Source organism: Heteronotia binoei, chromosome 21, assembly GCF_032191835.1.
Source record: "Heteronotia binoei isolate CCM8104 ecotype False Entrance Well chromosome 21, APGP_CSIRO_Hbin_v1, whole genome shotgun sequence".
In the NCBI taxonomy this organism is placed as follows: Eukaryota; Metazoa; Chordata; class Lepidosauria; order Squamata; family Gekkonidae; genus Heteronotia; species Heteronotia binoei.
In genome coordinates, this window is record NC_083243.1 from 18,633,143 (window position 1) to 18,858,815 (window position 225,673).

The 225,673-nt window shown below is 45.3% G+C and overlaps 2 protein-coding genes and 1 long non-coding RNA gene across 9 annotated transcripts; 1 reads left to right on the forward strand and 2 right to left on the reverse strand.

Moving 5' to 3' along the window:
- Positions 1 to 4,203: 4,203 nt before the first annotated feature.
- On the reverse strand, positions 4,204 to 16,382 carry GPHB5 (glycoprotein hormone subunit beta 5). 2 transcript variants are annotated; one of them, XM_060262190.1, is made up of 3 exons: positions 16,253 to 16,382; positions 11,768 to 11,975; positions 4,204 to 4,884 (listed from the first exon to the last, which is right to left on the reverse strand). In XM_060262190.1, the coding sequence occupies exons 2-3, from the start codon at positions 11,972 to 11,974 to the stop codon at positions 4,696 to 4,698; spliced, it is 396 nt and encodes a 131-aa protein (XP_060118173.1). In that variant the 5' UTR covers position 11,975; positions 16,253 to 16,382; the 3' UTR covers positions 4,204 to 4,695. The 2 variants fall into 2 exon arrangements, with proteins under 2 accessions (XP_060118173.1, XP_060118172.1); XM_060262189.1 differs by lacking the exon at positions 16,253 to 16,382 and adding an exon at positions 15,289 to 15,376.
- A 29,132-nt stretch (positions 16,383 to 45,514) lies between these two features.
- On the reverse strand, positions 45,515 to 189,684 carry PPP2R5E (protein phosphatase 2 regulatory subunit B'epsilon). Of its 6 annotated transcripts, none has more exons than XM_060263336.1 (15): positions 189,665 to 189,684; positions 180,124 to 180,287; positions 105,701 to 105,897; positions 83,782 to 83,883; positions 78,528 to 78,620; positions 77,660 to 77,790; positions 77,503 to 77,562; positions 74,458 to 74,566; positions 70,070 to 70,123; positions 69,925 to 69,975; positions 66,810 to 66,929; positions 61,319 to 61,446; positions 54,480 to 54,581; positions 53,647 to 53,790; positions 45,515 to 47,913 (listed from the first exon to the last, which is right to left on the reverse strand). In XM_060263336.1, exons 2-15 carry the CDS (start codon positions 180,278 to 180,280, stop codon positions 47,814 to 47,816), a joined length of 1,548 nt encoding a protein of 515 aa, XP_060119319.1. In that variant the 5' UTR covers positions 180,281 to 180,287; positions 189,665 to 189,684; the 3' UTR covers positions 45,515 to 47,813. The 6 variants fall into 6 exon arrangements, with proteins under 6 accessions (XP_060119319.1, XP_060119318.1, XP_060119317.1 ...); XM_060263335.1 differs by lacking the exon at positions 189,665 to 189,684 and adding an exon at positions 184,458 to 184,963 and having other exon boundaries at positions 180,124 to 180,284; XM_060263334.1 differs by lacking the exon at positions 189,665 to 189,684 and adding an exon at positions 184,458 to 184,963.
- LOC132590300 (uncharacterized) lies at positions 185,032 to 202,142 on the forward strand. Its single transcript, XR_009556661.1, has 2 exons — positions 185,032 to 185,179; positions 201,526 to 202,142. It is a non-coding gene; the product is annotated as an uncharacterized LOC132590300 (long non-coding RNA).
- The last annotated feature ends 23,531 nt before the right edge of the window (positions 202,143 to 225,673 follow it).

Consider the following 225,673-nt stretch of genomic DNA (forward strand, 5'->3'; position numbering starts at 1 on the left):
GTGGTAGAGTGGCGTCCACTCCCAAAACATATCACGTGAAATTACCACCAGAACCAGGGCTGTGTAGCCTCCAGAGAAGGGGTGGCCAAACTTGCTTAATGTAAGAGCTACATAGAATAAACGTCAGATGTTTGAGAGCCGCAAGACATGGATGTCAGATGTTTGAGAGTCGCAGGACCGGAAGAAAGGCAAATAGATGGGAGAGGGAGAGGTGGAAAGAAAGCAACTTTAACTTGAAATGCATTGTCCAAGCTGCCGGCTGCTTTGGCTTGGAGATATGATTTAAGGAGACAAATGCCTTCTCCAAGCCAGCTGATGGGGGTTTGAGAGCAATATCAGGGGAAAGACTCAGCTTCTCTGCCCTGTTGTTGGCCCTCCAGAGGAACTGGTTGGCCACAGTGTGATGCAGGATGCTGGACTAGATGGACCACTGCGCTGATCCAGCAGGGTCAGCCTCTGTGTCTTGCAGCTGGTTGTCCAGAAGAACTGGTTGGCCACTGTGTGAGACAGGATGCTGGACTAGATGGACCACTGCGCTGATCCAGCAGGGCTCTTCTGATGTTCTAATGGCCTCCGCCTCTATGCCCTGTTGTTGGCCCTCCAGAGGAATTAGTTGGGGCCACTGTGTGAGACAGGATGCTGGACTAGATGGACCACTGGGCTGATCCAGCAGGGCTCTTCTAATGTTCTAATGAAGGCCTCGGCCTCTCTGCCCTGTTGCTGGCCCTCCAGAGGAACTGGTTGGCCACTGTGTGAGGCAGGATGCTGGACTAGATGGACCACTGGTCTGTTCCAGCAGGGCTCTTTTGATGCTCTAATGAAGGCCTCAGCCTCTCTGCTCTGTTGTTGGTCCTCCAAAGGGACTGGCTGGCCACTGTGTGAGACAGGAGGCTGGACTAGATGGGCCACTGTTCTGATCCAGCAGGGCTCTTCTGATGTTCTAATGAAGGCCTCAGCCTCTATGCCCTGTTGCTGGCTCTCCAGAGGAACTGGTTGGCCACTGTGTGAGACAGGATGCTTGACTAGATGGACCACTGGTCTGATCCAGCAGGACTCTTCTGATGTTCTAATGAAGGCCTCAGCCTCTCTGCCCTGTTGCTGGCCCTCCAGAGGAACTGGTTGGCCACTGTGTGAGACAGGATGCTGGACTAGATGGACCACTGGGCTGATCCAGCAGGGCTCTTCTGATGTTCTAATGAAGGCCTCAGCCTCTCTGCCCTGTTGTTGGCCCTCCAGAGGAACTGGTTGGCCACTGTGTGAGACAGGATGCTGGACTAGATGGACCACTGGGCTGATCCAGCAGGGCTCTTCTGATGTTCTAATGGCCTCAGTCTCTCTGCCCTGTTGTTGGCCCTCCAGAGGAACTAGTTGGGGCCACTGTGTGAGACAGGATGCTGGACTAGATGGACCACTGCGCTGATCCAGCAGGGCTCTTCTGATGTTCTAATGGCCTCAGTTTCTCTGCCCTGTTGTTGGCCCTCCAGAGGAACTAGTTGGGGCCACTGTGTGAGACAGGATGCTGGACTAGATGGACCACTGCGCTGATCCAGCAGGGCTCTTCTGATGTTCTAATGGCCTCAGTCTCTCTGCCCTGTTGTTGGCCCTCCAGAGGAACTAGTTGGGGCCACTGTGTGAGACAGGATGCTGGACTAGATGGACCACTGCGCTGATCCAGCAGGGCTCTTCTGATGTTCTAATGGCCTCAGTCTCTCTGCCCTGTTGTTGGCCCTCCAGAGGAACTAGTTGGGGCCACTGTGTGAGACAGGATGCTGGACTAGATGGACCACTGGGCTGATCCAGCAGGGCTCTTCTGATGTTCTAATGAAGGCCTCAGCCTCTCTGCCCTGCAGATGTCCCTCCAGAGGAACTGGTTGGCCTCTGTGTGAGGCAGGATGCTGAACTAGACGGACCTTCACTGGTCTGATCCAGCAAGACCCTTCTTATGTTTTTCTTTATGAAATTGCCACTGTCATGGTCACCAAGAACACTGCTGCTAATAGGGTTGCCCAGGGCTTTTTTTGTAGCAGGAACTCCTTTGCATATTAGGCTACACCCCCCCCCGATGTAGCCAATCCTCCAAGAGCTTACAGGGTTCTTCTTACAAGGCCTTCTGTAAGCTCTTGAAGGATTGGCTACATCAGGGGGGGTGTAGCCTAATATGCAAAGGAGTTCCTGCTACAAAAAAAAAAAAAGCCCTGGGGTTGCCAGCACTGGGTTAGGAAATACCTGGAGATTTTGAGGGTGGAGCCTGAGGATAGGGTTGCCAATCCCCAGTTGGGGGCAGGGGATCCCCCGGTTTGGAGGCCCTCCCCCTGCTTCAGGGTCATCAGAAAGCGGGGAAGGAGGGAAATATCTGCTGGGCCCTCCATCATTCCCTATGGAGACTGATTCCCAAAGGGCAGGGGTGGCCAACGGTAGCTCTCCAGATGTCTTTTGCCAACAACTCCCATCAACCCCAGCCAGCATGGCCAACGGCTGGGGCTGATGGGAGTTGTTGGCAAAAAACATCTGGAGAGCTACCGTTGGCCACCCCTGCCATAGGGTAAAATGGAAAACTGATTTGTGGATGTCTGGGACTCTGGTGGGGGGGGAGCTGTTTTTTGAGGTAGAGGCACCACATTGTCAGCATAGCATCCAGTCCCTCTCCTCAAAACACCCCCCCCCCAAAAAAGTTTCAAAAAAGTTTGGAGCAGAAGGTCCAGTTCTATGAGTCCCAGAAGGAGGTACTTCTATCCTTCATTATTTCCGAACAGAGAGAAGGCATTTAAAAGGTGTGCGGTCCCTTTAAACCTGATGGCAAGACTATTCTGCTTGTCACACCCTTGGCTCCTGGTTCCACCCCCAAAGTCTCCTGGCTCCACTCCCAAAGTCCCCAGATATTTCTTGAGTTGGACTTGGCAACCCTGCCTGAAGAGGGCAGGGTCTGGGAAGGGAGGGAGTCCAATGGCGTATGCCATAGTGCCCACCTTCCAAAGCAGCCATTTTCTCCAGGTGAACTGATCTCTGTCACCTGGAGGTCAGTGGTAAGCAGTGTTCCCTCCAAACTGAGTTAGTGTGAGCTAGCACACAGTTTTTTTTAGCCTCCTGCTCAAACAGTGGGCCCTTGCAGCTGACCCACCTCAGAGTATGCTGACACTGGCCCTGTTTTTCACTCTGTTTAGCCATTTCTTTTAAGCAAGTTTCAGGCTCAGAATATACACTGTACTATAAATGCATTGATCAGGCTGTTTATAAGAACATAAGAGAAGCCATGTTGGATCAGACCAGTGGCCCATCCAGTCCAACACTCTGTATCTTATAGAGGCCAAAACCCCAGGTGTCGTCAGGAGGTCCACCAGGGGGGCCAGGACACTAAAAGCTCTCTGTTGTCCTCCCTGCCCCCCCCCCCGCAAGCAGCAAGAATACAGAGCATCACTGCCCCAGACAGAGTTCCAACCATACACTGTGGCTACTAGCCACTGATGGGCTTCTGCTCCATATGTTTATCCAATCCCCTCTTGAAACTGTCTATGCTTGTAGCCTCCTGTGGCAGTGAATTCCATGTGTTAATCACTCTTTGGGTGAAGAAGTACTTCCTTTTATCTGTTCTAACCCGACTGTTCAGCAATTTCATTGAGTGCCCACAAGTTCTCGTATTGTGAGAGAGGGAGAAAAGTACTTCCTTCTCTACCTTCTCTGTCTCATGCACAATCTTATAAACCTCTGTCACCCCTCAGTCGATGTTTCTCCAAGCTAAAGAGCCCCAAGCGTTTTAACCTTTCTTCATAGGGAAAGTGTCCCAACCCTTTAATCATTCTAGTTGCCCTTTTCTGCACTTTTCCCATTGCTATAATATCTTTTTTGAGGTGTGGTGACCAGAATTGTACACAGTACTCCAAATGAGGGGGCACCATTGATTTATATAGCAGCATTATGACATTAGAGCCGCGTGGCACAGTGGTAAAGCTGTAGTACTGCAGTCGGATCCCTCTGCTCGCGACTGGAGTTCGATCCCAGCGAAAGCTGGTTCAGGTAGCCAGCTCCAGGTTGACTCAGCCTTCCGTCCTTCCGAGGTCGGTAAAATGAGTACCCAGCTTGCTGGGGGGGAAGTGTAAATGACTGGGGAAGGCAATGGCAAACCACCCCATTAAAAGTCTGCCGTGAAAACGTTGTGAAAGCAACGTCACCCCAGAGTCAAAAACGACTGGTGCTTGCACAGGGGACTACCTTTACATTTTTATTATGACATTCGCTGATTTGCTTTCAGTTCCCTTCCTAATAATCCCCAGCATAGCATTGGCAGCATAGCTCGGAACAGCAGTTAGAAGAAGTGCTATTTATGTAGCGCTTTCCGTGTTTAAAGTGCTTTATGTACTTTACCTTGCTGCACTTTACAATCCCTCTAAACACAAGGCAGTATTTATTATCTCCACAGTTCAGCCAAAGCTGAGGGGAAAGTGGCTTCCCTAAGACCACATTGCAAATTCATGGCAGATGCAAGATTTGAACCCAGGCCTTCCCAGATCACCGTTCATTGGCTGAGTCATTATTTTACACTGCTCAATATAAATATATGAGTCAGTGCGGCAGAGCCGCTTCAGCGCTGAACAGCTCTGCCCTGATTCATTCCCCACCCAACCCATCGCTGCTGTGTTGCAGTTTATGCCTGGACAGAATTTTGCATCCAAAGAGGTTGCACTCCAGTGGTTGGAGAATTCAGACAGTCTCGCATTCGGTGGTTGCAGTGAGACACACGCCACAGTCGCAGCGGATGGCCTTGGGGTAGGTGTAGAAAGGATCGACATTGGTTGCACAGTGCGGCAGTTTCACGGTTACCAGCTGGGTCTCGTTGTACGTGCAGAGCCGATGGTGTGCTTCGATGTAGGGAGGATCCAGCACCGGTTTCTGCCCATGAAAGAGAAAAATAGAGAGGTTGGCATAAGATTGGAGGCTAGGGTTGCCGAGTCCAATTTAAGAAATATCTGGGGGCTTCGGGGGTGGAGCCAGGAGACTTTGGGGGTGGAGCCAGGAGACATTAGGGGTGGAGCCAAGATCAAGGCTGTGACAAGCATAATTGAACTCCAAAGGGAGTTCTGGCCATCACATTTAAAGGGACGGCACACCTTTTCAATGCCTTCCTTCCATAGGAAATAATGAAGGATAGGGGCACCTTCTTTTGTGGCTCATAGAATTGGACCCCATGGTCCAATCATTTTGAAACTTGGAGGATACTTTGGGGAGAGGCACTAGATGCTGTACTGAAAATCTGGTGCCTCTACCTCAAAAAACAGTGCCCCCCCCGAGCCCCAGATACCCGTGGATCAATTCTCCATGATTTTCTATGGGAATAAATCTCCATAGGGAATAAGAGTACCCAGCAGACATTTCCCTCCCCTCCCCCTGCTTTCTGATGACCCTGAAGCGGGGGGAGGGCCTCCAAACTGGGGGATCCCCTGCCCCCACCTGGGGATTGGCAACCCTATTGGAGGCAGACATTTTTCATCCATCTCTCATAGGAATAGGTAGGGTTGCCAATTCCCAGGTGGGGGCAGGGGATCCCCCAGTTTGGAGGCCCTCCCCCCGCTTCAGGGTCATCAGAAAGCAGGGGGAGAGGAGAGAAATGTCTGCTGGGCACTCTATTATTCCTTATGGAGATTTATTCCCATAGAAAATCATAAAGAATTGATCCGTGGGTATCTGGGGCTCTGGGGGGGCTGTTGTTTGGGGTAAAGGCATCAAATTTCCAGTATAGCATTTAGTGCCTCTCCCCAAAGTACCCCCCAAGTTTCAAAAAGATTGGACCAGGGGGTCCAATTCTATGAGCCCCAAAAGAAGGTGCCCCTATCCTTCATTATTTCCTATGGAAGGAAGGAATTGAAAAGGTGTGCCGTCCCTTTAAATGTGATGGCCAGAACTCCCTTTGGAGTTCAGTTATGCTTGTCACACCCTTGCTCCTGGCTCCACCCCTAATGTCTTCTGGCTCCACCCCCAAAGTCTCCTGGCTCCACCCCCAAAGTCCCCAGATATTTCTTGAATTGGACTTGGCAACCCTAGGAATAGGCCTCGATTGAGTCATCAAGTGCCATTGTCTGGCAGAGCAAAAGAAGAGCGTCTGCACACAGTGAGTAATAAATGAGGGTTGCCGGCCTCCAGGTGCAGCCTGGAGCTCTCCCGCTTTCACAACTGATCTCCGGCTGGCAGAGATCAGCTCCCCTGGAGAGAAAATGGCTGCTTTGAAGGGTGGGATCTACAGCATTGGACCATGCTGAGGCCCCTCCCCTCCTCAAACCCCACCCTCTCCTGGCCCCACCCCCAAAGTCTCTGGGTATTTTCCAACACAGACCTGGCAACACTAAGTTAGCTTAGGGCAGGGGTGGCCAAACTTGCTTAACGTAAGAGCGACACAGAACAAACATCAGTTGTTTGAGAGACGCAAATAGATGGGGGGAGGAAGAGGTGGGAAGAAAGCAACTTTAACTTTAAATGTATTTTCCAAGCTGCCAGCTGGCTTGGCTTGGAGAAGTGATTTAAAGAGACAAATGCCTTCTCCAGGCTGGCCAATGGAGGTGGTGGGGGCTCCGAGAGCCACACAATATGTGTGAAAGAGCCACATGTGGCTCCTGAGCCACAGTTCAGCCACCCCTGCTCTAATGGTTAACGCACAAATTACACAGAGAGCCTTTTTGATTTAAGTTAAGAAATCAGTAGTGGTGGATTTATTTAAAGAAACATAACACATGGGTATTGCAGTGAGAAAGAGTGACTAAACTGTTCTAGCTAACTGGATGGCTTTGGATTGTAGTAGGCCATCTGCTTAGTTCAGTTCAGGAGGAGAGACACCATGCTGTTCTTCCTGCTGCATGCAGGGAAGAAGAAGAAAGAGGAGAACAGGCAGAAGGAAATTGCCTGAGATTACATTCTACCAATCAGAGCGTAGACAGGAAGGAGACGGCTCTATGGTGTTCGTAGTCTTGAAGGACTGAGCAAGAGACATCGTCAGGCTGTTCTTCTAACAGGTTTGCCATTGCCTGCCTCTGCATAGCAACCCTGGCCTTCCTTAGAAGGTCTCTCATCCAAGACCTAACCAGAGGCAAGGAATCTGATTAGCTTCTGAGGTCTGATGAGATCAGACAAGCCAAGGCCATCTAGGTCAAGGCAGCCACTACCCTAAGGCATTATTTATAAAGGCTGGCAAAGCGAAACAGCTTCGCTGTGTAACTTTGCAGAGGCGGAACTTCTTGTTTGATTCCCCACTCCTCCACTTGCAGCTGCTGGGATGGCCTTGGGTCAGCCATAGCTCTGGCAGAGGTTGTCCTTGAAAGGGCAGCTGCTGTGAAAGCCCTCTCCAGCCCCACCCACCTCACAGGGTGTCTGTTGTGGGGGAGGAAGGTAAAGGAGATTGTGAGCCGCTCTGAGACTCTTCGGAGTGGAGGGCGGGATATAAATCCAATATCTTCATCTACCTCACAGGGTGCCTGTTGTGGGGGAGGAAGGTAAAGGAGATTGTGAGCCGCTCTGAGACTCTTCAGAGTGGAGGGCGGGATATAAATCCAATATCTTCATCTACCTCACAGGGTGCCTGATGTGGGGGAGGAAGGGAAAGGAGATTGTGAGCCGCTCTGAGACTCTTCGGAGTGGAGGGCGGGATATAAATCCAATATCTTCATCTACCTCACAGGGTGCCTGTTGTGGGGGAGGAAGGGAAAGGAGATTGTGAGCCGCTCTGAGACTCTTCGGAGTGGAGGGCGGGATATAAATCCAATATCTTCATCTACCTCACAGGGTGTCTGTTGTGGGGGAGGAAGGGAAAGGAGATTGTGAGCCGCTCTGAGACTCTTCGGAGTGGAGGGCGGGATATAAATCCAATATTTTCTTCTTCTTCTTCTTCTTGGATTTCTGCAAGACACCTAAATGTACTCAGCTGGCAAACCAGAGATCTGCAGCTAAGGTTCCCAAGCCCAATACAAGAAATATCTGGAGCCAGGAGACTTTAGGGGTGGGGCCAGGAGACATTGGGGGTGGGGCCAGGAGCAAGGTTGGAACAAGTACAATTAAACTCCAAAGGGAATCCTGGCCATTGCATTGAAAGGGACTGCACACCTTTTCAATGCCTTCCCTCCATTAGAAATAATGAAGGATAGTGGCACCTTCTTTGAGGGTTCATAGAATTGGCCCCCCTGGTCCAATCCTTTTGAAACTTGGCGGGTGGTTTGAGGAAAGGCAACAGATGCTATGCTGCAAATTTGGTGCCTCTACCTCAAAGAACATCCCCCCCCCAGAGCCCCAGATAACCGCAGATCAATTCCCCATTATTCCCTATGGGAATTGTTCTCCATAGGGAATAACAGAGTGCCTAGTGGACATTTCCCTCCCACCCACCCCATTTTCTAAAGCTTTCTAAAGTGGGGGGAGGGCCTCCAAACTGGGGAATCCCCTGCCCCCTTCCTCTCTCACACACGCACACTTACTGGGTCTGGTTCCTCCACAACTTTACTTGATGTGAAAACGAAAGCAAAACAAACGGAAGGGCTACGCTCTTAGGAAGTTGCTGCTGACCCTTCCCTATGAAGCGCTTCCTGTTTCCTGCTTCCTGCTCAGCTTTAAAGGCACACAAACAACAGAAACACACAGACACATTTTCTAAACCTGCCAGAGCTCTAGAAGTACATTGCAGCTGTGGGGGCAGGGCTTCCCCGCCAGCCATCTGACTGGGGGTGGGGGGAAGCCTGTAAAACCGGGGGATCCCCTGCTGGGACCTGGGGATTGAGAAGCCTATCTGCAGCTCTTTTGTGTATTGCCAGGGCTTTTTTTTTTTTAGCAGGAGCTCCTTTGCATATTAGGCCACACACCCCTGATTGTGACCGCTCTGAGACTCTGAGATTCAGAGTATAAGGTGGGATATAAATCCAACATCTTCTTCTTTAAAGTGTTAAGAAGTCCAAAAAAAAAAGCTTTGCAGATCACCTTCAGGATCTTGAATATCTAGAGATCTACATACACAGTGGAAAAAGTTAGTAAACTAAAAGGAAGGCATGGCTTTTCCCATCGCTTGTCACAAACCAGAAAACTCTCTGTTTTGTCTTGCAGGGTGTGTGTGTGTTAATTCGCTAAAATCCAGCAGGGGTTTCCCAAGCGCATGTAGGAAAATTAGACTTTGAAGGAATTTAAAATTAGTCACGCTTTTGTTCTGCTGGGCGTGTGCGGACTCATTCAAACCCACCCACCGCACCATTGCCACAATTTGGAGGCATCCAAAATTAGAAACAAAACATATTCTAGGGGACTGGAATAATATGTATCACTTTTGAATCAGGGGCTCAGTTTTAATCTCCAAGGAATTTTCTGTCAAGTAGAGAAATAAAAGGACAGTTCCTCCCCCCCCCCCCCCGTCCCCTTTAAGTGTTTAAACCCTAAGAGGCTTTGGAAATTATATAATGGGAGCATTACGTAAAGGAGTTAGAAACATTTTGCCGCAAAACGTTCCTCTTTTTTTTTTCATTCAGGGGGAGAACCGGCCATGTGGAATCGTCAAAGAAGAGATTCTCAATAACAGCCTGATGAACCGGACTTGTGATATTTGGTTGCCAAATTATGTCATCCGTTTGCCTGCAAAAACTGGCTGTGAGCCACCTTGCCGGCTTGAGTTTTTACAAAGCAGACTGGCCGCGTTCTTTCCATAAAAAAATCTATTGCTAGATAATTTGAACATGTTTCTTTCACCTTTCCCAAAGCAGTTCAAGACAAAGTTCTATAGGGTTGCCAGCTCTGGGTTGGGAAATACCCAGGAGATTTTTGGGGTGGAGCCTTGGGGTTTGGGGAGGGGAGGGCCTCCTGCGGGATATGCCATAGATTCCACCCTCCAAAGCCACCATTTTCCCAAGACGCAGGGATGGAATTCTAGCAGGAGCTCCTTTGCATATTAGGCTGGGTTGCCAAGTCCAATTCAACAAATATCTGGGGACTTTGGGGGTGGAGCCAGGAGACAATGGAGCCAGGAGCAAGGGTGTGACAAGCATAATTGAACTTCAAGGGAGTTCTGGCCGTCACATTTCAAGGGACCGCACACCTTTTTAAATGCCTTCCCTCCACTGGAAATAATGAAGGATGGGGCACCTTCTTTGGGGGCTCACAGAATTGGGCTCTCTGGTTCAATCCTTTTGAAATTTGGAGGGTATTTTGGGGAGAGGCACTGGATGCTATGCTGCAAATTTGGTGCCTCTACCTCAAAAAACAGCCCCACCCAGAGCCCCAGATACCCGCAGATCAATTCTGCAGTATTTCCCATGAGAATAAATCTCCATAGGGAATAATAGAGCCCCCTCCTCCCCGCCCACTTTCTCTCTCTCACTCACACACACACTTAACTGTCTCTGGTGCCTCCACAACAAGGTCTGGAAAGTACAGGGGCTACGCTGCTCTCTTTTACACACACACAAAAACACACACACTTGCTCTGAAACAAAAGCAAAACAAATGGAGGGGCTGCATTCCGACAAGGTCTGCTGTTACTGACCTTTCCGCATGAAGCACTTCATGCTTCCCGCTCCAATTTAAAGGCACACACACACATTTTAAAACCGGATGTGTTTGCAGGTCCTGCCAGAGATCTAGAGGTACATGGTGACTGTGGGGGAGGGTCTTCCCCGCAGGCCAGCTGGCTGGGGGGGGTGTGGAGTCTGTAAAACCGGGGGATCCCCCGCTGGGACCTGGGGATTGGGAAGCCTAATATTAGGCCACATACCCCTGATGTAGCCAGTCCTCCTGGAACTTACAGTAGGCCCTGTACTAAGAGCCCAGTAAGCTCTTGGAGGATTGGCTATAGGGTTGCCAATCCCCAGGTGGGGGCACGGGACCCCCTAGTTTGGAGGCCCTCCCCCCGCTTCAGGGTCATCAGAAAGTGGGGGGGGGAGGGAAATGTTTGCTGGGTACTCATGATTCCCTATGGCGACTTATTCCATAGAAAATAATGGAGAATTGATCCACGGGTATCTGGGGCTCTGGGGGCCCTGTTTTTTGAGGTAGAGGCACCAAATTTTCAGTATAGCATCCAGTGGCTCTCCCCAAAATACTCCCTAAGTTTCAAAAGGATTGGACCAGGGGGTCCAGTTCTATGAGCCCCCAAAGAAGGTACCCTTATCCTTCATTATTTCCTATGGAAGGAAGTCATTTAAAAGCTGTGCGGTCCCTTGAAATGTGATGGCCAAAACTCCATTTGGAGTTCAGTTATGTTTGTCACACCATAGCTCCTGGCTCCACCCCAGTGTCTCCTGGCTCCACCCCCAAAGTCTCCTGGCTCTACCCCAGTGTCTCCTGGCTCCACCCTCAAAGTCTCCTGCCTCCACCCCCAAAGTCTCCTGCCTCCACCCCCAATGTCTCCTGGCTCCACCCCAGTGTCTCCTGGCTCCACCCCAGTGTCTCCTGGCTCCACCCCCAGTGTCTCCTGGATCCACCCCCAAAGTCTCCTGCCTCCACCCCCAAAGTCTCCTGCCTCCACCCCCAATGTCTCCTGGCTCCACCCCCAATGTCTCCTGGCTCCACCCCAGTGTCTCCTGGCTCCACCCCCAAAGTCCCCAGATATTTCTTGAATTGGACTTGGCAACCCTGATTGGCTACATCAGCGGTGTGTCCTAATATGCAAAGGAGCTCCTGCTAGAATTCCACCCTGTCCAAGAGGAAATGATGTTGGTTGTCTGGAGAGCAACTGTAATAGCAGGAGCTCTTCAGGCCCCACCAGGAGGTAGGGTTGCCAAGTCCAATTCAAGAAATATCTGTCCCGATGCATCCTCACCTCCCAAGTCTCACATCGCCCCCAGCAGGCATCGGTGGTGATGCGTGTCGGCCGGCATCCAGGCTTCTTGGCCAGGAAGGTAAACTCCCGGACAGCGCAGCCGATGAATGTCTTCAGGTTCACTTTGGAAGGCTTGGGGGCCGGGACGCAGGCAGCCAGGAACACCAGAGATACCCAGCTCAGCAGCGATACCTGCTGGGACTTCATGCTGCGAAAAAGGTGGGAAAGTTAACACACATTTGCAAAGGAGTTCCTGCTACAAGAGTGTTAAAGCTGCAGTACTGCAGTCCTAAGCTCTGCCCGCGACCTGAGTTCGATCCCCGGCGGAAGCTGGGTTTTCAGGTAGCCGGCTCCAGGTTGACTCAGTCTTCCATCCTTCCGAGGTCGGTCAAAGGAGTCCCCAGCTTGCTGGGGGGAAAGTGAAAATGACTGGGGAAGGCAATGGCAAACCACCGCATAAAAAGTCTGCCATGAAAACGTTGTGAAAGCAACATCACCCCAGAGTCGGAAACGACTGGTGCGTGCACAGGGGACCTTTCCTTTTCCTCCTGCAACCTTAACTTACATGCAGTAAAAACAGACGATGTGAAGCCTCTAACTCTAAGGGCCTCTTGGAGAATACCGATCTTTCATTATCTTGCCAAATGACAAATCGCAAGATCCTTTCAGGGACACCATGGCATCCAACTGATATTAGTTTTGATTATAACCAGGGCATTTTTTGTAGCAGGAGCTCCTTTACTGTGAGCAGAAAAAAGGAATAGAGGAGAACCATCCAAGCTGTCCAGAGCTCTTGGGGGGAAATATTATAACTTATAATCAGGGCTTTTTTTTTCTAGCAGGAACTTCTTTGCATATTAGGTTGCACCTCCCCTGATATAGCCAATCCTCCAAGAGCTCAGTGGTAGGGACGGTGGGGAGGGACGGTGGCTCAGTGGCAGAGCATCTGCTTGGGAAGCAGAAGGTCCCAGGTTCAATCCCTGGCATCTCCAACTCAAAAGGGTCCAGGCAAATAGGTGTGAAAAACCTCAGCTTGAGACCCTGGAGAGCCGCTACCAGTCTGAGAAGAAAATACTGACTTTGATAGACCAAGGGTCTGATTCAGTATAAGGCAGCTTCATATGTTCATAGCTTCCAGGGCTCTTCATACAGGGCCTGCTGTAAGCTCTAGGACAGGGGTGGCCAAACTGCGGTTTGGGAGCCACATGTGGCTCTTTCACACATATTGTGTGGCTCTCAAAGCCCCCACCACCCCATTAGCTGGCTTGGAGAAGACATTTCTCTCTTTAAATCACTTCTGCAAGCTAAGCCAGCCAGCAGCTTGAAGAACACATTTAAAGTTGCTTTATTTTCACCTCTCTCTCCCTCCTCCCCATCAACCAACCAACCAACCAACCTACCTACCTACCTACCTACCTACCTACCTAGCTTCCTTCCTTCCTTCCTTCCTTCCTTCCTTCCTTCCTGTCTTGCGGCTTTCAAACATCTGATGTTCACGTTTTGCGGCTCTCAAACATTGGACATTTATTCCATGTGGCTCTTACCTGGAGCAAGTTTGGCCACCCCTGCGCTAGGAGGATTGACTACATCGGGGTGTGTGGCCTAATATGCAAAGGAGCTCCTGCTACAAAAAATGCCCTGGTTATAATCAAAACTAATGTCAGTTGGATGCCATGGCGTCCCTGAAAGGATCCTGCGATTTGTCAATTGGCAAGATAATGAAAGATCGGTATTCTCCAAGAGGCCCTTAGAGCTAGAGGCTTCACATCGTCTGTTTTTACTGTATGCAAGTTAAGGTTGCTGGTTCCAGGCTGGGCAATTCTTGGAGATTTTAGGGTTAAGTCTGGGGCGGACAGGGAGCTCAATGGGATATAATGTTATAGAGAAGCTACCTTCCAATTTAGCCATTTTCCTAGGGTTGCCAATCACCAGGTGGGAGCAGGGGATCCTCCAGTTTAGAGCCCCCCCCCCACTTAAGGGTCATCAGAAAGCGGGGGGGGGGATGTTTGCTGGGCACTCCATTATTCCCTATGGAGACCGATTCCCATAGGGTATAATGAAGAATTGATCCACGGGTATCTGGGGCTCGGGGGGGCTGTTTTTTTAGGTACATGCACCAAATTTTCAGCATAGCATCCATTGCCTCTCCTCAAAATGCCCTCCAAGTTTCAAAAGGATTGGACCAGGAGGTCCAATTCTATGAGCCCCCCCCCAAAATGCCCCATTCTTCATTATTTCCAGTGGAGGGAAGGCATTTAAAAGGTGTGCGGTCCCTTTAAATGTGATGGCCAGAATGCCCTTTGTAGTTCGGTTATGCTTGTCACATCCTTGCTCCTGGCTCCACCCCCAAAGTCCCCAGATATTTCTTGAATTGGACTTGGCAACCCTACATTTTCCCCAGGGAAACTGATCTGGAGGAGCCATTGTGATTCTGTGAGTTATCCAGGCCCCACCTGGAGATTGGCAACCTACACTCTGTTCACATGCCTCTGTCTGAGGAAGCAAAATATACATAATTTAGTAAATCAGGTGTGTTTGTGTGTGTGTGAAGTGCCATCGTAAGAACCTAAGAGAAGCCATGTTGGATCAGGCCAGTGGCCCATCCAGTCCAAGATTCTGTGTCCCATGGTGGACAAACCCCAGGTTCCATCAGGAGGTCCCCCAGCTTGGTCAGAACTCCAGAAGCCCTCCCGCTGTTGCCCCCCGCTCAAGCACCAAGAAGACAGAGCATCACTGCCCCAGACAGAGTGTTCCATCTAGACCTTGTGGCTAATAGCCACTGATGGACCTCTGCTCCAGATGCTTATCCAATCCCCTCTTGAAGCTGTCTATGCTTGTAGCTGCCACTACAGAGCATCACTGCCACTACAGAGCAAGACAGAGTGTTCCATCTACATAGTGAACATATATGAACATATGAAGCTGCCTTATACTGAATCAGACCCTTGTTCCATCGAAGTCAGTATTGTCTTCTCAGACTGGCAGCGGCTCTCCAGAGTCTCAAGCTGAGGTTTTTCACACCTATTTGCCTGGACCCTTTTTTGGAGATGCCAGGGATTGAACCTGGGACCTTCTGCTTCCCAAGCAGATGCTCTACCACTGAGCCACCATCCCTCCCCCTCTGATGTGTTCATGACAACATCAGAGAAGCCATGTTGGATCAGGCCAACAGTCCCTCCAGTCCACCACCCTGTGTCACACAGTAGCCAAAACCCAGGGACCATCAGGAGGTCCACCCGTAGGGCCAGAATTCCAGAAGTCCTCCTACTGCTGTTCCCAAGCATCAAGGATACACAGCATCACTACCTCACTGTCAAGTCACAACTGATTTATGGCAACAACCCCATAGGGTTTTTAAGGCAAGAAACTAACAGACATTTACCATTGCTTGCTGCTGCATAGCAACCCTGAAATTCCTTGGTGGTCCAGTAGCACCATAAAGACCAACAAGACTTCCAGGGTGTGAGGTTTCGATAGTCAATGCTCCCTTCGTTTGTCACCAAACATTTAATGATGCATACCTGTTGCAGGTGGGTAGCCCGGTTGGTCTGAAGCAGAACAAGTTGGAATTCAGTAGCACCTTTAAGGCCAGTAGGAACTCTAAAGGTATCTGAAGAAGCTTGCAGGCTCCTGAAAGCTTATATCCAGAATAAAACTTGGTCTTAAAGGTGCCACTGCACTCAAACTTGGTTCTGGGGCTCCAGACCAGGGGTGACCAAACTTGCTTAATGTAAGAGTCACATAGAATAAACATTAGATGTTTGAGAGTCGCAAGATGGATGGATGGGAGGGAGGGAGGGAGGGAGGGAGGAAGGAAGGAAGGAAGGAAGGAAGGAAGGAAGGAAGGAAGGAAGGAAGGAAGGAAGGAAGGAAGGAAGGAAGGAAGGAAGGAGAGGTGGAAAGAAAGCAACTTTAACTTTAAATGCATTCTGCAAGCTGCCACTGGCTTTTCTTAGAGAAATGATTTAAAGAGAGAAATGCCTTCTCCAAGCCAGCCAGTGTGGTGGTGGTGGGGGGGGGGGGCTTCGAGAGCCACACAATATGTGTGAAAGAGCCACGTGTGGCTCCCGAACCACAGTTTGGCCACCATTGCTCCAGACCAACACAGCTCTCCACCTGGATCTACCCAGAACGAAACTTCGTTGGTCTTCAAGGTGCCCCTGGACTCAAGATTGGTTCTGCTGCTTCAGGTTATCACGCCTGCCCACCTGAATATATCTTCATGAAGGCACCACGTTAAGCCGCATGGAATGGAACTCCATCAACCTTGAGAAGAAACTTGCCGAGGTACAACCTGATATTTCCTTCGTCGCCAAATGCCAAAACCTGGAGGTATCTGGAGAAGTGTGCATGCCCCCGAAAGCTTAGACCCAGAATAAAATTTTATTAGTCTTAAAGTTGCCACTGGACTCAACGTTTGTTCTTTTGCATGACCATTGTCCCAGTTGTTCTTTGCAAAGGAGAGCAAAAATAACCCCCTCTTACCTGGCCTGGCAGATGCCGCGGCTTTCCCCACGTTGCAATTCTAAGCTGCAGAGTGTGGTTTGCAAAAGCCAGGGGAATCGCACAGTTGCCTCTGGGCAGGGTTTGCTCTCAGCGGCTCTCTTTCCCAGCTGCTCCCAGGCTGCCTCTTTGCTCACATTTATAGAGGAGGCCCCTGTCACTCAAATGACAATGGAGGCAGATCCTTGCACGAACCAGCTGCAGCATCAAAAGACCTGAAAGCTCGAAAGCAAAGCTCCTCTCTCCTTAAAGTGTTTCAAACTTCAGGGGTATTGTGTCTCGGAACATCACCTGGATGCATCCAAAGCAGCAGGTCTGCGGGATTTCAGGTAGGGGGAGAATGAGCAGGCCACTAGATCTGCCAACCCCAACCTCAGGGCTTTTTTTTTTTTGTAGCAGGAACTCCTTTGCATATTAGGCCACACACCCCCTGATGTAGCCAATCCTCCTGTAGTTTACTGTAAGTCCTGTACTGAGAGCCCTGTAAGCTCTTGGAGGATTGGCTACATCAGGGGGTGTGGCCTAATATGCAAAGGAGTTCTTGCTACAAAAAAAGCCCTGCCCAACCCCATCTCCTTCGTGGTATCCTCAACCCTCTGCAGCGAGAATTGTATCAAGACAGCATCTTGGGTATCTGTCCTCCTGGAGAGAAAGCACTGAGCCCAAAGACAAGGAATATTTTTTCTAACTGCACAAAGAGCCACCAAGTAATGTCTTGCTGTAGTTACCACATCTCTGTAAGAGCCACCAAGTAATGCCTTGCTGTAGTTACCGCATCTCTGTAAGAGCCACCAAGTAATGCCTTGCTCTAGTTACCGCAACTCTGTAAGAGCCACCAAGTAATGCCTTGCTGTAGTTACCGCATCTCTGTAAGAGCCACCAAGTAATGTCTTGCTGTAGTTACTACATCTCTGTAAGAGCCACCAAGTAATGCCTTGCTGTAGTTACCGCATCTCTGTAAGAGCCACCAAGTAATGTCTTGCTGTAGTTACTGCATCTCTGTAAGAGCCACCAAGTAATGCCTTGCTGCAGTTTCTGCATCTCTGTACTGTTTAAGATAGATGTCCATCAGTGGTTATTAGCCACAGGGTATAGATAGAATTGTCTGGGGCAGTGATGCTCTGGATTCTTGGTGCTTGTGCGGGGACAACACTGCAAGGGCTACTACTGTCCTGGATTCCTGGTGGCACCAGGTTCTTTTGGCCACTGTGTGACAGAGTGTTGGACTGGATGGATCATTGGCCTGATCCAATATGGCTTCTCTTATGTTCTTAAGAGCAGAGATCCATGAGTGGCTATTAGCCACAAAATAAAAATGGAACTCTCTGTCTCGGGCAGTGATGCTCTGTGTTCTTGTTTCTTTTGTGTGTGGTGGGGTGGGGGGACAGTGGAAGGGCTTCTAGTTTCCTGGCCTCAGTGATGGACCTCCAGATGGTGCCTGGGTTTTTTGGCCACTGTGTGACTTGAAACACAAAATTATGCATGGGATAGGGAAGGTAGAGAAAGAAGTACTTTTCTCCATTTCTCACAGTACAAGAACTCGTGGGCACTCCATGAAATTAATAAGCAGTAGGCTTAAAGCAGATCAAAGGAAGTACTTCATCACCTACAGCAAGGGTGTCAAATTCATCTGTTATGAGGCCAGATCTGACATAAATGAGACCTTGTCGGGCCGGGCCATGTGTCCTAAAATGTAATGCCAGGTAGCAGAGCTATAAACTTTATAAAGGACACAGACAAATACAATTAAATATTTTTTAAAAAAACGTAAAACATGCTTAAAATATTAGCACTCATTGGTCTTAAAGGTGCTTTCTTTGTATCGCTCCCGTGTGATCCAGGCAACTGAGCAAAGGAAGCTCTGGCTCTTTCCTTCCTTCCCTCCCCAGGGGACCAGGAGGGGGGAGGAGCCTCGGCCAATAGAAGGAAGAGAGGCTTGGCTCAAAAGCTCTGTTGTGCGATAGAGAGAGCCTGGCCAAACAAGTTGTGATGCAGAAGCAAGCAAGAGAGAGGGAGAAGGAAGCAGATGACTGCCAGTTGCTTGGGAGCCTGATAGGAGCCCTCTGAGGGCCTTATTTGGCCCCCGGGCTGCATGTTTGACACCTCTGGCCTAAAGACTAATTAACATGTGGAATTCACTGCCACAGGAAGTGGTGGCAACCACAAGCATAAACAGCTTCAAGAGGGGATTGGCTAAACCTATGGAGCAGAGGTTCATCAGTGGCTATTAGCCACAAGATATAGAAAGAACACTCTGTCTGGGGCAGTGAGGCTCTGTCTTCTTGGTGCTTGGGGGGCAAGAGTGGGAGAGCTTCTGGAGCTCTGGCCCCTCTGGTGGACCTCCTGATGGCACCTGGGTTTTGGCCATTGGTTGACACAGAGTGTTGGATTGGATAGGCCTGATCCAATATGGCTTCTCTTATCTGCTTATGAGACTGGGGCTATAGTCAGGAGGGAGATGAGTGAGACTGAGTGGGGAAACTGGTTGGATGCACCCCTCTGGTCTTCCTACCAAATCCACTCTGCAGGGGTAACCCAGCAGAACCTTGGCTGCAGAGATTCTTTTCCTAAGCTACCTTTTCCAGGTTAGAGGATCGGGCGGGGTGGGGCAGGGGGGGATGATTCAAATAAATAAATGACATTATCCTTGGGTCTCAGCAAACAAATGTGAAATTGCTTCAAAAAAAAAAAAGACAAGCCATTAATGATTTTTAAGGTAACAAGCATTAATCAATTTCAATTTCATACTTTTATTGCAGGGGTGGCCAATGGTAGCTCTCCAGATGTTTTTTTGCCTACAACTCCCATCAGCCCCAGCCAGCATGGCCAACAGCTGGAGCTGATGGGAGTTGTAGGCAAAAAACGTCTGGAGAGCTACCGTTGGCCACCCCTGTTTTATTGGCATAAAAAACCACCGGTAATTTACAATCAGCAGTAAACAAAGGAATGAAACAGTGGTTTGTTTTTTTTTAAAAGACCAATACCAGTCACGTCTTTATTTAAATCAGTGAAATATCAGAAACAGATAAAAGGAACAAGTGTCCAACAATTAAGATACAATGGTGTGTTTGGACTTGATTTTATAAGCTTCTGCTAAGAATTTTGCAACACATACGGTAATGTGAAAGTCAAAGGGATGGTCCCACAGATACGTTGGTCCCAGACCACTCCAGGCCTTGAAGGTCAAAACATCTTCTAAAAGGTAAATTAATTTTTTTTTCTTTGATGAAAACAAGGGCTTTTTTTGTAGCAGGAACTCTTTTGCATATTAGGCCACACACCCCTGATGTAGCCAATCCTCCAGGAGCATACAGGGCTGTTTGTACAGGGCCTACTATAAGCTCCAGGAGCATTGGCTACATCAGGGGTGTGTGGCCTAATATGCAAAGGAGGTCCTGCTAGAATTCCTTACAGGGCTCTCAGTACAGGGCCTACTATAAGCTCCAGGAAGATTGGCTACATCAGGGGTGTGTGGCCTAATATGCAAAGGAGGTCCTGCTAGAATTCCTTACAGGGCTCTCAGTACAGGGCCTACTATAAGCTCCAGGAGCATTGGCTACATCAGGGGTGTGTGGCCCAATATGCAAAGGAGTTCCTGCTACATAAAACAGCCCCGATGAAAACATTGTGAAGGTATTTAGGCAGCAATCGCTTAAGTTGAAAGGCAAGGAGAGGGGACTCTAAAATAATATAGGATAATTTATCAAAAGTTCCTAATTCACATGGATATAGTCAGGCCTCGGATTCAGCGGGAGCTCACAGGAGCACAGCTCCTGAACCTTTCTGAGAGTTCCACCTCCTCCTTCTGAGAGTTCCACCTCCTTGTCCATTGAATAACAATAACAATCCCTGGATGAGCTCCACCACCTATTTTTCTATAAAATGACCCCTGGATATAGTGTATTTTGAGAAGGTATTTGCCTAAATCTTCCAAAAAGGACTATAGATGGGAAGGCATTTAAATAGGCCAAAGTAAAGGCTCGATGCTGGGATGAGGAATCCAAAACAGAAAAATAACGGAGCATTATTCCATGCCTTTAATATATATCTAAATTGGCCACAGTGCAGACAGGGTGTGGTGAAGGGAACAATTTTTGGAATTCATGACCCATAAGCCTTAGTCGAATTGTTCTTAGGATATATGATTTGTCAGGATTGCCAAGTCCAATTCAAGAAATATCTGGGGACTTTGGGGGTGGAGCCAGGAGACACTGGGGGTGCAGCCAGAAGTAAGGTTGTGACAAGCATAATTGAACTCCAAAGGGAGTTCTGGCCACCACATTTCAAGGGACTGCACACCTTTTAAATGCCTTCCCTCCACTGGAAATAATGAAGGATGGGGCACCTTCTTTGGGGGCTCATGGAATTGGACCCCTGGTCCAATCCTTTTGAAACTTGGAGGGTGTTTTGAGGAGAGGCATTGGATGCTATGCTGCAAATTAGGTGCTTCTACCTCAAAACACAGCCCCCGCCCCCCCGAGCCCCAGATACCCATGGATAAATTCTTCATTATGCCCTATGGGAATCGGTCTCCACAGAGAATAATGGAGTGACCACCATACATTTCCTCCCCCCCCTCGCTTTCTGATGACCCTGAAGTGGGGGGAGGGCCTCAAAACCGGGGGATCCCCTGTCCACACCTGGGGATTGGGAACAGCAAGTGGCAACACAGTACAGAACAGAAGGAAAAAACAACTGTGCAATAAAAATGATATTTAAAAAAACCGTGGTTCTTATACATCCAAATCTATTAACAATCAGAGATACCACATAACACAGTAAAATACAATTCCATTCATGAGGGAGAGTCCCACTGCAGAAACAAGAGAATCTTGTTCAAGTTCATATACAAAAACATTCATATAGAGCATTCAGTTTCATCAAATTTTTTTCAAAATCTCTGCGTGGAATCCAATCCCCTGAAGAAATTCAACTCCAAAGGCAAAAGTTCGCCTTACATGTCAGTCGACTCAGGACCACGTTTCACATTAAGATGCTCTTTCTAGAGCCAATCGGAAATATTCTCAATTTGACGTCAAGCAAAGATACTTAGTACGCTTCCATCAGGCACAAGCTCAATCAGGCATGGACAATTGAAGTTTTCTGTAAAGGATTGTGAAGCATTGGTCTCTTATGAAAATTGTATCATGGCTTTTTGATGCTTGTAGAACCCTAAAGTGAAACAGGGCATCACGTACGACCCTGTCGCGCTCCGATTGCGCCTTGCTGCATTTGGACATCACACCTGTTGCATTTGGAAGGAGTCTTTGGAGTGCTGGACACTGTGGGGAAAAGACCTTTTGCACTACCGCCTGTTCCCACGATTCTGGAGTAATCGGCATTGACTGCTTTTTGAAAGACTTTGGGTGCGGGCGTGGTCAGCGCTCTTTTGATTGGGATGTGATTTCTTTCCTTACCAGTTAATAAGTATTCTATAATTTTGCCTAAAAATTGGTGATAAGTACATTGTATATTGATAGAGGCTGGTTTTTCACGGAGGCTTATGTGCGTTTCTCCTGCACCACCTGGAGACTGGCAACCCCTCAACAGGGAAGGGATGGTGGCTCAGTGGTAGAGCATCTGCTTGGGAAGCAGAAGGTCCCAGGTTCAATCCCTGGCATCTCCAAAAAAGGGTCCAGGCAAATAGGTGTGAAAAACCTCAGCTTGAGACCCTGGAGAGCGGCTGCCAGTCTGAGAAGACAGTACTGACTTTGATGGACCCAGGGTCTGATTCAGTAGAAGGCAGCTTCATATGTTTATATGTTCATATGTTCAACCCTGCACGGTGTGGGTCACCTGGAAATTCGTGACGTTGCGTGAACCTGGGACCATTTTGACATGAAAGCGCAGACAAAAGCGCACGCCCCAACTTAGATGCCTCAGAACAACTCCCAATGTTCCCTTAGCTTTCTCCTTGCCAGCAGTTGTGGAAAAGGGTTTCAGCTTCTATGACAACACAAAGGGCAACACCACCAATCCCCTAATCCCTTCCTTGGGGCTGAAAAGTTGAAGCCCCAAAGGTTCGATCTGATGTCATCCTCCGGCGGATCGCTCTCCTATTGTTTCTGACCAGCATGCTGGAAAAGAAATGAGCACCCTTGTTCCCACATGTATCTTCATCCTTTTTTTTCTTTTTATTGCTAAGGTTTTATTTCCAAGATTGCCTTGGTGACGAGCAAAGTTTGCAGTCGTGTGGCGCTGGAGTAGGGGGGTCTCTCGGAAACAAAGCTACTCTTTGGCTTGCTCCCCCCACCCCACCCCCGTGGAAAAAGAGATCAGACCGGTTCCATTTGCCAATATGCCGCTAGAGTCAGAATGCCTTTGGAGGAAAAAACATCTCAAATGAAAACAAAGCTGCAAATCTAAAAGTCATCCCGTGGGAGACCAACAACAGGACGGCGAGATCTGAGACGCGCTGTGTGGCTCCAGTGCAAGAGAAGGTTGGCGGTAAGGCTGCCAACTTCCAGGTAGTGGCTGGAGATCTCCTGGGGTTACACAACTGATCCTCATGGGACACACTTCAGTCCTCCTGGAGAAAAGGGCTGTTGGAAGTTGAACTCTATGGTATTATACCTCCCTACAGTTCCTCTCAATCACAGCAGAAGCTGGTTCAGGTAGCCAGCTCCAGGTTGACTCAGCCTTCCATCCTGCGGTAAAATGAGTACCCAGCTTGCTGGGGGGGAAGTGTAAGTGACTGGGGAAGGCAATGGCAAACCAACCTGCAAAAAGTCTGCCATGAAAACATTGTGAAAGCAACGTCACCCCAGAGTCAGAAATGACTGGTGCTTGCACAGGGAAGTACTTTTACCTTTTTTACATATCCTCCCCTCCTCAAACCTCCCCCACCCTTGATGCTAAACCCCCTACCCCAAGTCTCCGGGTATTTCCCAACCCTAGTTGGCAATATTAACTGAGAGCCAGTTTGGTGTAGCGGTGAAGTGTGTAGACTCTTATCTGGGAGAACCGGGTTTGATTCCCCACTCCTCCACCTGCACCTGCTGGAATGGCCTTGGGTTAGCTATACCTCTCATAGGAGCTGTCCTGGAAAGGGCAGCTGCTGTGAGAGCTCTCTCAGCCCCATCCACCTCACAGGGTGTCTGTTGTGGGGAAGGAGATAAAGGAGATTGTAAGCCACTCTTAGACTCTGATTCAGAGAGAAGGGCAGCGTACAAATCTGCAGTCCTCTTATTATTATTATTTCAAGGATATCTCCAAGTTCCACCTGAAGGTTGGCAACCTTACCTACTGGATAGTAGTAAAAAAGGTAAAAGGTAAAGGGAGTCCCCTGTGCAAGCACCAGTCATTTTTGACTCTGGGGTGACGTTGCTTTCACAACGTTTTCACAGCAGACTTTTTACAGGGTGGTTTGCCATTGCCTTCCCCAGTCATCTACACTTTCCCCCCAGCAAGCTGGGGACTCATTTTACCGAAGGATGGAAGGCTGAATCAACCTGGAGCTGGCTACCTGAACCAGCTTCTGCTGGGATTGAGAGGGAGACTTTTTACGGGGTGGTTTGCCATTGCCTTCCCCAGTCATCTACACTTTCCCCCCAGCAAGCTGGGGACTCATTTTACTGACCTTGGAAGGATGGAAGGCTGAGTCAACCTGGAGCCAGCTACCTGAGCCAGCTTCCACAGGGATCGAACTCAGGCCGGTAGCAGAGGGCTCTGACTGCAGTACTGCAGCTTTACCACTCGGCGCCATGGGGCTCTTTAACCCACCCTCCCTAGCAAAAAAAAAAAAAAAACCATTTCCCCATGAAACAGAATTATCTCCCAAGAAAATTAACTCTGAAAATGTGGCTTTAAATATGTATGCATATATTGCATTTACTGGAACCCTAAGCAAGGCACACGCAATTCAGTTCCAATTAATTGATTAAAAAGAGGGAGGGTCAATTTTGTTTCCACAATCTTGGCCATGAATTTTCCCTCCACCCCCTCCCCCCGGTGTCTTTAATTCATTGGATTTTTACGAGTCCTTTTGGAATTAATCATGGATCAAGACCCACTAAGAGCAAGATTACTTCTTTGGCACCCTTGAAGAGTTTCCAGAGGCCAGGGATTAATTCGGAAAAAAGCTGTAACTGTCTCAAAAAGGAAAGTTGCACTTTGAAGTGCTTTGTGGGGCAGTGGCTGTGTGGTACCTGGGCCTGTAGGAAACAGCCTGTGTTTGAAGATCATCTTTGAAGGTCTGTCTCCCAGCAAACTGTTGCCACTGCAAAAAAAAAAACTCTACCAACTCTACTAGGGATGCCCTAGTAGTCCCATCTTGGCGGGGCTTTTTTTGTAGCAGGAACTCCTTTGCATATTAGACCACACACCCTTGATGTAGCCAATCTTCCTGGAATTTACAGTAGGCTCTGATATAAAAACCCTGTAAGCTCTTGGAGCAGCTTCTACCATTTGCAGGATCGCGACCCGGTACCAGGCCACGCATGTCACGTTCTCAGGGTGCAGGCAGGCAGGAGTCCAAAGCCAGTCCAAGGTCAAAGTCCAGGAAGTCAAGCAGGAGCCAAGTCACCAATGCAGAATCACAAACCGGAATCAGAAGTCAATGTCCAAAAGCCAAAAGGTCAGAGTGCCAAGGAAATCAAGCAGGTCAGGATCAGGAAGAAGCATGGATGCAAGCCAGAGAATAGACTTGTTGCTTCCACAAGGTTACCAGGTCCTGGGTGGGAGCTATATGAGAGTCTCAATCAGCCTTCTCCCTGGGTGGCAGTGACTCTGCTAGAACTCAGGGCTGAGAGATCTGAAGCATCGGCGTGCCTCATGTCTTCGCTCTGAAAGTTCTTTCCGGAGCCTGCTTTGAACTCTTGAGATGGGAGGAGGAGAGCTTGGAGGAGATTGATCTTCAACAGCTGACACTAGTGCCTGGAGAGTGATTGATGAGCCAAATGCTGTTTGTTCAGCTGAGGAACTAGCTGGCAACTCTTCCAGGTCTGTTAACCCTTCCAGCTCCACCTCGTCAGGGCTCATGACAACGCAAGCCTCAATACCGGGTCACCAGGGACAGCCCGACAGCCCCTCCCCTCTCTGTTTATCTTTGGCACTGCATGCGGCACCGCACTCCAGCCCCTGCCCCCCCCCAAAAGATGACAATGACTGTAGCCAATCCTCCAAGACAGGGTTTCCCAAACTTTCCCCCCCCTGTGGCCCTGTTTTTTCCCCATGGTCCAGGCAGAAAGCACTCAGGGAGTGCTACAGAGACTGCACACTGGCCAGAAGCTCTCCCCCATCCCTCTCTGATGTTTGGAAACATCAGAGAGGGCAGGGAAAGCTCCTGGCCAGCACCCAGTTTCTGTAGAGCTCCCTGAGCACCCTCCGCCCAGACCACGGGGGAAAAACCGGGCCACAGGGGCGGAAAGTTTGGGAATTTGGGAAATCTTGGAGGATTGGCTACAGAAGAGGGGTGTGGCCTAATATGCAAAGGAGTCCCTGCTACAAAAAAAATCACCCTGCATCAGGAGATGCCCCAGAATTACAGCTATCTCTGGGCAACACGAACACGGATCAATTTCCCTGGAGAAAATGCAGGGGTTTTTAGCAGGCGGACTCTGTGGCAGTGTAGCACACTGAGGTCCCTGCCCTCCCCAGGCTTCATCCCCAAATCTCTAAGAGTTTCCCAACCTAGATCTGGCAATTCTACCTCCCACATCTCCCACCAGTAGCCAGGGGGAACCTGGCAATAGGGTTGCCAATCCCCAGGTGGGTGTGTAAACACTCAAGGAAAGAAGAAGATGATGATATTGGATTTATATCCCACCCTCCACTCAGAGCGGCTCACAATCTCCTTTATCTTCCTCCCCCACAACAGACACCCTGCGAGGCGGGTGGGGCTGAGAGAGCTCTGACAGAAGCTGCACTTTCAAGGACAACCTCTGCCAGAGCTATGGCTGACCCAAGGCCATTCCAGCAGCTGCGACTGGAGGAGTGGGGAATCAAACCCGGTTCTCCCGTATAAGAGTCCGCCCACTTAACCACTACCACACCAAACTGGCTCTCAACTACAGCAAATGGATTTAAACACGCACACAAAACAAGCTGTACTCTATTTTCCCTTAATGTAAATACTCGCAATATTTCATAACCTAATGTATTGTAAATATTTCTTCTCAATTAATACAAAGACCAATAATACACAGCGAACACTTAAAGGACTACACCGTCTGCCAAACTTTTTAAAGCAACAGTCCCAATAATGTCCAAATCCAATATCTTCATCTTCTTCGTCTTCAATATTTCTCAAATGCAAGGTGCAGGCAGAAGTTCCAATGGAAAAGTTTCGTATGTAGAACCAAGCTCCTAAAAGTTTATGGTTCAGTATTGAAGTCTTTCATGGAGAACCACACTCCAGCAGTTATCTCCTTGGTACAGCGAGGCACAGGAAGCAAGGCGTCTTACCTTGCATTTGAGAAATATTGGACATTTGTTTGTTTGAGTGACTTTGCGTGAGGGTATATGTTCCTTATGTATTCACACCGTATACATGTTATATGTGACAAATTATGTGAAGTTCTGGAATATTAATGAAGAGTATTATTTATACATAAGTTTGAGGCTGCTTTTCGCGGAGGTGTTATACCTTTTTTCCCTGCCCCACCTGGGGAGTGGCAGCCCTAGTATCTTTGGGGAAAGACCCCACTACTAAGGGGCGAAGCCGGCCCTGCCACTAGGAAAACTAGGTGATTGCCTAGATCGCCAGCCTTCTGGGGGCACGAAATTGGGCGTCCCCCCCCCATGTGACTCGATGTTATCAGCTCAAAGAGGGCACCAAAAGTTAGCCTTGCCAAGGGTGCCAGACAGCATCAGGCCGGCCCCGCTGAGGGGGCTCACCCACCCATTCTCAACTTTGCAGAGCTCCCTACTGACTTTCCAACCCCCAGCAAGATCTGACAGGAAGTTGCACATTGCTTAATGGTGCGTTCTTTCAAAAACAGTCTAGCAACAGGGGAGGCCGGATGACAGAAAGGAAACACTGCTTCCTTTGTAAGGCTAAAGAGGAACCGGAGTTCAGTGATCATTGACACCTGAAATCTGTTTTGCCTTTGCAGGCTGTGTGCGAATCAACAATCGTCTGAGGACAGCTGTCTGTCAGAAAGAATGCATAATATCCTCTTTGTGTCTGTGAACAAACAGGTGAAGTCGTAACTAATTAGCACCCTCTGAATTTCACATGTCCTCGCTCATCCTCGGATAAAAGGAAGTACTTCTTCACCCAAAGGGTGATTAACACGTGGAATTCACTGCCACAGGAGGTGGTGGCGGCTACAAGCTTAGCCAGCTTCAAGGGGGGGGGGGTGGATAAAAATATGAAGAAGATATTGGATTTATATCCCGCCCTCCACTCCGAAGAGTCTCAGAGTGGCTCACAATCTCCTTTACCTTCCTCCCCCACAACAAACCTGTGAGGTGGGTGGGGCTGGAGAGGGCTCTCACAGCAGCTGCCCTTTCAAAGACAACCTCTGCCAGAGTTATGGCTGACCCAAGGCCATTCCAGCAGGTGCAAGTGGAGGAGTGAGGAATCAAACCCGGTTCTCCCAGATAAGAGTCCGCTTACTTAACCACTACACCAAACTGGCTCTCCACACCAAACTGGCTCAGAGCAGAGGTCTATCAGTGGCTATTAAACACAGTGTGTGTGTGTGTATGGCCACTGTGTGACACAGAGTGTTGGACTGGATAGGCCATTGGCCTCATCCAACATGGCTTCTCTTATGTTCATCCGGACCAAGAATGTATACCTAGTCCTTTTTGAAAATCATAACTCAACACATACGCTGCCCCCACCCCAACCTTGCTCAGTCAATTTATAACAAACATTTCTGAACCAAACTGAAGTACCTCTCATACAAGAAGGGGCAAACCAGCTCCCTTTGCTTGCTCTCCAGTATGTAGTATTCCGATTTTCACTGCCCCTGAATATGGAGATTTAAGTCTGCCTAATTCAGGGGTGTTGAACTCACTCGTTATGAGGGCCAGATCTGACGTAAATGAGACTTTGTCGGACCGGACCGGGCCATGCATGTCATACAATGTAATGCCAGGTAGTGGAGACATAAACTTTATAAAGAACACAGACAAAGACAATTAAAGATTTTGTATCTTTCCTGTGTGATCGAGGGAACTGGGCAAAGGAAGCTCTGGCTGTCTCCCTCCCTCCCACAGCCTTGACATGACTTTCCATGGAGATACACAGCAGTTCTCTCCTGTGGAGACAATGCCCTCATGCTCCCATACATGATGCTGGACAATCCAGCCAGACAGGGAAAGGACTCTTCAGATTAGGCTTCACTCTCTCTTTTTGACTGCAACCTGAACGTGAACTGGATCTACATTATCTACTTGCCCTGTTAGTGTCAGAAACAGATGCTGAATAACAACAGTTATGTTCAGACCTTGAATTCAGCAGGAGCTCACAGGAGCGCAGCTCCCGAACCTTTCTGACACCCCCTCTCCTCCCCACCTACCTTGTCCGTTGAATAGTAGGTGCAGCTGCATAACAATCCCTGGATTAGGAGAGCAGGCAGCCAGCCAGCCACCAGGAGCTTTGCCACGCCCCCAGCAGCCCTCATCAACCCCTGGAGAAGCCCAGGCTACCCTTTCTCCACTTCTTATGTGATCTTGGGTAGCGGGTGGCTTGCTGGCATTTTTGACTGGAGGGGGGCAGCGGCCAAAGAGAGACTCAGGCGAGCGAGGCCTGCTTGGGCTGCCTGGATCACTAGCCAGCCTAGGCTTCCCAAATCCCCCGCTTGGCCTGGAGACCCCCGATTTGGAGCCTCCTCCCCCCGCGTGGCAAAAAAGGGAAAGCGGGAGGGGGGGAGAATGGCAGCCCTTCCCACCCAGCCCCGATCGCAGCAGCCAGAGCTCTTCCATTTTCTCAGGCTGCTTCCTGCCCCCAGTCAGCTGGCCGGTGAAGGGAGGGGAGCCCAGCCCCATCTCCAAAGGACCATGTGCCTTTGCACCTCCGGAGGTGAGTGAATTCTGCCGGCTTCCTATTCCATGCCATAAAGTGCCCAGCTGGTGTGCCTGTGTTGCTGTGAGAAGCTGGCAGCAACTTGTGAGTAGAGAGGCCAGTCCCCTGCATCAGATTTGCCAGAAACGTGGGGGGGCGGAGGGGGAAGGGGGGTGAAGAGGGAAACGTCTTCATTATTCCCTATGTGAAGATCGATTCTCATAGGGTATAATGGGGAATTGATTTGGAGGTTTCGGGGGCTCTGGGGGAGCTGTTTTTTGAGGTAGAGGCACCAAATTTTCAATATAGTATCTAGTGCCCCTCCCCAAAGTATCCCCCAAATTTCAAAACGATTGGACCAGGGGGTCCAATTCTATGAGCCCCAAAAGAAGGTGTCCTTATCCTTCATTATTTCCTATGGAAGGAAGACATTTAAAAAGGTGTGCTGTCCCTTTAAATGTGATGGCCAGAACTCTCTTGGAGTTCAATTATGCTTGTCACACCCTTGTTCCTGGCTCCACCCCCAAAGTCCCCAGATATTTCTTGAATTGGACTTGGCAACCCTAAGCCAGCCCAAGCAGGCCTCACTCACCCAGGGCTCCCTTTACTTGCATCGGTTTCTTTTGGCAGGGGGGGGGTGGCATATGCTAATCAGTTATGCTAATAAACTCCACTATTTTTCTACCAAACGGCCCCTGGTTATGTTTCACTTGAAGAACTTTTGTGCACTTCTAATGAACCCCTGTTCAGACAGAAATAACTCCCTCTGGGGACCCTCCCCTCACTTTTAAACACCAACCCTGCTCAGTCACAGTCACTAAATGGGGATTTTTTGGGACCATTTGAGGTTGAGAATTCTCTTCAGGAAATCCCCCGTCAGAATTCTGGGCGGGGTAAAGCGGGAACCACCACGGGTACTGTTGATCAGCAGACGTTTCCCTAATTCTAAGAAGAAACTGTATCCCTTCATGGAAGCTTTCGTGTTGCGTGTCCCCAAACAATACTCTATTGAAAAGAAAAAGAAAAGGTCTCCATTGGGACTAATCGCTACCTAAGTTTGCCAACTTCCAGATGGGGTCTGGAGTTCTCCAAGAATTACAAGTGATAGCCAGCTTCAAGAGGGGATTGGATAAACATATGGAGTGGAGGTCCATCTGTGGCTATTAGCCACAGCATATTGCTGGAACAAGTCACACCAGACCCTCCTGTCTTCCTCCAAAGTCTGCTCAAATTCGTGTTAGTTACATCAGTAATACTGTCCAGCCATCTCATCTTTTGCCATCCCCGTCTTCTTTTGCCTTCTGTCTTTCCCAGCATCAGGGTCTTCTCCAGTGAGTGCTCCCTTCTCATTTGGTGGCCAAAGGATTTGAGCTTCAGCTTCAGCATCTGACCTCCGGGGAACAGTCAGGGTTGATTTCTCTTAGGACTGACTGATTGGATCTTCTTGCAGTCCAAGGGACTCTCAAGAGTCTTCTCCAGCACCACAGCTCGAAAGCATCTCTTCTTCTGCACTCAGCCTTCCTTACGGTCCAACTATCACAGCCATACATTATGTCGGACTCAACTGGACAACTGAACGACAAATTTTTGGAACTCTCTGTCTGAGGCAGTGATGCTCTGTATTCTTGGTGCTTGGGGGGGGGGGCAAACATTGGGAGGGCTTCTAGTGTCCTGGCCCCACTGATGGACCTTCTGATGGCACTTGATTTTTTTGGCCACTGTGTGACACAGAGTGTTGGACTGGATGGGCCTTTGGCCTGGTCCAACATGGCTTTTCTTATATTCTTATGTGATCTCCAGACCACCAAGCTATTTCCCTGGAGGAAAGGACAATTTGGAAGAGTAGACAGTTTGGTGTGCTTTAAAGTCTAGGAGAAATGGAAGTCCTACAGTGAGATCCCCTCATAGCTGAGCTCCGACCTGTCCCTAAACTCTACCTTCTAGGGTTTCCAGTAGAGGCGTAGCCAGGATTTTAAAAGTTGGGGGGCTTTTTAAAAAATGGGGGGCACCCTTTCCCATCCACTCTGGGGTATGCTGCTTCTGAGAAGCTTTCTGGGATAAGGGGAAAAGCTGGAGGCTCTGAAAGTAGCCAAGTTGAGACAGCCAACCCTAAGACTTTGGAGTCAAGAAGGGAGTGCAACTTGCATGCAAGCAGGGGGGTTTCCTTCCACCTCTCTCCCCCCCAGCCCAGCATTCTGTAGCCAGTAGCTCCATCCGTCCCCCCTCCTCAGCATTCCACATGACCTCCTCCATCACCCTCCTCTCTGCCTCCTGCTTTTGCACTGTTCCAAAAAGGAAAAAAAAGCAGGCCATGGAAGTCCGTGGGGCCCAGCCTGGAAGTCAATGGGGCAGTGCCCCCACAGGCGCCCCTGTGGCTACAGGCCTGGTTCCCAGCCTCCTGCTGGGGGTGGGGTTTCCCCTGATTTGGGGGCCGCCAAACAGTCTGGGGCTGGTCAGTGGGGGAATCCCCCCCCCTAAAAAATCTCCATCGATGTCTGACATGCCCAGTGTGATGATGTCACTCGGAAGTGACATCATCGTGCTGGGCACGTCACGTGCGGGGCACCCTAGCAATCAGTAAAAACCTCTATGGCACCATAGAGTTTTAAGCCGATTGCTAGAGCATCCCACACATGACGTGCCTGGCACGATGACGTCACTTTCAGGTGATGTCATTGTGCCGCACGCATGAAGTGTATGTGAGATGCTTCCCCCTCTGGCAGCCCCCACCCCACCCCCCTATACCTCCAGGAATTATCCAAGCCAGAATTGGATAAACTGCCCCCACCACCACTACAAACCTATTAGCTCATTCTTGTCTTTAAATCTCTTGTTCCCCTGTACTTCTTATGTCTGTGTGGCTCTGCTTATTTTTCTGCTTTGCATCTTCTCTCTTTTCCTTCCTTTGTTCTAGGGTTGCCAATCCCCAGTTGGGGGCAGGGGATCCCCCAGTTTGGAGACCCTCCCCCCACTTCAGGGTCATCAGAAAATGGGGGGAGGGAGAGAAATGTCTACTGGGCACTCCATTATTCCCTATGGAGATTGATTCCCTTAGGTTATAAGGGAGAATTGATCTGTGGGTATCTGTTTTTTGAGGCAGAGACATCATTTTCAGCATAGCATCCGGTGCCTCTCCTCAAAACACCCTCTGAGTTTCAAAAATGTTGAACCAGGGGGTCCAATTCTATGAGCCCCCAAAAAGGTGCCCCTATCCTTCATTATTTCCAAATGGAGGGAAGACATTTTAAAGGCATGCGGTCCCTTTAAATGTGATGGCCAGAACTCCCTTTGGAGTTCAATTGTGCTTGTCACACCCTTACTCCTGGCTCTGCCCCCAAAGCCTCCAGATATTTCTTGAGTTGGACCTACTTGGTTCCTTTTACGATTTCAAATCCCTGATAATCCTACTGAAAAGGTTATGCCTTTTCCTTTCCCCTGTACCTCTTGTTCTCCCATATGACATTCTTCAAGAGTGGCGCAGCTAAATGAGATCATCTGTCGCTTCAGGATGGGAGTGGTCAGAGGTGGAATTCCAGCAGGAGCTCCTTTGCATATTAGGCCCCACAACGCTAATGGAGCCAATCCTCCAAGAGTTTACAAGGCTCTTTTTTGTAAGCTCTTGGGAGGATTGGCTACATTAGGAGGGTATGGTCTAATATGCAAAGGAGCTCTTGCTAGAATTCCACCTCTGGGTGTGGTCAGGGCTTTTTTGAGCGGGAACGCAGTTCCGGCTGGCTTGGTTTTGGGATGTGTGGCCTAATATGCAAATGAGTTCCTGGTGGGCTTTTTCGACAAAAAAAGCCTTGGGTGTGGTCAGTAAACTGACTATCACGGGTTCTGTGCTTCACTGTCCAGCATGATCTCATCAGATCTCAGAAATTAAGTAGGCTGCACCCTGGTGAGCATTTGGACGGGAGACCCCCAAGGGTATCTGGGGTTGCTATGCAAATCCAGACAATGACAAACCGCCCCTGAACATCTTTTGCCTTGAAAACCCTGTGGATCTCAGAAGCTGGCCCCCAAAGAAGCCGGCCCTGGTGAGTACTTGGATGGAAGAACACCAAGCAGGGATGGAATTCCAGCTGGAGCTCCTTTGCATATTAGGCCACACCCTCCTGATTTAGCCAATCCTCCAGGAGCTTACAAAAAAGAGCCTTTTAAGCTTTCGGGGGATTGGCTCCATCAGGGGCGTGTGGCCTAATATGCAAAGGAGCTCCTGCTAGAATTCCACCCCTGCCGTCAAGGAAGTCTAGAGTTGCTACGCAGAGGAAGGCAACGGTCAAACCACCTCTGAATGTCTCTTGCCTTGAAAACCCTATGGGGTCTCTGCAAATTTACTGTGACTTGTTGGCGCTTCCCAGCACCACTGGGGCCTGTTAAACCAGTTTGCAACGATTTGCAATATTTTAATTAGCTTAATTTATTGGACAAACCCTGTTGTAAAACCACTTGGGATGATGGCAGAGCAACGCCCCAGTGTTTTAAATAAAATTAATCGGACTAAATGGTAATGGTAAGTCGTTGTAAAAAATTATTAGTGAGTGTCACCGTTCCAGATGTCTATTAGCCAGTTTAGTACCACGTCCTATTCTTTGGCTTCAAGATTCAGTCCATAAAAGCATAGCTGATTTGCAGATTTGGACTCCACAGTGTTTAATCCATTTAATCAAACCTTGGAAAATATAAATTCACAACGTGGTGCTTGTAAAGATGTCAGAAGACAATGCAGCACAATGGAGTCCTCATTCCTATCCATGCACACCCTCCATCTCCCCTCTCTCCTATGAGTTCCCCTTGAAGAAGCACACACCAGCAGGGAATGTGAGGTACAGTTGCCTGATCCAAGCTGGGAAACTTCTGGAAATTTTGGAGAGTCTCAGAGTTTATAATCTCCCTTCCTTCCTCTCCCCACAACAGACAACCTCTGAGGCAGGTGGGGCTGAGAGAGTCCGGAGAGAATTGTGACTGGCTCAAGGTCACCCACCTGGCTGCATGTGGTTCTCCTGATTAGAGTCTCCAGATTAGGTTCTCCAGATTAGAGTCCACCGCTCTTAACCACTACACCAAACTGGCTCTCCAGAAAATCATATTCTCGTCCATGGAATGTGCGATAAAATGAGAGCAACGTCCTTCCAGGGATTTAAAAAGGCATCTGATTTCAGTGTGTTACATTTTAAATGCAAACACCTGTTTGTGAGTGCATAAACTTGAGAAGCAGGGGTGGAATTTTAGCAGGAGCTCCTTTGCACATTAGGCCACACCCCTCTGATGTGGCCAATCCTCCAAGTGCTTACAAAACAGTTTTGTAAACTCTTGGAGGATTAGCTACATCGGGGTGTGTGGCCTAATATGCAAAGGAACTCCTGCTAGAATTCCACCCCTGGAGAGAAGGAAGGATTATCTTTTGTTTTAAAGTATACATAAATGGCAAAAATGGTGTCATGGGATTTTAGGATAGGGCATGGTCAAATAATCATTTTTCATTCATTGGTGTTGTATCCTCAGTCATCAATGCCACCAAGAGAGATTAAATATATCTTTCAGCAAGGCTTTTTTTTTCCTGGAAAAAGAGGTGCTGGAAATGAAGGCAAAACACACAGCTGCCCCTCATGAACCTTTAAACATTTTAAAAGAATTTTGTTTCCACCAAGAGGTTCCGGAATTCCATTCCATTGCATTCCCTCAGGAAAAAAGCCCTGTCTTTCAGAGAGAGAGAGAATGTTAAAGTGTTAAAGGTGAAGGTAGTCCCCTGTGCAAGCACCAGTCGTTTCCGACTCTGGGGTGACGTCGCATCACAACATTTTCACAGCAGACTTTTTTATGGGGTGGTTTGTCATTGCCTTCCCCAGTCATTTACACTTCCCCCCCCCCCCACCCCAGCAAGCTGGGTACTCATTTTACCGACCTCGGAAGGATGGAAGGCTGAGTCAACCTGGAGCCGGCTACCTGAACCCAGCTTCTGCCGGGATTGAACTCAGGTCATGAGCAGAGAGCTCGGACTGCAGTACTGCAGCTTTACCACTCTGCGCCACGGGGCTCCTCTTTTAAAAAGTGTTATGGATCCACAATTTATTATTTATTTATTTTATCGAATGTATATCCCACCCTCCCCTAGCGGGCTCAGGGCAACTAACAACAGTTAAAAACAAACATAAAATATTAAAAACAGGATCATTTCCATACATTTTACAGTTATTAAAGTCCAAGATGCACATCTTCTGAATATTCTGATGTTTCTGGTTTCAGTTCTCTTAGTTCAGGAAGATTTTTCAGAAGAGAAAAATGAGCAAGTGCTGCCCTCTCTTGCTAAACTAGTGAATTACAACAATAATAAAAATAATTAGCAAAAGCCAAGGGTGGAGGAATATTAGGGTTATACCTTTGGAGGGCAAGTGACAAGGAAGTGGCTCTATATTCGAAGAAATCGAGCGCTCTGAACAGAATGGAGTTCTGCATATACACGAATGAAATCCGATTGAAAGACCTGCCCTATTTTTTGTAATCAAAATATATAGGCCATCTTTCCCGATGAGGGTGGGGAGTAGAAAAAGGGGGCCACAGGAGAGATGTTCATAATAGCAGTCATTTTTTTAAGCAGGAACCCATCAGAGGGTGTGGCCTAATATGCAAATGAGTTCCTGTTGGGCTTTTTCTACAAAAAAAAGCCCTGCATAATATTATATACATGGGGTGTGGAAAGTGGCCAGAAAGCATTTACTCATGAGTAATTGACAGTGCAGTTGTTAAAAAATAACTTGTCTTGAGAGGAAGCCCCATTAAATGGACACGAACGGAATCGCTTTCCAAATTGTGGGATTCACTGCCTGTTATGTAGTGATAGCTGTGCCATTCTTTCGGGTCTTCCTAGGAGCACTCCATTATACTCTATGGAGACCGGTCCCCATGGGGTATAATGGATAATTGAACCATGGGCATCTTGGGCTATGGTGGGTGGGGGGAGCTGTTCTTTGAGGAAGAAGACCAAATTTTCAGCATAGCTGCTGGTGCCTCTCCTCAAAAACCTCCCCAAGTTTCAAAAAGATTGGACCAGGGGGTCCTATGAACCCCAAAAGAAGGTGCCCCCAACCATTATTTCCAATGGAGGGAAGGCACTGAAAAGGTCCTTTTGAAATGTAGCAGCCAGAACTTGCTTCAGAGTTCAATCACGCTTCTTCCCTCCCCTCTCCCTGAGCCTCCTGGTAAGTCCTCCACCGGCTTGCCCACCTCACCAAGCCACCTTAGTGGTCTCCCATCCGAGTACTGAACAGGGCACACCCAGTAAGATCCATGGCTGAGTGGCACTTTGAACCTGGCTCTGTGCTAATGGAGGAGAGAGGAGGGGGTGACCTCTTGCCTCCACTGCAGCCTCTCACCACACAGCTCCACAATCCCTAGAACAGGAGTGTCAAACTCATTTGTTACAAGGGCTGGATCTGGCATAAATGAGACATCGGGCTGGGCCATGTGTGTCATAAAATGTAATGCCAGGTAGCGGAGATAAAAACTTTATAAAGAACACAAACAAACACAATTAATTTTTTTTTTTAAAGCCATAAAATACAACATGCTTAAAACATGAGCACTCATTGGTCTTAAAGGTGCTTTCTTTGTATCTCTCCTGTGTGATCCAGGGAACTGAGCAAAGGAAGCTCTGGCTCTTTCCTTGCTTCCCCAGGCGACCAGGAGGGGGAAGAGCCTTAGCCAATAGAAGGAAGAGAGGCTTGGCTCTGTAGCTCTGGTGTGGCAAAGCAAGCTCTCCCTCTCGCCTCCCTCTCCAAGGGAGAAGGCTCAGCCAATGGGAGGAAATAAAGGTTTTGCTCTGTAGCTCTGTGCGATTGAACAAGCCTGGCAACGCAAGCTGTGGTGCAGAAGGAAGCTAGAGAGAGGGAGAAGGAAGCAGATGACAGCCATTTGCTCGGGGGCCTGATAGGAGCCGTCCGGGGGCCTCATTTGGCCCTCAAGCTATGTGTTTTACACCCCTGCAAGGATAATCTTTTCATGGGTCATGGGGAGGGCAGGAGCAGAAAGGAAAGAGTGGAGATTTTGTGAGTCTTCTATTGATGCAGATGAAAGTATAATCTTGATTTACCAGCACTCCCATATTCCAGAAAAATGAGACCTAGGTTTCCTGTCTCATTGCCAATGCTGATTTCTCCATGATACTACTCTAATCACACCTGCTATTGTCATTTGACATCCCAAATCCCTCCATTCTCCAAGATGCTGGGCTTGTTTAGCAACAAAATGGCTGCCACAGGAGGTGGAGCCAGCCTCAACATGGCTGCCACAGCTGATCTTCAGTTACGCAATGAAGATCCTTGAGCAGTTGTTGCCAAAGAAATACTTGTAAAAGCCAATCAGATCTCCAGCGGCTAATCAGAAGCCTTGTCAAGAAAAGCCCAACTTGACCCTGCTCAGTCCCCATAAGACCAGCAGAGCGACAGGTTAGGAAATTATTTTTTGGCACCAGTGGGAGAAGAAAACACACACGTACCATATAAATCGCTGACAAGAGTTTGCATCAGTTTGGTGTAGTGGTTAAGAGAGCCAGTTTGGTGTAGTGGTTAAGCGTGCGGACTCTTATCTGGGAGAACCGGCTTTGATTCCCCACTTCTCCGCTTGCAGCTGCTGGAATGGCCTTGGGTCAGCCATAGCTCTGGCAGAGGTTGTCCTTGAAAGGGCAGCTGCTGTGAGAGTCCTCTCCAGCCCCACCCACCTCACAGGGTGTCTGTTGTGGGGAGGAAGGGAAAGGAGATTGTGAGCTGCTCTGAGACTCTGAGTGGAGGGCGGGATATAAATCCAATATCCTCTTCATCTTCTATTATGCATTTCTCTTTACCTTGACATAAAGGTTAGTAAATACAGCTCCTACAAGAGCTATGAAACAGAGGGAGGAACCCTGTGCCACCATCTTTTATTCCATCCTTTAGCTTGGAGAAACGTCGACTCTTTAGCTTGGAGAAACGTCGACTGCGGGGTGACATGATAGAGGTTTACAAGATAATGCATGGAATGGAGAAAGTAGAGAAAGAAGTACTTTTCTCCCTTTCTCACAATACAAGAACTCGTGGGCATTCGATGAAATTGCTGAGCAGACAGGTTAAGACGGATAAAAGGAAGTACTTCTTCACCCAAAGGGTGATTAACATGTGGAATTCACTGCCACAGGAGGTGGTGGCGGCCACAAGTATAGCCACCTTCAAGAGGGGTTTAGATAAAAATATGGAGCACAGGTCCATCAGTGGCTATTAGCCACAGTGTATGGAGCACAGGTCCATCAGTGGCTATTAGCCACAGTGTATGGAGCACAGGTCCATCAGTGGCTATTAGCCACAGTGTATGTGTGTATATAACATTTTTTGCCACTGTGTGACACAGAGTGTTGGACTTGATGGGCCGTTGGCCTGATCCAACATGGCTTCTCTTATGTTCTTATGTTCTTATGTTCATCCCTCCTAAGGTTGCCAAGTCCCTCCACTGCTGCTGCAGGGGACTTGTTCCTTGTGCACGCAAAGCATGCGGGGCGTAATGACGTCACTCAGAAGTGGCATCATTGCACTGGGGACGTCGTGCTAGGGGTGCTCTGGGATTCGCAATAAGACTCTATGGTACCATAGTGTTTTACCGCGATTCCTAGAGTGTCACGCCGGAAACACTCTAGGATTCATGACAAAACTCTATGGCACCATAGAGTTTTTAGTGCAAGTCCTAGAATGTCTCTGGTGTGACATCACTTCCGGGTGATATCCTCAGGCCGGGGACAACGCACACCGATGGGACTCTTCAGGGATGGGAATCCTCCCAGTGGCCTACTTCCTGCCAGCACATTGGGGCCCTTCCAGTCGAGGGATCTCCCGCCCCCAGCGGGAGCTTGGTAGTCCTAGTCCCTCCTTCCAGTAACTCTTGCACTTTTTCCAAGCTCTGGGTCTCCAGGTGACCTGTGGTGGTAAAAAGCTTGCAAGCCTGCCTACTTCTTCCTCCTTCCCCACTTCACACATCACCTACCGGTGGGTCAGCGCTCACAGCCTGACTGAGGTACCAGAGCTAAGCATGCCTCCTTGATGTAAGCCTGCATTAAGTTCCTCCTCAAATTCCAGGAACCACACAGTGTGTGTGAAAGAGCTGCATGTGGATCCCCAGCTGCAGTTTGGCTACACCTGTCCAAGCCGCTATGGTGCTTGTGAGAAGGAGAGAGAAGTGCTCCAGAAACTGTTCCTACAAAATGGCTACTTCCTCTGATAACAGCCTGGAACTCCTGGGCTGCTTTTACCCAGATAAAACAGCAAACAGTCAAGGATGACTAAGGAAGGAAGTAGTGGCTTTTGTGCCAAGATAAGATGATTTTGCTGTTACCTAATATCATCATAATAATATCTGCCCCGTGGCACAGAGTGTTAAAGCTGCAGTACTGCAGTCCTAAGCTCTGCTCACGACTTGAGTTCAATCCCAGTGGAAGCTGGGTTCAGGTAGCGGGCTCCAGGTTGACTCAGCCTTCCATCCTTCCGAGGTCGGTAAAATGAGTACCCTGCATGCTGGGGGGGTGGGGAGTGTAAATGACTGGGGAAGGCAATGGCAAACCACCCCGTAAAAAGTCTGCCGTGAAAACGTCGTGAAAGCAACGTCACCCCAGAGTCGGAAACGACTGGTGCTTGCACAGGGGACATTTCCTTTCCTTTTCCCAATATCATAATACAGGTTGCCTGCTAAACGGGCCTCTGGGGACATTTAGACCTCGTTTTCACCCAAAAGGGGCTTTACCCAAGCTTCAATACATGTCTATACTCTCCCAGCTGATCCAACATTTCAAACTCTTACACTTCCCTTAAAGGTTTCGCTTGTACAGAGAATAGTGGAAATTAACTGCAGATTAGAGAATCTTTCTGACTGGAGGATATTTTCCTTGCGGCTTGAAGTCCATCTTGAATTTGCACACCGCAGGAGAAGTGGACAGTCAGCCAAGTGACTATTTATGAGGACTGACTGTTGCTTCCCCCTTTAAATATATTGTTCTGTTTGCATATTTGTACGAATGCATATTGTGATTTGCTAATAGGAACCTAAGAATTTTCTATTTCCGTTGCCTGTATTTTATACAGGATTTCTTATAAGCAGTGCTTAAGACAGTTTGCACGGAGGTAAGCTTTTCTCTTTGCCACCCCCATCCTATCGGGTTGCCAAATCCTCAGGTGGAGGCAGGAGATCTTCTGGTTTGGAAACCCTCCCTTCCCCCCGCTTCAGGGTTATCAGAAAGCAGAGGGGAAAGCGCTGACTATCCCCTAGGCACCCTATTATACCCCATAGCAGGGGTGGCCAACGGTAGCTCTCCAGATGTTTTTTGCCTACAACTCCCATCAGCCCCAGCCATTGGCCATGCTGGCTGGGGCTGATGGGAGTTGTAGGCAAAAAAAAATCTGGAGAGCTACCATTGGCCACCCCTGCCCTATAGCAGTGTTTCCCATTTGCCGGGCCTCGACCCAGTACCGGGCCATGGACGCCTCAATACCGGGTCAAAGTAGACTCCCTGCCACCCACCCCACGGCTGTTGCTCTCTTGCCTCCCTGCCACCCGCCCCGCAGCTGTTGCTCTCTTGCCTGCTCTGCTGCTGCCAGCGCTGATTGTGAGCACACCAGAAGGGCACATGGAGCTGAGTGGCCAGCCTTCTGCATGGGTTTTCCCGCCAATCAGCAGATCGGTGGGGAAGGGGTTTTGCCGTTTAAAGAGCCCGGAGCAGCGCTTCACCGACCCTTCCCTGGGCCTTAAAAGTATGAAGGAGGGAGGCAGGAGGAGGCGCCATGGTGGGGGGGGGGGAGGCGCGGAGCCGCAAAAGAGGAGAGGGGATGGCACCTGCTGCAGCAGCATTTTATGGCCCCCCACCAAATTTTTTCTGGCTACTGGCCTGCTCTGGCCTGCCACCACTGTTGCCCATCCCCTCCCCGCTTTCCCCGCCGCCAGCATTGCTCTACCCAGGCCACGGAGGCCGGGGGGGGGGGAGTTTGGGAAATCCTGCCCTATAGACATTGGTTCCCCATAGGGTATAATGGAGAATTGATCCATAGGTATCTGGAGCTCTTGAGGGGCATTTTTTTTTTTTTGAGGTAGAGTTCTCTCTAAACCGAATTAGTGTGAGTTTACTCGGTGAGTTTACTCGGTTTGGAGAATTGATCCATAGGTATCTGGAGCTCTTGAGGGGCATTTTTTTTGAGGTAGAGTTCTCTCTAAACCGAATTAGTGTGAGTTTACTCGGTTTTTTTTAGCCTCCAGCTCACACGTTTTTGTCTTGGCTCAGGAAAAATGGCCCCAGAGCAAACTAATTCATGCAGCAACGAAATCGTTATCTCACAACTTTAATGCCAGTAGCTCACAATGTTCCCTCTAAACTGCAGTTTTGTAAGAATTCTACTTTGTGAGCTACTGGCATTAAAGTTGTGAGCTACTGGCTTTAAAGTTGTGAACTACTGCATAAATTAAGTGTGCTCTGGGGCCATCCTCCCCGAGCTCAGACAAAAATGTGAGAGCTGGAGGCTAAAAATCTGTGAGCTAGCTCGTGCTAACTCAGCTTGGAGAGAACACTGCTCACAAAGCAGAATTTTTGCTCACAAGACTCAACCGCTTAGAGTATCATAGCATCTGATGCCTCTCCTTAACCCCACCCCCCAAGTTTCAAAAAGGTTGAACCAGGCGGTCCAATTCTATGAGCCCCAAAAGAAGGTACTCCATCCTCTATTATTTCCAATGTAGAGAAGGCATTTAAAAAGAGTGCAGTCCCTTTAACTGTGATGGCCAGAACTCCCTCCAGAGCTCAGTTGTCCTTGTCACAACCTTGTTCTGGCTCCGCCCCCGAAGTCCTCAGATATTTCCGGAGTACGACCAGACAACCCTACAGCTAATGCAGCGCAGTAGCAGTGGGGTTTCCACATGAGAAGTTTACCCAGTTTGGTGCAGTGGTGAAGTGCATGGACTTATCTGGGAGAACCGGGCTTGATTTCTTTTCGTGAATGCTTAAAATTTTATTTATTTAGTTTGCAAATACAAGCCAGTCCCTTTTCAAGCACATTTCATGATACACACAGTGGCTCAGTTTGGTGTAGTGGTGAAGTGTGTGAACTCTTACCTGGGAGAACCGGGTTTGATTCCCCACTCCTCCGCTTGCAGCTGCTGGAATGGCCTTGGGTCAGCCATAGCTCTCACAGAGCTGTCGTTGAAAGGGCACCTTCTGGGAGAGCTCTCTCAGCCCCACTTACCTCACAGGGTGTCTTTTGGGGGGGGGCGGGGTTAAAGGAGATTGTGACCACTCTGAGGCTGTTATTCAGAGTATAGGGTGGGATATAAATCATAAATAATCTTCAGTTTTTACTTCTTTTGCTGTCAAGTTGTAGCTTACAGCAACCCCATAAGATTTTCATGCCTGCCTTTGTGTAGCGACCTTGGCATTCCTTGGTGGTCTCCCACCCAAATACTAACCAGAAACAACCCTTATCAAAGATTTCAGGTTTTCACGGCCGGTAACATGATTAGGGTTTGTAGAATCTTTCGGGCTCAAGTGCCGTGTTCTACTGGAGAAAGTTTTCCTTCCAGACGTTTCGTTCTCAGCTGCGGAGAAGATCCTCAGTGGCGTTGCAGCCGGAGCAGGCGTTCTGACCTTCTTGGCTGCTGTGCATTGAGTGGCTCATTCAATGCACAGCAGCCAAGAAGGTCAGAGCGCCTGCTCCGGCTGCATCGCCACTGAGGATGTTCTCCGCAGCTGATAACGAAACGTCTGGAAGGAAAACTTTCTCCAGTAGAACACGGCACTTGAGCCCGAAAGATTCTACAAACTCTAAAGAAACAACCCTGCTTAGCTTTGGAGATTGGGCTCACCCAGGTTATCAGGGCGCTCTGAATTACCGGCTTTCATTAAACAACCAAAGGAATTCTCTACTTCCTTTCCTTGTTGAGATATGCCTTTTATCTCTGCAACCAAAAAAGGGCTAGAGTTTTGGGGGGTTTTGTTTAATGGAAGCTGAGAGTTCAGGCAAACCACACATATTGGTGTAATAGTATGTAACACCATACAATCCCTGATTATTTTTTTTTAAAGATAAAACTGTGACCAGGAGAGGACATGGGTGAAACATGCCCAGGGCTAGGAAAATACAAGCTTTCCCACCCATACATAGCAGCCTTACGGCTTTGTTAAGCTCCTCCCCAGAGCCTCAGAGGAATGCAGGTTTGGGAATGATCAGAGAAAAGCCAGGGAAAACGAGGGAGCTGCACAAAAGCACGATTTGAGAGACAGCCTGGTGTATTGGTTAAGTGAACAGGCTCTAACCTGGGAGAACCACGTTTGAATCCCCATTCCTCCTCCGCATGTACCTGCTGGAGTGACCTTGAGTTAGTCACAAGTTCTCTCCGAGCTGCTCTCAGAGCTCTCAGCCCCACCTACCTCACAGGATGTCTGTTGTAGGGTGGGGAGGGGAAAGGGAAGGACTGAGACGCCGAGTGAAGGATTGGGTGTAAATCTCTCCTCTTTTCCGTTTTGTACATGGAGGGTGGAGGAACCCACTTTTCCCAACCGCATCAAACCCAGGCCAAATAACTAACCAGCCATGTGGAAATACTCCCGGCAGAGCGGCTACTGTGTCTTTCTGCAGGGCTTGTTTTGTAGCAGGACCTCCTTTGCATATTAGGCCACACCCTCCTGATATAGCCAATCCTCCTGGAGCTTCTAGTAGGCCCTGTAAGAAGAGCCCTGTAAGGAATTCTAGCAGGACCTCCTTTGCATCTTAGGCCACACACCCCTGATGTAGCCAATCCTCCTGGAGCTTCCAGTAGGCCCTGCACTAAGAGCCCTGTAAGGAATTCTAGCAGGACCTCCTTTGTATATTAGGCCACACACCCCTGATGCAGCCAATCCTCCTGGAGCTTGCAGTAGGCCCTGTACTGAGAGCCCTGTAAGGAATTCTAGCAGGACCTCCTTTGCATATTAGGCCACACACCCCTGATGTAGCCAATCCTCCTGGAGCTTTCAGTAGGCCCTATACTAACAGCCCTGGCAAGCTTTTGGAGGATTGGCTACATCAGGGACGTGTGGCCTAATATGCAAAGGAGTTCCTACTACAAAAAAAGCCCTGTCTTTCTGCCACGTGTCCCCACCAGGAAACCAAGAGAAGATGCTCCCCAAGAGGCAGCACCGCCTGACCCATGAAGACAGCCGTGCAGAACCTGGCCGAGAAAATCAACTTGGTCGGCCTTGCAGATGTTTCTGACCTTTGACTACATACTGATTTTTCCGCTCTGAGACAGCTACGAGAATGGTCCTCACGCTGCTGCATTTCTGAGTTCCTTCTGACACAGGCCTGACTTTGAGTAATGCATCCGTGTTATCTTTTAAAGAGCAGGCGGAAATAAGTTCCCCCCCCCCCCATTGCAATACTCGGGCTGTGTCCCTAAAACCTGAGAGCAAGGATTGAGATTTTTACTTGCCATTTTTTATGAGTGTGGGGTTTTTTATAATTGTTTTACTCAGGGCTCGCTTTGTAGCAGGAGCTCCTTTGCATTTTAGGCCACACCCCAATGTAGCCAGTCCTCCTGGAGCTTACAGGGCTCTCAGTACAGGGCCTCCTGTAAGCTCACTGGCTACATTAGGAGGGTGTGGCGTAATATGCAAAGGAGCTCCTGCTACAAGTGTGCCCGTCCTCCTGGAGTTTACAGGGCTCTCAGTAAAGAGTGTCCTGTAAGCTCTTGGAGGATTGCCTACATCGGGAGGGTGTGGCCTAATATGCAAAGGACCTCCTGCTACAAAGTGAGCCCTGGTTTTATTTACACTGTAAGCTGCCTTGAGTTTTTACAAGACAGAAAGGCAGCAAATAATTTTCTAAATAAATACTTCCAGCTTCAGAAAGTGACTGTGTATGTAGCTAATGTAATGTTGTGAAGCTTAAGAAAATATTATTCCTTCCTGGGAAGTGACAAGTCATCTGTGAACTAAAAATATGTCTCCCTCTCTCCTCATTAGAAGAAAGAGAATATAAGCAGAGAAGGCTTTGCATATGCTAATGCAATATCTGGCTCCGACTGTAACCAATACGATACAAACTGAATGCCCTCCAAAACTCTTCATTCCCCACGATTTCTTGTTGTTGTTGTTCCAACAGATAATAACCACATAACTGGCTTTGGCTGCAATATTCAGACAGCTGCTGACCGTTTCCAACAGAAAACCCCTCCTCAGAAGGTCCAGCTGAACTCCAAAGACTGCGGCGGGAAACGACAGCGTGGTCAAGAGCCACAAAAAGACGGTCTAAGGGAGGTGGTTTGTTATAAATTTATTTTCATCTTCAGTATTTCAGCTTGCACCTTTGCTCCAGCACTTTTTAAAAATAGAACGTTTCACCGAGGGCGGTGTCTGCCGAGTTTACATCGAGTCCCAATCAATGTTCTTAAAAGAGGCTTAGCTTAATCCCGTTAAACCGTGTTGCGTTCGGTGTGTCGGATGACTAGTCTAACTTTTGTTCCACCCACCCCCAGAATTAACAGTGTCAAGTTTTTGTTCAGGGTTCTCCTTTTTTTTTTACAAAGTCATTGACTTTACATCCATTTGCAAAGACTTGTGTGTACAAAACTGGCCTGATAATCCCAAAACAGCAGTCAGTCGAATGTAAATTATTCTCTTCCCCCCCATATATATATATTTTTTTTGGCCTAAAAACAAGAAAACCTCAAATCCTATCCGATATTTAAATGGCAAGAAGAAAGGGGGGGAAATATACAAGCTTGTATTTATACTGTACTTCTATTGATAGCAACAGGTTGTAAATTCATGTTTGCAACTATCACAAAAAGACTCATGAACACCAACTCAGCTTTATACTGTTAAATAACGGCTGGATCAAATGGTTTTGAGGATTATCAATTCATTGCTGTCATCATAACAGTTCAAAAGCATCCTGGAGAAAAATCCTGAAAAAACACATACCTTACGGTATATAATAATGCACCTGCATTAGCTAAATATATACTGTACACAAGTCTTATCAGCATTTTATCTACCAAAGATGTGAGATTCCACTTTCAAATACAATGCAGATAGCCAGTAATGTATACTTTATAATACAGCTTCCCCCCCACCCCTCTCTTTTCTTTTTTAATCTTAACAGTTTGGTCACAATGCACCTTTGATATAAAATCAATTACCTTTTTTTTTAAACTAATACTTCAAGCTGATTAGGATTGCCAGAATTATGGGGTATTCTCTTCTCTTTTTTTCAGTAGTATTTTTTGAGCCACTTCTGGTAACAGATACAGTCAGAATGAGCATCCGAGACCAGAACGCTGAAGTATGTTACCCAGAATACATTCCAGCCTAAAAACAGCATTCAAGTCACAAATGCGCCACAGCATTATTCTTCCCCGAAAGTTACATCCTCCCCAATACTTCTTTGTTTTCCGCTGGAATGTTTAATGAAGACGTATTTTAAAAGGTAAGGCAACAAAACTTCAAGCAATCCAAACTTTTGCTCAACTCCCCGCCCTGCCCCCGAATGTTAAATCCATGATGACCGTCTCTTAGATGCATTCCTTAAGCTTTTGTTAAAAAAAAAATTAATATTCTTTCCAAACGGCCTGAAAGAAAATGTATAGCAATACAATAATTTAGCCTCAGTATTACTATAACATAATCCTGGCCCAGGTTTTCTTTAATCGATGGCGTCCAATTTAATACTGGTCAGATACTGAAATCTTGTCGCCGCTGCGCGCTTGCCGCTACAGATCAGAGGGGTGAGCTTGGACGTGCAATCAACTTGATCCAATTGACTAATCCGAAGCATACTCCCCAACTCTGTTTATAACCACTTCTTATATTTATTTGTAATGTTCACACTGAAAGGAGCACCAAAAGCGAGGTCTGGTACTCAAAAAGATGCTTTATACCAGAACAAAACTCTTAGCATTAAAGGACCCCTATTTTTTTTTCTTTGTCATGGCCCTGATCTGTATAAACATTCAACTCATGAAGATGTGCAAAAAAAAAAGAAAAAAAGGAAAAAGATCCCCCCTCCTCCCAACCCTGCCACCCCCCCCAAAAGTCAAATTACATCATAGTTATCCAGAGGAGAAAAATGTTACACAAACTCATATGAAAAATGACAATCTCTTTTTTTCCTCTTTTACTATAAATACATTTAACAGTTTTATAGCAGAAAGACAAGCTAAATTTTTTTAAGATTGTTCACATCTGAAGTTGTATCACTCTCTGCTAACGATAAATAAGGGACACGTCCTGGTGATGGAATTCGGACATCGCGGTTTTTTCTTTTTCATCAACGGATCTTTTCGAAGACTGGTTTTTTTAAAGGAGGGTTAAAACAATGATTATTTCTGCAAAGTTCTGAGGAAAGTCCATCCGTTGTCCAAACTTTGGATTGAAGTCCTTATTTTTTTTTCTCCCCCCGTTACTTAGAGACAGATATATACACAGGGCTGTTGTAATAATGAAACAAATGTGAAATCTACTGTAAAGTTGCACAATACAGAAAACTGTTGCTCCATCTTCTACTACATACATGTGTGACTCCACAGGATCGTAAACGTTTGCTGCTTTCCTTTTCGTTAAGTTGGAATTATTCCATCGCGTCTAAGCCCCCTCTTTAATTCCAGGTCCTCCAGTTTCTTCCATAGTTCTTCGCGTTCCTTCTCTTTTTTCTTCTCACTAACAAAACAAAGCAAAGCAAAAAAAAAAAAGGCATCACCGACACTGAATTTTTGAAGAACTCTGTTGCTTACAATAGTATTGCTACACGAAGAAACAAAACAGCGCTGAAGACTAAGGACGGCCGCTGAGTGTTCTCAGGCTTACCCCCTTGGAAACACCCTAAAGTTGCACACAGGGAACACAGCCGCTTTGTAGTTTCGTGCATTGACACCCAGTTCTACTGTGATCTTTATAACTCTTGCCATGACAGAACTTGTGCTCAATTCACAGTACCAGCTCCGTCTGCTGACAGCTCTTGCCCTCCTGCGCTTATTGGAGTATTTTCTAAACCCAAATCAATAAAAATTGCCTTGGCTATTGGAAGTCAACAGAATGAACACAGTTTATAGACCAAACTCACCCACTGTAGGTTTTGGGAAGGGGAAGGATAGGTTATCTTTCCTGCATTGTTCATCATATGCCTTCAAGAATAGTGAAGCTCGTGCTGAAGTCAAAGAGAGCTCTTAGTCACCCGTATTTTGCCCATCTGTCTCATTATTCTGCCATCCTTCCCCCAAGGAATTCAGCCTGGCACACTTGGCTCTCACTCCTTCCCAACAGATTAACTGTCTGGTCATTATCCAGTGAACTTTTTAAAGACTGAGTGGTAATCTGAACCCAGGTCTCATCAGGTCCTACTCTGAAACTTGGACCACTATCTCATGTTGCCCCCCATCTTGTTTTTGTGTTACTTAACTTTTACTAATCAAATTATTTTTAAGAAAGGACTATATCAGTGCAGGGGTGGCCAATGGTAGCTCTTCAGATGTTTTTAGCTCTTCAGTATGGCCAATGGCTGGGGCTGATGGGAGCTGTAGGCAAAAAAAAACATCTGGAGAGCTACCGTTGGCCACCTGAGTTAGAGCATATTATAGAAACATAATTCAGTTCCATTTTTTAATCTTTTCTTCTTTATTATTTTATTTATTTATTGTATTTTTATATCGCCTCCCTCTCCTGAGTGGTCTTGGAGACGTTATAAATGTTAATGCTTTATGATTCATTAGAACCACAGTGCTGTCATCAGGATCCGACTAAATTAAAAAGGTAGTCCCCTGTCTAAGCACCAGTCGTTTCCGACTCTGGGGTGAAGTCACATCACAACATTTTCACGGCAGACTTTTTACAGGGTGGTTTGCCATGGCCTTCCCCAGTCATCTACACTTTCCCCCCAGCAAGCCGGGTTCTCATTTTACCGACCTCGGAAGGATGGAAGGCTGAGTCAACCTCGAGCCGGTTCCCTGAACCCAGCTTCCGCCAGGATCGAACTCAGGGGACTACCTTTACAGACTAAATTACACCATAGGAATTACAGACGTGATAGAAAAATACCTGACCCCAAATTACAATGAAGCAGACACACTGATATTCCACTGCAAGTGGTGGAAAGTTCTCCCAAATTGCAGCAGACGTATTGTAATCCTGCAAGGCGGGGGGGGGGGGGGGTCCCCAACCTTTTGAGCCTATGGGCACCACTGGAATTCTGATACAGGGTGCTGGGTGCAGCCACAAAATGGCTGCCACAGGAGGAGGAGCCAGGTACAGAATGGCTACTGCAAGAGGCAGAGCCACACACAGAGGAAGTAAAAGTGAAGGAAATAAAACTAGTAATTATTTTTTACACTGGGAAAGAAGAGCGTAAGAGAGAATGCTGCCAACACTGTGCTGGCAACTGCCATTCAAACAATGTCATTTTATTATTATTTTATTTATTTATTTATTTATTTAAATTTCTATCCCGCCCTCTCCGCAAGCAGACTCAGGGTGGCTAACAACATACATTTTTACAATTTAACCAATAAAAACTACAATTTAAAAATTATTTAAAACACTTAAACATTAAAACATTCCCCATTGCATTTTTGGTGCTGTATCACTATGATATAATTTAACATAAATGTAAATGGTGATCATGGTACTATGTAATGGTGCAGAGTGGCAGCTCTCTCCCAAATTAGGTTAGATCTCAAAGGCCTGTCGTAACAGTTCGGTCTTACAGGCCCTGCGGAAAGCGGAAAGATCCCGTAGGGCCCTTATGGCCTCCGGGAGAGCATTCCACAATTCTGGTGCTGCCACCGAGAAGGCCCTGGCTCGCGTCTGCCGCAACCTAGCCTCCCTTGGTCTAGGGATGGACAACAGATCTTTTGTCCCTGAACACAGTGCTCTCCGGGGAACGTGTGGGGAAAGGTGGTCCCGCAGATAGACAGGCCCCTGACCATAGAGGGCTTTAAAGGTCAATACCAACACCTTGAAACAGACTTGGAACACAATAGGTAGCCAGTGCAGCTCTCTCAGCACTGGCCGAATGTGCTCCCACCGGGGGAGCCCCATTAGCAGCCGCGCTGCAGCATTTTAATGTGCATCACCAATCAGACTTCCAGGGCCAATCAGAAGCCCTGCTGCACAAGAGCCACTTAGCTCCACCTACTTTCTAAAATGCTTGGCAGGTATTAGAAATGACGCCATGAGACCCACAGGCACCATGTGGGGGACCCATGCCATAGCGGGGACTCCCGCCGTAAGGTTTTCAAGGCAAGAGACGTTTGCCTCGGAGGTGGTTTGCTGTTACCTACTTCCGTGTTGCGACCCTGGCCTTCCTCGGTGCTTTCCCATCCAAGTACTGATCAGGGCCGAGGTGGCTTTGCTTCTGATATCTCATGAGGTATCGGGCTAGCCTGGGCCGTCCAGGTCAGGGCGACAATTCTTTAGTTCAGGGGTCCTCAACCTGTTAGCAACCGGGCCCTTTTGCTCCACCCGAATGGAACGAGGCAGAGCAGCCCCATTGCCTCTTTCACCTGCCTGGGCCCTGGGCAGATGAAAGAGGCAGCGTGGCCTCGCTCCGAAGCACCGCTTCTTTCACCTGCCCTGGTCCCAAGGTGGGTGGAAGGGGCAGTGTGGCAGCGACCTTTGCCTACCCCTTATTCAAAGCCCCCATGGGGGGGGGCAGCCTGGGGTTACAAAAACCCCAACACCACCACCCCACACCAATCTGTGGAAAAACTGTCTTCCACGAAACTGGTCCCTGGTGCCACAAAGGTTGGGGAGCCACTGCATCTAGTTTAGCCTTTATTTCCTTAATTTTCAACCTGCTATAATACTGATTATTCTAGCACAAATTTCCCAGTGAGAACCTAGGCTGTTTGGATTTTTCTTATGTTCTCCTACATGGTATTAACAATAACGAAAACAACAGAAAGTTAAGATCCGCATCATGCATTCAACCGTGTTCAAATATAATCCTGGCTCTGCAATTGTAGGATTACTTCAGTCCTACTGAACACAATGAAGCCAGTTCCTCAGTAATGTGTATCCCCTACTTGAACACTTTTGTGTTTCAGTAAGAATCATGTTACTGCAGGTAGTGCACAACTGATTCTATGCAGCCAGCGAGGAGAACTTCAGGGACTGCAGCTTCTCATGCCACGTAAGCAAGCCATTTATGAAACTGAGTGGATTTTCAAAGCTAATTGTGTTATGGAATGGGAACCAGTCACTAAGAGGCAGAATGCTGAAACTGCACCTGTCACACACAAGCTCTAGAACGGGGTGTCAAAAATGCAGCCCGGAGGCCAAATCAGGCCCCCGGGAGTGCTCCTATAGGCTCCAGAGCAACTGGTTGTTATCTGCTTCCTTCTTCATCACTGCTTACTTTGCCATGCTTGCTCAATCGCACAAGAGTTACAGAGCAAAGCCTCTATTTTCTCCATTGGCTGAGGCTCCTCCCTGGTGGAGGAAGGGGGGAGGCAGAGCTTGCTTTGCTAGATACTTTCAATCGCACAGCAGAGCTACTGAGCTAAGCCTTTCTATTGGCTGAGACTCCTTCCCCTCCTGGTCCCCTGGAGAAGGAAGGAAAGAGCAAGAGCTTCCTTTGCCCAGTTCCCTGGATCCCACGGAAGAGTGCTGTTGTTTTAAGCATGTTTTATCTTAAGTTTTTTAAATCTTTTATTGCGTTTTTTAAAGTGCACTTTTTAAAGTTTATCCCTCTGCTACCTGGCATTAGATTTTATGACACATATAGGCCCAGCCTGACAAGGTCTCATTTATGTTAGATCTGGCCCTCATAATAAATTCTTCAAATTCTCACCTCTTCATCTCATACTTTCAAAAACCGATTCCGTACCTCCCCTCAGCCAAATCAGTGAAGCCTAATATAGACTATTTGAGGCTAGTAAATACCAACTATTGTTTCAAGAGGGGTCCCCAAACATGGTGCCAATGGGCACCATGGCACCCACCAACTCCTTTCCTGCAGCCCAAGTGTTTCTAGAAAGCAGGAGGGGTCGGGTGGGGCTTTTGCAAAGCATGGCTTCAAAATGGCTATGAGAGGTTTGATTGGCTGGTGCAGAGTCCAATCAAAAACATTTATTCGGCAGCACCTGCCACCACAGCACAAGGTCCTTCACTGCACGTGTTTGCACATAAGCAAAACAATATTTTTAAGCAACTGTTCCAGTTTAAAAGACATCTTGTTAAGCAGAGCTTCAGCCTGAAATGTTGAAAGTTACTTATTTATGTATTAGGCTTCTACTCCACCCTTTCCCAATGGCTCACGGAGGCTTACAACCAATGTTCCCTCAAACTGCAGAGTCTTGTGAGCAAAAATTCCACTTTGTGAGCTACTGGCATTAAAGCTGTGAGCTACTGCATAAATTAGTGTGGTCTGGGATCATTCTTCCTGAGCTAAGACAAAAACCTGTGAGCTGGGAGCTAAAAATCTGTGAGCTAGCTCACACTAACTCAGCTTAGAGGAAACACTGCTTACAAGAATTACTATTAGAGATATGCATAACCTCACCCCCTAATATTTTGTGTTTCGTTCTGCCTCTTGTAGCAGGCATTTTACGGTTGTACATCCACCACCTTGTGTTGGACTGGATGGGCCACTGGCCTGATACAACATGGCTTCTCTTATGTTCTAATTCCAGGTCGAAAAAGGTTGAGGAATCTTTGCTCCAAGAAAATTCGGCTCCAAGCACAACCAATAACTCACTATAAGTCCGCCCACTTCTCATGATAGAGGTTTACAAGATAATGCATAGGATGGAGAAAGTAGAGAAAGAAGTACTTTTCTCCCTTTCTCACAATACAAGAACTCGTGGGCATTCGATGAAATTGCTGAGCAGACAGGTTAAAACGGATAAAAGGAAGTACTTCTTCACCCAAAGGGTGATTAACATGTGGAATTCACTGCCACAGGAGGTGGTGGCGGCCACAAGCATAGCCACCTTCAAGAGGGATTTAGATAAAAATATGGAGCAGAGGTCCATCAGTGGCTATTAGCCACAGTGTGTGTGTGTGTATATTTTGGCCACTGTGTGACACAGAGTGTTGGACTGGATGGGCCATTGGCCTGATCCAACATGGCTTCTCTTATGTTCTTATGTTCAAGTCACAATTGAGTTCTTATGTTCAAGTTCTTATGTTCAAGTCACAATCCATTTTGTGCCAACCTTCAGAAGCTCTCTGTTTACCTAGCATGGCCCTGGCATTATGCAACCATTCCTGCCTGGCTTAAATTTAGCGCTAGCAATCAAAATAACCCAGATAGACCAGGCGAGAAGTGTACAAAAACCAGGGCAGATCACCAGTTACGTTTAAAAAAAAAAATTAAAAGACCTTCAAAGCAGTGAGCCTGGCATTGGAACTCAACAGTGTTACGGCCTCCAAAAACATACGAGAGGCTATACTAACCTAACAAGGCTTGATGACATACAGTACCCTTCGCTTTGCTTGTGGGAACCCCGAGTCTCACAAAAGGCACGACTTTCACCAAGTCGCAAACTGCCCGGAGTTCCCGAAGTTTCCTCATTAGTTTCACCTGTTGCTTTGGATAAGCTGAAATTTCAGACAAAAGATGACGCACTATAAAACCGGAGAAGGATGATCAAGGAGAAAAAAGACAAGAGAAACATTTCGACTAGGGGTGCGACTAATGAACTATATATGGATGGCACTTCTTCTAGATCCTGCAATGGCAAAGCCTTGGATGTATCAAGAGACAGGAGAAGGAGGAAAAGCGAAGAAAGGACAGAAAAAAGGGGTCGCTTTGCTTGGAGATTTCAATCATCTCCGATGAGAGTTTAATACCAAAGGCTGCTTCGACTCATTGAGAAGTCCTATACGGGACGTCACCTTCAAGCAAAGCGATGGCTTAATTTTGTTTCCAAAAAAAAAAAAAAAAGTTTACCATTGAAAACTCTTGATACATTTAAGTCTTTAAATACAGAGCCCAAAGAAGTTCTGTGAGGAATGCAAGTTCACAAGCTACGCAATGGGTACTGTATCTCATAAAGGGGAAGGAAAAAAAGAACCATCTATACATCTTGCAAGGGCCAGGCTAATGAGCATGCGGGGGAGAGGGGGGGATGAAGGCATCGCAATCAATTGTGTGTGGGAAATTATGCAGTCACTGCCAAGTGTCAAAAAAAAAACCAAACCAAACCCAAAAAACAAACAAACTAAAAATAGCAGGCCTTATGCACAGCTGACAAAAAATATATAGATATATAGCTTTAAAAAGTTACCGCTGGCGATCTGACTTGTAAGTGGCCGTCAGCTCGTCGAACATGGCGCTGTTCATTTCCATGAATGCCTTCAGCACGTTGTATACTAAAGCCACAATGGCCCTGTGAAATGTGAAAGACAGGGATACGTTACTTTGCGCTTCAAAACAAGGGGCAAAAGGCTGGATGGGGCAGATGCTCTGATCTGTTACGCTTGCAAGGGTTACGTTCCTCTGATTTCGCTGCTAAGAGAGCGGATAATCAAGACCAATTTAATTCATTCAAGTGGTTATAAGCAAGTTCACCACTCCTACAGCGGAAGCGTCAGTATGTAGTTCCTTCAGTATGGCACTTTGGAATATAGGCCCATTATTAAATTAAGATTCAGTTAAATGTAACCAGTTTCAAGGTGGGCAGCCGTGTTGGTCTGACATAACAGAACAAAGTTTGAGTCCAATGGCACCTTTAAGACCAAGAAAGTTTAATTCTGGGTATAAGCCTAACCCCATATGTGACCCGAAGATCATTATGATTTGGCCTACAACATCCGTTGACCATCCCTGGCTTGAAAGACGTCTGACTTGCCTCAACCTTTTCAGCCTTGGCCCCAGCCTGGTGGAATCAGCTCCCCTTAGAAACTCAGGCCCTCACTGAATTACCACCTTTCCGTAGGGCCTGTAAAACAGAGCTATTCTGCTAGGCCTTTGGTTGAGCTTATGCCTAATAGAAATTGTATGAAGCAGTCTTAATTGGCGTCAATTGATTGGTATCACAGAACAGATTGGCTCTATGAAAAAGCATTTATTGCTAAACATGATCCATTAGTCAACTGGCACGTAAAGGAGAAAGAAGCCTTTGGAGCCACAAACTTTAAGGAAGTTGGATTCCATGCAAAGGAAATTCTGAGGAGGAATGACTGACTGACTGACTGACTATATGTCTCTTATGAACATTTCTGGATTTCTGATGTCCAAATTGGATGGATAAGAGTTCTGCAGTGGAACCTACTCCTTTTTGGAAAATTTCTTTCTGTACTGTGTAACTGGTATCACTAAACAACAAACAGAGGCTTTGTAAGGTTTATAAATTCTTTAAAATCTTTATTGCTTATCTACACAGTTGCTGTTGCTTTTTTCATTCTGTGATATACTCTGTTGCGGCTTATTTTTTGCCAGGCCTTTGGCTGAGGCAGTGGACGTCCTATTCCACCGGCTGGCCCAGTGCTGCGATACCACCTGCTGTAATGCTATCTTTTATTCCTACCTACCGTTCTAGACTCTAGTATATATAATGTGCCCAACTGAGCTGCCACTTATAACTTATTTATGATCTATCTAAATGTATAGTTCTTATTGGTCTGGTTTTAACTGTACGTTTTATGTCGTTTTTACTATGTTGTTATCTGCCCTGAGCAAGTCTTAGGGAAAGGGTGGACTATAAATCGTCTATAAATAAATCGACTATAAATAAATCAAGCTTTCAATGTGCGTGCACACTTCTTCAGATACACCTGATCACAGGGTGGAATTCTAGCAGGAGTTCCTTTGCATATTAGGCCACACACCCCTGATGTAACCAATCCTCCAAGAGCTTACAAGGCTCTTTTTTGCAAGCTCTTGGAGGACTGGCTACATCAGGGGTGTGTGGCCTAATATGCAAAGGAGCTCCTGCTAGAATTCCACCCCTGCATCCGATCCGAATCTGATTTGTATCTGAAGAAATGTGCATGCACACAAAAGCTTGTACCCAGAATTAAAGTGTGTTGGTCTTTGAGGTGTCACTGGACTCAAACTTTGTTAAATGGAACCAGATACCAAGGACCCCCTCGTATGGCGGTCCTGTTCAGACTCAATATTTTGGGGACAGGGATTCTTCTATTTAATGGCAAATTGTAAATCAAATGCAGTCTAAAGGTCTGTGTGATGCTACCTCTGAGAGCACCCGCTGTTACATGTAATGGCAGAAACTCAGCAGATAAACATGCACAGCTTCATGATAAGAAGGAGAGCCGCAATTCCTTATAAACATAAGGATTCAATCTTTATAATTGCAGAAATTCGAGCTTAGGGGGGGAACTGGAAACAAACACTCAAGCTTTAGAAGTTCCTGAACCCACAATGAACCGAGACCTTAAATTTTGATCCACCTTGTAATAGGTCTGGCCTGATGCTGACCCTCCTTTTCCATCCATTCACGCTGTATCAGGAGGACCAACTGCATTGGTTCTGTGCATCTGAGATGCTGTTAGTGCCTTTCCGTAACACAGTCACTGGGAGAAATAGTTCCCGCAGATATTATTATTTATTTAGCAGGCTTCTATTCCACCCTTTCCCATAATGGGTTCAGGGCGGATCACAACATAAATTGGACAATAAAAACCTAAAATTCAAATTTAAAACAATACAACAAAACCAAAACAGTAGAACAACAAAAAAAAAACCAAGATGCATCACTGGCAGAAAGGGCACATTTCACAAAATACAACAGCTTCTGGCCCAAGAAGAAGTGATGGTGTTAATAATCAAATTCAGCACCACAACAAAGCTGTAAAAGCATGATGTCACAACAAGGAAGGCCGACTGATGGAAAAGTTGGTGGAATAGGATGCCAACTGCCTCAACCCTGCTGGGAAATCTTGACAACCCTACTGGGACATGAGCATCGGTAGAACTACGTCTTCCATGGATCCCCGTGCCAAGATGCTGCCCTGATTCTGATAGCCTATAGTAAGGATTCCCCAGCCACCAGGTAAGTTTGGGAGAAAGGGAAGGAGGGGGGCAGGAGAAGCCCAGGGAAACTCCCAGACCCTATCACACCCCCCGATGACATCATCAGGTCTTAGAAGCTGACCAAAAATAAATAAGAATTCCAACCTTGTCAGCTTTAGTTTCACATTTACAAATGTACATAACAGATTTTTTAAAAAAGAAGTGACTTCTACTGGCAGAGCACAGCCCTCTGAACTCACTGAAAGCCTTTGCCCTTAAACAAAAGCAAAGAGCCATAAAAACCACAAGGGGCTGTTGCACACATCTTAATTCCAAATCTAAACCTGGCACAAGTCTTGGCCTCTTCAGTACCTCAACGAATGCAGATAAAGGAAAGCGAATTTAAGGGAGACACTTCTAACCATTCAATATATCCCAAGAAAGAGCAGGAGTATGATCAGGCGAAGACACCGCATTCAAACAAACATGGTAAATAGTCCAGTTCATGTTAGTCTCTCTGAATAGTGAACGTGAGCTTTCCTCATGAAAACAAAACAAACAAAAGCCACAGTTCTACTCCACAAGTGTTTTATTTCACAAGCTCGAACACTTCTTTGAATACTCCACAGAAAGAGTGTACAAAACCAATTTGCTCTTTTCAGCATTTTCCCCACTGCATATTAAAGAGGACTAAGCAGAGGAAAATCACTCTGCTTTTGTGGGCAATGGCAGCTAGACAAGGAAGGTTCCAATGAAGGCCTCTTCCAAGCCATCTTCTCCTGTACAGACAGAGGGTACAATTCTAAATTAGGCACTTCTTGTATTTTAAATGCCAATAAAAACAATGGGCTAGAGCAGGGGTGTCAAACATGTGGTCCAGGGGCCGAATCAGGCCCCCGGGGGGCTCCTATCAGGCCCCTGAGCAACTGGTTGTCATCTGCTTCCTTTTCCCTCTCTCTTGCTTCCTTCTGCATCTCAGCTTGCTTTACAAGACTTGCTCAATCGCACAGGAGCTACAGAGCAAAGCCTCTATTTTCTCCATTGGCTGAAGCTCCTCCTTCTCCTTGTCCCCTGGGGAGGGAGGGAAAGAGCCAAAGCTTCCTTTGCCCAGTTTCCTGGATTCCATGGGAGAAATACAAAGAAAGTACCTTTAAGACGAATGAGTGGTAATGTTTTAAGCATGTTTTAAGTTTAAAAAAAAATCTTTAGTTGTGTCTGTCTGTGTCCTTTAAAAACTTTATATCTCTACCTAATCTTAAATAGGTACACGGTCTCATTTATGTCAGATCTGGCCTTCATAACAAATGAATTCAACACCCCTGGAATACAATGTGCGTAACATTCTTTAACTGCATGCAATATTTCCTCTATTTATTCTCTTAAGCAACAGGTTCTGTTTGGATCTTAATCTCAAGGCACAGATGCAATCTGCTGAGCTTGCATCTGGACAGAATTCTACGTATGCCGCTCTGAATTTCCCAGAGGAAATGAAGGGTGTAAGATTAGTACACAAATGAAGTTGTGGCATATTCTGTTTCAGGGCAGCCTTTTCAGTTACAGTTAGGGCAGCGGTGGCCAACTGTAGCTCTCCAGATGTTTTTTGCCTACAACTCCTGGCTGGGGCTGATGGAAGTTGTAGGCAAAAAACATCTGGAGAGCTACCGTTGGCCACCCCTGAGTTAGGGCGTAAAGGAACTCATTCTGCCAACTAACAGGTTGTCTAACAAGGTACCTATGCAATGCAATCCTAAACAGGGTTAACACCCCTCTAAGTTTATTTCCCCCTGCTCAGGATTTCACTGATACTGCTGAAGATATAAAACAGGGGTGTCAAACATGCAGCCCGGGGGCCAAATCAGGCCCCGAGACAGCTCCTATCAGGTCCCCAAGCAACTGGCTGTCATCTGCTTCCTTCTCCCTCTCTCTTGCTTCCTTCTGCATCACAGCTTGCTTTGCAAGGCTTACTCAATGACACAGGAGCTACAGAGTAAAGCCTCTATTTTCTCCACTGGCTGAGGCTCCTCCCTTGGGGAAGGGGGGAGCTTGCTTTTCCAGGCTCTCTCACTCACACAACAGAGCTGCTGAGCCAAGCCTCTCTTCCTTCTGTTGGCTGAGGCTCCTACTGGTCCCCTGGGGAAGGAAGGGAACAGCCAGAGCTTCCTTTGCCCAGTTCCCTGGATCCCATGGGAGAGATACAAAGAAGGCACCTTTAAGACCATCAAATGCTAATGTTTAAAGCATGTTTTATTTCAAGTTTTTATTTAAAAAATTAATTGTGTTTGTCTGTATCCTTCATATCTCTGCTACCTGCATTTACTTTTTATGGCACACCTGGCCCAGCATGACAAGCTGTCATTTATGTCAGATTCAGCCCTCGTAACAAATGAGTTAGACACCCCTGATCTAAAGTATCTTCATCTAAAACTGCCCCAAATTCTCTACCTGGAGACAACCAGCACTGAACCACATGCACTGACTCCAAACTAGAGTTCCTCTTCTAAATATGTGAACAGTCCACATCTACGGTGGCTGTTATTTAGACACAGGTGTTTACTTAGAATATTTATCTACATGTCTTTCTGTCAAGCACCTCAGGATACCTAGGTAACGAAATATGTATTAATAATTTTTTAAGGAAAGAAGGTAGCAGCAGCCACATCCCCATTCACAGGATAGTACCTTTTCAGAATCTAAAACCGTGCGAAGCAACAGCAGCAGAAGAAAACAAGAGCTATGGGGAAGCCAAACCCCAGAAGCTACTGCCGTGTGAGAGAGAAAAATTGAGGCAGAAAGGTCAACTGAAATGCAGTCCTCACAGTCAAGAGGAAACAATGAAGTCAGGGAGAAAAAAAATACAGGAAATTGCAGCATAAATCCCAAAAAGGACCAGCACCTAATGCCCAGAAAATGACTCAGAAATCCTCTTCCCTTACATCTGTGGCTCGAGCACAGAAGCCAGTGCGCCGAGCTGGTGTCCATAACAAACCCCAGGGGACCTCCAAGGGTGTCATTAGCAATACTAGACAGCAGGGCCATCTCTAGTTCCTTTGCTTCAGCTACACAGACAGGCCAGGATAGCAGTATAAGGAATTAGAGCACAAAAGGGTGGGCGGGGAGTTTAAAAGCAGAAAGAATGAACATGGAAAAAGGAGGAGAGAATTATACATTATGTAAAACATGACTTCCCACATTTACATTTCCCCTTCATTACACCTAGGGAAACCTAAGTTTCACAGTGACATATTATGCAACTTTACTCAGAAGTAAATCCCAATGAGTTCCCTGGGCTTATTTCCAATTGGGCAAATGCAGGTTTAGATGGGCACCGACAATTACAAGCAAAGCTCAATTACTGCAAAAAAAATATTCTATATTTTAAACAACTTATTAAAAGTGCTTCTAAGTGCATAAATTTCATACTCGTATTTCATAGGCTGTAAAAACAGTCACAATGCATGCAGACCCGAAAAGGGTAAGAGCACATTTACACGTTAAGCACGAGCTCCAAAATTCTCACAAAAACGCTGGCATCCAGAGTGTTCTGGATAACGCCAGCATTGATGCATGATTGTGTCACCATCTCATTATTGTATAAGCGCCTGAAGTTCTTTGGGAAACAGTGTGGATACCGGTCTGCTGCTGCGCTTTTCCACCAAATCACCATGACAGCATTACACTTGAATGCTGAGCTATGAGGACTGAGCTGCGCTCTTATAGAGAAATAAACTTTTTGTGAGAATTTTGAAGCTCATGTTTACTTGCAAATGTGCTCTGCCTTTTTCAAGTCTGCATGCATTGTGACTGTTTTTACAGCATATGAAATACGAGTATGCAATTTATGCACTTTGACGCACTTTAATAAATTGTTTAAAATATGGAATTTTTTTTTTGCAGTAATCTGGCCGTGAACTTTGCTTGTGATTGTTGGTTGTGCTACACGGTCTCCTCTTGTGTAGGGATTAGATGGGCAGCCAATGGGACTGAATGCAGAATGGGCGTGACATGCACGCTCCATCTAGCTTGATTGTGGCATCATGCTTGATCAGAAACACAGTGTTCAGCTGAGAAGAGTAAGCCCTCAGAGAAATAAAATTCCCTTGATACGTACAGAAAAATTAAGCAGGAAACAAAATGAATACAAACAAAACTCACGGATTCCAGTGTTCTTTGGAAATCCTGTACAGACTGGAAAACATGATGGGAAGTATAACGTTGGAATTCTCCTCTATCAAACTCATGATGTATTCATTATTCCAATAGTACAGTGCTCTTTCAGCCACCTTGAAGGGGGGGAAAGTGTACTCTGTCATTTCCAAAATTCTGTAATGTGTCCAAGTTAAAACAAAAAACAAAAAAACACCCAGGACTTTTTTGGTAGAAAAAGCCCAGCAGGAACTCATTTGCATATTAAGCCACATCCCCTAATGGCACCATTGTTTTGCAAATGACTTTTCTGCAGAAAATGCCCGACAGGAACAGATTTGCATATTGGGCTGCACCCCCTGACACCAAGCCAGCTGGAACTGAGTTCCTGTGTGTTCCTGCTCAAAAAAAGCCCTGGCCGCGCCACAAAACAGGTACATAGGCCAGAATTTCTGCATGCTGGGCTGGGAACCTTTTAAATCTTTTTTATAAACCTGTCAGAGTATGATGAACACATGAAGCTACCTTACGCTAAATCAGATCGCTGGTCCATCAAGGAAATCCTCAGAAATTTTAAGCATTCACTAAAAGGATATCAAGGATGCTATTTATGTTTGCTGTGAACATCTGAAAATAGGTGGCAGCAGGCATGGTGCCAGTTTGGTGTAGTGGTGAAGTGTGTGGACTCTAATCTGGGAGAGCCAGTTTGATTCCCCACTCCTCCACATGCAGCTGCTGGGTGACCTTGGGCCAGTCACAGTTCTCACAGAATTGTTCTCTCAAGAGCAGAGGGTCTGCTCAAAACGGTAGCTCCTCTCCAGACTCAAGGAGAGCTCCTTCGTATTGCCTACTACCTAATCCTTAACTGGGGACGCCAAGGATCAAACCTGGGACCTTCTGCATGCCAAGTAAATGCTCCACTGCTGAGCCACAGCCCCTTCTTTTAATGTCTGAGGGACATCGTATGAGGAAAATGTGGACACTTGGAACCAGTTATAAACACTTCTAAATGGGTTAAATATCCCACTTGTCTCACTGAAAGCTACATTTTATGTGGAAGCTGAAGCACAGCCATTTGCGGACTTACTACCATCCCGTAGGGCCTGTAAAACGGAGCTGTTCCACCAGGCTTTTAGCTGAGGCAAGTGGGCGTCCTCACTTTATTCATCATACCATCTAACTGGCCTCCCTACACTGATTTACCATCCTGATTGCTGGAGATCATTTGATATTCTTGTCATTTCTGACATTTAGGACATCTATGTTCTATTTGTAAAATGCGCTACACCATCCACGCTGCTTTTATCTAATCGTTTTAAATTGTTTTACTGTTGGATTTTAACTGTTCTGCTATGTTGTAATCCGCCCAAAGCCTGTTATGAGAAAGGGTGAACGATAAATCTACGGAAAAAAAAAATTGCTTCTCTTCAGACAGAAAACATTAAGAAGAAGAGGAGGAGGAGACTGGATTTATATCCCGCCTTTCACTCAGAGCAGCTTACAACCTCTTTTCCCTTTCTCGCCCCACAAAAGACACACTGTGAGGTCGGGGAGGCTGAGAGGGCTTGGGCTGAGAACTGCTCTTGAGAACTGTGACTGGCCCAAGATCACCCAGCAGGTGCAAGTGGAGGAGTGGGGAATCAAACCGGTTCTCCCAGTTTAGAGTCCACACACTTTACCACTACACCAAACTGGCACCATGCCTGCTGCCACCTATTTTCAGATGTTCACAGCAAACATAAATAGCATCCTCAATATCCTTTTTGTGAATGCTTCAAATTTTATTTACTTATTTAGTTGCAAATACAAGCCAAGCAGTTCCTTTTCAAGCACATTTCATGGTACGTGCAGTAGCTTGCCACCATAAGAGAGCCAGTTTGGTGTAGTGGTTAAGTGTTTGGACTCTTACCTGGGAGAATTGAGTTTGATTCCCACTCCTCCACTTGCAGCTGCTGGGATGGCCTTGAGTCAGCCATAGCTCTCGCAGGAGTTGTCCTTGAAAGGGCAACTTCTATCAGAGCTCTCTCAGCCCCACCCACCTCACAGGGTGTCTGTAGTGGGGGGGAGAAGATATAGGAGACTGTAAGCTGTTCTGAGTCTCTGATTCAGAGAGAAGGGCGGGGTATAAATCTGCAGTAGTCTTCTTCTATAACACATAAAACTATGTGTTATAAATTGGAGCCAGACACCAATTTAATCATGAAGTAGAAATTCTGCGGCTCCCATACACAGCTTCAGGGGTTAAATGTAACCCACTCTACTACTTAACCGCAAGGTATTTTTTTAAAAAACTGCTATGTGATTTACAGTACTATTCTCTTTTTTGGTTTGTTTTTGCTGTGAAACATTAGCTCAGCTATCTCTTCAGAATTTTAAATACCATTCCACACGCCCTGAGTACAAATCTGTCAAGCAGGTGATTCATTCCCGTTTTCCAAGAACAACGGAAGATGAGATTCAGCAAGTCTCTCGGGGTCACTAAAGAAGTCCATGACAAATGCAAGAATTTGAACCAGGTCTCCCCCAGTCCTCCTCTGACCTTGGCTTAACCTGTGTTTCATACTGCCCCCATCTCATTTCGAAAATGCGATTCTTGTTCCCACACTTCTGGGGAAGGCTGAGGAGGCTGAAACTGTCCCTGTCCCAGAAATGCCCCTCCCCCCCAAAAAATGTGTCCCATGAAAAAACTCTCAAATTGAGAGCAAGTTTGGTGTAGTGGTTAAGTGCACGGACTCTTATCTGGGAGAACCGGGTTTGATTCCCCACTCCTCCACTTGCACCTGCTAGCATGGCCTTGGGTCAGCCATAGCTCTGGCAGAGGTTGTCCTTGAAAGGGCAGCTGCTGTGAGAGCTCTCTCAGCCCCATCCACTTCACAGGGTGTTTGTTGTGGGGGAGGAAGGTAAAGGAGATTGTGAGCCGCTCTGAGACTCATCAGAGTGGAGGGCGGGATATAAATCCAATATCATCTTCTTCTTCTTCAAATTGCATAATGGGGAGAGGTTTGTATTATGGATAAGGTGTCTTTCATCCACAAACACTGTCATCTCCGCTGCTTACTTCTTTATGGATTCTGTGTTATGCAGGAGTCGTTTTGTAGAAAAATAGGTGGGAGAGCTCATTAGCATAACTCATTAGCATATGCCACCACCCACCAGCCAAAAGCAACCTGAGGCAAGAAAGGAGAGCCCCGGGTGAGTGAGGCCTGCTTGAGCTGACTGGAGATCCAGCCAGCCCAAGCAGGCCTTGCTCACTTGGGGCTCTCCTTGGCTGCCCCCTCACAGTCGAAAGGCCAGCAAGCCACCCCCCACCCAAAATCACATAAAAAGTGGAGAAAGGGTGGCGCGGGCTTAATGAGGGCTGCTGGGGGTGTGGCAAAGCCCCTGGTGGCTGGCTGGTTGCCCGCTCTCCTAATCCAGGGATTGTTAATGCAGCTGCACCTACTATTCAATGAACAAGGTAGGTGGGGGACAAGGAGAGGGAACCCTTAGAAAGGTTCAGGAGCTGTGCTCCTGTGAGCTCCTGCTGAATTCCAGGCCTGGTGTTATGTATCCTACCAACCCCATGAAACCACGCTGGAGGCCTTCTTGCAGCCTAAGGAGCCTGCTTCCAACGAAAGTGACACTTTCAAGAAGAAGATATTGGATTTATATCCCGCCCTCCACTCCGAAGAGTCTCAGAGCGGCTCACAATCTCCTTTATCTTCCTCCCCCACAACAGACACCCTGTGAGGTAGATGAAGATATTGGATTTATATCCCGCCCTCCACTCCGAAGAGTCTCAGAGCGGCTCACAATCTCCTTTCCCTTCCTCCCCCACAACAGACACCCTGTGAGGTAGATGAAGATGTTGGATTTATATCCCGCCCTCCACTCCGAAGAGTCTCAGAGCGGCTCACAATCTCCTTTACCTTCCCCTCCCCCACAACAGACACCCTGTGAGGTAGATGAAGATATTGGATTTATATCCCGCCCTCCACTCCGAAGAGTCTCAGAGCGGCTCACAATCTCCTTTATCTTCCTCCCCCACAACAGACACCCTGTGAGGTAGATGAAGATATTGGATTTATATCCCGCCCTCCACTCCGAAGAGTCTCAGAGCGGCTCACAATCTCCTTTCCCTTCCTCCCCCACAACAGACACCCTGTGAGGTAGATGAAGATGTTGGATTTATATCCCGCCCTCCACTCCGAAGAGTCTCAGAGCGGCTCACAATCTCCTTTATCTTCCCCTCCCCCACAACAGACACCCTGTGAGGTAGATGAAGATATTGGATTTATATCCCGCCCTCCACTCCAAAGAGTCTCAGAGCGGCTCACAATCTCCTTTACCTTCCTCAATGGATCAGAAGACTCCTTAGGCTTGGTACCAACGGAAGAGACACTTTATTGGGAAGGAAGACTTCCTGGGCTAAAGGACCTTCCTCCAGCCTAAAGGAAGCTACATGCCTGTTGCACCCAGGATACACACAACCTCCATAATTTTGTTCTATATTACTGTGGCATTTTATCGCTTCTGTTGTTATTTGCCTGAAGTTGTAGATTAACTGGGTCAGAAATGTGTAAACAGGAAAAAATATACAATACTTCCTCTCCAAGACAACTTCACAGATGTCTCCACCCTGACCTGGAGAGCCAGTTTGGTGTAGTGGTTAAGCGTTTGGACTCTTATCTGGGAGAACCGGGTTTGATTCCCCACTTCTCCACTTGCAGCTGCTGGAACGGCCTTGGGTCTGCCATAGCTCTCACACAAGTTGTCCTTGAAAGGGCAGCTGCTGGGAGAGCTCTCTCAGCCCCACCCACCTCACAGGGCGTCTGTTTTTTTTGGGGGGGAGGGGGAGGTAAAGGAGATTGTGACTGCTCTGAGATTCAGAGTATAGGACGGGATATAAATCCAATATCATCAGGCTAGCCTGATCTCAGCCGATCTCAAGAAGCTAAGCAGAGTCTGTCCTGGCTGGTATTTGAATGGGAAGCCAACAAGGAAGAGGCAGGCAATGCCAAAACCACCTCCCATCCTCTCTTGCCTTGAGAACCCCACGAAGGGTCACCGTAAGTTAGCTGCAACTGGACAGCAAAAACGAATAAATAAAAATAGACGGGTTTCCAGTTTAGCATGCCATAGTACATTACAATTTGTGACACATAGCGAAGGGCTAAATCTGGGCAAACCCCCTTTTTAACGAGATTAATCCTTTCCCAGTTCTGTGGTTTCATCCCCCTCCCCCGCCGAGCAATTAGCTTTCCCCTCACTGGAATGCCGCCTGCACGTTCTTGTGTTAGCACAAGCAAGGTGCCTGGGGCGAAAAATAGGAAGCAAAGACCTGGCAGAGCGTTGTTAAAGGCTGAGCTGCTCTACTTTCCTTCCAACGATTGCCCTCTTCTCTGTTATAGGTTACCCTCCCCCTGAAGTGGCTTTAATTTTTAAGTACGGCAATGAGGCTTTTCTGTACATGCTCAGATACAACAAGTGGTCAGTCCCCTGAGCCGAGTGCAATACTGACCTGAAAGTGCGGGCTGGAGACACATTTAGCTATTTGTTTAAACAAGGGCTCTTGAATTTTGACAAACTGTGACGGTTCAATCACGTCTAATATCTCCTCCAGTTCCCCAAGGAACATGACCTAGAGAGGCAAAAGAAACGATTAAGCGTGGCGTTCTTCAAACAAGATTTTTGAAAGAAGCTTCACCTCAGCGTCTGGCGACACAAGCACAGATATAATGCACAAAAGCCACATATCAGTTGCAGAGATGACAGCTGCAATTGCCTTCCTCCTGGTTTAGCAAATAAATATTTATTTCTTAAAGGCATAAGGAGCACACAAGCTTCAGGCGCCTTGCCTTGAGGGTTGTGACAAAAACCAAACCCCTGACCTCCCAACTATTCACTTAGGAGGAAATGCAAACATTTATTTATTTATTTATTACTTTGCATTTATATCCCGCCCTCTCCGCAAGCGGACTCAGGGCAACATTTGCAACAGTTCTTAAAAACTTTCATGCTGTTAAAAACTATGCAAGTTGGGCGGCATACTTTTGTTCCAGATGACATTAAAGTGGCAGCTACTGTTTTATTCTCCCAACCATGTGCACGGTGAAGCGGCTGCTACTCAAAATCCTAGGATCAGGCTTCTGTCATACTCTTTGGTTAAAAATAAAGGACCATTGACATCTAAGGAGTCCTGGCCCCACAGGTGGACCTCCTGATGGCATCTGGGTTTTGGCCACTGTGTGACGCAGAGCGTTGGACTGGATGGGCCACTGGCTCGATCCATCATGAGATGTCAGAAAGGTGTACACATCAAAACATGCTCTGCTTCAGACACATAGCTTCTTATGTTTTCCACTGACTTTGTTTTCTGACCTAATTTCTTTTTCTCATGTTTCACTCTTGCCATGTACACAGATTTAACTCATGCTCTAGTATGAAAACTTTCAAACAAGAAAGATTGTGCACCTCTTTAGGTTGTGAGGGCAAAGAGGAAAGACAACAGCAAAGGGGAGGGACAGTGGCTCAGTGGTAGAGCAACTGCTTGGGAAGCAGAAGGTCCCAGGTTCAATCCCTGGCATCTCCAGCTAAAAAGGGTCCAGGCAAGGGGGTGTGAAAAACCTCAGCTTGAGACCCTGGAGAGCCACTGCCAGTTTGAATAGACAATACTGACTTTGATGGACCAAGGATCTGATTCAGTAGGAGGCAGCTTCATATGTTCATATGGTGGGGGTGGGGGTGGGGGGAGGTGGATTTGACACAAGACTAAAGATATCTAGGTAGACTATTATAGCCCTGACCTGGATGGCCCAGGCTGGCCCACTCTCAGAAGATTATAAGATTTCCCACTCTCAGAAGCTACACAGGGTGAGCTTTCATTAGTACTTGGACACAAGACCTCCAAGGAAGTCCAGGGTTTAAGAAGGATATAAAGAAGCTAGAACGAGTCCAGAGGAGGGCGACGATGATGGTGAGGGGTCTGGAGGCCAAGTCCTATGAGGAAAGGTTGCTGGGCATGTTTAGCCTGGCTGAGAGGTGATATGATCACCATCTTCAAGTACTTGAAGGGCTGTCATCTAGAGGATGGGGTGGACTTGTTTTCTGTGGCCCTGGAAGCTAGGACCAGAACCAATGGGTTGAAATTAAATCAAAAGAGTTTCCGGCTCAACATTACAAAGAACTTCCTGACCATTAGAGCGGTTCCTCAGTGGAAGAGGCTTCCTCGGAAGGTGGAAGTTTTAAAAAAGAGGCAAGATGGCCATCTGACAGCAATGAGGATCCTGTGAATTTAGGAGGGAGGTGTTTGTGAGTTTCCTGCATTGTGCAGGGGGTTGGACTAGATGACCCTGGAGGTCCCTTCCTATTCTATGATTCTATGGTTGCTATGCAGAGGCAGGCAATGGCAAACTACCTCTCCTTGTGTCTTGCCTACAGGGCCACCGTACGCTGGCTGTGACTTAACAGCATTTTTCATCACCGCTGATTTTTTATAACTTTACACTCTTAATTTGGACGGCTTGGGCTAGCCAGATCTGCTCAGCTAAGTAGGGTCAAGCCCTGGTTACCACTTAGATGAGAGATCACCAAGGAAGGTGAGAGCTGCAACATCAGGGGTGGCCAAACTTGCTTAATGTAAGAGCCACAAAGAATAAACGTCAGATGTTTGAGAGGAAGTGAGGGAGGAAATAAATGAGGAGGGGGAAATGGAAAGAAAGCAACTTTAACTTTAAATGCATTCTCCAAGCCACCAGCTGGCTTGACTTGGAGAAGTGACTGAAAGAGACAAGTGCCTTCTCCAAGCTGGCCAACGGGGTGGTGGGGGCTTCGAGAGCCACATAATATGTATGGAAGAGCCACATGTGGCTCTTGAGCCACAGTTTGGCCACCCCTGTGCTACGCAGAGACAAGCAATGGCAAACCCATCTCTTTTTGTTTGTTCTGACATTGAAAACTTTACAGGGTTGCCATGCAACTTGATGGGACTTTCTCCCCCCGCCACCACTGTGGCCATGCCAGGTCATACTTTCACTGGTCAGAAAGTACTTTTAATATGAAACATCTGACCAAAAATCATCCAGGGCATAGCCAGGTTCATTCTCTGGGAACTATAACATTATATAAAGCCATCATTCCACTTAACTTTCTCTGCTGTGCAACTGTATAAGCATAAGAACGCACTTATCAACATCATTACTACTGATGTTACTTCAGGCAAGGCTGGAAACATGCTGGATATTTCTGGATCGATCCTGACTGGATGCCTGAAGTCTACTTTGACGCCTCTTTGGAATAGTTCTCCCTTCTTTGGCAAGCCACGCGGCGCTTGCTTTTACACCAGCATGCACTTTTACCCGTCAAACGCACAAAAGACTGCCCTGCGGCTGCCTTGGTAGCTGCTGATACTTAATACTTGGCAAACAGAGGGTGCTTAATTTTTTACGGCGCTTTTGCGTCATCGCAAGGATATCAGATAGGTCACTATTATTCCTACCGCAGCAGGCAGGGAACTGAACTCGAGAGGCAGAGGCGTGTCGGTTGGGAAAGTTCACAACGAGGCCGGGCTCTGCCTTCCAACAGCAAGCACGACTGGAACCCAAGAAGCTAGGGCTAAGCACTGTCTTGCGACTCACCTCTTTCTGACTGCAGGTTTTCGGCCAGAATTTCATTAAACCTCTAATGACCTAAATTGAAAAAAGAGAAGTTCAGATAATGACTTAGGTACAAGAACGCTCTGCAAAATAAAATGCAAAGTAGACAATAAATATGTGTACTTACAGGCTCTGTGAGTGAAGGGTCTTTCTCCAGAAACTGCACTATGCAATAAGCCAACTGCAAACAGAAGGGGAGGGGGGGTGGAATGTGAATTAATACATTTCATGGAAATAATAAATGGAAGAAATCAAAATATTAATCAGTCAAGAGAGAAAGAGAGATCTCCAGTGAAAAAGAGAGAAAGAGTGCACTGTTTGACCAAACGGTAGATACCAAAAGTTAAGAATGCTACAAATCCAGAATACAGCAGCCAGTTCAGACCTGACACCAGGTTCCGGTAGACATGGCAGCCTACAGTTCCATCTGACACAGGACAATCTCCCCTTCCTTTACAGCAATTTTAAAAATATATATATTTAGCCCTAACAATTCTCCTCACCGCTGGCCTCTAGAGGGACAAGGCATTTCTCTAAACAGTGTGTGTGCCCAAGCTTTGTGACCGTATGCGCTTCCTTCTCAACAACAAACTTCCTAACATTAAGAGACACATGAAACCAAGCCTCACCAAATGTAATTACACATGATGGAAAGGCCACACCCCTTCTTTCCTAGGCTGCATTCTCTTTCTCTTCCACCCCAAAAGACTAGAGTGCTGAACTAAAATGTTTTAGTATTGGCGATCTATTTAAAAAAAAAAGGGGGGGGACGACCAATCCAGCCTCCTGTGATACAAACTACATAAGCTAATGAGCATATCTAGTTACTAAATGCTAGCTTGGAGATAAAGGTAGATCACCTTGCAGGAAAGCTAATAGCATATGAGAGGTAGGAAGGAATACAGAGTAAGGGGGAGAGAAGGCGGAACATAAAAACGGAGAAAAAGAGGTAAAAGGTATGAAATAAAGAAAAAGCGTCAAGGAAGGGAAAAGGATTTCGGCAAGATCAGAGCCTATAGACAATGCTGCTTCTCCCTCAGAGGCAGGAACAAAACTGGACTGGGTCATTCCGAAGGCACTAACAGGAAGTGGAAAAAAGTTTTTCCTGCCTCCCTGATGGAACGATGGAATAACCCAAGGAGATGCCTTCTGCCTCAAAGGGAGAACTGCCTTATACTGAACATATGAACATATGAAGCTGCCTTCTACTGAATCAGACCCTTGGTCCATCAAAGTCAGTATTGTCTTCTCAGACTGGCAGCGGCTCTCCAGGGTCTCAAGCTGAGGTTTTTCACACCTACTTGCCTGGACCCTTTTTTGGAGATGCCGGGGATTGAACCTGGGACCTTCTGCTTCCCAAGCAGATGCTCTACCACTGAGCCACCATCCCTCCCATACTCGGGGATCATTTTGTAGAAAAACAGGTGGTGGAGCTCATCCAGGGATTGTTATGCAGCTGCACCTACTATTCAATGGACAAGGAGGTGGAACTCACAGAAGGAGGAGGCGGAACTCTCAGAAAGGTTCAGGAGCTGTGCTCCTGTGAGCTCCCACTGAATCCGAGGCCTGCTTATAATAAATCAGACCACTGGTCTACAAAGGTCAGTACTGTCTGCTCTGACTCAAAGTGGCTCTCAAGGGTCCCAAGGGTCCCAAGAAAAGGTCTTCTGCATCACCTATTGTCCAATTGTTTAACTGGAGATGCCGGGGATCAAACCCGTGACAATCTGCACATTACACTTAGTCTCTTCCACAGCCCATTCGCTCAGCACCCTTACAGAAGCTCGTTCTCTCCACCCTCCATTCGCTGTGCAAATCTGACAAAGGATATGCCAATTTATGTTGCAGGCTTGTTGTTTTTAGCCCTGATTTCACTGCCATTGTTCAGAATGGGACAGGGAAAACACCACACAAGAATACATATGAAGGTGTCTTGTACTGAATCAGACCACTGGTCCATCAAGGTCAGTACTGCCTACTGAGACTGGCATCGGCTATCCAGGGTCTCAGTCACAGGCCTTTCCCATCACCTACAACCTGATCCCTTTTAAGTGGAGATGCCAAAGACTGAACCAGGGACATTCTGCAAGCCAAGCAGACGCTCTACCATTGCACCACAGCCCCTTCCTAACACAAAGTCTCAGAGCAGAAGAGTCAAACATGCAGCCCAGGGGCCAAATCAGGCCCCCAGAGGGCTCCTATCAGGCCTCTAAGCAACTGGCTTTTGTCTGCTTCCTTCTGCATCACAGCTTGCTTTGCCAGGCTTGCTCAATTGCACAAGAGCTACAGAGCAAAACCTCTATTTTCTCCATTGGCTGGGGGGAGGGGAGAGCTTGCTTTGCCAGGCTCTCTCAAACAAACAGCAGAGTTACTTAGCCAAGCCTCACTTCCTCCTATTGGCTGAGCCTCCTCCCCCTCTTGGTTCCTGGGAGAAGGAAGGAAACAGCCAGAGCTTCCTTTGCGTTGTTCCCGGATCGCATGGGAGAGCTGCAAAGACCGACAAGTGCTTATGTTTTAAGCATGTTTTAAAAGGGGGGGGGGATTGTAATCTTTCATTGTGTTTGCCTGTGTCCTTTATAAAGTTTATATCTCTGCTACCTGGCATTACATTTTATGAGAGACACTGCCCGGCCCAACAAGGTCTCATTTAAATCAGATACAGCCCTCATCACAAATGAGTTTGACACCCCTGACTCAGCTGACAAGAATCCTTTTGCGATAACCTTCCCAACATTAAGAGACATGCAAATCTGAGCCTATCCACATGTAATTACATATGTAGGACAGGCCACGCACCTTCTTTCCTAGGCTGCTGCCGATGTCTTGGAGGCAAGAAGGCAGGCAGGCTTGTTTCTTTGTTTTTAAAGCTGCTTTACCCTGCAACTGCAGGATACGCCGCCTTCTTCATCCAATTCCCCCCCCCCTTCCCCGCTTCCTCCCAAATTAAGCGGCGCGCTAAAAATTAACACATCAAGAGTATGGAGCAGAGAGGGTTAAATCCAAAGGTGCCATAAACATATGAAGCTGCCTCATACTGAATCAGACCCTCGGGTCCATCAAAGCCAGTATTGTCTACTCAGACTGGCAGCGGCTCTCCAGGGTCTCAAGCTGAGGTTTTTCATGCCTACTTGCCTGGACCCTTCTTTGTTGGAGATGCCGGAGACTGAACCTGGGACCTTCTGCTTACCAAGCAGATGCTCCGCCACTGAGCCACCGTTCCTCCCCAATTCCCTCTCATAGAAGAATTCACTCACTCCTTGAGCGGAAGGACACCTTTTGATCAAAGATTTATGGAGGCATTTACGCTTCTGGCTTTTACTGGCTGTCAATTTTACGTTTGATGGGTTTATCTTTTATGCTGTCAGTGCTGCACCAATCCAAGGACTGCATGGAAGAGGTTCTTGCCTAAGGGGCGTGGTGGTGGAAAGGGCTGCCAAGTCGCAGGCAATTTCTGGTAACCCTCATGGGGCTTTCGAGACAAGAGATAAGCAGAGGTGTTTTGCCATGGCCTCTCTGTGTGTAGCAACCCTGGGCTTCCTTGGTGGTCTCCCATGACAGACCCTGCTTTGCTTCCAAGATCTGATGAGACTGGGCTAGCCTGGGCCTAGGGGACACGCAGTATATGACTCGCTCACGTGACATCCCAGGTTCAGCATCGGCCTCTCAAGTACCAGCCTGGGGGACAAATCTTTGCCATGGATTCAGAGCCAAGGCATTCAAGCCCATCTGTCGCTTTCGAGGGGAAGTCAGCATGGGTGAAATAGACTGCAGGTCTAGTTTCAGTATCAGCTATTTCTTTATGTCCTCTGCCACAGCAAATGCTCGTAATACATCAGCCTCACAATCTTTGCTACTACACTTAAGAACATAAGAGAAGTCATGTTGGATCAGGCCAATAGCCCATCTAGTCCAACACTCTGTGTCACACAGTGGCCAAAAAAAACCAAGTGCCATCAGAAGGTCCACCATTGGGGCCAGGTTACCAGAAGCCCTCCCACTGTGCCCCCCCAAGCAACAAGAATACAGAGTATCACTGCCCCAGACAGAGAGTTCCAACAATACGCTGTGGTTAATAACCAATGAAGGAACCTTTGCTCCATATGTTTATCCAATCTCCTCTTGAAGCTGGCTATGCTTGTAGCCGCCACCACCTCATGTGGCAGTGAATTCCATGTGTTAATCACCCTTTGGGTGAAGAAATACTTCCTTTTATCTGTTCTAACCCGACTGCTCAGCAAGTTCATTGAATGTCCACTCGTTCTTGTATTGTGAGAAAGGGAGGAAAGTACTTCTTTCTCTACCTTCTCTAGCCCATGCATAATCTTGTAAACCATCATGTCACCCCTCTATCATGTCACTTGGGGAAAAATAACTGGAAGCTATGGCACAATTGACAAAAAAAAAACCCCATGTTTATCAAAATCTACATGCTTTAATTTTGTGGGAAAGAGAATTTAATGTCTGCACAATTCTAGCAAAATGGGAGATACAGAAAATAGTTGAATAAATTTCTACCTGTGCATGGAAAAGCGATAAACTCCTAACGGTATGTAGAGGAATCAGCACTTTCACCAAAAACTGTTTATGCTCTGCTTTCAGAGGTAAAGCGAACCCATTGATAATACTGGAAAAGAGAAAACAAGCATTTTTTGTATGACTATGACAAAACAATTTTTATTGAGGCTCAAAGCAAAACTCTTACAGCAAAAGATGGCTTGCCCCGTGGCTGTACAGGATGAACATCACAGCCATGCAACATCTGGGCCAGGAGTGGCCAAACTGTAGCTTGGGAGCCACATGTGGCTCTTTCACACATATTGTGTGGCTCTTGAAGCCCCCACCCTCCTGTCAGCTGGTTTGGAGAAGGCATTTCTCTCTTTAAATCACTTCTCCAAGCCAAGCCAACCAGCAGCTTGGAGAATGCATTTAAAGTTGCTTTCTTTCCACCTCGCCATCCTTCCTCCATCTATTTTCCTTCCTTCTTCCCTCCCTCCCTCCCTCATCCAACATTCCTGTCTTGCAGCTCTCAGACGTCTGATCTTTATTCTGTGTGGCTTTTACATTAAGCAAGTTTGGCTGCCTCTGATCTGGGCTTTTGGCAAAACACACATGGAAAACTTGGGCTGAATTTTGCAGAGAGCGGAGATGAGCTTGTATATTTTAATCCTAAATGGTTTCACAAAAAGCACACTCGTAATTTACCAGTTCATATTAGTATTATGAAGCAGAGGTGTTTTACTAGTTCATAGCACATATTATGAAGCAGGTGTCTGGGTACTTCTAACTTATCACATGATCCCTAGGATATGGGCTTATATGCTCCTCTGCTGCAGTGCGGGAAGAAGTCAATGGCTGAACAGACTTTCTAAAGTAACAGCTTTATCTTGTAGTGTCAAGGAGATCTCCACACTCAAGCTAGGATCTCTAAAGTCAGCCACTCACTTCTACCGAAAATAGAGTAGGAAAGGAACATGTGAGCCTGAGGTCCGTTCTTACCCCAACTGCAGGTAGAACCCCTTGCATCAGGTAACAGCCCTAAAACTAAGTCATAAAAAAAAAAGCTTCTTAAAGGCTTAGAATCATAGAATCACAGAGTTGGAACATACAGGCCATCTAGTGCAACCCACTGCTCAATGCAGGACCAGCCTAAAGCATCCGTGACGAGTGTTTGCCCAGCTGCTGCTTGAAGACTGCCAGAGAGGGGGAGCTCACCACCTCCCAGGGGAGCTGATTCCACTGCTTAACAACTCTTACTGCAAAAAAGTTTTTCCTAATACCCAGCTGCCCTTAATTTAAACCCATTCTTGCGAGTGCTCTCCTCTGCTGTGCTCTCCTCTGCTGCCAACAGGAAAAGCTCCTTGACCTCCTCTGAGTGACAGCCCTTCAAATATTTAGAGAGCGCCACCCTGCCCCCCCCAATTGTCTCTTCTCCAGAATGAACATCCCAACTTCCAACTATGCGACCTTATATTTAAAGTTAAGCAGGGTTTTCTTTTTAAAGCAGGAACACAGTTCCAGCTGGCATGGCGTCAGAGGGTGCGGCCTGATATACAAAAAAAAAAGCCCTGCGTGAAACAATGGTGGCATCAGGGGGTGTGGCCTAAAATGCAAATGAGTTCCTGCTGGGCCTTTTCTACAAATAGAGCCCTGAAGTTAAGCACGTACCTATGCAAGACCCATGAGCTTTTGGGGGGGGGGGGGTTAAGAAAATCATATGTGAATATCTATTAGAACTGCTTTCTCAAAATGCATCGCAGTCGTTGTAAAGCCCCTTTGCCAGGGATAGCAAAAAGACCAGCTTGCGCTAGCAGAGTTCATTCCTGGCTAGTGGCAGAAACCCATGATAGACCTTTTATTGCCAGAAAACCTGTGCTCAGGGCGGGGCAGAGGTTAGAGTGCTAGACCCGGCTTCAAATCCACTCTCTGGATGCAGGCCCGGGGCTAGAGTTTCTGGTGCCCCACGCGCCACCCTGTCCCAGCGCCCCCGTGACATCACTGGGCTGCGCGAACACTCAGTCCAGCTCTCTGCCACTTCAAAGGGAGCCAGGAAGATGGCAGCCTCTTCCCGGCTCCCTCCGAAGAGGGAGAGGGACGGGCCGAGCCAAGCCGCGTTTGGGAGGGGCAGAGGCCACCCCCCTACCCGCCGAAGAGCAGCCAAAAGTCACTCCTGCCGCTGCCCAGCAAGGGACAGCTGAGCCAGGTTTGGGTCGGTGTGAGTGGGGAGGGGGCGCGTGCCCCCCGCAGCGAAGTGGTGCCCAGGCGACCGCCTACTTTGCCGACTCCCACGCGCCAGCCCTGTCTGCATGGAAGCTTGATGGGCAAACCTTGGGCCTGTCGTACACTCTCAGTCTAATGTCTCACAGGGTCACTGTGAGGATAAAACAGTGGCAAGGAAAACAACGTGAGCCGCTTCGGGTCCCCCAGACAAAGGCAGAGCACAAATGAAGTAAGCAAGTCAATCAATATCCTTCCTCACTTTCAAGGACAGCCATCCATAGCTCCCCATTACTTCTACCTCTGTAGATTGAGCTGTTGTCTGAGTACTGGGTGCGTAACAGCCATTCAAGAAAAAAGACAACCATAGCTGGTATTCCGCTGATGTGGGGAGCAACAGCCGAACTTTGATAAAAGGGCACCAATTTTGCGCCTATGTGAGAGTCCTCATTTTACAAGCTTATACTGCGCTGCAGGGCTTTTTTTGTAGCAGGAACTTCTTTGCATATTAGGCCACACCCCCATGATGTAGCCAATCCTCCTGGAGCTTACAGCAGGCCCTGTACGAAGAGCGCTGTAAGCTCTTGGAGGATTGGCTACATCATGGGGGTGTGGCCTAATATGCAAAGGAGTTCCTGCTACAAAAAAAGCCCTGCTGGACTGTACAGTCACCATCATCAGCACAGCTATTTTGGAAGCATCTGGCTGAAATAAATGGCACTTCCCTCCATGTAAGCTCTGGCTCTCAAAATGGCCTGGCAACTCTTTCATATACCAAACATGACACCACATGTATGGAGACGAGACCACATAAGAGATCAGCTATTAACATGAAAGTTGGTTTACCTTCCTAAGATTTCCAGCAGTTCAGCTACACCGTTGAAGTGTTCAGTTTCATAAACAAACCTGCCAAAAGCAAATGAAATATGTCCAATGAATCCATTCCTGTTTATTCCAGTCTCTAGCCCATGTAAAGTTAGTAAACCAGTGACAGGGGCCTTACCGTAGAAAAATATTGTTAATCTGTTTTCTGATAAATGCTCTAAGACCAAGGAACTTGCCATAAATTCTGTGTAAGACTGTTTTTAGGTAGTCCCGCTCTCGAGGATCTTCACTGTCAAATAGCTCCAAAAGCTGTTCAAAAAGGGGGAGAAAACCAAAACAAAACATGAAGTTCAGATATGGTGTGCAACTCTACGCTTTGCATGTCTGAATCAGCTTTATTTGCTGATTTCTCGGGCCCTTGCTTCTCTGCTTCCTGTGCTTTGTGTTTCTGAACCCCAAAATTCACCTCTCCCAAGTCCCAACCTGCCTACCTACTGCTGCTTCACCCAAAGAGCAATTAATATGTGAAATTCACTGCCGCAGGAAGCGGTGGCAGCTACAAGCACACAGGCTTCAAGAGGGGACTGAATAAATAAATGGAACAGAGATCCATAAGTAGCTGTTAGCCACAAGGTATAGAGGGAATACCATCTCTGGGGCAGTGATGCTTGGAATTCTTGGTGCTTGGGAGGTAACAGTGGGAGGGCTTCTGGAGTTCTCCTGATGGCGCCTGGGTTTTGGCTACTATGTGTCACAGAAGGTTGGACTGGATGGGCCACTGGCCTGATCCAACATGGCTTCTCATGTGTTCTTATGTATTGGGCAAGTCCCAACAGACAGGGCTGGATCAGGACTTCAGGAGAGGGTGAAAACCTCAATGCTACCTTTATTTCAATGAGTTTCTCATGACAGTCCACACTCAAGGTCCTAAACTTATTTCTTAAGTTCCTCTGGCTCATAACATCCACTGATCAAACTCAACCACAGAAGTTCAAACAGTTAATATCAAACATGAACAGGAGCTTCGAAGACAATAACCTTCTTACCTGTAATACAAATTTCTGATCTATGTACTTTTTGGCAATGCTGGGCTGGAATTCTTGGCTTTCCAAAAATCGTATGAAAAATTCATATACAAGCTGCAAAAAGAAAAAAAAATCAATACACTGGTTTAGGTCTCTTATTTGACCTATGTATACCGTATTTTTACATTCATATATATGACTGTTTTTGTGTTTTAAAAAGCCCCGTGGTGCAGAGTGTTAAAGATGCAGTACTGCAGTCCTAAGCTCTGCTCATGACCTGAGTTTGATCCCCGGTGGAAGCTGGGTTTTCAGGTAGCCGGCTCAGGTTGACTCAGCCTTCCATCCGTCCAAGGTCGGTAAAATGAGTCCCCAGCTTGCTGGGGGGAAAGCGTAGATGACTGGGGAAGGCAATGGCAAACCACCCCATAAAAAGTCTGCCATGAAAACATTGTGAAAGCAACATCATCCCAGAGTCGGAAATGACTGCCGCTTGCACAGGGGACCTTTCCTTTTCCTTTCCTTTGTGTTTTAAAAAAAGAGAAACTCCTTTAAAAGATATTTTAGGTACGATGCTCTTTTGCAGAAACCTGAAACAGAATTCCAAGCAAAAAGAGAAGAGCCAGTTTGGTGTAGTGGTTAAGTGTGTGGACTCTTATCTGGGAGAACCGGGTTTGATTCCCCACTCCTCCACTTGTACCTGCTGGAATGGCCTTGGGTTAGCCATAGCTCTGGCAGAGGTTCAGAAAGAAGGGTGGGGTATAAATCTGCAATTCTTCTTTTTCTTCAAAAAGAGAAAAAGAGGTGGGATGAGAAACTACCTGCGTGTCTGCTCTTTCAATGACCTGATACGTCTTCCCTTCTGCTGAAATTGCCACCTCCACGCCCACGCTTATACAGAAAAGCTGCATTATATCAGCAGAAGCAGTTTTCTTGTTGTGGAATGCTGGACCCATTTATACAGCCTCTTTTAATTGTAACTCTTCCACATGCACAATTAAGCGCCGAGCCCTCGGGACCAGGCATGATAGACATCCAAAATGAGATGTCTTTCAGAATCGCTATTTGAGGTAGAGTGACCACAAAGCATCTATTAATTTTTCTAATTCGAGCCGCAGTCAGAAGAATTCCAGCACACACCAGGAGACGGCTCTGCCAACCCTAAAAGGATCACTCTGGCTGGCTGGCTTGTCACAGCTCTCTGGGATAATCATCAAGCCGCATTCCTCTGCCCTCCAGACTCTTGAAATCATATGAAATAAAGCAATTATGATGTTAACAAGAGCTGGTGAAACAGTTTTAGAAACGTTTAACGACAATTAGAAAATGTTCGGGAGCGTTTTACTGCAAGACAGACGCCTGATGCAGAATAATGTGATTTAATCAGGAGTCTCCAAGTTGCCTGGAAGATTTCCCCCTCCGGCTTGAAGGACACTGACACACACTCTCTTGTATGCTCTCTCTCCTGTACCAAATCAGAGATATGTAACTGCAGCCCCTTCTGTTTTGAAGGCAGGGGAGTGGGAACTTAACCCTTTCGATTTTGGTGTAGTGGTTAAGCGTGCGGACTCTTAACTGAGAGAACCGGGTTTGATTCCCCACTCCTCCACTTGCAGCTGCTGGAATAGCCTTGGGTCAGCCATAGCTTTCTCAGGAGTTGTCCTTGAAAGGGCAGCTGCTGGGAGAATCCTCTCAGCCCCACCCACCTCACAGGGTGTCTGTTGCGGGGGGAGAAGATATAGGAGATTGTAAGCCGCTCTGAGTCTCTGATTCAGAGAGACGGGCGGGGTATAAATCTGCAGTCATCTTCTTTCCCTGCTAACTTTCCTCACCCCAAATTACTTTGCCAAGCGACTCCCTTTCATGCAGGTTTCAAATCTTGTTCGCATTTTAAACTCCACGGGAATGGGGAGCACAGTCGTGTGTGTCTCCACACCGCACGCTATGAGTCATGTCGTTCTTATTAGTTTCATTTCATTCTGAAGGAGCCTCAGAAAACCACCACAAAAGCTGTTCAGCTCAGTGCTATGTCCATCTATGCTTCCATATTTATTGGGGGAGGGGGAGGGGGGGAGAAAGAACTCATCAAATCAGGCCATTCATTCAGCGTACAAAAGGGAATGGAAACAGAGCAGCAGGATTGGGTGTTTTTCATTACTGAAGCCTAAGTGGAACCGGCTGCAGAAATTGCAGCGTAGCAGAGAAACGTTCTGGCATTTTTTGCGGCTAAAATTGCTGGAGAACTGAAAGCAGCAAGTTTTCCTTTAAAAGACATTTTAGGTAGTGTGCTCTTTTGCAGAAACCTGAAACAGAATTCCAAGCAAAAACAGAACATCTGTCCCCTGTACATCCCTCAAACAGTACATACTGGGTGGGATCCAAAGGCTCTTGTCAGCCAGTGTAATGGAACTTGCGCTAATGAAATGGCACTTCGTGTTGGGAGAAGGGCAATTTTCGGCAGACACCCACTTCTGTAAGGATTCCTTGAGTTCCAGGAGCACAGCCCATGAGGTTCAGTGGGCTGGCAGGGAAGCCCATTCCACAAGTGTATGCAGGGGCATCAAACTCATTTGTTATGAGGGCCGGATCTGACACAAATGAGATCTTGTGCGGCTAAGCCATGTGTGCCATAAAATGTAATGCCAGGTAGCAAAATTTATAAAGGACGCAGATAAATGCAATTAAAGGGTTTAAAAAAACCCCTTAAAATATGCTTAACAAGTTAGCACTCTTGCAATATTTTGTTTAACTGTTTCTGATAACTGACACCTTTTGCAATGAATTATTGCATCAAAATCTGTGCTGTAGCAATCTTCAGTATGCTGTTCAGGTGTGTGTCTGTAAATTGCAAACCTACTTTTGATATATTGACATTCATTTCAGAAATCTCATGGTCAATACTTTGAGCCTAAGACCCAAAGGAAAACATGAAATGGCTGGGCATTGTGAGCTTTTGTATGTAAGCTGCTTCATGTGCTTGTCAGCCAATGGAGAAAATAGACGCATTGCTCTGTAGCTCCTGTGTAATTAAGCAAGCCTGGCAAAGCAAACTGTGATGCAGAAGGAAGTGAGAGAGAGAAGGAAGCAGATGACAGTGAATTGCTCGCAAGCCTGATAGAAGCCTTCCGGGGGCCTGATCCAGCCCTTGGGCCGCATGTTTGACACCCCTGGTATACAGTGCTTCGGATCCAATCCATAGTCACTGCCCCGCACAGAGATTCAAAAGTTCCTTGTCAGTTTTAAATGGCAACCAAAAAGTGAAAAGTAATAAACAACTAAAAAAGTTTACCAAAATGAAGAATACACAGAAAGTCGCTCAAATAAACAACTGCCCAAAATGAATTGCAATTGCTGTGATTGACAGAAATTGCCAAATGGAAGACTGTCAAGATTTCTATTGCCAGCACCAAAGTACATATGTAAAGATGCAAATCAAGCTAAAGGTGCATCCCCATACACTCACTCATTTGTATTTATACTCACATACTTCTCTTTATTGACTGAATTCAGGCATTGCTAGCATCTCAACACACAATGCAGATCTGACCAGGTCTTAACATTCACATCCTGCATTCCCTCTCCCCCACTGCCATCTATCTATCTTCTATAAAATAATAAAAGCCCTTTCACCTTGGCAAAATTTATTTATTTATTTATGTTATATTTATATCCCGCCTATTCTATGCAGACTCAAGGCGGCTAACTTAAAATACACAATAAACAATAAGCAATATTAAAACAATACAACAGTCAGATAAATTGCAATGGCGTTACTTCAGGAATATAATATTTCTCAACGTATACAGATCCTAGGCAGTTAGTACTAAAGTGTGACAGATCCAGATGCGATGACAGCCGTCTCCCGTTAGGTGTTATTTGCCATCCAAAACAGTTCAGTCTTGAAGGCCCTGCGGAACTGCGATAAGTCCCGCAGGGCCCTGATGGCTTCTGGGAGGGTGTTCCAGAGTATTGGGCTGCAACTGAGAAGGCTCTTGCTCTGGTGGAATTAAGCCTAGTCTCTTTTAGCCCAGGGACAGCCAAAAGATTTTGAGAGCTTTTTTGCTGACTGGGTAGGACTGGGTGGGGCTGTGGTGCATCAACCTTTGGCCCATCAAACTTTCAATCAAGAGTACTTGTATGCAATTGGTTGAGTCTGCTCCTCTCTCCCACCCAACTGGCTGTTGCTTGTAAAAGGCAACCAACCTTAGTTCTGGCAGTTACTGGCTCTCCCTACTCTCCCATTGGCTGAACTGCCTGTCACATTGATTCACAGAGGAAAGAGACCCTTCCCTTGACTGGCTGAGGGAGGTGGACAGAAACAGCAAGAGAGAGGCTTCCCTTGATTGGCTGAGGACTCCTCCCTATCCTCCTCTGGAAAGGGGGGGAAATGGTGTCCTGTGGCAACAGTCCAGATACAGAAAGAAAGATGCCAAGGGAAAGCAAGACACAGAGACTAAAGTCCTGTGCTTACGACCAACAATGTTATCAGAGACAGGCTGTTGGTCTGAAAGGTATCACTAAAGGCCTCAGAGGGAGAACTCACTGGAGCTAGTCCAGATTGTGGCTGCCAGTTCCAAACTGGTGGGAAATTCCTGGATATTCAGTGGTGAAGTTTAAGGAGGACATAGAAGTTAGGGCTTCAGAGCAGGATCTGGATAGGTGGGAAGACAGCAAGGGTGGGGGGCACTCGCCCAGAGCCTCTTTCTAGAGCCCGTTGGATTTTTCTCCACAATGGGCCTTATTCCTAATTTTTATAACATCGACCCTGATTAAGAGTTCCCGCAATCCTGAAAGTTTGTACACTGTTATCTGCCATTTGACTGGCCCAAATAGGTATTATGTAGATTGTGTTCATGGCTTTGGATTCTACTTTTGGAACAGCATGGATGCAAACAAATTCTAGATAACAATAGGGAGGGGGTGTGTGGGAGAGAGACAGAGAGACACAGAGACATATCTGCTTATAGTGCTGGAAACATACCACTGTTATTTCAGTAGTGGTGCATTTCTATGCACCTTTCATTACAACTAATGGGCCTACTATCAGAATAACCAAGTTAAGCACTGCTTGATTCTTTACGAAACTCCAATGGTGCCTTGCAGCTTCAAACACAAGAAGACAAACATTCTGGTATCTACCATGGGTCAGAGGACCCTCCCATCACTGGCAAACTGATCCCCTTTTCCCTCTCTCCCCTTGTCTATACATATAAAAAATGTTTATTTGGGTTTCTATTCTGTTGCACAACTCCATTAAAAATGCAAGACTGAAAATCACCTGTAAATGTGGCCATGATGCCTCAAGGGTGGGTTCATCTTCTTCTGGATCAAACTCATTGCTATCGCTAGGAGGAAGAGTTCGGAAAATATTGCAAGATACCTAGGAAAGAGAAGGAACAAAATTAAGAGCTGCTGTTGCAGAAATACAGCCAGCTCCAAGAAGCTTGCATGCAGTAACTTAAATACAGCCCCTCTTTGGAGAGCTGTGAAAGAGATCCAGCCCTTTCGCATTCCCTATACAATCTTTCTCTTCTATTTCAATCGTGTTCTTATAATTCCTTCCAGCTTTGTTTTGTTACAATTACTCTTCCCTATAAAGTGCACTACGGTTTCTGCTCTCCCATGTCTTACAAAGCAAAAGCATCAGACAGCATCAACAAATTGCCAGAATTTACCCAAAGAATACATAAATTCTATTCTGCCTTTGACTCACTGAATGCTACCATATAGGAACAATTTCTACAGCAATTTCAATTCACGAAATGGCAGATATCACTGTTCAAAACTGCAGCCAACAGCTAAAGAGAACAGACTGGTTAATGTAGTCGTTCACTACCTGTTTCTAAGAACTACGGACAAACAGTGTCTATCAAGCTATACCCGTCTCCATTTTATATAATGTCCCACAACCATTATGGATGCAGCCTTCATCTCTTACCTTTCCTTACATTGCTCAGTTCAGATCTCAACAGTTAGGTAGGGATTTAAACCCAAGCTGCGCGACCCTGTCCAAAATACTATACATTATACCATGCAGGCTCTAAAGCAGTTTTCTGCCGTTTCAATATTCTTAGGAATCTGGTTAAATTAACAAGTAATATTCTTAAAGATCTGAAACTTACAAAATGCATGCTAGCCTGCTACTTTTGTAACTTGAATAAATTAATTTTCATGCTGGGATTTGCTAGGAATTTAACAGGATAATATACTGAATACCGAAACAAACAGATATACTGGTAGTGGTAAATATTTATTTATTTATTTAGTAGGCTTATATTCCGCCCTCTCCCGTAAACGGGCTCAGGGTGGATCACAACATAGACTAATAACAATAAAAACCGACGATTCAAAATTAAAACAATATATTAAAATTGAACAAGGCAGGAACAATAAAACAATAATTAAATGCATCACAGATGGGAAGGGATGGTGGGGAGGGACAGTGGCTCAGTAGCAGAGCATCTGCTTGGTAAGTAGACGGTCCCAGGTTCAATTCCTGGAATCTCCAACTAAAAAGGGTCCAGGCAAACAGGTGTGAAAAACCTCAGCTTGAAACCCTGGAGAGCCGCTGCTGCCAATCTACTGACTTTGATGGACCAAGGGTCTGATTCAGAATAAGGCAGCTTCATATGTTCATATGTTGAGGGGCACATTGTAAAGGATAAACAATTATCGGCCCAAAATAACCCATATAGGTTTGGGTAGGTGGAAAGTTGGTAAATAAAACAGATAATTACAATAGAAGTCATTTGTCCAGCCTTACTGAATAACTAGACCAAGAAGCAAAGAAATGTTATGAGGATACAAAAAATATGGGGGACTGAGGACAACTAGAGAATATTTAAAATACAGAGATATAATAACCAAGGAATGAGTTTCGCAATTAGCCTTTCCTATTATCACCACAAGAGGGTGCCTTTTGCTTCAGTACTAGGGAAAACATGCTGGTTTCTATAGAAGTCTGGTATGCACAAATATGTACTGCTATTGCTCAGCATTTCACACTGACAGACAAGGCTATTAGAAATAAATAACCAAACCAGTTTTAAATTTGCCCACGGAGTATGTAATCATATAGCCTTTTTTTTTTTTTGGCAAATTAAAGTACCATCCTGGTATTCTCTTCATTCTACTCATTTCATATAACCAATAGATCAGACTGCATCAGTGTTGGTAGCACAGTGGAAAACAGTCTGAATTGTGACTCAAAGCCCTCGAGTGCAAATCTTGCCTGTTGAATTAACTCATTTGCAAAACGATACTGTCCCACCCTGCAGGCTTGTTGAAGGGACTGAGATAAAATATAAAAAGTGATTTTGCCTCTCTAAAGAGCTATATAAATGCCAAGAAATAATCAGTCTTCCCACCCAAAGTGCTTTCTGCTACTATAATAAACTACAACAGTGAGCATGCCACCGGCTAATAATAGCAGACAAGCAAATCTTAAGTCAGCATTTTCTGTAGGACAGTCAAAACCAAAATGAAAATATACAGGTCACTGATAACTTAAGGAATCTCAAAACTGATTATAATAGCCTTTTCCTTCCTCTCCCCACAACAGCCACCCTGAGAGGTAGGTGGGGCAGAGAGAGAGCTCTGAGAGAACTTATGACTGACCTGAGGTCACCCAGCTGCTGCATGTGGAGTAATGGGGAATCATACCAGGTTCTTCAGGTTCGTGTCAACTGCTCTTTACCACTACACCATACTGGCTGGCTCTCCAGGAGAAATAACAGTCCTCCCTATCGCTGGCATTAACTTGAAGACTCCAAGTGTCAGGCCTGTAGCTACAGTGGGGCCCGGGGGGAAGGCCACGCCATTCAACCCCCCCCCCAACTTCCATCTGTATGGCCCCTGCAATGGGGAACCTACAATGTGCCCCCTTTGCTGACCACCAGTCGCTGCCACTCTGAACAAGTACAGCATTGCTGCTGGGGTGCTGAAGGAAGAAGCCTTCCTGGGAACAGAAACAAGCCCCTGATGGATCCTCGGCGACTAGAGGCAGCGGGGACCTTAAAATCTGAGGGGGGGGGGGCAGATCCTTCTGGGAGGGTGGCCTGACCAGAGAGACCGGCAGGGAGGGGCTTCAGGTTGGCATGGGAGGAGGGAGAAGCCTGCTTGCAGCCAGATCCCCCTGGAAGGTTTACTGAGTTAGACAAATTGGGGACAGGAGCTATCACTTTAACTTGAGAAGGCCAAACTAGGTGGCTCCGTGCCCTCCCCCCCCCCCAACAAAAAAAAAGACTGCTGTGAAATCCTGGCTATGGCCCTGCCAAGTGTTCTTCCATCTACAGTAGTGTAACACAACTATAGTCCTATGCAGACATTGCTTAAAGAATGTGTTAACATGTAGGAGGATGCATGGGCACACTCACTGCTGTGATGACCATTCTCACAACCTCGGTGCACCTGATGTGCATGCATGGACATCCCTTCTATGCTGAGCCCATGCACACAGAGCCCAATGAATATAGGCTGGCATCAGGCAGTAAATAAAATCACGCAACATACAGATCACACCATGCAACAAACATTAAATATAAAAAGAGTTGATACAACAATGCCCACAAAATTCAGTCTGCACTTTCCCCTTTGATACCGAATCCGCATGCATTCAGGACAATAAAACAATTATTTAAAAATTACAAAAATAAAACTCTCTAATGTTTAAAAGCTCAGCTGAATCTAATGATATTACTGATAAACTGTTATGCAAAAGTTGATAAATCAGAAAAACTGAAGGTATCATCTGCTGAAAAATGCCAAATAATGACTAAAAGTCAAACCATTCCAAATGCAGTTATAAATATATACATTTGGATCATTAAAAAAACCCAAACAAGCCCAAATCCCATTACATTTCTATACATATCCCTGAAAATGCCCTATTTCCCTTTAGTCAGTGTTACCAAAGTGGAAAAAACCTTCACAATTTTCCCCATGGCAAGTCCTTTTGTCTTTCGTCACTTTCGTTTCATGCAGAAATGAAGGAATCTGAGGCAGGTGAGAACCAAGAGGAGAGCAACAGGGACACACGAGAGAGGAATATGGGAACAGGCTTCCTCAGGAGGTGGTGGGCTCTCCTTCCTTGAAGGTTTTTAAACAGAGGCTAGATGGCCATCTGACAGCAATGAGGATCCTGTGAATTTAAGGGGAGGTACTTGTGAGTTTCCTGCATTGTGCAGGGGGTTGGACTAGATGACCGTGCAGGTCCCTCTATGATTCTATGAATGGGGAAAAACCTGACGATGATGCAGTGATGCACAAGCAGAAACATGGGCTTAGCACGGGTTCTGCTTGCACAAAGTCGCTTTCCTCCCTATATATCATAGCGCTCAGAAACAGGCTGCACAAGATTTTACGCCAGAAACTTTCTGCTGGTGTCATACCAAATATGGCTGTGTCATACTTTTTTCAATTACTGAAAAATGCACTGGCTCATCTTTGGGCAGGAGCAGATAGATTTCCGCATATTACAACCTGTTTTGAAGCACTTTAATTGGCTGCCTGTATGTTTCCAGTTTCCACTGGTTCTCAGCTAAGATGCCCTACATGACCAGGGGAGGGGGTGGGGAGGTCTGCATGACAATATGCAGATTCTCCAACTTTGCTTATCCAAACTTATCTTCCTTGCTTTGCTGTCTGACCCGACTTGTACTACAGTCCTCATCAGCCAGGTTGTGGGCTTTTGTAGTCATCACCCTTACCCCTCTGGAAGAGGAGGCCAGAGGTTGCCAAGGCAGCTCTGTTCCAGAGGGCTTTTCGGTTACTGGCACCGTATCCATATATCACTGCAGTGCTTGTTGGGCTAGTTAGTTCTTTATGGATTCCCCACCCTTTTATCAGTTTGTTAAGCAGCTGGTTGTTGCTTTTAAATGTTGGCTGTGTTTTTATTTGCTTGTGTATATGTGTAAGTAATCCACCCATGGCTGCCTTTTTTTAGGGGGAAGGCAGGATATAAATATTTCAAATCGATATTCTGAAATCCTAAAAGTACTTGCCCAGCAATACCTTATGAATGCAGCTTGTTTCATAATCAAAGCCACACAGGCGGATATGTGTAGAGGTGGCTACCAGCCCTGCTTTGCCTTCTCACACTATTTCCTTGGGATCTGCAACCCCCCTTGATACACATTGCGCAACATGTGCACACTCATGCTTCACATATTTTTGCTACTTAATGAGGACATCCTAGTGTTTCTGCTAGTATATCTGCTTGCTATTATCAAGAGGGCTTGAATGGGCTAATTAATCTTTTCAATAAACACTGATTTCAACACATCGAGGGTCACAGGGTTTCTTCCAAAACGTTCAGACAGAGCCTCAGTGATCAGTCAACGGTCCCCCATTGTCCTAAGAACATAAGAGAAGCCATGTTAGATCAGGCCAATGGCCCATCCAGTCCAACACTCTGTATCACACAGTGGCCAAAAATTTATATACACACACACACACACACACACACACACACAAATATATACACACACACACACACTGTGGCTAATAGCCACTGATGGACCTCTGCTCCATATTTTTATCTAACCCCCTCTTGAAGCTGACTATGCTTGTAGCCGCCGCCACCTCCTGTGGCAGTGAATTCCACATGTTAATCACCCTTTGGGTGAAGAAGTACCTCCTTTTATCCGTTCTAACCTGACTGCTCAGCAATTTCATTGAATGCCCACTCGTTCTTGTATTGTGAGAAAGGGATAAAAAGGACTTCTTTCTCTACCTTCTCCATCCCATGCATAATCTTGTAAACCTCTATCATGTCACCCCGCAGTCGACGCTTCTCCAAGCTAAAGAGCCCCAAGCATTTGAACCTTTCTTCATAGGGAAAGTGTTCCAAACCTGTAATCATTCTAGTTGCCCTTTTCTGGACTTTCTCCAATGCTATAATATCCTTTTTGAGGTGCAGTGACCAGAATTGCACACAGTATTCCAAATGAGACTGCACCATCGATTTATACAGGGGCATTATGATTCCAGCTGATTTGTTTTCAATTCCCTTCCTAATGATGCCCAGCATGGTGTTGGCCTTTTTTATTGCAATTGCACACTGTCTTGACATTTTCAGTGAGTTATCTACCACGACCCCAAGATCTCTCTCTTGGTCAGTCTCTGCCAGTTCACATCCCATCAACTTGTATTTGCAGCTGGGATTCTTGGCCCCAATGTGCATTACTTTGCACTTGGCCACACTGAACTCATCTGCCACGTTGACGCCCACTCACCCAGCCTCAACAGATCCCTTTGGAGTTCCTCACAATCCTCTCTGGTTCTCACCACCCTGAACAATTTAGTGTCATCCGCATACTTGGCCACTTCACTGCTTACTCTCAACTCCAAATCATTTATGAACAAATTAAAGAGCATGGGACCCAGTACCGAGCCCTGCGGCACTCCACTGCTTACCGTCCTCCACTGCGAAGACTGCCCATTTATACTCACTCTCTGCTTCCTATTAATTAGCCAGTTTTTGATCCACAAGAGGACCTGGGCAGATGCATTTTTGTAGCTGGGTATAAAAACTTAGCCAGCAGTTCCTTTAGTCTAGGAACACAGGAACATACAAGCCGCCATATTGGACCAGGCCAGATGCCCATCCAGTCCAACACTATTCCATACAGTGGCCAAAAAACCCAGGTTCCATCAAGAGGTCCACTAGTGGGGCTAGGACACTAGAAGCCCTAGAACGAAAGGCAGCAGAATGGAAGGCAGCAGGTGGAAGGCCCACTTATGCTCAGAATACTCAACTGTGAATGTAGGCTAAAGTGGGCCACACAATCCTAAATTTCTCCAACCGCTCACAGTAACAAATACAAACAGCCTGGATCTAACAGCTTTGCAGCAGTGTGCTTTAGCATTCATCTTAACACTGATCTTAACATTCATCGTAACACTGATGAAAACAAATGTTAGGGATTCCTCTATAGAACATAATAGAGCTCCTTGACCTATACTCCCTCACCCCAACAGACCATTATATAAAATGGGAGATCTGGGCATGCCACCCATATCCACATCCAGGCCACTCACCTCCACTTGATCAAGGAACATGCTACTGTTCTATGACTGCATACAGAAGAAAGGGCTGGATGCGAGATGCAGCCACAGACCTGTCCTCTCATGGCACTGAATTCACATTGAGGCAGGTGCTATGCCCAAATGAGGAAGGATCCTGCCCATGTATATGCTCCACTTGCCATTGTTCACCCTTGTGAATGCAGACACAGTGATGCAGAGAAAAAAATAACCCACAATGCTCCCTGCAAACATGGGCTGGTATCAGTGGAGACGGTTCTTTCATTTGTAAAAGTCTCGTCTCAAAGACAACCCAGATTATTGAGGTTAAGAATTTATGATACAACACAGTCATATGGTTAAAATTTGCTGCATTATCTTTCCAAGACTTTCTGAGGATTATTTCATACAGCAGTGCTGGGGGGAAATGTTTTACTTTAATACAAATGGTGATAGATTGCGAATAGCACACGACAGTAACACTAGCATTGCAGATTAATCTATTAGCATTATGTAACAAATGACTGAATCTGGTTTAGGAGAGAAGTTTAGCTGCTTTGCAACACAGTCTTCATTTTGAGCCTCCTCACCAGCCAACATTGCTAGGTATCAATCACACAGCTGAAACATCAGCATAACACATTTTGGAAAGATACACTGGCATATCATGGGCAAACATCAGCCTGGTCCCAGATGCTCCCTACATTGCTTCATTGATCTTACATTACTACCCAAGGACCAGCCAGCTTCAAGGGGGGATTAGATAAACATATGGAGGAGAGGTCCATGGTATATTGTTGGAACTCTCTGTCTGGAGCAAGTGATGCTCTGTATTCTTGGTGCTTGGGAGAGACAACAGTGTGAGGACTTCTAGCGTCCTGGCCCTACTGATGGACCTTCTGATAGCACCTGGGTTTTTTGGCCACTGTGTGACACACAGTGTTGGACTGGATGGGCCACTGGCCTGATCCAACATGGTTTCTCTTATGTTCTTATAATCCATATATCTACAGGACTACCTCTTCCATGATACTCCACTCTTAAGGTTTTATTTATCTGAAGCATTTCTAAGCCACCTTTCTTCTTCCTTATGGAGCTCAAGTTGATATATATAAAATAGAGAACATAAAAAATACATAAAGCCAAAAAAATGTTTAAAACCACAGTTTAGAACTGTTTTAATCAAGCATCCTAAATAAAACCATCTTCAGCGGCCTCCTAAAGACTGAATATCAAGGGGCCAGGTGAATCTCCCTGATGACAGTGTTCCATAATCAAGGGGATACCACTGACAAGGCCTTCTCTTGTATACCCCAACAAACAAGATTGTTTAATGGATGGAGCAGTCTGGAGGGCCCTCTGCTTGTGATCTTAATTTCCAGGCAAGAACATAGGGGAGGAAATAGTCCTTCAGATGCCCCTGTCTCAAGCCATGTAGGAATTAAAGGTCAAAAACCTTAAATAGGGGCTTAGGAGTGGATTGGTAGTCAGTTGAGTACTGCTGTTGTATTGGAGTCATACACTCCCGACTAGCAGTCTAACTGGGGCATCCTGACTAGCCACAGCTTCTGAGTGCTCAAGGGTAAACTCAATAATCCCATCTAGTTACAATAATCCCATCTAGTTGTAACTAACACAAGGGTAACCTCAATAGTCCCATCTAGTTGCAATAGTCCCATCTAGTTGTAACTAACACATGGGTCCCTGCGGCTAGATCTGACTAAGAACGTCCATCAGCCAAAGCTGAGCAAAAGCACTCTGGACCATCACAGCCACCTGGGATTGATTACTTGTGCTGAACAGCACTCCCAAACTGCAAACCCGGCTTTTCAAGGGGAATATCCAAGACAAGAAGAGATTTGAAGCCCCCGGTCCGCCTCTCTAGTAACCCAGAGAAACCAACTCATCACGATTAAGTTTCAGATTGCTCATCTTTCTGAAGATCCTCCTCTGATGACAAGTACAGACCGATTCTGCATTAGCCTTTGTCCAGGTCTCGTTCTTGGCTCTTGAGTTTCCAAGGGGCAGGAAGCAAGCAGGGAACATGTAGCCCCACTCCAGAAATGCTAGTGCAGAATCTGGGAAAAAGAGCCACCATGAGGAGCCCCACACAGAAGGGAGGCAAGTGCTATGTTACACCTCAAACAACTTTTTATTGGAGAATATTAATATTTCAAAATGGTAGGCCTATGAGAGGTGAGGTGAATGGGATCTATGTCTGTGTCTACGGAGATAGACCACTGAAAATCCTTTGGTTAATAATGGATTTTATTATAGCATAGGGCAGGGGTCCTCAAACTTTTTAAATAGGGGGCCAGTTCACTGTCCCTCAGACTGTTGGAGGGCCGGACTGCTGTTACTGTACAAGGCCGCGGGCCGTCAGTTCTCCGTCTTCTGCATCTCTCTCCCTTCCCCACACCACCCACCCCGGCCTGGGAACTCACCTCACCTCGGTATCACCTCACACTTTGTCTCCGCCGCCTCAGCCCAGTGCCGGAAGTGTGCATTGCTAACGCGAGTTTAGGTCGAATGTCACTTCCGGTCTGATTTTGCCATAACCCAGCGGGCCGCATAAACGTCCTCAGCGGGCCGCATCTGGCCCGCGGGCCGTAGTTTGAGGACCCCTGGCATAGGGTTTCAAATAGTTACATCTCAATCAAACAATTTCAAGCATACAAGAGGAATACAAGAGTTTAGCTGAATAAGCAGGATGGGGGAAGGTGATACGATACCTAGATCTTGCAGGGTAGACTCAGTCAGAAGAAATGCAAGGCCTCTGGAGGGAGATTTCTCTTGAGAGGAAGGGAGGGTAGAACGGGATGGAGGGGTTGCCACCTCCTCCTTTTTTCTCTTTGCACTCGGGACCCCTGCTCTCCTAACCTGACAGATGGGGTGGTCTGTTTTCTAGGGTAAATTACGTCACATAGAGCAATTCCATTACCCAATGAGGGGGCAGAGTGTCAGACCAATGGAAAATCAGAGTGTCATATGTGTAATATCCAATCAGAGACCATTCGTATCATAGATCCATACCCCAACATAGGAATTTTAATTACACTGGCCAAATGACTTTATGGCCCTGTCTTCCCTTTTGAAGCTCCCCAAAAGTGATAGATTTCTCCCTTAGTGTCAACCATGGATGGGCATCCATCAAGTGGTCAGGGAACTGGCCGACTTTGATGGCCTTAGCAATTAATTAAAGAAAAATAGAAACTTTGTTAAGAGTCAAAATTGTGATATCAGTTTACAGGTTATACCACACATTCACAACAAGAGGAGTACTTAGCCTCTAACCTTTGTGTTCCTGCTGTCTTGAAAACCAGACGAGCCATTTATTTGTGTTGGAGGTTTCTTGGGTCATTCTTATTTCTTCATGCTTTGATAACAGGACTTTAAAGGTTGCCAAAAGAGTGGAGGCATTTTTATAGCACTGCCCACTAGCCCCCTCTCTGGGCCCTGAACTTTTTCATTCCCAGGAGCAGAAAGATGGATGCTTCTCAACCTTTCAGCTGGCATCGTGTTTGTCTGGCTTGTGGACCAGAACCACATTACAGACCTGCTTTGGGTCAAGAAGGAACTGGATTTGTCTCCCTTATGTGCAAGAAAGACCATTCCAATTCAAATGGGCATTGCTGTATCCAATTAATATTCTATGGTTACATTGCAATATCATATTCCAGGGGTGCATGGCTTGGGAATAAGTACATGGGTGTCTTCCTGGATATCACTAAGTGTGGAATCGGTCACAATGTTTTAGCCTGTGGTTCAGGGCCTTTCAGTTATGGCTCCTACCTGGCAGAACAACTTACTAGAGAAAATCAGGAAAACCCTTATGGACCCTGTCTTTCCAGTGTCTTGGTAAAATAAAACTTTTAGAAGGGACTTTTTTGTAGATTGGGGTGATGTTTTCAATACATTTTATACAGGCTTGTATTCACTGTGATCTGCCTTGAGTCTTGAGAAATGTGAACAACAAAAGGTGAACAACAAATGTCATCCCAAAAATAAATATGTGTTTCCTGAATCTAAGCTATGAAGTCACATTTCTGTGCATTATATCATTTCCAATTTACACCCATTCAAATGTTTCAACTGCGGGCAAGGAAATAATCACAGGTGGCCTGCTTGGATCGTAAGCTGCCAATGGAGAGGGAGGGGGAGAGGAAGATAACAAACAATAACTTGGATTTCTGAGGGTACCACGTGTAAATTCATGTGAGGAATCTGCTCAGATCTGTTGGGTGGCCTCCTCTGAAATACTGTGCACAATTTCTGATTGCCGTACCACAAAACAAAATATGACCGAGCCTTTAAAAAAATGCTAAAAAGGGCAACTGAGTTGATTAAGGGGTTTGAGCCATGCAAAAAACTGCAGAGTTCTACATGAAAGTATGTTTGATGTGTTCAGATTATGCATCCTGGGTGCCTTTGGAACGGAAGCAGAGAAAGAAGAATACAAACAACCCTGGTATGAGTACCCATGACAGGGTAAAGAAAGAAGCTCCGGATTTTCCCAAGAGATTAAAACCTCATCTGCTTTAGATCCTGGCTTGTCTTTGATGGAATTTTTCAAACAAAAAAAGATCCTGACAATGAATCTGAGCGTTAAAAGGGAAGGGTGAATGCATTTTCCAAGGGCAAATCTGCCACTGGTGTCATAGCAAGCAGAGGCTGCTCAGTTTAGAAAGACAGAGGTCCCCTAACAGCAGAGAGGACAGACTAGACCTGAAGCTAAAACTTTTAAAAAGTCAGCTATCTCTGGTAGCTGGCTGTCTGCAACTGCAGATTTTCCCAGATCATAAATGCCACTTCAGAACAGCAAGATTTGGAAGCACAGTTAAAAAAAAAATTAATCCACCAACCTATCCCAGTGACAACACAGTTCCTAAAATGATTTGTCGAAAAGGGAATATTTGTTCAAACATAGTTAAATGAAACAACTCATTCAACCAAATAACCTTGAGCAGTATGACACTAATAATCCTAATAACCAGACTCCAGATTCATTTATTCATATTACTATATTATTATATCTTGCTACAGCTTGGGGAAATAATTTTGCAACAGCCAAAGTCACTTTGCGTTCAGTACCTGCTAGGAGCGGTCTCAGTTTCTCACCGATATAGTGAAGAGTCCAGTAGCACCAACTTTATTGTAGCATAAGCTTTTGAGAAACACAGCTCTCTTCATCAGATGCTCTGTTCATCAGATGAAAACCTCCTCTTTGTCCAAAAATGAAGAGAGCTGTGTTTCTCGAAAGCTTATGCTACAATTAAATTTGTTCGTCTTAAGGGTGCTGCTGGACTGCCTACTATTTTGCAGCAACTATTTCTCGATAACTCCTCTGGATCAATTTCTCTCCAATAGTATATTTGCCCTCCCTTAAAGAGGAGGCAAAATCCATAATTCTCTTATATGTGAGTAAAACACGCATTCCCAGAAACAGTGCAAAATGTATAAATTTGCCAAAATGGACACAAACAAAATATGTTTAGGGAAGGAAGCTTTTTATACTGACTATTCACTACCTGAGAAGGTACAGCATTTAATCTGGCTAACATAAACGCTCTTCTTCATTGTGGAAATGTTGAAAATTTTAAATATTCAGAACAGGACTTTGGATAGATAAAGGGGAAAGAAAACTCTATGTGCTCTTTCATAGGATCCCAAGAAATCCAGTTCATACAGATGGCTCAGAATCAAGATTCTTTCAAACTTTAAACACGCACAAACGTGGATGCAAACATGAAAAGATGGGGCTGCAATTATCTGTGTGCCATTCAGTTCTGGCAACTCCGAACACAGTTAAGCTACTCTATACTATACAATTGAATAGAACAGGTAATGTATAACATTAATATAAGTAAGAACATTTACCGTATTTTTTGGACCATAAGACGCACTTTCCCCCCCCCCAAAAAAAAGTGAGGGGGAAAGTGTGTGCGTCTTATGGAGCGAATAAGGGAAAAAAGAGTTCACCTTGGCAGGCAACGGCCGGGCCCCGCTGGTCTCGCTCTCGCCTCGCTGGCTCCCGCTGCTGGTCGTGCTGCCGGCTGGTCTGCCGCTGCCCCCTCATCGTCCTCTACCATCGTGAAGGTGGCGAGGCAGGGAGAAGAAGCCAGGAGACGGACGAAGTGCCGGCTCCGTGGCTTCAATGCGCCGCCTCAGCACCCTCGCCCGGCCTCCGCCTCTTCTGGGGGGCGGGAAGACGAGCCGGCGGAGGTAGAGGCAGTAAAACGAGCCTCTTCGGAGGCCATGCTGCAAAGGCTCTTCCCCCTTGGCAGCGAGGGGGAAGAAAGGAGAAGCCAGGAGACGGACGAAGCGCCGGCTCCATGGCTTCCAGCGCCACCTCAGCGCACTCGCCCGGCCTCCGCCTCTTCGGGGGGCAGGAAGACGAGCCGGCAGAGGCAGCAAAACGAGCCAAAACGAGGCAGCGAAAGAAAATGGAGGGGGGTGCGTCTTATGGTCCGGTGCGTCTTATGGACCGAAAAATACGGTGAGTGTAGAACAGTTAAAACAGACACTGGATGTTGTAGTTTTTCCAGGCTGTGTGGCCATGGTCTTGGCATTTTGAGACCTGATGTTTTGCCAGCAAACAGTCCAAAAAATCTACAACCACCAATGGACTTTGGCCGTGAAAGCCTTCGACAACATACAGAAACTGGATGGTTTTGACTGACTGACTAATCGACAATGAGATGACCACATTTCCTCAGAGAAGGAGAACTGTTCACAGTAAGTATCCAATGGCCTGTTCTCCCTTTGAGGCAAAGGACATCTTGGTGGGACCTCCCATAGAAGTGTTCTCATACATCCTAGGTGGGTCATTGTCTTCTGAGTCTAGGATATGCTGAAACACTCTTATGCTGAAGGCAGCACTGGCTGAATTGCAGGTGTTTATCTTACAGTGCCTTATTAAGGTAGAGAAGGATTACCATGTCATTGCTTTGCACACTTCTTCCACTGTGGCATGCCTAGCAAAGGTTGCGTTGGTTACCGTGCTCCTTACTGAATGAGCTGTAATTCCATGTGGCACAGAACTTGTATGCTTCAATGATAAAAGCCTTGAGAGACCTGCTGATGGATGACTTAGACATTTTATTCCCCATGTTCAGTGGGGAAATAGAAATGAACAGGGCATCTGTTTTCCTGATGTGTTCTGTTCTTCATATGAATGCTTTCCGGGCTCTCCTGACACCCAATGTGTGTTACTGGGGTTGAGACAGAAAGACGGAAGATCAATTTCTTCAGATCTGTGAAAAGCAGAATTTTCCTTTGGTTGAAAGGTTGGATCGATTCTCATTGTCACTTTATCCTTGTGGAAGATAGAGCTCAGGCTTGATGGAAAGCACTCTGGGCTCTGATACCCTTTTTGCAGAAGTGATGGCCACCAGGAATAGTTTTCATTCTCAGCCACTTCAATGGAATTGGCTCAAAAAGGTGGCTTGGTGAGGAATGAAAACACAATATGTAATTTCCAGGTTGGAAATCTATGCATCTGCGGTAGTTCTAATGGCTAAAACATTTATTCTACAAATAGTGTTTTCTTTCAGGCACACCACCTACTGCCCTTTTAAGCCCAGAATCTCTCAAGCAGGCAACTGTATAGTCCAAATCCACTTTTGCAATGCACTCAAGCATAGCTTTCTGATTTGCAAAAGCTTGTGGTAAGCTGAGTAATATACATATGTGAAACTCAGAATCAGATATCTCTGCTCCTGGAGACAGAAGCTCTGAAACAAGTCTTAACATTTCATCTAAATGAACATCAATGCAAGTTCTCATACTATATAATTTTCTTTTTTTAAAAATCACATTTTTATTTGATCTGGTGAAGGGCATCTTTTAAGGGCATCCAATAAGCCTTTAGCTGTCTCATGCTTAGTTACTGATGGAGTCTCATGGTCTTCTATGCAAGAATACACTGTCATTAAGGCTGACCTTCAGGCACATCTTGGTCTATAGCATCTAAATGGCCCTGAACTTGAACAGAAACCCTTACATTCCATGTTTGAAAATTGTTCTGGTTTAGCTTTGGAATTGTAAATATGCCACATCACTTACACCCTGTTGGAGCAAGTGAGTAGATATGGTTGCATTTGTTGTAACTGAAGATGTAGGCTGCTTTAAAACATTTTCCTGGTGTGAGAAAGTTAATCTTTTCTCCCCTTCTCAACTCTTGTCAAAGACTGCTGGCTGCTTACAAACACTGCTCTAGCTCTTTAAAAGCATCCCTGTGAACCACTCTGGACCCCCCCCCCCCCCGTTTGTTAAGGTACGGTTTTGCAGCTATATTGTCTGTTCTTATCAAGATGCAAGATCGAGCTATTTTGGACCCAAAATGGAGAAGATGCTAAACAGATGGCTCAAAGGCCTAGCAAGCTGATTGGTAGGGTTGCTTCTTTCTTGTTCCACCGACCCTGAACTGGTTCCTCATCCAGTGTCACTCTGCATCCAGATAGACAGTTACTTCTGAGATCCAATATCTCTTACTTTGTAGAACACTGGACCTCACCCTTCATGGAATGTGGATTCATAAATCTTCCTTCCTTAAGATCTGAGCTTGGAAGGGTTTCAAAAGCTGTTGCAGATGCCTGGAATGAAATCTGTCCCACTTTATTGTGTCTGTTTTTGAAATTAAGAGGCCCATCAATGCTGTGAGGGTAATTAGTAATGAGGATCTGTTCTTTATTATTGATTCAGTCATATCCTTCATCTTCCTTGTCTTCTTGTCTATGAGAAAGAGACACCTGGACATGGAGTCTATGAGTATACATCTGTGTCAGTTCTAGGAAGCTCTTTCAAAGGTTCACAAGGAATTTCTCCATGTCTTTCCTTGACTTGGTTTTCTCCATGCTCTCTCTTGACTTGTGTCAGCAACTGGACCTGAATAACAGGTTGTGCAGGTAAGGGTACATGTGAACTCCTTGTTCTCTCAACCATACAACTGGACTGATCAGCAATTTTGACAAAACCCTTGGAGCTGTAAAGAAGCCAAAGGGCAGAGACAGGGCCGTAGCCAGGATCTGAAATTTGGTAGTGCCACAGGCAGGATTTTTTTGTTTGGGGGGGCAGGATCTCAGCACTTCAAGGCAGGGAGGCTATGATTCCCCAGCTGTTCACAAATCCCCCCCAAGTAGAAATCTGGATTCAAAGTTACCACCTAGAATCTGGAATCCCGCCTCCCTCCCCAATGAGAGCCCATGCAATTGGGAATTTTTAAAAGTGCATCCCTGTTGATCTCCAGGCCCCTGCTTGAATGGCAGTGAGTGACTATGAGGAGTAGGAGACCGAAAGGCATAAGGGTTGCAAAGCAATTTGATTGGTGGAGCCTGGACACTTGTCCCCCCCCCCAAAAAAAAAACTATAGGCCAGGGTACAGCTCTGAACTGAGGATGGTTCTCTCCAACACAAAAGTGCAGAAATGTATGGAGTCTTTGAAAGATCAGTATATGAAGATAAGCCTCTGTCAGGTCTATCGATGTGAGGTACTCTTCCAGTTGTAAGGACTCAGTGATTGACCATAACATCCTCACTCTGAAACGCCTCAATTTCATGAATTTGTTGAGGCATTTAAGATCAAGAATTTATCTCCAGTCCCCATTCTTTTTTGAGACCACAAAGAAAATAGAGCACACTCCATGCCCCCTTTCTGAGTAAGGGACGAGCTCTATGGCTTGAATGGTGAGATGTTCAATCGCTTTGATGGTTCTGAGCCATTTTTGTGAGTTCCCGTGGGCAGAAGATATTATGAATTGCTCTGGTGGGTATCTGTTGAATTCCATGGTGTATCCATTGGTGACTATTCCCACCACACAACTGTCAGTGTGGGAACTGATCCAGATGTCCCCGAAGTGAAGCAGACACCCTTCCATCAGAGCACATAAAAAGTCACGCCTTAGAAGTTTTTCCCATCTCGACTGGCCCTGTCTGATCTGATGTTTGGTTGTTTGTTAAATCTGGGGTTAGTGTTTCCCCTTCAGAATGGCTATCTTGACTGATTCCAGTTAGATCTTCTTGCTTCTTGTCTGAACCTAGGAAGTACATGATGGGCATCAAGGAAAAATTTCCAAAGGGCCTTCTGTTGTTGTGCCTCAAGGTTCTGGGAAGTGCCTTTTTCGTATCCCTAGTCTCTACCAGGATCCTGTCAAGCCAGTTTGGTGTAGTGGTTAAGTGCACAGACACTTATCTCGGAGAACCGGGTTTGATTTCCCACTCCTCCACTTGCAGTTCCTGGAATGGCCTTGGGTCAGCCATAGCTCTCACAAGAGTTGTCCTTGAAAGAGCAGCTTTGGGAGAGCTCTCTCAGCCCCGCCTACCTTACAGGGTGTCTGCTGTGGGGGAAGAAGACAAAGGAGATTGTAAGCTGCTCTGAGACTCTGATTCAGAGAGAAGGGTGGGATGTAAATCTGCAATCTTCTTCTTCAAGGGCATCACCAAACATTCTGTCCCCCTGGAATGGGTAGTTCAAGACTATGGCTTTTGCCTGCAATGTGCAGAGCCATAATGCCGTCCTGGTTGCTGCTGCTGAAGCCATGGCTCTCATGGAAAAAATCATCCACTGTGAAGGATGTAGCCTTGAGCAGTCTGTTGAAACCTTCACTTATGCAGCAACTGTTGTCTAGAATCATCTGAAAAACCTTTCTGCCCCAGTCTATGGCTGCCCTGGAAAGGAGAGCCCCAGGCGAGCGAGGCCTGCTTGGGCTGGCTAGAGAAGCCACAGCAGGCACTCTGATCATCATGGCTGTGGCCTTGTGTGCTTTCTTTAGCACAAAATCATGCCTTTTGTCCAGGTTATCTCTGGTGGAACCTTGACTGGAACAATGACTGTAATGCTGTGACAGGAACATCAACCATGGGCACCTGCAAAAATTCATTGGCATAAGACGGTAAAGCATATAATTCTTAATGAAGTCCGGAAACTGCCTATTAACCTTTGATTTTGACCATTCTGATTTACAACTGCTTCTCAAATAACTCAGGGAAGGGAAAAAAAACCTTTTCATTTGTGCTGGATTGAGGTAAGAATTCTTTAATTTCCTTTGATCTGTGTTTTAAATCTAACGCTGTGGAGGTTTGATCCTCTCTCCCCCTAGGATCTCCTGGATGTCTAGTGCTGCCATTGCCTTAGATGAGAGGTACAAGAGCCCTGTGGCGCAGAGTGGTAAAGCTGCAGTACTGCAGTCCTAAACTGTAAGTCTGCTCTCAACCCGAGTTCGATCCCGGCAGAAGCTGGGTTCAGGTAGCAAGCTCGAGGTTAACTCAGCCTTCCATCCTTCCAAGGTCAGTAAAATGAGTCCCCAGCTTGCTTGGGGGAAAGTGAAGATGACTGGGGAAGGCAAACCACCCCATAAAAAGTCTGCCATGACAACGTGAAAGCAACGTCACCCCAGAGTCGGAAATGACTGGTGCTGACTACCTTTACCTTTTTACTGGTAATACACCAATTTAAAAAATCTTACTTTTCAAGGACCTTCTCTTCTCATCAGAGAGGAATTCCCCTTTTCCCTGTCATCTATGTCGTTCTCTGAAGAAGGATTGGGTCCCCACAGTGGACTCTCTCTCCTCTTCACCTGTTGGCAGAATCCTTCTGTGCCAATTTAGTTGGCCATCTAAAACCTTCTTTAATCAATGAGGCTCCATCTGAGCTCTCATGTCTTGGAGGTGGGGGAGGAGAGGAGGGAAGACTGGATAAAACCTTGTCTGACCTAAGGCTTCCCTGATGGCAGAAATTCTCCATCTCTTCCCGCATGGTTTTTGAAATTCTCTTCAAAAACTGGCTAGTTAATAGGAAGCAGAGTGTGAGTATAAATAGGCAGTCTTCACAGTGGAGGACGGTAAGCAGTAGGGTGCCGCAGGGCTCAGTGCTGGGTCCCATGCTCTTTAACTTATTCATTAATGATCTGGAGTTGGGAGTAAGCAGTGAAGTGGCCAAGTTTGCAGATGACACTAAATTGTTCAGGGTGGTGAAAACCAGAGAGGATTGTGAGGCACTCCAAAGGCAGCTACAAGCATAGCCAGCTTTAAGAGGTGATTGGATAAAAATATGGAGAAGAGGTCCATCAGTGGCTATTAGCCACAGTGTGTGTGTGTTATATATGTGTGTGTGTGTGTGTGTGTATTTATGTGTGTGTGTGTGTATACACGCACACATATATTGGCCACTGTGTGACACAGAGTGTTGGACTGGATGAGCCATTGGCCTGATCCAACATGGCTTCGCTTATGTTCTTATGGTGTGGCTAATTAGTGAACCCCAGAGGGCACTGAACCCCAGAGGGCACTGAGGTCGATGGGCAAAAATAAATTGACTATCCCTGGGCCGAGAGAGGTCAAACTTCAAAATATCAGAACTCGGGCCTTCTCAGCCGCGGCTCCTGTACTGTGGAATCAGCTCCCGGAGGAAGTGCGGGCCCTGCGGAACCTTGACCAGTTCCGCGGGGCCTGCAAGACTGTTCTTTTTAGGCAAGCCTATGCTGATATCTGCTGAGTTGCTAAGAATAAGGAGCCACCATCTACTATACGATTATGGAACCATCTAAACTGGCAGAACCAGCGCCAAACAAGTTTACTGCTGCCAGATTTATTCTATGTAATGAATTATGTATTTTAAATATTTTAACTTAATTAACTGGTTTTTATTTTTAATTTCTTTAATTGTTAAATTTTAAAGTTTTATCCTTTGTTAAATATGTGAAATGTTGTTAGCCGCCCTGAGCCGCCTAGGCGGGGAGGGCGGGATATAAATGTAAATATAAATAAATAAAAATAAAAATAGTGAGAAGAACTCTAGAAGGAAATTAAAGGGTCTGGCGGCAAGTACATTATCCTTCCAGCAGTCCTCAGGATTGTTTGCCTGCAACTTGGAGACTTGGATGAGGGATTTCCTGTGTGTGACTGGCTCGTGGAGATGATGGGATCTTCTTCACAGTCTCCTTTTGCATGATCAAAATGGCTGCCACTCATAACCGACAGATTTGAGTGGAGCAAGTGCTCATAAAAGCTCCTACCCGGCCAAAAATTTTGTTAGCCTTTAAGGTGCTACTAGACTCCTCACTCCGTTTGTGGAAGCTTGGCTCTAACTGATGTCGCAACCGAGGGTACACACACATGCACACTGTATCAGAAGAATCATCCCAGGACACCAATCATCTTTAGAAAACCAAAGTTTTTTTCTCAGGATTACCTCACAAGACAGGCACTTAGGCAATTCTTCTTGCAGACAGTTCCACAAATGAAGATGAAGAACCCTAAGGGACTATGTTTCCATTTCCTCCTGCTATTGACATTTCCTTGCAGCAGCATCTTCTCTTCTTCCTAGAAATTCATTCAGCTTTGAGGAGCCCAATTTCACCACAATGTCCAGATTTTCACAGAAAGACAGGAGTCATAGCAGTAACACCAGAGCATGTTCTTCAGAAACAGAGCTGTGCCCCTCTAACTGAGACTTTATTTTCTCCAAGAAGGCAGGGAATAGAACACATACCTGAATTCATAACTTCAGTCTTCAGCAGACTTCAGAGCAGCAATGGAGCACCTCTTCAGGTTATCTGGTCTCTGATCCAGCACTTTTAGTATGCTGGTTACAATCGCTTCTTGCATGCCAAGCTCTGTAACATCTACAAGTGAGACTATAGGTACTGCAGAGCCTCCTTTCCCATCACCAGGGACTGGTTCTTCTACAGTGTCAGGAAAATACCCCTCTTGTGTGCTTTAGCTTCATCATCAAAAGCAGTGCCCAAGAAAAAAACAGCTTTAAGACGCCTTTCAAAAGGTCAGGCAATGAGTCAGTGCATATCCAGAGGGCGGATTCTGTAACAGTGGACCACCATGGAGTGTCAATGTTAGAACCATGTTTTTAAATTGCGATGGAGGGAGGGGGAATCCTGTGCTATATTACTTTTAAGAAACACTTTTGAGATGGATTGACTCAATAAAGGAAGTCACAATGTCCAGTTTGCAAGACCTGAGAAAGTCTGTTAACAACAGGACATTTTGGAAGTCATTAATTCACAGGGTTCCCATAAGTCAGAACTGACTCGACTGCAAGTAACACACACATTACTTCCCTGACTAAATTAGATTTTCATATCTGAATGACCACAAAACTTAAAGGGCATAGCCAGAATTTAACATTAAATTTCTGGTAAAGTCTAGTTGTCCACATGCAGCATTAAATAGAAGAACAGGCTGTTTAGAATGTCAAAACTTGCAGTCACAGAAGGTTTTCAGATTGTACATACTAGTATAAAAAATTGACCTAACCCATACCCATCTTCAACTACAGGAGAAATAAAATGCTCTTTGTGGTAGCTTGAACATGAACATATGAAGCTGCCTTATACTGAATCAGACCCTCGGTCCATCAAAGTCAGTATGGTCTTCTCAGACGGGCAGCGGCTCTCCAGGGTCTCAAGCTGAGGTTTTTCACACCTATTTGCCCGGAACCTTTTTTTGGAGATGCCATGGATTGAACCGGGGACCTTCTGCTTCCCAAGCAGATGCTCTACCACTGAGCCACCGTCCCTCCCCAATATACACTCACAGTATGCAATTAACATTAGCCATTTTACAAAATGCTAGACCAAGTAGTTACACTGAAATTCATGATGATGATTACTAGAACAACAACAGCGCAATATTTGGCGCAATCCAAACAATCTTTACAGCGCTCAAATCTTCTCAGCCTATGAAGAAACTCTTTTCACCTAACTTGTGAAAAGTATTTTCCCCAAACATTAGTACTCCATGTGTCAGCAACTTTTAAATATTTCAACAGTTGCTAATAAGCTAGCTAGCAATGTAACTATAGTCACAAACTTGTTTTGGACGATAACAAAGAATCCCAACATGCGAAGGTTTGGATATAAACAAAATTAAGAATTTAAATTCTAGTAAGGTCTTTCAAAGCTTGTTTCCACCTCTGTAGCACCCGTCATGATACAACTTACTCATATTTTGCACTGTGACTTTCAAAATTAAAAATGATTTGAATGTACAGCTCTTTCAAACAAAAATCATCTTCCCTATTTTGTGAAAGCTATTCTCATATTAGCACAGAGACCAAACATTCCCATTTAACCTTCTTAAGTCTAGTTTTACTAGGCATACAACTGTAACTAGACAGCTATACTTGAACTTTAAATGTTCATGATAAAAAAAAGACCACTCACCATTCTAACTACTTCAGGGTAAGTCTGCTCTGTCAAACAGCCTCTGCTTATTGTAATGTAATCCACAAGTTCATTAAGAGTTGAACGCTTGTATTCTTTCATTTTAAGATCTGAAAGTGTGTCCATGAAGTCAAAAATGACACAACACTGCTGAAGTTTCTTTAGGAACAATTCAGCCTGCTCTGAAGATGGAACGTCTGTAAGGGGAAGAAGAAAAGAAAAGCACATGAGAGTCCAGTAACATTCCTTTACGAAACAAGCCAAGTTTAAAGGGCATCATCAAAAGACACCAAAATTCATTAAATGTCCATGCAACAACTGCCAAATCAGCTATTATACTTTTTGTAGGAACTGCAAGGTCAGATTTGGATATTATCATTACCCTGTTTGTCAATTATCTACAGTTTCACAAGTAAGTAGCCATAGCTCTGTGCAGGAATCAAGTTCCACCATTCCTACTTAGCTAATGACATCCTATAGGATTGTGAAAAACAAAATTCAACAAACAAAGTGACAAAAAAATAAGAATTTCTGAATTACAGGGATATCATATGCCTCAGACTCCCATACACAGAAAATTCCTGTGCCGCCTATTAAGACTGGGACTGGGGAAACTGGGGGACATTTTTTTTTTCCAGAACAATGAAAGTGAACCACTTTTTTCAAAGCAGTGTTTTTTTAAATTAACATTCTAAAAGCCCATTCAGACTACAGCAAAGCTCTTCATGTTCCAAAGGTAGAAATGCTGGTGATAACTGTATTGCTGCTCTGTGTGATATTGCTGCTCTGTGTGATTGGATTACTAAGCAAACACGACCTTTAGGACACTGCTGAGCATGTACTATCAAAAGATGTAGTAGGCAGAACACCATCAAGTATTTGGCATGCCAAATATATTGTTTCTGCCTGTCGGGGTGGCAAGGCCTTTGTATATCACATCTTCACACTCGCTCTGCTTACCTGCACAATTGTTTCTGTTTCACAACCAGATTACAGGGATGTCTGTTTTCTGAGGTTGTCTCTAAAACATGGGTTACGCTGAATTTGCATTTCTGTGAACCAACAGTTATGCCGGCTCCAGAATGGGAAATACTTGGAGATTTGGGGGTGGGGCCTGAGGAGGGCAGGGTTTGGGGGAGGGGAGGGACTTCTGTGGGGTATAATGCCACACAGTCCGCCTTCCAAAGCAGCCATTTTCTCCAGAGGACTATCACCTGGAGATGAGTTGTAATCTCAGGAAAATTCGGCCACCACTTGAAGGTTGGCCGCACCCTAGAGCAGAAGGGCACTTCCACTTACATAACAGCTAATGGAATTCACTGATTGGTAAACGGCTTGTAACAGTCAAAACAGGGTGGCAGTTAGTTGGAGAAAGCAGTTACTGAGCTGAAGGAGTAGAAGAGTAACTGGAAAAGGGAGTGGTGGTCTTTGTGAGGTTCTTTAGTGTGTGACAAGAAACACAAAGCAGAGTCTGATTCAAAGCCTGTGTGGGGTGGCTTTGAATACTGGAAACTCTGGTGGGAGGCTGTTCCCAGGAGTTAAGAACAGTCTCTGTATGTGTAAAACACAGAATCACATATTGAGAAGGAAAACAATTTAGTGTCCAAGGGAGAAAAGACTGGATATCTGGAAGATCAGGCTTTGGCAAAGGGTTTTGAGGTGGCAGTGAAAGGCTCTCAAAAGGTGCCAAAGGCACAGGTTATTTATCTTAAAGGGAGAGACCTTAGTCTTATAACAACAGGTGACAAAGCACGGTACAGTCAAGATTGTGTGATTATAAAGTAGAGAAGAGAAACCTCTAACATCAGTGATACCTTTAGGTTCTGTGTTCAGTTTTAATGGTCTGCCTACATCTTCTAAAACCCAAAAACCTATGTACATGTCCCACATCCCTTCCCTGCCAGTCTGTCTAAATAAACCAACACTTGCTTTAAATCGCTACCTGTGCCTACTGTGCCATTTTCTGAAAGGTAAATTTTGACACCTGAAGCAACAACAGGTTGATCATTTCAGGGGAGTGCTTAGTAGAACCCTGTCACACCTTCGCACCCATGCATACACCATGCTGCATCCATAACATTCCAAGGGTGCCCTGACTCTCAGGCGCAGCTCTGTGGAAACACAGGGCAGGAAGGAGGAAATCCAGAAAGATATATTCACATACACAGTTACAGAATACAGAAACCTATTGTATTTTAGTGCATTGCAGGAATCAGTTACACGGCAAAGAAACACCTTCGCATGGAGGTAACTATAAAATCTGCAGCTGTCCCATATATCTCTTCAAACAGTTGTCAGTTTCTATTTTATTCAAAGCGGAAGGTTAGTTGCTATGTTGCAGTTTCTCAAAAGACGAATACAATGTGTATGTAAATGCAAAATGCTTCTCAAGACCCCTGGGGGCTATCACTAATTGGCAAGCTATAGAAGCATCACTGATCTTCACTTAAATACAAGGAATCAAGCAAAGGGAAAGAACTTCTCCCTGTCCTTCAGACTGATTAGAAACAGCAGGTTTAGTCACAATGTTTAAATAGAACAACAACAACAAAAACCCTCCTCTATTTTCAAGCAATGCTTCCAGGTAAGCATATCTCCTTAACTTATACAGATTACAGTATTTTAAAGAATGTCAGAAGGCTGCACACTCATCTTCATATATATAAGTAAGTCTCCTTAATCTATATAGAGTTAATTATTTTAAAGAATGATAGAAGTAGCGCTCGTGTCCTCCTTTGACCAAAACCTATTAATATTTCACATTTAACAATGGTACCAGTAAAATAAATTTTGCGTTTGGTCTACAGTTTTCACTTCCCAGGGAAAAAATTCTGGGCACAAAAACCTTTTTTTTAAATGAAATAAATAAACAGGACTTTCACACCAGATCACATTTCCCACTCAGCACTGTGTATTTATTTTTAATCTTAGTCTGAGAAAGTTCATTTATAAATCAGAGAAAGCTTGAAGAAAGAGCTAATGGGTTTTCACTACCAGCAAGAACACACAGGAATGCAGTTCCGGCTGGCTTGGCACCAGGGGTGTGGCCTAATATGCAAATGAATCCCTGCTGGGCTCTTTCGACAAAAAAGCCCTGCATATATCTAAGCTATTTTACCAGAGACGGGGTGCCCACCCCTACTCACTCTGCTCACCAGCCCTCCTGCTCTCTGTGTTTGTAATGTTTTCTCAGGGTCTGCCACTACAGCCTCCACAGACCAACCCTAAAGTCAGCATTTAGCCATATTTTTACCTTGTAATAGTTTCAATTCATTTTGTTTGGCCAAAACACCCCGCCCCCCATTCTGTAAAAGAAATTAATTAAAACACCTGAATTTAAGAACATAGAATCATAGAGTTGGAAGGGACCTCTAAGGTCATCTAGTCCAACCCCCTGCATAATGCAGGAAACTCACAAACACTTCCCCATAAATTCACAGGATCTTCATTGCTGTCAGATGACCATCTAGCCTCTGTTTAAAAACCTCCAAGGAAGGAGAGCCCACCACCTCCTAAGGAAGCCTGTTCCACTGAGGAACCGCTCTAATGGTCAGGAAGTTCTTCCTAATGTTGAGCTGGAAACTCATTTAATTTCAACCCATTGGTTCTGGTCCAACCTTCTGGGGCCACAGAAAACAATTCCACACCATCCTCTATAGGACAGCCCTTCAAGTACTTGAAGATGGTGATCATACCTCTCAGCCACCTCCTCCCCAGGATAAACATGCAACATTGGCACTTAATTAGAATTATTAAGATATGCAAACAATATATTTTTGGTATGTAATGTAACAATTCATTTTATCTATTAATTTATATAACACAGTCAACCGTTTTACATCTACGTGTACATGGTAAAGAGCTATAATTAATAGTTAAATCAACCAAATTAACAAATAATTATGGAAATTAAAGAGTAAATTATTTATTATAACAAGGCTTCATTTTATACCACAATAATTATCCTACCAAGAGGAGTTAAAATAGTTTTTTCTTAAGTATCCTACTCTTCAGTAGGGATGGACACAAACCATATTTTTGTGATTTGGTTCATGGCTGAACCACAAACCAAACTATAAACCTGTACAGACTAAAAGGTTGGTTCATAAACTGACCTGATTCGTATTGGTTTGTGAGCCATTCAAAGTTCAAACTCCTGCTTTATGCTCCCCACAAAAAGCTGTAGGGAACAGAACACAGGAGTTTAAATTTTAAATTGTTTAAATAGCTGTTCGGTTTAAATGCCTCCCCTGCTTTCTGCTCCCCATGAAAAACCAAGAAGCAGGGAGTTCCCCATCACTCAGCTGTTTTTCATGAAGAGCAGAAAGTAGGGGTTTAAGCCCCTGCTTTCTGCTCTTCACAAACCATCACAAATGGCATCAAGCCTTGTGAAACTTCATGGCAGTTCTTCAGTTCATCAGTCAGTTTGTGCCCATCCCTACTCTTGACACTCCTGACATAAAGTTGCCCATCAGGGGCAACACTTTTTAATGATTTATGGATGTCCATCACAAAACTTAGTCCAAGTGGGAAACTGAGGCCTCTTAAATGGAGAGGGAAAATCTATCAGTATTATAGGAATTCTTGGAATAAATACTTCTAGGTACTAAAATGGCCCTTTGATGTAACTGCACTGGATTCATACAACACTGTATTTGGAAATACTGAGTTCTGAAAATCTTCTAAAGTTATCTACAATATTCCCAGCATTTCCCATTGGCATATATCCTCTGTGTTACCTAATTTCAAGAGATTTCCTGCAAATTCACAAAACTACCAAGTTGTACCTACATTTTAGACAACTACAACTCACCAATCTCAGTTCCTATTGAAATAACAAGAAGTATTTGTCAGAAGTCCCCACCCGATACAGCATAAGTTAGTTCTTCACAAATACTGCAATGTGCAATCTAAAGTCTCCAATGTAGCCTTCTCAGATATACTTCACACATTACATATTATGAACCTACACTCTTGCAACATTGCAGCTTTTGTTCTTCCTCTACCAATATTGCACATTTGATTGATCAGCAGTTGACCTATTTAATGACAGTTTCAATAACTGAATGAGCTGTTGTGCTTCCTGCCAAAAGAATTGCAGCAATATCCAATGAAGAAACAGCAAGAGCGATCATCCTTTTTTGGCAAACTGCAGCCAGAAGTAAGGTTTACAAGAAATGTCCTTCCTGCTCCATTTGCTCTATGAAAAATATGCCTCCTTTTCTTTCTTATTGAAAACAGCACCAGGGATTTCTTCAAAAACGTTCCTTTGGTCCAGTATTAAAGCTTGGCTCATTTTCATCACATGAATTCTCCAAGTTGCTCAGGACAATCTGAAATATCCATTATAAATTGATTTGGCAAAATCCATTATTGTCATTCCTTTGTAGTTCGGGAAGACCAAAGGTTTTAAGAGGAGAACCACCTATGGTTATTAGAACGCAATCTTCGAACAATCATTGTAAGTGCACTGTTAAAAACTGCATGATTACATGCATTTCTTTATCCCGATTTTATGTTTCTGGTGTGATTCAAAATATCTTCCAACAGATGCTTCTTATCACACATCCCATGGTTAAGGATTTGAAATAGCAAACACTAGTACCATAGTAACAAAAATGATTTTGTAACTTTTTAGACGACTGCACAACTGTTTCTTCTTCTAAAGTATCAGTCCAATAGACATCATCCTCAAAACCACCTCTTAACTGGCAACCTTGTCTGAATGTCTGTTTTGTACAGGAAGGGACAGACTTCAGTCTCCCTTCCTGGGTTGCTTCTACCTTCTTGGCTTCTAGCATGTAAATAGTAACTTCCACTGCAAATAGCATAGCAATGCTTTTAAAATAATCTGGGCCAGCTGTTCCATTCATTTGGGGCACTGCAACTCCAGTGATCATCTTGAAGCTCATGGCCAATTTTGAAACCTCCCTACCTTTATTTTTTTTCTAGTTATTGCTCATCACAGACAACTGTCACCTCCTCCATCACAAATAGGGCAGCACAGGGATGCTCTGGAGATAATCTGGGTCAGAATGTTCCAATTCCCTTCATTTTTGGCACAGCTAGTCATCCTGATGCTAGTGGCTAATTTTGAGATTCCCAGCTTTATTTTTTTTATGTTAGGGCTGCCACAGACAATTGGGAAGATTGTTTTATTATTATAGATTTGTTCCATAAGAGATGCCCAGCCCTAGATTATGTAAGCACCTTCCTGAATACCCTGTGGGTCAGTTTGAACAGCGGCAGCCAAGTTATCACTTTTGCCTATTTGGGGTCTCACAATTCCCAGCATTTCCACAAACTTCCTTATCTCAGCAGCTCTCCTGAGCCCCAAAAGGCCAAATGTTGCTAAGTGTGTACCATCAAAAGGGAACAGAAGGGAACCACAACTTTTGCCATACACACCACAGACCTACACAGCTGCCTTTCCACTGCTCTACGCACTGCTGCAAAAAGACGACATCAGCCATTCGCAGAAGGGGTACATACAAAGCAGCCATGACCGTTGTGGACTTGTCCGTCATGGTAACTATCGATGTTTTCTTCTTCTGAGACTTTGCTGCTAAGCAATCACAGTTTCAGGATCTTCCCACAGATACTGATTCTGAACCACTGGAACAAGGGCTAGTCCCCAGCCTCCAAGAAGCTTAAAGGAAGTTTCTCAGGCCCCTGTGGATGAGAAGACTCAAACTTCTGCTCCCCAATATAGGAAGAAGAGGGTGCTGGTAATTGGGGATTCCCTGCTCAGAGGGGTAGAGCCCAAAAGTGTGCCAATCTAACTTGTCTCTAGAAGTATGCTGTCTACTGGGTCCACGCATCCAGAATGTGATAGAAAGGGTAGGAAGGCTTGTCAAACCCACGGATTATTATCCTTTCTTGCTGATCCATGTGCTGTTGAAGGACAAGAAAGAACAGTACTGCAAATAAATGGCTGGCTACATCGATGGTGTCACCATGAAAGGTTTGGATTTTTGGACCATGCCTTATGCATTCGAGATGGTGGTCTTCTACCGAAAGATGGTTTGCACCTTACGAAAGTAGGGGGGGAAGGGCCTTGCTAACCTAATAAGAAGGGCTTTAAACGAAATTCTATGGGGGAGAGAGACAATAATTCAAAGCCTAGTATGATGCCAATAACTAGAGATAAGAACACTAAGGTTTTGCAGGGAGTGGCACATGTGCTAGGTAACATTTAACTCACAGGTTTGTCCAGAAACAAAAACCTCAGGATGCATAAAACATGGATTCTGATGTCTCTACACTAATGCTCAGAGGATGGGAAACAAGCAGGAGGAACTAAAAGTCCTAATACAGGAAGGAGACTATGACCTAATAGGCCTTACTGAAACTTGGTGGGATGCCACTCACAATTCGAATATTAAGATTGAGGGGTACAATTTATTTAAAAGGGACAGACAAGGAAGCATAACATTATATATAAGGAGGCATAACATTATATGTGAAGGGGGTATATACCTGTGAGGAAATATGTGAATCTGAGCATGGCAGCTCAGTTAAGGGTCTGGGTAAAAATAAAAGGAGTAAGAAGTAACGGTGATATTATGGTGAAGGTCTGCTGAAGACCACCAGGTCAGGCAGAGGACTTGGATGAGATACAGGATATCGTAAACAGACCCCTTTCTGAAGGGCTTTTACAGTATATCATAAATAGATCCCTTTCTGAAGGGCTTTTTCCAACGCCTCTTAAAGAGGCAGTGGTCCTCCCTCTCTTGAAAAAACCAACACGGGACCCGGCCGAATTAGCAAACTACCAGCTGGTGTTGAACTTACCTTTTCTGGGTAAGATCATCAAGAGGGCAGTAGCGCTACAGTTGCAGAGCTCTCTGAAGGACACTTCCATCCTAGATCCCCATCAGTCCAGCTTCCGCCCAGGTCATGGGACGGAGACAGCACTGGTCACCCTTGTGGATGATCACCAGCAGCATCTGGACCAAGGCGGTTCGGCGGTGCTGATGTTGTTAGACTTGTTGGCTGTGTTTGATACAGCCAACCATCAGCTATTGACTCACCGTCTCACCAATGCAGGGATTCAGGGGTTGGCCTTACAATGGCTTTCCTCTTTCCTTCAAGGCCGGGGACAAAGGGTGGCAATTGGGGACAGTCATCCCAGAGACACCCACTTAACTGCAGCATGCCTCAAGAGGCAGTGCTCTCCCCGATGTTGTTTAACATCTACATGCACCCCCTTGCCCGGAGTTATGGGCTAGGTTGCCATCAGTATGTAGATGACACCCAGCTCTATCTACTGATGGACGACCGGTCTGACTGTGTCCCAGAAAATTTGGACCTGGCATTGCAAGCCGTGGCAGGATGGTTCAGCCTGAGTCAACTGAAGCTGAACCCAATGAAGACAGAGGTCCTTTGCTTGAGTCACAGTGGTCCTGGCAAGGAAATAAATAAATTTGTTGTTGTTGTTGAAATCCCCCTACTGGCTTTTGACAGTGCTCCACTTACAACAGCACCCAGGGTCAGAAGCTTGGGGGTGCTACTGGACCCTTCCCTGACAATGGAGGCCCAGATAGCAGCCGCTGCCATTTCCACCTTTTACCATCTTAGGCAGGTAAGGCAGTTGGTTCCCTTCCTCAAGCACAGCAACCTGGCAACTGCGATCCATGCTACGGTCACCACAAGATAGGACTACTGTAATGCCCTCTACATGGGGCTGCCCCTGTCCCGAATCCGGAAACTGCAGCTGGTGCAGGAGCACATACAGCTTGGGCTATGGACACTGCACTGGCTGCCAGTGGTATAGCGGATTCGCTACAAGGTGCTGGTTATTACATTTAAAGCCCTACATGGCCGAGGACCTGCCTAAAGAGACCATCTCTCCCCACATGTTCCCTAGAGGGTACTCAGATTAGGAACACAAAACCTATTATCGATCCCCAGGCTGAGGGAGGCAAGACTGAAAACAACTAGAGAAAGAGCCTTCACCATCTTCAAATCCTGAAGGACTGTCATATATAGGATGGTGCAGAATTGTTTTCTATGGCTCCAGAAGGTCAGACCAGAACCAGCGGGCTGAAATTAAATCAAAAGAGTTTCCAGCTAAACATTAGGAAGAACTTCCATTAGAGTGGTTCCTCAATGAAACAGGCTTCCTTGTGAGGTGGTGAGCTCTCCTTCCTTGGAGGTTTTTAGAGGCTAGATGGCCATCTGACAGCAATGCTGTTCTGTGAATTAGGCAGATCATGAGAAGAAGAGCAGGGAAGGTTGCATCAGTGCTTAGCTCTCATGGCCATTTCTTACAAACTCAGGGAAATGCTGATTGCCACTTTGAGATCAGGAAGCCACTCTGGCAAGGGATCCTGGGGGTATTTGGCATCTCTCGAAGCCACTCTGGCAAGGGATCCTGGGGGTATTTGGCATCTTCTGGCCATGGAAAAGGGGTCACTGGGGATGTGGGAGAGGGGGGAAGTATTTGTGAAGTTCTTGCACTGTGAAGGGACTGGATTGGATTAGATTGGGATTGGGGAGGGACGGTGGCTCAGTGGTAGAGCATCTGCTTGGGAAGCAGAAGGTCCCAGGTTCAATCCCTGGCATCTCCAAAAAAGGGTCCAGGCAAATAGGTGTGAAAAACCTCAGCTTGAGACCCTGGAGAGCCGCTGCCAGTCTGAGAAGACAATACTGACTTTGATGGACAAAGGGTCTGATTCAGTATAAGGCAGCTTCATATGTTCATAGATGACCCTGGAGGTCCCTTCCAACTCTATTAGTCTATGATTCTAGTAGCATGGGTTCTAAAAGCCCACTTGGGACATCTGAGGTAGTGTCAGGATTTAATTCTGCATGCCTCCTCCCAACAAAGATGGCACATAAACATGATTGTCTCTTACCAGACTCTCAACCCTATAAGTAGAAAACCTTTGGAAAAAGAATCACCATGCCGCAGCTGCATGGACAAGTGAAAATGAAAAGACTAGAGCTAGAGACAGCAATGAAACTGAAGTCTACCAACGGTGACAAACACAGAAAAGAAACAATATAAAATCAAAACTAATGTTTTGGTTTAAAGCAATTTTATTAATTTGCAATATATTATTATAGTATTCTTTAAGAAAAATTTAAAAAATAATACAAATTGAAAATAATACATCACACTTCCCCCCCCCCCTTTTCTCCTCACCTCCTTTTCTTGACCCCTGCCGGTGTTTACTTAAAATTGCAAAAAATACAAGGTAATTTAACTAATCAAGAATCTCTATTTTAAAACTTTATAACAATAAGGCATAAGTAAAAATAAGAAAATAAGAAAAGTTAACTCTATAAGTTAATCTTCATTTTTCTCCTATCACCTTAAACTCAAAGAAATTTTTTTCCCTTTATAAACTTTCAAAATTAATGTTTTGACAGTTAAGGAGAACATTCTGAGCAATACTGTAATGCTTCTGTATAGATAAAATCACAGAATAGAATCACAAGAGTTGTAATGGGCTATACAGCCAATCTAGTTCAACCCCCTACTCAGTACAGGATCAGCCTAGAGCAGAGGTGTCAAACTCATTTGTTATGAGGGCCAGATCTGACATATATGAGACTTTGTGGGGCCAGGCCATGCGTGTCATAAAATGTAATGCCACACAGTGTAGATATAAACGTTATAAAGAATACACACAAACACAGTCAAAGGTATTTCTTTACGTAAAATATAAACACACTAAAACTCTTGTGATATTTATTTAACATGGAAAGGTAGGGGAATAGTGGGATTTGGCAGTGCAATTTTAAAAATAAAACCAAGAAAAAGCACAGGGAGCACAGCAGAAGCTAAAAATATAAATATATATATATATAATGCTCTGAGCCTAGGAAATCAACCCCATCCCCCCGCCCCCTGCCAGGTCTACTCAGATTGGCAGTGGCTCTCCAGCATAATATCCCCCTTTCGCTGTGGGTTCCCAGATTAGAATACTCACTAGGCACCAGTTCTCAGTGTTTGTCAGAGCCACGGGTGTCAAACATGTGGGCCAAGGGCCAAGTCAGGCCCCCAGAGGGCTCCTATCAGGCCCCCAAGTAACTAGCTGTCATCTGCTTCCTTCTCCCTATCTCTTGCTTCCTTCTGCATAACAGTTTGCTTTGCAAGGCTTGCTCAATCACACAGGAGCTACAGAGCAAAAACTCTATTTTCTCCATTGACTGAGGCTCCTCCCATGGGGAGGAAGGTAGGAAGGCAGAGCTTGTTTTTCCACGCTCTCTCAATCACACAGCAGAGCTACTGAGCCAAGCCTCTCTTCCTCCTATTGGCTGAAGCTCCTCCCCCTCCTGGCCCACTGAGGAAGGAAAGAAAGAGCCAGAGCTTCCTTTGCCCAGTTCCCTGGATCCAATGGAAGAGCTACAAAGAAAGCACCTTTAAGGCCAGTAAGTGCTAATGTTTTAAGCATGTTTTAAGTCTTTTTAAAAAAAAAAATATTTATTTATGTTTGTCTGTGTCCTTCATAAAGTTTATATCTCTGCTACCTAATCTTAAATAGGTATACACATGGCCTGGCCTGGCCCGACATGGCCTAGCCCAACCTGACATGACCCAACCCAACAAGGTCTCATTTATATCAGATTCGGCCTTCATAACAAAAGAGTTCGACACCCCTGGTCTAGCTGCTGCTTAAAGACTGCCAGTGAGAGAAAGCTACCACCTTTCCAGGTAGCTGATTCCACTGCTGAACAACTCTTACTGTAAAAAAAGTTTTTCCCTAGCATCCAGCCAGTACCTTCCCACCCTTAATTTAAACCCATTATTGTGAATCCTATTCCTGCTGCCATCTATGACACAGCCTCAATTTAGGGTTCTGTGTACAGTTCTTGTTCACTGTTTTAAACATATATTGCAGATGTGGAGAAAATGCAGAAGATGGCAACCAAGATGTTTCAGTGGTTGAAGTACCTTTTAAAGAGTCTGGGCCTTTTCAGTTTAGAAAAAACAACATGGGGGCGGGGGACATTATATTTATAAAATTACACATGAGGTGAGAGAGAGGATAGAAAGAACGCTTCTATCTATCCCATAATACTAGAATTCTGGGAACATCTAATGACACTGATGCAAAATAAGATTCCTGATGGAAAAACTTTAAAAAAAAAATCAGTGAATAATTAAATTGTGGAATTCGCAGTCACTGGATGTAGTGCTGGCCAAGAGTACAGATGGCTTTAAAAAAGGATTATACAGCTTCAAGAAGGAGAGATCTAGCAATGGTAACTAGCCTTGGTGACTAAGTGGAACATCCACAGAGGCAATAAACCTTTTAATATCAGAGCTAGGGGGCTGTGTTGGGGCATGCCTTGGCCTCTACACCCTGTCTGTTGTTCCTCTAGGGTTGGCCATTGTAGGAAACAGGCTGCTGGACTTGATGGATCACTGGTGTGATCTAGCAAGTCTCTTCTTATGTTATGAATAGTGTGGGTTCCAATAAAACTGAGCTGAAAGGAAATTTAGGCACCAACCCTTTGGCTTCAGTTTTAGAATGTTATGAAGTTGCATTTGCATAGAAACAGGACCCAAAATTGTGGAGCTGTAGAAACCACAAAGAAAGAATGGGATCAGAAACTGAACAAAAAAACTAAGTACATCAACATTTGTTCAGCATCTATCCAATTACCTCCATGGAGCTGCAGCAGCAAGAGTAGCATCCAACAACTGCAGCCTTAATTACAAGTGGACCAACAAATCAGCAAAAATGCATACTGTGAAACACAATGCCTATGTATATTGACAACTGTCAACACTATTTTTTAAAAGTGAAATCAACAACAGGCATTAAAGCTCCACTATATCTTGTGGTCTTTTGTCAACAATATAAAGAGTATTCCTCTTAACAGTTTAATGTGAAAAAGTCCACTATGCAGTCTTGCCAATCCTCTATTCCAGAGACTTGTGCATGAGAAAGAATATCCAATGCAAGAATCCCACAGATTTTCTATAGGCAAAAATGGCTGGCCAACAGGGTACTGGATATTCTCCTGTTTCAAATATTAACTACTTCTTCAAAGCCCTAAGGCTCAAATAGAATCCTCTAGTCCCTTGGATCTGGATATAATACATAACATCCTTATCCCTAGCTGTATTCCCAAAAGTTACCTGTTAATAAAAACGATTACATGAAACTTACCAAATACCTGCTTTTTATACCCTATTTCACAGTGGCAAAACACTCCTAGCTTGTTATGAGCTCAGCTACTGCCTTAACAAAGTTGCTGAGATCTCAAACACATACCAACATTTCCATAGTAAAAATAGTTACCATTAATTACTCTCAGCTGTTACTAATGCTAATTAATAAGACAGTTCATAATTCCATAACTATGAAGAACTTACAGCTGCTGAATCCTTAATTAAAAGAACAATGACAATATAGTGATTTATATGAACGGCTAATTCACCCATGTATGGTTACATGAAGTTATAACTGAGCTATTATAAGTATGCTGACTGACCAATATTTTGGTTAAGTCCCTTTTGTGTGATTATTCTTAAGGTATGAATCCTGTATGCTTCTTGTCTAAGAAGTAACTTAGATATATCTGCCTTATTATAAGGATGGGATGTGTTTATATATCGCACAATATCCCATATCACCTAAAACAGTGGCCCCCAACCTATTTGGCACCAGGGACCGGTTTTGTGGAAATCAATTTTTCCACGGATCGGTGGGGGTGCTGGGGGGTTTTGCTGCCCCAGGCTGCCCCCATGCCGACACCCGTCCCTGCACCCCCATGGAGGTCTTTAAATGAGTAGACAAAGGTCACTCTGCAGCCCAGTTGCCAACAGGCCACAGACCGGTACTGGTCCACAGCCCAGGGGATGGGAACCCCTGATCTACAGAATGGACTTCTGCAATAAAGTGGATGACTAAAGGGGTTTCCATTGCCCTAGTTCTGATCCTGGAATGATGCTTAACAATCCTAGTCCTTACTCCAATATATTATAAGTTCTACAGGCATAGTATTGAATACATGACCCACCCCGAGTTACAGTTAGAAAACTGTGTAAATCAAATTCTATGAAAACCTTCAGAATGTATGAATTCCTTAATTTCCAGAAATAAATGACAGATGGTACAGTGCCCACATTTAAAGTGTTCACGTGCATTATTCTGATCAGAACTCACCTCCCTCATATCAGATCTAATAAGTATATCATGGATATGTCGGGTTTTCTTAAAACCTATTAACAGGCCATCCTCTCAAATGGTTATGTCTGACACTAAATGCCAGTGCCTTTTAATAATCCTTTTGATAGGAAATGCCAGATGCATATATTGTAAGGCACAAGAAAAACCATTTGAACCCAAAAGTGAATGATTTTCATATATTTTTTCTTGTACCTCTTACCTAAAATATTTTAATGCTGCCCTTCCTCTGTAGAGTTCAAGATGGTGTACAAAATTCTACTTTCCTTTTCTAATCCTCACAATAACCCTTTGAGATAGATCTGAGCCAGTGGGACTGGCCAAAGGTCATCAAGCTTCATGAAGGAATGGGTATGTGCCCAGGTTTCTAGACTTACAAAAAGCCCTTTAGCCTTCCCCAGTATAATAAAGGAGCAGATAAACAAAGCCACAGTGGCACCCAGAACTAGCCTGCTACAAGACAGACCCAAGGAAGGTAACAGCAAAGCCACACTGGTTGTCACCTACAGCTCAAAACTTGAACAGCTTTGATACATCAGTGACCTACAGCCACTCCTGACTATTTCTCTGTCACAGACCTTGGGCAATGAATCTCTCCTTGCTTATAGACAGCCCTCCAACTTAAAACAGCTTCTCACCACCAATGATGGATCATTCAACAGAGATACAAGTCCAAGAATCAAACCATGCAATGGTCCCAAATGCCAACTTTGTTTCCGCAAACACTTAGGTAATACTATTATGGGAACTAATAACATCAGCCACATCAACTTCGGGCTCACCCACATGCACAGCATCCGATTTAACATATGTCATCATGTGCCAACTATGTCCTTCTATCCTCTGCACTGGACAAACACATCTGACACTGTGAAAAAATTAACAAAATGAGAATCAATGAGCAATTACAGCACTCAGAAACCAGTGGAGCAACATTGGACATGCTGTTGCAGATCGGAAAGTCACTGATCTTTTTTTTAAAAGTGCAAAAGGACTTTAATGTGCTGAATTAGAACTCATCAAGGAATTAAGAAGGTGCTTAAACAGAGTCTTGAACTTCCTTATAATTTCTAACAGCCTGACAGGAACCACTTTTTAGAAACTTCAGCTGCCTGTTTTGAAAATGCTGTATCATGCTACGCTTTACTGATGTCAATTTTTTAATGTTTCTGACTACTTGCGTAATTTGTTGTTGTTTATCCCACTTCATTACACATGAGAAAGGAGACTGGAATTTGACTTTTCTCATCATCCATTATGATGATGATATTGGATTTATATCCCGCCCTATACTCTGAATCTCAGAGTGGTCATAATCTCCTTTACCTCCCTACCACCACCACCAAAGACACCCTGTGAGGTAGGTGGGACTAAGAGAGCTCTTACAGCAGCTGCCCTGTCAAGGACAGCTTCTATGAAAGCTATGGCTGACTCAAGGCCATTCCAGCAGGTGCAAGTGGAGGAGTGGGGAATCAAACCCGGTTCTCCCAGATAAGAGTCTGCGCACTTAACCACTACACCAAACTGACTTCTTGTTTTTACACTGATAACTTAATTTTCATTGCAAGAAACCTCAAGCAGAATTCTGATGTTTCCTAAATGAAGTTCAACAACCTAAATTCTATTCCACTCCCATGCAGAGACCCACACTTAATTCATGATGGGACATATGCCAAACCTATCTCTGCTCCCAGCTCCTCCCCCCCTTCTGTTATTCTCCCCATAAGAATTTCCAAAATGATTTCCTCTTTATAGTCTGAAGAAGTGAGCTCTGACTCACGAAGGCTCATGCTGGAATAAATGTTGTTGATCTTTAAGCTATTACTGGACTTCAGGGTGGTGGCGTTTAAAAAAAAATAGTCTGTCATTCCAACCAGTTCACCACACTAGCTCTCCTGGTTATCCATGCTGGCATATCTAGGTTCCAGGCAGTCTGCGATTGTGTGACAGTAGAAATACTGATGCCTAGCATGGAATTTGGCATCTGAAGAAAAACAGCTGTCATTCTTCAAGCCCTCATGACTAAAGCAAATGTAAGACTGAAAGTATATTAGAACTACTTGGTGAAATTTCACAATCCTAGAAACAGGCAAAAGATAGAATCATAGAGTTGGAAGGGGTCATACAAGCCATCTTGCTGAATGCAGGATCAGCCTAGAACAGGGGTGTCAAAGGTGCAGCCCACGGGCCAAACCAGCCCCCTGAGGGCTTCAATCAGGCCCTCAGGGATCTCTTCTCCTCCCTCCTGTCCTCACCCTGCAAAGCTCCGAGGCTGCCAATATTCCCAGCTCCTTCTGCCTTCTCTCTGTAGAGGGTAAAGCAGAAGAGAAGCTGCAAAGAAAATGTGAAATGGATTTCCCATTCAGGCCTATGGGCAGAGCAGACAGGAATGAAAAATCCACTCCACTTTTTTCTAGTAACTTTGTTTCAATTGAGAGGTTTAACTTTCCAGCGTTCCTATGGCCAGCTGAAATTTTCTGGAGTTGTGTCCTTGCAAATCAAGCCTTGATGCTCTGAGTCAGCTTTCTCTCTTCTCAATGGAGTAAGCCAGTTTGGTGTAGTGGTTAAGTGCACGGACTCTTATCTGGAAGAACCGGGTTTGATTCCCCACTCCTCCACTTGCACCTGCTGGAATGGCCTTGGGTCAGCCAGAGCTCTGGCAGAGGTTGTCCTTGAAAGGGCAGCTGCTGTGAGAGCCCTCTCCAGCCCCACCCACTTCACAGGGTGTCTGTTGTGGGGGAGGAAGGTAAAGGAGATTGTGAGCCGCTCTGAGACTCTTCGGAGTGGAGGGCGGGATATAAATCCAATATCTTCTTCTTCTTCTTCTAAGATCTAGTGCCTAGGGGGATATTACAGTGGAGAGACATTGCTAACCTGAGTAGACCCGGAGGAAAGCTTGCAATGCCTAGCCATTTCATGTTTTCCTCGGTTGAGAGCATTTTATTTTTTTAGCTTTCTGCTGTGTGATCCTTGTGCTTTTCCTTGATGTTTATTTTTAAAACTGCATTGCAAAATCCCACTATTCCCCTACCTTTCCGTTTTAAACAAAATACCGCAAGAGTTTTAAGCATGTTTGTATTTTAAGTTAAAAATAATATCTTTAATTATGTTTGCCTGTGTCTTTTATAAAGTCTATATCTCCTCTATCTGGCATTACATTTTAGGACATGCATGGCTTGGCCCCACAAGGTCCCATTTATGTCAGATCCGGCCCTCCTAACAAATGAGTTTGATACCTCTGGCCTAGAGCATCCCTAGATGAGAAGCTGAACAGGATTTCCATTGATGTGGTAAGACCTCACCAGGAGCATTGTGTTCAGTTTTGGGCACCGCATTTTAAGAAGGATATAGACAAGCTGGAACAGGTCCAGAGGAGGGCGACGAAGATGGTGAGGGGTCTGAAGACCAAGTCCTATGAAGAAAGGTTGAAGGAGCTGGGGATGTTTAGCCTGGAGAGGAGGCGGTTGAGAAGTGATATGATCACCATTTTCAAGTATTTGAAGGATTGCCATATAGACTTACGAGGATGGTGTGGAATTGTTTTCTGTGGCCCCAGAAGGTACGACCAGAACCAATGAGTTGAAATTAAATCAAAAGAGTTTCCAACTCAACATTAGGAAGAACTTCCTGACAGTTAGAGCGGTTCCTCAGTGGAACAGGCTTCCTCGGGAGGTGATGGGCTCTCCTTCCTTGGAGGTTTTTAAACAGAGGCTAGGTGGCCATCTGACAGCGAATTTAGGAGGAGGTGTTTGTGAGTTTCCTGCATTGTGTAGGGGGTTGGACTAGATGACCCTGGAGGTCCCTTCCAACTCTATGATTCTATGATCACAAGTACCCTATACATTTCTTGGCTCTCCACCAGTGAACAAAAACAGAGCAAGTTATGCAGAAGAGCAAAAAGTAAATTTCCTTAATTTCCATATTCACACCTATAAAGAAAATATCACTTTCTTCAGCACATAATTTTCAGTTCATAAACCTATATACACTTGCAAATACACTGACGCTCAGAAGAAAAATCCCTACCTCTAACTAAAAACACTAAATTTCACTGCTTTTAGTGCACTTCAAGAACCTTGCTCTCCAATATAGAAGGTGTTAAGTTAAAAAAGAAAAACCACCACTGTGACTGAACGCTTCCTGCATTCTTCACCATCTTTACACTTCAAGTAACATTCCAGAAGGTGCAGCTTCAGTCACGACCTCAGACATTCTGTATCACCAAATCAAGCTAAACTCTTTCCATGCATTCAATTTGCTTCACAAGTAATTCTATTTTCATGCATTCAATTTGCTTCACAAGCAATTCTGCTTTTCGCACAGATACTGTAGTTATTCCTGCACAGAGGAAACCAAAAGAAAACCTGAAGAGGTTCAAGACCGTTGTTGAGAGCACCACATGTAAAACAAAGACTGAAAGGAATCTGAGGAACTCTGACCTAAGCTATTGTGCCTTTTTTCTTGACGTTTTCACTATGAGACTACAGAGGGACAAACTTAGCCCTTCAAATGTATGAGTGTAACCAACTAACACAGCTGCATCAGAAGGAAGAGCTTCCCAGATCTTACTCTATTTATTTATTTATTTATTTTTATTAATGTTATTTATAGTTCTCCTTTGGTGACTTTTAGTCCATGTATGTGCCACAACCATCAGAATCAGCTTTTCAGGGGTCCAAAAGAACTGCTGTGGGAAGAAGAGCATAAGGAAGATCTGCACAACCAGTAGTTGGTAGACTACAACCCACACACGTTAAACAGTAATTTGTGCAGTCCTTATGAAGAAGAAGACTGCAGATTTATACCCGGCCTTTCTCTCTGAATCAGAGCCTCAGAGCAACTATATCTTCTCTCCCCACAACAGACACCCTGTGAGGTGGGTGGGGCTGAGAGGGCTCTCACAGCACAACTCCTGCGAGAGCTCTGGCTAACTCAAGGCCGTTCCAGCAGCTGCAAGTGGAGGAGTGGGGAACCAAACCCAATTCTCCCAGATAAGAGTCTGCACACTTAACCACTACACCAAAATGGCTCTCAAACTGATGCAACAGTTAAAGCCCCAGTCAGAGCTAGATAGTCTTAATCACATGTTGTTTGGAGCAATGGCTCCCAAACTATGAGCTGTGGACCCCCCCCCCCGGGGGGGGGGTAGATATTTCAAAGTGTCTGCAAATCCATCCCAATTGGGTAAGTTTCTTTCCCCCAGTGGTGCTTCCCCCAGGCTCGTCTCCATTGTGGCCTCCTCCAATTCTGTCAGACCGACTGCCTGCTGAGCCAGCTTGACCACACCTCCCCAACTGGGTCCGCTGCTCCAAGGCCCCATCCAGGCAGGGAGCATAGGAACATCCTCACCTGGAGGCCCCCAAATGTGCAGTGGCCCAGTTAGGGCTGCTTGCCTACTCATGAGGAGAACCACTCCTCGAGAAGCTTGAGTGGGGCACATTTGATTGTACTGCCTAGCTCTCCCATCTCTGACAACAGCTATAAATGCCCACAACACTGGAAAAAGGAAATAACTGCAGCCCTTTAAGGACCCCCTAGGAACATAAGAGAAGCCATGTTGGACCAGGCCAATGGCCCATCCAGTCCAACACCCTGTGTCACACAGTGGCTAGAAAAATTATACACACACACACATATATATATATATACACATTGTGGCTAACAGCCACTGATGGACCTCTGCTCCATATTTTTATCTAACCCCCTCTTGAAGCTGTCTATGCTTGTAGCCGCCACCTCCTGTGGCAGTGAATTCCACATGTTAATCACCCTTTGGGTGAAGAAGTACTTCCTTTTATCCATTTTAACCTGACTGCTCAGCAATTTCATTGAATGCCCATGAGTTCTTGTATTGTGAGAAAGGGAGAAAAGTACTTCTTTCTCTACTTTCTCCATCCCATGCGTTATCTTGTAAACCTCTATCATGTCGCCCCACAGTCGACGTTTCTCCAAGCTAAAGAGCCCCAAGCGTTTCAACCTTTCTTCATAGGGAAAGTGTTCCAACCCTTTAATCATTCTAGTTGCCCTTTTCTGGACTTTTTCCAATGCTATAATATCCTTTTTGAGGTGCGGTTCTTCCTTGCAGGCCTGTCAGTTGACTTCCCCAGCTGCTTCCACATCTCTGCCAACCTGGAGAAGGCCCAGAGCTGCATCAGGAAGTCCATGAAGGGCCAGGAGCTCACCAAGATGTGACACATCTCCCTCTTGACCAGGTTATCCTGGTAGGTCTGAGAAAGAAGAGTCAGCCTCAGACAGTTCATGCATCTGAAGTGAGCTCTAACGCAAGAAAACTTAGAATGGAATGAATTCTGCATTATCAGCTGTGGGAAAGACTGCAGCTCAATTAATGTGCACAGCGTATTCTGGAGATGAGCCCCCCCCTTCTGATTTTTTTATGATTTCATCTTCCATTCCTCAGTGAGCTCTCCTTCCTGCCCTATGTTTTAACTGCTTTTATGTATTGGAATATGTATTCTGGCATTGATTTTAATCATTTTGTGTGTTTTATATGGTTTTTAAAATGTGTTTTTATTATGTACATTTTTAGCCTGTTATTCACCTTGGTGGCCCTGTTGAGGTCAGAAAGGCAGGGTATAAATTTTGTAAATTAAAAAGTGCAATTGCTAAAAGCCATGGGGGGGGACTGCTTTACCCAAGTACTGTATTACCTAAATAACTAAATCTACCAGGGACCGGGCCTTCTCTGTTATGGCCCCTTCCTGGTGGAACCAGCTGCTGGAAGAGGTGAGGGCCCTGCGGGACCTTGCTCAGTTCCGCAGGGCCTGTAAGACAACCCTCTTCCGGCTGGCCTATAACTAGCTGGGACAAGAAACCAAGTGTGGTTATACTAGAATTCTGCTTTCCCTAATGTTTTAAATGGTTTAAATGTCTTAAAATTTTAAATGTATTAATTACTTTAACTGTTTTTATGTTTAAATCTTATTTATATGAAATTTTGTGTTGTGAGCCGCCCTGAGCCACTTGTTGGGAACGGCGGGATATAAATCATAAAATAAATAAATAAACAAACAAAAAAATAAATAAATAAATTAAGCACTGTAAGTACTGTATTACCTAGACATAAACTTGGAGGGGGTAAGTACCGTATTACCTAGACATAAACTGAAAAATAAATTTAATATATAAAAACAATTCTGCAAAGTATGTGGTTGTTATTTTAAAAAGCTTCAGTCTAACCAAACTACATTCCTACAAAATCATTTGCCCCTTCCTATTAAATATTATGTTACTTTAAAAAAACACAATTGCACCCTTCTGAACGTTAAGCAGCCAGGCACCCCTTGATCATGCCTGGGTCCAGCACACAATTGAGAATTCTCTCTATAAAAACACTTTGTATTGCACTTTAATCATTATTTGTATTAGATGCTGCTACCTGTGAGCGCCTTTGGATGCCAATTTACCACTGAAACCAGGGTTAAAATAAACAAACAATGTTAATGGTTCCTCATCCTCATTGTGAGGACTGACAACAGTAGTGCCTCAAGGATCTGTCCTGGAACCTGTTTGGTTTAATACCTTTATTAATGATTTGGATGAAGGAACAAAGGGAATGCTTATTAAATCTGCAGATGATACTAAATTGGGAGGAGTCACAAATACAGAAGACGACAGAGACAGGATACAGGATGACTGTGCCAGGCTAAAACAAACAGAATGAAACTGGGCTAAGACATAAAATGAATTTTAGCAGGGATTAATGTAAAGTTCTGCATTTAGGTAGGAAAAATCAAATGCATCATTATAAGATGGGGGAGACTTGGCAGCCGGAAGGATCTAGGGGTCTTAGTGAACCATACACTGAACATGAGTCAGCAGTGTGATGCGGTGGCTAAAAAAGCAAATGCAATTTTGGGCTCAACAGAAGTATAGTATCAGACCACATGAAGTGATGGTATCACACTTTACTGTGCTCAGGTTAGATCTCACCTATAGTATTGTGTCCAGTTTAAGATGGATACAGAGGCGCTAGAACACATCCAGAGGAGGGCAATGAGGATGATGAGGGTCTGAAGACCAAGTCCTATGATGAAAGGCTGAAGGATCTGGGTATGTTTAGACTGGAGAGGAAACGACTGAGAGGTGATACAATCACCATCCTCAAGTACTTGAAAGGCTGTCACATAGAAGAGGATATGGAGCTGTTTTCTGTTGCCTGAGAAGGTCAAACCAACAGGCTAAAATTAAATCAGAAGAGCTTTTGACTGAAGATTAGGAAGAACTTCCTGACAGAGCAGTTTGTCAGTAGAACAGGCTTCCTCAGGAGGTGGTGGGCTCTCCTTTGGAGATTTTTCAACAGAGGCTAGATGGTCATCTGATTCTGTGAATTAGGCAGATCATGAGAAGGAGGGCAGGAAAGGTTGCATCAGTGCTTATTTCTTGTGGTCCTACACACCCAGGGAAATGCTGTTCACCACTTTGGGGTCAGGCAGCAATTTTTCTTCAGCCCAGTTTTGCCAAGGATCCTAGATAGTATGGGCATGTCAAGGGGGGGGGGGGGAGGTGTCGGTGAATTTCCTGCATTGTGCAGGAGGTTGGATTAGATGACCCTGCACACACCTGAAAGCTTATACCTCGAATAAAACTTTCTTGGTCTTAAAGGTGTCACTGGACTCGAACTTTGTTCCTAATCCAGCATATGTTTAGCGTATTAATGACACCTGATTCCAAAACTGTTAAATCGCAACTGACTTAGGGCAACCCGTCAAGGTTTTCAAGGCCAGACACATTCAGAGGGAGTTTGCCATTGCCTGCCTCTGCATAGCAGCCCTGGTATTCCTTGGTAGTATCCCACCCAAGCACTGATCAGGACCAACACGGCTTAGTTCCAAGATTGGGCTAGCCCAGGCTGCCCAGGTCAGAGTAAAAGCTGCATTACTAAGATATAAACAGAACAATAAATTTAATATATAAGAACAATTCTGCAAAAGTGTGTGCGTGTTCTTTTAAAAAGCTTCAGTCTAACCAAACCACATTCCTACAAAATCATTTTCCCCTTCCTATTAAACAAGCTTTATTATGTTACTTTAAAAAAACAAAAACAAAACTGCACCCTTCTGAACGTAATATATATTTCATTTGATTAAAAAGTTCAGCTATTTACCTAAAACAGCCTATCTGCAATTGTTCTACCAGTTCCACTGTATGGAAAAATCTGAAAAGTCTAAGTTGAAACACAAAATGCTCAACTGCTAGAACTCCCAGTTTTTCTGATCTCCCAACAATTAACTACATTTCCTCAGGCCAGATGTCAACATGTAAACCACATGTCCTTTTTTAAAAAATTTATGGCCTTCTTGCCTAGGAGGCCACCACTATGGTTAATTATAACTGAGGAAGATGACCCAAAAAAGTCCAGTGAACAGAATGAATATGTCGGCATGCGTCCTACCACTCCACTTAGGATAATTTGATGCCTCTCTCTCCAGCCTCAGGGGCTTTCCTCCAGCTTAAGTGGCTCTTCCTCCAATGGAAAAGCCACTTAAGTTAGAGGAAGGTCCCTTAGGATTGAGGAAGTTCCTCTAGCCTAAGAGTAGGGTTTGTGCCATTTCTTCTTCAATATTTACGAAGTCTGTCTATAGCCATGTCAAGTTAAAAACTTGGGACATGCATCTGCTGAAGCGGATTCTGGTCCGCAAAAACTTCAGCTAGAACAATGTTCATTTTTTTAAGGCGCCACAAAACTCCTCTGTTTATTTTTGAGATGCAGCTGTACTGTTTGGTTATGATGCCTGATCATCAGATGAAGCAGAATCTTGCCATGAAAAGGAGCTTACCAGTAAAGGCAACAATTGATTAGCCAGTGGAAACAACCCCTTCTAGGAAATATTTTATTTTGTTATGTTATAATAGGATGCTGACATTTCTCTGTGAACAAATGCATGCATGTGGCAAACTTCTGCAAGGGGGTGGGGAGAGACAAAAGCCATTTCGAAACAGTACACAGGTTTAAAAAGTTTATTAAGGTGCATATTTGAGCATTACAATACACACAAAACTGCCTTATATTAAATCAGACCATTGGTCCACCAAGGTCAGTAGTGTCTACTCAGACTGACAGTAGCTCTCCAGCATCTATAGGACAGGTCTTTCACATTACCTATTTATTGCCCGATCCTTTTAAACTGGAGATGCCAGGAACTGAACCTGGAACTTTCTGCATGCCAAATGGACTTTTCCACTAGGCCACAGCCCTCTCAATGATGTTTTTTAGAAAGAACATAACTCCAAAGCAGTCACAATTGCTGCAGAAAATATCAACCTTTTCTTTATGACAGCTATGTAAGACACAATGTAAAAATGCAAGGTGAGAGTGGGACAAAAGAATGTGTACATACCACAAAAAGCAGTGCCTCTCTCAAAGTATTTTCAATTCTCTTGGAAAGCAAGGGAGTTACTCATTATGTGAGTTGTTCCAAAATATGTGCTTTTTTGTTTGTTTCTGTATAATACTGGTGGGGAGAACAGACTGTTCCTGAAGCAAAATAATAAAAACTCTTTTGTTTACTACATTGTTGATGCTGTCTATTTTTCACTCTGGTTTTTCCCCATTTTCCATATTTCCAAAAGCCAAATATAGGCTTACATTGTGGTGTAGCAGAAGTTACGGTATAAATGTATATATTGTTATCTGCACTAAGTTTAATATTATGTACTTGGTTCCAGCAGCTGCTGGAATGGCCTTGGGTCAGCCATAGCTATCTCAGAGCTGTCCTTGAAAGGGCAGCTTCTGTGAGAGCTCTCTCAGCCCTACCTACACCTCACAGGACGTCTGTTGTTTGGGGGGGAAGAGGTAAAGGAGATTGGAAGCCGCTCTGCGATTCAGTGTGTAAAGCGGAGTATACATTCTGAATATATGAAGCTGCCTTATACTAAATCAGACCTTCGGTCCATCAAAGTCAGTATTGTCTATTCAGACTGGCAGCGGCTCTCTAAGGTCTCAAGCTGAGGTTTTTCACACCTACTTGCCTGGACCCTTTTTAGTTGGAAATGCCGGGGATTGAACCTTGGGACCTTCTACTTACCAAGCAGATGCTCTACCACTGAGCCACTGCCCCTCCCCAAGACTCCCCAATATCATAAATCCAATATCATCATCTTCTTCTTCTTGAAAGCCACAAAAAAAAATTGGGGGGGGGGATAGCCATAACTGATAGACTTTGTGCAGTCACACATACGGACTTTGTGCCTGCAGCACATTGTTCAAACCTTTTTAGAACTAGAGCCAGAGACAATTCATTTGCAGTCCCTTTCCTTTGAGGGGAAAAATTCCACTAAGACACATGCCTCAAGGGATGGGGGGAAAGCTCTCAAATGCAGTTCTCCCACTCCACTTCAGACCAGAATGAGTAAAAACATCTACAGAGAGGGAGGAGGGTGTAGTGATGACCACTGAAAGATCATCAGGAATGGGAAAGCAATCAATTTGGCATCACCTCCTGTTCAAATACAGCAAGCCCTGCTGGATATGTGAGAATAGTCTACATTGGCTAGAAATGTGCCTCACCTGGAGTCCAGGACCACATATGAGGTTGAAAGCAATCTCCAATGGAGCACCCAAAGTGGGTATAAAATAGCATGGGATGTGCACATGGATATATCTGGTCTGAATATGTAGCTAAAAACATCCTAGCAATATTTTTCAGGAGCAGTATTTGAGGTCCTCTGGGTCTTGTACATGTACAAAAACATTCAGAAATATCTGGGGCTGGCATTTTAAAAATCCAAGCCTGGTTTTCCCCCTTTAATAGGTTTCCTGGGCAACAGGAAGGCAACTCATGGCCATCGATAGTCTCAGCTGGCCTGAGAGAGCTACAGATATGACTGATTCCTTTTCCTTTTTTTCCTTTCTTTGTGGAGGCCCTGTATAGCAATACAGAATTTCATGCAATAGTTGCCCATACCTTTTTGAACAACTTCATAATATATCATCAATAGCCAAGAGTTTATTTATTATTTATTATTGTTATTTATATTCCACCCTTTTCCACGATTGGGCTCAAGGCGGATAACAACAAAAGTTAAAACAAGTTCAAGTGAACTGATGTGGTACTAGACCTCCTGTTGAATGTAGGCATCACAAATCCTGAGAACACCACAATATGTTTCTCATCTCCACAGGTATATCCATCTGTCATGATGTGTGCTCAGATGAGCAAATGGGAAACCCAAAGAAGATTTTGAGAGGAAATCTCTCACTGTATGATTTGGAACATCTTGCGTGAAGCCTGCAGTAGTCTGGATGTAGGGTGTAAAATCAAAGAGAACCTGTGCCATAAAGTCATATCAGGCAGTCTTGCATATTATGGGGTTACAAACACAGCTGCAACACGGACTCCAAGCAGGCACTGAACCTGAAACACTGCTTATGTTGGGATGAAGGAAGATAGCTGCTCTATTCTGAGAAAAGCACAGATTTGATACGAATCCAAAATGTTCCTATCAGCTAAAACATCTGAGTCAGGAACAGGAAGGATATTTTAGTACTGAGGAAAGAGACAAGATTTTTCAGTAGTTAAAGGGCAACAGTGAGATTGCTATGACGCTGTCAAGCCAATACTGCCAATGTGTCTATGTACGAGAAGACACTGATCCAAGGAGGTGAAGGTAAAGCAACGATGATACTCTGGCAAAGATCTTTGAAGTGATGGAGAGATTGAGGGTCAGAACCTTGTACTGAAAAAGGGGCGGGGCGAGAAGAGGAGAGGGAGGTGTCAAAACATCACATTTCTGGGAGGGGTCCAGAATTTTTAATTTAGAGGAAAATTCCAATTAACAAAAATACAGGGTTCTTTTTTGCCAGCTACTTAGTCAGGGCCGGCATGTGGGAGTAGGCCAAGTAGGCAGCCGCCTCAGACACCCCCGTGCCCTGCCGGCCTCCGCATCCCTGCGCCCCGCCGGCCTCTGTCTCCCCGCACCTTGCCAGCTTCCCTGCACCTGCCAGCCTACATCTCCCTGCACCCACTGGCGTCCAATTACACTTCTTCACAAGCACTCAGGCTGCCCCCCCACTTCAAAGGGAGCCAGCTGGCTCCCTTTGAAACAGTAGAGGGGCGGGGGTGAGTGCTCGTGCAAAGTACAAACAGCCCGATTATGACACTTCTGGTGACGTCATTGGGCTGTGTACGCTTGGTGCACGCAATAAGGAACAGGAGGGGCAGGGAAACAGGCCTCTGCCTAGGGGCGCCGGAACCCCTAGCGCCAGGCCTGTACTTTGTGAAACACAGAAGAAACACAGAAACAAGAAAACCTTACTAGTCTATGCTAGTCAATACTTTCTACAGCTAGCAGCTTCTCAAGGTTGCCTGCAGTTTCTCTCTCAGCAATATAGTTCAAGTCAGGACAGTGGAAGCACTGAGGCAATTGCACAAACTTCTCTGAAGAGTTCCAAGCTGTATCTTTCTCCTCAAAAGGTTTTCTGCAGAGCATCAGGCTTCTTACAGTCCTCTGGTTACCAGTGGTTGCTTCTGTTGATTTCAGCCAAATGCAATGCCCCAGACACAGAGTGTCTTCTGTAGGACCAGTGCTTGGGAGTAGGAGGGGTAGGCAACCACATAGGGTGCTACCCTGCCAGGGGGTAATTCTGGGCGCCTCCTTACTCCCCCTTCCCATGTGGCACGATTGCAAGCTGAGAGTACCGGAAGGCACTGCTGTGCCACTGCTTTCCTTTGCAGGGCAAACTTTTTCTTTGCAGGGCAAACATTGCCTTCCAAGGAAGCCTCTGAAGAACCCCTCATTTTACCGCTACCTGCTGCTTTTGGGTTGAAAGAGGCTGGGTGGTGGCACTTTCCCATTGCGCTAGTCGGAGCTGAAGATTTCCAGGGGGGTGCTGAGTATTTTTTTCTGAAAAGGGGGCATTAGCCCAAATAAGTTTGGGAACCTCTGATCTAAGTTAAAGTACCCAGCATCCTGATATGTCCTCCCTTACAGCTCATTCTACTTTCAGCCAAAGTGGAGCTGAAGTCTCAATCCTCATACTTATTGGCATGCATAGGGGCTTTTTTGTAGCAGGAACTCCTTTGCATATTAGGCCACATACCCCTGATGTAGCCTATCATCCAAGAAATTACAGGGCTCTTCTTACAGGGCCTACTGTAAGGTCTTGGCAGACTGGCTAGATCAGAGGGGTGTGGCCTAATATGCAAAGGAGTTTCTGCTACAAAAAAGCCCTGGCTATACATAACTTCACTGTCTAGGTATTGAACTGAAAATTAAAAGCACTATTCAGATATAAGAGTTTTGCTTTCAGTTCCTTAAAAATGTCATTAAATACCTCTGTTTACCACTTTCAATATTCTGAAGTCATGAATCAGACCTACAGCAGGTATTGGTTCAGGTACACAGTATTTACATCTTACGAATCACATATTCATAACTAAACCTACTTCAGAGATAATAAATCTGCATGAAATGGATGGAACTTCAAAGCACAATTACAGATGTAACCAAGTACCCTAACCACATGATTCCTACAATTATTTGTCAAAAAGAAATATTTTATGATGAAGCTTGAAGCATCTGGCAAGGAGTTACTATTACTCCACACAAACTAGACATAACCTGACAAAAAAAAAAGGAGTCTAAAGCTAAGCAATTAACGTCATCAATCTATGCTGTAAGAGACAGGGCGGAGAGCTAGTCAAAGGTTATTCCACTGTAATAATACCTCTTAATTTCCCTTCCTACAAGGAACAAACAAATATACATTTGCAAGAGGACAACAAGACAGTCCCTATCAACCAAGAGAGTTTTAAAAGGTGTTAGAAGGTGCCAAGGAAACATTTTAGAGAGGATTTCTGGTTTTATTAATTAGATTAATGATTTCCTCTGCTCTTGGATGTGCGGACACACGCCCTTCAGTTTGTAATGACTGGAATGTAGATTTCCCATCTGGCCCACAGCTTCCTTCCTCCTCCACTGGCAAATCAACTTGCCAATGGCCTCTCCAGCAGTATAGGAAGAGACTCACTACTCCAAAGAAGCAGTACTAGAATGGCTGGATTTAGAATGGACTCAATAATTTTCAAATGGCCATCAGTCACAATCCAGCCAATCTAAATTGTGTCATATTTAGGGTTGATTGCAGGCCGGAAAAATGTTAAATGCTAAGTCTACCAGGGCGCTTAGAAAGTTTGTTTTGGCGTGAAGGAAGTAAAAATATTTTTGTTTAGTTAACCGACCTGGGCGGGTACCTTAAAAAAAACTGAACTGGCTTCTGAAAATGTCTTTCTGAAAGCATCATGTGATGCCTGACCACAAGAATTCTATGACTGGGATCCAAAGAATAAGTTGAAAGTTTCACACACCCAAGAGGCCTTTGGGATTGTGTGCCTGAAACAGCAGCTCTCGTGCCACATAGAAAACGTCTTCAGTAAAGGAGGGCCCCCCCTTCCTACATTAAGAGCCACAGACAATGCCATCTGAAGCACAAGGAGGGCATCAAGCAAAGCACTTTTAGCTCAAGTTAAACATTAACTCTTAAAAATGAACTTTTTATTAGTTCTTTCAGGGTGAGCGCTACTGAGGAACTACATTTCTATACTGGCCCCTATGCTATCTTGTATTTATGGCAGCCAAATATATAATTAAACAGTAAATAGAGAAGTAGATAGAGAACAAGCACAGTCTTATCTGATGGTAAGGAACCATGGTAAAAAACTTTGCTCTCCAGTGGACTGTGTTTTGAATTACCTAAATACTGAAGAACAGGGGAGAGACAGTGGCTCAGTGGTAGAGCATCTGCTTGGTAAGCAGGAGGTCACAAGGTTCAATCCCCGGTATCTCCAACTAAAAGAAAGGGTCCAGGCAAATAGGCGTGAAAAACCTCAGCTTGAGACCCTGGAGAGCTGCTGCCAGTCTGAGTAGACAATACTGACTTTGATGGACCGAGGGTCTGATTCAGTATAAGGCAGCTTCATATGTTCAAAAGTGATCTCTCTGCTCATGACCTGAATTCGATCCCACCGGAAGCTAGGTTCAGGTAGCCGGCTCAAGGTTGATTCAGCCTTCTATCCTTCCGAGGTCGGTAAAATGAGTACCCAGCTTGCTGGGGGGAAAGTGTAGATGACTGGGGCAAACCGTAAAAGTCTGCCGTGAAAACGTTGTAATGCAACATCACCCCAGAGTTGGAAACGACTGGTGCTTGCACAGGGGATTACCTTTACCTTTTAAATAATGAAGAACCTTCACCTTGGCCCTCTTTTAATGCTTTATAATCAGCTCTTTTGGAAAACAGATACATGCATACCCCTTACTCTCAGCATGTTTACCCCTGCCAACTGGACATGGATGAAACCATGTGTTATTGTACTGCCCTCAGTGTAGGGACATTCAATCTCTCTACATAACTCCAGTCTTATCAAATATAAGGAAGATAGAAGATTGGATTTATACACTGCCTTTCACTACCCGAAGGAATCTCAGAGTGGTTTACAATCTCCTTTTATTTATTTTATCAAATTTATATCCCACCATCCCCTGACGGGCTCAGGGCGGTTTTCCCTTCCCCTCCCCATAACAGACACCTTGTGAGGTAGGTGGGGCTGAGAAAGCTCTCCCATAACCGCTCTTGAGCAGAACGGCTCTGAGAGAACTTGAAGCTGACCCAAGGTCACATCAGCAGGCGCATGCGGAGGAATGGGGAATCAAACCTGGTTCTCCCAGATAAGAGTCTGTGCACTTAACCATTACACCAAAATGGCTCTAAGGCAATAGAGGGAAACTCCAAAAGCAGCTTGTGAGGTGGCATTCATGAGTGGCACAAGTATCCATTGGGCTCTTATTTGTAAAACAAAGCATTTTTCTTTAACTGAAAAACTTCAAGCTTGAACAGTTGCTAAATGACTGGCAATCCACTGGTGACCACCGCCAGGATCCATGCAACCATGCACAGTGTTCCATGATGGCACTTGAAAGTTTCAAGCACCCTCTTTCATTACAGGCCTTTTCATCTCCCCAAAAGCAGCAACTGAAGGCCCAGAGATTTTGCAGAGCAATACCTGATGTAGAATGAGTAAAGAAATGCCACGGGACATTAATCAGCGACTGCTCCTAGAGATGTGGAGCCAAGAGGGGGAAGCGAGGGACAGAAAGAATTGGGAGAACTGGAAATTCTCTAACCAGTAGCTATAGAAGGAAGACAACAGCATCTAGCTGGAACAACATCTAGCTGTGGGGACCCTTTGCAAGACCCTTATTATTGACCCTTTGCAAGACCCTTATTTCTGACCAACTAACACATGCTTTGTTTTCTGTTTAACTTGTATTTTTTCCTACTTTTTGGATAGCAAAATCTCATATATATGGGCTACGGTAGCATAGGATGCATCCGCTTGCGATTTTCTCTTAAGTACTTGGGTATATATGAAACTTTGCTTTTATAACTTTTAAATTCTGTAAATATTTCAAACATGGCAATTTTATATGCTAAGTAAACGATAAATGATGTGTTTTCTGTTGATAAACCATTAAAATTAGTTTAGATTTGATAGGGTACCAGATAGTCAATTTCCCTCAAATTTTCCAGTTTCTTCCAGGGGGGAAAATCCTGGCTTTTTCTGTGGCTTCAAAAGTTCCAGAAACTTTGCATCTCAAACTGCCCCACGTCCAATTGAAAATGCTTGATACACGATAGACATTGTCTCCATTAATAAAAAACACATTCCTTAAACTTTTCAGCGCTTCATGCCTATTACACCACCCCATTCTTCCGCTATGTACACATCTGAAAGCAGCGAAGAGGCTACACAGAAGCAATAACAACTCACCAATGACTAATATAAAAAAATCCCTTGTTACACAAACAGGATGGCGTACACGTCTTCAATTAACCAATCATTAAGCACGAAATGTTTTCTGCATTGTAATCATATGCTGCCTTGACCGCCTCCCTGTCCACTTCACTTAGAACGTTTGCTATCCACACAGTGCCATGCTTCTGCCTGAAGTTTTTATTAAAAGACACTGTTCACATCTGAATTTAGGGACACCAGCACCTATGGGAATCAAGCAGTCCAGCACCCTGGGAAAATCTAAGCACTCCTTAGGAAGAGTTTGAAAAAAAAATCTTGTCCAGTCTGCAACCAGGCCTTTCTTCTTCCTCGCCACAGAAGATCACTTGCTTCAAAGGTTTTATACAAAATCAAGACAACACAACTGGCAACTAAAATGAGGTATGGCTGGGAACTACAATAGCTCTGGATGATAGAAAATATGTTCTTTCACTTTGGGAACTTGGAGGTGTGTATTAATACTTAATTTCCAATGTTTCTTGTGGCTTTAAACAATCCAGAATCCATGGCAATCAAATTTAACTTCCTTCATTTTCCATTTTTTAACCTAGTTCTGTCTGTCCCCCACTGCCCTTTACATTTCAGTTCTTACTGATAAATTCTCTCCTACCTGGAAGCAGCAGTACTTAATTCATAAATTAACAAATTGAAAAACGCACACATTTTTAACCAATTTAAAGCAACTGCCTATTAATTCTGTGTCAGTAGAAGGTCACCAAAACTCTTTATAGACAAATCCAGATCGTTTTTATGTTTTAGTCTGTCCCCTTTTCCAAATGAATGAATTCTAATAAACACACTTACATAAACAGGCACATTCACTAGACATTTAAAGTAGCCTGACACTGCCGATAGTAGGTATCACGGAACAAATACAGTTATCACATTTCTAATTACCTGTTGACAGCTCTTTAGGAAGCTAGCGACCACAGAGAAAGCAGGCATGGCTTCAAACAACAGACTATCACCAATCTGTTAAGTTACTGTTCCTAGCTGAATCTTCAGGACATAAAAGTATGCCAAATACCCATCCTTGTCAGCACAGCCCATCTACACCTCTCAGGAGTTCAACCTAGAATTCTATTTCAAGGTCTACATTTCTGCATATTAAGAAAATGGGTGGTGCTAAACCAAGCAACTGTGTAATAGAAGATGACAAGTCACAAAACCATTAGCATACATATGAAGCAGTGGTCCTGAGTAACCAATAATAAAGCCATAAAGGCATTTTAAAATTAAGTCTTTGTTTTAAAAAAAAAAAAATAGTTTTCTTTTTACTATGGTAACACATATTGGAATGAATATATTCAGACGTTCAGAGAGAGAGAGAGAGAGAGAGAGTGCTTTTAAAAAGAGGCCGTTGTTTCTGCTAAAACTAACCAGGAAATTTAAAACTTCATACGGCATTTCAAACATCACTGTTAAAAACTTTGTGGAGCTTGTTTCAGTTACATAATTTGAAATAACCTGATTTGTATTCACAGTTGACCTACATTGAGAAGTGCAATTCATTAAAAGAAATGCCCTACACTTTATCTGAGGGTCCTACACTTTATCATGTTTTTTATTGTGAAACTGTACCAGAACATTGTAGCATAGAACATCAGAAGAATCTCATCAAGTAATTATGAAGAGGAAGACGACTGTAGATTTATACCCCGCCCTTCTCTCTGAATCAGAATCTCAGAGTGGCTTACAATCTCCTATATCTTCTCCCCCCACAACAGGCACCCTGTGAGGTGGGTGGGGACTGAGAGGGCTCTCACAGCAGCTGCCCTTTCAAAGACAACTCCTGCGAGAGCTATGGTTGACCCAAGGCCATTCCAGCAGGTGCAAGTGGAGGAGTGAGGAATCAAACCTGGTTCTCCCAGATAAGTGTCCACATACTTAACCACTACACCAAACTGGCTCTCTTATGGAGTGCAATACAGATTTTGCTTTTTAACAGACCCATCTATGGGCAGAGATCCCAGTACAGTACTGCAAAGGATAAAGTAGGGCTGGAAGCTTTAATAGGGTTCAACCAAAGGGGCAGCTGATTAATTGGGGGGAGGGGAGGAGAAACTTTTAATAAGGAAAGCTGAGAGTCAATAGAAAAGACAATAAGGCTAGGAAAAGGTGAAGGCAGCAGGAAAAGAGGAAGACAGAACGTGAGATGGACTGACTCGATCATGGAAGCCCCAGTTCTCAGTTTGCAAGACTTGAGCAAGGCTATTAAGGTTGGTATGTTTTGGAAGTCATTAATTCATAAGGTCACCATAAGCTGGAAGCAATTTGACGGCACAACACATACAAAGCTGAGAGGTAAAATCAGAGCAAGAATACACTGCCAATCTATAGTAAGGCAGAATGAAAAAGGCTGATTCTCTCTTCTAAACGATTCAGTGAATGCTTTAATATTTTGAAAGAGCACAGTTCTCTTACCCTCAATAGTTCAAAGAACATTTAAACTAAGGTTTGGTAGTATACAACTTATTTTGAAGTGATAAATCAAGTGAGTAAAAGGCAAATCATTAAGTCAATTCAAAAGCTGTTAGCCAGTTAGGAGCTGAGCAAAAAGATCACTTGCCTCCACAAAGATTCAAAAGATACATGGGGAAATTGCAGGCAGGCTATTTGTTAATCTTTATTCCTGAGTGCTCTAAGGGCTGCATGTCCTCTTCAGCCTAATCAAAGGGACCAATGCTTCTGTCCCAGGATGGGACGCAAAGGAGAAAGTATTTCACCTCCTCTTGAGAAGAAAAACTGATGGAATGCACATGCATGGGTATGTATTTACCCAAGGTGTTAAATATTCTGAGGTAGAATCCACAGATTATATCTATATAATGAGGAGAACTGATCATTATGAATAATTACCCCATACCGGTGTTTCTAAAAACATTCCAGAAATATTAATGGTGCAATTAGCTCCAGGTGATGAGCTGGTTCATATAGTGCAAAACCCAGCAGTATAACAAATGAGAAGAGAAGGAAAAGTCAGGGAATAAGTGTGAACCGCTTTGCTTCCCTTTCTTGTCCAAACTGCTGCAGACCTCAGTTCACTAAGAGAAGAGATGGCCACACTCCCTCTATGTTGGCTGGCTGCCACAGCAAACACTACTCCAGAACACTCCCATAATCTTCCACACAGAGGATTATAGGCAGGGCTTAATTTATGGCAGGGATCAGCCCTGGCAACTATTGTCAAGGCCGGGGGGAAAGGGATTGGGGGAAAGGTTTCCGGGTCACAGGGTGGTGGTTCCAAACAGGCCTGAGCACCGGCTTTTCTCTTTCCCTGGAAATTAAGCAATCGTTATGGAACACGTTTTTATTTCAGCTTTTCCAGTTCCTGCGAGCAGTCAGGAAAGTAAAGAAGAAAACTGGTGATGCAGGCACTTCATCCATTTATTTTCTGCATCCATATGTGTACCACGGTCACCTCTAGACATGTGGAATTTCCTAGCTCCCCCAACCTTGTTCAGAACAAGGCCACATATTTTGGGAGTACTAAGCATTAAAAAAAAAAAGTGCTACAAACAACAAAACTAACATTTAACAACATTCAGCATATGAAGGAGCAGCTGCAGCACATGTGAAATGGCCGCGAGACAACCAGCTAGTTATATTTGTTATATGCCTCTGAAAATATCTTGAATAGGTATATTTTATCACATTCATCCACCTTGGATCCTTTGGTGAAATCTTTAGATTGCTGCTGAAAGCCTATGAAGGCTTTTCTCTTTTGGAAAGCGTTGTCTAATCCAGGCGTGGCCAAACTGTGGCTCGGGGGCTATGTGTGGCTCTTGAAGCCCCCACTGCCCTGCTTGAAAAAGGCATTTCTCTCTTTAAAAAAATTTTCAAGCCAAGCCGGCTGGTGGCTTGGAGAATGCATTGAAAGTTAAAGTTGCTTTCTTTCCACCTCGACATCCCTCCATTTATTTTCCTTCCTCCCTCCTCTCAAACATTTGATGTTGATGTCTTGCAAATCTCAAACATCTGATGTTTATTCTATGTGGCTCTTGTGTTAAGCAAGTTTGGCCACCCCTGGTCTAATCTAACTTCAAATGGCGCTGTTTTATACCACAGAATGCCATCTTTGCTTTATCGATCTGTAACCTGCCTTGTGCTTCCAGTTCTAGAGAAATGTGGAAAACATTTAATTATGATTACTACAAATAATACATGTACAGAAATATAATCCCACAAACAGATGTTTACAGCAGATGGTAAGCAACTTAACTTAGCTGATCTCTCCATTATTTATTACCCACCATTTCTAAAGCCTACAGAGCCGAGGCACACGACAGATATATAAAATACAGTAAAACAGACTAATCATAAAAGGTTACTGATACACAGCTTTATCACCTGATAGATATTATTTACTTAACCGCTGGTCTACAGGTATTTTTAACACAGGAAGGGTAAAATGCTCTTTACATGTAAATTTAAAACCAGTATGTAAACATGAGACACACATTCTTGAAACGAGAGCATCATGGTCAAGACCAGGATGGAACCCAGACGGCTTGCGCCTGCATATCAAGCACCCTGGGCAACAAAAACCAGATTTCCCACAAGATAATGTATAAAGGTAAAGGCAGTCCCTGTGCAAGCACCAGTCATTTCTGACTCTGGGGTGACATCGCATCATGACGTTTTCGCAGCAGACTTTTTTTCACGGGGTGGTTTGCCATTGCCTTCCCCAGTCATCCACACTTTTCCCCAGTCAAGCTGGGTCCTCATTTTATCGACCTCGGAAGGATGGAAGGCTGAGTCAACCTTGAGCCGGCTACCTGACCCCAGCTTCCACCGGGATCGAACTCAGGTCGTGAGCAGAAATTTTGGACTGCAGTACTGCAGCTTTACCACTCTTCGCCACGGGGCTGCTTATAATATAATGCATAGTGCCCCTTAATAGAAGTGAGGGGGAACCCAAATCAGAATATATGGCCCTTTCCTTCAGGGTTTTAGCCTTATAACAATTCTGTGAGGTAAACTAAGGTAAAAGTGTGCCTAGCCCAAGGTCACCCAGTGAGTGTTATGGTAAAGTGGGATTTGAATGAAGATCTCCTGGGTCCTAGCTCTGACACTCTCAGCATTACGTCACCCTGGTTCCAACAGCATTTTAAAATAGCGTTCTCCAATGAACACGTGACCTGAGAGGGTAATCCCTCTCTAGTTTCTTTTGTGGAGTAAAAAGCAATCTTGTATCAAAAATGAACACTTCAGGCCACAGTCCCTGTTCAACAAGGGCACCCTGCTCTTGCCTAATGACATTCTGTGCATTAGAGACACATGATCAAAGGTTAAAGAGATACCACTCTCTAGTGGTTGCAGCTAAACACTGCAGATGAAAGAGAGCATCTGAAAAGAGCAAAGCTTACGGACAAGGAAGATTAAAAGCGTTAAGTACCATCAAGGCAAAGTAAAGAAAATAAAAGACAGGTAAAAAGGTAAAGGCAGTCCCCTGTGCAAGCACCAGTCATTTTCTACTCTGGGGTGACGTTGCTTTCACAACGTTTTCACGGTAGACTTTTTACAGGGTGATTTGCCATTGCCTTCCCCAGTCATCTACACTTTCCCCCTAGTACTCATTTTACCGACCTCGGAAGGATGGAAGGCTGTCAACCTGGAACATCTACCTGAACCAGCTTCCGCTGGGATCAAACTCAGGTCGTGAGCAGAGCTTAGGACTGAAGTACTGCAGCTTTACCACTCTGCGTCACGGGGCTCTTCGACAAAGGACAGGTAGATCAGTGCAATTCTATCCACATTTACCTGGGAGTGACCTCCACTGAATACAGAGGGGCTCAGTCCTCAATAAACCTGCATTTGATTGCAATGTAAATGCCTTAGTCCTAAAAAGCATAACTGCCATGTAAACAAGACAGAATTTTAAATACAAGAATTTCAATGCTTTGAGATGTAAAGGCATGGAGAGGGGAGATAAATTTTCAGAGGGAAAGTGGCTGTTGTTGTTCTGTTGTGTCACCACCGTGAATCTTTATGGAAAAACTAGGTAAATGGGGGAAACGCTAAAAAAAAAAAATCTTTCTGAAATATTTTCCTCCCTTTGGAATGAGTGAAATGCTTTTAAAGTTAAATTTGTATACATTCAAAATGTATTGCATAAAAAAAATTTGAACGCTTCCCTCCCACACACACACACAATTTTCTATTTTAAAAACTGGAGAATTTTGGGAAGCACTGATAAAACTGCTAAGAAATACATAAATATTGTTTTGGAATGAGTGAAATGTTCTAAGAGCACAGGGTTCAATAAGACAGCACAGGGTGCGGCATTTTGCAGTTCTTCCTCTCCCCTTAATATTGGGTATACTTACAATTCTAATGTAGAAAATAGAGGTGTTTATATATTTAATCTCATGCATATGCCTGTTATATGTGTATATATACAGTCATAAATGATGCACTTTATGTTGTTCAATAAGCAAAACATGTTGATGTTTGATATAAAAGCAAGCACAGCATATATTTCAATTTCATCCAAAACCTGCCCCCACTGAAAAGTGAATTCTTTCCCCACAGCTTCAAAATTTGCATCAATTTTACATCTCTGTCAATTCCTGTCTGCAAAACACCCAACAACCATGTCCAGGATAATAAACTGCACTTACATAACAGTATATCACCTTTATGACAGGACTTGCAGCCGAGAACAGCACCTGAAATCAAAGTAGGTATTTGCTACAATGATTCACAGTTATGGCAATTTATGCCCATTGGAATCAGTGAGTTTAGACTAGTCTAAATCAGCAGGGATTGCACTGTAAATTATTTTCTTTTACCTACTCTCAATTACACTACTCAATATTTGCCAAACTACTAACCAAAAAAACCCCAACGTTATAGCTACTTGCACATTTCCTCAACATATTTGTCAGAGACAGTGCCTGCCTACTGCTTCATTTGCACCCAGGAAACAAGCTCTGAATGTATTCTGTCCAGGTTATGTTCTCCCCACCTTGTGAGTCTTGCTGCTTCGTGTTGAAGACTCCTCAAACTGGTTCCCTGCTGTATGTCGTATTTCCACAATACAAACACAAAAATAAAAACATGCAGCAGTAACAGCATCTTGAATTGACTATCCACTGAGAAGTGAATTCCTATAGTCTGCCTCCCAACCTTTTAGAAGCTCAGACTGGGGTGCGGGTCTTACCCTTTTTGAAGGTCTGGCCTGAGGGCTCCCTAATAGGGAGTTAGACGAAGAAGGCTGGAACCTGTGGGAAGGTCTGTTGCAAATCCAGGAAAATCTCCTGTTGTTCTGGAAGTCTCTCCTGGAACCCGTACAGTCTCAGAATGAGAGGACCTTTTTCTGCTGCTTAGTCTCAATTAGAATATCTTCCAGCTTGTCTCTGAAGAGTTTGGAACCCTTGAAAGGATTAAGGCAACACTAAAGCCTTGGCTGAACCATCCACTGAGCAGTTTCTCAGACAGAGGTTACGTCTAGAGGCCACGTTAGCACCAATGGACTTTGCTGAAATCTGAACCAGGTCCAAAGTAGCACCAGTTACAAAACTTCTGGAGGTAGGAAGTCAGTTTAAGAGGAACATCAGAGAACTCCCTCTGCACCTTGCACAGGCAAAAGTACCATGCACGGGCTAGAAAGGAAGAAGTGGCTAAAGCTTTTAGAGAGAGGGGCACTGGTCTCATGAGCTCTGCGATGCCTGTGCCACTCCTGCAATCTGCAGCCTCCTTAAGTGTCCCCTCTCCCTTTGGGAAGGTCCGAATTGGATGCCATATTAGCAACAGGGGCACTCACCACTAGGATGCATAGCAGTTTAACAACTAAAGCTGGAAAGGCATAGCATTTCTTGGTCTGAGCCACCTAAAACGAAGAGGTTCTTCCCACTCGAAAAACAGTCAAGATCCCCTTCCTCCTGACGCGGAAGATCCTGCACGGGAATATCCAGTTTTAGTATCTTTTGAGCAAGGGAAATTAATGAGGGCAAGTCCTCAGTGTCAAAAAGCTGCTTGGGCAGATCTTCATTTTCAGAGAAGTCAAGATCAGAGGAAGCAGGAGAATTATCGGAATTTCATGAATGGCCTATTTGTGAGTAGCAAGTAAAAGGTGATGCTTGCTTTTCTGCAGCCTTGGTGAGGACCTTGGAAGGGTCCTGCCTTTCCCTGAGGAGCATTCTCTTGTGTCAAACAGATTTACTGGATTGTTTCCGAGGGAGGGAGAAGGGGGGAGTGCAAGCATTTGCATCTGCTGGGATCCCTTCTATCCGCAGCCCCTTCTATAAAAGATTCCAACCATTGTTTGAAGCCCTCTGAAATTCCTGAGGGCGGAATTCTTCTCCAGCTCTGTTGCACCTTTGCTCAACCCTACTGCAGGGGAGAAAAAGACAGAAGCACTTTGGTGGGAAGAAAGGGCACCACTTCTCTGCCTCTCACCACCACCTTGTCTCTTATCTGACTCACTTACAATGGAGGAAGAAAAAGCCGATGTGGGGGGGTGGCCTCAATGGGTCTGTCTAAGCATCTTAACGGTTTTGTGAGAAGGAGAGATTGCTGAAGATAAGGACAAAGAATTGCAAATCAAGTCAATGGACTTCTGAGAGAGCTCTGAAAATGAAACAATCAGAGCCCTCCAAAAAACCTGCCTTCTCCTTGGCAGGAAGAAGAGACTGAAAGGGGAATAGGGCAACTCCTCCCTCTGGAACAACAATGCTGGCCTTCCTGTCACCAAAAGTGGAGGGAAAGGAGACCCTTGCACATCCAGGACTCCTCATTCTTCCAAAGGAGAATGGCAAGAGATCATGAAACCAAAAAGATAGCTTATCCCCTTCCATTTAGCTACTCTTCCAAAGTCCAAGTCCTTACCCTTAAGTACAGAATCTCATTAGCTCATTCCAGGCATTGTAGTTGCAATCTCCTGCTCGTCCTTATTTTTTGCATGCGGATCCCCACCCTTCCATCCACGGTTTGTAAATACAACCAGGGGTGTAATTCTAGCGGGAGCGCCTTTGCATATTAGGCCACACACCCCTGATATAGCCAATCCCCTAAGAGCTCACAAAAAGAGCCTTGTGAGCTCTTGGAGAATTGGCTACATCAGGGGTGTGTGGCCTAAGATGCAAAGGAGCTTCTGCTAGAATTACACTCCTGAATACAACCAGGGTCTGGATGAAACTCTGGTCAGCGCTGGTAACAGTTGGCCCAACTCCGATGCTGTGGCAAGTAACAATGGGTATGGCAAATCATAAGAAGGGTGGGGAATCTTATAAACAAACCCATGACAATCCCAAGATCCCAAACCACAACTGGGAAATAAGACACCTAAAATGAACATAAGAAAGCAACTAATGGCATATTGTTGGGGCACTGCAGCCAATGAAAAAGATTTGGACTACGGTATTACATCTCAACTGTATTCCAAATTGTGATCTTTGAGATTGCAATGTCTGAAAAGATCACTTGCAGCTCTTTTATTTGCCTTGTGTTTTCCCAAAGACATGCTGTCATCACATTTTAAAGCTTATCTTTGTAACATGAACGCTTTTAAATGAAAGCTAGTGAGCCCCAGGATCTTAATAGGGTCTGTAAACCACAAAAGAACACATCAGAAGCAGAAAACCAGCCAGAGAGGCAATAGGACTATTAGATGACAAAGGGTTAGAAAGTAATACTGGAGCAAAAAGGAAACTGCAGAGAAGCTAAATGTATTCTTCCCATCAGTCTTCACTGAGGAAGAAACACACTACTGGATCTTAGAGGGACAGCTGTACTATCTCTCTATAAAAATAAAAAGGAGCCTTGTGGTACTCTGAAGATAAATGGATTTATTATGTCATGGCTTTCACTGACTAGTCCACTTTATTAGATGCATTATATTTTACACACATACACAGGGCTTTTTTCGTAGCATGAACTCCTTTGCATATTAGGCCACACACCCCTTATGTAGCCAATCCTCCTGGCGCTTACAGTAGGCAGTACTAAGAGCCTTGTAAGCTCTTGGAGGATTGGCTACATCAGGGGTGTGTGGCCTAATATGCAAAGGAGTTCCTGCTACAAAAAAAAGCCCTGCATATACATAATACACACGCGCACTAACAAAAGTGAGCAGTGTGGCCATAAAGACCATGCAACTATATACAAAACTAGGGTTGGTTTGTTGCAACTGACTTACGCCAACCTTGTAGGGTTTTCAAAGCAATAAACATTCAGAGGTGGACTGCCACTGCCTGCCTTTGCACAGCAACCCCAGACTTCCTTGGAGGTCTCCCATCCAACTAGGGCTGGCCCTGCTTAACGTCCAAGGTCGGACGAGACTGAGCTAGCATGTGCTATCCAGGTCAGGGCACATGACTACTACAGTAGCTCTTGCATTTTCAGATGTACACCCTGAACACACTGCCTAACAGAGATAACAGAAGACTCTCTGGGAGAAGAACAGCTACTATCTGATTACGACTGAAGACGGAACGGCGGTTCTTGCCTTTACCAGCAGACATCAGGAAGAACTGATCAAGACACGAGGCCGCTCTCTCACCTCCAGATCAGTCCTAAGCAGATAAAGCAGGAGTTGATGTGGGTGCCGGTGGTAACACCACTTGGTGGCATCAGGTTCTGCTCACTACTCAGCAGCCATGTGCTTGCATGACGCAGCAGGAGTGGACCCCGGCGCCTTCACTGCCACTTTCTGCCAAAGACATCCCCAATCCACCTTCAACAATGCCCAAGCATAATGCCGACACCACTGCTCCCCGTAGCCAACCATGACAAGAGATTACTTTGAAAGACTGATGGGATTCAAAAGCAGCAAGTTAACTTGGACCAGATGGCATTCTTCCAACGGTTCTCAAAGTCAAAATGGAATTGTTGATCTTTTAACTAAAATATATAAATGAGGAAAGGGACTGGAAAACAACCCATACCTTTAGGAAAGGAATAATTTACATCTATCTAGGAAGCTGTGTATCTTTTGTCAGCCCTGTCTCAATTGAAAGAAGTTTTATGGCAAGAGAAAAGATAAGGCCGGCTTTTGCAAAGCAAAGTCTTGCCTCACTAACTGTTCAGATTTCTACAAGAATCTCCCTGTCACTCGGGTAGGTGATAAGATTTATTACTGAGGTTTAAAGCTAACAGTATAGTGAAACTGAAAAGAGAAACTAATCATTTATGGCAGTAACATTTGAGGATCCGATGAAATCACCTGGCGATAGGATTCAGGCTTGACCAAAAAAATTAGACAACAGGTAACATGAAATTTATTGCCTCATAATGGTCCCTACTCTGTATGCTTGCATGTTTGTATTGGAGGGGGGGGGGGGTATGGAACGTGAAAACTGACCCTTAAATGAAAAAAAGACAAATGAACAAATGAATCAGTAGTGTGAACCAACAAATACCATATATTTGAGAGGCTGCCCCCTCTGGGAGCCATCCCCATACTCAGTCCTAAAACCATCAGGCAAACTATTTGTTTTACGTTCCCCCTGGGAATTCTGAGGAAATGCTTTTTTTAAAAAAACCTAAAAAATATATCTCACTTCAATATTGGGAGTATCAGCAATTTTCCTTGTAGAAGATCAAGGCATTTGTATTTCTAATCCCATCCGTGTATCAATATAATTGTATATGCTAAATTATAAATGATGTATTTTATACAATTAAAGCAACAATGAGGTTTGATAGGAAAGCATTGTATATATTTACATTTTCCCAAAATTCCTTTTTTTCCTGGGGGGAAAAAACCCACCTGTTTTCTCCATGGCTTCAAAACTTCTAGAAATTTTACATCTTTTCCTATACCTGTTTGATTTGCAGGATTTAACTGCATGTTCTGACAGCAAAATAACATCATACAGACTATGGTCACTATTTTTTTAAAGTTTTCACAATCTTCACTGTATTTGTACGGTGTTGAATTTACAGCTGGAAGTGAAACGGCCCATTGGACTTACCGTGAGGGGTCCTTCTCCTCAGAGGTTCGGAGGACATCTCTGTGGGTTATTCCTACTATTCCTTCAGGGAGGCAGGAACACTTTTTTCAACTTCCTGTTGGCGCCTTCGGAATAACCCCGCCCTCAGTTGTGGGACTCCGAAAGCAGTGTCGTCTTCCCTCTAACTAGAAGGACTATAAACACAACTAACAACTCGTTTTAACATGTAAACTGTAAACTTGAACTCCGATAATACTGAAAGTAACACAGTACAAGGGAGATAGGCTATAGAAAGAAACCTAAGCGATGAAAATGAATCTGGGAGTGGCGAGATGTCCTCCGAACCTCTGAGGAGAAGGACCCCTCACGGTAAGTCCAATGGGCCGTTCTCCCTCAGAGGTTGTCGGACATCTCTGTGGGACCTACCAGAGCAGTCCCCTTTAATCGGGTGGGTCTTCATCGCTGACCTCCCCCAGAACATGCAGTAATACCTTTCTCCCAAATGCTGCATCTGCTGATGCCATGGAATGGATCTTATAATGTCTTATGAACGTAGACGGAGAGGACCAAGTAGCAGCTCTACACACCTCTTCGACTGAAGCCCTATTCAGCAGTGCCGCGTTTGTGGAGGCACTCCTAAGAGAATGTGCAGTGATTCCTCCAGGTACCTGTAACCCTGATGCCCTATATGCTTCGCTGATACAGGCCTTCAGCACTGCACTGATGGATGAATTAGACATCTTGTCTCCCACTCTTGGAGGAGAGATGTTGATGAACATGGATTCAGTTTTTCTAATTGACTCAGATCTTAGAATGAAAATCTTCAAGGCCCTGCGCACATCTAACGTATGCCAGACTACCTCCTTTGGGTGTTTGGGTTCTGGACAAAAGGTGGGTAAGTAGATTTCTTGTGAGCGGTGGAACCTAGAAGCAGCCTTAGGAATGAAGGAGGGATCCGTGCGCAGAACCACCTTTTCTTTGTGGAACACGCAAAGACCCGCCTTCACTGATAAGGCCCCCAGTTCCGAGACTCGACGTGCAGACGTGATGGCTACTAAGAAGAGAGTTTTCATTCGCACCCATTTTAAGTCCACCTCTCGAAGGGGCTCAAATGGCTTCTTGGTAAGCGCTGATAAAACGGTATGGAGCCGCCAAGACGGAAAGCGATGGACTGTCGTCGGAGATTTCGATTTTGCCCCCTGCAAAAATAACTGGATGTGTGGATGTTGAGATAGCCTATACCCTCCAACGACCGGTAAGACAGTGGACAGGGCAGCTATCTGCCTTCTCAGCGTAGCTGGTTTTAACCTGGACTCCAGGCCCTCCTGTAAAAACGCTAGTATCTCCGCAATGGAAGGGGAAAGCGAAGGAACCTTTTTCCTACGACACCATCGGACAAAGGCCTTCCAGGTGGTGTTGTATATGCGAACTGTGGAGGGCCTTCTTGATGCTAGCATAGTGTCCGTCACCTCCGGAGAGTAACCTAGATTTCTGAATGTCTCCCGCTCAATCTCCACGCGGTCAGATGAAACCACCCCGGGTCGGGGTGCCACACCGGACCCTGATGAAGCATGTCGGGAGGAACTGGAAGTGACATTGGAAGGTCTATTGATAGCTCTGTCAACATTGAGAACCACGGACGCCGTGGCCAATAGGGAGCTACCATGATGATTTCCGCCTGTAGAGCTCTCACCCTCCGCAGTACTCGAGAAACCAGAGGGACCGGAGGAAACGCATACAAGAGACCTGGAGGCCATATGGCTGTCAAGGCATCTGTCTGTTCGGCTTCTGGATGGGAGAACCTTGTGAAGTACCTTGGTAGTTGCGAATTTGTGTTTGAAGCGAAAAGATCCACCTCTGGTAGACCCCAACGCTGGCATATGAGGTCGAATATGTCTGAGCTGAGGGCCCACTCGCCCTCGCAGATTTCCTGTCTGCTCAACCAATCTGCCTGTATGTTGTCCTGGCCTCTGATGTGTTCCGCCCTTAGAGAGGCCAGATGTTTTTCTGCCCATGTCAGAATTCTTGATGCTTCCCGGTGCAACTGTGAAGACCTGGAGCCCCCCTGGTTGTTCAGATACGCCTTGGCTGCGATATTGTCCGTTCTGACAAGCACATGCTTCTGGAACAATTGGGTCCTGAATGCAACCAGGGCTAGACGTATGGCTCTGATTTCCAGCAGATTGATGGGAAGCAGACTCTCGGACTGAGACCACCTGCCTTGGACTGGCTTGTCCTGAAGAGAAGCTCCCCAGCCCCCCAGGCTGGCATCTGTGAATACCTCCAGGTATGAGGGAGGATGGAACAACTTGCCCTGGCGAAGATGAGACAAGTCCGTCCACCATCGCAAACTCCTCTTGACTGACAACGGAATTATCAGATTTATGGCCTTTCTCTCCATTATCTGAAGTTGAAATGGTCGTAGGAACAGTTGAAGAGGCCTGGAATGGAATCTGGCCCATTGAATCATGTCTATGGTCGATATCAAAAGACCCATTAGTTTGGCAAGCAACATCAGAGGTGATGATTTGCTCTGGATGACCCTGGAAGCCAAATCCTTGATGGCCCTGGCCTTGGACAGAGGTAGAAATAGCGAATTGCAAGTGGAGTCGATCATTGCGCCTAGGTGTTCCAACCTCTGACTCGGCTGAAGTGAACTCTTTTCTTTGTTCACCAGGAATCCGTGAGACTGAAGACACTGAATGGCCAGAGTTGTCCCCCGAAGGGATTTCTCTTTGCTGTTGGATCTGACCAAGAGGTCGTCCAGATAGGGGTGAATGTGAATACCCTGCTTCCTCAGCTGGGCTATTGGGTGAATTAACATTTTGGAAAAAACTCTGGGCGCTGTTGACAGGCCAAAGGGTAAGGCCCTGTATTGGAAGTGCTGATTCAGTACCACGAACCTTAGAAAACGACGATGAGAAGGGTGGATAGGGATGTGGAGATAAGCTTCGGTCAGGTCTATGGAAGTGAGGTACTCCCCTGACAATAGAGAGTCCATAATGAATCTCAAGGTTTCCATTCTGAAGTGACGTACTTTGACATAGCGATTTAGAAACTTGAGATCCAAGATGGCCCTCCAGTCGCCATTCTTCTTGGGTATGGTGAAAAGGATGGAGTATACGCCTTTCCCCTTCTCCAACCCTGGGACTAGTTCGACTGCTCGAATGTCGATAAGATGCTGAATTGCTTTTGAGGTGATGAGACGTTTGTGCTTCTGCTTGGGGGAAGGTGATCTGACAAATCTGTCTGGTGGAATGCGGTGAAACTCTATTGAATACCCCTCTTTTACAATTTCTAAAGACCATTGGTCTGCCTGAGAGGCCTCCCAGGCTTCTGCAAAGTGGAGTAGTCGAGCTCCCACCGGTACGTGACCGTAGTCATGCCTGCTTGGACTTGCCCTCTCTGTCAGGCTTGTCCATTTTGGAGAAGTTATTACGATTGAATTTGGAGCCGAATGAGCCTCTTTTGAAGGAATTCTTTGGTGTTTCCCAATTAAACTTCTTTGATTCAGAACGATATCTGGCCAAGGAATGTTGGGTCCGAAAGGACTGGGGGCCCCTCTTTTCATTCCTCCGAATGGATTTGGGCATGGCCTTCTTTTTATCCCTAGTCTCTACTAGGATCTTGTCCAAAGCGTCCCCGAAGAGACGATCCCCTTGAAAGGGATAAGCTGCCACTGTGGACTTAGAGAGGAAGTCAGCTTGCCAAGCCCTAAGCCACAGGAGGCGTCTAGCCACAGTAGCGGAAGCCATTGTTTTAGAGGCAAAGGTCAGTATATCTAAGGTTGCGTCAGCTGTGAATGACGCTGCCTTAAGGATGCGTGAGGCGCCCTCTAACATGCGTCTGTTGTCCTCTGGTAACATCTGGAGTAACTTACGTACCCAAACAATGGATGCCCTGGAGACCAGGGAGGACGCGGAGGACGCCTTAACTATCATGGCCACAGATTCGTACAATCTCTTCAAGGTTGCCTCAGCTTTTTTGTCCAGGGGATCTCTAAGAGAACCCTGGCCGTCCTCTGAAACCAGTCCCGAAGACTGTAGAGCTGCTACTGGGCCGTCCACAGTTGGAGCTTGTAACAACTCATTGGTATAGGCAGGCAGTGCATATAACTTCTTTACTAAGTGAGGAAACTGCTTAAGGGAAGCTGGCTTTTCCCATTCTGCTCTAACCTGCTTTTCAAAGTATTCTGGAAAAGGGAAGACTTGTTCAGAAGCTTCCCCCCTGGGCAAGAACTCAGAATTACCACTGGTTCTTGACTTAAACTTCTTAGATTTAGCTACCTTGACTTCCTCATCAATAGGGCCCTCCTCAATTTCTAAGGCTGAAAGCGTTTTGGCTAGAAGAAACTGGTAATCTTCCTGATGGAAGAAACGACTAGCCTGTTCAGGAATTTTAACCTCCTCCTGTTCCTCCTCAGAGAAACATTCCCCCTCTTCCCTGTCTTCCTGGTCAGAGTCAGATGCCATAGTCTCGAGCTCTAAGGATTGGGAAGACTGCACTGGGGCCTTTCGCGCTGCCTTGGTGGGCCAGGAGAAAGAGCGGGGAGGGTCTGCAGGAAAGGTTGATCCTTGAGGGAGAAGCCCCAGCCGGGCGCAAAAGGAGCCCATTTCCTCCTGCATAGCTCTTCTAATAAAAAGCATAGCCTCTGGGTTCAGAGGGTTGCCCATTCGTACATTACCCCCGTCCTGGAAGCCTTCGATGCGCGGTTGCAGGTAGTTCCGAGTCTCCGGAGTGCCTGCTCCTGGGGGTTGGAAGGTCTGAGAGCTACGCTCCGCACTTCCAAAATGGCCGCCGCTGCTTGCTGCCACCCCGAGGGACGTAGCCTGGGCCTTCATTACGCACCGTTTCTTGGCGCTGGCAGCTGGCTCGTCTGCGGCCGCGTCAGGAAGGGCGCGAACAAGCCGCAAAGGCAGGTCGGCTCCTTCGACGTGAGTCGGCGCTGCTAGAAGCGCGGCGCGCGACTCTCCCTCCTCGTCCGATAGGAAACCGTCCCTACTACAGGCCATTCTAAAACGACCCAGAACAAGTTTCCTCGGTAGTCTTTGATCAGCAAAGGCAGAAGGAAAAGGAGGGATAAGTAGATATGGAAAGGAAAGGATATGGAATGGAAATTGAGAAGAAGAAACAGAGAAAAAAGGCTGAGCCTAGCCTTGTGCTGCTGCTCCCTGTAGAGGCAGGAACAAAAACTGAGGGCGGGGTTATTCCGAAGGCGCCAACAGGAAGTTGAAAAAAGTGTTCCTGCCTCCCTGAAGGAATAGTAGGAATAACCCACAGAGATGTCCGACAACCTCTGAGGGAGAAGTACCATGAATGAACGTTGTGATGAGTAAAGATAACAAATTGCAAAGTATGTATATATTTCAAATATATTTTATCTGAAATGTAAACGCAATACAAAATAAGCTTTTCTAACACTGCTCAATGGCATGAGTACATACGGTATGTATTCATTTAAAATATTTATATCGCTTTTTTTCTCCCAGTCAATCGGACTTCTACTTCTGTGAGTGAACTTAATAGAACACTTACTTGTGGATACTAAAAATGCAAAAAAAAAAAAAAAGTCCTGCTATAGCTAACAGTCTCCAAAAATAGAACCAGAGCATGCAGATTAACATTTTCTCCCAGAAAAAGCACAATGTCCTCACAGTGCAAAGTGAATGGTGCAGTATGTAGAAAGATTCAGAAAGCTGACAAAAGAAGGGGACATTTTCTCATCAAGAACCACCTCTATACGCTGTATCTGAAGAAATGAGCAGTGACCCACAAAAGCCCACACTCTGCCACAAATGGTGTTAGTGTTTAAGGTGCTACTGGACCTCTTGCTCTTTTCTACTACCTATGAGCTGTGTTCAAATAATTCATATAATGATTTCTTGCTATACTGGCCCCAGAATTTTTTTTAAATCGCATATTAACTACACAGAAAAAAACCTGTTACAGAAGCAGTCCAAAATACATTGGGACAACTTTTAGTACAAACGAGAGAGTACAAGTACTCTTGGGCAAGAGGAAATTCCATCCCTCCCCTGCTGGCTCCAACTCTTTCCCTCTTGCTATAGGTCCATTCCTCCATTACCACATCCACTCAGCAAATCTCCCTGCTTTTATTCACTTTTTTCACCCAGTCACCCACTTTTCTTTCTCCTTTATGCCTTCCCATCTGCCCTTGCCCCTGTAACATAGAATCATAAAGTGGAAAGGGACCTCCAGGGTCATCTAGTCCAACCCCCTGCACAATGCAGGAAACTCACAAATACATCCCCCTAAATTCACAGGGTCTTCATTGCTGTCAGATGGCCCTCTAGCCTCTGTTTAAGAACCTCCAAGGAAGGAGAGCCCACCACCTCCCGAGGAAGCCTGTTCCACTGAGGAACCACTCTAAACTCACAAATACCTCCCCCTAAATTCACAGGATCTTCATCGCTGTCAGATGACCATCTAGCCTCTGTTTAAAAACCTCCAAGGAAGAAGAGCCCACCACCTCCTGAAGAAGCCTGCTCCACTGAGGAACCACTCTAATGGTCAGGAAGTTCTTCCTAATGTTGAGCTGGAAACTCTTTTGATTTAATTTCAACCCATTGGTTCTGGTCCTACCTTCTGGGGCCACAAAAAACAATTCCACACCATCCTCTAGATGACAGCCCTTCAAGTACTTGAAGATGGTAACCATATCACCTCTCAGCCGTCTCCTCTCCAGGCTAAACATCCCTAACTCATTCAGCCTTTCTTCGTAGGACTTGGTCTCTAGACCCCTCACCATCTTCGTCCCCCTCCTCTGGACTCATTCCAGCTTGTCTATATCCTTCTTAAAATGTGGTGCCCAAAACTGAACACAATACTCCTGGTGAGGTCTTACCAGAGCAGAGTAAAGCGATACCAACACTTCACGTGATCTGGACGCTATACTTCTGTTGATACAGCCCAAAATTGCATTTGCCTTTTTAGCCACCGAATCACACTGTTGACTCATGTTCAGCATATGATCCACTAAGACCCCTAGATCCTTTTCGCACATACTACTGCTAAAGACAAGTCTTCCCCATCCTGTAGCCATGCATTGGATTTTTCCTACCTAAACCTGTTTAATCATATTGTTTCGTGCATCCTCCTTGCAAGCAACTGAACAAGTTAAAGGGACAAGAACAGTGTTGTCTCTCACCAACCTGGGCTGATCTTTCTTTTTTTCATGTCTTTGTGTGGCTTCTTAGGATGCCAGACATGTCATTAACTACTTGGGGGGATCAAAATACGCTTTGATCCTGACATACCATACCATTGGCATGCAAGTAGCTCCTCCAGTGGAACAACTTCTCCATCTATAGAGAGGAGAATGGAGATTTTTTTACTGATTCTTCACTACTGCTGTAAATTCCCAATATGCTTCTCACACCTGTCCTTCAGGCCCACTACCCATTGGAGTCCAGTTTTGAAGGGCAATAGAGGCTAAAGTGAGAAGGGGGAGGCATGGATGTTGCCTTCCTCCAGTGTGACTCCCCTCATGGGGCATACCCTATATTCTGACCATAGGCAACTTCCCTTGTGGGTTTTTTTGATCTGTGTAGATGATTTGCTTAAACTTTGTTCACCACATGTGCAACGCTAGTATAACTTTGCATGAAGATGGACCAAAAGAACTATACGCCCAGGAATTTATGGATAAAACTTGCATACTCTGGCCCAGCTAAAGACCACCTGCATGCAGAAGCAAGCTTACTTAGCTACATGGAGTATAAGATGCACACACAAATACTGCATACCTTTTCCCTAGCCTCTTTCAACAGCAGGGGCTATACATGCATAACTCTAACAAAAACAGTCCTATGGAGCAGCTGCATTCATCCACCTCATCTCCGTACCAAAAAAGCTGATCAGTGTAGTTGCAGCTTTTTTTGATAGGACTATGCACATGCAGCACTGGATACTGTATATGTTGGATCAGAATCAGTACGTCAAGGCCAAGCTTTTGGGAGCAGACCGCATGCAAAAGCATGCATACAACATTAAGGCATTTTTGCAAGCACAGATCTTCAGATTACCAGAAGAAGAAGAATTGCAGATTTATACCCCGCCCTTCTCTGAATCACAGACTCAGAGCAGCTTACAATCTTCTCCCCCCATCCTGTGAGGTGGATGGGGCTGAGAGGGCTCTCACAGCAGCTCCCCTTTCAAGGACAACTCCTAAGAGAGCTATGGCTGACCCAAGGCCGTTCCAGCAGGTACAAGTGGAGGAGCAGGGAATCAAACCAGGTTCTCCAGATAAGAGTCCGTGCACTTAACCACTACACCAAACTGGCTCTCTCTTTTGACTCTTGTCAAAGTGAGACTCCTGTGACTACACCCTTGAAGGACTGTCTCCCCTCCCATACTGTCCAGCCCTCTAGTTAAGAACTGCCTCACAAGCCCTGCTCTCTATGACTCCAAACTTCAGAAGCCAAGCAAGTAGAAACAGAGACCGAACTTTTTCAGTAGTGGCATCTCACTGGTGGACTGCTGTTCTCTGGAACCAACATTACTTTATTTGGGGGACCAAGCCAAAATCTTTTTTGCTTACCATCACTGAATAGTGTGGTTTTAGTATGAAATTTGTTAAATTCATTTCAAGCTTCTCAATAATTTTACACGCTGGGCTTTAAATTACAATTTCTAATGCTTGTGTTTTGTTATTTTGTAAGCCGCCTCAGGCAAGATCCCCAGGAAAAGCCACATAAAAAAAATTCCCTAAATAAAATTCTCTGGGTTTTAAAAGTACACAGGCCCTTTCTGCCTTAATCTTCACTAGGGACAGCCAAGAAAGGACGTTCTTAATTGCCAAGTATAAGTTGGTAATTAATTTAGTACACAAAAGACCGATTGAACAAGTAAATAAAAAACCTTCAGACTATTGTTGGGATAAGCTAATCGCTTTTTTTAAATGGCTTGCTTCATTTACAAAGTTTTTCAATAGTGCATATTTTGAAGGCAGATCATATGCCAAAATTGCCAAAGAAATATTCCAGGAGATTCAAATCCACAAAAGCCTAAAGGATGACTGTAAGAGTATAGACTCTGAACCTCTCTTTAAGATGAGAGAGCATCTGTAACCAATTTGTATATTTATTTTTAGAATGCAAGATTAAAGTAGACCTACAAGAACAAATCCCCCCCTTCAATAGTCTAACTTTGACAAATGCACTCATGCAGAGTATGCACAACATAATAATTCCTACTTCTAACACAACTGTTAGCTCCTTAATTATCAAGTCTCTACCTAAATCAATGAAGTTCTGGTAGGAGGTCAAGGGCTCCACCTGTGCAGATCCATATTCAGACTAGCATGCTCGCCTTAAGAGGTAAATTGCTATTAAAAAACCTCTAAGCGTTTGTACAAGTTACCTAGTGAATAAATCACAGCCCCACAGATACAAACTGAGTGCTATTCTCAATTGCTTGCCATGTAGCTGTTTTCTCTTTAACCCACTGAGAGTATCTACGGATTTTAGGTGCTGGATAACTGAACTTCTCAAATCTCTCTATGATCCTCAAATGTTGGCACAACACTGCATACAGATCATCAAAAACACTTCCCACAAGCATCCTCACAAAACACACATCATTTACCACACATCTACCACTCCCCTTTAAATATACAATTAAACTTTAGTTCTACCACAACCCGTTGTAGCTGCCAAAAGAGAAACACATTTCTTTCACAAGAAGGTACTTAGAACCTGCTTCAAGAGAAGAGCAAACAGGCAAGACTGAAAGGATAGTACATAGGCCTAGTAATCTGATGCTGAAATCTAGAGGGCTCCAAAGTCCATTCCTGCATTTTGATAAGGGGGTCCATAGGATAGGCAGTAGATGACTGGGGAAGGCAATGGCGAACCACTCCGCAAAAAGTCTGCCATGAAAACGTTGTGAAAGCAACATCACCCCAGAGTCGGAAACGACTGGTGATTGCACAGGGGACCTTTCCTTTCCATAGGATAAGGCGCTATTTCTAAGGTCAGGAAGTGAGAATTTGAAATTTGACACCTATATACTCCACATGCAGCCTGCTGACTTTTTCTTTTGGCCATGATAATTAATGCTCCAAAACACTGTATTATCCCAGAGCCTGCCCTCTTTTCCTTACAGTCCAACAGATCCAATTTCCTGCTCTCTATCTCTTCCCACCACAAATAACCCATTTTTAGTGAACTACCACCTTGCAGTCCCAACATTTACAAAAGATAAAAATGTAAGGCAAATATCCTTGAAACACAACAAAAACCACACTTCTGTATGAAAGCAAAGTTTCCTGGGTCTACTGAAATCCCACTTTCAAGGAATAAGGTTTCAAAAGGCTCCATTCTGTTAGCAATCCTGGCATCGTCACAAAAAGTCAGTAGCGTTTCTGAATGATGGAAGTATAATATGACAGAACTTTCTAGTCTCATTTCCACCAAAGCATACCATCTTGTTAGGTAAGTATCTGGTCATGAAAAAGCTTTAATCCCAGAACGCGGCTCAAAAGATAAGATTCAAATCTAATGTGAGTCAATAAATACATAAACCTATAATAAAGCATCATATACACTGCACCCACCACCTTCCTTTACAGTCTGCTGAACCATACTAGTTGCCATAACAAAAAAAGTATCAACACTATAGCAGTTTTGATAAACACATTCAAAGCTTAATGCATCTCATATTAACGTGGCAGAAAAGCTTACGCTATTGTTCAAACAAATCTTTCATCATAAGGGAAACGCGAAAACTGACAAAGGCATTTTTAAAAAAATCCTGAGGCTTGGTTTGCATCAGAGTGCAACAGTTCTAGAAAACTTCAAATTAATGGGTTGGATCCTATGACTCCTTTCTGCTGACTTGGATCCTATGATTCTCTTCTGCTAAGCCTTCTTTCAAAGAACAATTCCTTCCACTGGAGGATGACTTTCTGATGGAGAAAAGTCTTTCTTTGTTGAAAGAAATCTTTCTGTTGGAAGACTACTTTGTAGATGGAAGCCATACAATCCAACCGGATAAAATTAGCCAAGGATTCTGGATGTAGGATTTAAACACTTTCTAAGAAACTGCACGTCTCATACTAAATTTGGGCTTAAAATTTAGTTGCCAACTGGTTTTACTAATGCTTCTGCTTTTTAAGCCATTTGTGTCTTATACTGGAGAGGCAGTTTGGTGTTGTGGTTGAGTGTGTGAACTCTTATCTGGGAGAACCAGGTTTGATTCCCCACTTCTCCACGTGCACCTGGTGATGTGACCTTGAGTCAGTCACAGGTTCTCGTAAAACTGTTCCTCTCAAGAGCTCTCTCAGTTCCACCTACCTCACAGAGTGTCTGTAGTGGGGAGGGGAAGGAGATTGTAAGACGCTCTGAGACTCCTTTGGGTAGCAAAGGGCAGGGTATAAATCCAATGTCATCAAATCTTAAATATGTAGACTCTTTGTGGAACTTTTTATAAGGTACTTCTAAGGTTGTTCTAAATGACTTACATGTTCTGGTCAACGACTGTAATAATAAACTGACTGAAAAAAATGTCTTCATCTTAGTTTTTAATTGTTAAGCTGTCCTGAGCAGGACTCTGAAGATGCAGCATAAAAATACTGGGGGGGGGGGGGAGGGTCAAATCAGCATTTATTCTTTGAACAATATTCTCAAACTTGGACCACTCTCATGCCAATCCAGCTAACATGAAAATGAGCCCTTCCAGTTTCTAGAAATGTGGGCAGCATCTCTGTTTCAGGAGATAGGGACAGAAACAGATTTCCCCTGGAAACTTACAGAGACCGCTTTTAAAATAAAGCAGAAGTGGTTTGTCTTGCTTGGTTCTGAGGGTGCTAGAGGACAGAGTCTCTTTGTGGGGCATGTGTGGTTTACCATACACTTTGAAATAAGGCTGTTTGGCACAGAGCAGGTGTTGCTAAGAAAGAAAGGGAAGACTTGGAAGTGTGCCACAAAAATTTTATTTCAAAATGGACATTCCTGGATTGCTGAAGTCTGAGAACTTGCACTCTAGGATATCATGTGAGTGGGTAATGGAGGGACGGGAAGTTGAAAAAAGAAAATTTTGGTTGCCATGTTAGACAAAAGCTTATGGAAAACATTATGTGACTATTTAAATGTCATCTAAAATGTCTTATGTAGAAGAACGTTGCTTGGGCACCAGCAAGCGTTCTGCAATGCTGTATGATTAGGATCTCGGGAGACCCAAGTTTAAATTCCTGCTCTACCATGAAAGCTTGATGGGTGACCCTGAGCCTGTTACACACTTACACCCTAACCAAACTCACAGGGATGCTGTGAGGATAAAATGGAGAAAAAAGAACAATGTAAACTGCTTTGGATCCCCACTGAGGATAAAGGCAGTGTATAAACTCAGCCCCGTGGCACAGAGTGGTAAAGCTGCAGTACTAAGCTCTGCTCATGACCTGAATTCGATCCTGGAGGAAGCTGGGTTCAGGTAGATGACTGGGGAAGGCAACAGCAAACCACCCCATAAAAAAGTCTGCCATGAAAACGTCATGATGCAACGTCACTCCAGAGACAGAAATGACTGGTGTTTGCACAGGGGACTACCTTTTGGGTTTTTTTTAAATAAATAATGTAAATCAATAAATATGATGACTCTTCATGGGTTTTCACTGCCACCTGAAAGAATATCAGTAACTTCAAGAAAATGTTCTTAATATATAAAAGCGAGACAGCAAAATGCACCACTACCAGATGTAACAAAGCACTGAACATGCCTTAGTATTTGATGCAAAAAAAACCCCAGAGCACAAGGTGTATTCGAACCTCTATCCTGGCGGACAAAGGTCGACTTTCTGCTTAAAGTGGAATCCAAGAGTGCCCAACCTCTTTAACCTTACTTCTTGGGACAGGCACCCCCAAACTTCCTGGCTGCCCTCTTCTGCACTTTTTCCAGCTCTGTGATGCCTTTTTTGAGATACAGTGACCAGACCTACACACAGTATTCCAAACGAGGTCCCACTATAGATCTATACAGGGGCATTATAGTATCAGCCATTTTATTTTGGACCCCTTTTTAAATAATCCTCAACAAAGAATTTGCCTTGTTCACTGCTGCAGCACACTGGGTTGACCCTTTCACTGAGCTATCTACTAGGATGCCAAGAACTTTTTCCCTCTCAGCAAGTTCAGAACCCATTAGCCTGTGTCTGAAGTTGGAATTTTTTGTTTTAATGTGCATCACTTTACACTTGCCAATACTGAACTTCACCTGCCACACTGTTGCACAATTGCCCAAATTAAGAGAAGATGATGATATTGGATTTATATTCCACCCTCCACTCCGAATCTCAGAGTCTCAGAGCGGCTCTTGCAAGCTATTCACATTCCTCTTGCAAGTGATTCACATTCAGCCTTGGTGTTCACTATTCTGAATAATTTCCCGTCATCAGAAAACTTGGCCACTACACCACCCACCCCCAATTCCAGATGATTTATGAATTAAACTAGGAATAAAGCCCATTGTGAAGAAAAATACAACAGGCTCAAGAACGAGGCTCTGGGTGAGTGCACCCCCAACCCTTGGTGTCTTCTCATCCACCCAAGTGAAGGCATTCACTCCCCCCCACCTCAAAGGGGGGCTGATCTCTGCCATCCGGAGAGCAGTTATAATTCTGAGTGATCTCCAGTTCTCACCTGATGATTGGCAATAGTGGTTCCTCAGAAGGAAATGGCTGGTTTGGAGGATGGAGTGAATGGTATTGCACCTGTCTGAGGTCCTACCCCTCCTCAAACCCCACCCTCTCCAGACCCCACCGTTTAAATCTCTAGGAATATCCTAAATTGGAATTGGCAACCCTATCTCAAGGGGGGGGGGGGGTTGTAGCAGGAACTCCTTTACATATAATACCACACACCCCTGATCTAGCCAATCCTCCAAGAGCTTACAGTAGAAGAGCCCTATATGCTCTTGGAGGATTGGCAACATCATGGGGGTGTGGCCTAATATGCAAAGGAGTTCCTGCTACAAAAAAGCCCTGCCTATCTCCTTCCCTTTATCTGTCCCTCTGACTTCAGCTTTCCATCGCCTCCCCCTCCCTGCAGCCTCTATTTAAGAAAAGGACAGTCTTTTCCCACAGTAGGGGGGAACCAAAGCTGTTTACATCATTCTCCTCTCCCCCTCTGATCGACATAACGACCACGTGAGGTAGGGTGGGTTGAAAGTCTGTGACTGGTCCAAAATCATTCAGTCAGCTTCCACAGCAAGAAGCTGGGTCACACAGACCCTGCTCTGAAGCTCTAACTCCTATGCCCTGGAACTGGCAGCCCTAAGTCAGGAGTGGCCCCAATGAGTTCTCCTTCAGAGGCCTTTCAGATCAACTCTCTCTCTCTGATAACAATGTTGCTCTTAAGCACAAGACTTTAATCTCTCTCTCTGTGTCTTGCTTTTTCACCTTCTCTTCCTCCCTATCTCTATCTGTATCTAGCCTGCTGACACAGGACACCATTTCCCCCCCCCCCCATCTCTGGCTGTTTCCCTTCCAGAGGAGGAGAGGGAGGAGACCTCAGCCCATTGAGGGAAGGCTTTCTCTGGGTCTTTCCCTCCTCCTCCCTCAGCCAATCGAGGGAAGGCTTTCTCCAGCTCTTTCCCTCCTCCTCCCTCCCTCAGCCCATTGAGGGAAGGTTTTCTTTGTCTCCTCTGCAAAGCAGTGACTCAATTATTGTCTGTCCTGGGCTGGAGGGTGAGGGTTGCTCTCCAATGAGACTGAGAAACAGGCAAGTCAGCCAATGGGAGATTAGGTGAACCCGTGACCAGTCAGTCTGGTGAATTATATTACAGAGGAGAGAGCACCAACCCCAATACTGACTTTTGCGGGAACCCACTGCTCACCTCCCTCCACTAGGAGAACTGTCCATTTATTCCTGCTCTTTGCTTCCTGTCATTTAACCAATTTTTAATCCATAAGAGGATCTCCTCCTGTTACTTAGGAGTCTTCAGCAAGGTACCACTTGTTGAAAGCCTTTTGGAAGTCCAAGCCCATGATGCCAAAAACAGGTCTTGAAGACTCGTGTTGCACATTCAGCCCCAGAAATGTGGCCTGACAAATCCGTTCCTTGGAGTACATGAGTAAGTAAATACTTCGATGGGGAAGCAGCTGCTAGACTGGAGAACCAGAAGGCTCATCTGAGTCTGACACATAATCACCGTCCTCATGCATACAGTGTGTAGATGAACTGGAAGTGTCTCTTTGACAATAAGGCGAGGCAGGGTTGTGAGAAAAGAGGAGTGTCATTGTTGGTTGCAAGTTGTATAGTGGTAACCGCCATGTCCAGCGGGTCCTCCATCCATCAAGGAACATGGACGGAGCCTTTCATGGGCTGTTTTGACCTCCCAGTCCACCCCTGTTTCTGAATGACAGAAATCAAAGTTTGGATTGTGCTCACCTAGCAAACCCCAAAATGACCGCCAAGATCTTGCAAGACGTCAGTGTGTGTTTATTTCATAAAGCTACATGTACTGCTTGCATTATGGAAGGGGGGTGGTGGTTAACTGTTCAATGTTTGGGGGGGGGGGGGAGTTATTTTTAGATTTTTCTGTAAACTTTTGAGCTTCCCTCAGCGTGGTAGAAAAATCTCCACTGTCTGTTTTGGTGCCACTGGGTGAATTCTTTGATCCACACTGTATGATCTGGTTCAGAATCATCTCTGGAGTACATGACTGGATACTCTGATGGGGAAGCAGCTGCTAAACAAGGGATTGATAAGGAGAAGAACCAGAAGGCTTATCTAAGTCTATCATCATCACTGTCCTCACGCATACAATGTGAAGATGAGGCAAAAGTGTCTCTTTGACACTGAGGAGAGGTGAAAGGATTATACACAAAAAAAATCAACAAATCATCTAAAACTTTTTAGAATAAGAAACGCTAATGTTCATAGAAGGCTACTTCAAGAGAAGTTCCCTAACATTGCTGTGTCAGACAAAAAGAACTAAGGAAGAAGGTGCCTCTGCTTTGGCCATGTGCGTTTCTGTGGCGTGATCTTCTAAAAGCTAGTTCTAGAAGTTTTGGAATCATACCTCTGCACAGCTGCAAATCCCACTGGAAAGAGACCAAGAGCACATACACCACCATCGGTTCCTTGAAGGAAGGGTTGGATAAAAATATAAAGCCTTCTGACCTCTGTCTACACGCTTTAGTTCTTCCTATTCATGACGTGCTCTTAAATACTCTGAATTTTGTTTTGGCATGCCACGGTGAACTAGTCATATTCCGGCTGAACACTGCAGAATAAAAGTCAAATATTTAAAGAGGACAGGTCCTCTTGTGGATCAAAAAATGGCTGAGTAATAGGAAGCAGAGAGTGAGTATAAATGGGCAGTCTTCGCAATGGAGGACAGTAAGCAGTGGGGTGCCGCAGGGCTCGGTACTGGGTCCCATGCTCTTTAATTTGTTCATAAATGATTTAGCGTTGGGAGTGAGCAGTGAAGTGGCCAAGTTTGCGGATGACACTAATTTGTTCAGGGTGGTGAGAACCAGAGAGGATTGTGAGGAACTCCAAAGGGACCTGTTGAGGCTGGGTGAGTGGGCGTCAACGTGGCAGATGCAGTTCAGTGTGGCCAAGTGCAAAGTAATGCACATTGGGGCTAAGAATCCCAGCTACAAATACAAGTTGTTGGGGTGTGAACTGGCAGAGACTGACCAAGAGAAAGATCTTGGTGTCGTGGTAGATAACTCACTGAAAATGTCAAGACAGTGTGCGTTTGCAATAAAAAAGGCCAACGCCATGCTGGGAATTATTAGGAAGGGAACTGAAAACAAATCAGCCAGTATCATAATGCCCCTGTATAAATCGATGGTGCGGTCTCATTTAGAGTACTGTGTGCAGTTCTGGTCGCCGCCCCTCAAAAAGGATATTATAGCATTGGAAAAAGTCCAGAAAAGGGCAACTAGAATGATTAAAGGGCTGGAACACTTTTCCTATGAAGAAAAGTTGAAACGCTTGGGACTCTTTAGCTTGGAGAAACGTCGACTGCGGGGTGACATGATAGAGGTTTACAAGATAATGCATGAGATGGAGAAAGTAGAGAAAGAGGTACTTTTCTCCCTTTCTCACAATACAAGAACTTGTGGGCATTCGATGAAATTGCTGAGCAGACAGGTTAAAATGGATAAAAGAAAGTACTTCTTCACCCAAAGGGTGATTAACATGTGGAATTCACTGCCACAGGAGGTGGTGGCGGCCACAAGCATGGCCACCTTCAAGAGGGGTTTAGATAAAAATATGGAGCAGAGGTCCATCAGTGGCTATTAGCCACAGTGTGTGTGTGTGTGTGTATATATATATAAAATTTTTGGCCACTGTGTGACACAGAGTGTTGGACTGGATGGGCCATTGGCCTGATTCAACATGGCTTCTCTTATGTTCTTAAAGATGGGTATAGAAGCGTACTGATTTCCAAGGAGAAAAAAGGCCCTTATCCTTGCCGTTGCTACCAAATGACCCCACAATTCAATGAAGACATAAGAATGCCCTTACACAAGCAGCAGTCTAACATCGTTAAATATTTGATCATGGTCAAACAGTGAACAGTCAATTGACTGCCATTTCCAAGACTACCTCAAACTCATCCTAACAACACAGCTCAGAGAGAGAGAGCAAACAGAATCTTGGTAGGTATTACAACCCAGAAGGGTTCCCTCCCCCCCCACCCCCCGCATTATGCCATTGGGAGGGGGAGTTTTGGGCAAAATGGAAATCTGAAATATTTATTTTCTCAAATATAAATTATTACTTCAAGAACATTAACTGCATTACATATAAGACATCACAAATAAATGTACTATTTAATTTAAAACATTTACAAGTACATCCAGAGGTATAGCAGAGCTGTAAGTTGATGCTCCCTGAGATACCTTAGTAGGTGATGACAACTATCAAAATAAGTTTACTTTAAAAAAAACTAAAAAGTTGTCCATGAAAGAAACACAAAGTATGTCTTTAAAAGGATTAAGTGGATCATGCTTTTACATGAGGCAAAATAAATGTGAGCAGGCAAGAAGGACCATTGGGTACTTACCGTGAGGGGTCCTTCTCCTCTGAGGCTAGTAGGGCTCCTTGTGGGTGGTTCCCAACCCATCAGTAGGGAGGTAGGACTAAATTTTCAACTTCCTGTTTCCGTTGGGAGTCACCCTCAACTCAGTTCGGCAACTCCTGCAAGCAGGAGGAACCTTTCTTCTAACTCAAAAAATATAACTGATATAACCATTAGAACTAGAATAAGGCAACGAAAACAGGACAGAAATAGATAGCATAGTTGAAAAAAACAGGGTAACAGGAGTATTTGCACTTTCTTGAGAACCTATAACTTGAGTTTTTCTCTCTGTTTCTGCTTCATATAAATATTTTTAGATATCTGATGCACATCGATGGCGAGAATTGAAGGGCAGGGCCAAGGTGTCCTACTATCCTCAGAGGAGAAGGACCCCTCACGGTAAGTACCCAATGGCCATTCTCCCTCTGTGGGACATCTTAAAAGCAGTGTCCCTAGATAGTGGGAGGGATCTCACCATCAGCGTCCCTCAGAATATGTTGCAGCACTTTTCTTCCAAATGCAGCATCAGCAGAATCATATGCATTAATTTTGTAATGCCTGATAAAGGTTGAGATTGATGACCACGTAGCTGCTCTGCAAATTTCCTCTACAGATGCCATTAGATAAGGCTGCATTTGCTGTTGCGCTTCTCACCGAGTAAGCTGTCAAACCTTGTGGCGGCAGAAGTTTTTGAGCTTTATAGGCCTCAGTAATACATAAACGTAGTGATTTGCTAATGCCAGCATTAGACATTCTTTTGCCTGTGTGTGGTGGAGATATATTTATGAACAGAAAATCTGTTTTGAGGCAGCTCTTGGTTCTCTCAATAAAGCATCTTAGAGCCTGTCTGACGTCCAATTTATGCCACAACTTCTCTTTGGGATGTACCGGATATGGACAAAATGATGGTAAGTAGATCTGTTGAGCCCTATGAAAACTAGAGTTCACCTTTGGTCAAAATGTGGGATCCATTCTGAGCACCACCTTGTCCTTGTGGAAGATACATAAATCCTTGTGGACTGAAAGCCCTCCCAATTCAGATACTCCTCTGGCAGAAGATATGGCCACCAGAAATATAACCTTCATTCTAAGGAATGACAAGGAAATCTTTTTTATAGGGTCAAAAGGCGAAAGTAGGAAATCTGTGCGACTGGGGAGGGAGAGAAAGAGTGGCACCTCTCAAAAACCTAGTGATATGAGGATGCCTATTCAGCGTATTTTTGCCATCTAAATTTAATACAGAAGCAAGTGCTGCCACTTGACAATGAAATGTGGCTGCTTTGAGCCCTGAATCCAAGTCGTCCTGAAGAAATTGTAGAATTTCTTTCACCCTAGGTTTCAAAAGGTTAGTCTTTTTCCTTCTGCCCCAACGGATGAACGCTTTCCTGGTCACATTATATATACGGGCCGTAGAAGGTTTCCGAGAAGCAAACATTTTTTGTGTCACCTGATCCAAGTATCCCAGACTTTGCAACTTTGACCTCTCAATTTCCATGCGGTCAAATGAAACCACTCCAGGCGCGGATGACATATCGGCACTTGATACAGAATGTCTTCTGATACTGGCAAGGTTAGCGGAAGATCTGTTGATAACTCTTGAAGATCCGCAAGCCCGGGACGTCTTGGCCAGTATGGAGCTACCACTATTATCTCGGCTTGAAGTAGTCTGATTCTCCTTATCAGCCTTGGTAAGAGTGGAATTGGTGGAAAAGCAAATAGTAAGGTCTGCGGCCACTTGGCTGTTAATGTGTCTGTGGCCTCCGCTTTCGGATGAAAAAAGTGTGTGAAGCACTTCAGTTTGTTGTTGTACGGGGATGCAAATAGATCCACTTCTGGTTGTCCAAAGTGATCCACTATCATCTGGAATACACTGTGCTTCAACGCCCATTCGCCCCGACATATTTGCTGACGACTGAGCCAATCTGCTTGAATATCGGTAGAGCCCTTCACATATTCCGCTCTTATTGAAGCTATGTGAAATTGTGCCCAATTTAACAGACGAGTCGCTTTCTTGAGAAGAAAAGTAGATTTAGATCCTCCTTGTCTGTTTACGTATGCTTTCGCAGAAACATTGTCTGTTCTGACTAATACGTGGCAGTTGTTGATCCTTGCAGCAAAATGCATCAACGCTAGTCTAATTGCCCTCAGTTCCAAAACACTGATCAGAAGCTTGGACTCCTCCTGGTTCCAGGTGCCCTGGACTGGAACACTGAAGCATGTGGCTCCCCAGCCTGATAGACTGGTATCTGTATATATTTGAATCCATTTTCCGATCCAAAACTGTTTTCCCTGAGTCAGGTGGGAAGTCTTTGTCCACCAGCATAGGTCCATCTTTAGTTTCAGTGGAACCCTCAATGAACAGCCCATCTTCTTTGAGATGCAGTATTGGTAGGGTCGTAAGAAGTTCTAGAGTGGTCTGGAATAGAACCCGCCCCATTGGATGACATTTACTGTTGCAATCATTAAGCCTTGTAGCGCTGCTAACGACATTAGAGATGAGTTCTTGCTCTGAATTACTGCTACAGTTGCTTCCCTTACCTTTTGCGCCTTGTGAAGTGGTAAAACTAGGCGATTTGTAATGTGTCTATTATAACTCCCAGGTGTTCTAGGCGATGTGTTGGCTCCAGTGAACTCTTGTGACTGTTGATTTTGGCTCTGCAGAATCTGGATGGTCTTGTTGGTGTCCAACTGTGCTCTTTCCAATTTTGGCACTCTTATATGGCTGTCGTCTAAGTAAGGGTGAATGTGAATACCCTGTTCCCTCAGCAGGATGACTAAATTGACCAATACTTCGGTGAACACTCTTGGAGCTGATGATAGGCCAAATGGTAGTGCTCTGAACTGCATATGATGGTTAAGATAGCAAAATCGAAGGAACCTTCTGTGACCCACAAAGATTGGTATACGTAGGTACGCCTCCGTGAGATCTACTGAAGTTAATAGTTCTCGTGGTTGTAGGGCTTCTGTTACCGAATGCAGTGTTTCCATTTGAAATTTCTTTGACAGGATGAATGTATTCAGATATTTTAGATCTAACACTGCTCTCCAGTCGCCTGATCTTTTCAGCACTGTGAAAAATATCGAATAAACTCCTTTCTTCTGTTCTTCCGGAGGAACGGGTTCTATTGCCCTTATTTCTAAAAGATGTTGAATTGCTTGAATTGTGCAATCTCTTTTTACTGGATTTGTATGAGCAGTGAGCAGTGGTTGCGTGGTATTTGACTGAATTCTATTTTGTAACCGTCAGAGACTATTTCTTCGCACCAAGCGTCCATTGTTGAATTCTGCCACTGATGCTGAAAATGGAAGAGGCGCGCTCTGTCTGGAATTATATCGCAGTCATGATTTGTTTAGTTTGTTGTCTCTGTCCGATCTTTCTGTCTGTTTGCCTCCAAACTTGTTGAATCTGTTCGAGGTGCTGCGACGAAAGGGCTGTTTATTGGAATTCCAGGCTCCTCTTCTATCATCTTGTCTAAGCCGTGGTAACGTGTGTTGCGCACGAAAGAAAGATTGAAACCTGTCTGTTGTCTTGACGATGAAGAAACTTGGGCCTTCTTCTTGTCTTTAGTATCTACTAGTATTTTATCTAAGTCTTGGCCAAAGAGGTGCCCTCCGTGAAATGGATAAGTCATCACAATATTTTTAGAATGTGTGTCTGCCAACCACACCCTCAACCAAACAGAACGTCTGGCTGCCGTTGATGAAGCAATAGCTCTGGCAGCGAAGATCATGGAGTCCAGGGAGGAGTCTGCCAGGAAGGATACAGCCTCTAAGACCAGATTGGTCCCTTCCACCATGCAATGGTCTTTCTCTGGGATCCTTGAGATAATTTTCCTCATCCATACAATTGAAGCTCTTGCCACCATGGGCCCTACTGCCGATGCCTTAAGCGCCACAGAATGTGCCCTTCGTAAGACAAACTCTGTCTTCTTGTCAATATGATCTTTTAGTGTGCCTTGGCCATCTTCTGACACCAGAAAGTATCTCTGAAGAGCTGCAATTGAAAAATCAACTAAAGGAATCTGCAAGAAATTGTAAGTAAAAGAATATAACTGGTAGAGCTTTTTTAGAAATCCTGAGTACTGTTTATTAGCAAATGGTTTTCTCCATTTTGCTCTGATCTGCCTTTCAAAATACATTGGAAATGGAAAAGCCTTGGCATAGGATGCCCTTTGTGGAAAAAATTCCATATCCCCTTATGTTTTACTTTTGATTTTCCAGCTTCCTCCTCCTCATCCTCAGCATCAGGATCATCATGAAGATCTAATGCTGTGAGGGTTCTAATGAGTAGGTATTGATAGTCCTCCATTTTAAAGAATCGTTGGGCAGACTTTGGGACCTCAATATTTAAATCTTCCTCATCTGAGAGGAATTCCCCTTCTTCTTTGTCACTGGTTCTATCAGACTGGTCATCTCCTCTAGAGGGAGAGGAATCTCTTCCTCTATTTGGAGAGGAAACCTGTTTTTGTGCTGCCTTGGTAGGTCACTTACCCTTCCCTTTTGGTCTTCTAGTAGGGGAGGGTGATGATGATGAAAAGGAATGTGATCTGCGGCTCTCTTCGTACTGCAATGCTTACAAAAGGTCTGCGTTTCCTCTCTCATTTGACCTTTAAGTACAGAGAAGAAATCGCTAGGGAGCAGCACAGGAACCAAATCCTCTTGTGCAATACCTGAAGTAACCTCTAGTTGGTCTACTCGAGAGTAATGTGTAAAGGCTGTGCTAGACTCAGCCGTGGATTGGGGCCCTGAAATTAGCGCTCTACCACTGTTAAACAGCCTGGTTCGCGTGCCTCACCATCTCCGCCAGACTGGGAAAGATCTGGATGGCCCAAGGCCTGCATTCTGCCTTTCGCCGGGGCGTCTTTCTCTTTGCAGCCCGTTTTGGCACGCTTTTTTGAGGTGCCGCGTGAATGCGACAACGACGGGGAGATCCGCACAAGCCTCTCTTGGGTCTTGTCGGCTCCACTAACCCTCTGTTCACTCAAGGGCTCACACTCCCCGCAGGAGAGGATGCCGTCCTCCTCAGAGTGCCTCATTCGCAGGAGCCCACGATGATCTCAAGGCCCGTTAGAAGTACTGGGCACAAAATGGCAGTTGGGACACCCGAAGGCGACTCCCGGCCAGGGAAAGGAAATATTGAAAGTTTATCAGAGGAAAAGATAAGAGGGAGGATTAGACAATAGTATGATGAGTAGATAGGTAGCAAAGGATCAAGAAATTGAGTAAAAGTATCTAGATGAAGAGAATAATAGTAGCAGACAATCCTATATTTGATGCTCTCCCTACATAGGCAGGAAAAGAACTGAGTTGAGGGTGACTCCCAACGGAAACAGGAAGTTGAAAATTTAGTCCTGCCTCCCTACTGATGGGTTGGGAATCACCCACAAGGTGTCCTATGCCTCAGGGGGAGAACTGGATAATTATGCATGCTTGTAGTATACAGGAGTTAAAACTATCCAATATTATACATGGTTCTAGAAAGCTGTTTCATAGTGTTTCAAAATCACTTTGAGAAACAACTTCTTTTGAAAATCTTGACTGATTGATCATACTCATACTAGAAGAGACGTTTTGTAGGAATTACCCCCTCCCTTAATTCTGCCACAAATTGTAAAGAAGCCCCTAAGAACCCTTCCCTTGTCTAGTTGCTTAGACAGTTTTAAGAAAAGTCTGCTTGACGACTACCAAAGTATTTGCAAATTAAATTTCACTTCAAAAGGCATTCTCTCAAAGTTTGCCACTGGGCTGACAGACATCAACGCCTTTCACTATATCTTATCTATCATCACCTGAGATGTAGAAAAAAAGTCAACCATAGAAAACAGATGCTGTAATAAATAAGCAAAAGTTATTATCTGGATAGGGTAAAACACACCAACACCACAGGAAGGATCACCAGCATAATTAGATGTCAAGTTCAACTTTGTAACACTGAAAATACTGAACTATTTAACATAACATATTATCATTAAACACATCATAAAGCACTAATTTTGGGGAACCAGTCACGTCTGCAGAAAAACCTGAAAAGTTACGAACAATGGAGGAAATGCGTTTACATCCCCCCCCCCCAAAAAGGGGTGTTGTCCGCACATGCGCCGCAAATATAACAAATCAACTTCAAACTATGGTATGACATATCTTGCCCAGCCACAGATGAGGAGCCCGCATTCGAACGATCGCATTAATCACAGTTTAGTTAAACCGCAGCTATTTAAGCCAAACCAAGGGGGGAGGGTTCTTAAGCAAGCGACACTCTTAACCTAAGCAGCCTATAAGGATAATGAAACATATTTAAGTTGTCTCTACAACATGCAATGTATAAAGATGCTTGGAATACTAAAATAGTAATATCTAAGTCTTGGCTTAGATACTATTATTATTAAACAATTATTCAACTCTGTGTAATGCTAGCACTTTAAAAAGTGGTGCTGGTACCAAGGAAATGGAAACATTTTTGTTAGCCCAGCAACCAAAATGAGTTTCTACTTTACAAGAATCGGAAATATTATACACCACTTGAAGCTGAGAATTCGTATTATGTATCTTGAATGATTTCCCATGCTATATCTTCAACGTAGCTCCCATGGCTGACTACTTTGCTCTCTGTATGAAATGGCAGAACAGACTAGTCTCACTGCTTCCAGATGTCTTTGTATTATTTTACTGGCCTCAAAGGCCCTTTATCATGTTTACACACCATCATCAACTTACATGGCACTTAACAGAGTTTCAAGACAACAGACCCCTACACTGAGCACCTTTTCAATATAGACATATACATTATGCCAATAAAGGTTGTTGTTATAGACATATATAACAAGGGGAGGGGAGGGGAAGAGGGAAAATATATGTTAATTCTATTTGCATATATAAGGCTTAAGTTATAGCAGAAGGTGAGCTTTGAGGACAGATCTGCAGTGAGAGACACAGAGCACCGTGCAGGTATTCTAAACAGTATTTATAGGCATAAGGGCCAGAAGGAAGAGAGGGCAGAATCATATGAGGGAAAAGGAGCCCTTCAGATAGAATCACAGAATCATAGAGTTGGAAGGGACCTCCAGGATCATCTAGTCCAACCCCCTGCACAATGCGGGGAAACTCACAAATTTTTGTTCTTCAGTACACAGTCGAGTCCGACTCTTTGCGAGCCCATGGACAAAGTCACGCCAGGCCCTCCTGTCTTCTACCATCCTCTGAAGTCTGCTCAAATTCGTGTTAGTTATATTAGTAACACTGTCCAGCCATCTCATCTTTTGCCGTCCCCTTCTTTTGCCTTCTGTCTTTCCCAGCATCAGGATCTTCTCCAGTGAGTGCTCCCTTCTCATCTGGTGGCTAAAGGATTTGAGCTTCAGCTTCAGCATCTGATCTTCCAGGGAACAGTCAGGGTTGATTTCCCTTAGGTCTGACTGATTGGATCTTCCTGCAGCCCATGGGACTCTCAAGATTCTTCTCCAGCACCACAGCTCGAAAGCATCTATTCTTCTGCGCTCGGCCGTCCTTATAGTCCAACACTCACAGCCATACATTACTACTGGGAATACCATAGCTTTGGCTATACAGACTTTTGTTGGCAGGGTGATGTCTCTACTTTTTATTATACTGCCTACGTTCACCATAGCTGTCCTCCCAAGGAGCAAATGTCTTTTAATTTCATGGCTACAGTCACCATCTGCAGTGATACTGGATCCCAGAAATGTGAAGTCTGTCACTGCAAAAACCTCCCCCTAAATTCACAGGATTTTCAGTGCTGTCAGATGGCCATCTAGCCTCTGTTTAAAAACCTCCAAGGAAGGAGAGCCCACCACCTCCCGAGGAAGCCTGTTCCAATGAGGAATCGCTCTAACAGTCAGGAAGTTCTTCCTAATGTTAGATAGCTATACAAGGAGCAAAAGTCACAGGCGGAGGTGTCCTGGGATGCAAGAATGAAGAAAGGGAGTAACCATGGAGGATCAGGTAAAGACGAGTTCACGCAGGATCCAGGAGCACTCTCTTAATTCCAAATCATTCAGTTTCTCTTACATGAACTTAAGTAATCACTTTTTAAGAATTCTTTCATAAAACAGACATTTATACTTTCAATTTCAGACAAGTCTCCTAATCATTTATAAGCTTAAAACATGCATTCATGTGTCTGTGTTGAAGTGTCCTAGAAAGAAAATTCATTTACAGTGTTTCTATCCCACCTACTCGCCAGATGTCTTTTCTCCAATCTCAACAATAAAACCAATAAAAATGGACAAAATAATATAAAATACACTATGCAAATAATAAGGACACAAATAAAACAAGGAACAGCAAACGCATAAACAAAGCATATATTTGGAGGATCTGCTTCTCCCCCCCCCCCCTTCCCCAACTGAGGCCAGATGGAAGGCAAGTCAAGAAAGGACCTCTTCAGTCCTGGCACCAAAGCGATGGGATTTCCTCCCCAAGGAGATTTGTCCATCTCCTTCTACAGTTATCTTCCACCAGCAGGTGAAGACTTTTTCGTTTGTTTTAGTGTATCCCCTAAACCTGTTATGAGGGCCAGATCAGACATGAATGAGACCTTGTCGTGCCGGTTCATGGTAGGCTGGGCCATGTGTGTACCTATTTTAAGATTAGGTAGCAGAGATATAAACTTTATAAAGGGCACAAACACAATTAAAGATTTTTTTAAAAAAACTTAAAACATCCTTAAAACATTAGCACTCATTGATTTTAAAGGTGCTTTCTTTGTATTTATCCCATGGGATCCAGGTAGTTGGGCAATGGAAGCCCCCCCGCACACACACAGGGGTCATTTCTCAGAAAAAGATGTCAGAGCTTATTAGCACAACTTATTTGTATATGCCACACAAGTATCTAACAAGATAGAGTTTGGGAAATAATTTTAAAATTGAACTACATACGTAAACACACATACTTTCTGTAAAAATGTTCAATTTTTAAATTATTTCCTAAATTTTATCTTCTTAGACACTTGCATTTTACTTTGTATTTTTGCTATGGCTTTTTTTGGTTAATGCAATAAAGACTGATTGATTGGTTTTGATTGGTCTTCCTTACAAACATGCCCTTTCCATCTGGCCACATACACACAAAACTATTTTCTCACAGACCAATTTGGCTTTAAAAATACTTCCAACGTTCAAGCACAACACAGATTCATTTACTGAAGTGACAAAGGGACAGACAAAGATATTTTGCCCTTCAAAATTTATAGCACAGGGGCCCAAACAGATTTCAAATCACCAAGAATTTTAGAAGACTAAAAATAAATGGGCTTTGCCCATGTTGTTAGATGCACTGCTTTCAGGAGGAAAATAACTAAGATGAGATGCAGAGTCAAAACCGAGCAATCTATATAACAGATGCCAAGGGGCTCAAATCAGAAGCCTTAAAACAGTGGTCCCCAACCTTTTTGGCCCCAGGGACCGGCTCCAGGGCTGGCCCGCCCACCACGGCCCCAGGGCTGGCAGGGTGGGGGAACAAAATTTGGCCTCACCCCTGTGGTCCCTCCTCCTCCCCACCCCACCAGCACCTCCTCCTCCTTCTTTCGTTTCCCCACGATGCCTCCTCCTCCCCACCCCCTCCCCCGTTTCTCCAAGTTTAAGGCCAGGGAAGGTGGCAGTGAAGTGCCTCCCCAGCTCTTTAAAGGCCGACCCCTCCCCCCCACTAATTAACTGATTGGTGGGGAAACCACGGCAGCAGCGAGCAACCGGCTGAAAAAGCAGCGCTGCCCTTGCCCCCTGGAGGACAAATGGAGGGAGGGAGGCACCATGGGGGCGGGGGGGGGGCAGCACTGCGGGGGGGGCAGCGCAGCCCAGTTGCCAACACCCCATGGACCGCGACCAGTCCATGGCCTGGGGGATAGGGACCCCTGCCTTAAAAGGCTGGTACTGATTCTTTACCAATCAAGGGCTGCATGTCGCAAAAGAACACTCTATTTCAGGCCACACAACAGACACTGTTGGGAAGGAAGACTTCTGAGCTCAAGAGTCAGGAAATCCAGGAGAGTCATTCTAATTTCCATCATATAGTTCTTCTAACTCTGGTGCACAAGCCAAGTGGGAATCCAAAAAGCTGCTCCTTAGCACAACCAAACCACTTCTCTGCCTACTTCCTGCATCCTTGCTGTTTGCCTCTCACACTGACCTAGCTGTGTCCTGCCCTCTTCATTTATTTTGTAGTGGCTTAGTTCAGACTTAGTTCTGAGTCTCTACTGGAGTGACAAATGCCATCCCTGCAAATTCTGGATTGTCTGCATTAATTCCAACTGTTGCTACTCACCTTGCAACAAAGTACTGAGCACATTATGTCTAAGTTAGGGGCGCACAGCGCATTCCTAAGCTGAGGTCTACTGAAGTCACTGGATTCAGAAAGGTGCAATTCTGCTAAGGATCGCATTTTCAGTGACCGCAACAGAGATGAACATTTTTTAATTTATTTGGCTATTTGTAGTCCACCTTTCTCATTGAGATTCAAGCCGATTACAGAGTGTAAATAAAGTACAATCTGTAGGACAGGACATCCAACGAGCGGTACAACAGGGCCTGGACTACAGAAATATGAAAATATGTCAGAGCTGAAACAAAGCAATGAGCATTTTAAACATGATATGTTAAGTGGTATAAAAACTACCTAGTCTGGAGCACACGTACAGTAACAGGTAGAAATACAATAGTATAGATTACAGTCCTACCCCTTTATCAGTGCAACTTTCTGACCATTTCAATACAGTATAGTCCTATTTACCTGTGCAAAAAGCCCTCTTGATGAGCACCCCACTCATAAAAACCTACAAGGCAATTGATTTGTAAACTGAGTGTTTCCTGCGGCTCACTTACTAACATTTCAGGGGTGAGGGGGAGCAATCCCGTTCTAGATAGATCGCAAGGCACCAGCCCAAGGTGTTAATTTGTATACTGTTTATTATTTTCAATTTATAATCTGGTCTTCCCTCAATGGGCTCAGGGCGGGAAACACCAATTAATACAGAGTTAAAATTAATTCATACAATAAAACAATAGGACAATCTTAAAAACAGGTCAGATTCCGCAGATGGCGCTACCAAATGGCATCCACTCCTCTCATGCATCCCTCAGTTGGTATAAGACAAATGACACAGCCTTAAACTAGTGGGTCAATTCAAGAAAATGGTTTAAGCAGGGCAGCCACAGACTGACAAATGTCCACCGCCTTGGTTGATGGCCTGGTGGAATAGCTCTTTCTTACAGGCCCTGCAGAACGGCAACAGTCTCCACAGGGCCCTAATTTCCAATGTTACACCAGGTAGGGGCCAGGACAGAAAATGCCCTGGCACAGGCTGAGGCTAAGTGGACTTCTTTGGGGCCAGGGATCACCAGCAATTGTTGATCCAAAAAGCATAAAGCTCTCCAGGGGGTATATGGGAGGAGGTGAGGCATATGGGAAGAGGTGATAGCATCTACAACTATCCTCTGCCCTATTTGAAAGACATTTAAAACTTCTGCCTTCCAATTCACTGAACACAATCTGACCTTATGCTGTATCATACAGCCTAGGAAGGGCCCCAGAATCTTCTCTACCACACTGAACATGTTCCTGTAACCAGTATCTAACAAGCTCTTCCACATTCCTGACAGACTCCCAAATCCAGACTCTTACATTCAAATACTGAAATACATTTGCTCTTCATGCATCTAATTCAAATAGGAGGTGGTATCCTAATTGCATAACTGCTGGATATTCTAGCATCAAGCTAACGGCAAATGAACTACACATACAAAAGAAAAGGAAAATAACAGTATCTGAATAAGATAGCAGGTACAAAATTAAACACTCTAGCACAATATGGTAGAATTATACATCCAGAACCATTGCACTTATTTTTCCAGGTTTGCTAGACAACTTTCTCTTTCATATATGTTACTCCTTTTTTGAGGTAGGAACTCCTTTGCATATCAGGCCACACACCCCAGATGTAGCCAATCCTCCAAGCGCATACAGGGCTCTTAGTACAGGGCCTACTGTAAACTCTTAAACAATTGGCTACCTCAAGGGTGTTTGGCTTAATAGGCAAAGGAATTCCTGCTACAAAAAAAGCCCTGCTCCTTACACTCTCTAATCAAATCTTGATATAATCAGCTATAGGATAGAATCATAGAGATGGAAGGGACCTCCAAGACCATCCAGTCCAATCCCCTGCACAATGCAGGAAGTTCACAAATACTGCCCCCACACACTCTCCTAGAGACCTCAGTTCCATGCCCAGAAGACAGCAAATAACATTCAGAATCCCTGGCCAAACTGGCCTGCAGAAGAACTGCTTCTTGACTAATGGTCTTCAATATCTTTATGACAAGTTCTCTACCATACCCATTTACCAAATTTACGTAAGTATAATGTACTAAAATAAAAGTTAAATCCTTTAAACTTTTAAGGCATGGAACTTTCTTCCATGGAAAAATGAGAATCTGAAATCTTCTGTCACAACTAAATAAGTCGAGCCAGACAAGATTTCAGTCATAATTGATTAAGAGTCTTACCTTTTAGCAGAGGCAGTGGCGTTAACTCAATAGGCTTGCCCTGAGACCGAAACTGGGAGGAACTTTGCGACCTCTTCTGCCTGGCTTTTCTGACGGACTTCCGAGAAAATCCGTCTACTTTATCCACTGATGGAGGAGTGGTTGGTGCTGAGGACATATCCCTACTGAAAAGAATGAATATTGTTGAAGTTCCCTGGTAAAATATCCTAACTAAAATATTGCAAGAAATATCTTCCTTTTTCTTAACGTCTTTTACACCAAGAAACATCCCTCCTACAAATACCCCTTCTACTTCTGTTTAATATACCTTTTGGGCCTACCAAACAGCTTCATGTTAGCAAAACCATATGGCCTTCATCCTTTTCTAGTAATGTTTTCGTTTCATGGGACCAGTGGCCCCAGATGAAATGCACATTTGTGCACGTCATCATCCTGTGTGTGCATCTCCCAACCTGCCTCAGATGCATCCAGCAAAAAGTGCAACCAGGTGAGCATAACAACATGCACCTGGATACACAGCCACATGCGCACGCCTTCCCAGCAGGATTGAGGTATTCATTCTTTTACTTTGTATTTCATTTCTGACTCTCACTTTCCTTTGGAAAACTCTCATGAGTTACAGCAACCAGATGACCGAGCTGGCATTCTTGTTAAGACAGTGATTCTGCCAGTCCTTGCGCTATTCTAATACACATGCCAGAATCTGACAAAATGTTTATGTTGATCTTCAGTACGCATCCTGTGAAGGCAACATAACTCAATGCTCATTTCTATCGGGCAGGGGTGGCCAAACTGTGGCTTGGGAACCACATGTGGCTCTTTAACACACACTGTGAGGCTCTCAGAGCCCCCGCAGCCCCATTCCTAGGAGGCATTTCTATCTTTAAATCACTTCTCCAAACTAAGCCAGCCAGCAGCTTGGGGAATGAATTTAAAGTTGCTTTCTTTCCACCTCTCCTTCCCTCAACGTATTTGCCTTCTTTCCTTCCTTCCTGTGGCTCTCAAACACCTGATGTTCATGTCTTATGGCTCTCAAACATCTGACACTGATTCTACGTGGCTCTTACATTAAGCAAGTTTGGCCAGCCCTGCTACAGGGTCTGCAGCTGGACAGCTGATGCTATCATGTCCATCAGCCATTTTCCTTTGTTCCAGTTTCTACAATCACAGAAGATAAGCATGATCTTCTGGGTCAGATAGAGCAATTCCCCTCCACACGGCCCTTTCTGGAGGCCTCCAAGGATAACATTCCACGCCCTCACTAAACAGCTTCTTCCTCTAATGAACCGCTCTTCGCTTTGGACCTTTTCCCAATGACTAACCTTAATCTACCTTCCTACATATCAAACTTGTCTTGTGTCTGATCCTTTTAAAATAAATCCATACTGCGGCTCTTCTTTCTATAAAGCAGAGTTCAGCGGGGAAGAGACTGAGATTATAAATTAATTTATTAAGCATACTGTATGCAAGCACCTTTAACAATAAAGCTTTTGCCTATGGCAAATTTTAAATATTTATAACCTATGTACAGAACAGCAGTAATCTTAACAGCTAGATTTCATCCAGCAAATAGTATCAGTTAAATCAATATATAAGCCATTACTCTAGTCAATCAGACTGTACATAAAGTTAAGCACCCGCATAAATCTTTGCAAGGCAAGGAACATTAACGTAATAACAAATTCAGATTTAAATATTCCCTGTCATACATCCTGCAGAAGTGGAACCACTATATCTGAAAGTTGTGCAAATATTTTTTTAAGCAAGTGGACATTAGCTGAATAGGCACACAAATGCTAACTGCAGACACAAAGGTATTTATAGGCTTCACAAGGAACCACACAAGTCCTTGACATTCAGCAGTGAGAGTTGTATTATCTATGATAATCTCTCCCTTATCATCCCATCGTTCTCGTGACTGGTGCTGCATTGTTATCCTGAATTATACAGCCTACACTTAACAGACTAATGATGCTACATTAATAGGATGGTTATCAATTTAAATATTATATACCTCATGAACACGTGAGGGCTCTGTGTAAAGAGTTATAATTCTATTGCTAGATGAGTTGTACTAAACCAGTTTATAACCCATCTCAAAATGGGGGGGGGGGGGGAATGTACTCACAGGGGCAAAAAAAGATGTTACTTATTCTCCCTACATGAATCCGAAATTCCTAAAGCATGCCATCACACTTAAAGCGCAATCCTATGCAGAACTGCACTCTTCGAAACCTATTAACTTCACTGAACTGTGAAGGGTGTAACACTGCTTAGGACTGCACCGTTAGAGCCAATCCTAAGAGATGCTTTCTTAGAAGTCCCCACCGAGTTGTATGGCTCTTACTCCCAAGTGTGACACGGACAGCACCGTAGCCTGGCTGCTGATGGAAAGGATGGTAAACCTCTGGACGGGGCCTCGGAGGTGTCTTCAGCCTACACAGAAATGTTTCCACCAGGTCTCAAAATGGAACTTGCCAACCGTGTTAATGGACAAGTCCTGGAGCAGATCACTTCAAGGGAAAGGATCATTTGTGTCAGCAAGAAGCTTTATAGCGACACTTCTCCGCTGTAAATTTAGTAACAGTTCCTCTCTCTCCCCGCTTTAAAAATTGTTAAGGTCTAATTCCAAGCTGGGCAAGCCTCCGCCACATCAGACAACAAACCCGGATCGTGTTGGGTGGCTTCCCACCCCGACCCATCCCTTCCCCCTCTGTTTTTCCTTTAAGCGACCAGTTGCTCCTCTGGAGATCTTCAATGCAAAATACCGACAGAATCGAGGCTTTTATTTCTCTGCTGTGGCAGCCTCTTTCCCCGCCCCTTTAAGCTTCTGATTACCCCACACACACACCCCGCCTCTCTAAAAGGGGCAGTGCTGTCCAGATTTTTATTTTATTTTTTTTAAACCAACCCTACTTTGAAGAAGAGATTATTCGAAATATACATATTTTTAGGCCCTGGGGGTGGGTAGAGAGAAAGGAAAAGCGTGCTAAAAAACACCGGTCTTGGGCAGCGTTCCCTCTAAGCTGAGTTAGCGTGAGCTACTTCACAGATATTTTTAGCCTCCAGCTCACACCTTTTTGTCTTAGCTCAGGAAGGATGACCCCAGACCACACTAATTGATGCAATGTCCTACAACTTGAACGCCAGTAGCTCACAAAGTAGAATTTTTTTGCTCACAAGACTCTGCAGCTTAGAGCGAACGCTGGTCTTGGGGAAGGGCCCAACAATCCCATGGGGGGAGGGGATATTATAGGAAATGATCTTCAAATAAACGGGGGGGGGGGGGTTGCGATGCCACCGTCCCCGTCCACCAGGAAAGGAAGGCAGGGAAAGCTAAATCCCCGGGCAAAGCCAGCCGCCCGGATCCCAGCCACCGAGCTCTCCCCGGCCGCCGGGGAAGTTACCTTGACCCCTCCTGGTAGAGAATCCAGAGAGAAAAAAGGAAGGCGGGAGGCGATCCCGGCTTGGAGCGGCGAGCCGGGCGGTTCTCCTCCGCCTTGCCGCGCTGCGGTCCCTGCCGCAGGAGGAGCAGCAGCAGCAACCCTGTAGGCCTCGTCGGCCTCCCCCGGCGCAGGGCGGCGTTGGCGGCGTCAGGAGCGGGTTCTGCTCCTCGGTCCCATCCGCGGCTGGCTCGGCCTTCGGCTCCCCTTTTTACCGCCCGAGAGGCCTCCTCCTCCTCCTGCCGCCGCCGCCGCTTCTCCTCTCACATTCCCGGAGAGGGGAAAAGAGGGAGCGAGCGCGGGCCGAGCTGCCTGGCGGGGGGTGCCGCTGAGGAGGAGGCCCTTCCTCTTCGCCCGCTCGTTCCACCCCTTCGCGGGCGTTTCTTTCCTATTGTCGGTCAGACCCTGAAGCTCCGGCCATGGCCTCGCTCTGACTGACTGAGAAGAAGCGGGGCGGCGGGAGGCGGAGGGGGGAAGAGTCCGCCGCCGCGCGCGTGCGCGGTCGCTCCCTCGGCGCGCGCGCGGGCCCTCCTCGCGCAGCCGGACCTGCTTTGCCTGCCTCGCTCCGCCGACAACTCTTCCTCCCTCCTCCCCCCCCCCCCACCCCTTTCCACCCTTCACCAGCAGCAGCCCCGCGCGCCGCACGCACGCCCACTGGACGGAGCCGCCGTCGAACGGAACGGAGCGCGCCTCCTGATTGGCCAGGGAGGGTTCCTTCTTCTCCTTCGCCTTCTCGCCCCCCCCCCCTGCTCCAACCGTCATCGCCTCCTTTCCCCTCACAGCCGCCCCCTCCCCCCACGCCAAGGTCGCCGCTTCGCCTCAGTTTCGTGGGGGGGAAAAAAGCCGTCAGGTAAAAGGGAGGGAGAAGCCCCGGTGGGGCGGGATCCTTACCAAGTGGCGGCTCGGCCGGCGGCAGCAGCGGCGGCGGCCTCGCTTTTCCCCGCGGCTTCCGCGCCTTCGCCTCCCCTCAGGGACGGCGACGGCATGGCGAAAGGGAAGGCTCGCCGGCCGGCCTGGGGTCGTTGAGGAGGAGGAGAAGAAGAAAACAAATAATCCGGCTTCGCTGAGGGGGGCGGCGGAAGAGGCGCTTCCCTCAGCCGCGGAAGGCGAGAGGGCGGCGGAGCGGCTCGTCACGGCAACGACGCCGCCGCCGCCGGCCCCATTTCGCACGTTGACGCGGCTTTTTCTTCCTTCCTTCCTTCCTTCCCCGCCCGGGAAAGGGGGACGGACGAGCCCTGCCTGGCCTCCGGGACACGTGACCGGCGCCGTCCGTGGGTTCCGCCGCTCGGGAGGGGGGGGAGGAAGCGGCGGCGCTCCGCCTTCGCCGTGCGAGGTTGGGGGGGAGGCGGAGGAGAAGAGGGGCGGCTGGCAACAGGAAGCGGCGCATGAACTGCGACGGCTCGCCGGATGCGGGGCGGGCCGCGGCGGGGCGGGCTGGAGGCTTAAAGGGGGCGCGCGCCGGAGAGGGGCGAACCCGGGTTCGGGTCGCACGCGGGGGAGATGCGCGCGCACCCGCGGCGGTTTTGTTTTTGCTCCACGTGCGGACTTCCCTCTCCGCGGGCGTTCTTAAGAAGTCCCCACTGGAGTTGTACGGCTCTTACTCCCCAAGTAAAGTAAGTGTGACACGGGACAGCACCGTAGCCTGCCTGCTGATGGAAAGGATGGTAAACTTCTGGACGTGGCCTCGGAGGTGTCTTCAGCTTACACAGAAATGTTTCCACCAGGTCTCAAAATGGAACTTGCCGACCGTGTTAATGGGCAAGTCCCGGAGCAGATCGCTGCAAGGGACAGGATCATTTGTGTCAGCAAGAAGCTTTATAGCGACGCTTCTCCGCTGTAAATTTAGGAACAGTTCCTCTCTCTCTCCGCGCTTTAAAAATTATTAAGATCCAATTCCAAGTCCACATCAGACAACAAACCTGGGTCGGGTTAGGTGGCTTATATTTAGACAGGGGTGGCCAAACTGTGGCTCGGGAGCCACATGAGGCTCTTACCCATATATTGTGAAAGAGAGCCAGTTTGGTGCAGTGGTTCAGCGTGCGGACTCTTATCTGGGAGAACCGGGTTTGATTCCCCGCTCCTCCGCTTGCAGATGCGGAAATGGCCTTGGGTCAGCCATAGCTCTGGCAGAGGTTGTCCTTGAAAGGGCAGCTGCTGGGAGAGCTCTCTCAGCCCCACCCACTTCACAGAGAAGGTATAGGACAGGGGTGGCCAAATTTGCTTAATGTAAGCCATCTAGAATGAACATCAGATGCTTGAGAGCCACAAGACATGAACGTCAGATGTTTGAGAGCCATAAGAGGGAGGAAGGAAAACGGGGGAGGTGGAAAGAAAGCAACGTTAGCTTTAAATGGAATCTCCAAGCTGCTGGCTGACTTGGCTTGGAGAAGTGATTTAAGGAGAAAAAAATGCCTTCTCCAAGCTGGCCAACTTGTGGGGCAGTGGGGGCTTTGAGAGCCACAAAATATGTGTGAAAGAGCCACATGTGGCTCCCAAGCCACACTTTGGCCACCCCTGATATAGGAGATTGTAAGCCTTTCTGATTCAGAGAGAAGGGCAAGGTATAAATCTACACTCTTCTTCTTGAAGTCCCCACTACCTGGTCGGGCAGCTTGGAGAAGGCATTTGTCTCTTTAAATCATTCCTCCAAGCCAGCCATTGACTTGGAGCAGGCATTTAAAGTTGTTTTATTTCTGGCTCTCCCTCGCCTCCCTCCCAATCTATTTTCCTTCCTTCCTTCCTTCCTTGTCTTGTGGCTCTCAAGCATCTGACTTTCATGTCTTGCAGCTTTCCAACATCTGATGTTTATTCTTTGCAGCTCTTACATTAAGCAAGTTTGGCCACCTCTGAGCTAGGAGATTTCAGGGGTGAAGAAGAGCCAAGCCTTTCTTCTCAACAGGATTGATTTTCTAAAGTTGAGAATCTCAGGTGATCCAAGGGTTGCTGGGGCGGATGGATGTTGGCTTTAATCTGTGGTTTGTTTTAAGAGACGCAGTTTACATGTTAGGAAAGAGACCGGTAGTACCTTTAAAACTAACAAATTTTATTGTGGCATCAGTTTTTGAGAAACACAGCTCTCTTCATCAGATGCATGTTAAGATTTACATTGTAAGAGAGTTTATGTACTTCTCTATTTGTTACTTCTTTTTTTAATCTTGCCGTGTACAGAAGGAAGGGTCTCTCGATTTTATTCTCCCAGCAGCCCAATAAAGTAGATTAAGCTGAGAGAGGGAGAAGGATTGGTTCAGGCAGTTTTATGGCAAGATGGTAGTTCCATCATAGATTCCTTGGTTCTAAGGCTCTCAGTGAAAGCTTATAGTATTTGCCTGAAGTAGTACCACCCAGACTCATGTGGGTGAGAACTTGGCCACAGACTTGGACCAAAATGAAATGTGATAGGGGCAGCCATGTTTGCTTGTGTTGTCTGCATAGTTTACCTATTAAATAAAGACATCTTTGCACCTAATGAATTCAGTTTTGATTTACAGTTTTATGCTTGAGTAAATATTATTAGTTTCTATGGTGCAACTGAACTCTTGCTTTATTTGCTTGCTACAGACTAATGGATACTTATCTGGAAATATAAAGTCTCTCTCCCTCCCTCCCTCCTGGGACCTACTTTCACTGGCTTTGTGACCTTTGCGGCTTTGCATATATATATACATGAGTGTGTTTGTGGGTTACGGCTTCTGCAGTTTTAATTATTTGTAAATGGTTGGTTTTTCATGTGGGTGCGCATCAGTGTTCCTTCTAAACTGAGTTAGTGTGAGCTAGCTCACAGTTTCTTCGCCTCCGGCTCACACATCAGGACAATGGCCCCAGAGCAAACTAATTTATGCAGTAGCCAAATCTCTCACTCCCAACTTTAATGCCAGTAGCTCATGAGGTAGAATTTTTGCTCACAGGACTCCGCAGCTTAGAGGAAGTATTGGTGCCCATACCAAGTAACGTTTGACTTGTGGGTCACTGTAACAAGAATGTTGGAGACCACTGACTTAAGACACTTTTCTGCCCAGCCTGGTAGGGCACTCCTCAGTGGCTTAAATCTTTTTCTAAAAGATTTCAATCTCCCACTTTGTACATGTACAGGCAGGTATGCAAACGCCAAGGAACTTCTGGGTTTAGTGCAGGAGAGGCTAGCAGCAGAGAGAAAGTCTGTTTGGTGTGCTACTGGATATGATTTCCTGGCCATTTATCCTCTTTTGTATAAGGTAATTTAAATTATGTATTTGAGAAATTAATTGATGAGGCAGAAAAATTAAATGACTGGTGTTATTATTGGAATTATATTGTTTTTTCAGGGCTTTATTCTGGAAGATTGTACCCTGGTTTCTGAGACATCCAGTTTGTTCCTATTTGTGTGAGACATGCATTGAGAGGATCTAGCACAGGGGTGTCAAACATGGGGCCCAGGTGCTAAATCAGGCTCCTATCAGGCCCTTGAGCAGTTGGAAGGCTCCTATCAGGCCCTTGAGCAGGCTGTCATCTGCTTCCTTCTCCCTTTCTCTTGTTTCTCTCTGCATAACAGCTTGTTTTGCAAGGCTTGCTCAATCACACAGGAGCTACAGAGCCAAGTCTCTCTTCCTTCTATTGGCTGAGGCTCCTCCCCATCCTGGGGAAGGAAGAAATGACCCGGAGCTTCCTTTGCCCAGTTCCCTGGATCCCATGGGAGAAATACAAAGAAAGCACCTTTAAGACCAAAAAGTGCCAGCGTTTTAAGCATGTTTTAAGGGTTTTGCTGTTTTTAAAATATATTTGTGTTTGTGTCCTTTATAAAGTTATATCTCTGCTCCCTAATCATAAATAGGTAAACACATGGCCTGGCCCAAAATGGCCTAGCCCAATCTGACTTGGCCGGGCCCAACAAGGCCTTATTTGTATCAGATACAGCCCTCATAACAAATGAGTTCGACACCCCTGATCTAGCAGTTGGAGGACTGGAGAAATTGGATTAGGTTCAACACAAAATTGTAACAAGCAAAAACCAGTTGCTTAAATGCATTTAGACAAACAATCTTGTCACTCTTATACCTGTGTTTATTCTGTAGATCTTGCTGTATTGCACTGTATGTTGGGGGATTTTGAATTAAAGTTAATTTGGGTTGCAACTTCCATGTGATGCGTGTATGGGGGACCTTTAGGTGCAGGTGAAGCAGCCAGGGAGATTGTAAGGGGAAAGCAGCGGGGAAAACTTTAGACAACCTGATGGCATAACTTAGTCATCAGCCATTCGGTAGAGACGACGGCTCTGTCAGAGTGATACTCTGATTCGACAGAAGTTGGCATCCTGTGGCGGCTGCATGCATACCTGCCTCTTGCATCTCCCTAGCAAGGCTGGAAACCCTTGGCTTGGAAGCAGTGATCCCAATCCTTGTGTTTGCTTTCTGCAGTTTAAGTTACCCTGTGGCTCCCCTCCCCCCAGGATGGACGTGCAATTTAAAAGCCTGCGTAGGAGATCAACTGTGTAAATGCTCTTTTCCTGCATGGAAACTCTATAGAAGATTGCAGTGTAGTATTCTGATAGATCGCTTGTTTTATATGTTTTACCATTTTACTGTTTTAACGGTATAATTTGTTGTATTTTAAATCCAAGACCTATGTTAGTTCTTATGTGTTGTAAGCCTCCCTGAGCCACTTCGGTGGGAAGGGCGGGATATAAATTGAAATAAACTGAAACTGTTCCTGAATTAGTTCCATAGAACTCACAACAGGTACAGGTCATATAAATACATGTATATCCAGGTGCCTAGTTTAGCTCTGAAGCTGCATGCCTGGTATCCTCAACCAACCAGTAATCTAAAGAATGTCAAATTATGTTTAAACAATAATCAGGAATGCAGAGAATTAGTTGACTTAGCATTCATACAGTGCCATCCTAAGCAGGTATATGCAGAATCCTATTCAGGTCTATTCGGTAGGGCTTATTTCTGGGAACCTATTCTTAGAATTACACTGTTAACCATCTTGCAACGATTGCAATTAAGAGAGTAAAAAATGGTAAGGTTATTCTGTCTTTATGCTGTGGCAAGTCTACCTGTGTAATGAACCAAGAAGTGGTTATTCCAAATTACAATTGAGCTCAGCAATGTGAAACTTACGTTGTACTTTGTCTATCAACCAAGTATCTGTCTCTGGATTTTCTTTTCTTACAGGTTGATTTTCCTTTTCTTTCTTGGACATTTCCCATGAATTCTTGTTTTTCTATATTAAAAATTCAGAAGGTTGGTTTCAGTTTGATTATTTGTCTGTCAGAAAACCATGCTGTTTTTCAGGCAGAAGCACACTGGCTATTACCATTTTATGCTTGATTTAAATATTTTGTAGAATATATTTTTTTAAAAACCCAAACAAACTGCTTTTGCTGCTCAGGCAGCAGTACAAAGAAAGTTCCATTACAACTGACAAATGCATATTCACCTGCTAAAGAAGTTATTTAATTTTAAAAAGTGCAATACTTTTAAAATTCTGCCAAGAATATACCTACAGTATTCTGTACCTTCCTACATGCCTGAAAATACAGCACCCAGAGAAATACTTCATAGTTATAAAGGTATTTAAAGATATAGAGGCATGTAGTTCTTTTTTAAATATAAAGAACAAAAAAGAAATAAGAAATTAATATTTGAGTGCCCACTAATCCAAGCACCTTAGGATCAGTTTGCTTTTGCCATGCTAGAGCCCACATCTCCTGTTTGTGACATCTTTTGTGACATATCTTTTATGTCACAGAGAAAAATCAAAGCACAGAATTCAAAGGTATCTGCTATGGCTAAATATTCCCCTCAGCTCATTTTATCCATCATGTTGCATTGCATGAGTACATTGAAATTTCTAATCAATAGTTGACACAGCATACAATCTTTAGTGAGCTTTATCGTTAAATATTCATTATTAATGTTTGAAAAGATCCTATGAGAATCTTTCTTCCCCCACCACCACGAATTCTAATTTTCTTGCATATTGACCAACAGCGTTTTTATATTGTTTGGTCTTAGTAGATCAGAGCTGCCTATCTCTTGGAACACCTTAGAAGTCTGGGGGCGGCACAGGTGCCCCCCCCCATCTCTTTTGAGCAGCATGAGCCTGGAGAAGAGGGGGGTGATTGTGGACTATTGGGCACTCACCAGATGCCTTGTCGCCCAGGGTCCCAGCTTTGAATGTGTGTACCTGATGCTGGGGACTGAACATCTCCCTGCTTCAACTGACAGATGCAATTTTGGACTTGGGTTCAGTGTCCCTGAGTTTCATTGTCCTTGGGGACTTAAATGTTCAAGGTCAGGCTGCCCTAACAGGAGCGGTTCAGGACTTCATGGCCACCATGACAACCTTGGAACTGTTGATGCTATTGCTATAGCCTGGTTAACCTGTGGAATATGCGAATGATCCAGGCTGTGGATGTGATTGCCCCTGAGCACCCTCTCTCCTTCCATGGAGTCTGGAATGCCCCTTGGTTTACTGAGGAGCTTTGGATGATGAAATAGCAGATGGTTCGTGAGACTGTCTGAATATCGACCCCAACCAACTTCAGCTTTGAAGGGCATATGATGGTAGACAGCTTAGTCGAAGTCAGTGCATAACTAACTGGTTGAGATGTTTAGAGCAAAGGTGGAGAAAAACTGAATGGGAATGAACGTACCTGCTCTTTAGCAGTGATTTCAGCAAAGCATGCTCACATTTCTGCCACAATTGCATCTGCACAAAGCCATCTGGCAGAGCCTTTCTGGGTTGGGAAGGGGCTTTTATCTCAAACCCCAGAGAATGTTGACCCAGAAAACATAAAGGCCTGCTTTGATTCCTTGGCAAAGCAGTTTGCAGACACTATAGTCAGAATGGCTCTATCTCAGGATGTTACTGGAGTGCTGCCTGGCCCGAGTTGTATCAGTTGGTGAGGCCTGATGAAGTGGACAAGGCGCTTTGATGTGTGCGACTGGCCGCCTCTAGTGTTGACCCTTGCTCTCCTTGGCTAATCATATCATGCCGGGCTGGGTGGGTTGACTTGATCCAGGAGGTAATAAATGCCTCTGTGAGAGGGAACTGTGTAGCCCCATGGATGATTGTAACTATGGTTAGTTTGTGAAACCAGGATTCAACTCGCACAATAATTCAAATTCCAGTTTGCCTCGACCAGTTAGTTATGCACTGACTGACTAAGCTGTCTGCCATCATATGCCCTACAAAGCTGAAGTTGGTTGGGGTTGATATTCAGACAGTCTCACTAACCATATTTAGTGGAATTAAACATTGGTGTTGTGTGATATCTGAACTGGGCCTTAGGCTCACTTACTTTCTTATTCTTCATCCCTTCCCACCACTTACTCTCCACTCATTTTTCTTCCCTTTGTTCTTGCTTTTCTCCTCAGCTGAACAAAGCTTCCTTCAGAACCTCTGCCGTTTTGTGTAACTGTTGCCCCCGACTGTACTGGAACCCTCAGGCTTCAAAGTTCTGTGTCCCCTCCCCCAACCGCATAAACGTTCCTTTAGGATTTTATTATGGGGGGGAACGGCTTATTTGGAATGCTTTCGCCAGTATATATTCAGGGAGTAGAACTGGGATCCAGTAATCAAGCTGCTCTATTATTATCACCTGACAAAAGCCAAAGCGGAACTATTTTTTTTTCCATCCACTGAACCTGAATTCCCTCCCTCTGGAGGATTTGACATTCTCTCAGATGGGATGCTATTAAACCTTCTTGTACAGGGCTGAAAAAATCCCAGGCACCTGGCTATTAGCTTAAAATATTATATGCTACATCTACAGAGGTCTTCTTGAGGTTGGTTACTAAAAATTTTAGTTAATAAAACACACCCATTAAAAGGCAACTTGGGGGGGGGGGGGGGAATACAGGCTCCAAACCAGGAAATTGGCATAAAAACCCAAACATTAGAAAACCAGGCCACTGCCATCAAAACATAACATAACGACAGCATAAAGTACACTCTGAGCAACCAGGCCACAAAATATTTAAAAGATAAATCCCATTAGTTAAATGCCAGGATTAAAAAAAATTCTTTCAGCCACACAGCCTGGAAAATCTACAACAACTAAAAAAAATGTTTGCCTAAAAGAAAGGCTGTCTCTAGTCACCACCAATGTTCCCTCTAAGCTGCAGAGTCTTGTGAGCAAAAATTCTACTTTGTAAGCTACTGGCATTAAAGTTGGAAGCTACTGGCAGGCCTTGAATTCAGCAGGAGCACAGCTCCTGAACCTTTCTGATGCCCCCCTCCTCCTTTCCACCTACCTACCTTGTCCATTGAATAGTAGGTGCAGCTGCATAACAATCCCTGGATGAGCTCCACCACCTATTTTTCTACAAAACAATCCCTGGCTACTGGCATTAAAGTTGTGAGCTACTGCATAAGTGCTCTGGGATTATGCTTCCTGAGCTAAGACAAAAATGTGTGAGCTGGAGGCTAAAAATCTGTGAGCTAGCTCACACTAACTCAGCTTAGAAGGAACACTGGTCACCATTTACCTCACCTCTCTGTGATATAGACAGCAAAGAAACAAAGTTTAGTCTGTCATTGAGACTACCATTATCAAAGTAGTATTATCTTCTGGTACTCTGTTCTGATCATGGCTTTGAACTATGTGAATCAATGTGTAAAGCAGGTATCTTCTTCGTGGTCTCTGTGCAGTCCCACACATGGGTTTTCCTATCAGGACGAACCCTACCTCGGAGATTTTAAATAGCTAGCCTAGGCGTTATTTTTGGCGCGCACTCCCTCCCGCTCTGGGGAGCAGGCATCCACTGCGCATGCCTGTAGCGCGAGGGAGGCGCCCAACCCACTCAGTTTCTTTCCAACCGCCGCCCGGGATAGTCCTACCTCGTTGCGCTCCTCACTTACCTCAGATATCTAGCCTTCGTTTTCCTCAAGTTTCCTCTTCTTTCATCCTTCGCTATTTCTTCATATTCTTATCTTCAACCCGAAGGACCCGAAGATTCCGAAGGACTCGAGAAAATCCTCCGAACAACAGAATGAGCCTGAGACGCAATGCGAGCCTTCCACTCCCGGATCCGACACCCAGGAAGTGACCACCCCGGCTACGGAGTCGCCGCACCAGCAGACGGAAGAAGTTATTCCCATTCCGTCCCGATCCCCTTCCCCGCATGGATCCATGCTAGACCCTGCGCTGGAGCCGATTCGAGACCCGCAACAGTGGACTCGACACCACATCAATCCTAGATCGTTCCGCGATATGTCGAATCCCATCCAGTACAAACATGATGCTTACGGGTACTTCGATGCGCATCGGCTCCCAGCCAGGTCTCCCAGCATGGAGAGATATAGGTACCATCATGCGCGTTTCCCGGAGAGATCCCCTAGTAGAGGGAGGGACCGCCATCGCTACAACCCGAGATCTCGGTCCCCATCCATGTCCCCGAGGCGACGCCATTATGCTTCAAGGTCTCCTTCCATCGAATCCCATGCATGCTGCGGATACCATCATTCTCGGTACCGAACCGATTATCACATGAACCCATCCAAGGAAGCGACTCCTGTCCAACGGAGCAAGCAACCACCGAGACAGCCGTCTCCGACTCCTTCCACTTCGACTTCTAAACCTAGGGGTGCGATTCCAGTGGAACCCAAAAGCACGACTCCAACCAGACCGGACCTACCTGAACCCGAACCTGACTCTGATGCTGAATCCGAAGCTCAATCATCGGATTCGATACAGTCCATGTCCCCTGGGTCCCCTGCTTCAGATATCGCCAAGCCCGCGGATTTGTCACCTTCCGAAGGGGCAAAGACATACCTGGACTTGATTGCCAATATGGCCTCTGCACTTAACGTAACTCTTACTTCGGATGCACCCAAGGTGACAGACGTGGTACACGACCTGGTGCACTCAGATTTACCTGCTGGTTCCTTTCTGCCGATGCTGCCGGTACACCTAGAAGCCATCAAAGAAGCTTGGGACAACCCAGCCTCCATTCCCCCGACTTCAAAACGAATCGAATCCCTTTATAGGATCCAAGCACCGGATTCGAAATTTTTATTTAGCCATCCAGCACCGAATTCTCTGATAGTGCATTCATCTTCTAAAACCAAACAGACCCGCCACCCGGTACCCCCTGAGAAGGAAGGCAGGAAGTTAGATACTCTTGGAAGGAAAATGTATTCAATCTCGACGGCAACTGCCAAGATCAACAATTACCTAGCATACTTCGCCGCGTATTCCCACAATATCTCCTCCCAACTGAATACGCTAGTCTCTGCCCTGCCTGAGCCCTCCCAGAAACAAGCCTGCAAGCTACTTCAGGAGCTCAACAGGATTTCAAAGCAACAGATAAACACCATCCGTCACTCTGTGGGGTGCACTTCCAAGGCGATGGCCGCCTCCATTGCCCTAAGACGACATGCTTGGCTTCGATCCTCTTCGTTGCAGCCTGATCTAAAATTCAAGATAGAAGACCTTCCCTTCGATGGCCAAGGTCTCTTTAATGCCACAACGGACGATATACTGTCCACCGTGGATGACAGCCGCAAACGAGCGAAAAGATTGGGGGTAGCCCAACAGCAGCAACAACAACAGAGCTATAAGCCCAGATCATGGAAACCAACCCCCTTCAAACGTTCCAGATCCCCTCGACAATCTGAATACTGGAAACGTAAAGCTCCTCCTCCAAAGCAATCCTTTAACCAGAGACAGCAGAGACCACAACCACCTAAAAAGGCTGCATCTTCATCGAAGCAGTCTCTTTGACTTTCTACCTCTACCACTTCAGCACGTCTCCAGGCTTCTTCCATTTCTCGACAATTGGCAACAAATAACCACAGACAAATGGGTTCTGAACATTATTTTGAGGGGCTACTCCATAGAGTTCCAAGCACCACCAAAAAGACATCATTTTGTTTCCACTCCCCCATCACCTTCCCTTCAGGAAGAAATAGACACCTTAACAGCCAAAGCGGCTATAGAGCCTGTCCCAGTCCAGTATCATCGGACAGGTTTTTATTCCAGGTATTTTCTAGTCCCGAAAAGGGATGGGGGACAGCGCCCGATTCTGGATCTAAGAGCCCTAAACAAATTCATCCGCCACAGAAAATTCAGAATGATCACCTTACAATCGATTCTGCCATTAATCCCCAGAAACTCCTGGATGGCACTGGTAGATTTACAGGACGCATACTTCCACCTGACAATACACCAATGCCACAGGAAGTTTCTGCGTTTCGCCGTTGGCAACAACCACTACCAGTTCCGAGCTCTGCCCTTCGGACTTTCCACGGCACCACGGACATTCACAAAATGTATGGCGGTTATTGCAGCGTACCTCAGGCAACGCGGCGTTGCAACCTACCCATACATAGACGATTGGCTCCTTGTGGGAGCTTCAAGGACACAGTTGATGAAGGACATTTCCATCACACTTGCGCTCCTAGCAAACCTGGGCCTCCAGGTCAATCATCAAAAGTCACACCTTACCCCAACTCAAGACATTCAGTTTATTGGGGCTCGTTTGTGCACCACGGACCACAAGGCGTATCTTCCTGTGGACAGGATATCCTCCATTCAGACGCTGGCCACACAAATAATGCAACAACCCAAACAAGCGGCCTTCAACATTCAGCGCATGTTAGGACTTATGGCAGCCACAACGGCAGTTCTGACACACGCAAGACTACGCATGCGAACCCTACAAATCTGGTTCGTCCGCGCGTTTCGACCCCAACACCAATCTCAAGGAACGGTCCTCACTGTTCCGAGCCACATCCTCCCTTCGCTCGAATGGTGGACAGTTCGAGCTCACCTGCTTGCGGGAATGCCCTTTTTACGGCCAAGTCCATCAGCAGTGGTTACAACAGACGCCTCGAGATGGGGCTGGGGAGCTCATCTCGACGTACTCACGGTCCAGGGGCAATGGACACCGTACGAACAGTCGCTCCACATCAATTGCTTAGAGCTTCTAGCTGTTCACAGAGCGTTAAAATCGTTCCTTCCATCTCTTCAAGGCCTACACGTACAGATCGCCTCAGACAATGTGGCGACGGTTTTTTATATAAACAGGCAAGGAGGGACAGCATCCACCCGCCTTTGCAAAAGAGCAATGCACCTGTGGCATTGGAGTATTGCCCATCAGATTCACCTCACTGCGGTACATCTTCCTGGCATACAGAATGTTCAAGCGGACAGACTGAGCAGATATTCCATCAACGACCACGAGTGGTCACTCCACCGGTCATACCTTCTGCCAGTATTCCGGAAATTCGGAACTCCGTCAATAGATGCGTTTGCTGCACCAGACAATGCACAGTGTGCGATCTTTTTTATGAGAGGTCCGCCCTCACAACAGTCTGCAGGGGATGCCTTCATACAGACGTGGACCGGTCCACTACACTTCCTCTTCCCTCCCTTTCCGTTAATAACACGGTGCATACAGAAAATTCAACTGGACAACACAGATTGCATTCTCGTGACGCCATGGTGGCCACGTCAGCCATGGTTCACAACCCTTCTCCTCCTGTCAGAAAGCACTTACCATCACTTCCCTCTGGCACACAACCTCCTGTCCCAACAGAACGGCAGGGTTCTGCACCACGACCCGAACAGACTTCGCCTGACGGCCTGGAGGATATGTTCTCAGACTTTCCTGAAGGAGTAAGACACGTTCTCCTTAATGCAAGGAAACCGTCAACAAGGAAGTCATATTCCATGAAATGGAAAAGGTTTTCCATCTACGCTACCAAGCATAATTTCAGACCCTCCTCGGCTTCCATGCCTCAAATCTTAGCATATACACTGCATTTGTCAGAAAAGGGCCTTACGTACTCCTCTCTGAAGGTGCACCTGGCAGCAATCTCAGCTTTTCACCCGCATGTACAGGGTCGAACTGTCTTCTCACACCCTGCTGCGAAATCCTTCTTAAAGGGAATCTTACATTTGCACCCACCACTACGGCAAATGTATCCTACCTGGAGTTTGTCACTAGTGCTTAGCCAACTAGTAAAACCACCTTTTGAACCTATGGCTACGATACCACTTCACCTCCTCTCATGGAAAACGGCTCTTTTAGTTGCACTCACCTCTGCTAAAAGAGCAAGTGATCTCTGCGCGTTCAGAGCGGACTCGCCTTACACCATGTTTCACCATGATAAGGTGGTGTTACGGCCAGATCCCGCTTTCTTACCGAAGGTGGTCTCCGCATTCCATCTGCATAGAACCACTACCTTACCTGCCTTTTTCCAACGGCCTACGGATAAGGGCCAAGAAGCTCTACACTGTCTAGACGTGAGAAGAGCACTCGCCTACTATATAGATCGAACTGCATCGTTCCGCACAGACTCCAGACTTTTCGTGGCCTACGGCCGCCGTCATAAGGGAAAAAAGATATCTACGCAGAGACTATCAAAGTGGTTGGTTGCTGCTATAGAGCTGTGCTACAAGCTCGCGAAGCAACCAGTTCCATCTGCCATAAGAGCTCATTCTACAAGAGCTTTGTCAACGTCATCTGCCCTTGCCAGGGGTGTATCCATGGAGGACATTTGCGCTGCTGCCGCTTGGTCTTCCTCCTCGACCTTCGCCACGCACTACGCTTTGGACGTTCGTGCTAGGCGGGATGCATCCTTTGGACAGGCAGTTCTTCGCTCCATCTTTGACTAAGAAGCTGGTCCGGGCTTGGTGAGTAGTTACTTACCTTATAGCCTATAATGTGCTGCCTATGTTGCACTAACCTTTGCACTATTTTTTCCTCCAACTCTAGTGCCAGCACCCACCGCCTTGCAGATCAGCTTATCAGTCACCCATGTGTGGGACTGCACAGAGACCACGAAGAAGATAAACAGGTTACTCACCTGTAATTGATGATCTTCGAGTGGTCATCTGTGCAGTCACACACGCCCGCCCAGCCGTCCCCGCTGCTGGCTACTTGTCTTATATATCCGCGCTCCTATTATGTCAGCGGCGGGGAAAGAAACTGAGTGGGTTGGGCGCCTCCCTCGCGCTACAGGCATGCGCAGTGGATGCCTGCTCCCCAGAGCGGGAGGGAGTGCGCGCCAAAAATAACGCCTAGGCTAGCTATTTAAAATCTCCGAGGTAGGGTTCGTCCTGATAGGAAAACCCATGTGTGTGACTGCACAGATGACCACTCGAAGATCATCAATTACAGGTGAGTAACCTGTTTTTCTTCTGAGTGAGTCCATTGTCTATACATAATACTAGTAGCAGCTCTCCAAATTCTTAGGCTTAATGACTTGGCCAACACCTTCTCCAAGATACTCTCAACTAGAGGTGCCAAAGACTAAATTTGGAATTTTTTGCATGCAAAGTATGTGCTCTACCACTGAGCTATGGCTCTTCTTTCTAACTGTGCCCCCTCCCAACACACTGTGGCTTGAGGAATACTAGGAAGAATGCAGATAATTTTGCCTCCTTTGCTAGCTGAGAACAGGTTTATAAACTGTTAAGTCTCAATGTGTAGGCTGCAGATAATCACACAGGGAATGCTGACAGGATTGTATTGCATGTTTGCATTGGAAGGAGAGAGAGTTTGTACAAATGGGGGGGGGCGTAGAACAAGCAGATATAAGCATAAGCCAGGGCTCAGCAGAAGCACAGTCGGTTGGATCCCCAAAAACAATTTCCACAAAGGAATGCACTTCCATTAGTGAAATGGAACTATATTTCTCCACTTGCCCTCTGATTTCCCCCAAATGCTACTTCTGCAGAATGGGATCTTCAGGAACAGCATGAGGAGTGAGTCAGGAACCTGCAGGGTGGGGAGGGGGGGTTAAGTAAATCTCTCTTCTTCTGGTGGGAATTGGCATCGGAATTGAACCCATTGTGTGGTATTGGACACACACAAAAGCCAATGCGGTGTAGGATCTGTGAGACTCATAGCCAAAACCCCATTCTGCCATAGAACCTTGCTGGGGGACCTTTGGCCATTCAGTCACACACACTCCAACTAACCTACCTCACAGAGTTGTTGTGTGGATACCATGGAGGGGAGCAATGTGAGCTGCTTTGGGTCCCCTTGGGGAGAAGGGCAGGGTATAAATGAAGTAAAATTAAAAAATAGAACTGGCTTTCTGAGGAAGTTTTCTTTAGAGAAGGAGATAATAAAGTAAATTCCTAACCATTATGGTTGAGAGAGCTGCTTCTGTGGCCATGGGCAATTCCTTTGGAAGCTTCAGAAGCCAAAGGTGTGGTTGAATTCAATTTTCAGTGTTTTGGGTGTGGGCTGAGTTGTAATTCTATCCCCCTTCCCATGGTTAGCAAACCCAAAATAAATTATTCAGAATAACAGACATGATGCAACCGGCTTAATTTGGTATAACCTTCCCCCTGTCACCTTTCTCCTTTTTTTGTAGGTATAAATCCTTTAATCTTTAAGATGTTTTGTTGGCATTTGCTTATTTTTTGTGTAATGTATACAAGTCTCGGGATTCCCAAATGTGTAGTGCAGTTTGAATAATTTGACTGATACAGAATTGCAGCGCCTTTTAATGCAAGAGTATACACTAGCTGGTGACTACCTAATCTAGTTTCTGCCAAAGCAAAGATGAAAATCTAGTAAGTTTTCTAAAGTTCCCAAAGCTTGAAGTCAGCAGTGAAAATGATAATGCAGTGGGATATAAATAAATAAAAGCATGCAAATAGATATTTTAACTAAATCATTGAATCTAATCTAAAATATATTTTGCTTTTGTCCTGTCATTTCTCAAAGTAACTTAGAGAGCATATGTGATTCTCCAACCCTCAGTTCTGCTCTCTCAACAATCCTATGAGGTAGGCTGAGAGAAAGTGACTAGCCCAAGGTCACCCAGTGAGTGGCAGAGTTCAACAGGCTAACAACTATGCCACACTGCCTGACTCTCCAGTATTCTTCATTCAAAATATACATTCACAGTTACTGGTTAGAACATTATTGTATGCAGCAGTCCTAGGCAAAAAAAAATGGGTTTTTTTTACTTACATCTGAATATACTGATTCAGTTTCAGAATCTGCCTTTTATACCAGCTTGCAACAAGAAACAAAAGTCAACAATTTTAAAAAAGAAAAATATAATGCTAGCATGAGATTCTGCCATAACCTTTCTCATATTAGCCTCTCTTCTTCTGTTTCACCATCTTTTGCTTCCTCTCTCTTAAATGACAGCTTATGGAACTGCAGCTATTTTTTTCCAGATGAGGAGGCAAAGATTTGCCATCCAAATGCTGAATTCTACATAATCTGAGCAACTGCTCCTTCCATAGTGTCTGGTGCCATGTAGGCACATCCACCCAGTATAGTTTGTGGCTTTTCAAATTTAGTCCAGTGCTGTATTTTGCTTTGCTCTGTGCAGGTTCTCCTTCAGTCCATGCTAAAACAACTAAGCACCTTGTAATCATGAATTATGCAATGTGACTAACAACTGTCACATATGGCTTATCTACTCTTGTCCTTGTCCTCCCTGCAGGGAAGAATGTGCGTGCCATGTAGAGTATTTGGTAGGTATGAGTGTCTTTTTTTAATGCTGAATATCAGCAAAGGCATGCTTGAGAAGCATATGGTTGAGCTTGTGAAAGGTCTTGTATCAGGGTCTGAAACGGTACCTTCAGTAAATAGCAGAACCAGTCTCCTTCTGTGTTTAAAAATGTTGTCTTTGTCCTTGGTGCAACATCCGTTGTGCTTACAGCGAAAAATGTCAAGCACCATTCTTGTTCATCGGCATTATGAACCAAGCACTCTGTTTAATGCCCAACTCTAGGGCTATGGACTTATCTTCATGTAAGCAACTGCAGTGTTGGAATTAATTCTAAAATCCCTTAATAACTTGAATATTAAAGAACCATCTAATGTGCGACTCTGGAATTAAAAGCACAAACAAAAGAAACATTATTTGTTCAGTAACCTATAATCTTTAAAAGAGGATATTCATGAGCTGACAGTTTTTACCTACACATTATTTTAACTATCAGACAATGAATTATTGCATTTTTATCATAACAGCACTTTGTGTCTTTTTGTAGCAAGTCCTGGTTTTGCAGCCAGCTTGGTAAAAACACTGTGAAAAGTAATCTCGTTGCCATTGAAAGTGCAGAAAACTGGTCCTCCTATCTGCAGTCATTGAGGATGAACTGAGACTTCCAAGCGTGGCTACAGCACTCAGTCACAGGAATCATGCTGGCAGCTTGACTTCTTCCTTTTGGACATTCATGGTACCTTCTGACTGAATCTTGGCTGACCTGGAAAGCTGCAGAAGGAGAGAGTGAGATGGAAGGAGCAGGCCGAAAGCACAGTTTCCCAGCCATTTGACTACCTTCATTCCAGGGAGACTTGTAGCTCCGTATCTGCACTTCATGAAGACCAGCATCCTGATATGTAGCCTGTATTGCTTTGCAGGGCAAAGACAACGTAATTCAAGATGGCTGTTCTAAGGATTCTTGACATCTATTACAGTGAATGCTGTTGAAGAGAATTATTTTAAGAAATGGAAAAGCTTTGTAAGCATAACAATGGATACAACTGCCATTAGTGCCATTTAAAAGGACCTGATCCTTCTTACAGCAGAGGTTGGGGAGGTAGAAGAAAATACCTGCCATTGGTATCAGACAAGTCAAGCCAATAAATGCAGATCTTTCCTTTTTGAGATGCCTCGTTCATTTTTTCATTCCGGTAAGGTCTTCAGAATACCCAGTTTTGTCGAATGGGACAGTAGCACTAAGAACTTTGGGCCTTTAGTTGCTGACCAACTATTAACATAGCACAAGTAGCTTTTAATCTTGAAAAAAAAATAAGGCTCTTCTGGATTACTTGTAATATTGGACAAGGTGGGTAAAGTATAATAATACAACTGACTGATGGTGGCCTCTCACCAGGTAGGGTTTTAAAGGCAAGAGATCAGCGGAAGTAGTTTTCCATTGCCATCCTCTTCATGGGAGCCGTAGTCTTTCTTAGCAGTCTCTGGATACTAACCTTGTCCAGTCCCGCTTAGTTTCCAAAATCTGGCGAGATCAGACTAGTCTGGCCTATTGAGGCTTCTATATAAAAATAGATCATGAGTACACTGTGGTGGATTCTACCCCCGTCTTACCACTCCACTGAGCAAAAGTTTATTTATTAAAATATTTATACCTCACCTTTTATTATTCCTCCTATCCACTTGTAGCTCCCCTTGCCACATCCCGCGGAATCCCCTGGTCCACAGAAGAGACTTTGCCGTGATAGATAGGTAGTTGCAACAGAGGCAGGAAAGCCCCATTCTGTGATCAGAATTCCGCTTGCAGATCCAAGCCATCCCCACTGTTCTGTTATGGTTCGTAACTACTAAATTATTCACAGTGATTCAAAGTTCTGCCAAACTCAATAAACAAGCTGTAGCTCTTTACAAACATTCAGTGGTGTTGGTTGTACGTTCAATATTTAGATGTAGGAATTTGGCCCTTATGCAATCCTGATATTTATTTCTAACCTTGCTGTTAGCATGCTGGGTGGCCTGAAGAATTAAGGCCCTCCCTTCACTTTCCTCTGCTTGAGCTTGTGCTGTGTGGCACAGGAGCGATCACGTCCCACAGAGAGGCACTGCTTGATTTTGTTCCTAATTCATATGCTCTTGAAACCTGATTGTGTCTTGCCTGTCCCTTCTAAACAGGGCAGATACTGGAGAAGGATTCCATACTCCTTGGTGTTTTTTAGCTAAGCTTTAGCTGATATTTTTAGCAAATACGAGAAATAGCGATCATTTGTTGAATATACCAAAGCTGAATGATTCATAAATGTTCTGTATTGATAATAATTTAAATAATTGCTTGTGTCTTGAAAGAACAACATTTGTTCTGATTCTCAAAAGTACTAGGATCCACCATTTGTAGTTCTTACATGATGTGCCCTTGAACAGAAAAATAGCTGCTTCTACCATCACTTTATCTCTCTTTTTTTTAAGGGTTGTCATATTCAGTCTGTTCGGTGAGCAAGAATTAGTCACATCATCTTTGAATTGGTGTCTGCTTCATTAAGAATATTGGCATTTAATGATCATTAAGCTCATTTTTTTTTTTGCAGTGTAAAACAAATCAACCAGGGAAGAGTTTAAACCAAGCTGAACAGGTTAAGTTAGGAGGGGGGCAAGTATTCTGTTACCTGCTTCCCCCTAAAGCAAAGCTATAGACAACACTGATGAGCTGTTGATACATTAAAGAAGAATGCAAGTGGTCCAGAGGCAAGTTTCCCCTGTCAAGCAAGGGTCTCTTTGGTGTGGCTTGGAGCCACAGTGCTCACAATAACTGCTCAGAGAACCTATTCAAGGTGAGGTTTTTAAGGCTTGTATGTTGTAATTCCAGGATGTGGGATGGTACAATATAGCCCAATCATAGAAGCTAAGCAGGGTTGGTATTTGGAAGGGAGACCAGAAAAGAAGGTTTTGCAGCAGTAAAGTCAGTAGTAAACCACCTCTGCTTAATCACTTGGCTGGAAAAACCTAGGGGGTCTCTATAAGTCATCTGCAACTTGATGGCACTTTACACTCACAGAGAGAGGGGGGAAATTCCAGGATCTCTGCAATCTAGAATTCTAAGCAGTACAGCACACCAACTCCCCTAGTGGAAGTCTTGCTGAAAAAGGTCAGCTCAGTCACTGCAGCAGTGAAAAAAAACAAGTTCAGTGTTGGGAGCATCTGAGAAAAGTGATTGAAAATAAAGTATTATGCTATTACATAATGCCAGCTGTGGTGTATCCCATCTTAAAATACCATCTAGAGCTCTGAATATCAAAGGTCTAGCAGAAGAGCAGCTAGAATGATCAAGGGGTTATAATAAAGTTCTAAGTTGGAGTATTTTGGAGCATATGATAATAAGTAGGGGGAAGATAAGGTGGTGTGGAATTAATAAGAAATGTGTTCGGGTTTTTTTCTGTCTTCGATTAGAACTCAAGATTGGTTCTGTTTCACACGACATGCAGATTATCTAATGATTTCCTACAGGATGTGGTCGTGTCTATTTTTAAATGGCTTTCTAGAAAAAATTAGACACATTTGTGATGTGAAAGATGGGTCGGTTAGTGGCTGCTTGCCATGACAACTAATGCAAACCTCCACTAAGATAATATACTCCCAGTCAGCACATGTTGGGGCGGGGGGAGGAAATGGGAGGGGAGATACTTTTTCATAATTGTGCCAAAGGCATTGGATTGGACACTGCAGAATTCTGGAGCAGACAGAACCCTAAGAATGATATACAGTTATTGCCAAAAATAGTTTTCTTCTGGGAGATTGGCAAGGAGTAAAGCCTCTACTTTGTATTGTAACTTTTTTTTTTCTTTAAGCAGAAGGAGGAGTCAGTTCACTTTTGTACCTCAGCCCACCTTCATACAAATGCTTACGGGTCTAGACAAAACAGATAGACATGCTTCCCCTCTTCTCCAGGCAGGGAACAGAGTTTGGGGGACTGTAGGCTAGAATAGCTCCAGGTATAATCTTCAGGAAGGGAATGGAGGAAACATTTCTTTGACCTAGGCTAACCAGAGCCAAGTGGGTGGAGTACCAGAGATGACAGAATCTCCTTGCAAGGCTCTCTTTTTTCCTTGAGTGCTACAACCAGGAGTACACACAGACCTCTTCTCTGGAGCAGGCAGAGTCCTTGTGCTCACCTGGAGAGCTGAAGGGAGCTTCAAGGACCAGAACCAATGGGTTGAAATTAAAAGAGTTTCCGGCTCAACATTACCAAGAACTTCCTGAGCGTTAGAGCGGTTCCTCTGTGGAACAGACTTCATTGGGAGGTGGTGGGCTCTCCTTCCTTGGAGGTTTTGAAACAGAGGTTAGGTGGCCATCTGACAGCAATGAAGATCCTGTGAATTTAGGGGGAAGTGTTTGTGAGTTTCCTGCATTGTGCAAGGGGTTGGACTAGATGACCCTGGAGGTCTCTTCCAACTCTTATGATCCTAAGGTAGTGGTCACTTGGTAGAGAAGTAGAACATCTAAGCTAAAGAGCCTGCCCTATATTTTAACAGCTATAATAGGGCATGTATAGAGAAAAGGACAGAGGATTTGCATTTTTACCAATTTATTTTGTATTCCTTGAATCTGGTGCTGTGCTAAAAGTATGCCTGTAAAGATTTTATTAATAATAAATTATCACTTTTTAATGCTGGGAGTGGTTCTCCATACCACATAGACCTCCACCATCTCAAATACGCTATCTGAAGAGGGGAGCCAGAGGGTAAGCTGGAAGTTGGCAAGCAGCTATTCCTTCAAGGGCACCCAAGGCATTAATCTCTCCCAGGCGCTGGGCAGTGGGAGACACCAAGGCAAGGCCTCTGAACTTGGGAAGGAAGCTGGGAGTCCTGATCCTCCCAGTGGGAAATCCCAACAACCAGGGCTTTTTTTGTAGCAGGAATTCCTTTGTGTAGTAGGCCACGCCCCCCTGATGTAGCCAATCCTGGAGCTTATGTTAGAGTATTTTGCACGCAGCAGAAGAGCTGAAGGAGAGGGACAGGCAAAACACAGGAATTAATAGACAAGAGAAACAGCTGTATTCAATGGTAGATATATTTACCAGGAAAGTATCCAATATTCAGAGTCGTTGCCAGGCCAAGGTCATACACAGTAATCAGTACACACTTCAGTAGATAACAGTATACAGCAGTAAGTATACACAGCACGATCCAAGCACAGTAGCCTAGGATCCAACACCAGCAGTGTCTGCTGCCACCCAGACAGTGGGCCGCACAGTACCCACAATCCTTACAGGCAGACTGAGCAGGCTCACTGAGCTTCCCTAAGTACACGTACCAATCATCAGGGTTGCATCAGCTCTGTGAGTCAGCACAAAGCCTAATTACAGGTGAGGTCATCCCACCTTACCTCAGTAACAGGTAACAGCTGGATCATGATGCAGCATGACTCAGCATGACATTGCAGAAACAACATTACTATTACTAAGATGGAGTCAGTCAGCCATTTTAGGACTGAGTCCCAACATTCTCCTCTTAATAGTTCTGTTCGTTTCTCAATCCGAGCCTTTTACAGTGCTCATTATGTTTTTCCATAGTCTGGGGTTTGGTAAACATATCTGCTGTATTGTGGCCAGTATCACAATACCTTATGTTTATCAACCCTTCCATGATACATGATCTGACATTTTGGTACCTTATGTCAGTGTATCTATTCCTTGTCTTTACTCCTTCTGCTTTTGCAATCTCAATCACAGCTTGATTGTCTTCCAGAACTTCAACAGGCTTCTCTGCCTCTATATGCAGATCCTTTAGTAGCTGTCTAAACCATTCTACCTCAGTACAAGCAGTAGAAAGGGCGCAGAACTCTGCTTCTGTGGTGGACAAGGCAACCACACGCTGCTTTTGTGTCTTCCAGCATACTAATACCTCTCCCAAATATATGGAAAGACCTGTTGTTGACTTTCTGGTTTCACAGTCACTTGCAAAACTTGCATCTGTATAGACTTTCAGTGCTAGCTCCCCCCTAGGTTCGATATAAAGACACCAGTCAGCAGTGTTCTTTAAATATCTCAACACTCGCTTAGCAGCAATCCAGTGATTCTGCTTAGGGTTCTGGGTAGCTCTTGCCAACAGATTACAGGCTACTGATATGTCTGGCCGTGTCCAATTACTGATATAGCTCAGACTACCAATTAACGACCTGTACATTTCAACATTACATGGTGGGCTATCTGTAACATCATTTACAAAGCCAGTCACCATAGGGGTTGAAACAGTTTTGCAATCAGTCATCTTGTACTTGTCCAACAAATCTATGATCTTAGGTTTTTGTGACAGTTTAAAACCTTGTGTAGTTTTTGCAATATCTACACCCACATAGGTCTGTACAGTACCAAGATTTTTCAGTTTAAACTTCTTACTTAAGGCTGAAACAATATCATCTGTTTGTTTCTTTGTCTTGGTTAGAATCCCCAAGTCATCCACAAAAGTAAGAACAATACATCTTGTTTCACCACTTCCCTTGGTAAACACACATGGATCAGCAATGCTCTGGGTAAACCCTAGCTGTTTAAGTGTACCCACTAGGCATTTTGACCATTGATGACCACTTTGCTTTAGACTATACAAGCTCTTATTAAGCAACCAGTATCCCTTTCCAGTACCAGGAATACCTTCTGGTCTCTTTAAATAAATTTGGTGCTCCAAATTAGCATTTAGGTATGCCACACAGACATCCAAATGGGTAAAATGGAGTTTTTCTCTGGCTGCCACAGTTAACGCAGTCAGAAGTGAACTGCTCTTTAACGTTGGAGCAAACACTTCGTCATAAGTCTCATTAGTCTGTCTGCAACCTTGTGCTACAAGCCTCGCCTTATACTTTTTTCCCCCAGACTGGTCTGTTTTCACCTTGTATACCCATCTACTGCCTATGGGCTTTACACCAGCAGGTACAGTATCAGTCTCAACATAAACATTTAAACGTTTCAGGGAAGAAAGTTCATCGTCCATAGCAGCCCTCCAGTTACACTGCTCTTCCTTGGACAAAGAGAAAATGTCAGTATATTTCTCAGGCTCATGTATAGCAGACATTACAGGACTAAATCTCTCAGGAACTCTTCTTTCACGTGTAGATCTCCTCAATGCAGGCTCATCAGTTGGCACATTCCTCCCGGATGATTCCTCACGAGTAGGCTTCTCCTCCATCTCCTCCTCGTCAGGCATCTCTTCTTTTGGGGTTAACTCAGCCGCCTCTCCCTCCTCTGGGTTGCTAGGCATCGAGCTGACTTGTAACCGGATTCCTTGGTCATCCTCAGGACAGAACGCTGGCGATTGGGTGCAACGATCCCAGCCCTCTGATCTCTCCAGAAACGTGGCTGAAGCACTAATCACCACCTCACGACTGTCGAGCGTGCCAAAACGATAACAGCTCCCGTTTCTCTCATACCCGAGAAACCTCATACGTCTAGCCTTCAGTTGGCCTTTACGTCTGAGCTGTTGAGGAATATGAACAAAAGCTGTAACTCCAAATACATGCAAATTTGCCAAGTTAGTTACCTTGTCATGCCATAGGCTTGCTGGTATTTTGCCAGTAGATGAACACCAAACTCTGTTCAGGTTGTAGTTGGCACAGCACATAGCCTCTGCCCAAAATCTCCAGGGCATATCTGCATCACGTAACATACACTGGCACATGTCTTGCAATGTACGGCCTCTCCTCTCACAAAAAGCATTATGGGTAGGTCTGTACGGAGCAGTCAATCTGTGCTCAATCCCAAGCTCTGCAAATAAACTTTGAAAACGTTTATTAACAAATTCAGAGCCTCGGTCAGAAATAATGCATGCAGGCACATTTCCAGTTTTTCTCTTAACAAACCTTAGCCAATTCTGCATATTTTGAAAGGTTTCAGTTTTAGCTTTCAACAGGTAAACAAACCCATACCTTGAATAGTGATCTTCTATACTTAAGACATATTTGGCCCCGCCCACTGACTCCTTAAAGGGCCCTATCAGGTCTAAGAACACTAGGTCAAGAGGTTTCTTACTAGTAAATTTACTTGGAGTACGCACAGGAGCTTTTGTAGACTTTACCAGCTTGCAGATTTCACAGTCAAGAAATTCCTTGCAAGGTTTAAGACTAAGGCCTTCTGCCTGTTCAACAGTCTTCTTTAGAGCAGGAAAACCAGCATGGCCTAATTTCCTGTGTAAAAGATGACAGCAATTATCATGCACTGGTTTATTTACACAGACGCTATTACACGTTTGTACCTTGGTATGCAAGAAGTATAAATCTTCCTTCAGCATTGCCTTTACACACACACCGTCACTGGTCCTCAGCTCACAGCACGAGGTGTCAAATTGCAGTCTGAAACCTTCCCTGCACAGAGCAGACACAGACAGCAGATTCATCTTAAGTGAAGGAACAAAACCCATAAGCAGCTCCTTCCTTAGGCTTGGCAGGAACACTTTCCCTCTGCCAAAAACAGTTGCTTTAACTCCATCTGCCAAAACAACAGACTGGTTATCAACAGGTGTGTAAGTAGTAAACAAACTCCTCTCTCTACAGAGGTTCTCCGATGCTCCGCTGTCAATTAGGAAAGATTGAGTGTGATTAGTTGACTTACCAGTAGTAACGAGATGCACATTACCACTCTTATCAGCAGACCTCATTCCAGACCGTCTCTCTTTCCCTTTCTGGCCTTGACAATTCCTAAACAAATGTCTAGATGAGCCACACCGGAAACATTTCTTCCTTACAGCCATTACATTACCTGTTTGACAGTCAGGATCCTCCTTAACAGTAAATCCACTGCCCCTCTCTGGCTTACAGACAGGCTTTTTCTCCACACGTAGAGAGGAATTGGACTGTCTCTTGCCATATTCATCAAGAAGCCGTCCAGTTACGACGTTCATGGTTAACCCTGTCTCAGGCAAACCCTCCAGGCTCGTTATCACAGCGTCATATGATGCATCTAAGGAACTTAAAAGTATGCACACCTCCTGTGATTCAGAAAACATTTGGTTATGCTCTCTTAGCTCTAGAAACATCCTACGCATAGACTCTATATGAGATAACATATCAGCATTAGCTGCCAGCCTGGTATGCAGAAGCTTCCTCACCAAACGAATCTGAGAACCGACAGTTCCTCGGACGTAAATTTCCTTCAAAGCATTCCAACAGTCATGAGCCTTCTCCAGTCCTGCTATATGCACCAGCTGGGAGTCGTCTAGAGAAAGACCTATTAAAGACAAAGCCTTAACATCCTTTTTACGCAAAAGGTCTACAGCTTTTCTGTCTTCAGCAGCTGCCAACAACCCCCGTAAAGGAGCAGCCACCACCTCCCACAGCTCTTGGTGCTTTAATAACAGACTGACCTTCTGGGACCACGTAGCATAGTTAGTCCCATTCAGCTTAGTAATGCTGAGCCCAGAGAAGGAAACAACATTTGCAGCTTCCATCTCTGCTACTTATCACTGGACACCTGGGCAACTTGGCAGTCTGCCTCCGTCTCTTCCAAAACACTGTGTTGCCTCCTCTGTCTTCAGAACAGCAGCACCTCTAGAAACACTGGGAGCACTGGGAGCTCTGGGCCCAGAACCAATGTTAGAGTATTTTGCACGCAGCAGAAGAGCTGAAGGAGAGGGACAGGCAAAACACAGGAATTAATAGACAAGAGAAACAGCTGTATTCAATGGTAGATATATTTACCAGGAAAGTATCCAATATTCAGAGTCGTTGCCAGGCCAAGGTCATACACAGTAATCAGTACACACTTCAGTAGATAACAGTATACAGCAGTAAGTATACACAGCACGATCCAAGCACAGTAGCCTAGGATCCAACACCAGCAGTGTCTGCTGCCACCCAGACAGTGGGCCGCACAGTACCCACAATCCTTACAGGCAGACTGAGCAGGCTCACTGAGCTTCCCTAAGTACACGTACCAATCATCAGGGTTGCATCAGCTCTGTGAGTCAGCACAAAGCCTAATTACAGGTGAGGTCATCCCACCTTACCTCAGTAACAGGTAACAGCTGGATCATGATGCAGCATGACTCAGCATGACATTGCAGAAACAACATTACTATTACTAAGATGGAGTCAGTCAGCCATTTTAGGACTGAGTCCCAACAGCTTACAGTAGGCCCTGTACTGAGAGCCCTGTAAGCTCTCGGAGGATTGGCTACGTCAGGGGTGCGTGGCCTAATATGCAAACCCTGCCAACAACAATCAGGTAGTGGTGGCAGGCTACCTGAGAGTGGAAGAAAAGCCCCTCTAAAGAGTTGGGAAACCTCTATGAGAGCAGGGCAGAATAGGACTTGCAGGCTAGTTTTGTCATGAGCAGCACTAGAAATATTTATTTCTACAATCCAGCCTAGGTGCTTCACACTCATGTCCTATTTGGGACCGCGGTCCCCTCAGTGTGTTGCAGTGGCATCTTGTCATTTGAAAGCATTTCAAATTAGCCCCTGATTTTATCCTTACAAATGAGCATGATGTCTTAGTCTCATGCCACGAACTGCCTTGAGAACCATTTTATTGACAAAACAGCAGGAGACACCTCGAAGATCAAGAACTGTTTTCTTCTTCTGATGTTTTGCACAAACTCAGAATGGAGGCCATGGGGCTTTGCTGTTAATTGAGCAGGGTTTGCATACTGGTGTGATGAAAGGACTCTCCAGAAACTGTTGGTTCGTATCTTCTGATCTGAGTTCACATGGGTGCAGCTACCGTGCCCTGCACAGTTTCTCCAGTCTTAGTTGGGGGGGGGGGGGAGCTGTGTACAGTCTCTGCCTTCCAGGCCCCAGCCATTGTTTCAAAAGAGGGTATTTTTCAAGAAGTTGTCAGTGGCTTCAGCTGGTGAAGTCAAAGGCGGTTAAAGCTTGCGCTGACCCAAACCGACCTGGGCGGAGGGTATCCATGGCTCTCTCAGGTTTCAACAAAACATAAGCCTGCTTTCTTGCCTCCCTCCATCTTTGCAACCACAGAGTTACAAGAGTAACCAAGGCAAAACCTTTAACACCCTCCATGTAACCTTTCCCGCAGTGACTTCATTATCACAAAAAAGTAATTGGCACGAACACTGGGAATTCCAAAGCAGATCATGAATAGAGTTTGAAATGTGTAGTAAACATTTAGTGAATTCATCCCTGCCATAACTGTCAAGTGGGGCCCTTTGATTACCACTGGGAGCTAGCCATCAAGGGCTGCTTCAACACAAAGCACTTTCCTAAATGGCTGATAATCCTGTAAACTGCTCTGGGCTGTTCTGGGATGAGCACAAATGTCTATTTTGTTGTGAAAGGAAGATTTCTGTATATGCGTGAGAGCATACACATGCAATGCAAATAACTGCCTTTTTTGTAGCAGGGACTCCTTTGCATATTAGGTTGCACTGCCCTGATGTAACCAATCCTCCTGGAGCTTACAGTAGGTCCTGTACTAAGAGATCTGAAAGCTCCAGGAGAATTGGCTACATCAGGGGTGTGTGGCCTAATATGCAAAGGAGTTCCTGCTACAAAAAAGCCCTGCAAATAGACATTGTAAGCAGTGCATCCATCCCACTGCGATGGTTGATGTTTGCTTGCTGACATTGGGCCAGTTGCATGCACTTAGCCTAATCTACCTTGCAAGGTTATCGTGAGGATAAAGCAGCAGAGAAGAAAACAACGTAAAGTGTTTTCAGTCCCCATTGATGAGAAAGGCAGAGCATAAATAAGTAAATGGAATCTAAGCATTGTTTTCCGAAACGTGATTTTTAATCTGTGATATTATCACAGAGAATCTCCCGTCCAAATAGCTAGTCAAAACTCCTACCCTTGAAAGATTACCTACAATAGAACAGATTAGTAATCTACCTTAGATTAATGAAAGCACAGGTGACCTTCCAGCAGTTTTTAAAAGGTAATCACTCTTTTCAATACCTTAATCAGCTCTATGCTATATCATTGCATGGAGAGCCAGTTTGGTGTAGTGGTTAAGTGTGCGGACTCTTATCTGGGAGAACCGGGTTTGATTCCCCACTCCTCCACTGCTGGAATGGTCTTGGGTCAGCCATAGTTATCACAGAGCTTGTCCTTGAAAGGGCAGATTCTAGCTTTGCCTTTTTCACGCAGCAAACATAAATTGTTTTTTAGAGGATCTTGTTTGCTGCGCAAAAGACGCGGAGCAAATTGCAGCCCCGGGACAGAGAATGTGAAATCTGCCGGAAGCCCCGCCAAGAAGAGGAGAGTGAGAGCGTCATACAGCTAGTGGGAAATCAGTCTCTCTCTGTTAGAGAGAGAGAAGCATTTCTTGCAAAAGCCCCCCAAAGTTGTTGTTTCAATTTAATGAATCACCCCCATCCCGGCCAAGGCTGGGCTCTGGGCGATTTACATCAGATAAAAATAGAACAATACTTTAGTACAATAAAACAGTGGCGATAAATTGTATTGGAACATGGGGTTTTAGGTTAATATAACAATGATAGGTGGTTGTACTTTCAGCAGAAACAAAATGTTAATTTGTTTTTTCCATTGAATTCCTTGTTTGTGGCCATTTCTTGTGCCTATCTGCTGAATGAATACTACTTCCCCTTTTTTTGTTTATTTCGCACTAGTCTGTGGACCACATCAAACCACCACCAAAAAATGTTTGCCTGAAGAACAATCAGTTTACATAAAGAAGCTCCCAGCAGAACTGTGCATGCGCCAGCTGTCCAATGAATGACTTAGAAAGATGGAAGCCCTTGTTCCAGGAAAGCTGCCTATGATGTAGGGGTGCTCTAGATCAAGGGTCCCCAGCCCTCCAGGCCGTGGACCGGTACCAGTCCGTGGCCTGTTAGCAATCAGGCCATGAGTTGTATAATTATTTCATTATAGATTACGATGTAATAATAGAAATAAAGAAGAAGAAGATATTGGATTTATATCCCGCCCTCCACTCCGAAGAGTCTCAGAGCGGCTCACAATCTCCTTTACCTTCCTCCTCCACAACAGACACCCTGTGAGGTGGGTGGGGCTGGAGAGGGCTCTCCCAGCAGCTGCCCTTTCAAGGACAACTTCTGCCAGAGCTATGGCTGACCCAAGGCCATGCCAGCAGCTGCAAGTGGAGGAGTGGGAAATCAAACCTGGTTCTCCCAGATAAGAGTCCGCACACTTAACCACTACACCAAACTGGCTCTCCAAAGTGCACAATTGTATCATCCCGAAACCATCCCACCCCCCAGTCTGTGGAAAAACTGTCTTCCATTAAACCAGTCCCTGGTGCCAAAAAGGTTGAGGACCACTGCTCTAGATTAACTGGAGAACTCTGAAAGATGCCAGAGCTTTTTTTGTAGCAGAAACTCGTTTGCATATTCGGCCACACGACCCTGATGTAGCCAGTTCTCCTGGAGTTTACAGTAGACTCTGTACTAAGAGCTCTGTAAGCTCTTGGAGGATTGGCCACATCAGGGGGACATGGCCTAATATGCAAAGGAGTTCCTGCTATAAAAAAAATAGCCCTGTGCACAGCTATTCATTCAGGCAGATAAATCAGAAAACAAAATGAAAAGAAAATCCTATGTATATCAACAGAATTGGCTCATGTACTTCACTTGAAGTCATTCTGTTAGGATGTGTTGCTGTTGAAGATATCTTTTGAGGAGGAAAAGAACGCAACAGAACTTAATGCATGTTGGTACAGCTCAGAGGCCCAAATTTATTTGCAAATAAATATGCTTCAGAGAGAACCGGAGAGGAGAGATCAAGGTCATATACACACTTTGGCTAGAACTCCCTCAAATTCCAGGAAAAGTTGGCCCTCGGTTAACTTGGGCCTGAACTCTGTATCCTTTTCACAAGCTGTGGTTTGTGTTTTATTCTGAGTATTCGGGTCATATGATGTTGACATGAAAGCACAAAACAGCTTTAGAACAAGAGGCTAGCTTTCCAGCTCTCTCTCTCTCTTGAATTATGCGTATCATTAGACGTTTCTGATAACACAAATGCTTCATAAGCAGAACAGCGTTGCTAGAATGGGCTGCTATAATTAACAGGCCTCGTTTGTTTGTTAAAACCTATTGGTTTTCAGCAGACCTCATTTTGATCAGGAGCTCACAGGAGCGGAGCTCCAGAACCTCTAAATTTTATTTCTTTCTTACCCCCCCCCCCCCAAAAAATAATACTTGCTTCTGGGCTCCATTGTTCAAACCTGTGAGAATTTTGCTGAACTCTTAAGATTCATTATGCCACTGTAGCCACATAGGAGAAGGTAATTTTTAAAAGTATGATGGGAGTAAGGTTTTATTAGGACAGTTACAATTCCAGAAGCATTTTAAGGCAGATGCTGAGCTGATCTAATTCGGGAGATGTCGGGTGTGTGGCATATGTAAATGAGCTGTGCTAATGAGCTCCGGCATCTCTTTTTCTATGAAATGACCCCTGGGAACTTAAAAAAAAAAAATTAAACCAGTCTAGAGCTTCCTCATAGCATGTTTTCCTCCTTCCCTTCTCTGCCTGTTGACTCTGTCGCATCGCTAAATTTCTGTCTTATTTTCAGTAACACAAACCAAGTCAGGCAGCAAAGAACAAAAGCTGCAAGCTCCTTTCTTCTTGTGGTAAGGGTTTCCTGCAATATGGCTTGCACTTGATTTGCCTTTCCTTAATACAGCTGCACAGCAGAGAAAGTTAAGTGCGTTCTTATGCTTAAGTGTACTTCACTCCCGTTGAACCTGGCAAAGCATAAAAGCTTACTTGTGCCCAAACTCTAATTCTAACTAGATGGTAGAGATCCACATTTACAAACTCCACCCGAATACACTATGCCGGTAAACTGGCCTCCTAGTATGGCATAAAACATGAGTTTTAAAAATATATATGTTAAGCGGTGTAGAAACGGCCTTGTCGGGAGCATACCTACAGTAAAAGGTAATAGTATAGTATAAGCCACAGTCCCCATCCCTTTACCAATATAATGCTGGCCAGGAGTGGAATTCTAGAAGAAGAAGATGATATTCATTGTGGTCTCTGTGCAGTCCCACACATGGGTCTTGCTGCAGGCAACAGATCCATACCTCAGAGTCTCCAATAGCTCGCCTAGAGTGTTTTTTGGCCGTTTTCCACTCGCTCTGGGGAGCAGGCATCGCCTGGAGCGAGCAGGAGGCGCCCTTCCCACTCAGTTTCTTCCTTTCCACCGCCCGGACAACACCTACCTTGCTGCGTTCCTCTCTCCTCAGCTCGTCTTCTCCTGTTGGTATCGTATTCTTCTTTTTTCTCTTATCTCCATTCTTCTGTCATTTTTCGTCCGTATAAAATAAAAAAAAAGCCCTTGTTTCTGCACTTTCCTTTCCCTTTTTTCTCCCCTCCCTTGTCCGGAGCGTATGGAAGGGAAAATTACTTTCAAAAGTGTCGGAGGTGTGGATCTAAAATCCCTACTTCAGACGGACACTAGTACTGTCTTTTCTGCTTGGGTGAAGCTCATCGGGTAGATACTTGCCCCCATTGCACCAACTTTGATAAACAGACGCGAAAAAACCGAGCGGCTAGACTTCAAAGTTTCCTGCTCGAAAAATCTCTCCGGGCTATGCCCAACTCTGATTCGCCGCCTCCCCCACACCGAGTGGGAGATTCGGCTGCGTCGGCTGCTCCTCAACTCCATAAGAAGCATAAGACTGACAAGAGAGCATCCAAGCACTCCAACACTGGCCACAAGGCTTCAAAGAATTCTCACCATACTGATCCATCGGCCTCGGCTCGGAAGAAATCTCGCAATCCGACAAGGTCGACTCTGACAACTTCACCACTTCGACCACTATAGCGACATCTATGGTATCGGTTTCCACCCACTCAGCTCCAACCCAACCTCTAGTTCCACCAGAGCTTTCAGTGCCCTCCGACGTCATTTCCGACATGCCTTATCTCACTCCTCACTCTCCAGCTGCAGTCGAGGTTATACCGGTCCGATCTCGTTCGCCCTCGGTCCATAGCGTGATGCCCTTCGACATCCTTGAGCCCGACCCTCGCTCGGATCCAACTTTCTCTCAGGAGCATCCCAGGCCTTCGCTTCAGGCAGGATCCTTTCAAGACATTGGAGTCTCTCCTTTGTACAGAGAGTCTTCAACACAGGTTTCTACCCAACATGTGCAATCTCGCTCACCGGTTCAACGTCGTGATTTCCATTCACGCTCTCCAGTCTACTGTGAGTACCAGGACAATTACCAGAGAGGCCGATATGAGTATTCTTCAGATCTCCGTCTCCCAGACACCGTCGAGTTTACCACCGCTACTATCGTTCCCCCTCGGATGAGGGTTCCCGCCGCTTTCGGTACCATGAATTAGATGTCGCGTCCCACAGAGACCATGAAGTATTGACACCTCAAATCCATGACTTTGAATTTCGTCGGTACCGTGAGCCCTCTCGAACCCGAGATCTGGAGTATCTCTCTTCTCGAGACCGTGAACCTCTTCGGTACCGGGAATCTTATATGCCTCGAGCAGCTTCCGCTACCATATCTTCGGCTCCGGCCACGACCTCTGCATCGGCCATGACTTCGACTGCCTTGCAAATACAGTCTAAACCTTCCGAGGAACGTGCATCCACATCTGCACCTACTAAGCCTCTAACATCTCCCGCAACCAAGGAATCCCAATCCGACAGGGACAGCTCTGGCTCTTCTGACTCCGAAGATCCTCCTGGCTCTCCTGCCTCCGATTCCACACATCCAGCTCGTCTCTCTCCATCGGATGGCTCAAAGGCCTACCTTAATCTGATTACTACCATGGCTGAGGCCTTGAATGTTACTCTTCCTTCGGACTCACCCAAAGTTTCTGACATAGTCCACGATCTGGTTCAGGCGGATTTCCCAGCGGGATCTCTTCTACCTATGCTGCCACTGCACTTGGAGGGGCTGCGTGAGGCCTGGGACAAACCTGCCTCGATTCCACCTACCTCGAAGCGCTTTGACTCCCTGTATAGAGTACACGCTCCAGATTCCAAATTTTTAGCCTCCCATCCCGCCCCAAACTCTATCATCGTGCACTCTGCAACAAAAGCCAAACCATCCAGACATCCTACTCCTCCTGATCGTGAGGGCCAGAAGTTGGACACCTTGGCTCGCAAAATCTACGATCTTGTTAATTAAAAATTGTTAATTCTAAACTTAACAATTACCTGGCTTATTTTTCTGCATATACATTTAATCTCACCAACCAATTTACTCCTCTCATTCCTTCTCTGCCTGAAACTTCCCAGAGAGTCGCATCCAACTTAGTCTCCGAGCTCTTGCGAGTTTCCAAACAGCAGATAAACACCATCAGACATGCCGCTTCCTGCTCATCTAGAGTTTTCGCTTCATCTGTGGCACTGCGTTGACACGCTTGGCTAAGATCCACTAACTTGCAACCCGACATCAAACAAAAAATCGAAGACCTACCCTTTGATGTCCTTGACCTCTTTCATGCCTCCACTGATGAAGTCCTCACTTCGGTAGATGATGGCCACAAGAGGGCGAAGCGCCTGGGAGTCTCTCAGCCAGCTTCTCAACAGGTCAACCGACCCAGGCCATAGAGGCCATCTTTTCAGAGGCATCAACGCTCTCCTAAGCAATCCGATTACTGGAAGAGGAAAGTTCCTCAACAAAAACAGCCCTTTCAACAGAGGCCACGCTCTCAGCAGACAAAGAAGTCTTCCCAGCCAGCCAAGCAGTCTCTTTGACTCCCCTCTGCATCTCACCCATCAGCTGAATCCCTGTTATCGAACATGACTTTTCCCGTTCTATCCAACCTGGAGCTCAATCAACACGGACTCTTGGGTGCTCACCATAATCCGCCTAGGTTACGCAATCGAGTTTGTTTTACCACCTCACTGCCACTATTTCATTGCTTCGCCACCATCCCCTCATCTCAAACAAGAGATTCTGGACCTGCTCCAAAAAAATGCCATAGAACCTGTTCCTCCTCACCATCGAGGGACAGGTTTCTACTCATGATATTTCCTGGTGCCCAAGAGGGACGGGGGCAAGAGACCCATTCTGGATCTCAGAAGACTAAACAGGCGGATAGTCTACAAGAAATTCAGAATGATCTCCATCCAATCCATCCTACCCCTAATTCCTCAGGATTCCTGGATGGCATCTCTGGATCTCCAGGATGCTTATTTCCACGTGACCATCAGACCTCAGCACCGCAAATACCTTTGCTTTGCCATGGGACAACATCACTTCCAGTATCGATCCCTTCCGTTCAGACTGTCCACCGCCCCGAGGGTATTGACGAAATGCATGGCAGTGGTAGCAGCTGCCCTGCATCTTTGCAGCATTCCGGTGTTTCCGTACATAGACGACTGGTTGCTCATCGCTCCCACAGCTCATCAACTGGCGAAGAATCTCAAAACAACTCTCTCTCTTCTCGCCTCCTTGGGCCTGTGTGTGAATGCTACCAAATCTCACCTCACCCCAACACAAGACCTACAGTTCATAGGTGCTCGTCTCTGCACCTCTCCCCACCTCATTTTTCTTCCCAGGGATCGTGCCCACACTATTCTGTCCTTGGCCCAGGAGGTCATACATGCCCCAATGCAACCTGCAATCACCATCCAGCGTCTTCTGGGCCTCATGGCCGCAATAACCTCTGTTCTTCGCTTTGCAAGACTGCATATGCGGCCCGTTTAGCTTTGGTTTGTTCGTGCCTACCATCCACACGTACAACCACAGAATACTGTCCTCAAGGTACCTCAGAGGGTTCAGCTCTCCCTTGTCTGGTGGACAGTACCAGACAATCTGCTTTGCGGAATGCCTTTTGTTCTTCCTCCTCCTTCTGTTATCGTCACTACAGATGCCTCCAAGTGGGGATGGGGAACCTACTTAGAGGACAAGACTGTCAGGGGTCTGTGGACTGTGCCCGAGAGGGCTATGCACATAAACTGCCTAGAACTTATTGCTGTTCACAGGGCTCTTCAATCATTTCTCCTGTCTGTGACCAACCGACATGTCCAAATCACAACCGACAACATGGCCAGAGTTTTTTATGTGAACAAGCAGGGCGGGACCAGGTCTGTCCGTCTGTGCTGCATAGCTATAGTTCTTTGGGAATGGTGCATCAAGAACAGCATCTACCTGACTGCCATTCACCTTCCAGGGTCAGAGAATGTGTTGGCCGACTCTCTCAGCAGGATTTGCATAGACGATCATGAATAGTCCCTCAATCCACGCTACTTGCATCGCATTTTTGCATGCTTCGGGACTCCAACAGTAGATGTTTTTGCTACAAAGGACAACACGAAATGCCCTCTCTTTTATACCAGGAGAGGCAACGATGCCTTCCTTCACAGTTGGAGGGGTCCTCTTCATTACCTTTTTCCACCAACCCCTCTAATTACCCTATCTCTACTCAAAATTGTTTGGGACAGTACAGACTGCATACTAATAGCGCCATGGTGGCCACAGCAACCGTGGTTCACGAGACTCCTTCAAATGTCTCATCACACTTATCGCCGCCTTCCCCTGGCAGATGATCTCCTCACCCAGAATCATGGCCAAGTATGGCACCACAACCCCCAAATTCTAGGACTTACAGCTTGGAGAATTCGGCCTCATTTTTACCACCAAGAGTAGCGGAAGTTATCCTGAATGCCAGAAAACCCTCTACCAGGCGCTCATACCAGTGCAAGTGGAAGCACTTCTGCTCCTTTGCATCCTCTCTACAACTTGATCCACAGTCTATACCTCTCCCTTCGATCCTGGAATACCTGCTGTCTCTACAGGTGTCGGGTCTCAGTTATTCTTCTTTAAAGGTTCATCTTTCAGCCATTTCTGCTTTCCATAAGCCTATTGACGGTCAGACTGTTTTCTCCCATAGACTGTCCAAATCATTCCTCAGGGGCATGTTGCACCTTCACCCTCCTATCAAACCGATTGTGCCAGTTTGGAGTTTGTCGTTAGTTCTTGCACAACTTATGAAACCCCCATTTGAACCCTTGGCTACTGTGGACCTCAGTCTTCTTTCTTGGAAGACTGCCCTGTTGGTTGCTCTCACTTCTGGCAAGTGGGCCAGTGACTTGTGTGCCTTCTGCTCTGACCCACCTTATACGGTTTTTCACAGGAACAAAGTGGTCCTGAGAGTGAATCCTGCTTTCTTACCCAAGGTTCATCTTTCAACTTCTACTTCATTGCCCACGTTTTCTCCTAATCCTAAGGACTCTGGACAAAGAGCTCTACACACCCTCGATGTCAGAAGAGCTTTGTCTTTTTACCTCTCTCGTACACAACCTTTCCGTAAGGGCCCTAACTTGTTTGTGGCCTACAGCAATCCTCAAAGAGGATGCAAAATTTCTACCGAGAGACTCTCTAAGTGGGTATCCATTGCAATCCGGTTGTTACAAAGTCACGAAACAACCTTTACCTGAAGGTCTTAAGGCTCACTCGACTAGAGCAGCCTCAACCTCCTCGGCCTTCCTGGAGGGCGTCTCCTTAGAGGACATCTGTGCTGCTGCATCATGGTCCTCGCCATCCACATTCGTCTCACACTATGCCTTGGACGTTCGTGCCAGACAGGACGCCTCCTTCGGCCAAGCGGTCCTCAGGTCCATCTTCCACAATTCACCCCAGGTGAGTGCATGCATACTTTGTAAGTATGAAAATGTTTTTTTCTTGCCAGCACCCGCCTTCCTTTTGACTTTCAGTTTGCTAGTCACCCATGTGTGGGACTGCACAGAGACCACGATGAAGATAAACAAGTTGCTTACCTATAACTGATGATCTTCGAGTGGTCATCTGTGCAGTCACACACGCCCACCCAGCCTTCCCCTCTGCTGGCTTTTTCTGCCTTGGTTTTTACCTTTGTAGACTGTCAGTAGTGGCTGGAAGAAACTGAGTGGGAAGGGCACCTTCCGTTTGCTCCAGGCATGCACAGTTGATGCCTGCTCCCCAGGGCGAGCGGAAAGCGTGCCAAAAAAACGCTCTAGGCGAGCTATTGGAGACTCCGAGGTATGGATCCGTTGCCTGCGGCAAGACCCATGTGTGTGACTGCACAGATGACCACTTGAAGATCATCAGTTACAGGTAAGCAACCTGTTGATGATGATGATGATGATTATGATGATGATGATGATGATGATGATGATGATGGATTTATATTTCGCCCTCCACTCCAAATCTCAGAGCGGTCACAATCTCCTTTATCTTCCTCCCCCACAACAAACACCCTGTGAGGTGGGTGGGGCTGAGAGGACTCTCACAGCAGCTGCCCTTTCAAGGACAACCTCTGCCAGAGCTATGGCTGACTCAAGGCCATTCCAGCAGGTGCAAGTGGAAAAGTGGGGAACCAAACCCAGTTCTCCCAGATAAGAGTCTGTACACTTAACCACTACACCAAACTGGCTCTCTAGCAGGAGCTCCTTTGCATTTTAGGCCACACACCCCTAATGTGGCCAATCCTCCAAGAGCTTACAAGGCTCTTTTTTTGTACGCTTTTGGAGGATTGAGGCTTGGGGCTCTTTAGCTTGGAGAAACGTCAACTGAGGGGTGACATGATAGAGGTTTACAAGATTATGCATGGGATACAGAAAGAAGTATTTCTCCCTTTTCTCACAATACAAGAACTCGTGGGCATTCAATACAATTGCTGGGCAGTCGGGTTAGAACTGATAAAAGGAAGGACTTCTTCACCCAAAGGGTGATTAACACATGGAATTCACTGCCACGGAGCTGATGGCGGCTACAAGCATAGACAGCTTCAAGAGGGGATTGGATAAACATGGAGAGAGGTCCACCAGTGGCTATTCTCTCTCTCGGCTTGGCTTCGCGAACGAAGATTTAAGAAGGGTGCAATAGTCCACGTTTGCTGCAGGCTCGCTGGGGGCTGACAAGACCAATGTGGGACAGGCAGGTCCGGCCACAGCGGCTGCAGGGAAAAGTCTGATTTAGGGTTGGTCCTGTAGCAGTGCGATTCTTCCTCAATCTCCTTTTGTCCTCAAGACCAGCTATGCGTGTGTTCTCAAAGGAAGAGACAGCCTGGTGGATGGTGTGCCTCCATGCTTTGCGATCTGAGGCTAGGTCAGACCACTGGTGATGGTTGATGTGACAGGTGCTAAGGGATTTCTTCAAGGAGTCCTTGTACCTCTTCTTTGGTGCCCCTCTATTTCGATGGCCGGTGGAGAGTTCGCCATACAGGGCAATCTTGGGAAGGCGGTGGTTTTCCATCCTAGAAATATGCCCTGCCCAGCGCAGCTGCGTCTTCAACAGCAGTGCCTCGATGCTGGTAACCTCTGCCCGCTTGAGGACTTCAGTGTTGGTCACAAAGTCACTCCAGTGGATGTTGAGGATGGTGCGAAGGCAGCGCTGATGAAAGCGCTCAAGGAGTCGCAGGTGATGACGGTATAAAACCCACGATTCGGAGCCATAGATGAGCGTTGTCATCACAATCGCTTTGTAAACATTGATCTTTGTGCCTTTTTTCAGATGCTTGTTGCTCCACACTCTTTTGTGCAGTCGGCCAAATGCACGGTTTGCCTTTGCCAGCCTGTTGTCAATCTCCTTGTCGATCTTGGCATCTGAGGAGATGATGCACCCCAGGTAGCTGAACTGCTGGACTGTCTTCAGAACTGTCTCCCCCTAAGTTCACAGGATAAGCATTGCTATCAGATGGCCATCTAGCCTCTGTTTAAATACCTCCAAGGAAGGAACCAGTGGCTATTAGCCACAGGGTATTAATGGAACTCTTTGTCTGCTCTGTATTCTTAGTGCTGGGGGGGGGGGACAGTGGGAGGGCTTCTAGTGTCCTGGCCACACTGGTCTTGTCTTGGTGCCTGGTTTTTTGGCCACTGTGTGACACAGAGTGTTGGACTGGATGGGCCATTGGTCTGATCCAACATGGCTTCTTTTATGTTCTTACGTTCTTCAATATTTTTAATTGAGCTGCAGAATTGATGAGCAACTAATGAGTGACTGCAGAATGGGAGTAATATGCATGGTCTGCCTATCTCTCAATAATAACCTAGCTGTGGTGTTTTGAACTCTAGTCAGTCTTCTAATTGACTTCAAGGGGAGACCTACATAGAATGCACTAGAGTAGTCTAGTCTTGACGTTAACATAGCATGGATCCAGGTCAATAGATCAGCTGAGTCAAGGTAAAATCATAAGAGTTGGAAGGGATCTCCAGGGACATCTAGTCCAACCCCCTGCACAATGCAGGAATTTCAGAAATACCTCCCCCTAAGTTCACAGGATAAGCATTGCTATCAGATGGCCATCTAGCCTCTGTTTAAATACCTCCAAGGAAGGAAAGCCCACAACCTCCCGAGGAAGCCTGTTCCACTGAGGATCCGCTCTGTCAGGAAGTTCTTCCTAATGTTGAGCCAGAAACTATTCTATCTCGTTGGTTCTGGTCCTACTTTCTGGGGGCACAGAAAACAATTCCACACCATCCTCTATCTGACAGCCTACTTGAAGATGGTGATCATATCACCTCCCAGCTGCCTCCTCTCCAGACTAAACATACCTAGCTCCTACAACCTTTTTTCATAGGACTTTGTCTCCAGACCTCTCAACATCTTTGTTGCCCTCCTCTGAACCCATTCCAGCTTGTTTACATCTGTCTTAAAATGTATCCAAAACTGGATACAATACTCCAGGTGAGGTCTTCCCACAGCAGAGTAAAGTGATACCATCACTTCACATGATCTTGACACTATACTTCTGTTGATACAGCCCAAAGTTGCATTTGCCTTTTTAGCCACCGCATCACACTGCTTGACTCATGTTCAGCGTATGGTCCACTAAGACCCCTAGATCCTTTTCATACCTGCCACTGCCAAGACAAGTCTTCCCCATCCTATAACCATGTATTGGATTTTTCCTATCTAAATGCAGAACTTTACATAGGAAAATTTAATTCCTGTTAAAATTCGTTTTATTGGTTTCGGTCCAGTTTTCCAGCCTGCGTAGGAAGCTACCTTGAGGGCCAGAGAAGATAATGAAGATGATGATATTGGATTTATATCCCACCCTCCACTCCAAATGTCAGAGTCTCAGAGAGTGGCTTACAATCTCCTTTATCTTCCTCCCCCACAACAGACACCCTATGAGGTGGGTGGGGCTGAGAGGAGTCTCACAGCAGCTGCCCTTTCAAGGACAACCTCTGCCAGAGCTATGGCTGACCCAAGTTCATTCCAGCAGCTGTAAGTGGAGGAGTGGGGAATCAAACCTGGTTCTCTAAGAGTCCGCACACTTAACCACTACACCAAACTGGCTCTTTTGTTGATAAGTGATAAGAATAGTCTCAGCTTCTTCCACATTGTTTTATATGCCTACTGAACAATCTAGGATCATTTCAGAGAGGGTAGCTGTGTTTGTCTACAGTAGAACAGACAGATTCGAGTCTAATAGCACCTCAGAGGCCACCGAAATCTCAGAGCTGCTGTTGGGTTCAAAACTACCTGAACCGAAGATACTTCTAAGCGGTGCTATTTTTGTTGAAAGGGAAACTGCCTTTTCAATATTCCTTGGAAATGGAATCCTTCCCTCAGGAGAAATTCCCAGATATGTTGTCGGTTTTAAACCACAGTAACGTTCCTGTAAGAAGCCAACAAAAGGCTGGTAATCAATTGCTAAATTAGAATACCTGCAATGTGGGAGGTATGAAGGTTGCGAGAGCCAGAGGTGATGAAGATCTCCTTGGGTGTTGTGTGAGAAACCCTTCCTAAGAACAAAATGCAATTGGCTAGCTCATCCTAAAGAGCCCTGTGGCACAGAGTGGTAAAGCTGCAGTACTGCAGT

Excerpts from the sequence above, each read along its gene's own strand:
- GPHB5 (XM_060262190.1), bottom strand. The coding sequence starts at position 11,974 with ATGAAGTCCCAGCAGGTATCGCTGCTGAGCTGGGTATCTCTGGTGTTC. Across the intron at positions 4,885-11,767 it reads GGCGATGTGAGACTTGGGAG|AAACCGGTGCTGGATCCTCC; the intron begins GTGAGGATGCAT and ends TTTCATGGGCAG.
- PPP2R5E (XM_060263334.1), bottom strand. The coding sequence starts at position 184,552 with ATGCCGTCGCCGTCCCTGAGGGGAGGCGAAGGCGCGGAAGCCGCGGGG. Across the intron at positions 74,567-77,502 it reads CTGCTGGAAATCTTAGGAAG|TATTATCAATGGGTTCGCTT; the intron begins GTAAACCAACTT and ends TCTCTTTTCCAG. Across the intron at positions 70,124-74,457 it reads TATCGCTTTTCCATGCACAG|TTGGCTTATTGCATAGTGCA; the intron begins GTAGAAATTTAT and ends TTCTGTTTGCAG.